General features: G+C 38.1%; 4 protein-coding genes across 10 annotated transcripts; 1 reads left to right on the top strand and 3 right to left on the bottom strand.

Moving 5' to 3' along the window:
• Nucleotides 1-101480: 101480 nt before the first annotated feature.
• IPO11 (importin 11) lies at nt 101481-164600 on the bottom strand. 4 transcript variants are annotated; one of them, XM_032441478.1, is made up of 32 exons: nt 164538-164600; nt 158640-158712; nt 158212-158355; nt 156634-156734; nt 155507-155579; nt 154416-154619; nt 151441-151573; nt 150487-150545; nt 148980-149028; nt 148640-148710; nt 148010-148202; nt 146381-146533; nt 146043-146086; nt 145061-145151; nt 143648-143695; nt 143078-143183; nt 139699-139825; nt 138548-138581; nt 138321-138361; nt 137523-137639; nt 136750-136863; nt 133156-133271; nt 131312-131388; nt 128853-128932; nt 128334-128414; nt 127367-127462; nt 126636-126749; nt 125867-125988; nt 111269-111358; nt 108900-108995; nt 106703-106787; nt 101481-101832 (listed from the first exon to the last, which is right to left on the bottom strand). In XM_032441478.1, exons 3-32 carry the CDS (start codon nt 158347-158349, stop codon nt 101668-101670), a joined length of 3018 nt encoding a protein of 1005 aa, XP_032297369.1. In that variant the 5' UTR covers nt 158350-158355; nt 158640-158712; nt 164538-164600; the 3' UTR covers nt 101481-101667. The 4 variants fall into 4 exon arrangements, with proteins under 4 accessions (XP_032297369.1, XP_032297368.1, XP_015704272.1 ...); XM_032441477.1 differs by lacking the exon at nt 164538-164600 and adding an exon at nt 164366-164477; XM_015848786.1 differs by lacking the exons at nt 111269-111358; nt 164538-164600 and adding an exon at nt 164366-164477.
• On the bottom strand, nt 113662-117050 carry LRRC70 (leucine rich repeat containing 70). The gene is made up of 2 exons (XM_015848790.2): nt 116702-117050; nt 113662-116194 (listed from the first exon to the last, which is right to left on the bottom strand). The coding sequence occupies exon 2, from the start codon at nt 116181-116183 to the stop codon at nt 114264-114266; it is 1920 nt and encodes a 639-aa protein (XP_015704276.1). The 5' UTR covers nt 116184-116194; nt 116702-117050; the 3' UTR covers nt 113662-114263.
• Nucleotides 164601-165112: 512 nt separating the features above from the next.
• Nucleotides 165113-173166, top strand: DIMT1 (DIMT1 rRNA methyltransferase and ribosome maturation factor). Of its 2 annotated transcripts, XM_032441479.1 has the most exons (12): nt 165113-165274; nt 165360-165433; nt 165559-165645; nt 165821-165882; nt 165984-166077; nt 166167-166216; nt 166658-166781; nt 166886-166978; nt 168767-168831; nt 169137-169200; nt 169678-169784; nt 170502-172857. In XM_032441479.1, the coding sequence occupies exons 1-12, from the start codon at nt 165130-165132 to the stop codon at nt 170542-170544; spliced, it is 1008 nt and encodes a 335-aa protein (XP_032297370.1). In that variant the 5' UTR covers nt 165113-165129; the 3' UTR covers nt 170545-172857. The 2 variants fall into 2 exon arrangements, with proteins under 2 accessions (XP_032297370.1, XP_032297371.1); XM_032441480.1 differs by lacking the exons at nt 165113-165274; nt 165360-165433; nt 165559-165645 and having other exon boundaries at nt 165964-166077; nt 170502-173166.
• A 4176-nt stretch (nt 173167-177342) lies between these two features.
• KIF2A (kinesin family member 2A) lies at nt 177343-227623 on the bottom strand. 3 transcript variants are annotated; one of them, XM_015848792.2, is made up of 22 exons: nt 227234-227623; nt 207659-207753; nt 206870-206989; nt 206415-206469; nt 204875-204997; nt 204240-204340; nt 201817-201912; nt 201098-201152; nt 197550-197712; nt 195547-195637; nt 195344-195407; nt 194916-195007; nt 194794; nt 194583-194724; nt 193097-193301; nt 190737-190847; nt 187649-187716; nt 185869-185982; nt 184879-185029; nt 183248-183349; nt 179495-179630; nt 177343-179146 (listed from the first exon to the last, which is right to left on the bottom strand). In XM_015848792.2, the coding sequence occupies exons 1-22, from the start codon at nt 227295-227297 to the stop codon at nt 179061-179063; spliced, it is 2235 nt and encodes a 744-aa protein (XP_015704278.1). In that variant the 5' UTR covers nt 227298-227623; the 3' UTR covers nt 177343-179060. The 3 variants fall into 3 exon arrangements, with proteins under 3 accessions (XP_015704278.1, XP_015704280.1, XP_015704279.1); XM_015848794.2 differs by lacking the exon at nt 185869-185982 and having other exon boundaries at nt 204932-204997; nt 227234-227622; XM_015848793.2 differs by lacking the exon at nt 185869-185982 and having other exon boundaries at nt 227234-227621.
• Nucleotides 227624-288358: the final 60735 nt, after the last annotated feature.

The following is a 288358-nucleotide window of genomic DNA, read 5'->3' as shown; positions in this document are numbered from 1 at the left end:
CAGCTCTCTGGTGGGATGCAAGAGTTGGAATGGAAAAGCTAAGGGAAAGGTAAGAACTGACGAGAAGGTCACAGAATCACAGAATTATCAAGGTTGGAAAAGACCTAGAAGATCATCCAGTCCAACCATCACCAATACTTCCCAGTTAAATCACATCCCTTATCATATCAGGTCCTCTGTTCCTCCTACTCTCCACCTCCTCCCTCTGTTTTTCTCTAAGAGTATGCAGGGTTTTATGTTTGAAAATAGCAAGATTGCTTGGAGAAAAAAAGGAAAAACCTGGAAGTGATTTCAATCACCAAGTGTCTAGCGTATATACATAGTTAGTGGCAGGAATATTTAAATAGAACAGAGACTGTGGGACACCAAAGGAACATTGGTTTCTATTTTGCCTGTGCTTTTTAATTTAGTACAAAAAACCCAGAGCTACTCAACTCTGCTATGTTGTCTTATAGCCCCACCAATACAGTTCTAGTGGTGTCCCGTTCCCTTCAGATGCTGCCTGAGGCTTCAGGCTACTCACCCAGGCCACCAGCAGCTTCAGCTCTCCGCTTCCAGAACCATTCGTTCCTTTGTAGAACTACAATGCTCCCCAGGGCCACTACAGAGGTTGTGTTTCTCCACCACAGCCTGGAAAATTATAGCCCCAGTGAGTGAGTTTTATGTTCCTTTAATATATTCTGGATTTCACAGTGCTGTGCAATATTTATATTGTTCCTGTGTGGAGGTGAGTGTAGAGGCTCTACTGGGCGTGCTGTCACAGCCTGCTTGTTTTCTGTGTTTTCCTGACACTGGGTCTTTTTTTTTTTATACCCTTCATTTATCTGGGATGGATTAAAGAAATATTGAATATCAAGTCTGAAACACAACCAAAACAGCATAAGTGCAGCATAAATAATAAGGATTTACATGAACAGCATAAATGCTTCGGAAATCTATCTACATAGCAGGTCAGGAAGGGAATAAACCAGTCTAGCCCCATGTTTAGCACTGTTGTGAGCATAGAATTATCTTCTTCCCTTTGTCTGACAAAGGGATAGGCTGTCATTAATATCTTTTTAGCACATTCAGTAAGCAGAACACTGCATAAACGTAGGAGGTGTGAGGATTGGACTGAAGCATCCTCTAGTGCCCTACAATAAAATTTAATTTTCTTTGTATTAATATAGATCTTAAATCATAAAAGCTAATGGTTCTTTTGTGGAAGGGATGCCCTAGGTGTCCATTATTGTGGCAGGCCAGCTTGACTTACTATCACACCTGTCCCTTTCTGTGGTAAAGTTCATCTTTCGAATGCAAAAATCACAATTGCTCTTAAACACCCACTGCATCTTTTCAGTCAGCTATTTTGCTTTTCACCAATAGGTTTTACATCCTTTCTGTAAGCAGTGAGAGGATTCCAGAATACACCTGTAAATCAAATTTATGATCCCATTATTTATGATGCCTTGAGGTTCCCTATTAAATAACACTGAGGACTTATTAATTTAAGAATTGAGCTACTTGTTACTCTTTTAATGTAAATTATATGATTAGTGACATTGCAGACCTGTTGCTTTCTTTGGGCTTACAGCACAGCTTCAGTTTTCAGTAACACTGACATATAGGTTGTACTACAACTGGATGCTTTCAATGGGGAATTAAAACCTCCTAATGACTTCTTAATGCATAGATCTTCCATGGAATTCGAATGTGACCTTGGGCATAGTAAATATCAAATTCTTCTAGTGATGGAATCAGCAGCATTTGATGCAATATTGCAAAGATGTTCTGTGAGAAAATTAATCATAAGAAATCATTCAAATTAAGACATTTTTAAAGCAGAGATTGAGTCTTACATAGCCCTCAACAGAGACAACTGATCAGCAAGAACTATTGATCCTGGTGTCTCTGAAAGTACTTAATAGGTAGACTTAGGATGGCAAATCAAATTTGGTTATTAAAAGCACGCTAACAGAAGTGTTGGTTCTCGAATGGAATGTGCTAAGAGCCATCACATAGAAAGCTTATTGTTTAGATACTTAGATTTGTAGGCTTCATTACTGTTTCACCTATTGATAAGTTTTGAACATATTCTTTTCATTTCCAATATCTTTTGGTTTCTCTGTTAAAATATGTTTTATGTTGATATATGCTATTTTCAAAGGGACAGTGTGCATGCATACATGAATGCACACAATGTATAGAAAATATAGAACTTCATGTCTCTGATGTATATTTCTTATTTGAAACTATATGATATTCTCATGCAATTTATTTTTAATATTTTCAAATTTAGAAATATCCAGGGTTCTTTCTATCACTTTTCCCTGAGCGAATCAGATATGTAGTTTTCTTGTAAGTAATTCATTGGATATGAAAATATTTACACGTTTCAAGTTTCCTCATTCATGAGATAGTGTACTTTAATTGGAAGTATTACATATAGCTTGCTATGTTGGTGCAATTGAAAGGAAGATTTAAAAATACCCCAAAAAATTGTCTCATCTGATTTTCTGTCTCCAAGTGTATTTCCAACAGCTCCTCCTAGACTAATAATCTCAGAAACTTTTCCTATTGTACCAAATACCCTGCAAGGTATTTTCCAGTTAAAACTTAATTTTCATGTTGCAGAAGAAAATGAAGTGAAACCCAGCAGAAACTGGGACAAGTTACACTTTATCGAAATGGCCAGGCCCTTCTCGGATGTGAATAAGTTGTAGAAATTTAGACATTTAGAGGGATACAGATAGAAAATGGAAGAACTGACACTGGCAATATTGGTCTGTCAAGAGGACTCACAGAGTCTCTTGCTGAACAATCCCACTTCCTCTCCTTGTCATGTGTCAGATCTGCCTTTTTCATTCCTCTGCAAGTTGAGCTTTGCATTTGACCATTCCTTTTGTCTGGCTCATCAAACTTCAGAGACAACCATGTTCCCTAGTCCAGCTATGACAGATTTGCTATGCTCATAGACCTCTTAGGAACCCCAAACACTGAAGGTGTGAAGACACAAAAGGTGAATCTTTATGCACAAGTTACAGCCATCAAAAATCTTGCTATGATATATCCTGCCATGCTGCAAAGTTAATGATTTTTACCCATTCACATACTTTTCTCCTGATCCCTGTCTCCTATAGAACAGGCTTCTCCATTCTTTTGTTTATTTTTTTTTCCTATTTGGATTTTCGCCCATTGCTGCATAGTGATCCACTAGCCAGATGTGGCAACAGGAACGGTTAAATGGATGACCTGGTACTTCCATGGTTTGCCAAGAGCTGGGGACTGTTCTATCTATAACCATCAACTTCAGTTATGGCAGATCTACGAAAATAAACCAGGACTGAATTTACTAACCACCTCCATAGCAACAATATGACATTAATTACTCAGGCAGGGGTATATATAGTATTTACATAATATTAGCTACAAAAGAACTATGTTCTTTTAGTGTTATTTTTCAGTTTTCCTCATCCTTGCGTGGGAAAACTTGCAAGAAGAGTACTTGGATTCTAATTTGCAACTTGTCAGGTATTTTCAGTGGCACTTCTCTGGTGTTGTTTTTTTTTGTTTGTTTGTTTTCTCTCAAAAAATCTCAATGTATTTTATATGTTGATAAGACATAAACTTATTGTCACAGTAGCTGCTGTTATCTTTTAATAGCAAATAGATACTGATATCAATCTGATCCCAAAGATCTCAGAGGTTGCACATCTGCAGAACTTCCAGCACTGAAGTCTTCACAGAGCATGTCCACTGGCTCCCTTTGATGGCAATCTCTGGTCTGTAAAGCAGACTCTAACACATTTGTTTAAACAATGTACTAAACATGTAGTGCTCATGAAGAACCTTTGTCCAAAATTCACCTTACTTTGGCCAACACTGAGTTGACATAGATTTTGATATCCTTACTACATGTATACATAAAAATGTTTGTATTCCATCCCTATTAGAGGCCAATAGATCACCCTGTATTCATGAAACAAATCTTTGCTCCCTTTCTACAGGATTTTTTTACTTCATATTATTTTCTCTAGTTCACTAGCATGTTCTGTGGGAATATAAGAAGGACTGTACAGAGCAGCAGCTGTGGAGCAAGATAAACAGCATGAGAACCAAGGACACCTCCATGAACGGTTGAAGAAGTGTTTGTGGAATGCTCTGTTGACATGTAGGGTGAATGGGAATGCTACAAAAAGAAAACTTGTGAAGGTATATAAATGATGTAAGAACTTGTAATAAACTATTTGGATCATTCACATCTGCATCTGTGCATCAGACACAGCATGTTCTTATATAGACTATACACAACTTTTATGAAATCTTCTTTACTTAATGCTATCAGAAGTCTCTTGCATGATTATATCCACTAATCAACTCCATCAAATCCCACAGCACCCAATGCATGAAAGACTCATAGAGAGCTACAAAAAATATTGTTGATAATGTTTGAATAAAACAAAACAAACAAACAAACAAACAAACAAATAAAACCAGACAGGTCTCCTGCCCACAGAGTTAGCACAGCTGCAGCACTTTATTAAAACAGTGGATCATGTGCTCTGAATGCTGCTGAGCACTGGGTAGGATTAGCCTTCAAGTGAACTCAATTGTAGTACAGCTGAACTTTAGATCAGCTCCTTGCTGAGTACTAGACCAATCCAAAGAGTCTGATGGAAAATGCTAATGCTTAGTGCCTACGAGAACTCGGCCCAAAGGAAATAAAATGAGACAGAAAACAAGACATGAATGAGTGAAAGAGATGGAGAGGAACAACTTACTGCTGAAAAACAAGCATATGAAGCAATGGAAATGAATAAAAATATTTTCTTGGCTTCTTCAGTTAATATTGTTGCAATAAGCTAGGAATAGAAGAGATTAGAAAGTAATTATCTTTTTTTTTTTTTTTTTTTTTTCCTTTCTGATTTAGCTTGTCTTACATTTTCCTTGCCATTGCATTTTTTTGTGTTCTGAAAATTTTTATGAAATTTCTTTCATTTTTATTTGGGACCCTCAGTATAAGATATTATGGCCATGGGGCATGTCCAGAGAATGGCAATGAAAGTAATGAAGGGTCTGGAGCACAGATTTTGTAAGGAGTGGCTGAAGGAACTGGGATTGTTTCATCTGGAGGAGCAGAGGCTCAGAGGAGACCTTACCACTCTCTACATTTCCCAGAAAGGAGGTTGTGGAGTGTCTGGTTGTGGAGGTTGTAGTCAGCCTTTTCTGCATAACTAGCAATAGGATGAGAGGAAATGGCTTCAAGTTACTCAAGAGGTTCAGGTCGGATATTAAGGAAATTTTATTTTCTGAAGGGGTGGTCAAGCACTGGAACAGGCTGCCCAATGAGGTGGTTGAGTCACCATCCTTGGAGGTGTTGTTTAAGGAACATTTAGATGTTGTACTTAGTGGGAAAATATTGGTAGTAGGTGGATATTTTGACTGGATGATCTTGGAGGTCTTTTCCAACCTTGGTGATTCTACAATTCTACAGTTTCCTTATTTCAAAACTGATTTCCTACTAACTTTTCTCAGACCCGTCCCTGATGATTACCAGGAAGAATCTCTGAGACCAAAGCCAATGCATTAGAAATTCTCCTTGTCTTTTACAATACTTCAGTATTCCTAAACTGATTTTAAAGTACTGGTGACTGGCCTAAATACAAAGCAGGAATACAAAGCAGTGAGAAAAAGGTGCTTTCAGCACAGGACGTATTGGCATCCCTCCTTCAATGAATGTCATGGCTTAACTTCACCACTTGTTCAGCTGATCTGCAAAGCATTATGTTTCACAACTGAGTGTCTGGGTAAACGACAGCCCAGTCAGAGACCCAAAGTGACTGGCAGGACTGATCCTCAGGCCTTGCTCAGCAAGAGCAGTTTGACATAATGAGTTTCTTGAAAAAAGGGCCACATTTAACTTTTGATTCACATTGTTAACTCTCCATCTGACACTACCTGGAAAAGAGCCATTCCTCTATTTTCTCAGGCAATGGTATCAGTGGGAGGGGAGGAAAGAAGCAAACGAGGTAAGCAGTGCAAAGCAAGCACAGAACCAGGATGACTGGGAAAAACAAACAAACAAATAAATAAATGAATAAATTGCCAGGAGCTGGGCTTGAAGTTGTCTGCTCAGCTTGTTTCAAGTGAAATGAGGAGCTTCTGTCTTTGACTCAGCTTAAGTTTATTTCTGAGTAGAATGAAAGTGTTACAGTTTGCATCAGATGCCAGGCACGGTACGAGGTAACACTGTAGCAGATCATTTTATGTCTCAGCAAAAGAAAAACAAGTTTATTCCAAATGGTAGTGGACTGTTACAGACATTAAAAGCCACTCTTGGAAGACGGGTGCTCAGTTTGCAACCGTTCATCAAATCCACTTCTCAGCTACTAATCAAGGAATGCTGTTAGACAGAACTTTCATTTATTTTATAGTAATGTGCACAAATTTGCCCTATATCACAGACTGCTGGTAAATTACTGTGGGATTATGATGGTCATTCCTAATGAAATGCAATCTGGCTTCTACCAGACCACTGGCTTAATAGCATTTTGTGTCACATCTCTGCATTTTTAATTGTCTTTTATTTATTTTTTTTTTCACAATGTGTGATACAATCCATCATGTCTTGTCACAGTAATGCAGATAATAGCAAATTGCTAGGGTTTACTTTGAAAATTAGGTAAATAACTGAGGAAATATATCAAAGAAGTGTAGAAGAAGTTCAAACTGTACTAAACACTGGATGTTCACAGCAATAAGAACCGAGTTTGTTTTATTTTGTAAAATACTGGCCTCATAGCCACAATTGTTTATTATGTGGATATTGACTTCAGATATGAAATTAATATTTATTCAGACTTAATAGCAAGCATAAGCAAATGGTACATATATATATATATATATATATATATTCTCTGAAATATGAAAAGACCTGCAACCTATGTGATGATTCATCCATAGCAGATATTATAGACCAATTCTCTGCAGTGTTTTTCTGACAGAAACTGGTGAATCTATAGGAAAACAAAACAAAACAAAACAAAAATGTAGAAAAATAACAACTGATGTCAGGTCATCTCCTGTCCCTTAAGTGCAAAGACTTACCAGTGTGAGCTATACGTACACAGTCAAGCTTAATACTTTCCTTTTTGGAGGTCCTACAAGTAACAAAACAGCTGCAAATAAAAATGTTCTTTCCACTTGCTTTAAAATGTAGTTATTTATAACAAATACATCTATAAGCCAGCATTAACATATCTTGATGACTTTTTTTACAGCAGTTGGAAAGAGAAATAAAACTTATAAAAGTAGTAAAAAAACAAGTGAAACTGTTTAATGGGACCCTCCATACCAGCTGCAGGCAACTTTCCCTGGAGTCCAACCAGCTCCCCAGAGCATGGCTGGAGAAGCAGGACATGGGCACACTTCCAGAAGTAGAGCAGTTTCCAGCTTCTAGGTGGTGTTAACTCCAGGTTACTGCTGATATTGATTTATGAGTTAGCAAGATTTCTATTTTATTTTTTTTTAAAATAAATTTCTGTGAGAAGGAAAAGATAGAAAAGAGTTCCTCTCACCATTTATCTCAAATGTGAGTCATAAGAAAGCAATAATTATTTAAAGCAAAAACCTTTACTGTTATGGCAAGTATCCCTCAATTTTTATTCTCAAGTTTTTACTTTCTAACAAATTTGACTGATAATTCTTTAAAATATGAGCACAAAAGTGCTTCTGCTTCTGGGAGGCCACTACACACACACAAAAGAGGCTGATACCACTTTGGATTGAAAACGAAGAAGGTGAGAATATAGCGTAAAATAGTATCTTTAATCTCATTTCTCACTGTTAGAATATATATGCACTTGAGGTCTTAGATATAATCTTTTTCCTATAATTACAAGATGTTCTAAAACACTTTAAAACCTTAACAGGTCATATGACATTCATAAATATGCACAGAATTGCATAAAAACGAAAGTTGCAGAACTCTGAGATTCAAAAGACTTTGTTTTGTTCTTTACAGATCAACACAAAGGACAAGTGTACTTCAGAAAAGTAAAAGTTTATTCAAATTTGTCTTCCCCATGAATACATACCTTAGAAAATATTCAGTAATATTCTCTTTCAGATGTATTTCTGAGAGGCAAGAACAAGCAAAGGATTTTAGGGTCTAGAGCCAAGGAAAGAATAAGAGCAGTGAACACAAAAGATCTTTACAGTGAAGAACATTGTATCATATTGTAATTCAAATGTAAAACTCTTTTTTTTTTTTTCCCCATTAGTTACTTTTCCAAGGCTACAGAAAGACTGAAATATGATTATATGATTTCTATACTCAAATTTGTATTAACTTCCTATTAATTAAGAGCCAAGTATTCCACATTGTTATTTTATAAATGTAACAAATATTTAGATTCAAATGCCAAACACTCCAATTTCTAATAGGTAATCAGCATTAGAAAAAGTAGTCTGAATCATACATAAATCATGTAAAAACATACTCTCCTTTTCCACCAGAGATCTCCAGCATTCTCTGCATAAATATGGAAACTTTTGATACAAAATGTGAGATAAAGCTGTAGAGTGCAAAATAGCTACAGAATAAATATACAAAAAGATACTTCAGAGAGGATTAAATTTCTTCAGCCTGATTTATTGAATCAGCTGAATTCTGTCTTGGATATCAAGAATATCTTGATATATTTCTAACTTTATTTTCCAAGAATCCAAGCCTCTAAACTTATTATTAATGTCTATATAGTATGCATATATATTGTAGTATCTCAGCTTCAAATACAACCTAAATATGAAAAATGGACCAACTGAATAGCATTTAAGTCTGAGTACTTCCAACTGTCCTAATTATATCATAAATTTTTCCCTCTAAAATTTTATTACCAGAGCAATTTAAATGAACAACTGCTAATTGGATGTTTGAAGATTCTATATTCACTTTACATGTATTCAGTACCACAAGGTGAGCATCTTTAAACCCTCTGATAATTCTACATGAGTTCTTTTTCTTCTCAGTACTATTGAGCCAGTACAACTGGTTAGCAGTTCTTAAAATGAGGCCTCCAGATCTGGAATCCTCTTTCCCCAGTGGCCCACCATGACAGTGCATTGTCTCCTGGGAAATCCACAGCACACAAAGCCTCAATCCTGGCAACAGACCAGTTGAAACCGGCCTTTATTACTTGTAACTAACCTTATGCTTGGCTGTGATAGTTAACTGGTATGATGTCATTCCCTAAGAGCAACAGACATCTTTGACTTTTTAGTGGACTTTGTATTCAAGGTAAACTATAGTTCATTTAACTGGAAAATCAGCTTCTCAAACTCATACTGGCTTTGAGATCTCAACAAATTCTACTAAGGGATAAAACCAGAAGTAGTTGAAGTGATTTTCTCCAGCTCTGGTGGTTGACTCTGAATTGAATGTGAGGAGGTATTTTCATGTCCAAAGCATGCTGAAAGGTTGCCAAAACTAAGATTAATTGCATTCTAGAATGCTGTAGCTTTAATGGAAAATAACTCTGTTAATTTTAAATTGAGCTACCAAGACAAAAATTATGTGGGTAGAGGAATGGAAGGATTTAATTGGAAAGCCATGGTACAATAAAGCAGAACAGCAGTTAGCTTGGACTGGAGTTACAACGGTAATTAATACCTGGTGACTATATTCTCTAGTAAGAGTTGCACCCTACATCTGATCAAAAGCTTTCCATAATAACTTTGCAATCAAAATACTTTTTTTCTTTTTTCTTTTTCTTTTTCTAAATTACAGAATATTTTGCAAAACATTTAGATGAACATATTTTAGGAAGAAAGAAAAAAGTTTTCTGTTTTGTGTAATTCTTAAGGATTTTGACCTAACCACAAAAATGAAATACTGAAGTTTCTTGTAACGGACCCCCCCTCCCCCAAATTCTCTTGCTCGCGCTGCTCTGACATTTCAGGTTTAGAGAATAATACAGAAATTGTAATGACCCAATGGAATTAAAAAGTAAGGATAAATGAAATCAGAACTGAATTTATATTTTCTGTATAACCCATTTCACTTACCCATTTTAAAGAAATCTGTCACCTGTGGAGACAAAAAGAATTCCCATAAAGTACAATTTTGAAGAAGTCTTACTGATAGAAATGTAATTACTTGTGATTGTTTCTGTGGCTGTGGTTGTTTCACTCTGATGGACAAGATGGTTTCGTATAATGCAGTAGTATCCATCAGTGAACAAAACAGTCAGAAATCATAGAATGGCATAGGTTGGAAGAAGCTTTAAAGATCATCCAGCTCTAATTCCTTGACATAGGCAGGGCTGCTACCTATTAGATCAGGCTGTCCAGGTCCCCATCCAACCTGGTCTTGAACATCTCCAGGGATGTGGCATTCACATTTTCTATGGGCAGCCTGTGCCAGTGCCTCTCCACACTGAATGAAAAATCTTCCCTTAACATCTCATCTTAACCTCTTCTGTTTTAGTTTAAAACCATTGCCCTTTGTACTGTTACTATAAGATCACGTAAAATGTTGGTCTCCCTCCTGACTGTAAGCTTCTGTTACATACTGGAAGGCCACAGTATAGTCTCCTTGGAGCATCCTCTTCTGAATGGGGCTAAAGAATCCCACCTCCTTCTTCCTTTCTTTATATGAGAAGTGCTCCAGTTTTCTAATCATCTTTGTGGCCTTCATCTAGACCTGCTCCAACAGATCCATGTACTTCTCATGTCTGGGCCCCAGGCCCAGATGCAGTACTGCAGATGAGGTCTCACAAGTGCAAAGAGGGACAATCACCTCCCCAGCTCTGGTGGCCATCCATCTTTTCATGCAGCCCAGATATAGTTGGCTTTCTGGTCTGCAAGCTCACACTACTGGCTTCGGTCTAGACTTTCATCCACCAGAATCTCCATATTGTTCCCCACAGGACTGCTCTCAGTTTGTTCTCCAAGCCTGTGCTTTGGCTCAGGTGGAACACCTTGCACTTGGCATTGTTGAACCTTATTTTTTTTTGTGTGCCCACTTCTCAAGCACATCCAGGTCTGTCTGGACAGTATCCCTTCCTTCTAGCAGCTGTACGACTTGTATTAGCTTGTATCAGCTGTATCACTGAGCTTGATGTTGACTGCAGACTTTCTGAGGATGCATCATGGTCTCTAGTATTAATAAAGATGCTGAAGAGCATTTGTCCCAAGACAGCCCTCCAGGATATACCATTCATCATCAACCTCCAACTGGACATAAAGCTGAGTGGCTTGTGCCTCAGAGTTGCATATAACAAGCTTAAACAGCTAGGCTGGGTGTACACATTCAGTAGATAAAGAAAACTAGGTAAGATGAACCATACTTTGCTGCTTTTCCTGGATACAGAAAAAAATCTCAACACACACCATTGATTTCCTCTCCCCTACTTGCTTTGTCACGAGCAGTACACTTTTAGTTTACATGAGACTAGAAGAACATTTTATAATTGCAACACTGGCAATATTCTGAAATAATTAGCTTTAAATGATAGCATAAATACATCTCAATAACCTAGTAATCAGTTGTTTTATCACAACAGAGAAATGTCAGTGTTTAAAAAATATCTGTGATGCTTTATTTTCTCACCAAAGGCTGTCTTAAGAGGATTGTGTGAGATACCAAATAGCCCAGAGTTTGGCACCTGAAGACAGATATGTGCTTGAAATCTTCAAACATTTTTCTTTTAAAAAAAGCAGACATCAGACAACCCACAGTAAAGAGGAGCATAAAACTGGGCACAGAAATGAGTCAGCACTCTCCAATATTAAAATATCCATTAGCAAATATCAAGTTGTCAGTATATCTTTTTGTATGTTATGAATAAATGTTGCTGAGCTAGCTCTAAGCTGTTCCTCCTGGAACTGAAATAGGATAGGAGGCTGATTATGAATTTTGAAAAGAAGCTGCATTTTATTTCACTGCATGCCAATAAAAGCAGAAGTCAAATGTCAGACACTTAAATCAACACAATGCTGCACTAATTATTTAATTTGTTCCTGCTGGTTAGTAATCAATATATTACAATGTACAGAGGATGTAATGTATTCTATCACTAAAAGGTCCAGAAAAGATTAAAAGTGTATTATTTCTGCAAATAGAAAATGCAACTTTTTTAAAACTACAAGGAGAAATATAATTCTATCAAAGTTATGAGGCATATATTATGAACAAGCGACTGTAGTCTTCATAGTGCATAGATTCCCAAAAACCATATCCACACAATGCGTTATATGAAATTGCAGTGAATTTTTCTTATTAATCATCTTAATTAGATTTGTATATAAGAAAACCCTCTACATTGAAACCTTCCCTTCTCTCACTAAAGTAGTAAGGAATAAAACATTTATCTCATGTATATAGAGAAGGTTCATGAATATGATACTAAAGTTAATGGTAGATCAGACAGAAAAAGGACTAACTTAAAATAATAAAGTTACAGTTTATGTATTGCTCTGCAAACTAACACACAAAAACTCTGGTATATATTGAAATCAATTTTATAGATTTGAACAAGCTGCAAGATTTATGCTCTGATTAGGATTTAGGAAAAACAAAACAAAACAAAACAAAAACAACACCTTCAGAATTGGCGCAGAAAGATTCAACCAGAAAGTGAAACTGTAGTCAATAAAGACATTGGTGTATCAAACATTCAGTCTGCCTTGTTTTCAGACTGTAGTTCTCCATTCACAAAAAGAACAATATAAGGCCAGCCACTGAAGGACTGCAGAGCACTATTGTAGGAATTTTTTAGCCTCATCCTGCAGTTGTATCAATCACAACAATGTTCCATAGATCAAGGTGAACTGCTCAGGACATGAAGTATTTACTGTTAAAGTCTTAAAGTAAATTGGATACCTGAACGGTAATGAGACATTTTTGAAGTGCTATGTGTGTTGTTAAGTCACAGAAATGCTTGGGGTGTGACATCCTTTTGCACATTCAGACACACATGACTGTGCATAGAGATGTTTAGGCTAGCAGCTACACTCCAGCACTTGGTATGCAGGCTCATTTCTTTTTCTCTGTCTAAGGCTCCTGGTACAGTTGTCTGCCTTCACCACTTGAGGGAATAAGGGAAGAAATGAGATTGCTTTAAAGGATCTCTCAGAGATTCAGCTTAGCCTGTGGAAAGGTATAAGGTATAAGGTCTTCTTCCAAACAGCTTGGTCAGAGAGGCTTGGGCCTCTTCTGAGCATTTCACTGTTGGGGCTGAAGTCATATCTGGAGCACAGTCTCTGTGAGAGGGAGGGGGTGGAAGATCATTCAGCTGTATAAGATGTGGGAAGATTGTTACATGAATCCCAAGTTGATCAAGGATCTCACACAGGAAGAGAATGCACTTTTTTTCTAGAAGGGAGAAACTACCACATGCAAATGTTGGGGAACTGGACATGTCTCTTGCTTAAATATCACTTTCTTACTCCAAGTAGATCAGATCTCACTGCAGTGGTCCTCCAGATGTTGCAGAAGTGTTTCACCTCCAAGAGGAGGTTTAAGAGACAGAAAACTTTAGCATTACCATATCTGGAGAGATCCTGTTGAACACTAGCATGTAAACTGGGGCTAAATAAGTTTCTTGCTTGTCTCCCACAAGGATAGGCAACCAAAGAGGTACGACTCCTGTTTGATGTCATCTGTGTTTGAGGGAGCTGTTCATAGGCTGGAAAAGTGGATGGTGTCACCGTGGTACCCAAATTGTATCCACAGTGTTTAATGTTTTACTGAGTGTTCTGTACTGACTTTCTATGTCTAATATCACATACAGACATCATAAGGCAAGACGCCATGCACTTATTTTCTGTTCTTCCTTTTCTTATGTTTCATGCTATCTTCCAAGATTTCAAACATACCATAGACAGAGCTTGCTACTGTTATCCACATTTAGAATATACCTACAGAATTCTGTTTTAACCAAAAAGCATTTCAAGCCTTTGCTATTTAAATATCAGTAAAGCCTTTTGCTATGCATGGTTATAACATCTGAAAACACCAAATTTATTGCAGGATTGACATAAAGAAAGCAGAAATCATTTGATAGCACTTATCACTGGCAGTTAGTGACCAGGGCTTAATAAATATAGACAGGGAGTAAAATTTCATCTGCTTAATGGGCAAGCACACTATAGAGTTTTACAACACAGCTGGAAAATGTATTGTTGGATAAATTTGCTTCAGCAAAAGTCTGTAACTGTAATATTCTAAGGAAGCAATAAAGGATGGAATGATTCAAGTCACTAGAATGTTTACCTAATCAAACATCTGAGAGGAAGCTGCATGAGAGGATGACATAGTCTGCAGTTTATACCTTCTGTACCTGTTGACAAGTATATGAACACATCCTCTGAAGGCAAAAACTTTTTCTGCTTATGTATATGCATGATCCCACAGCAGGGTGCCTCATTTGAACAAGCTAGGAAATGAAAATGCTAGAAAGCTTATGCTCTCCTTTTCTTTTAGCTAAAAAAGTTAGACCAAAAAAATGTCATAATTTAAAAAGCAAATCTGAAGAGCACAGCGAACACAGCAGTCAGTAGCATATACTAACTACAGTTCTATTTTTCATATGTCTATGAGCTTTACATGCATTTCCATTTTAATAAACTTATATTTTTCTCTAGAATCATAGAATCAAAGAATCATTAGGTCTGGAAAAGACACCTAAATTCATCCAGTCCAACCATGAGCCCATCATCACCACACCATCTAAAACCATATTTCTCTGGGCCACATTCCCATGTTTCTTGAATGCCTCCACAGATGGGGATTCTGCCACCTTCTTCAGCAGCCTGTTCCAATACTTGACCACTTCTTCAGAAGAAATGTTATCAGATATCCAAACTGAACTTCTCCTGGCACAACTTAGAGCTGGTATCTCTAATCCTATCACTGTTACCTGGGAGAAGAAGTAGACACTAACCAGACCACGACTTCCACTCAGGAAGGAGTATGTATCACATTTAAGATAGTTTTATTATAGTTTTACTGTAGTTACTGATAGCTTCACTGCAGTTATTACAATTATTTTAAAACATTGTTTCAGGTTATTTTAATTGATCTCCATTATGCTCCTGCAGAAAAATATTCAACAAGAAAAAATGTCAGTCATCTAAAAAGCAAAAATTCCATTTCTCATTTTTTTCAGCTAAGTTAAACAATGACATTTCAAAACCCCAATAAATACTGGCTCAAGTAAATATTGAACTATTCTGTGTAACTTTATTGTTACAATAAATAAATAAATAAATAAATAGATTGTTAGGGTTAGTATAAATGGAGTATTTATCTAGAAATCAACTTATCAAGATCAATCAGCAGAAAACAAATTTTGTTAGCAAATAAGCAAATATTAATGTTGCTAATGTAAATTGAAGACTGACAAAATCATTTTGGCAGCATTATACAGCAAACACTCATGGAATTCCCTGTACATTTTCTCATAAGTTGAAACATGAAGCACTGATTTATACTGATGCTCAGCCATCTCTTCAGAAGGTGCGTAAGAGCAGAAATTGCTTCTGCAGTAATTTCCATCAGGGTCTTTCAAGCTGATCTTAATGGACTGTGTGTTCTCAGTGTAAGATTTGTTTCTCTACTCAGTTTCTCCACCTACAGAGGAAGGATTATCCTGTCACATCGCTGGGAAGTTTAACAGTCTCATGGGCAGTCAAAGTCCAGATACCTCCAATACAAAATATTCCCAGCACAAGAGATGAAGCATGTCTACCAGGTGGGGGTAATGGAGCTTAAGTACCAACCTGCAGTTGGCAGCAAGTCTTCTGGGAACCCCTAGCTGCCAGATACAGCTCAACATTACAGTTTTGCAAGGTGGTAAATGTACTTATTGAGGACATATTTGGCCATTGCAATGACAGCTGTCTTCATTTCAATATGACAAGCTAATTAGAGGGCTAGAGCACCTCTCCTATGAAGAATGGCTGAGGGAGTTGAGCTTGCCTAGCCTGGAGACGAAAAGGCTCCAGGGAGACATCTTTGAGTCCTTTCAGTACATAAAGGAAACTTATTGAAAAGATAAAGTGTGACTTTTTACATGGCCTGATAGTGATAGGAGAAGGGGAACAGTTTTAAGCTAAAAGACAGGAGATCTAGATTAGATGTTAGAAGGAATTTCACAGAATCACAGAATTGTAGGGGTTGGAAGAGACCTCTAGAGATCATCAAGTCCAACCCCCCTGCCAAAGCAGGCTCCCTACACCACGTCACACAGGTAGGCATCCAGGCGGGTCTTGAATATCTCCAGAGAAGGAGACTCCACCACCTCCCTGGGCAGCCTGTTCCAGTGCTCCGTCACCCTCACTGTAAAGAAGTTCTTCTGCACATTCGTGCGGAACTTCCTATGCTGTACTTTCATCCCATTACCCCTAGTCCTGTCCCTGTGCACTACTGAAAAGAGACCAGACTCACCACTATGTCTCCCACACCTCAGGTATTTATAAACCTGGATCAAGTCCCCTCTCAGCCTTCTTTTCTCAAGGCTAAACAGACCCAGTTCCTCAAGTCTCTCCTCATAGGGGAGATGCTCCAGGCCCTTCACCATCTTAGTGGCCCTCAGCTGGACTCTTTCCAAGAGATCTCTGTCTTTTTTTGTACTGGGGAGCCCAGAACTGGACACAATATTCCAGATGAGGCCTCACCAGGGCAGAGTAGAGGGGGAGGATCCCCTTCTTTGGCCTGCTGGACACGCTCTTTTTAATACACCCCAGAATGCCATTGGCTTTTTTGGCTACAAGGGCACACTGCTGGCTTATGGTCAATCTGTCGTCCACCAGGATGCCCATGTCCCTCTCTGCAGAGCTCCTCTCCAGCAGGTCTTCCTCCTGCCTGTACTGGTACATGCAATTATTTCTACCCAGGTGCAAGACTCTACACTTGCTTTTGTTAAACCTCATCCGGTTTCTTACTGCCCAGAATTTCTACGATTCCATGATCCCTCACCTCCTCTGCTGGGTGCAAGCACACAGTTTACCTCAGTTTTTCTTGCCAAGAAATACATTTACTTTTCACATGGATTCCCATAGCCCTTTTTCTCCTAAACTTGAACAGAAGAAAACCAAGAGTTTCATTCAGCCCAGGGGGTTATGAAGCTCTTGGGCTATATTATTGAATCTTATCATTGTGAAAAATTTCTTCAAGTAGTGGAGAGCCTTTGCTATCCATAGCTATAGCAAGCCTGAGTTAACATAGGAAGGAGTCCAGCTCCACATATTGTCTGCAAAATGCTACTTCACCTCTGATGTTTGTGTAAAATTAGACTGTAAACAGTGAAAATGTGCAGTGAAGACCTTAACAGCTGCCTTGCTTACTAGCCTCAGCTTGTCAACTGCTCAGCTCCCCTCTAGAGTTTAGAGAGCAAATGTATGTATTTAATCACAATTTTTGTATATTCAGATGATAATTTGCTGCTGTATGATTATTTTGAATATGCTAGTGGCAGTGGTAATTTGTATAGCATGTCTTATTTAGGAAACTGTATTTATATATAGTTATGTTGCAATGATACTATTATCCTGGAATGGGAATTCTGGCTTAATGCAAAATACTCCACACACAGGATAATGACTGGCGTATTTGATTAGGCCTTTTTTTTTTTTTCTTTTTAGGGAGAGGGTTTTCTTAAACAAACTGCTTTAAATCTTCATTACCCTTAGTGTACACAGCAGAAGCTCTTCAAGAAGAAAAGACCACATTTTTTACAGGTAGCCCCACACAAATCAGTGACACTCAAACCCCTGTCACACTAATGCCTAAGGGCAGTTTCTGGCCCAGGGAGGCTGAGGTTGAAGCAAAGGTGGGCTGCCCAAGCAAAGCCCCATGGGAACCCTGGGTAAAACACAAGGATACAGGCAGTGCACACTGGATTTCAAGAGAGGAAGAAACACTGCAGTCAAGTTTCAGAGAATCTTATCTTTTATCCAAACTACAGAGAATAAATTTATCTATCATGAGATAAAGATATTTTCATTGTGCATCTCTGATCTATCCTGCCTCACCATATAGCCTTCTGAGTTATTCTTCCTAAATTCCAGGAACATTTTGATGATTAGTTACTTAGCAATTACAAACTTTTTCACCTCCATTTTTGTATCATTTACAATAGAACTGCACGTGTATCTGAGAATGATATGATACTTGCAAACTCTAATCAGTGCTCTGATTTTACATGCTGAGTTGCCCAACAGCTTGTGGCCCTGCAGCTATCTTGGCCCCAGTTTTCTGAAGCAGAAGGACTGCAGTTGTACTGCCACTCCTGGAGCAAGTTTGCTCCTCTCCTTTAAGCCTGCTCTTCTTTCAGATTTTCAGCATTTGGCACTTGTTAACATTTGTTAACCATACTATTCTTTACATAGCTTTGAATAGATACATTTTTGGTAAGCAAACTCAATTAGGCAACAAGCAAACTCAACAGACCTTTAAGAAAGAGAGGTGTGTGGCTTTGTGCTGCAGTGCCAGGACATTCATCTTGCATGTGCTTCTTCCCCTCAAGTAGATGTATCCTGTTCAGGCTGAGATCCATCAGCACTAACAGCTCTGGAGTGTTATGCTGCATTTCATCAAATCATCTGATTTCTCAACTCTTTAAATGCTCTGGTAACCAGTGTGTGTGACAGGCAGGGCCAGTCTCACAGCACAGCCCATTTTCTGAGCATCAGCTTCCAAAAAAGGTACGTTTTCACTTAGCAGAATTGTTCCAGCTCACCTCTGCCGCTTACAGATAACACCCAGGAATAAAGGTAACACAAGAATATCAAAGAAAATATATTTATATAAAAGATTATCAGATACTTAGCACATAATTACAGTTAATAGTTAATTAATACCGATTTTTATCATCATAACAAGCAGAAGCTTTTTTTTTTTCAGAAACAGCTGTTCATTACAGTAATTACTGTACCAACGAAGTAGGGTTGGAAGGAACTTCAATTTAAATGGAGGTTGAAGTACAGATATGAAAAGTCAATTTGGTATTTGAAAAAGTGAAATATATAGAATACACACCCGTATGCAAACAACATCTATAAATGCAAACAAGACACCTATTTCTGTGGTTACCTACCACCAGAAGTCATGAGAGTCAGAATTTAGAAAAGAAATTTCAATTACTATTTTCTTTCTTGTTTTCTTATTTATTTCTCAGCACATTTTTAATAGACCAGAATGTACTTACAGCATGCAATAATCAACTTTTCTTAAAAAAAATAAAAGAACGACATTTTTGCCATTTTCTTTTCATCACTTGTTTTGGTTGTAAATCCCAGCTTGAAAATGCTCAGTTGTTTCTAGTTGTGTAATAACAATTTCCATTTTCCTTGTCAAAGTGATGTTTTTATTTGTCAGCAAAATGATTTGAAAATATGGAAACCACTCAAAATAAGAAATTACTTTTTTTTTTATTAAGACTTTTGACTATACAGTGCTAAGTCTCTGCCTTCCCCCTCTCTTTCATGAACCCTATATAACACTAGCTTTTCAGCAGTCGTTGTCACTGAAGTCAGATTTAATATTACTGGTAGCTTCTGGAAATGACAGTGTTCACCATTTCTAATAAAGGCAAAGAAAAAGCATTCCAAAAGAACAGACCCAAGTCTGGGGCTGAAGGGACCAAATACATATTTTTCATTTCTCTGGTAATCGTGGAAAAAAAAAAAAAAAAAAACAGATTTTCATCTCATAATACTAAACAAAGAAAAGCAGAAGAACGGTCAGCTCAGTTCCAACTTGTCTCTCTCTCACTTCTCAGAAGAATAGATGAAGAAAATAAAGCTGATTGGGGAAAAAAAATTAATTTGTGAATTGAAATAAGGATAATAATAATAATAACTCATAATAATAATTATGAGTGAGAAAGTAAGAGAAAGAGGAGTGAGGGAGTGAGGGAGTGAGGGAAGGAAGGAATGAAGGAGTGAAGGGAATGAAGGGAGTGAAGGAAGGGAGGAAAAATCAGTGTGGAATTAAAAGTCAAAAACAGTTATCCCTACTTGCTATCAGCACTTGATGCCCAGAAACCTTTTGGGAAGTGCCTCAGTATGGTAGTTGATGTTCAGAAAAACCAGCACTTTCATGATGAGAGTACATCCTTCCACCTCACCTTCATCAATCATTTATTCCGGAGTATGATTTTGCACAGTATAGAATATCTCTCTGGTTGCTTTAGCTCAGCTGCCCTGGCAATAGCTAGAACAGTATTGATATCATACCAAAGTTTTGTTAAACAGTGTTGTCACATCACCCAGATTGTCTCCAATCCTCCACACAAAACCAGTAGGTTGAGGGCTACACAAGAAGCTGGCAAGGGACAGAACCAGAACAGTTTGCAATTACATAATATATGCATATATAATTATTATTTTTTCCTTCTTTTTCTGTCCTCTTAAGCTATCAGAATCCACAAGTTCTACACTTTTCCAGCCCTCTCTTCCCATCCCATTGGGGAGGGCAGGGACACTATAACTTCATTCTATGAGCCTCTCCCAGAACATCCATAGGAACCTACAATCACTTAGGCCCCATCTACCGGAGGGTTCTCTCAGGACTGAAGAAGCAGTATATATGATTCTTGGGTTCCATCACCAGCTTAGTTTGAGTCATTGATACACTCACTTGGTTCCTTGCAAAGCTGACTTGTTGTTAGTTCTGCACTCAGATTACAATTTACATTCTGCCAATGTTAAATCTCACTGAAGCACACAGCTGATGTGTGCCTCACCCACCAAATACACTCAGGTCCTCAAGCAAAAACAATCCCATAGGTGTGTTTGACTTTTCCCAAGATAGGAACAAACATGCAGCATTCCCTAACTACTTCCTTATAGGTACTTCATGTATTTTATCTCCTTCTGAACAAAGACCCTGCATTAATCCACCATTTTATGGCATCTGGTATCTTGATGAAAATACAGATTTATATTATCTGGAGCTAAACCCCACATCTTTCATTGCCACCCTGCAGTGCTGTGAGCACAGAAAGGCTGGCACTGAGACAAAGAATTTAAACATGTCAAATGCCTAGTTCACAAGTTTGAGGCAGAATGTTCTTGGTTTGTCAAATGACTTCATATTTAGTGCCTTGCTTCCTTTTTTAATGTCCTATAAAATTTTAACTAAATTAAAAAACCATATATAAATTATTCTTCAATAGTGAAGTGATAATGACTTGGGAAGGGTAAAAAGTCATTATTGTCTCATTAAAACTGAGATATGAAGCCTATGGGAAACCAAACATTTAATAAAATTTCACAATACTCAGCTCTTACCCGGGTCTGTCCAGGTTGTGGATGCATAACTGGAGCAGAGTTGTCAGAATCAGGCAAACTGAGGCCAGGAGGAACATCAGTTCAAATGCAGTGCAAAAGCTGGCCTCCAAAGCCAACCCCTGAAGTCACAGAAGAAGAGGAGGATAAAGGCTTTGCAGACAGGCACTGGGGAGGGAGGGTGGAGCATGCTTGCTGTTTGCCAGGTCAAACTCCAGGTCTAGAGGGGAGCTTGCCTAATAAGTGAACATGGAGAGAAGGGTTAGGTGGTCACAGACTGGTGGAGATGAGAGCAGACAGTGCCATATCCAGCTGGGAAAAGAAATCCAATGCAATGCAAGTACTGTAGTGTACCAGACCAGAAATGACCCAGCTTGAGGTTTGAGTTTCTGTGTCTATACTGAGCCATGGTACTGTGACTGCTATGTTGGAGTGCAGAAGATAGCAAGTGTCTGAGACCATACACTGTGATGTCTGCAGCTTTTCACACTTAACCCATTCAAACTGAATGTGTTTGTTCCCTTGCTGAAAGACTGAAACCAACAGCTGCAAAAAAAAGCAATTGGCAATTCTTATGAAGCATAAAGAAGGCTAACACAGAATGGGGAAAAAATCACAAGTGGAACAATTCTGTAGTCACTGACAGAAGTAAAAATGCAGGACAAAAAAAAACGAAAAAGAAAAAAAAAATCCTGAATGGGCTCCCTTTCTAACAGGCAAAAAAACCCAACAGAATAAAAGAAAATGCTGACAAACACTTATTTGAATCTTTCAGATGTCAACCTGATTTCATATTTAGTAATAACTCTTTTTACACTGTCATCCAGACTTCTGATGGTCTGTCTATGAGAAAGGAGGTCTTTAGTCTTCAACTCTTCGGTCATTTCTGCTTATGTAATTAATAGTGGGAGATCCAACATCATCTTCTGCTGTTTTGTTTTTTTTTTTTGTGATGAATTATTGCTTCCACCAAAAAGAAAAGTATGGAAGAAGCAGTAAGAAATAGGGGAAAGGAGTGAGGTGAGAAAATCATAAGGAAAATTGGATTGGAGTGACCTAAGCACTCAGCAGTAATTGGAACTGCATGACAAAAAAAAAAAAAAAAAAAAAAAAAAACCAGCCATCAACAAGAGCATATAGCTGCTCTTTGTTTAAAAAAATGTTTTCAAACATAACATAATTAAGGATATCTTATTTTCCCCTCATCCAGATCAAGGCTGTGATCTCCCGGGTACAGTTGTTATAGACAAAACAGCCTCAACCTTTGCTCACTAACAACTACAGAGATTACCTATCAGTGAGGAAACATGCTTTGGATATTATCAGTTAAACCACAAACTCCTGAATGTGAAGTTAATAGCTCAGACACACACACGCACATATTTTTCATTTGACAAACTTATACTTCTCTTGCAGTTTTTCACTGTAAAAATGTCTCAAAGTTAGAGGAAGGTCATGCCAAAAGAGTAATCACTCAGCAGCAGAAAAGCAGATATGCCCACTCTTCCTGTGCAGAAGCCCATTTAAATGTCTAATGACATGCTATGAAATGGAATTCCTTCTTTTTTTCCAACCTAACTTTCTCCTGAGGAAAGTATCAAGTGAAAGATGTCACACTGTCTTTTCTGAGATGACTGCTTCTTTGAGATCAGGATCAGAGTGTCACTTGCAAATGTGTCAAAAGATTAAAGTGAAATGAAAGACCTTTGAAAGGGGTCAGATGTCCTCAGGGTTGTATGAATAATTTGAATTATTCTACTAAAACAGAGCCTGGAAATACCGTATTCTGTAAAAGGAGGACAAAAAGTATACTTTTCTGTTGTTTTAAAGATGCACTCCAGGTACCAGGTGGACATCACAGAAAGCAATTTTAGGGGAAAAAAAAAAAAAAAAAGCTATCTGACTTTGGAAAGATTCCTCTTGTTTAGTCTTAAGTGTAAGGATTACTTAAATATTTCCAGGTGTACTGGAGCAAGAGGTCACGGCAAATAGCACAGTACAATATATTTTCAATGGGCAAAAATCAAGCAGAGATTTTTCATTTCATTCATAATTTATAACTTGCTCCAGAGATTCTACAAAGGAATGTGCCTGCACTGTCCATGTTGATATTCAGAAGACTCAGCATGAAAGACACTGACTCTGTCATTGACTTTGCAACCCACTATTACAAGCTGCAATGACTTTTGGCCTCAGCAGAAAATAAGAAATGGCAGCTTAGATCTGAGTAGTTAGGTGCAATTTCTTCACAAATTGCAAGCATATTTTATTTAACTTCATCACATCTGATAACAACTTTGTGCTTGCTCTCATCACCCTTCAAAATAATTCAGTGAAGCTAAATGTCCCTTGAAAGTAGGAGCAGCTGTGGTGACTCAAATTGTCTCAGAGTTCAGGGGCCAGAAAAGGAATGAATACTATCAATCCAAAAAAACAGCCTCCACAAGAACAGAAGAGGCAGAACTGGGTTCCTCCTGCATCATCCAGCCCTGGAGGCTTGGTAGCCCTGAGAGAGCTGTTCAGCCCCAGGAACTGAAGCTGAAAAACACCAGGTCTTCCAGCTGAACAATACCAAAATGTCACCAGCTGATCTTTTCTATACCCTTTTCCACCAGGGCAGTGCCACAGGAATTGTACTGGCTCATAATTTTTAATTTTAGCTGAAAATTAAACTCTGCTTACATAAAAGGAGGGATCCTTTCTATAAACACCTGGCTTCATGGCTGGTTCCACCACCACAACTTTGTTTTTTATGCTAACAGACTGGCCTACATGGCATCCGGCTTGCAGGCACCAGATGGGTTTTACCTTTCTCAAAGAGGGAAGAGGGTCCTTGGGGAAAAGCTAGCAGGACTCATTGGCAGAGCTTTAAGCTTGGTTCAGAAGCTGGAAGGTCCTGATAGCAAGCCTGCCCATGATGAGATGAGGGACAGCTTAATGAGGTTAGAGTGATGGTGCTAGCAGGGGCTGTCAGCCTTCTCTCCTAATGTCTGGTAGCAATACTGAACACTTGAAATCTTATGACAATGAGCCAGAGACCACTGAGGCAACAGGAGAAGGCAGCAGGGAAACTCAAGGGAAATACTTCAAAGGAAACACTTCAAAGCTGAAATGCCCCTACACCAATGCACACATCTTGGGAAGCAAACAGGAGGAGCTGTAAGCCACTGAGCTACTGGAAAACCGTGATGTAGCTGCTGTCACTGAAACCTGGAGGGATTATTCCCACAACTGGAGTGTGGTTATCAACAACTACAAGCTGTTCAGAAGGAACAGATGAGGTAGAAGGGGATGAGGCATTTTACTCTACTTCAAGGAAGGAATAGAGTATTGAGTTGTCCCTTAAGAATGGTCATGAGCAAGTCAGAAGCTTGTAGGTGACAGTTAGAGGCCAAAACAACAAAGGAAACCTTGTGGTTGGTGTCTGCTACAGGCTACCCGATCAAGCAAAACCTGTTAATGAAGCCTTTCTCCAGCCACAAGGAGCACTGCAATTGTAGGCTTTCTTCCTGCTGGGGGACTTCAACTACTCTGATGACTCCTGGAAAAGTAGCAGAAACGAGCAGCAGGCAGTGCAGGAGGATCCTGAAATGCATCATGGATAACTTCCTGAGCCAAGTAATAGACAGCCTTTCCAGAGAGTGCAGTACCAGTCCTGTTGCTGAACAACCTGAGTTAATTGATTGGAACTGATTTCATCAAGACTGGAAGCTGCCTGGGCTGCGGTAACAATATGGTGGTGGAATTCACACTCCTGTGAGATAATGGGACAGAAAAAAAATAAAATCAGGATGCTGGTTTTTAAGAAAGACAAATTCCAGCTCATCAGGGAATTAGTCATCTAAACACATTGGAAATCTGACATCACAAGCAAGGGAGCAGCAGATCTTTAGGGAAGCTTTCCTTGGTGCACAAGAGCTCTCCATCTCTAAGGTGCAGAAGTCAGGAGTAAAAAGCAAGAAACAAGCTGTACCGGGACTTGCTGGTTACAGTGGAAAGCAAGGAGATGCACAGGCAGTGGAAGCAGGGACAGGTACCCTGGGAGGAGTATAGGGATGCTGCTAGGCTGTGTACAGATGGGATCAGAAATACATAACTGAAAATGGGTTTGGCAAGTGGTGCAAATTAAAAGAAGGGTTTCTATAAGAGCATCAACTGGGAAAGGAAAGTCCAGGAAGGCATACTTTCCCTAGTGAGAAATACAAGCAGGATTGTAATCACAAAGAGAATGCTGAGGTACTCTACAGTTTTTTGCCTCAGGCTTTGGTGGCAACTGATCTTCATGCTGCTCTTGAGTAGAATGGGGGGACAGAGAAAGCAATGCTCCTCCCACTGCAAGCAAAGACCAGGTTTGTAACCACCTGAGGAACTTGAACATCCATAGGCCTATGGGTCCCAATGAGATCCATCCCAGAGTCTAGAGGGAATTCACTGATGTAGTCACTGACCACCTGCAATGACATTTGAAAAGTCACGGCAGTCAGGTGAAGTCCCTGGTGGAAAAAAGGCAACATCACACCCATTTTTAAGAAGGGTAAAAAGGACAACCCAGGGAATTACTAACTTTTGAACCTCCATTCTGTGCTGGAGAAGATCATGGAGCAGATCCTCCTGGAAGCCATACCAAGTTACGTGAAAGAGATGATACAACCAAAATATCTTCACCAAGGTCAAGTCCTACCTGACCAGCCTGGTGACCTATGATGGTGTAGCTGTATCAGTGAACAATAGAGACAATGATGTTATCTGTCTGGGTTTCAGTAAGGCCTGTGACACAATTCCTCATAATATCTTTCTACACTGGAAATATACAGATTTGCTGTGCGGACAATTTGATCATTACAAGGTCATATACAGAGAGTGGTTGTCAACAGGTCAGTTTTCCAGTGGATATCCATGATGAGTGGTATCTCTCAGGAGTCAGTACTGGGACTGATACTCTTCAATATCTTCATCAGTGACATCAACAGTGGGATTGAGTGCACCTTCAGCAAGTTTGTGGATGACACCAAGCTGTGTGCTGCAGTCAACACATCCAAGGGATGGAATGCCACTCAGAGAGACCTAGACAGTCTTGAGTAGTTGGCCTAGGAGAACCTCATGAGGTTCAGTAAATCCAAATGCAAGATCTTGCACCTGGGTTGAGGCACACCTCACTACCAATACAAGTTGGGCCACAAAAGGATTGAATGAAGCCCCACTGAAAAGAATCTGGGGATACTGGTGGATTGCAAACTGGGCATGAGCCAGCAGTGTGCCCTTGCAGCCCAGAAAACCAACCATATCCTAGGCTGCATCAAAAGAAATGTGGCCAGCAGGTGCTCTGTGCTGGTGAGGCCTCACCTGGAGTACTGCATCCAGATGTGGAGTTGAGAAAGGCATGCTGAAATCTGGGGGAAGACAGTTAAAGAAGAGAATTCTAGTTCTGATCCTGCAGTGCAGCTCGGCCCTGCTAAAAGACAACATGAGAAAGACAACATGCTGAAGCTGCACATAGACCTAAGAGTCTTTTCATTTGGCAGAATTAAGAGAGAGACCTTTCCAGATGATAATATTTTAAAGGTGCTACTCTATTTGTATCTTCCCAGCTGAAAGAAGTAAAAACCAGAGCTGACAATATTGACCTACCTCCTGCTCTTAAGCTGATATAGGATCAGTTGTTTTTTTTCCTTCTCTTCTTTCCGAAGTGACAGCTGAGAAGGCTCAGAGGACCACAACCAGCAGAAAGAAAAAACAGTAGGAGCATAATTGTGTTGCTTCAAAGCTGTAAATTCTGTAAATGAACCTAGTGAGGGATTCGGAGGGCAGTCCTGATTCCTACCCACAGGAATCTACAGTACCTGAAAGCATGAAAAAAAAAAAAAAAAAAAAAGAGAAAAGCATCAGAAAAAGAAAAGGTATATGCAGAAAATGAGCAGAAAATGGGAGTCAAGCAAGAGGTATTCCTTTATCTTTCTAGCTTTGGAAGATGGAGAATATATTAGCATATGAGCAAGGTCCTGTATCTCTCTGTTATTATTGCAGAATTTTGTATAGTTCTAAGCCTTTGTCTGTGTACCAGTAGGTACTGGAAGAAGAAAGAAGAAAAGAAAAAGAAATTATTGCTTTACTTATAAGTTTGGTTGTCTGAAAAAAGAACTCACAGCAATTCTGGAAGCTGTGAGCATTCACCACAGTGAGATCAATTCCATATTGCCTGAAATGGCAATAAAAACTGATTCTGGGTGGTTGATCCACAGCCTCCAACTACCAGAAACCCAGCCAGAACAGCCCATCTGTGATGAGCGTAGTCTTTCTGTGTAGCATAATGTGTTCATCAGATGCTAACTTCTGCATGAACATTCTCCCCTCTCATCTCTGCAACGTATTCTATTGTCTTGAGAGGGGGCTAAAGTCACAGACTCGCCAGGAAGTCCTTGAGTGCACTGTTTTGAAATAAGTGTTGTAAACAACCGTAAAGTGAGTCATCCCAGCAAGGCACAGTGGTTTGTAGATAAAAGAGTGCAAGACAGATGTCACTGAGTGCTTTTTCTGTTTCAAGATAGAAATAAAACTGAGCAACTTGTGATTCTGTGTTCAAGTATTTCAGAACTGTGAATTGCAGGACTATCCAGAGCACAATTCTTTTCACGCATCTAGTTTTGTGTTCTGTGTCTAATTCAGTGAATACAGCTTAGTCTGCCTGCGTTGCTAAAAGAATTTCATATATCAAGGTATATATGGTTATTCACAGCTGATGTAAAAATAGGTTAAGAGTTCTGAGTACAGAGGAGCTGAGGATGAATGACTAGATCAAAAAATTAAAGCTGTTTTAGGAAAAATGGCACAACTTATGGTAAAATTATAATTCTTCAGCAATTTAACTTGCTATGGTGATCACACAGGATGAAATAAATTATTTTCAAACGAAAATGCTGCTGAAGTATCAAAGATTTCAATATGTGAAATGTAATTAATATATTTAGTCCGATCTGATAGCTAAATATATTTGATCTCATTGGTTTGAATATGATTATATCTCAGTTAAAAATATCTTTTTGTACTAGATTTATCTCTGGAAGATTAAAGGGATTTCATTAAGGTTTTTTTCAAAAATCATGACTTTCTTCTTTTCTTACCAGTATTAGCGTGCTCTGCCTAGGGTGTATCTATCTGTCCAAAGACTCCAAGCTGTGTTGTCTGCTTATTTACATTCAAGTTTAAGAGAGAAAACTTAACTCTTACTCTGTTGCTTAGACTTGGAAAGCAATGCCACACTCTACTAGGTGTCAGAGATAGAGTGGAAAATGCTCACAGACAGAACTCTTTGTCCAACATGTTAATGCTGATTTTAGTTCTGTTTGGAGCATGCCTTTGACTAAGCTTCTCCAACAGGACTTTTTCCACAAGTCCATGATGTGCTGATTCCCCATGCAGATTTCATGCTGTTGGAAGTACCAGCCTTATTCTAAAAGGGATGCCTTATTCCATGACTTCTTTCCAGTCTGCAAAGACTTGTCACTTGATATGATCCTCCAAAAGGCCTCATTCTTCCCAGAAGCAGTGATCTTTTTCAGCAATGGCAGCTTAGTGCTATTTCTGCTTATGGAATCCAAAAGAAGTGAACTGGCCTTTCATATCTGCCAGCTACTTGCTGATACTGAAACAGAAGAGCAGAAAATTTTGCATGAGAGTCAATACCCGTGCAATGAGAATGGAAATCTCTGTGAACCTGAGACTATGACAGTGCAACTACAGAGGTCAAACATTCAAAAAGAAAGAAAAAAGAAAAGAAAAAAGAGAGAAGGGAAGGGAAGGGAAGGGAAGAGAAGGGAAGGAATGGGAAGTGAAGGGAAGGAAGGGAAGGGAGGGAAGAGGGAAGGAAAGGGAAGGAAAGGGAAGGGAAAGGGAAGGAAGGGAAGGGATAGGAAGGATAGGGAAGGGGAAGGGAAGGAAGGGATAAGGGGAAGGAAGGGAAGGGAAGGGAAGGAAAGGGACAGGGAAGGAAGGGAAGGGAAGGGAAGGAAAGGTAAGGGAAATGGGAAGGGAAGGTAAGGGAAGGGAAGGGAATAGGGAAGCGGAAGGGGAAAGGGAAATGGAAAGCGGAAGGGAAGCGAAAGGGATATGAGAGAAGGGAAGGGGAAGGGAAGGAAGGGCAAGAAGAGAAGAGAAGAGAAGAGAAGAGAAGAGAAGAGAAGAGAAGAGAAGAGAAGAGAAGGCTTTCTGCCAGGAAATATCTCAAAACACTACTGAACTTTTGTGACATTTTACTGAATCCAATTTTACCTATTTCCTTTCACTTTTAATCTTGTTGTTATAGATTTTTCTCTCAACTCTGTATATTGCTACCTGTACCTGAAGCTGCTTATTCACAGGGCTCCCAGGGCTGTACTGGCACTCTAAGGTTATTATAAATGTTTTCCAAAGGAATGATTTGCAACAGGACGCTGCCTGTAAGTCTTGAAAGAGTTATTAATACACATGAGATAACTGTCCCTCAATAAATGAAAATATATTTTCTTTATTTCCTTTTTGCATTTTCTTTTGATACAGATCACTTTTTGTTTACCTGAATTGTTGGTTACTAAAGGAGAATAGGAAAGATTAGTTTCTATAAATATCAAATCATACTACTAATATTATTAATAGCAATAATAAATCACTTTATCTCTTTTCAAAATAAACTTACTCAAACATTACCTGTACATCCATTTGATACCATGTTTTATCAGATAGACACATTACAGGAGGTGCAGTAAAGAAGAAAATGAGAAACACGTTGTTAGATGTATTTTTAAATGCAACAATGACATATTTGAACTCATTCATGTGATGGGAAGTGAAGGAAAAGTCTGAACAAAAAATGTGTGTATCTTGTTCAGCTATAGGACAGTCTCCCTGCCCACATGGCAATGCCCACCAGAAATTAGCAGCCCTGGCAATGGATTCAGCTACTTTAGGGGCAGACAGGATGCACAGAATTTCATTTTTCAAGGCTCCAATTTTTACTGTCTTTTGTGAAGTACTGGTGTACATAACACATAGTACAAGCCATCAGCTTTCATTGGTTGTCTTTGCAACTCTTGCACAAGAACTCTTCCATAAATATGACTCCATGAAAGCTTCTTTTCATTGTGCACCAGCTGGGAAAATAGCAGCTCCTTGACAATTAACTGTTCTCTCCTCAGTTTTAGTTATGCTGATACCTGCTCTGTTCTTCATCCCTTGCTTCTCTCAGTGCTATTTTCTGGTGGTACCTCCATTCTCCTCCTGTGTTTTACCTAGTTAATCTCACCTCTCCCTTTCAACTCCAATTGGCTTAATGCTTCCTTTGCTATATTTCAGAAGACATCTGAATGCAAACATCTTGGAAAAAATGTCTTACATTTATTGCTGATATCTCATTCCAGATATTAAATCTTCTGTTCATATTATCATATACCAGCAGTTCAGGTAGGTACTCTCCATTTGCTAAGGATTACCTAACCACTGCATACATCCGGAGGAGCCATCAGGCTCCTGTCAGACAAATATGACCTCACACACAATGCTCTTCACCCATGCCACAGCCTGAAGCCCACCAGCAAACTCACAGAGAAATGACCAGCCAGTCAACTAGGAAACAAAGACATCAGCTATTCTCCAAACTTTGGTTAGTTGCTCCTTGATTGTTGAATTTAGTGATTTTCAACCCTCTACCCTACTTTATCTTACCCAGTAACTAACTCCTAGTGGCATCACTTGTTGATGTCCTGATACCAATTGCTCTGAAAGTGTTGACAGTCTGGAATTAGTGAAGGGAGCCCACACAACTTGAGCAGCCTTAATGACACTGCCTTTTCTTTAATCACTGATATGTAGTTCCCTGGTTACCTCCCACTACTATGAACAAAGTAGAACAAAAACAGTTGGTTAATGAGGGATTGCACAATGCAGTGATCAACACTTTCTTATGCCTAGGAGCATAATAATGAGATCTCTCCTTTTTTGAGCTTTTTGTCTCAGGATACCGGACTCATGACAAAAGCAGGTCATCTGTCCAGACCAAGCAAAAACTCCCTTCCATCTGGCTGAAAAGGTTTCTGGGGATGGGAAGGATCAGTAATAAGAAATAAAGAATGGGAGAATAAGCATGGTCATTGTTGACTCTTACTACCTCTTTTTCACTTTCAAAGGTGCACACATAGACTTCCTTTACAGCAATACACAAAACGTACATGCTCTTTGCTTTGAAACCTAATACAGACACCAGCTGTTATACCTTGTATAACTTTCAAATGTCCCACAGCTTCGTCTTCCTTCTAGAAAGCCATTAACCTCCCACATACAGGCTTTGGGGGACTCATCTGTTGTATAATTTTAATTCCTGAGTTCAAATAGGTAACCTTTTCTTGATATACTTGATGTATGACCCTTCAAAAATATTTCACCTCATCCATTAAAACAAATTTCCCATAGGATTGATTAGTATGGCCTTCTCTTTTCACAGTCCCCAAGTGTGATGGGAATCCAAGTGTTACACAGGACCTTTACCATTTTATTCATTTTCACAGGAAGAAAGACATTCCTCAAACTCACCAGAATTGAGTTGAAAAAGAACAAAAGCTTGATTAAATAATGACTCATTCATTTGGCTTAAGTCTTCTGAGTCAAGTAGAAGCTAGATGAAGTCTGAGCAAATGAATCACCAAAGGATTGACAAAAATGTCGTATTAAAAGGTGACAACAGAAAAGCAAAAAGTGAGATGGAGGAAGAAAGAAGATCTGTACTAGTAGAGGACACTGAACAGCTCATATCATGTGAAAGGACTGAAGCAATTGCTTTTTTGAAATTCTTAGTTCTCTTTTTCAGAAGATTCAGAAGGATAAATTCACGTATCTATCTGCCTCTTTGTCTATCCTTTCAAGTATTATTGAATAGTCTGCAAAAATGAGCCTATATGGATCTTGGAAGACATCACCTTTGGCCTGATTTGGCTTTCATAGGGACTTTGCTGTTCTTTATATTAGCATTGGAAAGAGATAGATAAAGACAAATGGTATAGAGAATCTGTGCAGGATTCCTATCAGGAATTTCACTGGATGCCTATGTAAAAGCTGGAGAAATAGATTTTAGGGTTATGTTTTTACCAATGCACCTCACAGAGATCCTGATGTGACTCTCAAGCTCATGAAGTTAATTAAATTTCATCCTGATATGACAAACATCGGTCTAAGTGCTCAAAAATAAAACAAAGAGATGCATCCCTTATTTGGCAGATCATTGTTATGTTGAACTTCTCACTCAGGAAATCAAACTTCCTTTCAGTGTTTTGTTTTCAGCCAAATATTTGTGCCTAAGATGAGACAAAGATGTCAAATGTTCATGTTATTTTTTCTGTTGTTGAAAAGTACAAAACAATATATTTGAGGGGAGGATGGAATTAGATTTATTACAGCAAGATGGAGAGCCATTTAAGTGGAAGAATGGTCTTTGAAACCTGCATCATTATAAGTTCAAGGATGAAATTCTACCAAATCACCACCACAGTTTTAACCCTCTTTACAGCTTTTTAGGGTTGAAGAGAATAACATATGCACCACGCATATGGTAATGTAAAGCACACCTGCAGCAGCAGGGCATTACACTTGTCCTAGTAAGGTCCTTTTATGTCAACCTAGACTACTAAGAAACACCGGAATGCTTCATGTTACTAAACAATCACACTGAAGCTAAAGTAGTATATTTTGTTTCAGACCAAGTGGGGCACTACACATTAATCACGAATGTTTACTTTATCTCTCTGCATTGCTGATCATTGTTCATAAGGACATTTTATCTGGATTTCTCTCTCTGAATGTCCCCTCAACCTTGATAATTTTGTTTACCTTATGTAATGGCAGCCTCTGTATATATAAGTTATTTCTTATGCTAAGACAACATCCTACAGTGTACTTCCTTAAAATCAGAAGTTCTACTTCTTGATAGGTATGACAGGAAAATCACAGGTGAAATTGTTAAACTACATTAGGCAACAGATACTTTTAGCAAATTTCTGACCAAATAAACAGCTTGATGTGAAAAATAACCTACCTCCGTTCTACACAGTTCTAGAAAAATATAAAGTACTCAGTTTGCATTGCACAAGATTCACAGGTTTTCAAGCAATCCATGTTATTAAAAAGCTAAATAACATGAGCTGTAGGCCACTTACGAAGGCATTTTTACAATTAGCGACACAATGCACTAAACCATTTTTTGAAATGCTTTATTGTAGTTTCACTGTATCAAGAAGTAACAATGAGATCAAAGCAAAGGTTCACTGTTGTCAAATGGCATTATTATGTGTATTATAAAGCATATAACTCTTCCTACATTACAAAACATGAGTCTCCTAAGAAATTAAAGTTATTTTGACTACTAAGATATGTAAAATTAAGATCACATGACAGAAAGAGTATCAAAAAATCTCAATACATGCATGTCTGTCTTTGCTTTCTGATTGAAATAAAGACTTTATGAGAATTAAACTTGTTTCCCTTTTCTCTAATTACTCTCACTTTGTTTTATAAATAAAATAAAATTGAGCTCTGCTCAAACAGTCTGCTCTTTAGTGTGAAAGATACATCTTTTTTTCTGCCAGGGTGCCCATTTTCTTATCAATGGCTTTCAACTGCCTGAAGTTGACTGATAACTACTTCTGAACATCTCATTCTATCTCAGTGTTCCCTTCTACTGTGAATACCTGCAGAGCAAACTATCTCAGCTCAGGCATTAGAGGCAATGGACAATATGGTGAAAGGTACCACATTTTAGTGCTGCTGTCCTTTAAATTGCTGCCAGAAATCATCTACCACTGGAGCACATTCTGCCATTATCATTATGCTATGAGTATTTCAATTATAATTAAACTACCATCTAGAAACCAAAACATCATTTATAGAGTAATTTCCAAACCATTTCAAACCTCTCATTAAACTCTATTAGCTCCCCCTTTTGTTCACTGTCAGCTCAGTGGCTCCCATTTCATTTCAGTCAGAGCCTGAGTGATACATTTCATTTCTCTGAACCATTTCTCTCTTCACATTTTGATGTATTCATTTTGAAATGCCATTTCTCTGCATCTCTGTGCTTTACTTGAACAAGTCTTTGTTACGTCTGAGCAGCTCAGCCTGAATACTAAGCTGTAGGCTACAACCATCACTCTTCAGCATCAGATAAGACTTCAATTGTTACAAATGGTGACAGTTAAAAAAAATACAAAACAGAAATACTAGATCTTTTTCTCCATTTTTGAAGAGTATTTAAACATACTTGCCATAGATATGATTTATTTTTACTGAGTAAACCTGTATTACTCTTAAGTTACATACCAAAAGCAATGACAATAGTCAGCTTCCAAAGGGCACAGGACCAATCGATCGAGAGAGTTAAATACATAAAGCAGTAAATATACGAACATGTGCACTGGTGCATTTACAATACTGGAACATAAATGGTAGCATTAATACCTGAGTGTTAGTAACAATTCTATGTATCCAGAGTTACTAAGTCTTTGTTGTAATTTTTGGAAGAAATACACATGTGCAGAAGTAATAGCTATTTACTTCAAGTCACATAATATCAGCAGAATTACAGATTTGAGTATCTCATACATGCTACTGTACGTATGTAACTTATCACAGCTCCTTAAAGGCCTGGGGATGGATAGTAAAGTTCAATACTGAGGGAGGAAAACTCTGGGCTTTACTGGAGGCACTGGCAGGAGCTGATGGACCAGTCCTCAAAGAGCTAGTGCAGAGAGACACTGGAAGACCCGAGAACCTGGGGGGCAGCAACACATCCCATGAATATAATACACAGAAAAATGATTAAGTGCTGCTTTTATGCAGAATTCTTAACAGGTCTAAGCTAGCATCTTAGCAGATTGAAAAATAATTGAAATGCATCCCATCTACCTACACTCTGTGGGGCAAAACTTGCTGCAGTTTTGGAGAAAAGCTGAGTCTTTGTTGTGTCAATTGTCTTAAAAAGCTGATTCTTCAAAGACGTGCAGTGACACAACTGAATATCACAGCCATTTTCAGAGTGAAGGCTGAAAAGCCCCAGAAAAATATTCTTACTCACACTGAGCTTTAGGCAGAATGCAGGTAACAGCCGCATGAGGCCTGATTTTTATAAGTAAATTTCAATGTATGTGGGTTTTTTTGATTAAAGGTATTTCAGACTAAAATGTGCACTATATTAATTTTAATATTTTAATATTTTAATTTAATAAGGTTTCTTAAAAGATCATTATAAAGCTTTCAACAATGCTGCTAAGTATTGTGACAGTTATATAAAAGTATGCAAGATGGATATTGATTGCCTGCTGAATTCTTTGTCTGTGCCAGAGATGGACTGATTAGTTGAATATTTATTTGAAGTGGAGCTCTCATGTGATTATTTGTAAGAGAGGGCTCTTACGCTACTTATAACATTTTTCTGGTAAATACATTATGATAATAGAATACTGGCTTGACACAGCATTGTTTTAACGTACATAGACATAGATTTAACACAAATTGGACTCACATGTTTACCTACTCCTCAAAGAAATCAAGTAAATGTGACAAACAGAAAAGTCCCAAGAGAAACAATGCATCACCTCAAGAAGGGAAGGTGCTGACAAATACATCTTGTGTAGTGTTTGGCAATAACTTGGAGAGAGCTTTTCCCTTTGTGCAGGAGCAGTGTTTGCAGAGAATGTAACAGAATCTTGAATCTTTTAGAACAGCACAGGCCCAGTGCTCAGGGCCTACTGGCTTGAAGGGGATGAAAGGAGCTTATAAGTACTGAGAGGTGCTTTGCCACTTCAAAGGGGATTTCAGCATTTTGCAGAGATACCTTGGAAAATTGTCAGTAAGTGAGAATTCTCCTTTGTGTGGAAGTTTGAGCTCTTCTGCCTGCTACCTTTGCAAATGCTGGTACTTGCAGGTATCTATCAGATTTTAATTCCTCTTCTTTTCACCCAGCAAGATGTGTTCCAGCTTAAACCTGTGAAAAGCAGGGATGTGACTACTATATACTAGGAGACCAGAGCAGCAAACAGTCAGCTACATCAAAGTGTCTGACCTAAAACAACAGCCAAAGAAAAAAAGGACGTAGTGGAACTGTTGAATTATTGTAGTCTATTCAGTATTTTTTAGTTGGGTTCAGGACAGGATATTATATAGAATTTGAGTTTTCACAAGTCATTCGCTGCAAATTGCTTGGAACAGAAGGTGCCATATTGCAAGTACTTTATTTTGCTCTGCCAGTGACTTCTGGAATCTGATGGTTCAATGCAACAATACTGTGGAGGGAGTACACTTATACTGAGAGCACAGGATACATCAGAAGACAGTAGTAAAGCAGTGTTTGCAATGTATTTGTTTCTTGAAGAACAGTCTCATGATCAGACTAACAGGGAGGCAACTGAGAAGGGAGGCATTGCTAAGGCATCCCATGGATGATCTGGAACACTTTCCAGCATCATCTGCCATGACAGTCCACAGTGAGACCCAAATTCAGGCAATTCTAGCTCTGTAGCAGAAGAGTACATCCTGTCCCTGTAAGTAGAAAGGGTCATAGAATCATAGAATTCATAGAATGACTGGGGCATGGGAAAGGACTCAAAGACTGTATAGTTCCAGACCCCTGCCAAGGGCAGGGCTGCCCCCCACCAGCTCAGACTGTGCAGAACCCCATCCAACCTGGCCCTGAATGCCTCCAGGGATGGGGGATCCACAGCTTCTCTGGGCAGCTGTGCCCTTTACTCACTGCCCTATGAGTAAAGAATTTTCCTCTATCGTCTAGTCTGTATCTCTTACTTGTTTAGTTCAAAATAATTCTCCCTTGTCCTCTCAGTATTAGATTGTCTAAAAAGGCAATCTCCTTCTTACTTACAAACTTCTTTCAAGTACTGGAAAGCCACAGGTTTGTCGGTTAAATACTGCTTGTACTTTCCTTTTGGTTTAGAAACAAATATTTCAGTTCATTTGCTCCCATAGATGTGATCAACAGCAAATTATTCAAAGTGAAAAGAAATCTAAGCTGTTTCGCTTGAGGAATGCTTTCTTCTGGTAAAGCACTGTAAACAACATTGTGAGTGAGTTCATACAGCATTAAAATGCCCAGGAAACAAAGCTTGAATCTTGAATATTTTCAGTCATCTATTTTTTTGTATAATGTGCTTTTGATTTAAAAGTATTTAATGCACACTCAATAATTTTAAAAGAAAATGAAAAGGCTCACAGAACATCAAATATAGTCTTGGTTTTCTCTGTCTTGACAGATACTAAGTGCTAAAGTAGTGGGTTTAAAAGGCAAGGTTTCTTTCTGAACACAAATTACTTTAAAGTACCAGTTAGCAACGACTGTCACCTGAAAACAAATGATTGCCTGAAGAGCAAGCCAGCAGTTAATCTACATCAAAATGTAAACTTATCTGCAATCCATTTTAACAGAAATATGTGGGAAATAGTAAGCTTAAGGACTATTTAAACAGGTCTTTATTTTGCTCATTAATTCTACAGGTCCAAATATCTCTAAAATCATAAAAAATAAAATGAAAACATTAAGGTAAAAAGGAGGAGTTCGTTACACAGTTATTCTGGAATCAGCAAGAAACTCTGAGATAGGCTTTCTCTGGTTCAGTAGCATGCCTAAAGAAATATAATGCAAATGTTTTTTGCTCCTTTTTGCTCCTCTTGTGCAGGTAGGAATACAACCACAAGATGACCTTTCTATAAAAAACTCTAACAAAATAAAAAGTGCTGTGGATGTGTCCTGTTGAGAACAATGCACTGGGAATCAAATCCAGTACTGAAATCACTGTCATATTTTTATCTGAGATACTTTTCTTCATAAACGCCTACACAGTGCCATGTTCTTTATTTGTGATGTAAATACTGTTGATAACATACTCATGTTTTTGTTGCTTCAGAGGAGTGCACACACAGATCCAAGGGCATTTCAGCATCTTACACTGTCCTACCAAAGAGACCTGGGGTTGCACAAGGAGCTGGGAGGGAACCATTCTGGGACAGCTGATGCAGATTGGCCAAAGGGACATTCCATTCTGTTTGATATCAGGCTTATCAATAAAAGCTAGGAGGAGGAGGGATGTTTGGAGTAATGGCATTTGTCTTCCCAAGAAACTGCTATTCATTCTAAGTCCTGCTTTACTGGTAGTGGCTGTACAACTGTGCCAGATGTTGTTGGCTTGTTTTGCTTTGCTTGTGCAAGCAGGTTTAGCTTTGCCCATAAGTTTTCATGCTTTTACCTTTCCAGTTTTCTCCCCATTCCACCTGGGAAGAGTGAGTGGCTGTGGGGTGCTGAGCTGCTGCTGGGGTAAAGCAGCACTCACACTAGATGCAGAATAACTAGGTAAGGAAGTTCTCAAGTAGTTTTGCAGCATTTTTCTCTTTTCACCTCTGAGAGGATAAAACTGCAATTCCAAACCATGTATTACGGATATCAGGGAGAGATGAAACAACTGCAAAAAGAAGATGACCATAAATAAAGATGATAGGAGAAATGGAGTTGGAAGTTTATTTTCAAGAATATATTGCATGAAAGAAGGAGTATGGAATGTGGCTAAAAACTCAAATCAGTGTCCAGATTTTCTACGTTGTTTGTACCCAATGTCTAATCAATTCTATTACAATGGGACTACCCAGTAAAATTTACATCAGCATAGGTACACTTTAGCAAGACGTAAGTTTAATTTGGTCTGTTTCTCTTTTAAATTCAACAGAGTTCCAGAGCAGTTTTTTCATATCCTTCTCTGTTTCAGCAATTAAAATAATTTACTTGCTACCACATTTCTGTTTTCTTCACATACCTATGCTGAATGCATTTATTTGATCACTAATTACATAGAAATGTGCTTGTCAACTGAAAAAGGAAACACAACATTTCACTATATATGAATTATTTGTGAAGTCAGGTAACAAAAAATGATACTCAAATGTAAAAGTAGTGATGTATTCTTACTATCTCACTGCATTTCTGTTACTATTCACTGTTCTAGCTAACAAGGCAAAAACAGAAAAGCTAAAGGGAAACCTGATGGACCCCATTTTCAAAAGAATCTAAGTGACATGTGGGCTGAAATTTAATTTAGACTTGTTAGTTGGACTACTAGCTACTTCAGTGTCATTCAGTGCAGAAGTTTAATTGCAATTACACATTAGCCTGACTGGTCTCAAATATTTTCAAGAACACTGATCTCAAACTTCTTTTAAAACACAGTCCAATTTCCTAAATTATTCAATTTCAACAGTACAACGTAAAATCAGCTTCTGGTTTTGAGACAATTTTCTCTTCTGAGAAATAAGAAAAGATTTTTGAATTTTGAATGTACTTGGGAGAATGGAAACAGATTAAGTGATACAAGGTGAAGTCATGACTTTTCAGGAGTAAAGACATGGAATTATGAATTCATAAGTGTTTTATGTGAAAATGTGAAAATGCCTGAAATTAGTAGAAATACAGAAACAACATGCATAAATGAAATTTTGTAATCTCCTCTGAAAGGATTCACTTTCACTCATTGTTATATTCACAGTCCATGCAGTATGGAAAAGTATGCTCATTTAATTGCCACATAAATTAGCACAAACCTGTGAGGCTGCTTTACCCTGAAGTGCAGAAGACCCTTTCTTGCTGTTGGAGCTTTGTTTTCTCATTTGATAAGAATGCAATATGAAGGCTTCCAGAGATGATAGCAAAGACAAGTAATACATATTTTAAAAGAAAGAAAATCAAAATAAAAAAAATCAATCCAACCTGCAATGATATGCTATTTCTCTTGCTGCTGAAGCCTATTTCTCATAAAAATCTGTAGAAAAGTCTTACATCAGATATAGTAAACCAAGTCAAGCATTAAAATTCATGCTGCCACTACCTCTTTATAATGATAGGTCACAAAATTCTATAGGAATCACAGAAAAAAAATATGTCACAGTGACAGTTATTGGCATCAAAGAGGACAATGCTGGTCTGCCAGCAGCAGATTGAAAGATAAGCTCCCGAAAAGCTGCATTTTAGTCAATGTATAAAAAACAAACTTCGAACTACGTAGCAAAAATCTTCTTACCCCAAGGCTCGAGTTATCTTTTGTTTTCTTTTTTTTTTCTCCTTTTTTATTTTTCTTTTTTGACAGTTTTATAGGCTACTAGCCTCTAGTCAGTAAGTCAGTCACTACTGTATTGACAAAAGATATTGACAGCATGCATAATTTAGTCAAAATCTATTACTTTTTATCACTTCAGAGCTTTGTAAAGGAGCAAAAAATCACATCAAAACTCATAATTCTTGCCCCTTAAAGAAAAATCAGGACCAGACCAAGAGCTTGAAGAAGCAATTAGAATGCATCTTTTCACAATAAAAATTAAATAAAAATGAAACTCCTGAAAAAATAGTTTGTATAGAAAAAAAAATAAGTATAGTTAAAGAGTTAAAAGTTAAAAACCATGGGAGTTACCAGTACACACCAAATCCTTTCACAGTTTTCTTCTTGTCTTTTTATAGAAAATCAATATCTATTTGGGAAAGTTTGGGGTCTCTTTTTTTTTTTAGGCATAATCAACAGGAACATCTACACTCTGAAGTTCTGAATTCTCAGATCATCTGCAACTTCATTTAACTTCAGTGGCACCTACCAACTTTATCTAGAGATATTCAATAGTACTAAAATATTAAGCCCAGAAACAAACAGTGGATGCATTCAGCCTGTGGTTGTAACTTTCAGTGGTATCATCAACATTGACTCATATTTTTCTTCTTTATAGACTTCTAGAAATTGCTTTATATTATTATCATTATTTCCAAGAAGATTGTTCTTAGAAATTTACTGTTCATTGTATGCAATATTTTTATATTTTTAAATAGGAAAAACTTATTTCATAACACTTCTCCTTCCCCTCGTCCCCTGCAGCCTCTTCAGGGTACACGTGAATCATTGTAATGCACTTGAATGCTAGTAATAATTTACTAGATGTTATCATGACTTTGTTTGCTTTCAGAAAGAAACGTGTAGGAATATGTCTTAGAACTTAATCTGTAGTGTTCAGTTTTTAAGGTTGTTTTCATCTATTGCAGATGTGTGGTTTTGCCTGTGAAAGCAAAATTTGATCAAGAATTTAACTGAATTAATATTCCTATACCTAAGCACAGACACTATTTTCAGTAACACCTCTAAAAATCTCTGTAATACTTGAATCCAGCTTTACAATGTTCTTTTACTGCCACTTTCTGATGTTACCTGGATGTAGACATGGCCTCCAGCTGTTCCTTCTTTTCAAGTTCCATTCTTTGTAGGATTTCTTCAGATTCTAGACTTCTCGCACAACATTTGGCATATTGAAGTTTTGGAAGAGAAAGTGAGATAATCTGAGCCATCAGCTTATGGATGGCTTCAGCAGTGGAGCAGGAGCAGCTGGCTGATCCTCAACCTGACTAAAAGAGATTTGCTACTGGCAGAAAGAGGGTAAAGAGGAAAAAAGCACCAATTTCCTTATTACTGAATGTCCTCCTGTGGGGAACAATGAAAAATCTACATCAGAAACTATAACTGGGGAGAGAATTAATATGAAAACAGGAAAACAAACACACAGTTTAAGAAACAGAGGGGAGAAAGAGAATGAAAACTACCTACATATTACACTAGGAAAACTTATCCAGATGAATGGAGTGCTCCAGAAATAGTACATTTCTGCCTGAAACTTAAGTGACCAAATATCCTTACAGATTCCATCATAAACCTTCATGTTGTTAAGTTAGCTTATATAGCTTGGAAAAGTTAAGGTGTATATTAGAGACATATAGATACAAATCTAGATATAGATGTGTGTGTTGGATTGATATGGGGAAGCTTTTTTTCCTTGATAAACACGAAGGACAGTGGATGAAAACCTGGAAACCATACAGTCTGGGTGGACTAATGAACCTTGTCAGCAATCAATGACAATATAAGATTGTTCTGGAATATGGGTAGAATATCAAAATACACTGCCACCTCTGGTGATGTCATTTTTACATGTGGGAGACAATAGGACAAGTGGTTGAAGGACTGCAGTTGTGATTTCCAAACTAGATGACTGAGGACTATAGCAATTAGTTTCTCTCTAACAAAAAACTGGCAGAATACGAAACTCTCTCTGTAACACAGTTAACTATCAAACAATCCAACTCTGTTTTTGTTCTCTATTTTGAACTCTTTCTCCAGGAACCTGTATTTAAGCTCTCTTCTGTACAGAGGAAAGGAGACACTGCTTTGCTGTACCCATGGCAACCATCATCAGTCAGCAGGCTAAAATTTGTGTTTCAAAGGAAATGCACAGTCCCTGTCCTGGTCTACTGTCAACAAAGTTCCAAGGAGCAATGAAGTGTTTGAATATACAAGCTGCTTAGGAAAAAAATATATATATATCACTGTAAAGAAGTAAAATTTTCCTCTAGAGTTAAGAATTTTGGAGAATGACCCTGGGACTTGATGATGTCTTGGAAATAGGGACTACAAGCACTTTCGATCCATATGATGAGCAGTCTCAGTCCTGATGGCTTTCAAGTGGAGGATTTAAAATTATTCTTTAGGCAATAGATTATGCTAATATTTCTCTTTCATCTTCTCTAAGTCTCATTTACTTATTGCTTCATGTTACAATGACATTTTGGCAGATAGGTTCACATGCATTTGTTAAATCCTTTATTTCCTAACTGTATTAAAAAACATTTGCAATGTAAAATAGAAATTTATTCATCTGCACTCTCAAGTAGAATCCACATGCAAATTTCCTGTTCATTTCCTCTATGTACAGTATTGAATCAGCAGTGCTTCAGCATTAGAGGAATTTTCCTGATTGTTAAGGTGACTGGCTGTACTCTATTCTGCCTTTGAAATGTGTATTATTTTTATTAGTCATTATTTACTGTTACAGGAACTGTACAGTACTTTATAGACAAAAGACAAATGGCAATGTTCATAGGAAATAATAGGATGTGCAAACCATTCTGTTCTGTGTTGCTAAAGACACATATCCAGAGAAGACAAGAAAAGTAGAAGTCAATTTACCTCTACTTAACCTCAAAATTTTAATTAGAACAGTTTTCATTTTCCCAGAGCTTTTAAAGGTATTTATCTAGTTGTTACTAAGAATGTACATAGGGAAACACGTAACTATGTAGTGAAGGTTCTTAAAGCTTTTTACAAAGTTTTTCCTAAGTTCTATCAAGATTGAGTTCCATGCTCAGCAAAATAACTTAAAACACTTAAAATCTACATTACTTGTGGGAAACATTTGTAAGTAACTGCTGTCTGGCTGAGCTTAGAGCTGTTTGGTTTACACAACCGAAAACTACTTGGCTGTCCGGGATGGTGGTAACAGAAGGGAACTCATGACCTGAAGCTAGAAATATCTGCAGGACCTAGTGATGTGAACTATTAGCTGTTAAACTGAGATTTTGGTTTAATTATTGTTTCAAATCCTCTGAAAATTTCCAGCCACTCTGTCCTGCAAAAATTCTGGCAGCTTTAACTTCAAGAGAGGTTACTGCAGAAGGATAATGAGTTTTCTTTCTCTGGTTTCTACCAAAGTCAGAAACAGATTTTCTTGATGGTAGCAGTTTTCTCTTTTCTTTACATATTTATGGAAAAAACAAACAAATAAACAAACAAAAAAACAAAACGAGTGACTGACAGATGAAAGATATTTTGCCTTTTTTTCCTCTATCAAAATCATGCAGTGGGTGGCTTCATGAACACAGCCACTTGAATAAAACATGGGTGTATTTACAATCCCCAATTTCTTTCTTGGTGATGGTGGTTGGTTTTGGAACTGGCTTTTTGTGTGTCTATGTGTATGTTGTGCTTGTTTCTTCTTTGTTTGTTTTGTTTGTTTGTTTGTTTTAAAAATAATTTATTATCATGACTGTGTACCTAAACTGCATTAGACATCTTCATAATCCAAAGACTGGGGATCCCAGCTCTTTCCAAGAGTTACACCAAGCCACTACCTAAACAAAGCCCACTGGGATTGGCACTGACAGCAGTTATCTGCACAGAATGGTGCTGAAACACTGAATGCAGTGTAATAAATCCTCTTCCTATTTTAAAACCACTGGTGGGAGTTACTGAACACAGACTCCCACTTATTTCGGAGTTGACATTTCTTAGGAAGAAAAAACCAAAAAACTGCAGAAAAGCAGAAGGCAGAGAGACTGATTACGTATTTAGAGCAACATCTCCTACAAATTCTCCTCTTTATCCATTCTTCTCAAAAAACAAGCAATCTTTTTCTTACCAGTTCTTTCTTTTGGGATCTTGGCACGTATTAAAATGAGGGCTGTAGTTTCTGAACAAACACTAATTTCATTGCAGTTTATACAGTTGTATCCCCTAGATACTTTCCCACAGAAAATATTTCAGTGGAAGTTAGGATAATAGGAGTACCAAGAAAATATTTCTTGTATGTTTTTCTGCTTAAGAAATGACAGTTGTGTTTACTTCAAATAAATTTCAGCCCATCGGCTTTTAATTGTCCTCACTATTGTTATTTCTGTAATTTGGTGTTGTACAAAAATACCTGCCTACCACAGGGCTGTTTTCCCAGTCCAGGCAGAAGATTTCAGGCTCCAAATGCAATGTTGGTGTCACTTGTTAAACTCCTGCCTGCACCGTCTATATCATAGAAGGCACATTTCATACCTGTAATGAGAACAAATGAACAATTTTGGCTCAGAATTGTTTTGCTCTCTTTCTTTTGCCCTCCTGTGTGTGTGTGGGAGGGGGGGAGTAAGGGGGGAGGGGGGAGGTTGGGGCAGCTAGGCGTCCCCCTCAGATGTAGAATGGGGCTCTTGGGGGTCCTACCCGGCTCCGAGCGGGGGGGGGGGGGGGGGGGTGGAGTAGAAGGGAAAAAAAAAGAGCCACTGCTCCAGATCCCTGGAGACAGGAAGTAATTTGCAATTTAGATGCAACTTTTTCAAAAGGGCTATTTACTTTATTTTGTTGCAGTAGGTCAGACACCTATTTTAAGCTCCAAGCCATCTACTTTTTATCACAAATACATGCTCACCTCTAAAATAAAACAAAGCCCAACATATGTCTACCATCCATATACCCATTATATGAATTTTTCTCTAACATTTTCATCCTCTCAGCTTTACAAACACTTGTGTCTGGAACTTTTAAAGTGCTGCAAGGATCAAAAATAAAATATGGGAGGAGGATAGACCACAGAAACATCCCAAAAGCACAGCAGCAGATTCAGATTAATCACCTCCTGACTTCAGCTGTTCCTACCTTGCACAGAAAGAGACTCTGTGCAATAAGCTTCAGAGATGCATAGGAAGAAATCCTACACAAACTGTGAGTGCCACACACAGCACTTAGAATAAGAGAAAAGAAAAAGGAAAAGAAAAAAAAAAAGAAGAAAAAAAAAAAGAAAAAAGCCCACAGTAAAATTATAGCACTATGTGATTACATAAAATTTATAAATGAAAAATCCAATTTCTAACAAATCACACATAAGTTAAACTCAGTCTTTATTCCATTATTCTGTTGTCTTTTTTGAAGAAAAGATGGTCAAGTTTCCCTCAGATTTACCATTGCACATCATTACTACATTACTAACGGCATTTTCTGCTTCTTGGCACTGAGGCAAGAAAAGCCATTATTTACTGGTGCTTATGGCAGAAACAGGAAAACCATACAACAGCTGAATTTCTCATTCTCCTTCTAGCTCCTTCTTGAACAGGAAATAGCATGTTTTTTCCTTATTCATATAAAAACGTGATGTAGCAAATAAGTTAGTGTTAAGACTTTTTTATAAAATGTTTTTATGCACTTTATCTAACATTATAAAAAGGGCCGTGGTTTACAATCTTTAGGTGGAATACTTCAGTATTATTTACTTTTTTACATATTATCACAGTATCAAAAATGTTGGATAATACCATGGAAACCTATCCCACTAACAAAAATGGGAAATCTTAAAACAGCCATTCAGGTTGTTATCATTATGGTGCTCATTACTGTTATCACTTAAATAAGTAAGCTCTTTTCTGCATAATTGAACAGCCTAAAAACCACATCCTGTAGTTACCAAGCTGATTCTATGAGAGAGATACTGCTTCCTTGAAACAGAACAACGGAGACATCCAATGGACCCTCTTGTTTATTACAGCTGATTATTTCTATCTCTTAACACTTTTGTCCGTTTCATATTACGTTTAAGCACACTTCTTGATCACACTCACCTGCTGTATCTGCTGTGAGGCAATGCTGTTATCATCAGAAGCCACTAGCATCTCTGGCACACTGTCATCTGCTTTTCTCCTGTCAGTGTACCCTGGACATTTCATATTTAATTCTATACAATACATACATTCCTATTAGAAAAAATCTTAGTTCCATCAGTAACATCTGCTACAGCATAGCTTATTGGTCCTTCTTTTAAGAATCAGCTGCTACGGTCATTCCAAACTGCTGTGATTTTTTTTTTAGCTGACCAGAAAACTATAGTTGCTTCTGTAAACAATTCCCACTTTTATTATGAATGTAAGTATTGCATAAATACAATACATAGAACTTAAAAACACTTTTTCCATTTCTAAATTCCTCTGGAGAAGCACAAGGAAAGGGTGCAGTGAAAATACTTCCTGTGATGCTGTTTGTTTTCTTTAAAGCATAACTGCTTGAGAAATCTCTTTTGGTCTTTGTTCAAGTAATGCTCTCGATTGTTTTATTGTCTAAAAGCATATTAAAATTTGGATGTGTGGTTGCTGCTGTGTAGAGGCATGAACTCTCTTCAGGTATCTTACTCCAAAAAGGTCTTCTAGCTGCTTTGGGCATTTCACCGATTGAAACACAGAAAAAGATTACAGAACATGACCAAAAATTATGCAGTGGAGGATTGCACATACACTCAAATGAGAAATAAATACAACACAACAGGCAACAAAGGATGTGCAGAGCAAAGAAATGGCTTAACTTAAATCTGACACACAAGATAGTGAAGGATTTCATTACGTAGGTGGGTCTTTATTCCTATGATGCTATTGTTTCAGTTTCACTGCTCTGCCATTAACCTCAGAGAAAATTAACCTGCACCAAATATATCTGTATAAAATTATTGTGCTGTTGACCCAAAATAATTGTTCCATTACAGTATAATTGCAATATAAGAAGAATTTCACTCAATTTCTGCTCAATAAATACTCAAGCAGAAGTTCATAGTAACTAAAGTAGAAAGGTTTACCTTTTTGAAGATATATAGAAAACAGATATCTAGATGTGGATTTTAATGATTTCTAATTCACTGCTCCAAAACTTGGATAGGTCCCTGCAGGCAAATTATTCCTGCAATTTTTCTGAAAAGCCAGCCACTGATTCAAATAATTTCTAAAAATACATATATAGAGCACATGAAAACCCAAAGGGCAAAATACATCAAAAACACAGAAATACAAAAGGGAAAATCCATTTCTAGTGAATTACATCTCTGAGTGATGAGCCACACTTGCCTATTCTTGGTCAATGTATCTAACACATAGGTTGCTGGACACATTCTGAAAATAAAAACAAGCCCTTTCCTCCCAAAAAACACAACAAATGTCACCTCTAGAAAACTTCTAAAATTAGGAAAATGTGCTTGTTAAGTAGCATTTGTTCTTTGTCATGATATTGAGATAATGACTGGAAATTTTGTGAATCCACATTGGCATGTAAAGCCAGCTGCCAGAAGAGTGGCCAGGCCCTGCAACTAATGAAAGCATGCTTGCATAGAGAGGTGAAGTCAGTAATTCTACAAAGCAATGGTTGGCTTGGTTTGGAATAAGATTCCAAATTTGGGTCACGCTTCCATGCTAAAGGATAAAGCTCAATCACTTTCCTTACACTATGGAAACAGATTGTGGAAGAAAACCATCAGCCTTGCTTTTTCCCCTCACAGTATAGGACAGGAAGTTTACAAGAAAGATAGTGATTTATAGCAACTGTTTGTACCACATGCCAAGGTGAACACAGTAAATTCACAGGTACCTAAAGATACTTGCATTTTTATCATAAATTCACTTTGAAATAGGAGCGTCTTTTCAACTTTATTGACATTTTACATGGCACTACAGGTATTTAATACAAATATCCCATAAAATCTAAGCAAACAGAAGAGGAAAAAAAACACTCAGCTAAAATGTCTTACTGTTCTCGGTTTTTGTGCTGAAGTAACAAAAACCTGACTTACATAGCTAGCAAATCCCAAGGTAATCGTATCTAGCTTTAGCAGTGAGAGAAGAATTCATTTATACTCATCAGTAACCAAGGGCTGTTATTTAATTCTTCTTCCCTGGAGATAAGTGTGACAATGCTTTTCATAGGCACAAATTCTTCTACTTTTATTCTTCTTCTCAAATATCACCACATTGTGATCCTCCTCAGTGACATACAGCTTCAGCAAGTCACTTTTAAGCTCACAAGAAACTAGGATTTTTCATGACTGAATTCCTCACTTAAATCGTGGCTTTATGAGTGGTGTAAGGATATACAAAGAAACAATATATAAATACTAAATTGTCAGGAATTACTGTCATTTTGGCATGCAAATACACTTAAAAAGAGCAGAATTTCTTCCTAGTACCGTTCCTTTGTTCTGGAGAGCACCCACTGGTGTTAAATCACATAAGGTTTTGTGATCCCTTCCCATATTTATGAGATGTGAGCAGTCAGAAAATTCATCACTTCTCCATTTTCTCTTTGCCCCCCTGCATTTCTCTTTACACCACAGCTGATTCTTCAGCTGGCTTTCTTCTATGCTTAGTTTCTGGCCTCTGGAAACTATGGTTAAAAAAAAAAAAGAACAAGGAATGGGAACATGCATATATAGGAGATATTAATATAGCTGCCTCAAGGAGCCAGGAGCATCAACTGAGACAAAAACTGAAGTGCAAGAAAAATAGTGTAGGGGGGAGTGAGTGAAATTTGGTTAGGGTACAAAATCTTCCCAAGAAGGTTCCTTTTGGCAAACATGTTTAATACTCTCTGCTCTTCATTTATTGGTGGAATTTGCATTTAGCATACGCATCAATCTCTAACCCAGTAAAAAAGAGAAAAAAAATTTTAACCCAGTAAAAAATAGAAAAAATCACGAAAGGCTTTCTTTCTTTCTCAGAGAGGCTACAAGAAATTAATATTTTCTACATTCAAAATACTTACCTTATATCACCAGCAACATTCAAAGTGTATTTGCATAAATATTAAATCTATTTGTCTTAAATGATCCTCCAGGTATGCAAGTGTTTTTCATTTCAAATATAAGTGGAACATTTCCATGACATAAACATATTCTTTGTGTGGCTTTCAAACTTACTCTGTTTAATAAGTAGCCTTTTACTGCTTTCAGCCCTGTAGTAGAAATACTGACATTAGAAAAATTAGTCATACAATTTCTGCTACATGCTTCTTTCCCAACAGATCAGTCTGGCATCTGTGCCTGCTCTCACCTTTCTATTGTGAAATAGACTTTTAAAATTTGTTTTCTTACTACAAACTCTTTGCTTTGCATATAGTGGATACCAAGAAGAGGAAGCTCACAGTTGTATAATGGTGTCATAGCAGTCATCACTCCAAAGAGCTTAAGCTTCAGCTGGTTCTATGGTTGCTTGTCTTACCCTGACTCCACTGAACTCAAACAGGTCTGCTATCTGTTCATATTAACCACTCAGAACCAACCACAAAGAACCCCCAGCAACTGGATGAGTAAACAACTAAGTACAATATTGCTGGCTGATTTAAAACAAGGGGTAACCAAGCTCATAACCAACAGCTTTAACTTAGAGGGAAAAGCAGTCTAAGCAGTGACATAGAACAACTTTAACATCTGTAAATTTAAATCAGCAAGGAAGGAGACCTAGAGAAAGCAGATTTTATTTATTTTTTTTTTTAATTACTCCTAACCAGAGAAATGTGATGTATGTAAAATGTATGTAAACATAAGAAAGAATGAATGAGTCTGCTGAGACATTTCCTTGAGAAAGGATAATGAACACTTGTTTAGAATGATCAGACTACTTTTTTATCTGGTTCATTTTAGTACAGATGACATTCACCAACTTGTACAGCATTTGAGTGTCCTATGCAGTAGTTTATTTGCACATTGCCTTAGAAACATTAAAGCAACAGATGGAAAATGAAATCAATACCATGCTGAACCTTCATCAGTCTGGAATTATACTTAATAGTTTTAATTCTTTAATGGTTTAGAGAGCCAGACTGTTAACAGAGCAAAGTTAGGAGGGAAAAATAACAATAATAGTAATAATAAATTACTACAAGCTGTACACTCCTGCAACTATTTACAATTTCTTATCTTCTAAATCATAGCTGTCCAACACTTTGGCTTGCTTCAGCTGCATTGAGTGAACAGGAATTTCCATAGGACATATAATAAACTTCATGTATATACTTAACAAAAGAGGGAGCAAGAGAAACATAAAACTAGTGGGATATTTTACCTTGTTTTTGTAAAATTAATGCATCAGGCTGATTCAGTGTGAGTGGTTGCCATTCTTCATGAATTCTCAAGGCATTCGTCAGAGATTTTTGATGAAATATTTCTCTGCCTGTGCTTCATCCTTGACAATAATTGCTCACAAATATACATACTGTCAAGAAGTAACGACATGAATAAGGTGTGACTGTGAAGTGAGGAATATTTTTTTCCAGTAAGAGACAGGTTATAAATGTCTAGTAAAGAGATACGAACAAGTTTTTCTTTGAGTTAAATATTCGGTTGCAATTCTATGTACTTGCAAGTGAGGTAATTATGTCTACTGAAAATGGAGTGGCAGATACACAAAAAATAATGATTTGTTTGAAATCTTGAAGCCTCAATATTTTTTTATCAAAATGGAAAGTACAGCTGCATATTTTTCACTGTTCCCAAGACCATTTAGTCAGTATATCCAAATGCATGAATTTATTTACCATAATTTGAGCTTGCTAAAATTTCAGTTATTTTCTGAAACACAGCACAGATAAGGTGATTTTCACTTTCAGTTGACTTTCACATGTTTAACTCACTTATATGAGTGGTCAAATCCACCAAAGATGCTAAATCTGCAAGCTATTTTTCATCTTCATGCTCTGACACAAATTTTCCTTTAGATTCCATAGAGGACTTGATTTCTCTATTCAAAGTTCTTTTATTTTTTTAACACAAATTTAGTCACCTTCGTTCAGAAAAGTAAATGACGACCCTATAATCAGCCTCCATACTTTCAAGGAAGTCCTAGAACTGGCTATTCAGTCCCTTGGACTTCACAGAATTTATAGCTTTGATGACAACTCACATTACATTATCTATTATCCATTTTTAAAGCTTTTGCATGTAAATTTTCTTGATATCTGATGCAGTGATATTTCATCAAATGTGAATTATTGTTGTTAACTGTATAATCTTCTATTGATTTTATGAGTCCCTCTTTTTTACTGACCATCACCAATGCACCATCAGTATCCATACCACATATGTTGATAAAGGTTAAAGAAAATCGCTTTAATATGCTGTTTAACTGCTTCATAAAAGTCAAGAGATTTCGTTGTGTCTTCGTGTTATACCATTAAATCATAAAATCACAGAACTGTTAGGTTGGAAGAGACCTCTGGAGCTCAACTGATCCAACATATGTCAAGCAGGGACACCCAGATCATGACATCCAAGACATGTCTGGGCAGCCTTTGGTGATGAGCTCTTTTTAGAGCCTTAGGAGGAGACATTCCCAGGTGTTTGTATACCTTAGGAGTGAAAAAGTATTTCCGGACATTCAGATAGAACCTCCTTCACTGCAGTCTGTGCCCACTGCCCCTTCTCCTGACACTGGGCACCAGTAACAAGAACCTGGTTCTATTTTCTTTGCCCACCTCCTTCAGGTATGCACAGATTTGTCAACTTAGATCCTTGTATCTCAAAAAAGTGTGTCCATATGGGGCTTGTTGGTACAGCAGGTTTTGCCACAACTATTGCAGATGGCTGTCTTGATACAGTCACAGAGCAACTTGGGAAAATGCTGGAAAATAACCCACAGCTTCAGCACAGTCAGCCCACTCAGATTTACATCACTTAAAGTATACATCTCAAATATCCCTGAGAAGTAAACCTTTCTTTCACTAAAAAGATACAGATGAAGTAAAACAGATCTACTCTTCCAGCAAAAGAGGTGCTGCTTTTTAGAGAGAATTTCTCATCAGTTTTAAGTTGGAGTTACATTTCTGCAGGACACAATTTCCCTCTGCACGTTCCCACTGCTGTTTTTATCATGGATCTGTTTCCCCCTGCTATCAAGAGAAGAAAAAACACATAGAGAATTAATTTAATTAGAGAATTAAAATAATGGGGGATAAATACTTGTTTAATGTTTCCCCCCTGAAGACTTGCATCCTACTATGAAGAAACTTCCTAAAAATTTTAATTAGCCACCTATGAAGAGAACCTACACACATATTATTACTGCATAGAAATGCCCACATACCATGTAATTCCTCAGTACACGGATATTATATGAGAATCTGACATACTTCTATCTGACACTAAGGCTGCTGAAAAACCCCAGAGCTCTTCAGCATGAAGCCCAACGTACCTTTCAGCATAGTATACCAGAAAGATCTCATTTACACTTGCCAGGGGCTCTCATTAGCTCTTCCTTATATGGTACCCCAATCAGCTGAGGATATTTTGTATTTTGAATGGACCTTACAAAAATACTGCAATGGTAGCCTTCATGGAAAATGTACAGGAAGTGCTTAATATAGAATTCCACTGCATACATAATATACTTGGAAAATATATCCATATAATTTTTTAAAAACGCGTTTTAACACTCACACAGAACCAGAATAATTAATCTACCAGACAATTGCTCATTGGTCTCACCTCTAAAATGCCACTTAAATACCCCCAAATATTTGATAGGTACTTCTGTAGCTAAAGTAACCAGTTTTGCATAAAATTGAACAAAGTAACTATAGTCTAGTCCTACTCTTAAATAAAATTAAATACTCCTTAATTAAAACCTAATGCAGCCTTTCATTTCCCATTAGAATTGCTCATCAGGGCTGTCAGTAATTGTTTTCTATGAGAAGCCTTTCAAAGGCTTACTCCTTAAATCTGAAATTGCATTTTAGTTGATAGAAAAGCTTTTTTCGTATAATAGAATTTCTTCTAAATAAGTTCATCAGAGACTCCCTCTTTTACTTCTTCATCTTTCATCCCAGTATGTGCACAGATGCAGCACGGAGCATAGAAGAATATTCATTTTAATTGTTCCACTTCTCAAGCACTTATTTTATAGAGCCACAGTAATGCAATCTTTATCAGAATGTATGAAAACACCACCCGTAGAACTACTTGGTAGGTAACTTCATAGTTTTGACTCATGTTACACACAAATTCACTGAAAGAAAAAATAAAAAAGTTGAAATAATACGTCAGAGTGACTAAATAAGTAAAAGATTATATAATTTTAAAAAGTGTGTTTGAACACCATTGTGCAGATCCAAAGTTGAAGAAAAATCTTAATATCTCCTGTTTATTCATAACCAGCAAAGGAAAGACTCAAATTTTTGGAATCAGTAAAACTCAGTTACTTTCTGTAGAATAACCATCCTTTTACTGTATAAATTCAGCTTTGTAGCACAGCTCCACGTCTTTCTTGTGTTGGAGAACCCAGGTCTGGATGCAATACTCCAAATGAGAGTATGAGAAGAGGGTAAAGGGGCACAATCATTTCCCTCACATTTTTCAGTCCAGGATACATCTGGATTTCTAGGTTGCACGTGCATGCCTCCTGCTCAAATTCAAGTTTTCATCCACCAGAATTCTCTGCTAAGCACTATATCTACTCATCACTCAGCCAATATTAATGCTCGGGATTGCTCTGATAGAAGTTCAGAACCCTGCACTTGACCTTGTTGAACCACATATTTTTCTCACAAGCCCATCTCTCAAACCTTGATGTTGTCCACAAACTTGTGGATTTAAGCATTCTGATATAACAAATTTAAACTCTTAAGGATCCAGCAAAGTACATATTTTAAAATATTTGTATCCTGGATTAAAGACAGGAAAATCATACTTCTTCAAAGAAGTTGATTATTTTTCAGATATTTGTATGCATTCACTGTATGGCTGGTTAATAGAAAACTGTTACAAAGCTTAAATCATAACAGAAAATCCCACACCTTTCTGAGCTTAAAAGAAAAAATGTTAAGTTACACTCTTTAAATTACAGTGCCCCTGAATACATAACAATCCAAAATCAGAGTAATAATGCAGTGTTAGGGGAAAAAATGCATCCTGAGGATTTGATTACTCCCATGTGAAGACAAAGTTTTCATTACTCTGAAGCTAATGAGGAGTCTTTCTTACTTCTTTTTTTCATCATAAATGTAAGAATTTATATCAGTTGAACTAAAGATAATACTGAGCTCATAGTGGTTTTCTTAGCTAAATGATCTGTACATACCTTGACCACAACACTATTTAAGAAGGCTATTCAATAAACCTAGACAACCAACATAATTTCCTTCACTCGTGTATCTTTCCATACTCTCTTCCAAGCAGTTTCCTCTTTTGGAAACCCAGTCTGCCATCTTCTATCCTCAGTTCCCTTAAATGCCCCTTCAGAATGGCCTTACTTCATCAGATCTGAAAATGCCATCTACCCTCTTGAGCTATATCATAATTCCCACTTCTGTTAAACCCATAATTCATAAATATGATTCATATGTGTTGCAACCTGAGGCTTATCATTTTTTTTCCCACTCCCAAGAAGATTCTTAGCTAATTTAATTCTCCCAATTTTCAATTGGATCTTATCATGGAATGCAGTACATATTTAAGATACACATTTTTCATAATACTGCATGTACATCATAAGTGCAAGGGCACCCCAGGCTTGCTTTCCAGCTTTGCCTACTGTAAAGCACATGTTTAGGAAGGATTTAAATGTACATTTTTCCACGAGATGTTTAAGATCTTCATATAAGAGAGATGATTTCTAACAGAAAAACAACTGGTTGTTAAACAAAAATTTCCCCTTGTCTTCATCCAAATCATGAAACCATTTTCCCATGTTTAGAATCTAATATCTTTCCTTGCAACCATAAGCAAACAATGTGCAGGAGCCTTGTTTTTAAATAAAATACCTTTGTTCTGAAAAGTTAAAACTGGAGGTGAGAAAAGATATTAGCTAAGGCCCTTCTAGAGCAATGTATTGCTTAATGCATCTATCTGAAGACCTCCACAGTACTACAGTAGTATACAGTGTGCCAAAATGTGCCAGCAGTCCTCTTACAATGCCCTTTCAAGTCCTTCATTTATTACCTATCCTTATGTTCCATAAGATATAGCCATTTACAAGAGAGAATATTAAACTGTAATTTGTTCTGTCCCACAGAACTGCTGATTTATCACAGTCCACAGCAATTGTCAAGTTCATTTCCTCCATGGATTCAGTCCTTGCTTAGGTTCCTCTTATATGCCAGTAGGCAGAATTCATGAACAACTTACGCTGCTATGTTAGCTTTGTTGTCCCTAAGAAACCCCCAGACTTTTAGATTTACTTTGTCTGAAGTAAAAAGTGTTAAAGATATGAAGTTTGAGATATAAGTAGAGATTGCCTTACTGTGCTTCATGGCATTCAAATGAGAATCATAGCTCATTTTAAAAAGAGAGAATCTAGCACACCCAGAACAACAACAGTATCAGCTACTAACAGAAGGTAATGCTTGGACTTCGATCAGCAACGTTTCCAATGGCTATTTTAAAATTGAGACTAATGTGTGTACTGTGATGTTATGAACTAAAACACACTAGCATAGTGTAAACATATCTACACTATAAATTATTCAAAAAATGAAACCATTCACCCACTTTTCTCTTACGTGATGGTTATTTCAATACAGTTACGCAAAACTGTGTACCAAACGCACACCTGCACCACCCAGACCTTTACTCAATGCATGTTTTCTTGACAAGTAATCCTCTGTAACTGTATAACTGGTCAACTTCTAAACTCTCTTAACTGGTCAACTTATGGAACATTAGGTAAAGATAAGCCTGCAGTTCTGCTTTCACCAAGATACAGGACAAGTTTCCAATGTTATTACCTCAGTTGTCTCAGTCTGTTAGTTCTGAGGCACTTCTGGCTGAGTTAATACAAAATAACTCCTCCTTCTTGTTCCTGGTTAGGTTATTTTAAGTCAATTTTCATATTACATCTTCAGGGATCATCAGCAACAAGGGGATATATGAATCACTAGACTCTCTGCGAAGTTAATAACATGGATGTTTTCCTGGTCCTGAATGTTCTCAGAAGATTTGCATAATAGTGTAATGAAAATGAATGATGAGTTGCCATTAATTATTAGAGATCCTATCATTCTGAATAGTGCAACTGGTAGGACAGAAGGAGGGTATACCATCCTGGGGGACTTGGACAAGCTTGAATAATGGGCCTACATGAACTGTAAGTTAGTAAAGCCAAGTGGAAGCTTTTGTGCTCAAGTCAGGGCAATAACAGATGTGTAGTACAGACTGGGAGAAGAATTCATTAAGAGCAGCCCTGTGGAGAAGGACTTGAGGGTCCCAGTGGACAAAAAGCTTGACATGAGCCAGCAGCATACACTTGCAGCTCAGAAGACCAATTGTATCCTGAGCTGCAACAGAAGAGGGGTGGCCAGCAGGGAGATGGAGAGGACTGTCCTCTTCTGCTGTATCCTCATGAGGCCCCACCTGCAGCACTGCATTCAGGGCTGGGGCCCCAATAAAAGAAAGATGAGGAGCTGTTGAAGGGGTCCACAGGAGAGCTGGAGTGCCCCTCCTAAAAGAGAGGATGAGGGAGCTGAGCTTGTTCAGCTTGGAGAGAAATACGGGGAAGCTCCATTTTAGCCTTCCAGCACTTAAATGGAGCCTATAATCAGGAAGGATACCTACTTTATACTCAGGTCAATAGTGACAGGACAACAGCAAATGGTTTTAAACTAAAAGAGTACAGATATAGAATAGATATTAGGGGAAAATTCTTTACTGGGAATGGGTGTTGAAGCACAGGCAACGGCTGTCCAGAGAAGCTATGGGTGTCCCATTCTTAGAGGTGCTCAGGGCCAGGCTGGATATGGCTCTGGACAACCTGAGCTGGTGGGTGGCATGCCTGCGCATGGCAGGGGGTTAGAAGTAGGAGGTCTTTGTGGAAGATGAAAAGAAAATCTTCCCTTCCCAAGCTAATTAAAGAGAGGCATGAGGATCCTTCAGTATGAGAAGCGGTGTGAACTGCACTTCATCACCAAAAAAAAAAAAAAAAAAGGAAAAAGAAAAAAAAAAAAAAAAAAAAAAAAAAGCAGATCTTGCTTTTTACTAAGTATGGAGATGGAGGGCAGAAGGTTCCACCAATCAGATGCTTCCCAGGATCTGATATTCATAGATTATTCTAGATCCCTCTGAATGATCTCCCTACCTTCAGGCAAATCGACACCACCTCCCAACTTGGTGTCATCTGCAAACTTACTGAGGGTACACTCAATCCCCTCATCTAGTTCATCAATAGACAGATACTAAACAAGATGGGCCCCAGCACTGACTCCTGAGGGACACCACTTGTAATGGGTTGCCAGCTGGACTTAACTCCATTAACCACTACCCATTGGGCACGGCCCTCTAGCCAGTTCCTTACCCAAAGAAGGGTATACCTGTCCAAGCCTCGGGCAGCCAGTTTTCCCCAGGAGAATACTGTGAGAGACCATGTCAAAGGCTTTGCTGAAGTCTAGGTAGACTACATCGACAGTCTTTCCCTCATCTGCCAGTGTGGTTACCCAGTCATAGAAGGAGATGAAGTTGGTCAAGCATGACCTGCCTTTCATGGACCCATGCTGACTGGACCTGATCCCCCAGATACTACTCATGTGCTGTGTGATCTTACCCAAGGTGATTTGCTCCAGAACTTTCCCTGGTAGCAAGGTCAGGCTGACAGGCCTGTAGTGCCCCAGACACTCCTTACAGCCCTTCTTCTAGATGGGAGTCACATCAGCAAGTGAAAAAGTGTAAAATGCCCTAAAGATAACTGATCTGACATTTAAAGGCAGATGTAAAGAAGGCATTGAGGATCTAAGCCTTCTCATTATCCTTAGTGGTCACATTCCCCACTGCATCAACTAAAGGATGGAAATTCTCCTTGGTTCTTCTCTTACCACTGATATATTTGTAAAAGGATTTCTTATTCTCTTTTACTGCACTGGCCAATCTGATTTCAATTTGGGCTTTTGCCTTCCAAACTTCCTCCCTGCATACCTTAGAAGCTTCCTCGTAATCTCCCCAAGTAGCCTGTCCCTCCTTCTACTACTACCTACTTCCACCAATGCTTTATGATTTATATTCTTGCAGAAGGGCTAACCTACCACAATGGCTCACATGTCAATTTCTATTTTTGTTTAATATAAATTTGAAGCTTAACTTATTAATCGTCTTAACATAGAATGAAAATCAAAAATGTTATCAAAACCTGGCTTGAAAGCAAGGGAAAGAAGCTGCACTCTGTGTTTCCTGGAATATGCACACCATCCTGTAAGCTTTGGAGGCTGGTAGGACATAGCATTTTCTCCTGAACACAAAGTTACTAAAAACTCTTGTCATTTGGGAAGAAAGGAAGAAATGTTTTGGAGGAAGCTGGAGATCAAATGCAACACTTCTGGAAACCGAATCTTCAAACACAAGCAGCTTTGCACAAATTTTGCAAATCTGGGCTGTCTCAGATAGGAGATCAAGTTACCCTGATCAAGAGAAAAGTGGGAGTAAAAAAGCCAAAGAGTAACAGGCAAAGCAGAAAATTGATTAAATAAGCTGACATGCAGGGAAATGGTGGGCCATCAGCGGGTCGTTAACTCTCAACTGTTCCTCACATATTGGTGTTGAGACAAAGAACTGCTCCCAGTTCCACAGCAATCAAAATAATTGATTTACCCATTTAGGATTTTTAGGATAGTAATAGGAAACAGAAACACAAAATGTAATTGTGTCTGTACAAATTCATTACTTGAATAAAATACCTTGAATACTTTGAGCTGCCTTTAATCCCAGCCTTCAAAGAAAATGTGCTAGGACTGGAAAGTTTTTGAATACAAGCATCAAAGACACTCAAAATTGTGAAAATGCCTTCATGAGAGGAATAGTTAAACAGGCTGATTTCAAACAGTCTTGAAAAATGACTAATCTTGAGGACATCATCAGGGTCTTTTGAGATCACAGTCATCATAAAGGGAATGGACAGGGACTGACTGTTCCTTCTGTTAATGTAAATGAAATGGGAACATAAAAGAAAGGTGGTTGGTGCAGAGTTCAGAAGGAGCAAGAGGTGTCTGCTCAGAAAGCAGATCCTAAATAGAATCATAGAATCATCTTGAAGGGCACTGGATCCAAGACAGACCTCTTGGGGGACACCATTTGTCACGGGCATCCACCCGGTTTGGCCAAGCCACACTTTGACTACTGTGCTCAGTACTCCCTGTAAGAAGACTTGTAAGAAAAGTATCAAAGCCCTGGAGCATGTCCAGAGAAGGACAATGAAGCTGTGAGGGATCTGGGGCACAGATCTCGTGGAAGTGGCTGAGGGAACTGGGATTGTTCAGTGTGGGAAGAGGAGGCTCAGGGGCCAGATTATCACTCTCTACTATGACTTGAAAACAGGCTGTAGTGAGGTGGAAGATGGCTTCTTTTCCCAGGTAACTAGTGATAGGATGGACTTAAGTTGTACCAGGTGAAGTTAAAGTTGGATATTAGGAAAAATTTATTCTCAGAACGTGGCAATGCATAACAGTCTGCCCAGGGATGTGGTAGAGCCACCGATCCTGGAGGTGTTCAAGAAATGTGTAGATGTAGCATTAATGGACATGGTTTAGTGGGCATGATGGTGATGGGTCAGTGGTTGGATCAGATGATCTTAGCGGTCTTTTCCAACCTTCCTGATTCTGTGATTCTGTGGACACAGAGCTGTTGGAAATCTTTCCCCTAGGATGCTGTGAATGCAGGAGTATTAGGTGGCTTCAGGGAGTATCTGAACAATCATCACCGTATATATTTCCTCCTACATAAACATAACATTCAGAGGAGATCCCTTGAACACAATTATAGAAGTTGAAAATGTGTAATGAGAAAACATAAAGCATCTATACTGTTCTTAGACTTTCCCAGGCATTAACTTAGACAAAGAACAGAAGGTTGGATCTGTAGACAATGGAGTAAAAATTTAAGTTGAAAGCTGTACATAAGAATAATTGGAAAGAAGATTAAGAGCTAAACTGAAATCTGCTTTCTTAGTTTTGCAAAGTGCCTCTGAGCAGTAACAATGGTAATAGGGCACACTGCAACCAAATTCCTCTTGGTTGGTCCTCTTGAATCCCAGACAATAAGAAGAAAAAATATTTTAAAAACCCACATTCCACTGTCATGTATTCATCCAAATTTTTGCAGTCCTTTAATCATATATCTGCCCAAGTATTTAAAAGCCTTAAAACATCTGAAAGGGTTGTTTTTTTAGTTATTAGTAATATGGCCTAGTGGGTGAATCAGACAACCATGGTATCAGCCATGCCAACAATTGGTATCTGCCAACCATGCTTCTCCTTAAGTTTGATAGATTGGCTCATACTTGTCCCTCTCTTTACCATGTGCTATGAGGACTTCAGATATCCAGATGTGCTCTAAAAATTTGAGTTCAATTCTCAAATTCAGTACTTCTCCCCCAGTAGCTCAGTGTGAAAACAGTAGCTACCAGAGATTGGAAACCTGCCAAAAGTTCAGCTTTATACTTTTGAAAGTAAAGTAAGCCCATTTTAAGGTCATGAAGAACACACAAAACTAGAAAAGACTTATGGAAGTAAGAAGGAAAGAGCCTGAAGACATTGTATATGGAAAAAGATGCAAAGAGGTGCCAGAGGAACACGAACAAGTAACTTGCTGTTAAGAGTAAGTCAGTCTGGCAAATGCCATGCAAGGAAAAAGATATGCCATGACTTCTGACATGACAAACCTGAGACACTGCATTTCCTTGGCTATTTGTCAGTTACTTTTGCAGAGAGAACTGCTATGACTGTCAACCGCGGTGTTATCTACAGTACTTCACTACTCTTGTCTACTGAGTCCATCGTTCAAATTATCTCTTGTACCTTCCACATGCATAATCTGAGGAAGAGAACAGACCAAATTAAAGAAGCAGTTAGCTCCTTCTTACCATTTTTGAATAAGTGACAGTTCTGCCTGGCAATATCAGAACCAAAATCTATATTAAAGTTTAACCAATATCTCTTGGAGTAGCAGTTTCATATACTGAACAAAAAGGAGAGGAAATCAGAGGAGAAAATTGTTATACAGGTTATGAGATTTGCTTTCTCACTGCAAGAGGCTGCCTTTCAAAACAACACAGCCATAAAGTATGGAAGAATTTTCAAGCCACTTTGTAGATGGAGAACACTTCAGGAATACATGTGGTGTGGAATGCAATTACAGACATTGTCAGACATTTCTTTAAGGGATTTGCACTGTTAAATCTTTGTATATTTTTACATCATACCTTAAACATTTTAACAAAATATCATCCCTCTCCCTCTCCCTTTTTTTTTTTTTTTTTTTTTTTTTTTTAGCATTATTTACTTTAAAGTTCTATATTAGAACCTAAGGACAGGAGCACATAAAAAAGGTACGTTCATCCAGAACAGAAAATGTATCGTTATTAAGCAGTAGAAGAGAAGCTTTCAGAGATATTTACAAAAATATATTAGAGCACGTAATCATTAGGTAACAGCAATGGTGAGAGCATGAAATAAGGCTTTTTAAAACTTAAGCCTCAGCCAAGAACAAATATTAATACTTTATTTACAACAATCAAAAATTGAATTCTTTTCTTGTATTTGAATTTTTATATAAATATATATATATATATAAATCTTTCAAGCCCAAAAAAATATATATATACATATATTTTTGGGGGCTTGAAAGATTTTAGAGAACTTTCCACCCTGCTCCAGTTCCTGGCCACTCTTCTTGAAAGCTTTTTCCTAATATCCAGCCTGAAAAAGGGAAGAGGCAAAGATTCTCCTATTGTATCAGAATGAGGTTAGCTTATAAAATACATCTACTTTCTATTAAAAGAAAAAAAAATAAGTTCTGACTGAAAAGTAAGAATGCTTTCTTACTTTCTTAATGAGATGTCGTAGATGATACTCAATATACCTACTTATCTATATCACTTAAATTCATGACATCTGTCAACTAGAATCTATTTCAAGAACTTAATTGAAAAAACGGAGGGTTTATTTTTGCAGCCTACTTTCAGGTAAGCTTAAGATAGTGGAAATAATAACCATGACCTGTATAAGAAACTGTGGGAATTTTTCTCAAGTGACAGGATTTAACAGAATGATCTGTAAGACAGCACATGAAATTGGGCACCTTGAATTAATTGGAGGAGCCTTTCTCTTGACTAAAATGCAACCCTCTGCTTCCTCTATCATACTTTCTCAAGTAATCCTGATATCACAAATCCACTTCTTTTTCCTCCTTATTATTCTCATAATAAGGGAAATTCGTGCTTACTTAGTCAACTTCTGATATACACCAAGTTTAGAATTCTATTTTTGGTTTTATGTGTTGTAGCTTTATTAGCAACAAGAATAGATTTTGTCTACAACTTCGTTGGATTACTCTATCATTAAATAACATCATGGTTTAAGTTGGAAAGAGTCTAAAAGATCATTTAGTTCCAGACTCCCTCCCATAGGCACCTCCAGGGCTCCATCCAGCCCGGCCCTGAGCAACTCCAGGGATGGGGCACCCACAGCTTCTCTGGGCAGCCTGTGCCAATCCTCACTGCCATCTGGGTAAAGAATTCTTTCCTAAAATGCATTTCTCCTTAAGATGCAGGTTTGACCCTATAATATATATTTTCATTTTTAAGATTTTTATGTTAGGTGGACTAGTTTTGCTCCTGTTTTTGTGTTGTATTTATTTTTCTTATTGATCATGAGAGGAAGGACATAATCTTCTGAGATCCTTAGCTGGCTGACTGCACTCTGCCTTTAAGCTGAAACAACAGCAGGCATGAGTAAACTTATCATTAGTGTCACAATAATATTATGTAACCTCACCAAAATTACATGCTTGAAGAGAGCGTGAAATACCGTATTCTGCATTAAAATTCTGCTGACTTCTAATCAGCCAGTGTAAGACATGCTGTAGAGAGAGAAGAAAAACACCCTCAGAGAAACACTATTTTTTTCTAGCTTTTCCCCTCAGTGTTACAATTTGTGTAATCACAAGATAAGTTTTTAGACTGACTGTTTAGCTGCAATTGTGTAATATTTCACTTTTAATTTTATATAAGATGAATTTTTCTTTACGTCAGATTTTTTTTTAAGAAGATGGTTACATATCTTTCTCAGTTATAGTTTTTCGCTCCTATCTCTAATCACTTTTTGACAATGCTTTTATACAGTAAATGGATATATTTTATATGCAAAGCTCTAAAATAATCCCATCCTTTCCAAGCAAATGACAAAAATAGATTTCCCAGAACTTTCTTTTACTTGAATCAAACTGATTTTTTTCCTGTTCGTGACTTCAGTCTAACTATCCTGAAATCTTTATTGAATAAAAAAAACTGCAAAAAGGCTTCCCATTTAGCAGAAGATATCGGGGTCAGTTGAAAAAATAACATTCTGCATAAAAATGCAGTAAGGGAAAAGATCTTGCTGCTGCAGGGAGTCACTTGGAGGCAACTTTCACAGAGGAGGAGGAGAGAGTTCATGTCAGAAGTAAATGAGAATAACCTTGTTGGCTGGACAGGAAGTACAATAAGGAAAAACCCCTCCTGCCTTACCACAAAACATGAGGCACACCACACACTTTCCTTCCTGCTACTAACCAGGACTCACGCTACTAACCACTCCTCCAGCAGCAGTTGCTTATCCTGAGCCGCTGATGCACCACTCTCATGTCAATCATCTTGCACTATTTTATTTTGAAATAAAGGTTTCAAAGTCCCACCATAGAAAACTTAAGTGTGAATTACTGAGAAAAGAAAAGCATACCCAAGTTCAAATCCTCTGGGAAGAAAGATTTCAGTCTTTATCTTTGCTTCTGAGAGAGAAGCTGCCTAGGTAGGACATAAAGAACGTGGCAACTGAGCTCTTGGTGGTGGTGGGAGGACGGGACATGCATGTACTCTGAACATGTTGCTTTGGAAGTCAGATCTTGATGCCAAGGGAAGGTCTTCTCCCTGGATGACACAGTTCTTTCCCAGATTTAGTTCCCTTCAGAGTGGGAGGTATCAGCCAGCCCCATCAACCACCAACAAAGCCTTGCCATTTCAGTTTCCCCACATTTCCTGATGCATCCTTGCACAGTCTTCATTTCAGCAGCTGTTGTGGGCTGTTGTTTTGGAAATCTCACATCTGGCAAAGCACATGGAAAAGCAACAGCCTCATGCAAGGAATATTATTCATTACGAGGCTGAACCAATCTTCTGGTTCCTCTTGAAATCAAATTGACTACCAGCGCCATGTTCACTGTCATGTTCATGCTGCCAGGTAAGACCTCCTGGACATTCCTTGTTAATGTCCAGATGCAGCTGACAGACTGTGGTCAGACACACTGCTGTACAGCACCAAACTGCTGTAAAACCAAGAGCTACTGAATGGGCAAAGGATGCATACAGAATGATGAATGTGTAAACAGCTGCAGATCCATTGTTATGATACAGAACAGATAAGGAACAGTTATAACATCTAATTTTGGCAAAGCTTCCTTTTATTTTTTCTTATTTATTGTTTCAAATGTGCTTATTCTCCATTGGTCCTGTTTGTTTTCATTAGAAAAGAAAACTATGCAGCTTTTCTAATTAAGTCATTGGACAATCTTTTATTTTAACAACTACAGTAATTTACTATGAAAACAAGTCCAGATGGAATTGCATCTTATGATCATGCAGACGTTTGGCACACCCAATTAGTTTTCATTCTCACTATTCCTACTCGTTGAGTGCCATGATGCACAGCCACAGAAATTAAGCTATGCTTACACAAAGATGAATATGCTATTGATGGAATCTATGCTATTGTAACTCTGATTAACTGGACAATCTGCACACATTGATATTTTTTAAAGATTGCCACTGAAAAATCCAATTGAACCTCTAAATTATAGTTCTCCATAGAAAAACAACTCTGTATTTATTAAATTAATCACCATTTGTAGGTTCTTCTGTTGAAACTCAGCTCAAACTAGGACAAGCTGAAAATTTTCAACTGTCTTTCATTAATACATGAAATATAAGAATTAACAAGCAGTATAAGCTTCAAGATATCAAATAAAATTTCCTTAAATTTTGATCACTCCAGTACCTTCCTTCTTTCAAAAACATTTCCATGAAGTCAAAAGTCAGATTTCCTACTTTAAATAATTATCAGCCTTCTTTCTTGCCTGATAAACTTCAGCAGATTAAATGTTTTGGAATTACATTGTCATATTGTGAAGAAAGCTGAAAATTTAAATTACTGCTCTCACACTTTTTAGAATTTGCCTCTCCTGTTTTGGGTCTTTTCCCACTTCTTTCTTTGAAGGACTTCTTTTTGTTTTATAGTCTCAAACTTCTAGTCAGAGCAGAGGAGAAGACAACATTTCTCTTGTAACACAACAGCATCAGGCTCTATACCAGTATGAAGACCACAGTGAGCATTGCCAACCTTAGCTGGCTTGTTCTACTGCACTCACTGTATAGTCCAGATTTGGTACCTTCTGACTTTTATCTGTTTGGGCCAATGAAAGATGGACTGCATGGGCAACATTTTCCTGGCAACAACATCGTCATAGTAGCTGTGAAACAGAGGGTCAGCTCTACTAGTGCAGGTTTTAGTTAGAGAGGCATGAAGGTCCTTGTACATCACTGGCAAAAACATATAGCTAATGACTGATTGTGTTGAAAGGTGTAGCTCAGAATTTGCTCAAATAGTGTCACTATGCTCCTTGTATCTGTTGTAGTTTCCTTGGAAAAAAAAAAACATATTACCTTCAGAGAGAGTTCCATATATAACAAGTCTTTTGCATTTACAGTCACAGGTCCTTTATTAATTTGTCTTCACAGAAAGGCTATCCTAAAAGTTAACCTTCTATTAAATTTTCATTGTGTGTTGTCTTGTTTTACTTCCAGTCACTGACACTAAGCAGTCATTAGTGCTGAGCTGGTATTGATTCATGTATGTTCTCCCATATTTCTAAACAGGAAATATGACATGTTCTGCTTTGAAGAGATCACAGTTCATAAATTAGTTCATATCTTCACAATCTTCATTGGTTGGTTATGCATACTTATAAGCCATTCCACTGTTTGCAGCAAAATTTGTTCTAATACTCACTGCCTATGAAATCCTGATACACAAAAATGTTCTGAGATTTCCCAAGGAGAAGTGAATGTGGCTGGAATGAATTACATAATTACAAAAATATTCATAGAAATTCAGTTTCACTATTCAGATGCTATAGTCAGCATCTTAACACAAATAACTTCTAAAATCCAAGGAGATCACATTAATCAAAAAAGAAGGAGTTGAATATTTTTCCTTTAAGCTCTGCCTTTCTGAATGCAGTGTTGACTTTACCATTCTGAAATTTAAAATCCTAACTGTCAAAAATGCTATTCCTTAATACTAGTTCTATATTTCCCTTCAACAGTGGAGTTATGAGCCCCTCAAACGCACATGTCAATAGATCAGAACAAAATGCAGTGGAATTATGTCAACATGCTTGCCCATTTTTCTAAATCTTTAATTAAATTTCCATATTTTATAGATTTGCTAATGTTCCATATTAAGATCCAGAATCTGATAATGCATTCTTTCACATATGTTATTGCACATATGTCATACAACAACAACCAAAAAAACCCAAGAAATACAGGCATATCACATTTATTTGGTTTATTGGACAGCTTGCAATTTCTGAGGGGTTTCTAAAGGGATCTCAGGAAATCAATAACACAACTGGCACACATCCCCAGGCTGCATTTCTGCTACTGTAACAAAGGCCCCAGATTGTTATAGCACAGCTCAGCAACCCTTGCTTAGCATTATTTCAATAATAGTTATTGAGCTGTGAAAAAGTATCATAAAGCTAAAGCCAGGCAAAACAAGAAATGTGAAAACAGTGAAGAAAATAACAAGTAATTCATGAACTGAAAATTACCAACATGAAAAGTATGAAAAATTGAACAGTGGTGGAGAAAAAATGTCAACACTATATGATAATTATATGGGGTGGAGGATCAGCCTATAGCAGGGTTGATAAAGACTAGCAGCTGACCAAACAAAAAGCTGAGCAGAAGTGATGATACGCAGTTGGAAAAAACAATCTGTGAAGGATAGTCTGGTGTTCTACAAAACATTCTCTTTAAGTTTTTCCATAACAATTTCATGGGTTTTGTTACTTTCATTAACTTTGTAATATTTCTTTCTATCTATACAGGCATAATAAATACTGCAATATTGAAAGCAGATTGCTTAGAAAAAAAGACTGCATCTGAAAAATGAAACTCTTCTAATGACAAATATAGTTCTGTGATGGTCTTGACGTAAACAGAAGGCATTGTTCTACTCAGTTTTCTGTTATATCCTTTTATCTTCACATCTGAAAACCATGCACATTTTCATATTCAATCTTTCCTTACTTTAAATAATTGTAAGTAAAACAAAGAATTCCTACAATATCTATAACTTTTTTACTCAGTGTATTAACAAATAATGAATGTTCTACTTGGCCGATATTTGAAATATGTGACTCATAGAAACTTGTTCTTACACAAATTATATCTCTGTTTCAGGAAGCTTAATGATGTGTTGCCCACAAGTTCATCATTAGCAGTAGTTTAATCAGTTCCCAATTTGCCATGTGAAACAGTTTAGAAGTGAGCCTTTTCAGAACATACTTTGTTTCATTGAATCAGGTTTTACATATGCGTTAGTACCTCTAATTTCTTCAGCCAGTTTTTCCCCAGTGCTAAGACAAATCCTATTTCCTAAAGAAATAAGAAAAACCATTTCAGAAAACATCAAGAAATTCATATTAAAAGTGAAAATGAGGATTGCTTATGGTTAATTTGATGTGTAGGTATCCAAAGGTTTCCTTCCAAACTTACTATAGACATAATGTCAAAAGAAGAGAGCATTACCAGCGTTTTCGTAATGGTTTGGTTCTGGTTTTATTGGCAAAAGGAGTCTCTGAAGCTCTGATTTCACGGATCTGCCATGACAAGGTCATCAGTCCTTTTTCCAAGAGAATATTTATATACAAGAAGGTCTGATCACCTCATTACCTGACATGGATAACTGAACACAGAAATGCACTTAAAACTTTGACAGTTGCCTCCATCAGGACAAGTACAACATATTGCCTGATTATTAACACACAGCAAGGAGTGACCAGTCTTTGAGACTGAAGAAAATTAGAGACAATGTATATCTCCTCTTTAGCAAAGAACTTTAGGTACGTGAAGTGCTTTCTATTAATATTACAATTCCCCCTGCCCCAAGACCTGGGAGGACAGAGTACCAGGATGTCAGGGGATGACAGATGGAACAGGATGGACACTGACAGAAGGCATTATCTTATAGAAGATACTGTATCATGAACAGAAGTAGCCCAGAATTGTTGGCCACTGCTTATCAGGATTTCTCCTTCATGATGCAGGAGTGAAGAGACCCACTGAAAACTGTTTCCTGAGCCTTTAGCGATCTTTCTTTCAGCCACTTCATTTCACTACTTCAGTCGTGTTCTCTTGGAGTGGTAGTGAGCAGAAGCAAAAAGAACAAACAAAGCTTTCTTCCCAGAAGGATACATTCATGTGAACATTTGAGAGGAAAAAAAAATTTAAAAAATAAAAAAATGAAGAACTCTTAGAGAAAAGCAAATGACAAAGCTTTGTTAGCAAAACAGGATGAACAAATTGGGAAGTGATGCTTTAAGAAGGCATTTCATTCATCTATCATCCATTCTTTTCATTCATTAAATAGGATTTACTTTCTTAAATAATGTCTTACAATTTCTGCATTAAAATGGAGAACACAGATCAAGCTCCCAAGTGATTATTCTCAAAACTTCATTCCAATCTTTTAATCTTTGATCAAACTTATGCTGATTTCTTTTCTGTGGTATAAATCAGCTGAGCCCTGCCTAAGTCAAAATCTCAGTAGCTCAATTTCATGGAAATTGTGCTATTAGAGAAAGCCAAGGAAGATATGCTCTTGAGATAAAGGATCTAGATAAATCTCTGATCTGAAATTACTCCTGCTCAATACTTCACACTGACAGCAAGGCTTGATATATTGTAGAAAATGGTACAAAAATTCTGGACTTGGTGAACAGCAGGCTGGAGCATCTCCCCTACAAGGACAGGCTGAGAGAGCTGAGGCCCTTCAACCTGGAGAAGAGAAAGCTATGAGGAGACCTTATAGGGACCTTCTGGTACCTGAAGGAGGACTACAGGAAAGCTGGGGAGGGCCATTTCATAAAGGTTTGTAGTGACAGGATGAGGGGAAAGACTTCTGGAAGAGGGTAGATTTAGACCAGGTATTAGGGAGAAATTCTTTTCTGTGAGGATGATGAGACACTGGGACAGACTGCACAGAGAGACTGCACGCTTCCTCCCTGGAGGCATTCAAGGCCAGGCTGGATGGGGCTTTGAGCAGCCTGGTGTAGAGGGAGGTGTCCCTGCCTATAGCAGAGAGGTTGGAACTACATTATCTTAAAGGTCCCTTCCAACCCAACTCATTCTATGAATCTGTGATTTGGACTTAATCCCTCTGAGGCATTCCTTCAAAACAAAAGGCAAAAGCTGAGTCCTTTCATATTCTGCTTCTAAGTACTACCTCAGTATTAACTGTCAACCCAACATAAGGCATGCTTTTAGGGTGTCTAGATTTAGTAGTCATCTGCTTTACTAGAATAATATGACAAACGTTGCTACACAAGATAATGTTAATATATAATATAAAATATTAAGCCTTAGCATCAAACAAACTGAATCCAGATATGACAGTTCAGAACACTACTTTGTTTTATGATAGGCTTGAGAGCCATCAGCATCTATTTGCTTTTTAGAAAGACAAAGAAATCAGCATTGTCATGATCTGCAGTATACTGATAAGTTTCAACCTCTGAATCCCCTTAAAGACTAACAAAGTTAGAACAGACATCACAAAATATGTTGACTAAATTAAAAAAAAAATAATGAAAACAGCATTTTCTCAAACTCAGTTTGAGTCAGTTGTCTCCTATTTCCAACTTTCTCTCTGCAAAGAAGGACTTCAAAAGATGCCCTTGAAAGTTACTCTATTAATACCTTGAAATAAATGAGCCATGCTGACAGGACAGCAAAGCAGAAACTGCACCTCCTTCTCCTGTGCTTCACTGTATTTATAAATAAAGTTTCATTACCAGAACTGCATACTTACTCATTTTTATCTAGTATGAAATGAGCAGTAAGTTATCATGTACCAAGAAGACAGTTTAGGAGACAACAGAACCTCCCATCTGACTTGCTGCAAGGTGGTGTTTTGTAATGCAGTTTCATTTTTATTTACCCCATGTGCTCTTTGAAGTCACTGGCCACTATCCCAAGTGTTCTTTTAGCAGTGCAAGACTACTGCTAGTAGCTGAGAGTTTTAATGTTGACTACTCAAAGATTTTAATACCTGTAGATAGGGATTTTAAAAGCTTAGCATCAAGGCAAGTTTAGCAACATCTGCAATATCTATCTACCATGATAATTTCTACAAATTAAAAGCTCATTGTGATAACCTGGGATGAAATTGGATGTGTAGTCCTGAACCAATACTATGCACTAAGTGTAACCTACCCTAGCTTCACCTAAAATCCCGCAGGTTACAGTATACAGGCCTGTTTACTTTATAAAGAACTCCCCATTCTACTACGCATTTTATGACTAAACATGATTGTATTTTTCTTCCGCGAATTTTCACTGAGAGATAAGTAAACACAGAGATTCCTTCTGCACTCCCCAGCTCAGGAAAGGATAGAGAGGGAGGGAGTCCAACAAAGAGCCACAAAGATGATAAAAGGCCTAGAGCATCTCCACTATGAGGAAAGGCTGAGTAACCTGGATCTGTTCAGCCTGGGGAAAAGAAGTCTGAGGGAGGACATGATTAATGTTTATAAACATCTAAAGGGAAGTGGTAGGTAAATGGATGTGGACAGGCTCTTCTTGGTGGTGTGCAGTGATAGGATGAAGAGTAATGGCCCAGAATTTGAACACTGGAAGTTCCATACAAACACGTAGAAGAACTTTGCAGTAAGGGTAATGGAGCACTGGAACAGGTTCCTCATGGAGGTTATGGAGTCTCTTTCTATGGAGACATTCAAGACCCAGCTGGCTGTCTACCTGTGCGAACTGTTGTAGCAAACTTCCTTTAGCAAAGAATGGCTAGATTTGATGACTGTGGTTTCTTCCAACCCCTGTGATTCTGTGAAAAGTAAAGGCTTGTTTAGTATTTCTATGTATTTTCATCACTTGAGATAATTTGAAAGGAATCTTGACTTTACACCAGTAATATCAATGAGGCAAATGTCTGGAGTGTAAACCTTCCCCTTGACCACTTCAGTTAGCAGCATCTTTGCTATATCACACAAAAAGCCTCAGCAGAAAGCTCGTACCTTCCTCTGAGCTCTATATTTTTCCAAAACCCAAATACAAAATGGAGTTAAAGAAATTACATCCCCCATTTTATTGGAATTTGACTCCCTAGACAAGATAAAGTTTTGTTAATGATAGCTACTTTAATTTTTTTTAAGCACATGAATCAATGTCTGTGCTGAGATATCACCTCACAGTAATGACTAGGTCTGTACAATTTCCATCAGACCTCAGATTAAATCAAATACAACATTACCAAAAAATGAATAAGGCAAAATTTCCCAAAGTTTCATGATTTACCTCAGCTTTGCTTGTACCTGTTCCCTTCCATCAGTTAGATAAGATTTAATCTGCTTTTTGATTGGATTCTGTAATGACATATTTATACCTGATTTGTACTACATTACAGGAAACCAAGTAATCATTTAACACTGACATGAATACTATTTAACTACTTTTAAGAGCAATGGTTTTGCAAACCTTTGAAACTGAAGTTGCTGGCTCAGCAAATACAAATAAATTTTACCTTTATTTTTTCCTCATGGAATTAGAATGGCAGCCCAGTCTACCTTGGCCCACTGTAAATGTTAAGTAGCTTTGTTGTCTTGCAGGCTGTCTACTTTGTGAATAAAGAAGACAACAGCCAAGGCCAACTAATGTTGACTGAGAAATGTCAGAGGGCAAGGAACTCATGAAGCCTCATCCCCCCTAGCACACAGTTCACATCAGAGTTCCCATTAGCTGGGAATTCAACAGTTTGACCTCAGAAGGTGCAGATGACCTCTCAAGACAGAAAAAACTTCCTTTAAGTGCTTTACACTGAAAATGGATAAAAGTGAGGAAATTCAGGTCCTTAAGGATTCAATTACAAAGATTTCCAGGATGAAGAAATACTGAAGTGGGGTTTTTATTTGCCCCTTTAAGTTTCAATTTTTGCATTTATTTTTTATTTGTGATGTATTTCAGTACTGGATAAATTACTTATCTAAAAGTGCTTTTCCTACCATGTCATGTACCAAGTCCAGTTTTAAAGAGTTCCTGTTCTCTTTTGTGCCCATTTATTAACATAATCTTCTTTAAGCCAGTTGGATACCATATATTCACGACCTTCATTAGGTGTACCAGCCCATGAAGAGACTTAAAGAGATTTGTATTCAGTGAATAGATCATGAGACAATGAAATGTCAACAATCATTTTTCAAGAAAGACAAAGTATTTTATTATACAGCTAAACAATGTGCCATGCAATAATCTTCCCATTATCTTCTTATGAAGGACACTGTAGTGTTCTCATTTTTCTCACCGAGATGCATCTTCACACCAAAAAATCCTGAAAGCTCTCCTACATAGAGCCATCCACTCATGAAGCACTTGCTTTGAAGTCTCTTTCCGTGAGTACTTTTGGTTTGCATTTAATGTTTCTTTATTTTAATTTATTATAAATATATACACGAATAATATCAACAAGCCAACTCAGATGTTCTCTTTACTTGGGATTAAGCCTGCAGTTTGGAAGAATGGGGTTAATTTTGCCCTCCTATGGGAGAGAAAATTTGTGAAACTGGGAGCAACAGTCCTCAAAATGCTCAGAATAATTTCATACCATAACCAAACAGCAATGACAAGTTTTCTGTACTGCAAATAAAAGGTGTATCTAATAAACTTTTTATTCTTCTGTTTTTCCCTAAGAACTGCAAATTGATGGTCACACAGCCCTTGTCTCCATAAGAAGACATTTAGAAGTTAAAATGATCCTTTAAGGAATTCTTTCAGTTACACCCATACCTCTTCTTTTGGACTGATTTACACCTTGGCCTAATCTCTTCAATCCAGGACTGGATTTGAGAAGCCTTCCCAGAATGTTTCTTCTCACTAACAGTTAGGTTTGAGGGGAACTATTACATAATTACGGAGTCTGTTAGGTTGTATTTCTGTGCAGATTTTTTTTAAATCTTCCAAGATCATATAAAGAAAACAGAGTAGCATTTTTCATGCAGCTACTATGAAAATGATTCTCCAGTCCTTCAGTATGTGAATGAGGATGGAAAGTCAAAGCAGAACTTTTTATTCCATTAAGGACAATAAAGCAATTAATGTCATTTGGAGAGAACGCACTTCATTGGTCTATATTTAAGTGGATATTTCTTTGGAATAAAGCTGTACCTTTTTAAGAGCTACTTCTGTACATCGCACTATGGGAATTTTGTCATCCTCAGCCACATCATATTTCTCAGATGTTTCCCTTAGCTGCACTATGTTCACTATGGGTCAGAACTGTTAAAAGACAACATCCAACAAATCAGCTTCAGTGTGGGATTCGAGCATTACTGCCTTCTCACCTCATACAGAGTAGTTCAAACATTAAGCCTTTGCTTCTACATAAACAAGAAACATACATTTTCAGAATCTAATTGCATATATATATATATATGTGTGTGTGTGTTTAGGTATTTGGAAACTCTGTGAGTTTACCATTCCATTGATACATGGATGTATGAGATAAACACAAATTATAAGGCACAAATATTATTGTCATCAAAAACTCTTATGTTTAAGAAAGTAGGTTAATACTAATGCAAATATTTTCTGACACTTTTCAGTTCATCATGTTATCCTCCATTAGTCATGCCAGACAGGTTTAGATATCACAGTGAGATTTAGTTTTCCACTGACACCTGCAGTCAAATTAAGCCAACTTTACTTGCCCAAGATAGGAGACACTGCAAAGACCAGCAAAAATTCCAGAACATCACTGTGTGTTACAGCACTATGGATACATCCATTTTGTAAGACTGAAATGTGGTGTGAATATTATATAGGTATTGAAATGTTCTTCTGGATATTGGTAAATGTGTTTATTGTGGGGTATTTGTTTACTGAGATGTTCCCCTCTTAAAAGAAGGTACAATATTGAGAAATCCACCTGGACAGAGCACAGTGAATACGCAAGGAACCTCTGCCATGATAATTCCCTAAGCAACACGAGCTGCAACCTTACATGTTTGTAGTATATATTAGTTAGGAAAGCATGGTATGATGACTCTAAGAGATATGGCAAGGAGGCAAAACGTAGACACCACAGCCAGGCTTTGTGATAACACTATAAGGATGGGAACTTGGTACTGTGGAACTGTTGAACTGAATAGTTGTCATTTTCTGTCACACCAATTGAAATAAAGACATATTATTAGAGTCACTCAAGCTCCTGTCAGAAATGAATAAACAGTATGAAAACAGACTAGAAGGGTAGGATTTCTGGAGAAGATGAAACAGACAAGTCAGGAGGACATCACAGATTTCTGGGACCAGCCAGTGAGATAAGCCTCTCTTCCTTGCACAGTGACACCTTTTGAGTGATATTCACAGATCTGGCTATAGCAAGTGCTTCCCTAGGAAACTCAGATATCTGCGTGGAATTATTCCATGCTTTAACACATTTGCCATTGGCTGTATTATTCACACTTGGTACTCACAGGTGTTCTGAAGACAGCATATTTATCAGTGGTAATCCAAAATAATCTGTAACCTTCTGCTTTAATGAAGAGTACTCTTCATTAATCTATCAATGAGAGTTCACACTGAGCGTGACCAAACTCCATGAGGGTGGCTGCACCAGCTAATTCAAAAGTAACAAGACTTACAGCAGTAAAATAGGCATCACTCAATCTCAGAATGGTTCCCAGGTCCTCTGACATTTGTGGACAAACTTGAATGCAAGGGAATGTATTTTCTGCTAAACTTCTTTCCCCTTTAATGTATAATTTATCTAATATTAGAAGGAAAACTCCCACTTACCTCAAAAAAATTTGTGACACTATCAGAGGCCAAGTGCTACAATTAGATATAAATTAGCATTTCACGTGTAGTCTTGCAGACTAAAACATCTTTAGAAAAGATATATCAAGCCACATAGGTACTCCAATACACAGCAAGATCTTCTGTTTGCTTCCATGTTAGCGCAAAATCATGATTTAATGGTACTTCAAGCAGTATAGAATTAAATACATGCATTTAAATGTAAATTTAAATATAGATTTAGCCTTACAAATCAGACAATCAGAATCTCCCCACATTACTCAGTATTGGAGTCTAGAAGTTCTACATCAAAGACCCAGTAAATGTTAATCTCCCCTGTAACCTTATCAGTCCAACAAAGCTATAAATTCTTCATAATTCTTTGTAAGTTTTATGTAACTGTTACATAAGGAAGCTAAAATTCTGTAACAATTTTATGCAAAACTTCATAAATGAAGAATTTGGCATAGGAAAGTAAGTTTTGTGGCACAGAAATCAAAGCAGAAAGAACAAGCAGCAGGTGAGAACACCTTGGGCTTAATCGTGCCAGTAATGTAAATGCAACAAGTCAGGAGAAGAGCCTTCAAGAAACTGAGAAAACAGATGAAATTATATATCCAAAATTTTCAAGTGATGCGGTAACTTTCTGACTGAAAAACTGCCTGCTTCTGTTAACCTGTTCAGTTAATACTGGCCTAAAAGATAGGATGCGTAGTGTGTTTTGTACAGTCCTAAATCAAACACATTAAGTAAGTCTGTTAATAACAGATAACAGCAGTACATGTGTAGTGGTTGGACAGATCAATACAGTGTGAAAGCTGTTACAACAAAGGAGTAATGATGGAAGAACTGACATAATAGAAAGGTGCTATAAAGGAAGGGAAGAAGATTGCTCACCCATATCAGAAGATTCCAGGTTTGCTGGGTTAAACTCCCCAGAAGAGGGATCTCCAGGAAGAAATCCCTCCAAAGGAGCAGTCAGCCCCTAAATGGGGTCTAGGAGAGGTGTGGCCAGGCTCCACCCCTTCCAGTCACACAGCTGAATTGCCTTCACCTGTGCTCCCAGGGCTGACCAAGTCCTTTCCCCTGGTGTTTAATCAGTGGTTCAGGCTGTGACTCCACAGTTCCCATACAACATGGCTGTTCTAAAAGTAATGCATCCTATTTTATTATATTGGTCCACAATGTCAAAAGTGGATGTTAGTGGTATGCCAATGGAGGTTGATCCTTTTCACCAATGTTCTAAGTGACAGGTGGCAGCAGAGGAGCACTGTGACAAGGTGGTGTCTGACATGGATGTAAGAGTGAAGAAAAGGTATGTCATTGAATTCCTACATGCAGAAAAAACACATTTACATTAATTGATGTTTGCGGAACTTTTATGGAGACCAAGCAGTGGATGATAGCACAGTAGGTCAGGAGGTGGTGCATTTCAGCGGTGGTGACAGCAACATGGAAGACAAGTTATGTTTCAAATGGCCATACAGTTTTTACAAGTGTAGTATCCAGTCTCTTATTCATCATGGTAAAAATGCATCACAAATGATAGTGACTATTGAAAAACAGTGTTTTGTGGCTGAGAATTTGCTTAATCAAATAGTTTTGTTGTGCTCTTTGTATCTGTTGCAATTTCCATGGAAATAAATGGGAGGTGTTACTGTCAGAGCTACCTGCATAGAAACGTAAAAATCCATAACTGAATGAAAACTATCTAGGAATAAATAATTATTTTCTAACTCTCTGGGTCACCAACCTGTGGACACTACCAAGTAGAGCTAAACCTCTTATCTTTGGCATTTTAATCTCTGATTAAATGATAAACATGGAGAATATAGGAGTGAGTTTTTGAACCTTTTTTAATATCAAATGTGTTCTCTGTAACTGGTATAACATTCAAGAAGCATTTTGAAGAACAACAAATTAAGGAAACAAAGCATTGCTAGAGGGAAGACAGCTGTTTCCACAGCTTCAGAGAAGTCAGAAAGTTCTGGCTAGGAAAAATACTATTTTCCAGGTGCCAAAGATAGTGACAAACTGAGGTGACCTTATTGCACTTGATAGCCTGACCAAAAAAACATATCAATCTGTAAGAGATAATACTGGTTCATGAAAGGAGAAGCACATTGACAGAAACTCTAAATAGGAAGAGTACTAACTGCTGTTTGTCAAGACTTGGAAGTTTGCCAAGTCCTGTCAAAGTAGAAAAATCAAGTTGATTTCCCAAGGTGTATAAAAAGTACATTTATAAGCCATTTAATAGCTGTTATCCATGTACTGTTTCAATGTTTGCACCACATACTGTATATGTAAGAAGAAAACATGTCAGTATATGGGCTTCCCTTAACTGCAAAGAAGCCTGTGGTCTGTATCACAGAAAGTGGCTGCTGTCTCCATGGCTCTTCAGTCTCACAAGGGAAAACTAGCATCTAAAGAAAGACACATGCAGTCATCGTGATGAAGTGTGAGTGCGCTACAGCATCTGTTGAAAGGACAGCAGTAGCTGGATAGTTGGTGACTCCTCCTATGGCAAGCAGGAACAGACAAAGAAGCATGTGAAGGTTTCTGTGCAGAGTCTGCTATTTCTCAGCTCATTTCCATAAGCAGGGGATGGGGCACATCTGAAATGTGAAAGGGTTTTCAGAAACTCACTACAGCTTGTCAGCCTCACAAAATACTGCCAGCAGGAACTTCAGGACCCTCCCACCAGCTCCAAGTTAGAACTTGAGGTTGAAGTGTTAATAAACCCCATGAATCTGACTGTTTTGCCAGGCAATAAAGGGAAATCCATGTATTATAACATGATAATAACACTGTTTTCTTGAGCAGCTCCAACAAGCATTCTGCATGTGAAATGAACATGATGGGAACAGCTGGGTTCAGACTGTCAGATTAAGATAGTTCAGATTCAGATTAAAGCAAGACAGCAAAGTCATTCTATTTCCACATAGCTGCAACCTCAGTCATCGCAAAGTGAGTGAGTGGCACCCTTATGATTTGATTTTTATTTCAAGGTTTCACAGACATTTACTTTTAGAAGCTGCTTTCTTTTCAAGTGCCACTACTGCCATATAAAAATAAAGCACAGAACACCCTGCATACGACCACCTCACAAAGTTCTGCATGTATACACAAATTCATCCGACTTCTTTTTGCTTAGGGAACTGAAGGTGGAGGTACAAAACATGGATCATTTACTTACTTTGTTTTGCCAGCTTACCTGCCACCTTGTTTATCCTGAGCTGAGTTGAACTGGTAGTGTGATTATGAGAAGTGCTTAAATTCCTGTGGAAAAAGAAATAATAATAATAATTTAAAAAATGCTTTCTGCTGAAGGATTACAAATGTGTGAAGAGGGGGGAGGGAACTGAATTGTTTTCCAGAATTCTCCGATGCAAAACATTTCTTAGGCCAACAGAACTTGCAACGTGCTTATTTCTGTGTGTATTATGTCTTTCCTGGAGCTAGAACCAGAAAAAGGGTATTCTGACACTATATTCCCCTTTAGGCATTTCTGGCCAGTAAAAGGAAGCACTAAGATTCACAGCACTATACCTATGAGTTCTTGATGCTGATTTTACCTAACCTGTTGCTAGTAAGTTTGCTTTGATGTTTTGCTTTCACCATATAGCTTGAGATGGCATTGGTTGTTAAGACAACTAGCCACGTAAGAAACCAATGAACAACCAGTGAACATTTGGCAGAGCTGTCTCACTGGACAAAATCTGATTTCTTTTCACAGAAAAGCAGTAAGCTGAAGATAGGCACAGAAAGACAGATGGTCTTGCAAGCTCTGCCAAGTCTTACTAATAATACATCAATGACAGAAGTATGAAAATTAATTTTCGTACTGATAATTTTATCCCTTTGAATTTTGAAGACTCAACAACTGCGAATAAATTTTCTCATACCAAAGACTGACTGTCAGATGCAAAGTTCAGAACAGGAACTACAAGTGCTGCATTTTGAAAGTTCATATGCAATGAAGCCCTGGTGTGGTCACCAAGAACTTCAAATGAAACAAAGCACTGATATTTCCAATCAGTTTCCACATAGCATAGTTTTGATGAAGTTAGAAAAATGGCTGTTAGAAAAAAAGGCTGTCCTGTTTGTATTAGAGGGATTTTCAATGCGCATGAATGACTTAAGGCAAATGAACATGTAAAGTTCTTCAATTCCTTTAAAATTCCAAGCACAAGCACAACCACAAGCAACATCCTGGATAACTATGGGTAGGTTATCCATGCCAAAGGCTTCAGTTACTCTGCTTCATTAATACTGTTTTTTGGTTGCCAGTTAGATGTACAGTTGTGGCATTATTCATCTTTACAGTTTATCTTATTGGAGGATGCTGAGGGAGCTGAAGGAGTTGATTGCCAGGTCCCTTTTTATCATCTATCAGTGTTTCTGGTCAGCTAGAGAAGTCCCAGAGGATTGGAGCCTTGCCAGTGCCCCTCTCATCTACAAGAAGGGTCGCAAAGAAGAACTTGGGAACCACAGGCCTGTCATCTGATGTTGATGGCAGGAAGGGTTATGGAACAGTTCATCTTGAGGGAGATCACACAGTATGGGATGGACAGCTGGGGGATCAGGCTCCGCTAGCATGGGTTCATTGAAGGCAGGTCCTTCTTTACCAACCTGATCTCCTTCTATGAGGAGTAAGTGTTGATCTGCCTGGAGGCTGGAAGGCCCTTTAGAGGGGTCTGGACAGGCTGTATAGCTGAGCATTCAATGGGATGAAATTCAATAAGACCAAGAGTTGGATCCTGAGAGAAAGATACTGAAAGGAGCAGAAAAATCAGTCCCATAAGTATAAGGCTCAGAGGCTGGTGCAAATACAAGAATTTTGGCTCTTTTGACCATGGGGCAGTTTACTTGGCACCTGATCTGATGGCTGTCGGTGGGTCTCACCTATTTCAAAGCAGGGAATGAATCTAGCCCAGGAGCTGGCAGGGTTATTTTAGAGGGATTTAAACTAGGTATTAAGGGGGAAGGAAACAAAACCAGGCCCTAGAAATAAGCCTAGAGGAATGATGATGGAACTGGGGGTAAGGCAAGTGGCTCAATTGAAATACATCTATACCAATGCACACCAATGGGCAACAAGCGGGAAGATCTGGAAGCCATTGTGTGGCAGGCAAACTGTGACTTTCTTGCCATTATGAAAACTTGGTGTAATTGCTCCTACAACTGGATGCTGCAATGGATGAATACACACTCTTCAGAGGAACAGGCAGGAAAGGAGCAGCTGAGGGATCTGGGATTGTTCTATCTGGAGAAAAGAAGGCTCAGAGGTGACCTTATTGCTTTTTGCAACTACCAGAAGGTACACTGGGATCACAGAATCACAGAATCACAGAATTGTAGGGGTTGGAAGGGACCTCTAGAGATCATCGAGTCCAACCCCTCTGCCAAAGCAGGCTCCCTAAACCATGTCACACAGGTAGGCGTCCAGGCAGGTCTTGAATATCTCCAGAGAAGGAGACTCTACCACCTCCCTGGGCAGCCTGTTCCAGTGCTCCGTCACCCTCACTGTAAAGAAGTTCTTCCGCACATTCGTGCAGAACTTCCTATGCTGTACTTTCATCCCATTACCCCTAGTCCTATCCCCATGCACTACTGAAAGAGACCAGCCTCGCCATTATGGCTCCCACACCTCAGGTATTTCTAAACCTGGATCAAGTTCCCTCTCAGCCTTCTTTTCTCAGGGCTAAACAGGATGAGGTGAGTGTCAGCCTCTTCTCTCATGTAAGCAGCAATAGGACTAGAGGAAATGGTCTCAAATTGTGCCAGGGGAGATTCAGGTTGAATGTTAGGAAATACTTCTCTGAGAGAGTGGTCAGGTACTGGAACAGCTGCCAGGGGAGATGGTGGAGTCGCCATTCCCTGGATGGGTTCAAGAACATTCTAGATCTTGTTCTAAGAGATGTGGTTTAGTGGGAAATATTGGTGATAGGTGGATAGTTGGTCTGGTTGATCTTTGAGGCCTTTTCCAAACATGGTGGTTCTATGAATATAATCACAAAAGAACTAACCTGAGAGCAAATGATTACTGCCATGTTTGATTGTTGTCTTCACCATGTGATGGTAGGAGAATGGTAATGATCTGGTTGAATAGGAAGCATTGACTTAAGACTTGTTAAATTTTGTACAAAATATATAAGTTTTATTTCCCTTCTTCAGTGTAGCATTATGAGTTCCAGCTAACAGGTATAAGTTCTGAACAGAAAGAAGGGATGGTGTTGCTGTGAAAATGATAGTCACAGACTTGGAATAAATAGGAAAGAACTAATGCACTGTGTATTCCATAATCCTATTAAACTTCCCATATTGTAGAAAAATGTTACTGATCTCAGCCTTCAAGAAGACGACCAGTTCAACAAAAAAATAGTCCAATGCACAGCAAAATATCTGACCCAGAACTAAAAGAAATAGCATTTCCAAAGAAGTGTGTATAAGCCATCAGGATTACAAGAGACACAGTAAATCTGCAGTTCTGTCAGTGACAGTGGAAGAAATTTGTAGGGTAAAACCTGGCAGATGGAAAATGAGAAGAGTCAAAGTAAAAGAGTGGCGCCATTTATGATCTTGAGATTTGGAAGCATCTTATTTTCCATTCTGCTTTTCATTGTTGTAAGCTACTTACATTCTACAAGTTGCCATACACTGTTTTCTTAAAGTTTATTTCTCTAAACAGGAAGACTAGGATCTAGTACATTTGACATCTTGCTGAAGAATAGAGAACTGCTGACTTACTTTCCTTAAAAGGAATCATGGATGGTGCAATCTACATAGTATGATAAGATCAGCAGCTCTAAATCTAAGAAGTTAACAACATCAAAAATCCTCTAAATGAATAAAGCTTGCTCTATGAATCTATGTAAAGAATGCTGTTGAAATTAGTTTAATGACTTTCAGCTAAATAATTCCTGGCTATATCATGTTAGATGTCTGAGGATAGAACAGAAAATAAATAGATAAATAAACTTGTTCAATTCATGGACATTACAGCCTTTGGATACAAAATCTCAAAGAAATTCACAAGAGATATAAATTCACTTATCTTCTGATGATACCAAGGATTTACAGTGTGAAATACATTACTGTTCATTTAAGGGTAAAGTATTAAAATTCTGCAGAGCAGATAATTAAGAACTTGCTTTAGCACAATTCATTAGCCTTAGCGTGAATGAAAATTGCTTTAAAATATCACATGAATAGTCCACAGCCACAAGGGACAGACGCAGGACTTCAAGAGCAGCAACAGTCAGCTTTGAGCAGCGTTGTTTCCTCCAGCTATGGGCTCTCTCCTATCTCTTCCCACTCTCTCCTCGCTCAAGGCAACTGGTTAGTCCCCAGAAATATGGGCTCCTCATCACTGAGGCACATTCTTCAGGAGGGTTGCTTAGAGGTGTTCAGAATTTAAGAAGGCTATTGAAAGTGCAAATTAACAAATCAAAATTTTCCCTCTTTTCATATAAAAAAATGGAGAGAAAAGTCTGATATCAAGGTAGCATTGGTGGAATTAAAAATAAATTTAAAATAAAAACAAACAAACAAACAAAAAACCTTATGGGGAAAAAAAATCATGAGGATATCACTAGTACAAAGCAAACATTGCAGACTTCTAAACTGACCCCAAGTCACTCTTTCTTAAATACACAATAATTCCTCACATCTGCAAAATGTACATTTCTATTGGCAGGATACACCCGTCTTTCCTCCATAAGCTGCTCCAGGGCAGCCAGCAGGAATACAGAAGCTCTGCAGCAAGTGTAGACAGTCCCTTGGGCAATGTTTACTTGACATATGTGAGCACTGTTTTTCCTTTACAGGAGAACAAGAGCAAGATGCCAAGGATCTGCCCTCCCCAGTGATTATAACAGTATAGTAGTAGAATTGCTATCAGCAACACTATTTCAGATGCACTTTCTTGTGCATCTAAAGATGCATCAGGAAGGGCACAAGCCAGGCTTTTGTTCCTTCAGTTGAATAAAGCTGCACTGCTTCTCCCATGCTGTGCGAGCCGGAGAAGATCTACAGACTGAGAGGAACAGTCAGTTGAAAGACCGTATTCAAAACTGTTATCCAGATATATTTCAGGCTACTGGGGAATGAAAACAAACCAACCTCACACCTCTACTTCACTTTACAGGAAATAAGCTGAACATTAATTACACATACTATTAGTGTTATAAGCATGATGAAAATAACACTGGCTTAAAGTAAAAAATTACAAGGAAATCTGAGATAATTGTGTGTGTATGCCTGCATACAAGGTGATAATGAAAACATATATATGTATAGACAACAAAAATGATCACAGTATGAATTGGTTCCAGTTAGTCCTTGCATGGTTAGATACTAACATGATCAGATCATGCTTGACTAAACGTTGATTTAATTTGGACTAGCTCTATCAACTGAAAATCGATCATTACAAAGCAAACAATGAACTCATCAGCATATTTGAAAGCAGAGTGTACAAAATTAGAATTTGATCTTCATAGCTGGATAGCTCACAAGTTTCCCTGCAGGCACACCTTCCAATTATATTGATTTTCCAAGCACACTGTGTACCGCAATGTTTGCAGACAGACATTCAAGCTACTTTTATTGATCCTGCCAGTGTGGTTGGGTAAAGAATATGCCTGTGAGCAATGGAGGGTCAGGAAGGGCTGGAACTCTGAACCAAACATCTGATCCAGAGCCTGCTAGGAGGACAGCAGCCAGAAGCTCAGAATGAGAGGGACTGGAACTATAACACTGTATTCATCCCTCTCAGCTAATTCCCCTGAAACCTCAATATCCTTTCTTGTGCTTCGCACAATTCCCTCTTGCTGCTTTTATTGTTGCTTCTTCTCCCTTCATCTTAAAGGTCAGTAAGGCACAGAGGAGAAACAGCTTGGAACAATATAGACTATTTGTGTCCTTATCTGCAAAGAACTATTCATTTCCTCTTATAATTCCAGTGTACCAGAAAAATGGTAACTTTTTCATTGTTTAGAATGATGGCCGCACTTTACATTTCTGAGGTGAAGTGAAAGAAAAGGCAATGTTTTTTTGAATGAATTTGATTTTTTCCATGCTGATACCTTCTATCTGCAGGAAACAGGATAACAATATGACTGCTGAATCCCCTTCGTCCTCTCTGGTCTAACACGGAAGGTGAAGTGGTCAGATTTAGCCAGTCTGAGGCCAGTTGACAAGGCCAAGCGGTGGAACAGAGCAAAAAGCCATGAGCTTATTAGAGATTAATGAGTTTTGTGTAAAGCTATGGACAAACAGCCTCTAGATGTGATTACTCAATTAAAGAAAGCTTCTGCACCACCTGCATGCTGCAGCCCCTGAGCACAGGTCATGCTCTTTGCTGCCTTGGGTTGGTTGCCATGAGCTCATCCATTGCCACTCCCTGCAACCCCATCATGGCACCTGAACAGTGAGCCTACTCTTTATATCCTGGTTTCAGGACCACAATTTGAGCCACGTGAATTCATCTTTAGAAAGAATGTTGAAAACAAGGGGTGAAACAAAATGCTATCTGGCATCTATCTCTGTGCTTTCACATTCCTTCCCTTGTACTGGCACTACCTCAGGAGCAAAGCTTCTCAAAGAAAATGAGATCACAGAGCAACAAAATGAGCTTTCAGCTAAACCGGGCTGAGGATACAGAGGCACAAAATGTATTGCAAGGTTAGCCTGGCTTTTGTCTTACAGCCTTTACCTTGGAGACATATGCATTCCCACCCACAGGTCCTGTGCATCCACCTCCTTTGCACATCCTCCTTTTCAGTGTAACAAGCCAAGCCAAAGGATTCACAGTTAGGAGCACCATCTGCAGTGTTAATTTCTGCAGCATCTACATTTATCTGGCAGTCTTACACCTACCAGTTCTTTGCCAGCTGTGGGTTTTACAAATGATGACCAGAGCCAAGCACAAATGAATACAGTAAAACATAGATGTTTCACCTCTGAATTCTGTTTCTAAAGTTCCTCCCATATGGTTGTCTGACATCAAATAAACCCAAGCAATGGAAAATCTTTTGAACTTTTTTACTTCCTTTTTATACCATTGACTCATGCAATTTTGCTTTTAAAATCAAGGAAAAAAATAAAAATAAAAAAAAATAAAAAAGAAAGAAAGAAAGAAAGAAAGCTTGTAGGTGTATAAAATACATATTTGCATCAACCAATGGAGCTTTAAGCTTTAAATATCAGTTCACATGAGACTGTGTTTTAAGGAAATCAAATCTGATAAAGACAAAAGCATTACATGTAGTGGTAGTAACCGTGAATGTTATTGCACATTTAGAGGCTGTGGAAGTGGTTCCTGCTTCAGAAAAAAAAATACATATATATATAATTAAAAAAAAAAAAATGTAAAGAGAGAAGAAGGGAGAGAAAAGCACACATGCATCCTTTATCGCTTTACCTGAAGTTACTGGTTCATAATACTGAGTCTTGCTGACATAAGCTGGTCTGTCAAAACTAGCAAACCCCAACACACCAGATGTTCATCACTCAGCATTCATATTGCTAAAAAGCACAAGGTTTTTCTTAGTGAGATTTTATGGTTTGAAAAATATAAGCAAAGATCTCAAATTTTGGATGTTAATCTGAAATCCAACAGAATCAAGAAACTGAACTGAATTCTGACCAGAATTCACTGTAATAAGTCTTTTTCTTTTTACTCTCTCAGACTCTACATGTATTCCTGCCTTTTCCTGTCCCACATTCACTGGACCAAAGAAGAAAAGTCTCACTTCTTTTCACCTGTTTTAACTCACTTTCTAGATATTGTGCACTAGGATACATTAGCATTTATTTTACCAGTACATGTCTTTTGATGTTTTATCTGTCCCTCTCCATTTTCGCTCAGTGTGGACATTAAGTACAACAAAACCAAAAAGGTGATGCTAGTTTCATTAAAGCTTATATTGCTTTGTGAAACTTCACAATCCCTGAAATCTTCTAGTTAAAATGAATTTATTCCAAGACTTTCAAATAATTTCATAAGCTAACTAAATTAACTTCAGAATATTATATAAATTAGGCAAGCATTACTGCAATTCACTAGGCAGTGCAAACTAAGAAGAGGACTTTCCTCAGGCTGGATAATCAATAATGCGTCCAAGATCCTGCTCCAGAAATCTTGCCATCTCTGTTCTAATTTGTAAACCATTAATGCTATCAGCATTAAGTGAAGGTTTAAATGGTTTCTAAACCAACAGTAGTTTAGAAACTTGCAGAGTTATCTCCAGCAAACCATTATTTCAAAAACAGGAGTGTCCACACTGGACACTCAATTAGCCATCAGCATCACCAACAGCAATTAGCCATCCCCATCGTTCACAATATTGCCCTTAAATCTCAGCTTTTAGAACAAAACATAGCATGACCTTTGTACTTCCATGTGCACTTATTTTGATTTTTCATCATTATACAATCTTCTGTGATACTATCATACTCTCACTAAAAGCCTATCAAGAAAAACAGCTGCTATGTCCAAGCATCAGCCTTTGCTCTCTGAAGATGAAAATCCTGCCATGTATCCAATTCCAAGTCCTCAGCCCTGCCATCAGTCTGTAGATTACTCTCACTGTTTTACAACACAGAGAAAAATTTCAAAACAATTGAAAAAGAAAAAAAAGAAAAAATTAAGTTGAAGAAGTCACAGGTGTTGCTGAAGTCTCTATACTGACAGAGGTTTTGTTTGAGCCTTGTGTTTGGCTCAGAGGCTGAGCACCATTCTCCAACACAAGTACATGTTGTTACTGTGTTGGCTTCCCAAAGTCTTTCCATGTTCAGAGGTGGGGGGTCTCAAGAAATCCTAGTTTCTGCATGACGAGGATTACAAGCCAACTGCACAGCTGACTGGACTGATCCAGGACATGAGACAACAACAGAGAAAAAGACTGAAACTCACAAACAACAAGGGAGAGTTCAGTAAAAATACTGTGAGATAATTACATGGAATATGCTGGTTATCAGTTTCTCATTATTGACAAATTTTTGGAAGTGTAATTTTCTGTTTTAGGCCTGGTAGATACATGCGAGTGCAAGATTCATTTCTGCTCATACAACGACAGGTTTAAAATGTAGAATGAACTTTAACAGTCAATGAGAATGAAGAACATAAACTTTAAGAACCAGTGCACAGATCAGCTCATGTTATCACGGTGGGCTGAGGTTCGGCTGACATTATCTTTCCTTCCGAAGTTCACCAGCCACAGCGAAAAATGACAAACAGTCTGAACATCTTCAGGAGAAATATGTTTCACCTAACAAATTTCAGTCCCTTTCCAGGGACTGGTGATGAACGAAAACAACAAATTTGTATGAATACACACCTGCTTTACTATATATCTATACTCAGACAAGCCTCCTCCCACTCTGTGTATTTGTGTTAAGAGTTACAAAGCTTCTCAGGCATCTGTATACTAAAAATGTTCACATATCTCAAAAGGCTGGCCACAGACCAAGCAAACTGAGAAAATTCCTGTCTGAACACTGCATACAGTTAATCTTGTGTCTGAAATAACGCTGTGCTAAGTATGACTACTTTCAGACATGCCACACACTGGTTCCAAAGCTATACCCAAAGCTATAAATGTAGTTGCATTTCTCAGGTTTCTGAGCAATGACTTTCTAAAAATGCCCCACAACTCACTCTTCATTGTGACAACCTGCTCTTCTCCTCAGTCAGTCGCTTGGGCGGAAAGAAGTAATAAAAAACATTGGCAATTTGGTTTAGAATATTTTACTTGATAAACACTACATTTTTTATCTCTGACAGTAGACTTAACAGACTTGCAGCCTTCATCTAGGCCTTAACAATCTAGTGACACAAAACACGTTTCTCCTGGACATTGGTGAGGGTCATAACATACACACCACATCCCGTGGGGCACTATTTTCTGCTTTCCTGTTATCTCTTTTAAGCACAGTCCTCAGAAGTACATATGAGTGGAGAAAACAGTGGTTCACAATGCCTGATTATTTTTTGACACAAATAATTTCCCAGAGGAACAAATCTACTCATCATGGCCCTCACATTTACCTCAAAGACATCTCCAGAATTATCAGAGGGGTTCTCATGCTGCTTGTTGCCTCATTTATGCCCAGAAGACTGACTTCTTGACATTTACCGTCTTGCCAGTTTGTGTATCACTGAAACCTCCCATTGAATAACTCAGAGCCATGTTTTCCTAATGTGCTCTCTCATACCACCACAGCTGCTAGAGGAAGCAGCCTAACTTTTTAAATATGATTTTCATAGCTTTTTCTCTTTTTTTTATCAGGGCAACTCAGTGGGAAAGGATATCTCTGATGACAGGAATAAAAGATGAAAAAGAGGATTTATAGATATGCCAAGAATATCAAAAGTCACTATAAAAAATCATATTCTTTGCATATTCTGACTAAAGCTCTGAGATCCGTGGTGATCCTGCAATGAATTGGGATCTACTTCAGGTGTTGGTGGAGGGCGGTGCTAAAATTAGGAAGTTAAGATGAATTTGGCATTTATCTAATTACATGGTTCACCATACTTCAGATGTTGCAGGCATAGGCATTGTAGCTACTTAGCTCTGAGCAATTCCTTCCTCATTACTGACAGCAGATGTTAACTGCTCAGTGCAGCCGGTTAAAGGCTCTTTGTCAAACTCATTGAAACAGAGACAACTTTAAAATTCTGTTCCTTGTGATTGCTTGGAACTGTGGGATCTTTAGTTTAGCTCTCTGTGGAGCACACAGAACCTTCTTTGGGTCATGAAGTACAGCGTTTCAGAAGAGGGTAGGTGTAATCGTCTGCATTGCTTTTCCCAGGGCTGGTTGTTTAATTAGCCATACAGCCAGCAGTCTGTATTGTTATAGAAGCACCACAGCAGTGGTGGAACGGAATATGTAATATGATCGATTGGCAGTACCTGGGCTTAATGGCATTGCCCATATTCAGCTGTAGACTTGAAAAAAGAGCTCTGGTAAAGGCTGCTAATGTAAGCAAGTCCGTCCAATTTATTCCCTTTGCTCCCTCCTGCGCATCAAAAGCAGTAAACTCTCAGGAATAATTGTCATTACGTATTTGGGAACATTTCACCCCAGAAGATAGTTATTGGTTCTGTCTTCCCATTCATCTCTTACAGGGATGGAAAACAGTATCATGCTGTTAGGACTCACTATCATCTGTTAGAAGTAATTGTACAGGATTATTCTTCCCACTTCCATGCATTGCTCTTAGATATTGTCATTATCCCATTTATAATGCTTTTGTCCTTCCTTTCTTCAAGCCTTAAATTGGTAGCTTTGCTCATCTGAGGCTCTGCTGAAACACAGGGACTATGGGCAGACATTTGCTTTTGGCAAATTTAACAGCAACTAGCTAAAACTGGGGCTAATATACATGCTGCATCTCAACGCAGAAAAAAACTCATATGTCAGTCTTCTACAAGTTATAGCAATGCAACCAGCTGAGGAATTTGCCTTGATACATCTGGTGTTTTTAGTGGATCATAAAATAACTCTTGAATAAGCATAATTTTTTGTTTTGTTTTGTTTTACTTTTCACACAGAAGAGTCTTACAATGTTAGCTATGCTATTTCAGCAGTAACAATTACTACTTACGAAGAAAGACACAGTGGAACACATCATCCTACACCCTGAAGCACTAATCAGGGGTAAGGAGAATGTGGAGCAAAAAAATAATGTTAACAAGAGTAGTATTAGTCTGCAGTGCCTTAACCACTGCCAAAGCACAGCACTGAATGTGCATCATGAAAAGCCAGGAGCACTAGCAGGAGCCTGCAGTAAGCAGCATCTGGCCATCTTGGAGGTAGAAGGGATGGCAAAATGGCCAGAGCGCATGTACATGAACAGCAATCTCTTATGTACAGTACAGACAGAGCTCCACAAAGAGCCCATAGGAGGGAACATTAAGCAGTTTCCTAATTCTTTCACTGTTCACCCAATCCACTGATTCAGTTGCCTTTGCTGCTCCAGTAAGAGCCTCTTGCCTCAGGAGCAGTGGTCTTCATGCACCATGTCACTGACACAGCTGTGGCAGGGACATAGACATTGAATTTCAACAGTGTTTATTTCCCTGGGTGTTTATTTCACTGGGTGAAGAGATCACATTTAAAGTATTTTTCATGTATTCTTAAAGAATTTATGTTGTCTAGATCCATTTCCTTAACACCTCTACAAGTACTTATCAAACCCAGCACTGTATTTTTAATTGGCTTTAGCTTTGGTGAGACAGAGTTTGCACTTATGAACTGTAATAACCAGGCTGTGGATTAAGAATGTAGCAAGTATAGAAATACCCAAATTTCCATGCTGCGGAATTTGGTCAGTTCAAGAGTGTTTGTTTCTTAGCACTTACTTAGACATGAAGCAACTCAAGCTAATAAATTCAGGCTAACTCTGACAAATAGGCATTAATGCTGCATCACTGCAATGAGGGACAGGCCTTATTTGACCTATTCTGATGCTGTGCAGATCCACCTAGATGCAGTTTTCCTGGGCCTGTGTGTGAGCACTCTGGTTGTATCTATGCAGTAAACTATAAAATTATTCTGCTTTATTGGTCCCTAAACAACCAAAGAGGGAGAAAAATCTCTTTCCATCCCTTACTCCAAGCACAAATAATTGAGCTATTCCCGAGCTACATTTTGACATTTCACATGACAGAGAAGAGAAGTGGGTGCCTTGGACGATGTATCAATTACCTTAGTCACAGTTGCTGGCAATTTATTCGAGTGACAGAGTTGGTTTATTATTGTGGCATAGCTGCTTCACTCTAAATTGTACCTCCAGATAGAAAAGGAATAACTCTTATTATAATCTGTCCTATTCATGGGCTCAAAGCTTGTGTTATTTCACCTCAATTTACTACAAAATGAAGATGAGTGAGAACTTGTATTTAACCAGGAACTTGCACACAGAAAGTACCTTCTTTTATTACTGAGTTTTTGTTGACTTTTTAAAGTGCAGCTATAACCGTGGGCAAGTGGAAATGATACAGACTGCAGATTATATTGCTTCTGCTGAAAGAGGTGTTAAAGTAACCATGAGTGGATTTAGAGTCAGTAGACTGACAGCTCCAGAGATCAGATCCCACAGGACAATCTCTGCCTGAAGGGGAAGGAAAATATCCCACTGTTTTGTAGGATCACATCCACGGTTCAATGCCAGGTTTTTCACTGGTAATACTTGACATCCCTATTTGAGCTATGTGGAAATGACTAGAAGCATTCATGTTACTGTAACTCAGCAACTTACCACTGACATGTTATGCTCTGAACCCCTGCAGCCTTGTGCGTCTTCACTGTGAGTTCTTAGTGGACCAAGCAAATACAGCATAATTCCTACTTGAAACAGGTGGACATCATGCGCAAATAGTGAGCCAAGTGGTAACTTCATATAGAAACACAGAATCATGGAAAATACCAAGTTGGAAGGCACCGATAAAGATCATTGAGTCCAACTCCTGGCTCCACATAGAATCACCCAAATAAAACAGTACGGGTGGTATTTGTGAGAGCAGGATGTTTTCTGCCTTTAAATTTTTGCTTCTCAGTTCCTCTCTTAAAGACCCCTCAATGCACTCCTAACTGCAAGAGATATGTCATAGTTTCCATCGCTATGGTATGAACAACCACTCCAGCACTGTTGTTTTTCCTGTTTTACATCCATTTGTATTTACCATTTTCATAGCTCACCACCATACATTTCTTACTTTTGTCTTCACATCAGCTCTCATTTTCTTCTTTGTCTTTCCCACTCTCTCCTCCATAGCTGACTTGTTCTCTCCTATCCCTCTGTAGGGCAATCTATTTCTGAGTTCTTTCTGAGGGCATCCTCTGACTACTGCATTTGCCTTTTCCAAGCAGGCAGTTGAGACTGTCCCATTCTGAGCTGTGCAGTGAAACCTCACAGCAGAGAACATAACTGGGTCATGTCCAGTCTGCTGAGATTCATAGACTGTAATGTGCAAATGGTATAAAATTAACCTGCAGGAGTGATTCTATGAGGTCCATGCTACTGTCTCAGTGTTCAGATCAGAGAGAACTGATCATTCTGAACTGCAAATAAAAGGAAATATAGGACATTTCTGGAAGCCTGAGAAAATTTTCACCTCAATTTCCAACTAACTGCCTATCAAACTCACAAGATCTTGAACAAACAAGGTTCTCTAATGCCATTGATGATTTTCTAGTTTTTTGCTAATTTGCTTATCCTATATATCTGTAATTGCAATGAAGCTTATTAATGATGGCCTGACAAATTGGTGTTATAAGTAGCCAAACAAATAAGACACAAAAACAAAAAACTAAAACAAACAAACAAAAATGAAACCAACACGAGAACTTCTTTTTTTTTTTCTTTTTTTTTCTTTTTTTTTTTTCTTTTTTACTTTCATAAATAGAGAAATGCCATTCTAACAGTTATCAACCAAGAGCAACATTATGGAGTTCTTTAAAACAACAACTCATAAAAGAGGTTCAAAAAATATAAAAATAGAACAGCCTCTGATATGCCCTGTTAGGTTTAAGCATTCTGTAAAACTTTAATGTTGCATAGAAGTAATAAGAAAGGGACAGAACACAACAACAGCAACATCTAAATCTGTCTTGTATCATTACTTCACTGTTTATAAACATATTTTACACAAAGTGCAAATTAAATCGAGTTATTTTCTCAAGCACCAGTGGATAATAAGGCACTATGTATTTCAGTGTGTCTTTGATGCTAAAGTCATAAATTTCTACACATTAAAGCAAGGACCTTGAACACCAGAGACTTACATTCACTGGGTTTCTCATACTGTTATGAAAAAAATTACTACTGGCTTTGTGTCAGTTGCAATACAAACATGCACGTGGCTGTATGCGTAAAAGACAATCAGTGATGTGCTCCAATCCACAGCCTGAGCCTTCAAACAAGAGAAGTTCGAAGGATCACCTGTCTTCAAGCCAGATAGCTTATGAAACAAGTCAAAATGATCCCATCATAAACTGTTCAATATCAACTCAGACCTCATGAACAAATTCAAACTTTGTGATCAAATCATAAAATTAACTTGTAATGATGCAGTTCATCAGCCGAAAGCTCAGGGCAAAAACTCTGCTCCTATCCTCATTCTTCCTTTCACCAAATCAGAACTCCTCTCTTTGCAATAGAACAAAGAGATCTGTACATTTTATAGAGGACCTTTCCTCCTCTTGCTCTTGCTCCTGAAATACTGTCTTTAACAAGGTTCAGATATCTGTACTTCAGATTACTTCTCATTAGAGATTTTTTGCAGCCACCCTTCAGCCTGTGGGAATCCTTACACTCTTCTTAGTTTGGGCCCAGCCCTTGGACCCTAAAGCTTGGAAGTACTCTGTTCAAGCTCGGGAGTGCTCTTGTTTCCTTTCCACTACAAGCAATATTTAGATCAAGGCCTTCCTCCACAGGATTTCATTCATATTGCCTTCCTTAGAGGGTAGACATCTCCAGTACATTATTTACACTGTACTTTTCCCCTAAACCTCTCAACAATAAGTGCCTTTTGATTTGAACAAGATTAGAAGTCTTTTGCAAGTGTGTAAGTGACTGATTAAGTGGTATAAATAAGAGGGACCAGACTCTTCTCAGTGGTGTCCACTGACAGGACAAAGGGCTACCAGGCATAAACCTAAACCCATGAAATTCCACCTGAACTTCAAGAAACACTTTCTCACTGTGAGGGCAGCCAAGCATGTTGCCCAGAAGGGGTTGTCAACTCTCCATCAGTGAAAACAGTTGCTTTCAGCTGGACGTGGTCCTGCACAAACATTTGTAGCTGACCTCACTTGGGAAGGAGGATTGTGTTTGGTGGTCTCAACATATCCCTTCTGACAAAAAGCAATTGTATAAAAGCCTTTCTTCTCCATAATTAAGTGACCTTGTTCAAATGCTCTCTCCTCCACTCTGTAGCTGGATTTCCATTTAACCAGCTATACCTGAAGGCTGCCTCTGAACACCTCTTGCAAGGCTCATTACTCTTTCTCAGCTTCATCTGCCTTTGTACTGCTAGACCACCCTGCTCAATTACATAACTTACAGTTCCTACTTCACTGGCATTTTTTTGCCAATTAACTGTTCATTGACACTTCCAAACCATCAGTAAAATTTAATAAGAACAAGATCTAATTGAGAACATTATATCATCTTGCTATAAGTCTTATACCATGTTGAGAAATGCCTATTCCCCATCTGCTTTCCATCTCTAATTATTAAGATGTTAGGATCTCACATGTGGAACAGCCTTCTTCCCTCACCAGCATTAGTGATATGACATTTTCAAAGTCCTCCTCCTTTCATTCAGCCATACTTTGTCAACAGGCTCCAGCAAGCTCAAGAAAGAGGCCCACAGATACTTGCTGATTTTAAGCAGAGGCAATTTTCTTGGGGCAGGAGGGAATAGAACTGCTGTGGAGCAGAGCAATTCTGTTTGCAGGGTTTCAGGCTGACTTCAAAAGGAAGACGGTACAACAAAATGTTTCAATAACTAAGCAAAGCTAGGGAAAAAAAAAAAAAAAAAGCAGAAGAAGAGTCCTGGGATCCAGGAGCTATTCTGGGTGCATTCTGCATTACAGTAACATTGAATAAAATGGGTAAGAAACATAGGCAATATATAAGACAACACAGGATTCTTATGGCTTCCTACACCTACAGCTATTGTATTAATCCATCTTCTTGTCCTTGACTGTCATGCTCAGGGCCTTATATTCAAGATTTTCACTTATATATCAAAAACTTGAAAACATACGAGTGCTAGTGAACTGTTGTGCATTTGTTATACATATAAAAAAAAGATGAAGTTCTCTCAGTGCTAAAAGTGAGAAAATGCTTAGCAGAGCATTTTATGAGTTCGATGACTAAAATATTTTAATAATAATAAACTCCAGTGAATGTGCAGCTTATTTTTGTGTTTCATTGCACGACCTGCATGATGCTTAAAGATGAGTGGGAGAGCCGCCACAGTTAAAGTGATATGTTGGGGATTTCTGTTTTGAAACTGCAAAGTCGAAAGTTCCACATACATGTACAAAACCTCACATTCGTGTTATATGTGGGTTTCAAGTTTTCCTCATCAACCTGCAAAAACACCTGGAAGATACAGCTGTCAAATTTTATTTAACTAAAACAAAAAAATCAGTTAACAGATGGAATAAAGAAAGTAGCCCAACTGAAATAATATTTGTTTTCAAATACTTCAAAGTCTACTTCAGAAATTACTCATGTGCTTCTGGAACACAGCCATGCAGCAAAATATCTGTAATTGCTGTTCTGCAGATTTGGGCACTCTCTGAGAATTTGCTTATGAGAAATTCCAGATTTCTTAAACTGGCATTATAGTTGTCTACAGCATATGGTTGATTCGGTTGCTTTTCCTGAATAAGTGGGGAAACACATTCTCAGCTTAAAACACAAATACTGCACATCACACATTCTGTTATTCTCCCCAAGTAACGCCTAAGATGTTTCTGGCACAAATACTGGAAAAAAATCAGCTTTCAATTCAGTCACATCATTTAAGCATCTTATCTCTATTTCAAAACACTGCTTCAGTGATCTTTCCTGTTAGGAAGCAGTTAAAAATCACCGAAGAAAGTGATGACAATGCACAATCACAGTCAAAATGACTAATTATTGACTTGTTTTTGCTGTTGTTTCAAATATGAAGTTCCATAATAGAATGAGGTAAGCTTTCTGGAGGTGATGAAATGCAGAAACTGAAAACTAGTTTTAGTTAGTGGGAAAAAATGCAGGTTCAGCAAATTGTCTCACCTAAGAATATTTATTTTAAATCTTCTGGATTTTTGACATGCTCAAAAAGTGACAGCTTTATTACAAAAGTTGCTGCCATTATATTAAAAGCTGGTTAAGAAATCTAAAAAAGAAATACAGCATTAAGACTTGGGTCACCTATCAGACATAAGTGCGTGTATATATATATAGATATGGATTTCTTTTTTCTTTTTTGCAAAGCCATCATTTTTTTTCCTTCCTTTGCAAAGAAAGTGAAAAGGCCAATTACTTGCACTGCTGCAGCCCAGGGGACAAGTTTGCCACCTGCTGACAGCCACCGCTGACTTCAGGCATGAAATGTCCTTCAGCATGGAATGTTATTTTAAACACCATACTTTAGTTACACCTGCATCTTGGTAGCAGAATTGCCTCATTTGCAGCAAATTCATTTTTGGTCCTTTACAATTATTTTAGTGTCCTCTTTCATAACTGGTGTAAATTATGCCAAAGTGAAAAACCATCAAGTATAGTAAAAGTTACTGAATGATGTTGACTGTGGATCTGGCAGTGTGTCTGCAATTTGGTCTATAGAAGTAATATCGTCATTACTGCACCACCAAATAAATGAACCCATCTAGTGTGGATCACTGTTATGAACAGTGACTCCATTTAGGACTTTGATCAGCATTCCTGGTCCTGAGAGAAGATACCCACAAGGACCAAAAAAGAAGAAAAGCAGATTTTCATCAACTGTTTTGCTAAGGCGATCCCACTATGAGACTGTCCGTTTTAAAATAAAAATTGTGGTCCAATCCTTGGAAAACAGACAAGGTGGCTTTGTATCAGGAAGGAAAACATCTCAGCACTCTGACATCCTTTCCTTTGTAGCCTGAATAATGTGCCTGCAGAGTTAACTTCAACAACCCAGCAAGACACAGCCCTTCTTTCCTCCTCTGCTGTCTCCAGAGAGCACTGCTGGAGCCAGGCTTCCTTCTGCAAATTCATACAGTTGCATCCTGCCAGTCGGAGAGCTTTACTTCAACTACCTCACAGTGAAGAGAGTTTTCTGAAATGCCTTTCTCCAGGGCTTCTGGGGCCAGGTGGAGCCTTACAGCATCTCCTGAGACCTTGTACCCCTCCCCTTGCCCCCCATCATGCACAGACACTGAGCTCTTATCAGGCAGAAAAGGCATGTCTTCAGCTTCACAGCTACTGCTTCTTCTGAAAGGTGAAGTGATAAAAGCTGTAAACCTCAGGAGCTCAATTATGCTGTAGAAAAACAAAAACCAAAACAAAAACAAAACACCTCAATTTACTGTTTTCTTTGACAAACAAATCTGAAAATACAGCAGGACCAAAGATCCTTCCTCTGGAGAATTTCAGAAACTATTTTGTGTCTTCTGTTTCATGCAGTTTGTTGTAGTACTCAGTTTATCCATTGTTTCAGTGCTGGAATGGTACCGTGTGCAGGCAGACACTTGTTTGCATTGTGCTGATAACTGTTTTCAGATAAGCAGTACAGTAATGACAGCTGTTTTAATTTGTAGTCCAAGTCCCGGAGTAAAATCTTCCAATAAGAAAAGCTTAACATCCACCGACAAATTTAAATTGTGCCCTGATGCATACAAAAATAAATTAACACGCTGAGTCAGAAATATCACTCAGAAGGTTAATCACAACATTATTCTGTGGTTATTAGCCAAAAGTACATCCCTCACTCCTGTCAGTGCCTGTGCTGACGTCAGTTGCGTGCACCAAAAGAACCTGCTGTTAGCACTTCAGCACATGGGGTGATGTGAGGTCTGAACCCTGCAGAGAACAGAACAGGTCTGGTTCATCTGTTCAAGGTGGTGCTGATGGGTCCCTCCTGATACAGGTGCTGCATACAGCCCTGACACCACACTGTCCTTCTGCCCAAGGCTGGAGAGAGTAAGTAGGACCCTCTTCAGCCTGAGATGTCTGGGAGCACCACGTGGAGATGCACAAGGGATGTTAGTGAAATGTGCTTAAAGGTTACAGGTAGTGCTGTGTGACTTGAGATTGCTCTGCATGCTGTGCAGTGATGCCATGCAGAGTTAGCACCAGCAGGGCCCAGCAGCTCAGTGTGATGTAAGCACTACCAGTGCAATGCCACCAGCTCTGTAGCCCTTTTCACCTTGCAAGTCCTGAATCATCGAGCTCTACTCCAGATACGCTGATGCTGGTAAAGACGAATGAGGAAGTGACATGCAGGTAATGTACAGACAAACTGCAGCAATTTTTCTAAGATCTCACTGATCCCAGTTAGGAAGTAGGGTTAAGAAATGCCTTTTGCAGACAGATTGGCCAGCTGCCTCTGCCATGGAAAGCAGGGAATGGTCAAACTTTCTCTGCAGAAAGCTTTTCAAAACTGTTTCTTCCCAGAAGGGTAGTATGGGAAAAAGCTCATACGGTTATGGATATATTCAGTCAAGAGTCAAGTCTCAGATCTGTAGGTAATTATTTGAATTCCAGCCATCCAACCTTAGACTTTCCAGTAACAATTACTAAGTACTCTGGCGTTATGTCTTCAATGAAAAAGAAATAAACTGAGGCTCCGGATAAGAGCAATTTTAAGTCCAAGTGCAGCCCAGAGTTGACTGAAATTAGTTACTCATTAACCTCTGCAGACCTTCTCTGCTTTAAGAAAGAGAAAGAACTCAGGACAGCAAGTGAGAAAATGTTCATAATAATGAAACTGATGACAAAAATAATAACTTCTATCTGTGGATAGAGTTATATATTGACATTCTTTAAAACCACAACAGATACAATGTAGTGTACAATCCAAGTCTCTTTTTATCTGAAACAAGTCAAATGGAAATTACCTTCTCTCCTGAGAGAATTTTTCTACTCGCAGCTTTATTGCTTTACAACATCCTTCAGTTTGTATGGCTGAATGAGGAAACAGTAGCAGGGCAAGGAGAAAGTTGTGAAGTGACAAAGCAGCCAGTTGCTGGTACTGAAATGTACTGCTGGGTTAGAGGGAACTCCTTCTGGTATACATTATCAGGCTCCTTACTGTCTCCTGGTTTATGACATAGCTTCGTGAAACAAAAAGCCAGGAATGCTACTAAATCCAGCACTACCTGGTATTGCTAAAGCATATAACATGTATGCAGTCATGGAAACGTTGCTTTGATGAAAGCCTAGGAACATTACTGGAAAATAATGCTATAGTGTCACCAAAGTTAGTTCCATAGCAACAACAAATTTGGAGTAGGCAGCAGGTTTTTTTTACCTCAGCAACAGAAGCTGTGGTAGAACATGTTAACCAAGAGACTTGAATAAGTAAAACTAGTTGTAAAGCTACCTAAAACTGTAGTACTTTAGTAACTACTCAGTTTCATTATTCAACACTGCAAGTCCATCTGGAAAGGTAGACATTCGGTGAGTACTTACATCTTTAAGTCTATTTATGTGTTGCTATTTCATTAAAGGCAAGTTACTCTATAGAAAGTAAGCCACTAAGTCTATTAAATAGATTCTATTTAAATGTTTTGGAACCAGCAATAGAAATAATAACTGTGTGAACATATATTCATGCAAAGAAGCTTTTAGTCAATCTTAAGAGGTATGAGGAAAGTTCAAGCCCACATGAACTGTAGTGACTAAGTGACAAGAATGTCAGTCCTTATAAATCCAATAACGTCAGTGCAGGAAGACTTCATTCTCTAATTTACAGGTAGCACTTCACAGAATCACAGAATCATTGGAGTTCGAAGGCATCCTTAATAGTCACTTAGTCCAACTCTCTTGCAAGGAGAGAATTGTGCAGAGCCCCATCCACCCTGACCCTGAGAATCTCCCGGGGTTGAAGCATCCACCCCCATCTCTGGGTAACTTATGCCAGTCTGTCACCACACTTAATGTAATATAACCCCAGGACATTTCCAGCAGGGCTACACTCCATCCTTTCATCCCCCAGCTTACACTGATAGAAGGGATTGCCACAACCCAAGTGCAAGACCTTGCACTTGGATTTACTGAACCTCAAAATGTTCACCTGGACCAGCCTGTCCAGGTGCCACAGCATTCATATAAACCAAACCAGAAGGGTGGCATCCTCCTCAAGTCTGACATTTCTACGTTTGCCTCCTTGAAAGTATCATAATTTGTGGTACAGTTGTATAACAGGGAACAGTTATGTGCTGTACACAGTTCACTTACAAGGAAATCACTGTCCCTTCTGACACCTGACCCAAGATGTCCGTCGCTATAGAAGAACTAAATTAAAACAGGTTTCTCCTTGTTCCCCTTCCCCTTACTTCATTCTGTTGAGAAATACAGCCAATAATGAAGGAAGAACACTGCCTTTGAGTCACCAACAATTCCTAAGATTTCTCTGTCTTTTTTCCTGAGGCTAATATTCTCCTTATATCTACAGGGCTTGCTCTAAAAAAATCAAATGGGCTAAACAGATTTGGGATATCATTACTTTTATGCAGAGGACACTTCTCAGTAGGCCCCAGTCACTCTGATAGCTTAAGTACCTCCAGTACAGGTAAACCCTCTCATTTTGTGAGAGCATTCACATATGGCAGCTTTTTCTTTTGAAAGGAAAAAGCAGTATTCAGGGTTTTATTTAAGCCTGGGTATCTTAGACAGAGGCAGGTCTATGAGAGCATATAATGCTTAATAAGCACCAATTAAAAACTGAGTATTTCCTGCTGAAACAGTTCCCTACTTAAGCAGCTGCAGAAAAATGCTGTCACGAGCAGTTCTGTATGAGGCACAGAACTCAGGGTATTATTTGATTGGAAATCAGATTCTTCTCCTCTGTGAAATCAAACATTTTGTGTGTGTGTTTGCTTTTTTTGACCATCAACAGAACAGAAAACAAATACTATTATGCTTATTTCCTCACATGCAGAAAAACAACTCACAGAACACTTGGCAAACTGTAGTCAGAAGCCAATTTACATTTATTCTATCAATCTTACAGTGGAGAAACAAAAGAACTTTTTCTTTTTTAACACAAACTATTTTCAGCTTTCAGTAGGCTCTTTCAAACAAGAGATGGCTGGAACTTTTTAAAATTTTTTTGGAAGTTGAACATACAAAACCTTGGTTCTTTATTTCATTTTATTTAGAAGCCTTGTAAAAATTCTTGTAGCTGTGCAACTACTTCTGTATCCACTGTCTCCATAAGCGCATGGAAGCCTTGTTCTCCCAGCAGTTCCTGCTGTGCCTTTAGCTTCTCATAGACGAACTGCTGCAATGACACAGTGTGTACAGGGTCCTTTAGGGCAAGCTGTAGGAAAAGAGAAAAAAATATATATGCAATGAACTTTTAAAAATACTCTTCAGACACTCATCTCTTCAGTAAGCTAAGCCCAGGAGAGAAATATTTTCTCTGTAATTAATTGAGAAGCAAAATGAAAAATGTCAATTTAAAACTATTGATAGCAACTCTCAAAACATTAATCCTGTCTGCTGCGGGGTCATACCCTTTTGTATGATAAAGTAGTTTCAAAGCTGCTTTGTTGGCAGAGAAGCTACTCATGACTTAAGTCAGAAGTGCGGACAGGCTAGGGGACATGGATGTCCCTCAGCCTACAAGGCTGGAAGGAGGTAAGGGCACCTGGAATCACAAAGAAGTAGGATATTGAAATAGATACAAAACTACTGTAGACAGATAAACGCTTGCCTCAACATCAAGCATTAATAATGCTGCAAAATCTAAACGCAAAATGTAATGCTAAGTCTCAGAACCCACTGATAAAGGAAACTTCCTGAGCTCAGATTCCCTGCAGAAATGGGCACATGCAGTTTGCACAACTGTGCTTAATTCCTTTTCAGTCTTTTTTCATGGTACGTATGGCACAAGTCACAACAAATTATAACATTATCTTAGCAACCACCCCATAAAAACTTAAGAGTGAAAAGCACTGAGGATTTTTGCTATATAAAAGGATAGACTGGAGCCCACTACATTTCAGTAACATTTTTTTAATTTTTTTTTTTTCAAATTTCCTTGCTGAGTGGAATCAGAAATAGGAAATAAGGCATTTAATTCTTCTCTTACTAGAAGTTATGGGATGCCATTAGCATCACACGGAGTTTTTATCAAATGGAAATGCAATACAGGAAGCACTCCTTATTCAATAAGCTACCTTATGTAATAAGGTACCTGTTCTGACAAATAGGTTTGAACATGACAAGTCATCAGTAAGAGCACAGATGTCTACAGCCTGAGACCTCATCTCTTCTTCCCTTAACAGAAGCAATCAGAGGTAACTCTCAAATGAGACATGTCATTTTTTACTAACATTAACGGATTAATCCTGTAAAAAAAACAACTTGAAAAAAACTATTATAATGTGTAGTGAGTAATAATAAGTAAAAATAAGTAATTCACACATGCCACAGAGCTGCATTCTTTGAAATAAAAAAGACCGCAGTAGAAGATAAAGAATATATTTTCTGTTTCAGAGTAATAGGAAAAATGGAATATCTGAATTTTAATGAAGAGCGGAAGACATTAAACTTCCAAGACTTACTTATTTACTAAATAATGCCACAGCCAAAACTAGTGAAAATGCTGACTGACACCACCACACGAACATATTGCTTACCACAACGTAAATAACTACGTTTGCCTATTAGTGGTTTATTATGAAAATAAAAACAAAGTATAGCACCTCAAAACATGTACTTATCACAGAAGATAATAACTATTTTATTATTGCCAACTTTCATATTGTAAACCTCATCCTTCCCTCTGTATTCCTACCAATACTGTTGCCTTAGCCTTTGATCCCTCATCATTTGATGCTATTCAGTTATTTTACATTTCAAAGGTAAGATATGATCTTTTCAGCATTAGAATGTGACCCTTCCTTTACTTTTGAAAATGATCTAAGAATGTAAAATGGGCACAGACAATAGCTGGGTTTTTCACAGATTTCAATGGGCCTTGGATTAATCTACAAATTGGTCACAGACCTAAGCATGCAGAATAAAAAATCTACATCCCAAACACTGCAGTAAACATTTTGCAAGTTTTACCTCATAAAACTTGCTCATTTTGCTTACTGCAATGTCAATTATCTATTTACTTTCCTCAGAATACAAAGTCTTGAATTAATCAGTTACTTTCTACCATAGGGTAGAGTAAAAAAGTGATCTGTGACTCAGTGACAATGGAGCTCATGAAAATATATATTGAGGGAGCACCAAAAACACCCTTGGACTATATACTACATGCAATGAATCACTCACTATCTATTCACATTTTCCTGGACATATTCACAATTAAAATAAATTACGCTATTATTTGGTAAATGTAGATTTCATGAAATCATAAAATTCTAAAGCACTAGAACGACCTTCAGTAATTATTAGCTAAGCAAAAGAGTGAAGAGAGGAAGCAATGACAGAATAAAGAGAGAGATCGAAGAAAAGCATCCAGACCCTGAACAAACATCAGGAGGTGATACTTCACAAGGCCCACGATAATTTTTCCTCGTATTTGTGACCTTGCAAAATCTTATTATCTTCAAAGAGAGAATCCCATTTATCTTTTCAGTATCATCTTATAAGGTTTAAACTTTTGAGCCTTGCCATACAAGCTTCTGATTCAGCATTAGAACACAAAAGAGGATATAAACCTCTTGCAGGAATAAAACAGAACAAGAGACAGACAGCTTTCTTAAATCAACTGCAGATTCCCTTTAGGTGGTTTCTCATCTTCCTTTTTTCACTTCAACTATTTATTCCCACCTTTGTTTCTCCAGAGGTATCTGTTACTGATTGTTGTTCTGAACATCACATAAATTGTGCGTGCTGGTGCTGATACAGAGAGGAAGAAGATTCCAGTGCAGGTGGATGGAAGTGGTCTCAGGTGTTCTATTTTTAATCCATTTTTTTCAAATCAAAACCTATTGGTGCTCTTAAAGCCCAGTGTCAAAAACAACCACTGCTAGCAACCTATCCAAATAATCTGTATCACTTGTGCTGCTGAAACCAGGGCAATTTGAACTAAGCAGAAGTTTTCACAAATGCAAAGTTATCCAGAAGAATGTATACTGAGTGCTATCATCTGGGATTCAGAATAAATCTCCAGCAGATTATCTCACCAACTAGCCTTTATTTTCTTTAATAGCTAGGAGAAATTGCAGAGAACAGAGAACGAACAGACTAAAAATTTATAGTAGCTGGAAATGCGACAGAGAAAGGTCAAGACTGAGATGGATTGGGAATAATCAGCTACTTAAGGCAACAAGATAAGTAAAATGAGCCTTTCGTAACAGAGGCCTGAAAGGAGCAAGGATTTTCTAATACAAACCTAGAAAACATGTACACAGATAGGCCTAGATTAAGAGATTACAGCAGCTTCCTCTGCATTCATTTTCAGGTATGACAACATGTTCTGTGTAAAACTTAAAAGGAACAAAGGCTGACAGCATGTTCAAGTCGCACATTAAAGATCAGCAGATGAAAGTCACAAGCAGTTCCTTCAAGAGAAAAGGAAAGCAAGCGGTAATGCTCAAGGAAAATGTCTTTTGTATATAAAATATAACATGACTCATGTCATTACAGGTTATGGACCCTCACTGCCAAAGCACAGCCACTTCTCTTTAATCACTGACAAAAACAGTTAAATTACCCAACTGGTCAGTGACTTCATAGTAAATGTGATCCCAGAATTTCACCTTCACTAGGATACTCACTATACTGTATCATTTAGGATGAAAGAATGATACTAGCCACAGAATAACAAGCTCTTCATTCTTCCCATGTATCTGCATTCACGGTAGCCCATATTAAAGCTACCACGTCAAAACTACCAAACACATGCCCAAACTATTGAAGTCTACCTGTAAATATAAAATTAAGAGGAACTCACTAAAAGAGTTAGCCAAAAGAATATACATCGTTTCAGTATTTTCAAAGAACACTAAGAACACAAAAGGAATGTAACTTCAAATTCATTTCTTTAAAATCTGATTACCAAAACCAATGCATACACGTCTATTTAAATCTATATTCACAGATATTAGTCAAGTGAGCCTAGAGATCTCTCAATAAACATATCCCCATCCATGCATATTATTTTGACATGTGACATACGACATCTATATCTCATATATATTTGTACAGATATGATATCTGTAGCTAAGTAGGTATCCCTCTAAACAAGATGGATGTGTACCTCAAGAAACACCAAAAGCACTAAGGATGAACACCATCATTCTGAAATAAGCACACTAATTCACTTAAACCTGTAAGACGGAAGAATACCAAATTTAACCAAGTCCAGAGATACTGTCAAGCAAAATTGAATTACGGAAATATATAATACATTTTCTTTAAATATGGCATTGCAAGATGCCAGGAATTTCTTGTAAGACACCACTGATAGCTGAAGTGTGTGTAAGACATTCTGCTGTTTGTTATAAAAGGATCTGTTTATTAATCACTATTTAAAAGAAAGACAAAAAAACAAACAAACCAAAGGCAGACAACAGTTTAACAAAATGAGGTATGTCAGAAAGAGTAACTGCACAACAGGGCTACATACATCTGCTCTATCAACCTGCTCAACATTCTGCAATTACCCAATACCAAGATCAGACTGGTTTATTCTACAGCATTTGTGCTCTGCAGTTTTCTGTGCAAGTGAGGAATAAATTTCCCTGAACTCTTACAAAACTGTTTCAGTTGTGAACCATCCACAGATCGGGTCAGATGCACAAACTGTGGAGAGGTCCACAGAGTCCTCTACAGTAGAAAAATGTTTTATTCAGGCATACAGCTCTTCAAGCAAAGCACACAGTTCAGTATAATAAGAGTCTGTCTTAAATTTGGGAAACTTGATCAGCCTCAACATTTTGCAAAGATTTACCCTCCTGTGTTTTTCAAGAAACCCTCTTTGCCATGTTCAGATCCTGTGCCGAGATTATATTTATTCTGATAACATCTTCTAGAACTCAAAAGGAATGCAGAAGTATCGATGCTGTGGCTACAAAGTCTGTCTGTCATCAGAGCCTTTTCTTTCTTTTGATTCATGAGGTGAATTCAAGAAACAATAAATGAACCAGGTCTAAAGGCAAAGAATTTTGTCTGGGATGAGCACATTACCCATTTAGTTCTATAACTGAGTAACATTTAAAGCTTACCAATTTTTTCCTTTTGTCTTGTTCTGTGGGAGGCTCCTCATCTTCTGTAACTTTGGGTTCTTCAAAATGAGACAGCAGCAGGCAGCTAAGAATGGGAATAAAAATAGCTTGACTACACACTGTCATTAAAAGTTACTTTAAAGCATTACTAAAAACACAGGATGCCATCAATTATATATACTTTGTTCTTAATTGAGAATAGGAACTACACTTCATGGGGAAATAGCTATCCTGAAACGATGACATGGGTAAATTAAAACTTATGTCTTTAGGGATTAATGCAGGCTGAAAAGGTTCTCCAGCAAAGCCATGCAGCAGTCATTGGACTTCCAAATAAGTATGAAGAAATCAGGTTGTTGTTTGTGAATTTTTGCAAAGTTGTTTGAACATCAGAAGTTTTGAACTAATAACCTCAGTCTTATATTTTTGTTTGTAGCACTGCAAGAAAAAGGGCTTCAGGCTTGCTTTCAAAAACCACTGTCCAACTCAGACTCACTGCGCGCATACAGATACTTCATTAAGTTTCTAATGTACATGTATTTGGGGTCAGCTTATGCTCAAGCCACTGCTATCATTTCATTTGTACTGTTTTCCTTGTGCATATTTACCCTTGTTTCATCCTTCATAGACTGCAGCTCTATATTGCTTCAGCCTTAACTTTCCTGTACTAAACACACCTGTTCTTTTAATCTTCAGCCTGAAGTAGTTGACAATTATGATAATCAGTGGCATACACAATCAGTCTTTTTTTCTGTCCCTGTTCAAGCTTAAATACACTCTTTAATGTGAAGACAGACAATAGCACACGCTGCTCCAGATGTCTTCTTTATTTACTTTCAAATTACTTCAAAATTTTTTAACATGAATGTCAAATCCTTTTGAACAATTTACATGGCATCTGTTCACATAAATATGTCCTTACTTCAGTGAGCCTGTATCTTGTAAAGCTAAAGTGGTGTCCAGAGTCTGGAATGCATAATGACAAGTTCTACTGGTATTCAAGCTTAAAGCGCAAAATTAAACATGACAAGGTTTTGTTACTTTCCAAGACTGTTAGAAAGTAGCACGTTTAGAAAGAGCAGGGATTTTACTGTGTTGATTCTGATAGAAATCAAAGCACAGCATCAAAGCATATTCTCAGTCTTTGCAGTTATATCTTCTACACTGATAAACAGAGCAAAATGCTGAGAGTGGGTCAGCCAGAATTCTGCAAGAAGTTCATCAGCATAGTTCAGGCTTAGTGTGTGTGGACCATTGTGAGCAACCCATCTGTTTTAAGGGGAGATGAAATTAAAGCATGCATGTGGACTATATCAGCTGGCTTCAGGGCCTCAAATGATCCCCTTAAGCATTTAATAATTATTTCAGGTATAGTCCATTTTGTCACCAGGAAATTATCTGAAAATCAGAAAATGTTTGATTTTTTGCACACATGTCTGTAGGGATATCCCGCAGAGCACTTACAGTTGTTATTTTTGCCTTACTGCTCTTCATTCTAAAACTACATAATCATTACAGAAGAAAACAATGTTACAGTCTCTGTCCTAAACACCCCTCATTCAGTGTTTTTGACTTCTCCAGATTTTCTGTAACACCACTAGCTAGCAGAGGACAAATGAGTGTAGTGCTGGTGGCAGTGCATTCTGAGCAGCCCAGAGTCTTGCCACCGTAAACAAACCCTTCTCCCAGTTCAGAAAATTGCCTTTTCAGATATGCTTCATAGTGGCTGGTACATCAGGTGGAACACTGACTGGCAAAAACTGCCTGAAGAGTAGATTTCCAAGTATCTTCACACCACAGAGAGCTGAGTACACTGGGTATGTTCATTGTACATGATACACTTAGGGAATGATCTTAGTTGATCTTAGACGTCACATTCAAGGAAACTCTGGGCTCAAGTGAACAAAAAGCAAAGCTAAGAACATTCATATTTTGTCACCATTTAATAGATGTTCTGAATGATATAAAATCATAAATATATAAAATAAAAAATTAATTTCCATCTTACACTGCTCCCCAATCTCACAGTGTATTCTTAGGACCAAAAGTTTCCAATCTTGCTATAATACCAACAATCACAAGAACTGACTCCTATTAGCACATCTCAACCACCGATGGAGTTTTCCTGTCAAAACACTAACACACACGTATTCAAAACTCTTACTATTGTAAAACCCCAAAATCATTTTTCACTTACTCTTTGTAAGTTCCTGTTTCAGGATCTTCAGTCATAACATCATACAGACCTTCCAGCGTAACATGGATGATACCACAAAATTTATCTTGGATAACACTGGAAAAGAAAAGTGTCTTGGCTTAAGTAACTGAACAGGGAATTTGTTCTATAACTGTAAGGCGCATTTACCAAGTAGTGTTTTCACTGCTCACCACCTAGCTGAGCATGCTATCAAGCAGCTAATTCCAACTATTTATTATTATTAGGTAAGGGACCTAAAGTTAGCAGACTCACAATTGAAGCATTTTTATTAGAATGAATTGTCCCGTGTCACTGAAAATTTAGAATGGCCAGAGCACTTGTTTCTGCTTCTAACACATTCACATATTTTCTAACATTACTATTTGATGCAAAAAGAACAGCATGTAAAGCTAGCACATTCCTTCTTGCTTTCTCTTCAGCCTCATGAGCATTACTTTAATGTCCTGGACAGCTTAATGACATTCCATAAGGGGTTGAAAGGTAACTCCACCTACAGAAGCAAATTTTCTTAATGAGAAAGGTAGAAGCATGTTTCAGCTCTACTTAAGCACTTCTAGCTCTTGTCATTTGAATTACCAGAGCAAAGAAAGCTGGTAGGTAGCACCAGGGCCTGAAAAAAAAAAAAAAAAAAAAGGGAAATAAATATGAGTATCTTCCGATCTTCAGAAGCTGAAGGCCAGGTTGGATACTCTCAGTGTCCCAAACGACACCAATCCCCTAAATCATTTAAACCCTTGTGAATTCTCACACCTGTAGTGTGAGAAGGGCATGCAACCACGACCTCCCAGACTCCAGATGAAAAAGCAGGTACCAGCAGCTTCTAGTTGCTCTGATTGCTGTCTCTTCTGCCCAGTTCCCTGCTATTGTGGGTTTGCCTACCAGTGCACAGACTCACACTCTATGAGCTACAGATGGGTTAAAGGCACTCTGCAAGTGAACAACAGTTTCAGCTACTGGCAAAGAAATGGAAAAATCTGATCAGTGATGATAAATGACAACTCTTTCATGCTTCACTGCTATTGATTAATGAGTTCAATTAGCACAATTGTGGAATTTCTGTGTTCATTTTTCCCAGAGTTGGCTGCTGCAGACATACAAAATCGCAAATACATAACAAACTGTATCGAAATGGATGACTTGGGGGGAAAAAAAAAATCTATCAAGTTTTGAATATTAAGCATATAAAATATTTCCTTTAAATTTGTTTTGATATAATTATGATTCAACTTGTGATCATTTTGTTTTCAAATGAAAACTCTTCATAAATTTTATTTAGCTAAGGTCAGATGCCAGAAGTAGAACTGCATTCAAATGCTGAAAGCTGAAACTCCAGCACGTTCAGGAATGAAAAGGGGTGGAACTTTTGTTCAGTCTGACCTCTTACTGTTGCCACTTACATCTTAGAAAAGACCTTCTTCCCTGGCCAAACAGCTTCCCTACCTCCTCCAAAGCAGAAAGCAAACAATCTACAGAAAATGAGCAATGCTTGTTCAGCAGCCTGCAGAACAAGCCCTCAGATTTATGGATTTCCTCAGTTGAGCTAGATTCCTACAAAGCACACCTACCTTCATTAAGGCTTTTTTCCCCTCATACTTTTTTTTCCTTTTTTCCTTTAGCAACATACATCTAGGAAAATCCCCATTAGCATGGTTAGTATTTTCCACTTTAAGAAAGGAAACAGCTGTCCTCACAATCCTTTCAAAAGAGGACCTGGGGAATTCAACCAAGAACAGTGCATCTCGGAGGACTACACTGTGCTCTGTAAGTATGCAGGATTTTAATTAATAGTATAGTTGCTATCAGCTACATGGTAGCTAAATTTGTTCCTTTCAAGCCACATGAAGAACACCTCATTGCCACAGGAACTGCATAATTTTACTTGTAGGGGAAAGAGGAGAGGAAAACATTTAACCCAACATAGGCACAGTCTCTTCATCAGCTGCAGGTGCTAACTATGGTCAATCTATAAAGGGGGGTTATGTTAATTAACCAAAATATAAAAATGTAAGCACAATGCTCATTAATTTTTCCCCCCTTTCTTTTTCCTCTCTGCCAGGCTCACAGACTAACAGAAGTACACAGGGAGGGAGGCCCTTTTCAGTTAACTCATGTATCCAGTGATCTGAGACAAACCCACAAGAAAAGGTGGTTAAAAATTAGAGTTCCTGATAATTAGCTGTAAAGCATGCTGAGAAATCAGAGTTTGCTTTACTTGGAAATGTTCTTTTTATCTTAACTTAGCGATATTACCTCTTTTTGAAGTGAATAACAGAAATGTAATGGTAATTTTCTGGAGGAAAGCAGTGCTGCAGAATACAGAAGGCCTTTCAAAATAAGCTATCAGCTACCTGCAATTTTCAGTGAAGATAAACCATCTTTTCCCCTTTTCTCTCCTTTTTTCTCTTGAAAGGAGACAGTTTCTTCCTATCAGACACACCCTGAAACGTTTATCAAGTGAAAAGTCATTAAACAATAGAGCTATTCTTAGAACCTGAGACATACACTGGGGGGAAATAAAGGCAGCCTATGCTTACTGTGATTTGAAAAAAAAAAACAGAGCCACAACAGCAAAAAAAAAAAAAAAAACAACTTGGGCTGAAGTTCAGTGGCAGCACAATGAGATATCAGGTGTCATTTTCATGGAAGAAAAGGGAAGAGCCTTGCAAATCAAGGAAATCTCTTTTTAGAAGTCTAAAATTAGACTGGCTGTTTTAAGAAACACACTGGAAAGTTCTTAAGGGTGGCTTCAGAAAAGAAATGGACAACATATTTTGCTGAACTTTTGTTGCAAAACTAAACACTTAATACTGTTCATACAGAAAATCTCAGCTCAGGATGAAGGCAGCATTTAACCAGTTCCACCTTTCAATTGCATCCAATCAAGGTCAGCAGCATAACAAGTAGCAGCATAAAGTTATAATTGATTTTCTAAGGACCTTAAGTTAGCAGGACCAGAATTAGAGGCTTACAGCTTCTATGAAGTTGTAAGTTGGGACTTAAACCAGTCCAGGATCCAGTTCCAAAGATGCAGTTAACACCTTATTTCTGTAATCACAAAAGGGATCTTTCATATTACCTACATAGAACAATAAATGAATAAAAATCATCTTGTCTTTAATAAAAAAGAAAAAAGAATAAGCACAGGCACTACTGAGACTTCTGAATTCCCTATTCTCCGATGATTTAAACAAACATATGTACCACACACAGACATAACATTCCTGTTTCCTAGTTAAGTAGCTTTGAGTAAAATGATCATCACTCAGGTGCTAATAAAGACTGTTACTTCAGAAGACATCCACATAAAACTGAAAGCTTAGATATGAAGAACAGAAGACTAACAGACCTACTGACATAGAATTACACATAGTGCAGCTGTTATTAAATGAGAACAAAAACAACCTCAAACACAAAAAAAGTCGAATAAATGTAACACCTACCAGAACCAATTATATAGGCAAGACAAAAAGGGGTTAAAGAATAAAGCACTGCTGTATCAGAGTGAAAAAAATTAAGCATGAATTTGAGAGTAATCAGCATTTTTTTCCCCTAAGAAAAGAAACACACAAACAAAAAATTCAGTATCTATGTCTACAAAAGCATATATAAAACGAAGTTTCTAGTCACAAAACTCAAAACAGTTTAAGCTTTTGCTCAACTAGCAGAATTAAGTGTTCCATAAGACAGAAATTTCACCTAGTATACATTAAATTAGAATAAAATATAGTGCTACAATACAATGAAAGTAAATAACAACAAAACTTAGGTTTTAGGAAGGTGTAGGAAGCAACAACAGAGGCACACAGTGTAGACTTCCATGTTCACGCCCATTATAGTACAGGCAAGGTCTACATTTCTACTGGCAGCAGAAAATATTCTGTCCTTCCTGGAAGTGCACTGGAAACAAGCAAACAGGCTGACATGCAACAGCATGGCCATGCACATTAGCTATGCTGGAAGAAGGCTGACTGGAGCCAGAAACCCTATAGCATCCCACACATCTGAAGAACACTCACTCAGGTCTCCAGGCCAGATCTTGGGAGTGTAAGATATTTCTGTGCAAGTATAAAGCTGAATCAACACCATGGCTATCAAAACACTGTTATGCATTCTTCCCTATGCAAAAATGACGCTCCTGTAAATTGAGCTGCTGATATGAACCAAGTGACTGATGCCTCTAGGATTCATATTTGAATCTGTGAAGATTAAGCACTCTCTAGCTAGTTGAAAACTTAATAGGATTGGACCATTTAGATCCTATTTCTGTAACTTGTTCCTGTCTAAAGTTTGAATTACTGGAGTAACAAAAACCAAATCCAGAGAAATTCAGGCTGAAAATGAAACCAGAATACACTAGATGTAACCTAACAATAACATAAACAGAACATTGATACTCTAAATAAAAATGAAAAAGTTTAAACAAATGCAGACTACATGGTTTGCATAATACCCATCACTTCAAGCACAGTCCTAGAACGCAGCCTTCTCTAAGAAAACATATTTTGACAAAAATACACAAATACTTAATTATCCTCAGCAGATGTCTTCAGTTTATAGCCCTCATCTAGCCAAAGACTTCCTCAAACTTAACTACATAAATGAAAATGTCTTTTTACAGACAATAATTAACCAATTCCATTATCAGAGATATTATAAACTTCATCAATTTTTGAATGCAACATTTAGCTTCCACATGAACTCCTAAGAAGTTACAACCACAAAATGATAGAGATACACACTATTAAAAATTCACCTTTTTAATATATTCATTATACAGACTGAGTACACAAATTTTTATGTTAAAATGTGAGATATGAACAGAATTTTATCACTTTTTTTTTTTTTTTTTTTCATCAGGAGTTTCAACACACCAGCAGTAAATATGTTCATTTTTTAACAGTAAAGATTTCTGAGGCAGAAAAGAAACTGTGAATGCAGTAAATACATTAAGCATAGCTCTGTTTTCTTTCCCCAGGGGTTTCTTGGCTTCATGGTCCTGCTACTATTACCTTCAATTTCAAGTTAGCTACGTAATTACTACAGAAACTTAATACCTATTAGTACTGCAAAATAAATACTATGTACATTCTTTCTACTGAACACATACTTGCGTTACAGGTGAAAGAATCCTACAACAGGAACACAGGTATCAGTTTTAAATGACATTTAATAAAAAAAAAAAAAAAAATCAATAAACTTCAGAACACTGAGAAAGCAAATAAACTCAAATTATACTGTTTTCCACAATTCTATCAACCATCTGATTTTTTTTAGAAAATCGAATTCTTGACTTCTTGACATTTCAGATTGCAGTAAAATTAACATCAAATTAACAGAGGTAAATTACAGTGATGAATGTTCAAACAATATGACCTGTGCCTGACTTTCAGATGCTGTTCGCTTGAGCAGCCTAATTTGGTCCAGTTCTGAATCTCCCACTGAATTCTCAGTTAGAGACTGCACTGCATCATTTATGTTGTATCTGCCAGGTTGATAAAAACCATAATATTCTATTCTCTTCTCTCCTGAGTTTTCCAGCACCTTTAGTTTCTGTCTAAAGTGAATGATTTTGTAGATTAGGAACAAGATCACAGCACAAGCCAGAACAAAAAAGGCCAGTAAAACATCAAAGGCCTGATTCATCTTTTCAACCTGTTGTGTACAAAGTACTGATGTCTGTAATGATACAGGAGCAACATCTGTTGGAAACAAACTTTTTGCTTCTACAGTTCCGGTAACAGGTATAATCTGTGCTGGTATTTGTACTGGTAAAGCTGATATTATCATGGGTGCCTGTGAATGAGTTTCAGCAGCAGTGTTTTCTCCATAAGACACAGATGTAGCTGCAGTTCCCTCCCATAGAGTAATGTATTTTGTATCTGCCTTAATAAACTGCTCAAATGTTCTGTGCCTGTTTCCCTTATGCCAAGCCATCAGCAAAGTGGAAGGACTGGGATGGGTACCTGCAGATTCTAGATTCCAGGCTGCTTCAGGGCTGGCAGTGAGGCTACTGCAGTTTGCAAACTGAGTCCACCTAATGTAATGCAGAGGTCTGCCACGCATACTGAGAGGATTCTGACACAGAATCTTAACAGAAATGGGAGATGATGCCAGCCACGTAAGTAACCCAAGCATTTTGCAGCTACAGTTCCAAGGATTATAATTTACGTGTAGATGAGTTAAAGACACTAAGGGTTCGAGCACTTTAGGTTGCAATTCTGTAATACTGTTAAATGCTAAATTGAGGATTTTAAGTGACTGCCCCATTTTTTCAAAGACCCCATCACCAATACTGGTTATTTTATTTCGGTCTAACTGCAGATACTTTAAACTGTTCAAATAAGTGAAAGTGCTGGAGTTTATATTTTCTAAGTCATTATAACTTAAGATTAACTGGCTAAGGTTGCTTAACCCAAAAAATCCATTTATAGCAATATGTTTTAGCTTTACACTTTTTAAAGACAGATATCTAAGCTTGTTAAGTCCTTTAAATGCAAAACACTGTATTGATCTAATAGGATTGTGAGATAAAGAAAGTCTTTCAAGATTTCTGAGCCTTCCGATGGCATTTGATGGCACAAGTGTTAAGTTGTTACCTTCAAGGAACAAGTATACAAGGTTTTCAAGATGACAAAATGCTGCATCTGATATCCGTGAAATCCTATTATTGGCTAGGTTAAGTGTTTGAAGATTTCTCATTCCCAAAAAAGTTCCACTTCCAAGGATACTGAGACGATTTCTTTGAAGTGTTAAATATCTAACAGAAAGGAGATCACTAAATAATCCTCGGGGAACAAAAGCTATTTGATTATTCTGAAGGTATAAATAATGAAGATTGGAAAGACCTTCAAAAATTCCTGGATCCAGGCGTTTAATATTATTGTTATTTAGATGCAAGTAGCAAAGTTTGGGAAGATCCACAAAAGCCTTTGGGTGGACATATGAAATACTGGAATTATCCATGTAAAGTGCAGCAAGTTTATGAAGGCCTGCTAATTCATTCGGAATGACATGAGATATATTATTCCCACTGAAGTATACAAGGATTGTAGTTTTGGGGAAGTTCCGAGGGATGCTTGAAAGACCCAAGTTACGACAGGTAACTTGCCTCCCTGTGCAGAGCTGGCAAACAGCTGGACAGCCAAGAACCTCCTTCTGAAGCAGCAACAAAAGAAAACCACTAAGGAGATGCAGGAATGCTCCTGTGCAGGGTGAAAAACTTTGTAGTCCACACATATCCCTGTCTTTGGCCTTCTCACTCATTTCTGACTTTGCTAGTAGAGATAGAAAAAAAGTTTATGAATATGGTTCATTTGAAATCTTAGGATTCTTAACAATAATACATATATATACATATATATGTATAAGTTTTACTTTCAAGATTGGTATTTTAAATACATTGCCCTATGAGGCCAAATAAGCAATTTCAAAGAAAAACGTAAGTTTACGAACTATATGGAAAAAAAATTCAAAGTAAATGAAAAGTGAAACAAATCACTGCCAAAATAGCAGATGATTTTACAATACGATCATATGACTCTATGATTCAGCCAAAATAGCTGGAAAATACTTAACTAGTCCCAGAACAGAAGCTGACAAAATAACAGCTTCTAGTAAATTCACAGTACTGAATACTAACGAGCTTAAGTAGATAAAAATGACAAGGAACTTTTCCAATTGCTCTCAAGTAAAGTGCCAACAAGTTTCCTTTTGTTTACAGCTTAAATTTTGCCTTTTATAAACTTGAATTACATTCAAAATAAGCAGAAACAACTCCTTACCCCAAATCTGAAGTTCATTATTTCTGTTCTTTCACTGTTTTGCAGTTTTTAGGCTGTTATCATCTGCCAATACCCATCTGCGAAAAGCTTGAAAAACTGATACTGCTGTGTAACACAGCTCTCACATTTTGCCCCTGGATTTGCAACTGTTCATTCAGGAAACTAAGTAAGAAGTAGTTAAAGTGAGGTTGCCATGGATACAGGAAACTGTCAGACAGGAAGCCATTTTATCTGTGCTTCAGAAGTATTGTTGGAAAGGAAATCTCAACTAGATGTTTCTAGAAAACTAAGAATTATCTCAATCTGTAACTGCTACTCAAAAAAAAAACCCAACAAACAAAACAAAAAAAAACAAAAAAAAAAAAACAAAAAAACTTTTTTAAAGTAGGAGAGCTCTAAAAAGATTTGTCAAGATAGTTAGGTATTACAATAAAGCATATCTATTCATAACAGTGCAAATAAACATCAATTTATATTGTTCCATCTGCCTGCATAACAAAACGGCCCTTCATGCACGTGAAGTATTGCAAAATGGAGAACAGTGATGTTTGGAAGGCAGGGACTAGAGAACCACTGCCATGGCACCTCAGCTGTGCCAGCCAGGCAAACCCCCTCTAAGCTGAGCCAGGAGGCCTTGATAATCTTGGATGTGAGAATTTTGTGACATGTCACTGTGTGGAACATTTACATTATGTACAGGATTTACATATAGATTTATGCACATGCATATTATGTATTTACAATATATTTTTAAGTTGCATCTCAGACTTGACCAAGTCACATAGCTAATTTTATTTATTAATTAATAAATATTTATTTTTATTTCGGGCCATGTTTATTAAGTCAACTATCTGTGCAGCGCTATGTATGCCATAAAAGCTACATCCCAGGTTCATGGCTTCAGTTTCCTTCAGCGTCCCTTGTGCAGATGAAGACTTAGTGCACATGTATACTGTTAGTAATCCTCTCACTTATGGCCAGACATTACAACCATCTGATGATCTTTAATTCTAGAAATGTTAATTTCTCTTAAAATATCTAATAAAAATCGAAATTACTAGAATCGGTAAGATTGGTCAGTGGTCCAATTTAAGCATAGCCTTTATCAAACAGAACTCATAATCCGCAGAGCATTTGGTTCTTTACCCTGAGACCATTAAGCCAACAGGAAAACAGACTGTTCTTTGGAAGTAATTATCATTTTCAAATTTGACATTTCTTTTAATGTGTTTTGCATAGCCAATTATGTAAAGTGAAATAAATAGGAGTATTGTCCTCAGAACACCAAATAATCAGATAGCTAAGTACAGTCTACGTGATGATTAGGGAAACATCCAAACTATGGGAGAGATTCCTTCAAGTATTGCTGCCTGGGGGGAGGGAGGGAAAAAGGAAGTCTTCATTTGCTGCTTCAATAACTGAAGATTTCTGTTTTCCAAAGGGTACTGTTGGACTGTCATACAATAGCAACTGTAATTGTTATGAAGGGGAGACACAGAAGCTGCAACATGAAAGTGATCACTCAGCAGAAGCATTCTTGCTTAATAAACTCACAATACAAAACACACATGCAAACACGTACAATCAAAAAAAATAAATAACTTAGAAACAATCTTTGTAATTTAATTGCCTTTTTATAGTTGGCAGTTTTTACTATTAAATAAACAGGCAGAATCAAGGAGGACATGCAACATGCTGAGGATAAAAATAAAAGAAAGAGAAAAGTACAGGATTACTTTTCCTATTGAGGATAAGAAAATACATATCACCCTTTCATAAATGGTATGGGACCCCAAAGATCATCTTTTTCAACCCCCCCACCATATGCAGCGTCACCGAGCACCAGACCAGGCTGGAAAGAGCCACATTCAGCCTGGCCTTGAAAACCTCCAGGGATGGGGCCTCCTTGGGCAACTTTTTCAGTCCATCACCACCCTCTGTGTGAAAAACCTTCTCCCATTATCTCATCTAAATCTTGTCTATCTTAGATGAAATCTATTCCCCCTTGTTGAAGGACAAGGAAGGTCCAAACCTGGGGAGGAACAACCACGTGCGCATCAGTACAGGGGATGACCTGTTGGAAAAGAGCTCTGCAGAGAAGAACCTGAGTGTCCTGGTGGACAACAGGTCAGCCATGAGCCAGCAGTGTGCCCTGGAGGCCAAGAAGGTCAATGGAAACCTGGGGTGCCATTGGCAGCATGGCCAGCAGGTCAAGAGAGGTGACTACATGAGAATAAGCACACATCTGACTTGGTAAATAAACAGGAAGACAGAGCATTACCTTCAAAAGTAGGCCCGTCTTTCTTCATTGGGATGATGTAAACAGTCAAGTAACAATTTCTGACATTAGAAAGGAATATGTAACAGCTCTAAAGGAATATATCATATTAGGCATGTTCTTGCCATTTCCTAACATTCCATATTGACAGTTTCATGAAAGTTTTTCTAACAAAGTAACTTTAATGAATGACAAAGAAAAATTAACTTTTGTAATAACCTAATGAAGATTTATAATTGCATGTTATAAGTACTTGTACTCACAGAATGTCAATTATACCTGCCAGAATCATACTGGGTGACATATCAGATTTGATAAACTGCAAGAAAATGCAGACATTCAATTACATGAAGATTAGATACGAGTGGAACAAACCAGAATAATGTCTTTGGCTTTTAACCTTTTCCTCACAATAGTTTTTCCATATAAATACATTTGGACCCATAGAAGTATGAACACTGGAATATTATTCAAGCTACTCAAGTGCCAAAAATGACAAAGAAAAACTATTCAGAAGCTTACTATATATCAAAAGCTGCCTCTATTTTGGAGCTGTACTACTCATTCTACATTGGTATGTTGAGTGAGAATGATCATTAAAATTAGTCAGCTGTCTTGAAAGGCACCTCCAAGAATTCACTGCACAAAGAAATGAAAAGCAGAATAAATTTACAGGCAAGTTCTTAAAGAAATTATCCTCAGAAACAGTATATAACTGGAAGAAGCCTATTAAGAAACTACTACCTTCTTACTCAAATCTTTGAGTGACTGCCTTTGAAATCTTCAGTATTTTGACTTAACGATTTGTTCTTCTTCTTTCCCATTAACCACCACTAACAGTACGCAAATAACACATCTTTCCCTACAAAGTATCACAAGAATTTTTAACAAGAAATTCAGACATACGATAGCTTAAATTGACATACCGACAGATCAATCAAAACAACTGGCAATAGAAATAATCAGACTACTCTGCATTTGAAAGCATCCACTAGGAATCAATATATATATAATCAGATAACGGGTTACAAATGTCAGTGTTCGGATATGGAAGACGTATGTAGACAACAAGTCCATTTTATATGGCAACCTCTTCATGTATATGCAAGTTCTATCTTGAAGTATTCACTGATCTTCCATTAAGGTTTACCCTGCACTTACGATGAAAATTTTATGGGCCAACAAGAGGAAAAAAAAATCAAGTGTTGGAGTTTTCATTCATTTCTCTTTTTTATCTTTTTCTTTTTTTCTTTCTTTTTTTTCCCTTAAGCAGAAATCACAGCCTTTCACTGGTCAGACTTCAACCAGACAAACAAAAATCAGCTGAAGGACACAGACATCAGAAGTCAGTAAAAACCTTCAGGGCTTCACAACCTTATGAAACAAGAACAGATCACAAAGCCATTCTACTCTGATATGGTCCAAAACTGCTAAGAGGAGCTGGCAATAAAATAACATGTTGTATTACATTTCTTGTGCTTTCTCTTTTCCAGTGAAAGCAAGATCAAACAGAGTTTGGATCAATTAGAAATCCAGCTTGGATTACAAATTGCAGATATGCACAAAGATACTGCTCAGTGTAAGCAGCATTACAGCTAACATTACAACCCACAACAACCTCTTTTCAACACACAGGCTAATACTGTGCTCTCAGGCAATGCAATGGGAATCTTTTTCTAACCTAGCGTTACTCTGAGACCAGAGAGATCTTGCAAATGCCTATGATGTAAAGAAAAATGCTGCAGTTGAACAAGTAGCAGGCAGTGGAGCAGCCTTATCCAGCAGATATCTAAGAGATTTGAAATTAACTTTGCAAGAATCTCTAACAATTGAAACTAGACTGAAAACAGATGTAAAATTATGACCTAGATTTCAACAGCTTTCAGTAAATGCAGTGGTGGTAATCCTCTTTTCATGAACAAAAAGCATGGCAATAACGACACCAGCATTACTGCCATATAAAAGCAGTGCTTATCTTTCAATATGGTACAACAAATTCTATCCATGATTACAGCTAGGGAACTCATCAAGCTAACCTGATTACTGTTACTGTTTTTCCCAATCTGCTGCTTACGTTTCCTAATAGAGTCTAAAACATCCCATTTGCTTCCTAATACCTTCCAGTGTCAGTTGGGTTCTACCAAGATATGCAGTTAGACAGAAGAATAAAAACAGACTCTGATTTGCAAAATAAAGTGTAAACTACTTGGAATCACAGCGTAGAAGAGCTGCTCTGAAAGTAATGCCTCCTATTTTATTATTCTGCCTCACAATGTCAGAGGTGGATGTTGGTGGTATGGCAGTAGAGGCTGAACCTTCTCACCAATACCCTGTCACATGCTGTTGCTGTGTGACAGATGGCAGCACAGGGGCAGTCTGTCAGAATTGCATCTAACATGGAAATGCATATGAAGCAAGGGTGCAGAACTGAATTCCTCCATGTGGAAAAAAATATTACCCACTGACATCCAGCAATGCTTGCTGGATATTGATGGAGACTGAACAGTGGATATGAGCACAGTGAAACAGTAGGTAGTGCACTTCAGCACTGGCAACAGGAACATGAAAGATGGGCCACATCTTAGATGCCAGGCACAGCTGTCACACAACCAAGTAAGGAGTGTCTCTATCAGCTCAACAATGCTAATCAGCAGATCATGACCAGGGAGCTGCGTATGGTGCTCAATATTGGCTTCAATATGACAGAAACAGTGGTGGCAATGTTGGAGTATCAAAGTTCGTGGCAGCTGGGTCCCAGGAACACAAGAGAAAGAAAATCACATGCAAGTCTATCAAGATCTACGTATGCAGTGCAAGGCTGAAGGTAACTGCATTGCAGTTTCCTGGATTGCATCATTACTGTACATAAGACATGGTATCACCTCTATGAAAAATGAGTCCACAGAATGGCAACATGTGAATTCCCCATCAAAGAAGTTGTTCAAGGAGCAGCCCTCAGTGGACAAAATGACATGCACTGTCTTTTGAGATAGGAAATGAGAGATCCTTCTGGATTTCATGGAACTCAGACAAATCAACAACTTTGACTGCAGCATCTCAATGCTGACAGAGCTGACAGCTCTAACTTCTGGAGTCAGGACAGAGAAGGCAGTCTTTCTCTTACAGCACAATAATTCCAGGCACCATACAAGTCTGAAGATGATAGAGCACATTACTAATCTTGGCTGGACTGTCCTAGCACATCCACCGTAGTCCAGATTTGGTGCCTTCTGACTTTCATTTGTTCAGGCAGTGATCTTCCTAAGAATGACACCATCACAGCAGCTGTGAAACCGTGCGTCACCTCTGCTGGCACAATTACTACAAAAACAGCATGAAGGCTCTCGTTCATTGCTGCAAAAAGTGCACAGCTAATGGTGGTGACTGCTGAAAAACAGTGTTCTGTAGATGACAATTTGTTCTACCGAATAGTGTTACTGTGCTTTTAACATCTGTTATAGTTACCATAGAAACAAATTCAAAGCATTACTTTGGGAGGGACCTTCATCATTCTGATGCTACACAGAGAGACAAACTTCACATATTGATTCCGTCCATGGGTTTATAGTTATGAGAAGAGGGACAATTTAAGCCACTTCGATCTTCAGAAATAGAATGCTTAAGAAATTTATCTTAACATGTAGCCCCTACCACAGTGGTAATTTACAGCACTACTCCCAACCATGTTCAGTAGGCAGTGTTTAAGGGACCAAAGGCATATTTAATCTAACTCAATTATACATATGCTATTAAAAGAACAATCTAGAAGGTCTGGGACAACAACTAAGATTTTAGGCAATCAGAATTTGACTAAATCTGAGTAAGAATTAAGGACTTTTGAGAATATACTCATCCTCAGGACTACCGCTTGCTGTGGGTTCTCACATCTCACATCCTAGTTCTGAAGTGATTCTCCCCCATCAAAGTCCTTCTATGCTTTTCAAAATAAAAAGTACTCAATGTTTGAGCTACTGTGTGCCTGCATGTATTTCCTCCTCAGGTGGCATGCATGGAGAGAACATTACTCTTTAAGTGTAACACTACTGCCTAAATCTTGCTGCTAGACGCTACAGTTATTCAAATCAGATAAAGATTCTTTAAACAACAAAAAAAGAAAAGCTACAAAATGAATGTGGAGAATGGCTCAATCACAAGATCCTAACAATTCCAGTGGTCAGATTCAGACAGCAAAAGCAAATAATTAGGTAGCATTTGATTTACACAAAACCAAACATTTAAAACCAGGAAATTACTGCTAAGTGAAAAGGTGCTGCAACACAGAACTCAGGAAAGAAACACACCACGTGTCCTTTTTACTTTTTTCTTTTTCTTTTTCTTTTTTTTTTTTTTTTTTAATATGAACTAAAACCTACCACAATGTGCAGCTGTGAGCAGGAAGATAAACAGGATGCTGGACCGATGGACTACACGCATACATGATAAATGGAAGGGGTTGTTGCTTACAACTTAATGATACTACCTACACTAAAAACCTACAGTTCAGCTAATAAACTCTCACTTTATAACCAGCTAAAGCCAGATAATCAACCTGAGAACCACTGTAAATTGCAACTGCAATGAAGCTATTTCCTATAGTATACCATGTTTTAAATCCTTTGTTCTGTGTTGAGAGAGCAATATACTTTAAAAAAGAATTGATTTCTGCCATACTTCTCTTAACTGAATAACAAAGGAAGCTTTCACTTCACCAAAAATGCAGAAAGTAACAAGTCCATCTGCATACCTACATTTGTGAATGTGACAACTAACTAGAAAACTACCTAAATATAGTGAATGAACACTACACAGTTTAGAGGCACGATATCAGTCACCAATATTTTATCACTGAAGTAATTATGTGAAAGAACAAAGAATGCGTTATCTTCATTTTCAACTCCACCTTCCCCACTTTTGTTTATACCCTTGTTTTCCTCTAAAATAACCCTATATTTTTTAGAACAGCTCTGGCTATACTCTAAAGGAAGCAACCGGGGAAAGAAAAAAAAAATAAAAGAGCAAAATCACAGGAAGCTCTGGATGCAGCACAGATGTCCATATTCCCTACAGCCAAATCTCAACAAGCCATTGTTAACAGTAGCACTGATGACCATCAACCCTGTAGGAGTGAGCTGAGAGTGGAAATGTGCTTTGCAGCACACAGAACAGCAATCAGCAGCATGCTTGGCTTTCCTGAATGAGCCAGCCCTGCTGCCATCCTCAGGACACAAAACCTGTTCTGCTTCTGCAGCTGAGAAATCTTGTAATTGCTTGGGATATATGAAGAAATATCTACTTGGGAATCCAATTAATAAGGTATTTCAAAAGGAAAAAATACTAATCTTTTCTTGAGAAAGTTGAATATTCTGATTAAGTGCTGTATTTTAATATATTATTGCTTAAGCAATGCAAACCAGCTTGCAAAAGAAGTGTAACTGTAAAATTTTGTTTTAACAGAAGCATGAGATGTGAGATGCAGCAAGCATATATAATGTACCTTCTATGAAATGCCCAGAACAGTGATTCACATTGTTCAGCACTTGACAAAATCAATTTCAGGTACTTCATCTGAATTTATGTTTGGCTCTGGCAGCCTATTACTTGTCCAGTAAAATTTTTATAGCCTCTACAGAAACATGTCCAGTAAAAAGACGCTGTTTTTACTGGGGAATAAGCATTCTTAAGTAATTTGAATATCTGAAAAATAAAACTGCCATTTGCAGATGTTTTATTATGTTGAGAACTGCCAGAAGTAATTGGCTCTTGCAGCAGGAAGTTCAGCTTAAGGTAGTTCACAATAACAACATTATCCAAACGAATTCTTTTTTCCTTCCTCTCTATGAAAAGCACTTCATTGAAAGATAGGTATGTATTTCAGTTACTTAAATTTTAGCTAACACCTCAAAAAGATTGTTTCAAACATGTGATAACATTTACGTTTACTGAAAAACAAAAGAGCTTTCTGAAAGCAGTTGCTTGGTTCACTTTTGGCTAGATGTCCATCTTAATGATCTGGGGGAAAATGAAAGCTTCGTGTGCACACTAAAAACAAATCTCTAAGATGAAGATGTTCCTCAGTTTTTTGGGATTAAATAACTCTACAGCTTTATAAACATTAGTACAACTTCAGGATTTGTAAACAATACCTAAGTTATCATTGGAAAATACTTCATATTTCTCATGAAATTTGTCAGACTAAACAAACTCACACAATATTGTATTTCTGACTTTTAAAGCAGATAATATTATCTGAAAATAATTAAAAACAGAACTCTTACCTGAACAAGAATTACACAAGACTCCCATTAGTGACAATACAAACTCAGAGTAACACCGTTCAGAATTGTCATTGAAGAAATGCTATGTGCCTTTATCCACTAATGACCATGTCAAAGGGCAACAGTATCAGCTACTCGCTATACAGTGCAAACACGCTATTAGCTTTCCATAGCAACTCTTCCACTCAATATCATAAAGTGGAAAAACAGGATGAATACTAAGAATAAGTCCTCAACTTGAAGCAGGACTGAATAAATATTGTTCCTGGGAAAGGACACCAAAAGACAAATCAGCTGACTAAAGCAACTACAGATGAGAGAAGCAGCTAGTCAAATATTAGCATAAGAATGTGCAATAAAATACAGTGCTGTTTTTTCACTTTTGCTAAATGACATTTTCAAAGAAACAGAAGAAGTTACAGGTATATTGCCATGAGGCAGCACAGAAGGTAGGTAGTATGAAAAGTGTGTATTTTAAGCTTCTTTAGCCCAAATAAAGATATAATAAAACTACTTATAAATGAATATGAATTTGTAGAATAGTGAAAGGTCTTACAAACCATCTTAAACAGCTTCAAAGTATTCTTTTTACAGCATTTCAAATTCTCTCACCTATTCAGCGAAGGTAGAAGTGAGATCAGTGCCAACGCAGACAGTTTTCTTCTCTCTGGCTGAGTGATGTTATCCATCCGATCAACCCACATTTCAATCATGTTGCCAAGAATATGGCCCAACTGCAATGAGAAATAATCATAAATACCTGAGAGAAGCTGTATCAACAGATATACTTGGTTTTGCTTCTTATTATTTATGATAATGTTCACAGGCCCTGAACCCCCTTATAATTGTAACCTTCACAGGTAGTAATTTTAAAAAAAAAAAAAAAAAAAAAAAAAGTCTTGACATCGAGTTTTTGAAACCCCAGGGTAAGGAAATTAGTAAATTTTTCTTCAACACATAGCAAAACACTTTGGGAAAGGAACTCCAGAGAAAGCTGAGAATGCTGAACCAACTGTTCTAGAAACTATCACAGAAGGATGACCAAGAAACCATTGTCTCTGGTGCAAAACCCTTCTGGATAGGACAAAAAGAAATTTTCACCCTATGACATCACACAAACTAAAAGAGCTTATTGGGTCTACTATGTGATGCTGCAGGAAGAGAATTAAGAGACTGCATAAAATTTCTTATGAGATGTTTTATCCAAATTGCAGGGAAGTGTAAAACTTCTTACAAGTTGTTCATAAGAAGGAACAAAGCAAGAGAGAGGGAATGTGCTTGCACTGGGGAAGAACAAACATGGAAAGCACAGGGAAAAGTTCTTCCACATTTAAAGAATTAGACTTTGCATGCAATCCAGCTGAAACACAAACATCCTTACCTCCTGGCCTGATTCACATGCCATCTGGTTCAAAAGTAATGAAAAAAAACTTGCATTTTGTAGAAGAACTCTACCCATGACCCCCAGATAAGTAGACATCAGCATTGGGTATCTCTGAGATGAAAATAAACCAGAACAAATAGCGTTTAGTTCAATTAAATATTTAAAAAAAAAAAAAAATAACATTCACCACAAAAATATATGGAAATACTTGCAGGCATCCTTTACGTAATTTAAATTATAAATTATAATTTGAAATTATCTGAAAACACAATATTGAGCAATCATTACCAGAAAATTTCCTGACACAATATGAAAACTATAGCAAACCTGGGCCTGCTTCTTCCAAAACAGCTACCCCAACACGCAAGGTGATGTTACTTTATATAAAAAACTTACATTTTTTTTTTAAAAGCACAACAAAATGCCTTAACTTCTACATAGAATCTGGCTAAATAAAGCCAGTGGAATCATAGCACCTTTTCAGTTTTATTAATGAAGGAAAAGCAAAATAAAACTTGTGGCATTTTACTAAAATACTGAATCACGGTGAGTACTTTTCTTCAATTTTTCTACAACTGCTTTACTGTGTATGAACCTTAAAAATAGCCACCAAAAATCCAGACAGACAGACTTGAACTAGAGAAAAAGTGAAATTTAATCATGGGAAAACTGCACTGGACAAAGGAAGGTTCAACAGGAAAAGGGAAGTTAAAAAGAGCTACTCTTACCTCCCCATCTATAATCCCCCTGAATACTGATGGAAGAAGAGGCTGAAACATTTGAGGACCCAAAATAGGATTTACTTTTAGGACATTTTCCACAACCTTAAGAACAAAAATAAGTTAGACAAAAACGTGCATATAAAAACTGTAATTAAAGATTTCAAATTGCATATACTATAAAGCTCTGACTGGAAGTTCACTGCTGACTGCCAACAAAATACAAAACTACTGAAAGTATATTCTACCTAAGTGTAAATACCTTTTATGTTATGCTTTGGGTAGTCCTCTCTATTTTATAATTCAATTAGAATTGAGCAACCTAGATTGGCTTTTCCCAACTTCCATAAATTCAGTGACATTCACAGACTAAATCAAGTTACTTGCATACACAGTTCTTGTTTTGTGGCTCCAGTGTCCTCAAGGTTTTGTAAGGATAGCATAATATTTGCCATACTGGAATTGATCATATGGCTGTTGAAATGTGCTGCTACCATGCTATAGAAAAAAACAGCTTTGATAGGGGTAAAAGTCCTCACTAACTTCCTTTCTTTAGTAATCTACATAAAGTGGGAAGGATTTCATGGACTCTTAAACTAAATCCATCTGTAAAGGGGACTCAAATTACTTCAGAATTACATTAAGAAAAAATCCTTGGAAGCATATGACTTAAAGAAAGCATTACAAAACTTTGTAATACAGGAACTGCCTATCAGGTGATTTATTGATTTATTTTTATTTTTTTACAGTGCTGTATTTGGGATCACACTATCCTTCTCTGGGTAAAAATAATGAATGTAAGGTCTTCTTCTACACACTTTACACAGACTTTAAAAAACTCCAGTATAACACTAATCGTTAACAAAATGTTAAACAAACTGTTTTCTTTGACATGCTCTATATTTAAATCATATTTAAAAATATACATATACAGACGATCAGAGCTTCAGAATTTAACATTTTCTCTGTACTCTACCTTCAAAGCTTGAACTTGACCTTCAGTAGTTACATCCTTTAAGAGTTCACAAAATGATCGACACAAGTCAACAGCATATGTCTGAAATTAAAAGACAGATATAAAACATATAACAGCTCTTTATGTATACATTTCAAAACAATCTCAATGAATTTTCTTATGGACAAGGATTGAAAACATGGCATAATGCATCTTGTTCATTTCTTGACAGAATTTATGATCATAACCTTAACCTGTTAAACTCAACACAATTACTACTCTGCAAATGACCTTTTCAGGCAGGAAACTACTTAATTAGTGGCAGTAATTCTATTCTTTCTGAAATCTGATTTTATTGGGTGTTCACCGTGTGCGATAAAGATGAATCCAAATGGCATGCTCATAAATACATAAATGAACAAGTGAATAAATTTTGGTATATGTCCAGTGCTTCTCAACACAAGTTTAAAAACAAAAAAAAAGGAAAAACCAGTCATTTGACAGTAAGACTAGAGTGACATTTATAATATGGCAACATACCTGTAAAAACTCTGTTGATGATAAGAAAACATAGGCATTGATGATCTTAAAGCAATTTTTGAGGTTTTCTGAACTCAGTTCTGGAAAATTAAAAAAAGAATAAAATAAAATACAATTTAGGAACTTGTATTCAAAACTGAAATATCACTAAAATAGTTAATTCCTAAAAACATTTAGAACTCAAGAGATCTGCACATATTGAAAAATCATCTCTCCTCTGCATCAATACATCTGAGTGAGTAAATGCTGAGTAGAATGAATGAAGTACTGATTTCAGGCCTGACCTTCTCACCCTGATACCAAATCAAATGGCATTGAGCTTTTAGACTAAAATACACTAGGCATTAGGCATTATCTTGGGTACTTCAGTAAGGAAAGCACATAGATTTAAGAGATGGTATACAGCCATAGTTTTTAAGAGAGAGAGGACAAAACAGACATCCTCAGGCCTCATCTGAAACTGCTAAAAAAAAAAGAAAAAAAAAAAAGAAAAAAATCACTCCAGAACAAAAACACAATTCATAGCAAAACTAAAGTTTCAAACTTGCACGGTTAGTTTGATGCTAGTGCTGACAGACAACAACCTTCACTGTTTGAGAACAAAACAGAACACCAGAACACTTTCAAGAGCTTGCTACCTTCATTTAGAAACAGTCTGAGAGACTTTTCTTAGTGAATTAAGCAGTCTTGTTCTGCAATCTTTAATTATTATTCTGGTTAAAAATAATATTTTATTTTATTTTTTTTAAGTCAGGGAAAACAGGAAAAGATTTTTATATAAGTTTTTGTCAGAATTCTTTATCAGATTAAACAAGCACCAGCAACTGGCTAAGACCTGATGTCTGTTTCACACCTTAAATGCATGCAGACTACACAAAACCATGGCTTGCGCCTACTGATGTATATAATAGAAAAACTTCCACAGAAAATACTCTATGACAGAAACTACAGTTGGTTTTCCACTGTAACACTGGAAAAGTTCTAGGGAGTTTCAACAGTTAATTATAATCAGAAGGAAAAAAAGACAGACTTCAGTTATCTGATATGCAAGAACTCTAAATGCATAACTATTTTAATAGTTCAGCATTTGCATAGGTTATAGAGTAATAGAATCACAAGGTTGGACAAGATCATCTTGTCCAACTGTGCTCCGTTTACCATACCTTCAGAAAACCACTAAACCATATCTCCTAGCTCCTTATCCAGATGCCTCTTGAACACTGCCAGGGATGGCAACTCCACCACCTCCCTGGGCAGCCATTCCAGTGCCTGACCACTCTCTGAGAGAAAAAGTTCCATCTTATGTCCAGTCTAAACCTTATCTGATACAACTTGTGGCCATTTCCTCAGGTTCTGTTTGTTGCCTGGGAGAAGAGGCCAAGCCACTCCTCGTCACAACCAACTCCTCCTTGTCACAACCACAAGGTTATGCCTTGTTATCACTTGTTTTGAATATTTAAATATCCTGACTTGAAGAGAGATGAAGTTATAAATAAAAGCCATCCAACATCTTCATCAAAAGATTCCAGTATATCAGCATTAGTAGTACTTTTATTAGTCCTCGTATACTCTGCTGTCATGAGATCCCACCTGCACTTAGTTATGCTCTCAACTGAAAGTGAAAAGCTCTTTCAGATATCTCTGGAAAAGAAAGCAAACCTTCCCAACTAAACTACCTTGTTTTAACAGTTACATCACTGTGGTGGGAAGGATGGGATGGAGAGATTTTTCTTAAATGCTCTGAGTTTCAGCTACTTGTGTAGTGCAGAAACTACTAGATAACTGCTCAGTATTAGTTCTATAACTAACTTGCAGAATCATCAGTGAGCAAGACATTTTCAAAAAGGATCTGTATGAGGGATACTAGAAATACCATAGCTTTTATAACTAAAAAGTTTTACAAAAGTATCACCTCAATGCCATGTTGTCATATTTATACTTTATGTGGAAGTAGTTGAGCCAGATTCCCCTAATGTAAACAAAAGAGAAGTGCAGGTCAGTATGTACCAGAATGCCTTCTGTTTTCCAGCCAACGCACGCACTGTTTTGGCCCATGGAAATCAAAACATTTGCTGGACAGGATGCTCTTTGTGTTTTTAAGCAGAGCAGGCAAAATACTCCATTAATCAACGTCAGTAAACTCAGCAAATTTTGTGTTAAAATTTGTAGTGATTCTTTAAAAACCTCAGAAATAACAAAATAAAATTTATCTCTTTGGTAGAAAGAAGCTTCAAGCTATTTAAAAACAAAAACAAAAAAGAACCCACAACTCCAGCAAGTACATAAAAATACTAAAGAAGATACAAAAGACAAACACAAACCTTATTCTACCTTTCTGAATAGTTAAAATTTTGCTAATTCCTCAGGTCTTGCAGCCACAGTGGCATTATTTAACACATGAACACTCCTGATGGCAGGGAAAAAAAACACCTCAGAAATTTTATTAGTGAAAAACTCACCAAGAAGGGCTGACATGTTCTGAAATATTCTCAGCAGCTCAGGTGTAAGACATGGGCTATTCTCCAATGTCACTAACCTAAGAATAAATGAAATACTTCATAAAACTTATGAAAAGCATTAATCAATTGCTTTGACAGATGTGAAGAATCGTACCTTCTAGGAACCACAAATAATGTGTAGCAATTGCTTGAAGCATATCAGTTCTTTACAGCCTGTGTGTTGGTAGAGGCTTGACTCTTGCCAAGAGCAGGAACACTGTTCTGATATGTTTTGCTATTGTAAGGACAACACATGCAGTGCTACACACTTCCAAGGAACAGCTGTGGTGGCAAATAGTTCAAGTCTCTAATTTTTTTCCCACACACTTTTTAGGTCTAAAATAATGCATTGATCACCATAAAATGACAACTATATGGTCCCACAATTTATATCAACTTAAAATTCCTCACATTTGAGAAGGGTAAGTATGTACGAAATTCATGCTTATCACCACAGCAATGTATTCTAGTTTGTGTTCAGAGCCTAGGTGTGGGATTATTGTATATATAAAGCATTCTATCACAGAATCACAGAATGGCCTGGGTTGGAAGGGACCTCAGGGATCACGAAACTCCAACCCCCCCACCACAGGCAGGGCTGCTAACCTCTACATTTAATAGTAGACCAGGTTACCTAGGGCCCCACCCAAACTGGCATACATTACATAAATATCTTAGCTGGTCTCCTTTTAAGAGGCAGTTAGAGTCCCACCTACATCTACCAGCTCCATCCAGATCACTCTGATGCTCTAGAACATGGACTGATGTTTTGGTTGTTGCTAAATGATGGGTGCCTGTCTGGGTTCAGGCTGTTTGGTAGGGAGTCTCTATGATTATGCAGCAATAGGAAACTGGGCTAATTAATACCTGTCCAGGGCCATGTGTGAGCCACAGGTTGGACATGCCTCCTTTGGAACATCTTAAAATATCATGTATACAATCTCCAGTATAGGCACTGGAATAATCATCTCAAGATCAGCATTAGTAATATGGAAGTCCTGACCTGGTATCTTAAACCTTGTCTTAAATATTGTGGACATAATGCACTTCAAAGTTGTTTCCCTGTAACCAACAGTGTTATAAAACCTTAGTTTTGTCATACATAAAAGAGATCTTCTAGGGGTTAGGCACTGGAACTACAAATATTTATCTACAATTCAGATCTCAGGAATCTCTTGTTACTTCAAGGCAAACTCAATATATTCTTACTTGACTGGAAAATTATATTTTGCTGAATTTGGACTAGAAAACAGTTTCTTCCCTTCAGAAGGTCAGCTGCATCAGAAACATCAGCAATTAGCCCTATGGCAGATTGTAGGACCATCTTTTATCTTCAGCCACCAAAGAGCAGGAGACCAGTAAAAGTAGCTTCTGCATTTTATTCATGATACTTAACTCCAGTATCCCTTCCATCAACTAGTTCTGACAATCAGTGGGTTACTGTGCTCAAGTCAAGCATGTCAAATTGTTAGTTTAGTAAGCACCCTGGAGTGTCAGCTTTATCTTCCAGTTCATTATCAATATAAAACCATAGCTTGCTATGAACTATATGAAAATGGATCTCTTACTGAACTATTTGGATTTAATCATGTTTATTTTTACTGACTTCTTAACCTCAGTTCTTCTGAGAAAACATATGACACAACATGGTGTTGAGCTAAGTTATCCAGAACATACACAAAAGCTTTAACTGTATTAAGAGTTACATTCCTTCTTTTCTTCTGGGGATATATTTAAAAAAAAAAAAAAAAAAAAAAAAAGAAAAAAAAGAAAAAAGCTGAGAATTAGGAAAAGAATATTCTTACCACAACTCCAGTCCATCTTCCAGAAGATAGACATGCGGAGGCTGGGAAACATCTGTACTTAGCTGAATAATCGGAAGCAGAAAAGGATAGAGGTTTTTGCTATCTGCTCCCAGGCCCTGCAAAAGTAAACAACATTTTTTTTTGTTTGTTTAAGGTTAAATGCTTCAAAAACCTTAAATTAAGCATTTTGAGAACAGAAAAAAAGATCTGTGATACTGTTCTATTCATATGTGTAAACATCCATTTTAGAACTCAGACCCTGAATTTAATTTCATACATGAAAATGTTTGACCTTTCTATCGACATGTCTTTAGTTTCTTCATTTGTTATTTTGTTTCTGAGAACAAGCAGCTTACCAACAGTCTGCAAGAAAAAAGTTCTAAACAAAACCCTCCCCTAAATAAGATTCTCTGGTTGTACTCTTTCCCACAGCTCACATAAACAGCAAATGAGAAAATGCCTAAATTACATTAAAAATCAAGAAAGAAATTTATCCTTGGGCCTAGGCACAGTTTAAAACTTTTCATATATTCTCAGAATCGGGAGGAGGATTTATCTTTGTTCTTATTACCAAACAAAGATGCACAGATTTATAAAGTGTTTCTGTTTGTTTTTATTGTTGTTTTTTGTTTGGATGGTTTTTCGGGGGGCTGTGGGGAGTTCAAGGTAACCACTCATAAACTACAACTCATTTTATGAAGGTTTGAGTTCTTAAACTGGAAACAACCAGTCTTGTAGTATTGCTACTTAGGAAAACTGAGCCAGTAAAAAAAAAAAAAAAGTATCAGAATGCTACTTTTGTGCAATTACTAATAGTTTTTTCAGATATTTGTGAACTATTGCTTTTCAGTCAAGACTTTTGTAGAATAATTTATTGCTATTGCTATTGTTTCAAAATACTTCCATCTTTAGAAAAAAAGACAACAGTGAAGTAAAAGAATCTTCTATAAAGATGTTCAATCACTATTGGCCTCCTTATAGGCCAGTACCAAAAAGTTTCACAAGTTACGTAACTCAGAAATACTTTGTTTGAACTACCTTGGCTTTTAAGAGAACGATATTTTTTTCCCTTTATTGGTAATACATAATACCTTGCTATTTATTGTTTTCAAAGACTACTACTAATATCCACTCAAACACTTCCCCATGTTAAACACTATCTACACATTCTGCATCTTCCTGTATTGATACTGGTCTACATTCTACAACCCCTTTTCAGTCTTTGCTACTTCTACTACATCTTTTTTGCAATACGGTACAGAGTGGAGAAGGTAGGATGGCATATTAAGGAAGCTCTTACTAGTACGGATTCTGTAGACAACATAGCCACATATTGTTTTATTCTGTAATTCTTTTAATTAACCTACTACATTTTACCCATATTTTTATTGACAAAAGGATAGATATTTCTAGTTATTTCAAATTTAAGGATTATTTACTAATAACCTGTATCTTTTTATTCACAGATTAGAAATTCATTTCATTTATTTAAATACTATCTGTAGATAAAGCAAATAATAACTTTCATAAGCCTTCAAAATTATTGGTGTCTGTACCTAAAGCAAGTCTGTGGAGGAATTAGATTACTTATAGTTCTGACAACTAGCATTTAGAAAAGTAGAAGAGTCATGTCACTGAAAAACATCAGAACAAGAAGATGGATTAGGCTGCTAAAATTGAATATGCTCAGGTATACTTGGACTGGCAACATAAGGTTGAATTATTTCTAAATCAGTGAGCCCATGGTGCTTCATGCCATCGAGGAAAAGATGCGATGAATAGATGGCCTTGGGATCAAGGAATTTACTTGACCATGCTATTGCACAGACCATCTGTGAATGTGAAACATACTGTATTTAGACAAGCCAAGCAGATAAGACCTTTTTGGTTTGGAGGAGGATGACTAAAATACAAATACAGGGATGCCTGGCAGGTAGATTACATCAAAATCACAATGGCAAAGGTCATAAAGGTGCTTATAGTGGTGAGAGCAACCATCAGATGACTGGAAAAATATCTCATGCCCCACACCACCACCTGAAACACTACCCTGGGTCTTGAAAAGCAGGTGTATGGGCAACTATAAACAACCATAGGTAAAACTACTCTGTGTTGAGGTGCTGGAACTTGTTGCCCAGGAGCTGGTGGATGTCCCATCACTGCAGGTGTTCAAGGCCACGATGAAAGACATCCTGGACAACCTGGTCTAGTACTTGAACTAGCAGTTAGCAACTGCTTGGGGCAGCTGGGGGTGCTGGAACTTGATGATTCTTGAGATCGCTTCTGACCCAAGTCATTCTATGATTCTGTGAAATTCAATGTTTTTATACAGTAACAACATATTCTGGCAATAGAAGGTTTAATACAACTTTCTCGAAAAGAGATCATCAAAAATCTGTGGGAGAAAAATTATGGTCTGAGAATCACTATATTCACTTCTCTTCCCAGCATTATTACTTTATTATTACTGCACCTAGATGTACTTGCTAACAAAGGCAAGGCGATAGTAGTCCCTGCTGAAAGACATTTTGATAGCTCTGACTATTCCATTTTATAACATACTGAAAAAAAGAGGAGATAGCCAAGTATGCTCAAAAATGAAGCTTGGGATGAATTCTCAAAAGAAGGAAAAAAAGTCTGAAACAGACATACAATTGTACGTAATACAAATCTATTATGTAACAAAGTAGGTTCAAAGCTGCTATTATCTCTGCTCCATATAACACAAGCACAAAGCAGAGGAGAACATAAAAGCTGGGATATTTATGAAGAGATGAGGTATTTTTTCCCACATGCTACATTAAAAAAAAAAAAAGCATATGGAGGTTGCACAGTAAAAAGTCAATAGTAAAAACAAAGATGGGTCAGAATGCTAAACACAGAAGCTGACCCATAATTAGTTAATGCCAAAGTCAACTCATAAAAACATTAGGACAAAATCTCAGAATTTAAACAAACATTTGATGGTAAGTTGAATTAAAACCCAAATTTTAAAAAGCCACACTATAGCTTATTATGGTGACCTGTATGTTGACCTGTGATTTAGAAACTGCTTATTTCCTGCAGTTTTTTTAAAGTATGAAACCAAAAAGGAATGCTGAACCCTCAAAAGCTGAATGGAATACAATGGGAAAAAGAGATGCACCTCCACTGCAGAATCAAGCCTGAGTCATACACTCTGTTTAAGAGGAGACTGACACTTCTAACACCTAAAAAAAATGAAGACAGAACTAGATGCTTGATGGACAATAAGAGAGGCTCAGTTCTAAGATTACAAAATCAAAATGTCAGTCCTCCAGAACACATGAAAATTTGATTACAGAAGTACATTTCCTAAGCAAGCCTCAAGAAGCAAAATTGAATGCTTAACATTGAATGCTTAACATCAGCCATTATTACCTCCATTATCACAGTCTCATGTTTTTATTTTAAGAATGAACAGCATTTAGCAATAGTCTTTAAAACCACAGTATATCTGAACATTACATATTTATCATATAAATACATATGTTAAAAAAACATGATATACACAAACCATAGGTAAGTCTCCTTCAGGAATACTGAAGAAAATGTTAGAAAATTTTGACATCTTACCTGAACAAGATGGATTAAGGTAGTTAGAATAGCACACCGTAACATATTGTGCTCCTCACTCTGTTTCCAAAGAAGAGGTAAATACTGAACCAAACATCCTACATACGGCCGTATCTGAAATTCAATACATAAACATGTTTCTTAATGTGTGAAACAAGGTCATTAATTTATCCCCAGTGTTGTTTCTGATATGTAAACGCTACTTTTGTCATAGTTAAAAATACAATTGCTTGAATTTACTTCTCTTTCCTCTTTCTAAAACACTGCATTCTTTACTTTGCAATTGAGCTGCTTTCTGACTGCATGGTGGTTTAAATTCAGCACCCAGTCTATAGCAAACTAATGATGATAATAATGTTTATGCAGAAAATAGGAAACAATAAGTTAAAACTGATAAAACTCAGTAAAATTATAGATCAGACGTAAGACTTGACAACTGGAATAGAAAACAGCAACTTCTTCAAAACTGCAAGAACTACATTACAGTAAGCAGTAGAATTTATTCTGTACTCCAAAAGGTGAGTCAACGCCAACATATAAATGTTTTCAAAAGATTACTAATGGGGAAAAAAAATAAATCAATATTAGACAAAGGATAAAGAACTAAAAATCATAAGATGACTAAGCAAATACTGCAGGCATCTACCATAACTAAAACCAGCCTAGTAACCAGGATATTTTTCTACTAATTTTGTACAAGCTGAAAAATATTTTTAAAGTTCTCTGTGGTGTCAGTCCAAAGCTAATGCTGTTTGAAGTCAGGGAAAAAATACCTGTACATTGACTCTTTCATTCACACAGGACAGAACATGAAGGACATGCATTTTCGTGTCACATTCTGTTACATCCTGAAGAAGCTGAAAGAGCAGCGTAAACATGGATTCCAAATACTGTAAGAAAAAGAAATAATAAAGCATTAGATAATCAAAAATGCAGCTGCCAATATGAATTGGTAGTATATCAGTGTGCTAATAATACTAAGACATTTATGAACTCAAAAAAGACAATTATAAGGTGTGCAAAATGTTGCTTTTTCAAAAAATGCACAATTAATATTCACAGCATAAACCAGATAGAGAAATCAGATACTCTGTTATTTAACAGTTCAAATATGTAATCACTGTGAACATACATAATTTTCATGTTTCAATAAGTATAACCACAACTTCATAAATAAAATTCTATGAGGCTGAAGAACATCTCTACAGAAGGAACACACTGTTCCAATCAGAGCAAAGGTGTGGTCATCCAGTTTGGGGATATATATACACTTTATATGCATACATACACACACACATATATATACACACATATACATACATGCACATACATGTTTATATAAATGTGACAATAGGAAATTCTAATCATCACACAACAGAGAAGATTAGAATTGTCTGATTGAATACTGTGCATTAAAAACATTACAAGCAGCAGTATGAATCTTTATGTGTTTTGCCTTATGCAAACTATAAGTAAATGCACACACACACACAAACAAAATGGGAAATTACATTGTTTTTCATTTGTAAATGTATCTGCTCATGAGATTACATACATATAAATGACCTTACCGGTAGGAACTGGTCAGTTCTGAATTCAAAGTCATCTACGGGTAAACAGCCATTAAGGAAAGTAATACACATTATACATAGATGGAAGACTCCAATAAGCAAGCATTTCACGCAACAATAACAAAGAAAAAATGGCAGTAAGTTTAAAGCTACTTTTTTTTTTTTTTCCAGCAAATATGAATTTCTCTGTTAACATCTAGCCAGCATCTTTTTTAATGAAAGGATATTTAACTTCAGTGTTGTAGCTGTCTCAATACGGACCTGAAAGACAAAAGTCAAGATGCATCATCCTTGTGCCCATTAAGCTTTCTGCTTCTCAGCACAGTATCTGAAAAACTGTTGTTTTGATAATTCAACTGTTGTGCTTCTTCTATAATCCTGTAAAAAGATTTGTTTGGTTTACTCTGACACGTTTCTTTGCTTTTGTTTTAGGATCCTCTACAGTTTATTTTGCAGTGCCCAGAGATACTACCTGGATAAAGTGCTCAAGCAAAATCACAGAGGTCAAGAAAATGTTAAACAAAATATCTAGCCCATGACAAAAACTCGTATAATGTGGACGTTTAATTGGAATTATCACATCTTGCTGTCACTTGAAAAGTAAATAAATAAATAAATTCAACAAGTGGCAATTCCTTTCTTGGTGGATGCTTGGAAAGCTCTTGCTTTCAAGTCACATACTTGACAAAGATATCCTTGCTGCTCTGCTGAAGCTGTATGGAATCAGAGAACTGCTGGATTGCCAACTAGTAATAATTAAAGAACAAGCTAGCCAGATTTTTCATTTTTGATTGTTTTCATGGGATTTTTGGTCTTCTTTGCTGGGTAAACGTTAGCTCTGTTTAAAACAAAGAAATAGGAATGCAGATTCTCAGCTTAACTTTACATGATGGTGAATGGAAATCGCTGCTTGAAACTCCAGAGTTTTATTCAATCAATGCTGTTTATGTTATTTGGCCAGCAAAGAACAGCTATGTCGATGCTTTAAAAATACTGTATTTCTACACTGACTGTATTACAGAAAAACTGTTTTATCTACACAAAGTATCTGCAAGTTAATAAATGACCTCTAACAAGAGACTTCACACCTCTGTTTAAAAAGAAAAACAACAACAAAAACAGAGATTTGCTTCTGACAGTCATTCGCCCACAATTATCACCTGGCGAGCATCATGACATTTGGTTTCATGATTGATCATGAAAATCCAGAAGTGGGCACCCCCGGAACTTCTCAACATACTATTTTCTATAAAACGTAATAGACTTTGAAAGGCAGCATTACAGAGTTTTCAACAACCTTTACAGAAAGCACGGAATTTATGTATCACCAGTGTTTAAATAAAAGATCTAGTAGAAAACATCACTTATTTACACTCACCACTAAGTCTTGGTCTTGAAGCAAGTTACGAATTGCCTCATACAACAAAGGCCTCAAGTCTGATTTGAATTTGACTGAAATCCACTGTCCAATCAGCCAAATTACCCGTCGACGTATTGGTTTATATCTCAAAGTAGAAGGAGAAACAAAAAAAAAAGGTACTCATTAACTCTCACTTGCTGTACTAAAATAATTTGCTGAAAAAAGAAATCTGATAAGAAACAATTTTCCCAGGACAATTATTAGAACATTTGCTTGTTGTTTTTTTTTTAAGACCAGTATTTAACTTGCAGACATAAAGAGTTTGGCAAGACAAATCCTACCAAAGGTTTTCAAGTAACAATCTATTTTGCATCATTAATATATTTTTCATTTTATTTAATTCTCACTTCATAAGTCACGAAGACATCAATTTAAACAACTTACTGAAGTTTCTTTACAGTGAATAAATCTAGTTTATTAAAAATTCCCATAACCATAAGACAATTGACAAAGCACACCTTCAGAGAGTATGGTGTTGTCAAAGTAGCATATGTGCAGCATTTCATCAGACTGGAACACAAAGCTAATGAGGAAAAACATTCTACTCTTGCTTTAGATTTACTGAGTGACAGTGAAGCAGGAATAATTTCTTACCAAATGCTGCTGTAGCATGTCTTTCACAAGAGACCGCCTTACTGACACCTGTCCTGTCCTACTATTTATTTAAGCACCTGTGACAAAACAACTTTCTCCATTCTTGGAATACTCATGCCTGATATGCAACCTCATCAAATTCAGATCATTGAAAAAAGTATTTTATTTTTTTTCCTCTGGAAAACAGTCTTGAATAGTTTTCAAACCACTATTATTTAAAGAGAAGCTTTAGATGACATTTGACAGGAGTACATGGCTGTCTCCCAACAGCAAATGTTCTCAGTTCTGGTGGTACTTGTAATACAATCCATACTTCTAATCTGCATTCTTTATCACCCACTCCTTACAGAATCATAGAATAATTCAGACTGGAAAAGATTTAGTTAATTACTGAGTGCTATGGTTGCAGTAGACAGTCTCACTATCACTCTCACAACAGCTGAAGATATTCACAGAAAACAAATTGCAGCAAATTCTCTGGTCACTGCCAGCAGCCCCCAGGTTTTCATCCACAAATTTAACCTAACTGGGGATTATCATGCTTGTGTACAATATGACAGTCTGTGGAAGGGTAGATCATACCCACTGATCTCCTATATCTGAACTGCACATCTTTTCCTGAAGGTGCCATTAAAACAGCGCTTCTAACATGGCCCCCTTTCATTACATTAGAATCTTAGAATCATAAAATCCTTAGAGTTGGAAGGGATCTCTGAAGGCCATCTAGTCCAACCCTGCTGAAACCATCAGGTAAATCACAGTTAGATCAGGTTGCCCATGGCCTGATCCAGCCTCACCTTGAAAGTCTCCAGGAATGGGGCATCAACCACATCACTGGGCAACCTGTTCCAGTGCCTCACCATTAAAGAATTTTTCCTTATATCTCACCTAAACCTACCGTCCCTGGGCTTCAAAAAGTTTCTGCACTGCACACGCTGCCATGTGTTGCTCAGGCCTTAGCTGTGCTGCTCTCACCATGCACTCAGCAGCAGCCACACAACCCCAAGGTAAGAACTACCTTGGTTGTCTCCAGTTATGATGGCAGTAGAAGGAGTTCAAGCAAGGCTTCAAAGTTATAGACTCACCTCTACTTTAAGCTCTCGTCCCCACAGGTATTTCATCTTGAGCTGTCACAGATCCCACCCAGACAGTATGTTCCTACTCTAAATATAACTAAATCAGCCACTGAGGATTTCTGCCAGTTTTCACTTATGCTGGGGTATACGGATAGATGCCATAAATATGCCAAAGCCAGCATAAGCTACAAATACAATTGGCAGCTTTATTCAGAGATGAGTGCTGTTAGAGCACAGCAGCAAAGGATTAAGCATATGTACAGTATCTTAATTTTCCCCCGTTCTCCTGACATTTAGCCAAAGCACTATAGTGCTTGACCACCAGTGGGCAGCAGAATGAAGCTGCAAACATGTTTTATTAAAGTCAGCAAGACTAATGAGCAAAAAAAAGGGAAAACATTAGGAGACACCAAGTAAACAACTGTGGTAATTCTACAACTCTAAATCAAGTTTATACAGCCAAAAGTAAGTAATTAAAAAAAAAAAAAAAGTGTATTGTAATGGCAACTATTTTAATTTTCTTGAGTTTAGCAGCATCTTCCACTGCACATGAAATTCAACTGTGTTTGCAAAGAATATGCTTAAAACTGCCATTTACAAATAAAAAAAGCCAACTAGTAATTCTCACTGCTTGCAGAAAATGACTTAAAATTTATTGTACCTCCTATAGGCATTAGCATATAAATTAGTTCAATAATTCATTTTACCAGACTTAACAGTTATCTGAATTTTCAAACACAGAAGAAAAATAGCAAAGGTTTTCAAAGGACATTAGGGTCACTTTCAATGACTTTAATGAGAAAAATGAAACCTAATAAATCAGAGTCAAAGGGTGATTTGGAACCCACCTGATAAGACCATATGTAATAGCATTTGCTGTCCTACCAGACTGAAGAGTGACAGCTTGAGGTACAGGGAAGAGTACTGTTCTTCTATACAGTTGTTGAGACAGACAGAGTCTATCTCTGCTCTGAGATGCCAAAAGTAATCTTTCACAATATCATAAGACAGATACTAATGAAAAGAGGTACTTATAAGAAGATGATCCAGTTGAACAGGAATTTGGCAGGAAACAAAGCCACTAGTAGACAGGCTCTATAAAACACTTTACATAGAGTCAGCTTCAATTATTCACAGTTGTCTAACACAACTCAAATTTGCTCTCACTTCCCTACTTTATTTCTGGCAGAATGAACCAGAGTGCTACAGATGGATTATGCTTGAAGAGAATGGAGTGCAACAAAAGAACAAATTACTACCTTAGCTAAGATATTCACAGAAATCACTTTCACAGACTTCAATGAGACCTGGCTGCTTAAAAGGCTATGGGAACTCAGAGGGCCTAACTAAGTACCTTTAAAACAAGCAAATACGATTTTTCTGTGAAAGCTTAATCAAGTTAAACAGCTGAAAGAGGAAAACATATAATATCTTTATAGAATATGGAAAGTGGACCTGATAACACCTTAAATATTATTAAAAAAGACAAGCTTCATAACCACATCAGTGGCTGTTTACCTATTCATATTTCATACTCTGTTCATTTAACAGATGTGTTTCAATACTGATCATTTTTCAGGCCTACAATAATGAGACACTGTATCTTTCCAATTTGTATTAAGAATTCATGCTTATATGAGGAATATGTAACAGTCCAAAATATTTACCTGTTATGAGAAACCTGAAGTTCTGCTAGGAGTTGATTTTTAAACCACTGATCGAAATCCACACTATCAAATAGTTCATAGGCAGCCAGTCCAACTGCATTATACACTGAAGAAAAACAACAGTTATGCTTATTCTTTGCTTAAATGTTTCATTTTTCATTTATTTATAATCAGGCTAATTTAATTTAAAAAAAAAAAAAGTTATAAACTGACTAAAAGAATGAAAACAAAACTAAGAAATATACTCCCAAGAGCACTATCAAGAACATGGATACTTTAACAAAAGGTATGACAGAAGAAAACTCATAGACTGCTGAAAGCAGTCAAAAGCTCGACACACAATGAAGAATTCATTCTCTTAAGAATGGTTCTGTTACAGCTCTCAGACAATTCTTACGACATAAAATACCTCCATTTAAAAAATGGTTAGAATATCTTCATGGATGTTGCAGTTCATATAACTCATATAATTACTTCTATTATATGAATAGATCTTCATATAATCCTTAAGTCAAGCACATACACAACAGCAGCTCTGTTCCTTCAAAGGTAAAGCAAAATTTAATTTACCAGCATCTTTAATCAGTATAGCACTGGTATCTTCCAAGTTGGTGGTTCCTACAAGACAAACAGTTGAAGAAAAAGGTGTAACTAAAACAATGCCAGCAAACTCTTTAAGAGTTTATAATTGAACTAAACACGCTGTAAATTAAGACAGCTTCATTATTTTTAATTACAATTCAGCATTTCAGTTCTGACATTTTTTTTCAGTGAATGTACTTGAAATAAGATCTGTTTTCATACCGTACTTTTAACTCATTATTTCAGAGCTGACAAACTTTAATAGCAACAAAAAGCCAGAAGGTTGTATTTTAATGAGCAGACTCAAAATCCACAAACAACAAAAGCCTCTGTCTACCATGTGGTACTATTGCCAGCTGTCACTACCTAGACCTAACTTCCACATACTACATACAAGTGAGGACTTCTGCTTAGAAAGTATAAGTAAACATTTTCCAGTGTCTTGAGAATGAATAATTTCTAAATATCATCTAGTACTTTAATTCTCAAATAAAAAATATCTGGGAAATACAACTAGGGGCAATGGGAGCAAGAAACGCATGCTTGAGCACGTCTCTTAGTGTAAAAGCAGTATCTTTAATTCTTGGAAAACAAATTAACTGCCAAACCTTTTGTAATGAGCCTTATGCCATTTCCAGCATAGCAAATCATCCAGAAAATTACAGACACCAAATACATAAGAAAAGATGCTGGATGTGAAATCAGAAATACTCATTTTCTGACTGTATTTTCTATTTAATAGTAGGCACTTATCCACTCTGTAAATGCAAAACAATATAGTAAATAAAGTATGATGCAACCTTACAAAATCTAACCCAAAATGACTGGAGAAAAAGTGACAGCTATGATTTCTTAACTTCCACAGCCACTATAAAAAGAAAACTTTAATAATTTCTCAGCATACAAACACTTCAGATTTTGTACAAAAATGGCTAAGGTTTTAGAATAAATTCATCAGAAATGGAAAGTACTCTTGACTCTCCAAAGAGAATAATTCTAGTTTTCCTTTTAAAAGGTCTATTTTTTCCTGACTTCTGCATAAACATGGTAGAACTAACATAAACAGCCCTGCAAGACTGAAAAGGAAGCTCCCTGTTAAAACCAACTTAAAGACTTCATTAAACTTGATCAATCATTCTCAAGAAAGCGTGAAAGCTCACAGGCATAGAAATGCTTCAGCCACCTAGAATCACCTCTACCTATACACACACTGCATTTTCCTCACACTAAGTTTAGCAATCTTAGAATATTAACATGCTTTCAAAAATACCACATGAATGCACTCTGTAACATCAGAAAACAGAAGGCAAAATTGTGTCACATTTCACTGAAGCTGAGAAACTGTTCATAAAAGGCAAAGAATGCTACATTTTTTGTTCCTGTATGTTTTAAACAACTTACCTTGCAGACTGTGAACCATTTCTAAAAGTACAGGAGTAAGAGTCTGATTATATTCATGGAAAATATCAATAAAAAGAACTTCCGTGCATGGCTGAAAAATTGAAAGAATATGTTTAAGAATTAAATAAAGGCAACTAAAATGTATTTTAGGCTAAATTTCTTAAGTGCCAAATATCTTACACCAAAGTGATAATTTAAAACGTAATATACTTTACGAAAAACAGTTTTATATGAAAAAACATTTGGCATTATACAGTATATATGATTTTGATGAAAGTGTCTATGTTAGCAAGCTCTGTGGTGCAAGAGTGGATTGGTGGAATAAAACAGTAAGAACTGAGAAGCCAGCAACTGTAGATATTTCAGCTTTCTTTTCCATTACTTTTGGGGTTATTTAATTAATTCTAGTTCATTCAATTGATATGATTGCACATTTTTCGGAAGACATTTGCAGGGTTGCTTTTTCTAGTTCTAATCTGAAAGTAACCCAGCAAATAAGCTTTGAGTTCTCCTTGCATAGCAAAGCATAGCACAGATAACAGAGAGATTCACTCCAAAAGCACACCTGGATCTGAACTAAAAGGTGCAGATGTATCTAAAACATTCTTCATTCATTACATCTGACAAAGTCATTAACGGCAACATCAGTTACCAGTTTAAAGAAGAGACAACTTCAACTGGACTTAATAACCTTAATTTAATAACCATAACTTAATAAATATGGACTTAATCACATAATACACAATGCAAATATTCAAATTCCATGTTCTAACATGGGGAAAAAAGTGCATAGTTTCCAGTACATTCTAAAATGTTTCAATACTGGGAAACGCATTAAGTTAACTTATACTAATTCATTTGACATTTTAATTTATTATTATGATTATTAAGTATGAGCTTATCTGTCCACCAAGTATCATCTTTCCTAGGTAAAAGTGCATTCATAGGCGTCAAATGTTTTATTTCAAATTGAAACACTCACTCTGAGACTGTACTTCCAAGAATCTCCTCCTGTCTCCTCTACAGCTGTTATTTCACAAAGAAAAGAAGGAAGCATTGTTTCAACTGTGGTTCAATTAAAATTTAGTATTTAGATACGCAAAAATAACAGATGACTGAGAAATCTCATATTATAGAAACATTATGGATGAAGGATTTGCCTATGTACGAAGACATTAAAAAAAAAAAACAAAAAAAAAAAAACAAACCCAAACCAGCTAATATTATAGGAGGTAATTTATTTCTAGAGGTTATGTGCATATGAAACTCTTAAACCAGTATCCAAATAAACTACAGCCAACTAAACAACATATTTCTTACTGAAGCCTTCTGGGTCTTCTTCCCACATTGTCAATTCTTCCTCTGTCAGTAGAAAATAGTGAGTGACTAGTCTCCTACATATCTCCATTAGTGTTGGATATGTGAAAAAGGCTGTCTTTATCTTATGTGCTTCAAGAGTTTCAGGGCTGCTATCTGAAATGAAATGCAAAAAATTCCAGGTTATAATTAAACACCTTACTGATCAAACAGCACTAGAAAGTTACAATTTAGAAATCCTCATCCTCAGGAAAAAAAAAAAAGGCTGTTTTCATGGCAGATTTTCATTCAGGTTTTTGGTGCTGTTTTCTTTTACAGCAAGTTAAACTCCTACATTCATTTAAGAGTTCTCAAGCAGAACTATCAGACTGAATAGTGCTACAACACTTTTCGGCTACTACGAAGGTGATAAACAGTTTCACTGTTGCTTTAGTGTTATTCTTTTACATATAGCATTACTAATCAATTATGGCAAACAGACTTCAAATAGTTTCATTTATTGCTATTTAGAAAGCATATCCAAATATAATCTTAAAAACAACTCAGGTGGTTTCTTTGATGGTGATAGTTTTGTTTTTTTAGTGTGTATTTTTTGGTAAGGAGTTAACTCTACTTATAGCAAGTAGCAATAAATACAAATACTGCACGCTGTACAGCCAACACAGTTACTGAAAGCAGCAATAAATATACTGCAAACTATACAACCAACATATACACTACATGTCAGTCAGAACTGAAGAAAAATGATTTTTCTGTATTACAATTCTTTTTGAATCACAGTTCTCAAAATGTCAAATGCTATAGCTTTTATTAGAATATACTATGTTCTTCATGCCTCAAGTAACTACGCTTCTATTTCAAAAATTCAAATGAAACTTTGATTATTAATAGCAATTTCTACATGCAAAAATTGGATTTTAGAACACTTCTGTGAATCATGAAATAGTACTGAAGTTCATAGGTAGTAAAATACACCAACATTTTGAAGGACTTTAGATGTTTGGCTTGCATAGTCCTGACAACACAGTGCTCATGAAACCTTCTAAAACGTGAAAGAGAATGCTAAATGCTTTTTCATTTTGGGCAAATGCCAAACTACTATGGAATTTTTAAAAAAATAGAATATCATAAAGAGCTAAAGAGAACTACTTTTCATTATGCGTTTACAGAGGTATGTATGCAACAGTCCTTCAGAAACAGAACATAAACTTTTGCTTTTCACTGCATCCCATAAATTCAAAGTGTTTCTGTATTTCAGAGTTCCAGTATTAGATAATTACAACACCCAATAATTTAATATTATATTTAATAGCTTAATATTAAATTATTAAGCTATTTGATAAAAATTGCCAAATTCCATACCTTCATACTTTTTAAAATGACTTCTGCAAAAACTAAGACAATTAAAGGAAAGATATTAGCATTCCTCATAATTTGAAATGACCTCTGCAAGTCAATGTCCATGTACTTTAACTATCAAAATAAGAATTATCAATAGAGAGACAGAAGCACTAATTGCTAAGTATTGAAGCATCAAGTCCTATAAAGGAATGCCTTCAGGGAACTTAACTGCTGGCAACTACCAGCAAAATATTCAAGATAAAAAGTTGTTTTAGCAAATAGCAGTAGTACCTTCAATATATTTGGATGGCTTGTAAGCATAGTTTTTTACAATCATCTTGATGAGATTCATGCACTGTACAATAAAGCGCTCAAATACAACTCCTTCACCAGCCTCTGTGAAAACGTAGCTCACAGCAAACTCCAATGATCTCTGAATTAACGGTGTAAATGAAAAAGGATGTTGATCCAGAAAGTCCAAAAGCTAAAAATTAAGCAAGTAGAGAAGCAGAAAGATAAATCAAATCTCACTTATATTTATGAAATCACAGAAAATCTAAATTACATACAGATCGGTATTTGTGCTTAATGAACAGTTAATTTCTCCATGAAATTCTTGGTTCATATTCAAGATGATAATTTTGTTTACGAAACAATACTTGTTTTAAACTAGACCAGCCTGGGAACAATGCAGTTTATAAAACATATCTGACACATTTTAACCCGTCCATTAAATACAACAAATTCAATTCTGGCAAAAGCATTTCTGAAAAAAATAAAGGAAAGGGTACTTTATAACAAAGAATTTGCAGTACCCTCCCTTTCTTTAAGAGATCTGAGACCTACAGCCTTTAATAAACAGACATAATTGAATAGGGACTCACTACTGAAAACCATTCAGTAACCACAGAATTGACTTACCACTTTAGTGAACAGAATTATAGTCTTTTCTAGACGATCTCTGCAAACATTTCCCGTCCGTATATTTCTACCTGATAAATCAGATATTCAACAACAATCATTTTTTCAGACTCATTTATTTCTGGGTAACTATATTTCAAGATATTAATACTGGAGAATAACTTGTATTATTTGTAGTTCAGGGATTATAGAAGCCAGAGAACAGTCTATAGCAGAATAAGCTCAAAGTTATAAACTGAAAGTCGTGAGTATGAAAAAATATCATTTTGATATAACTGCATTACTCTTTATACAAAATCCAGTATTTAACTAACAGAGGCACAAACATTAAGGTACTTACTGCACTCCAGAAACTGTTTTAGCCGTTCAAACAGCGCATGTAGAAAACCCTGAAAAATATAAAAGGATATGATTAAAGATTAAACCTATTTGTAGTACAGCATGAGAAGACAGTTAAACTGAAGTCAGTTCAGACATGTTACCAGCTCAGACAACTTGTTGTCCTGATCACTTTTAATTCAGTAATTAATTACAGTGGACATACAATTTTCCCATGAAACCCATAATAAGGTAGCTATCAAACTGCATCTGAACTGACCTTGTTCCACACAAGCAGCAAAAATGCGTATGCAAAAATACAGATATATGTTTTACAATCTTTCCTCTTGAACGCAGCATCTAATTGGATGCATACAACTGCTCTCAACTTCTGAGTGTGAGTTTATGGAGAAGGGAAAAGTTTGGGTTTCTTCTTTTTTTGTTGTTTTTTTGGCTTTTTTTTTCAGTCATGGACAAATATGACATTATATTGATCATTAACCGAGAACATTCTTTAAACCAGACATGCCCAACCCCAGGGCCACTACAGCCCAGCCTCACTTCAGAGTCAGCCTCATTCACACCATCACTTCTTGGCAGCATATTCCCTTGTGAACAACTGTTCTCAAAGTTTAAGTACAGGAGTAACATATAACCAAAAATCTCTGACCTCAAGAGCTCACTAACAATTGCAGCCACTGCCATCAAAACAGGGATTGATGCATTAATTTCACACACAAAAAAAGACCACATGTCCCACTGGTTCTGGGCTTTTGTTGTGCATTTTTTGTTTCAATAAATAAGTATTAAAAATTAAGGTAAGTTTTGTTACTTATATATATGATTCACAGCATAAGTTTATGATGGCTGCTCCAAAAGTAATGCCTGCTATTTTGTTATATTGGCCCAGGGTATCAGAGGTGGATGCTGGTGGTGTGATTAGGGTTAATCTCCCTGTCGATATTCCATTATTTATGAAGCCATAAGACAGATGGCAGCAGAGAGGCAGTCTGACCAAATGGCACAAGTGCGTATGAAGCAAAGATGTGCCTCTAAATTCCTCCATGAGGAAAAAATGGCACTGACTGACATTCGCTGGTGCTTGCTGAACATCAATTGAGACTATACAGTTGATGTGAGCACACTGAGGCGTTGGGTGGCACATTTCAGCAGCAGCAACAGCAGCAGGTCACTTTCACTGGTGCAGACTATTACAAGCACACCATGTAGGCTCTCCTTCATCACTAGCAACAATGCATAGCTGACGGAGGTGACTAGATTGAAAATTAATGTTTTACAGCTGAGATTTTGCTCCAACAGTAGTGTTACTGTGCTCTATCTGTTGTAGTTTGCAAGGAAATAAATAGGAGGCATTACTTTCAGATCAAACCTTGTGTTATGCACCCCAAGACAATTTCTGTTTGCTCAGCACAGCCCAGGCAGCCAAAAGGTTACACAGGCCTGCTTAAAGCTGAAACAATAAAAGAAGATTTCTAATGTAAGCATAGGAACAGATGAAAGTTACTTACCATCACCTCTACATTTCGATGAGGTTCTACAAATCCATGGACTGTTAGTTTACGAAGAACTAGGAAAAAAGAAATTACTGAGCAGATATTTCTCAGCCCTTGTTCCAAGATAGTTCAGAACATGACTAGTTGCTTTGCACTTCTTCCAGTTCTCCAAATAAAACATTAATTTTGGGCTTTCAGATGGTCCTACCACACATAACATGATGATAATCTCATTGAATTATTTTAAAATTCAATATATTAAGTGAAAACTAGTTACGAAAACACAAAATTACTGAATCATCAAGAAGAATTCTACAAAAGTTTTACATATTCACCCATTAAGGAGCTGGTTTTATAAAAGGAACAAGTCAGATATGGCCCATACATCACCTTATTAATTTTCTCAGGCTTTTTACTGCCAGAAACCCAAATCCACCCTATGCCACAACCTCTGAAATGTCTAAAAACTGCTATCAACCATATCACAGGTATGCACACAAATAATTCCTCAGTGCAAGAAAATGTAGCACAAATACACATTAGTTTCGCTGATAAGTTCTTGAGCATCAGTCTAAACTGATCTAAAAATCTAAACTGACTGATATGGCTATACCTCTTCACTGATCCTAAGATGAACTTAACATAAACTTATCAATCAGTTTCCTCAGTTAAGTGCTTAAAATAAGACAGACAGATGCAAACACGCACAAAATGGCATCTTGTCACTTCCCCCACTTTCTCACCTCCTAAACTTTGACTTCCACAAGCATATCAGAACAGTGCATACAGAGGAACAAAGGTATTTCTTCCCCTTCCAAAGCACCACCTCATTCTGCCCTGCTATAGGCATGTCTATTTACTCAATAGGCATGGATCTGTTATGTATCACTAAGACTGTTTACCAGAGAAGGCTTGATCATTTGATACGAAGAGAACAATAACATATTTAATATTATTTGGTATTATTACCTTTCAATGACAACAAAGTTCTTTCTAATGAATTTGAGGCAGCAGCTTCATTCCCAGTGCAAGCCTGTTGTAGGAACGTATCTGTATGATGATTCCACAAGGAACATGCAAAGCTATAAATACCAGATGCGAGCTGAGAAAGAAAAAAAAATCAACAATGTACTTAATTTCCTGGATCTGCCACCTATGATAAATTTGTACAATTTAACAGCCAGTTTAGGCTTAAATTATTCACTCTACCTTCTTGGATAATATGGACAACAGTGTTACACTCATTCCTTTGTTGTACTGAGTCATACTAGATTAAAGATGTTTTCCAAACTTCTTGTTTGGAAAAAACTTCTTGTCTTATCTCAAATATGTTATGATGGATTCTACCAGGGCCCAGGCAACTACAGACGTTGTAGTCTCGGCAAACTTTAGAGGCAACCTAAAGTTGCCTCCTTTCTTATTTGATTTTCATCAATTCTAGCTATAGAATAAGCTTCAAAAAGCTCAAAGCTCTCCTGATTGCCTCCTGTCTCACAAGATTTAAGCAATTTGTCTCACAGCATAGCTAACATCTGACTCAACTTACTCTGGGAATACAGGTAGGAGTTGCATGTATACATCTAATCAAATAGTATTGAACAGTGTCTACACAAGCTAATTTTTATGATAACCACAAACTCCAACTTCAACTCACAGAATTTAAAATATAGCACAGCTGACAGAATTTAAAACTAACTACTTTATTAATAAGTGGTGGAAGAGAATCACAAATACACACACTACCCAATAGGAGAATCCATCACATATTTTCACATTTGATGTCGTTTAAATATCAATCAAGTATTGCAGTAACACAAATTATGAAAACCTATTCACAGACTTAGACTGCCTTAAATTTAGTCAATGAAATATGTGAAGATTGATGGTGGTAGTAATGAAAGAAGAACAAACATAAAGGGTTATCATACATGAAAACTGCTCAAGATGAAAAGTAATGGTAAAAATCAAAGATGGAAGACCTGTTCACTGTTAGATCTTGTAGGCTGCCAATGACCATAAGGATTTATACTGAAGTGTCCTATTCTGGACCATATCTCAAAGAGTTGGCAAAAAAATAAATTGTAAGGAAGGATATTGCTAATGTGTCTTTATGGAAATAATACTGCAGCTTCTACTACTTCAGCTCATTATGTACTACTGTTCCATATTGTTCTTTAACAACAGAAGACCAGATGTGGCAAACACTACAAGAGAGGTCCACTGACGATTGCTTTTCAGAAATTAAACAAAAAAAATAAAATTGCTGCATAGGAGAAAATGATCATATGAGTTTGTTCAAGAGCTGATACTGTCAAAGAACACATGATCACAAATACAAGAAGTCTATCAACATCATTTTTATTCCTCCTTTGCGTCTGTAGTTCAAGGAGTTCAAGAAATACAAAACAGAAAATAAAATATGAATGAAAAACTGTCAAAAATACCCAAACTAGCAGTACTAGAAGTAAGACGGTCTTTGAAAGTCTCTTCCTCTCTTAGGACAAAAAAAATAGACAAAAACCCACCATAACAAAACAATGAGCTAAACACAACAATTTTGTTATTTTTCTTTAAAAGTTCACAGAAATATTAGAAAGGTAGAATGCCCCTCCAAGGTTATGAACATTCAAAAGTAAGACAGAGAGTTAGGATGAAAAATGATGTTCTCTTTCTACTACACATATTCTGACGTGCAGTTACTAAAAAATTGGAAAAATGCTTAGGCTCCATTATTTGTTATGAGACAAGTTCCAAGAGGAGTCAAATGTCACATAAGAGATGTGAATTCCCTTTACCTCAAAAGTTTGCTGCTTCTAGAAGAGATTAAAAAAAAATAAAAAAAAACTTAAATATGAAGCACGGTATCACATGCTTTAAAATCTTTCTTTTTCCACCTGAAGTTCTAAAAGCTGTGCATGTATACAGTTCAGATTTTTTGTTATTTTTTTTCTCCGCAACACAGTTAAACCGATGTTTAATTTGCTACATTCAGTTAATCATGTCACATCACTGTCTAACTCCAAATATGACTGCAAATGCAGCTAAAGACAAATCTGCATTCTAAACAGCAGGCTCTTAAAACAGAAAATGCAAACTCCATGAGACAAGATTTGACATTTTCATTCAAATCCTATTTTCCAATTAATCTGGAGAAAGAAGTTGATCTCATGAAGGCAAAATCATCACAAACACATTCCAATTGACAATAAAGGAAAAAACAGAGTCTAAAATCCAGCATTTTTAAAGACCACTGAATTATGGATCTAAAACACTCTTCCAAAAACTGTGCTAGTTTACATATTGTAAGATCTGTTTTGCGATATGTTAACCAACCCTTGATTTACAAAGATTGTGCTGCAGATAAAACTCTGTTTCTTCATAAAAATATTAAAAAAACACTCAAATTGTGGGAATACAAGAAAAGCTGTTCAGAGCAGCAGCTGTGGAGCAAGATAAACAAGCATGAGAACCACGGACATCTCTGGAAGGAGAAGAAGGGTCTCACAGCTCTGATTGGACATGTGCCTGCATGGACAGTTGAAAAGTATTTGTAGAATGCTTCATTGACATGTAAAGGTGGCTGGGAAAGTTGTTAAGGGCGGATGGGAAAGTTAGCAAACAAAAACTTGTGAAGGTATATAAGGGATGTGAGAGCTTGTAATAAACAATTTGGATCGTTCACATCTGAGTCCATGCCTCAAACGCTGCTTCAAATCAGATTAAAAATGAATAAAAGTTTGAAATATGTTTATTTCATATAGCAATTGACTTTCAAGAACTACATATGGTACATTCACCCAAAGTAAGCACGTCTCCACTTCAGGGGCAGATGTAAAAGTCCACATAACTGCCATTATTTCATTTTCAGCTCGTCAGAGGGAAGTGAAAAGCATGTAAGACAAGTTGTTTTCTTATGCTGTACATCACTGTATCACGTTACTTACATCGTAGAAAAGTTTCCTGTCTGCAGCAAGTCGTTTGGAAGCCAGGGTCTTCGTAACATGATAAAATGTAAGTAACGCTCTGTGCTGTCGGAGGTCATCTTGGACTTTCACAGATTCTAGAAGTGTGGGTATAAGTTCTGGCCATTGCCTTGGGCAGTCCACCCTGGCAACTTTAGCAATGAGTACAGAGATCTGAGTTGCTATCTGAAAAATAAAACAAAACAAAAATCAAAACAATACACAGGTACCATAAAGTCAAAGACCATCCAGGAAACAAACACTGCAGAATTTAACAGCCAAAGCCTCAATTAAAACCAAGTTAATTTAGCAAGTTTTTGCACCTTTTTTTTTTTTTTTTTTTTTCCTAAAGCTGTTTTAAAGTGTGCAAAAAAAACCTATTTCAACTTTATGATTAAATATTAAGAAAAATGCTAAACTGGAAGCAATGTTTACATTTCACATTAAGACTACTAAAGTGATCAAAGTCAAGACCTAGCTTAAAATATTAACTAATAATTCCTTCTAGAATCTTGTATTTGTATAAGCAAGAATCCATTAGCAGAAGGAAGACTGATTCATCTTGCATATGAATATTTAGAGCCAATGTTAATGGCTCAAAACTCAACAGTAACTCCTTATTCTAATCAAAACAGCAGCTTAGTCACTTTAAATTACGTATGACTAGACACTATCCTACTGAATCTTTATTGCGTTTATTTAAGTTCTCTTATGCAATGATTAGACACGAGGCAGCAATATTGCTTAACTGGGTCTATGCTGCAATATTCTTAACAGCTCATTCCTGCTACACCACTGCCACCACCCTTCCTGATGCAGTTACACTGAGAGACAGATCAGTGTACAGACACATCTGAAAAAAGAAAGTCACTAAGGAGGGGGAGTGGAAAAAGTCATTCTTGGGCTACATCCATTCCATGAACTATCTCACCAAATGTCTGCATAAACAGCAAAGGGTAACAAACTGTCACTGCAACCAGCAACAGAACAAAAAGCAAAACTAAGCAATAACAGCTAAAGATAAAGAATACTGAATTATGATATATATACCAAATCAGTTAATTATCACCTACCTGATTCACTGGTTCATTAAAGTTGGCAATAAGTCCAGCACGCAATGTTGTTTTTTCTTCTTCAGAAAGAGCACTGTCAGGATACATTTATTAGAATATAATTTCATTTCCAACAAAACTCAGTAATTCTTATTTAGACTTGTCACTACTGTTAGACACAGAAGTTAAACAATTACTACAATTTGTGCACTGTAGTGATGGGGTGAAGACTGTCAAACTGAAATATATATTCAAAGAAAATAGTGTGCAAATGTAAACCATGAAGATGCCAACCTTTGTTTTTCAACTATCTCAACGTATGTGAAGGAAAAGTGAAACACTCAAGTATTTACAAGGTCTTTTGGCATCAGGTTTTACTGTGACCTACACAGACCCAATTGGTAAAAGAGAAGCACAGAGTAAGATACTGAGACAAGAAAAACTATACAAAGTAAAAACTGACTTTTAATTATGGAGTCAGTGTACAGTTATTACTGTAACAATTGTGACTAAAGCACTTTCATTTACTGACAGAAGAAAAATTTCCACGGTGCTTGTATTTTTGTTGTATTTGTAAATACACAAACACAGCATGTAATTTCCAAATATGCAGGCATAATCTGAATGGCTTCTACAGCATGGAAGACACTATTAATGCACCTAAGAAATCTAACCTCAATTAATTACAGCCTGCACATTTCAGTGATTACAGAGATCTGTCGCCTTAAGGAACAGCAAACAAAGAACATGTTCCAATTGTTCAACGTTATGATTTCCATTATTTTGTGAGCTCATGAAGGCCCTTGCCTTAACTGTCTCTTGTGTCAAGCATCCCCAAAACAGTAAACCCACAACTCATTACTACAAATAAAAATATTATAAGTTAGCTTTGGCATTTACAAGCAAAGCAAAAGAAGAAACACCTTAAGTACAGAAATTTATGATAAGCCAAGTGGACAGAAAGTTAAAGAATTTATGAAATTAATAAGGATTCAGGTGGTAGAGTGCATTTTTATGTGACACACACAAGTCTTCAACAACTCACAGGATCACCAAAGAATTTACCATCCACACAGTCCAACACTGACATCTGCTGGACACCAGAACTTCAGCTACTGCAGGCTAAGAGAAAGGTAGTCAGAACTTACTGCGGTGCAACTCGTCTCCAGTAACGATCGATTCCATTTTTAAAATACAATACAGCTAACCATCTGACATTCACATCCAGGGCATGATTTGTAAAGATGTTCTGTTGGTTGTGTTTTTTTAAAAGAAAAAAAAGAAAAAAAAAAAAGTTAAAAGTGATCAAACAGAAAGAAGCTGCACAAAAACATGCACTGGCAAATGTATAGACACACACATGCACAAACACACCCTTCTGTGTACAAGAGTGTATAGAAACAAATTGCATCAGTCAGCATTTGACAGACAAGCAAAATATGTTACAACTAATATTAAGAGCTTACAAAAATGCTCAATGCTGGTAGGATAGAAACTGTCGGTTTGCCTATGCTTGTGTCTGAAAATTAGCTTCAACTGCTAAAGACATACATATACATATTCATTCATACACACACTCCTACACACACGTATGTACACATATGCACAAATGCATACAGTAATTATTTTACATGGTGCTTTTGAAAATTAACTAGCAACCATTAGATAAACATCAAAGGTTGTAGCTGTAATGCTGCCACAGAATTACAGGAACAAAGCTAAACAATAAAAACTCATAGAACTGGCAAAAGACAGAGCCTATTTCACAAAACAAACAACCATTCTAACTGCCTTTCCATTTCTATTCATCAAGAGGTATGTAACAACTACAAAAGAAGTACAAAAACACATAACAATATCTAGATACTACAAACTGTAGATTCAGAGATACACGTTTCATCATACATTATACTTTTCTCTATTCTCTTTTTCCCAGAAGAGGTATCTAACATCAGTAATTACATTATTCCCCTTTCCCATAGGGATTGAATGTCTTAACAACTCTTCATTTACAACCAGCTGCTTAACCCTTGCTCCACCAAGAAGGTACCAAATACCTTTTCTTCCAGACAGTCTAAGTGCCATAATGAAGTTAAACAAAGAAGTAGAGATTCTCTGCTTCTTAGAGAATATGTACTTCATCACCTTGCATGATATTAACAGATCTGTTTCATCAGCAGTAGCAGTAAAAGAAGGTTCTTATCTTCCCTATTCCTGGAACCTTACTACCAGCCAGGTCATCTAATCTCCCTAGAAAACCCTCTATCACAGACAAGAAGGAAATCAGTACTACCTGAGTATCAAACTGAATACACTGAAGAAGCTTTTATTCTATGAAAACTGTCCCAATACGCATCACCTCCACAACAAAGGTGGTACTGCCTAGGTACATACCAATGTTACCACCTCCTTCAGCAAGGGTCCTCCTGGCCATCTGCTATCTTCTAATATCTCAAAACATGCCAGTAGCAGGTTTAACACTAGAGGCTCAACCACTCATGCTGCTAGAAGTTCTATTTCCTCCTTTACCTAAATGACTGGCAATCAAATCTCCTCAGCAACAGCAAGAACAATGCCAAGCACAGCTTGTGTAAGAACACCAGCAAGCTGGACCATGACAACTCAATGCCACCCTCAGCCAGAGGTAACTATACAACACTATTCTAAAAAGCCACCTTCAGCTTGCTGACGGTTTAAGAAACGGCACTTTTTTCATTGTATCTTACCAACAATACAGAGTAAAAGCCTGGCTGTGTCTCCCACTGCTTCAGTTGTTCCTCAGCTGGCTTCAGCACTACAGTATCTTGACTGGTAGCTTGGGTCAAGACTTGCAAAACAATACTGCTTGCACTGTTGAGATCCATGAAAACCTGAGAGCATTGAAAAAAGAAAAAACACTTAAGAAAAAAAAGACAGCAAATATAGACTGGTAATTTCTATGCACATTATCTAAACATCCTGTACTGATTTTTTATTAGACTACATAGTGTAAGATAACATCCCACCCACTCATAAGCACTGTCAAGGTACAGACTGATTAAACTAATTTACTTTCAGAAAATTCTCCACAGTAAAAGCAAGCATAATCTATAACTATGAGCATGTTTACTAGATTTGAAGGATTAGAGAAAATATCTGGATATTAATTGGTTACCTTGTATGAAGCACAGCAGACAGCAAACTGCAACTAGAACTTCAGAAGTAAGCAGGTAAAACCATGAGGTTACCTGAAACAAGCAAGATGCAGAGTATTAAAAGCTATTTACTGAATAATTTTGCTCCTAAAGAAAAGGTGATACATTTCAGATAGTTAATTTCTGTAATTCATAAAATCTCTAAGACCTCTACACCAGCTACTCCAACTGTCCATCTAGAATCCAGGCATTTTATGTCTATTCAAAAGAGGGTGAATTGTGGAATTCTACTCAACTAGAGTTCTAAATGAAACTGAATTTTCCTCAATATACATGTATTTATTATCTATTTAACATACAATAGACCAATCAGACAAACTGAGAATGTCAACTGCTTAATTTCAAACATAAATACATATTTACACGGTGTAAAGAAAAACAAAATCATTACTCTCTGGTTGACACAAGGCAGAAATTACATTTATAATGACTGCAGAAGAAGAATTACAATGAAATAAAGAGGAACATACACAGAAACAATTACATCTGACAGTGAGCATAGCCAGTTTTCTGCATATAGAAGCTCTTATTTATAACCTAAGTAAACTTACTGCAATATAGATCTGATTTAAAATATTACTATACTTAATTATCTTAAACAACCAAGCACAGATTATTTCTACGAAAAGGCTCAAGAATTTACCTTTCTTCAATATCAGAAAGCAAAGCTTATCATTTCAACATTCACACAAAAAAAATTAAGTGAAAACTTGACAGGATTACATTAAAGTCACAAATCAACCCTTATTCCAAAACAGGTCTGAAATTTTAATTTTTGAGAAAAACATCATCCTAACATCAAAATAAACGAACAAGATTAAAGACCTCACAATTTACATCCTCCTTAACGAAAACCGACAAAAAAAAAAAAATGTTTTCAAGTTAAAAACTCACAGATAAATTAAAAAAAAAGCATACTTTCAAAACTAGTAACCACTAAATAATCTCTTAACAGCAATAACTAATAAGAACAAACAAGTAATCTTCTGCTTTATACCTTCCATACAATATATCTTTGTATCTCTCTGCTTTGTATCTCTCTTTGGCACTGCAAAGCCAAAATGCTTCCTATTTCTCCTCAACTACTTGTACCAATCATTTTAACCTTCATCACCCTACAGATCCCCTACAAATTTCCTACAATTATGAGACCATAACAAATTTAAGCACCCAAATCCTCAGCTTGCTTCTTAGGAGACCATCAATTTCCACAAAACCAGGACCTTGACTTATACAGTAAAATCCAACTGGAAATGGTTTTCCCTTTGTGGAACAGCGCCCAGAACAAAGAATCAACATCAAAGTAAAGCCCTGATGTTATACTAGAAGTCTTGACAGGTTCATTTTTTCATTCAAAATAATCACTAAATGAGAAACCTGCAAATAATGTCGTTGACATCACAGGGAGTATTAAGAGGTATTTAGGTGAAATAATGCAATGTTTTTATTTTCTGCAGATACTTTATATCTTGAACACCTCAGTCTGTCTACCTCACTGAACAGCCAAAATTCACTAGGAACAAATTGACAGCACAGAAAAACAGGATTAACTTGAAAGGAAAGGATCACAATAGGATCTCTATTGCAAAGCACTAACAGCTTCAGTAAACTAAGCTCACACAAAGCATCAATAAAATGTATATTCAGATTTTTCTGGTATAATCACTGCATAAAGGAAGTTTGTCTAGCCTAGCCAACAGAGTTTCACAGACCCTAAAAAAGTAAGTGATGGAAAGGAAAGGAGGAAAAGAAGTAAACGTGTGAAAAGCTGAGAGAAGTAGGCACAGAGCTTGCATTAAGGAGGAAATCACAGCTCAATTCCTGCTTGACCAAAATTATACTCTGTATTTGAAGTGACTTCGCTTGTTTCTATTTAAAAGCCAAATTATTTTCATTCCAGAAGAAGTACATTCTTATCCCACAGTCCCACACCACTGAACAAGCACCTAGTAAAAAATAACAACAAAACAGCAATTAGTTTCAATGTGAAATGAACCCACTCCCCCCTACAGAACTTCTAAAAGTTACTCAGAAAGCTGCCTGCCTATCAACACTGATTCTGCAGCACACATCCCAGTGTTTGATATCAATATTCAATGCAAGAAGGATACAGGAGAAAAAAAAAAAAAAAAAGAAAAAGAAAAAAAAAAAGGCAGCCTTTCTTTCTTTCACCTCCTTCCCTGGGAATGGTATGATCACTAAAACTTTATGTGCTTCACCAACAACAGGTCTTGTCAGATGACTGACTTACTGAAGTTAGTACAACACAAATACCCACCAGGATTTCACCATTTTCTTGTTTCAAAGTGATTACCTGACAGATATGGATAACAAAAACAAAACAAAACAAACATGTTTACAAAGCTTCAAACATACGTTAAAAAGTTTATATTTTCACTAAAAAAAAGTCATAAAAATATGGGCAGGCATTGCTAGAGGAATGACCTTAAAAGGTCAGAATAAAAAGTTACTTAACTGATTATTTTTGTCTCTGAGAAAGACCATACAGATGCCCAAGTAAGATTATCAGAAGCAGACGATCCTTCAGTGTTATTTCCTCCACAAGACTCTGGTTTGAGGACTTACTAGATATAGGGCATCTGAATTTAACTGCCCTCAAGATGTCTAGTCATCCACACACGGGCACTGTCGACTCTAATTCCTCAAACAACATTAGGTGATGAGCAACACAACAACTACAAAGGTAGTGATTTTGCTGAAGATGGGGTAATTTTTGTTTACAGTTTATAAATAAAATCTGTGCTTGCCCTTGCACTCTTTAAATGACTGAAGATGGAGGAAGGTGAGTATTCAGGTTCTTTTCTCGTAACACTGAAATACAATCAAATTCTAGAATTGCGTTAGCTATGAAAACAAACCAAGAACAGCTACATATCTGCAAATGGGCAAAAAATGTTACCAGAAAATATCTAAAACCTTTGCTTTTTCCACACTCCAAAGAATCAGCATAGTAACTCACACATACCCAAGGAATTAATTTGTATAACTTTGTTATCTTTTGTTAATTCAATGAAATATTTTCCACCACGATGAAGTACAGAAACAGTTTCAGTTAGATTCTCTGAAACTAGTATTTCACAAAAATACAGTGTTCTCACTGAAAATAATGTTAACTACATATTGGATGACTTTAGGAGGAATATGGCAAGTGGCTTCAGGGGTGTTACCACTTATGGATAGAGGACTCACAAAAGGAGGTTGGAGTAAAGGACTTACGAATAGAGGTTGTGTTCAGTCTGATAATGTGGGAGCTACAGGTTGGCTGAAAAGACACATAAAAATGACCATAGGAGGGGCACATACAAAGAGGGCAAGAATGACTCCAGGTTAATGCAGATGACACTACAGGGGCTAAAAGCTAGAAGCTGCAGATTGGGAGATTCAAGTAGAAACTTAAGACTTTTTTTTCAGCACATTTGTTTTGAGGAAAACAGGAAAAACAAAATTTCTGTTCAGAACAGACACAAGAAACAGCAATGGCTTGTCTTCTGAAAACATACTTCAGATGAAAGCTAGCATTGCTGTCAGTGTTCCATGCCATCAGCAGTGACTGTAAGCATTTCAATTTCAGGAACAGCTGGCAATTATTCCAACCTCTCTCCATCATCTTCTTATGAGCCTCTTTTCCTGAGGATATAGTACCTGTGTCAATCACACTAGATGTTCATGTTCCTACTGAGCAGCAAAAACAAACAAAAATACTACAAGTATTATAGTTAGCAACTACTCTAATGACCAAAATCACCACAACTGCATGTTAGTCCTTAGGAAGACTTTCAAAAATAGCTCATTATTTCTTTATGTAAATAGGAAACATCATCTACACTTTGCCCAATTATAGTTGTAATAAGGAAGAAAAATAAACACATCTATGTTAGAATGAATTTTGGTAGATTACAACTCACAACAGAATCTGCATACAAACCTATTGGTACAGTGGAACTAAAACCCAGATTTGAAATAAAAATCAGCTGACATGGGAAAAAGAAAGGTGGCAGGGCAAAGAAAGAAGGTGGAACACAAGAACAAAAGCAAACTGACCAAAAACTCCTTACAGAAGGTGCAGGCAATAAGAAATGATAGTGGGACTATTCAAAGGAGGATGGTTGGACACTGCTCAGGAAAAAACATGTCACGGGGCTCAGCACCAACAACACAGAAAAAGGAGAAAGGAATGCACAAAGGAAGAAATATTTTCATTCTTTATCAGTAAGGTTTCAAAGAATCACAGAATGGTTGAAAGTGACCTTCACTAACATCCAATTCCAACCCCCCTGCTATAAGCAGGGACACATCCCTCCAGACCAGGTTGCTCAAAGCCCCATCCAGGCTGGCCCTGAACAAATCTAGGGAGGGGGCATCCAGAACTTCTCCAAGCAACCTGTTCCTGTGTCCCACCACCCACACAGTAAATAATTTCTTCCTATATCTAGTTTAAATCCACCCTCTTCCAGTTTAAAGCTATTTCCCCTCATCCTGTCACTACATGCCCTTACAAATAGTCCCTCCACAGCTTTCCTGTAGACCCCCTGCAGGTACTGAAAGGCCACTATAATGCCACCTCAGAGACTCCTCTTCTCCAGGCTGAAACCACAACCTGTCCCTGTAGTTGTACCAGCCCTCAGATCATTTTCATGGCCTTTGTCTGGACCTGCTCCAACAGTTCCATGTCCTTCTTGTGTTGGGGCCCCCAGAACGGGGCGCAGTATTCCTGTTGGAGTATCACGGGGCATAATCGCCTGCTGCCCATTCTTATCAGGATACGGTTGGCCTTCTGGGTTGCAAGAGTTCATTCCTGGTTCACACTGAGCCTTTCATCAACTGACACTCCCAAGTCCTTCTCCTCAGAGCTGCTCTCAAGCCATTCTCCACCCAACCTGTGTCTCTGCTTGGGACTGCCCAAAGGCCTTGCACTTGGCCTCGCTAAACACCAAGAGGTTGGTACGGACCTATCTCTCAAGCCTGTCAAGGTCCCTCTGGACCAAGATAGCCGCTGGGTATCCCTTTCCACTAGTATGTTAACCACACCACCCAGCTTTGTGTCATCTGCCATGAGGGTAAACTCAGTCCCACTGCAAAGATGTTAAACAGTACTGGCCTGAGAGGCACACCACTTGTCATCTGTTTCCACCTGGACACTGAGCTGCTGACCACAACTCTCTGAGTACAACCATCCTGCCAATTCCTTATCCAGCAAGTGGACCATCCGTCAAATCCATTTTTCTCCAGTTTGGAGGCCAAGACATTGCAGGGGACAAAGCCAAACACTTTGCACAAGTCCAGGTAAATGTTTCAGTTCCCTGCATATTTTTTTTCCCCTTTTAGAAAATGAGGGTTATGCTTCCCCTTTTCCAGTCACTGGAAACTTACCATGATGATTTAAACTCACACAGCCCATCTCATTCATCTAATTTCTCCCAAACTCTGCTCACCTTTGCCATTTCATAAACATGACTGAATACTTCACAACAGCAGACATAAAAACGCAAACTTCAGCCTGCTCTCACACAGAGGCATTAAACTAATTATTAACTGCTTAATTAATCAAATAAATTCACATTAAACCATTCCAACAAGCAGTTAAAACCTACACCTGATGATATGCTTTTAAAAGCGTAACACGTTCATTTTGGGGCAATAAAAGCCTTTAGAATGGCATACATACGGATTTATGGCACACAGCCTCCTAACAGAGAGGCACAGCGATGGGACAGGACAGGCAGCGACACAGGCGAGCGCCGGAGCTCCAGGAAGTCGAAGCCAGCTTCGAAGGCAGCTGCGGGGCCGTGACACCTCACACGTGCTGTAAGGCAACAGAAAGGGCAGACTGAACTCACCGCAGCCGTGCCGAGCCCCTCTGCGCGACTTGGGGAGCAGCTGCTTTCCCGTGTGCTGTCAGCCTAAGGGCACAAAACAGCCGTGTGTGAATACGCGGCTCCCCTCGGCGCTCCCCGCTCGGACCCGTTCGTTGCGGCCCCGTGGCCGTGCGGATCACACGATGGCAGCGCGGATCGCTCGTCCCGTCGGGCCCGCGGCAATGGAACAGCGGCACCTGCCCGACTCACAGCGCCCGAAGAGCCGCGCACGACGCCGCGCAACTTGTCGGCTCGCCCCGCCCGGCACAGGCCGCTCCCTCCGCTCGTCCCGCCGCTCCCTGCCGCCTCCACGCCGCAGCGCGCCGGGCCCAGCACCGACCAGCCCCGCTCAGCGCCGCACCCCCAACCAGCCCAGCCCGCCACACCACAGCACGCCACGGGTCGCGGAAGGCCGCCCCGCTCCACCCCGCGCCCCGCCTCCGAGTTACGTCGCTGTGAGAGTACGAGACGGTGCTACAGCCGTGACGGGGCGGTCGCAGCTCTGAGCGCTGCCCGGCCCCAGGCGGGGCGGAGCGCCACCCTCCCGCCCCCACGCGGCCGCCGTAGTCCCGCGATGCTGTGCTGCCTGCCGGGAGCTCCGCCCCGCTCACACACGCACACACACAGACAGACATCCCTTGGCCGCACGTGGAGCGGAGCCGCCATGCCGAAGGTGAAGGGGAGGAAGCGGCAGCAGCTCCAGGAGGGCCGCGCCAACGGTGAGTGCCAGCCTTGAACGGCTCGTGGGTTGCGGATGTGCCGGTCGGGCTGGCGATCTGACCGCACGGCCTGTCTCTGCCGCAGGGATCCTGTTCAACACCAGCGCCGGGCAGCACATCCTGAAGAACCCCCTGGTCGTCAACAGCATCATCGAGAAGGTGCGTGCTCCGGGTGTTGGTTCAGTTCGTGCTCTTACTGAGCTGCACGGACCTTCCATTTGGAAACTGAATGACTACAATAAAGATTTATTCTAGAATAACACTGCCATGCTGTTTATTCTTAGGCAGCGTTGCGGCGCACGGATGTTGTTCTGGAAGTAGGCCCTGGAACTGGTAACCTGACTGTAAAAATGCTGGAGAAAGTGAAAAAGGTAAGTTTTTGTATCTCTTGCATGTTTTCCTGATGGCAGGGAAAAAAACACGTATAGACTGATGAAAAGCTGCTTAATCCTGTCGCAGCACTTGCTTGTACCTGTTTTACAATTGTAATTTTAGCCCCAGTCAGGAGTTCATATGAAGCATTGCAAATATATATGTTATTTTCAGGTTATTGCTTGTGAAATTGATCCCAGACTTGTGGGTGAACTTCAGAAACGAGTCCAAGGCACGTAAGTATCAGCTGTGGAAATTACGTAAACTTAAAGCAGTGGAGCTGCCTTGGCAAACACTGGCAACACACTTATTTAAAGATAACCCTGGTGTTCTATAGGTGTCTGGCAAACAAACTTGAAATCAAGGTTGGAGATGTCTTGAAAACAGACCTACCATTCTTTGATGCGTGTGTAGCCAACTTGCCTTACCAGGTATAGACTAAATAACGTGACAATTCATTTTATTTTTTTTTTCATAATTGCTGAGAAGTTGTACTGATATTACTACTCTTTTTTCTCAGATTTCTTCACCGTTTGTTTTCAAGTTATTGCTTCATAGACCCTTTTTCAGGTATGTGGAGAAGCAATGTTCTGGATTGCCAGGTAGAAGAAAAAGCCCCCCAGGTTTTATAGATACTCCTAAAAAAATTTTTAGTTCTCAAGATATCAATATGTCACAACATTTACTGATGTTACTGGTTAGAGAACTTGGATTTGAAGGATTTGTCATAGAAGTACTCAAGATTATTTGTTAGCCATGCATGAAACTGTGAGACTAGCCTCTGTCTCTGATCATCATCCGTTTGAAAGGATCAATTCTGTAGTAGCTCTGAAACAATTCAGCTGCTTTCACTGAAGGCTTTTTTTTTTTTAGCAGTCCAAGCTAATTAACTAAGCTAGTGTGTGTACTCTTCAAGTGGGGAAAAAAACTGTGTTTTCTAACTGCTAGTTGGCTTTTGACTTAAAAGTTGGTTAAACTTAGAATTTCTTTGCTCGTTTCTGTTTCTCCCAGGTGTGCAATACTTATGTTTCAAAGAGAATTTGCACTTCGTTTGGTTGCAAAGCCAGGAAGTAAGCTATACTGCAGACTTTCTATTAATACTCAGTTATTAGCTCGAGTGGACCATCTGATGAAGGTATGCCATTCTGCATTACATAACAAAGCTATAGAAGAGGAAATTGCGTTTCTGTGAATGTGGAGATATGCAGCTTAATCGTGCAGCTGCTTAACTTTTAACAGGTTGGGAAAAACAACTTCAAACCTCCTCCTAAAGTTGAATCCAGTGTTGTCAGAATAGAGCCAAAGAACCCACCACCACCCATCAACTTCCAGGTGAGCATCATGTACTTTACTAACAATGTAATGGACTACTTATTATCTTGCATGCAAGACAAGGAGGTGATACAAAACAGCCAGAGTAACTTCCCCAAGGGTCAGTTGGATGGAATTCTGGGATGGAGTGACAAAATCAGTGAACAAAGGAGAGGTAGTGATGACATCTTCCTGAACTTCTGCAAGGCCTTTGGCATGCTGTCATACCACATATTTATCTATAGATTGAGAAGATGTAGGTTTGAAAGGTGAACTGAAGGAATTGGTTAGATGGTCACAGCCAGAAGGTTGTGGTCAGCAGCTCTGTGTCCAGGTGGAGGCTGATGTCTTACCCACAGACATCTTAGGATGAGTATTCTTCAGCATCTCTGTCAGTAATCTGGAAAGCAGGATTCAGTGTACCCTCAGGAAGTTTGCAGATGACTCTGAGCTGAGTGGTGCAGTTGATACAACAGAAGGAAGGGATGCCATCCAGAGGGAGGGACCTGGAGAGGCTTGAAAAGTGGGCTTGTGTGAACCTAAGGAAGTTCAGCCAGGCCAACTTCAAGGTGTTTCAAGCAGTCCCAGATATGTGTGCATACTAAGAAAAGAACTCTTTGAGAGCTGCCTTGAAAAGGTGGACCTAGGGATCCTTGTGGATGCAAAGCTTGATGCAAGCCAGCAGTACGAGCTTGCAGCCTGGGAGACTGAATGTATCTTGGGCTGCATCAACAGGGGTGGCCAGCAGGATAAGGGATGGGAATGTTCCCCTTTGATCTGCCCTTGTGGGGCCTCAACTGGAATACTGCATTCAGTCTTGGGGCCCTAAACACAAGAAGAATGTAGAAATGTTGGGATGGGACTGGAACAGGGCTTCAAAAATGGTTGTTGTCATTTGAAGACAACTTCAATGCTCCTCCTGTGAATGCAGGCTGAGGGAGCTGTATTTGTTAAGCCTGGAGAAGTCTGTGAAGAGACCTCATTGCCATCTTCTTTTACATAAAGGAAGTTTATAAGCAAGAGGAAGACTGACCTTTTACAGAGGCAGATAGGAGAAAGGAAAATGGTTTTAAGCTGAAGAGGAGATTTTAGGTAAGATGTTAAGAAATTCTTTGCTCAGAGGGCAGTGAGGCACAGGCACTGGCTTCCTAGAGAAGCTGTGGTTGCCCCATCTAAGGAGGTATTACACACCATGTTGGTTGAGGTCTTTGGGTAACCGATAACATAGAAGTTGTCCCTGCCTATGGCAGATGAGTTGGAAATATGTGATCTTTAATGTCTGTTTCAACATAAGCAGTTCTATGATTCCGGTTCTGACAAAACTGAGATAATAATTCCTTCATCATCAGTCAGAGAGTTGCAACTCGTAATGTACCTTTCATAGTGCCATCCCAGAGATTCTTCTGGCAGATGACTTGGTTGTTTATGATAAAAGGAGTGTCTAAGAGTGTCTTCAAGTGACTCTTCACAGTCTCAGATGCTACAAGATAGTATTTTTGGAGTTTAAGATCAAAGTATTTAAAAAATAAAGACTTTTTCAACCTTGTCCAGCAATAGCCAAATATTCTTGAAGCATCTTGCATCTACAGCAGTTAAAGTTTGGCCTGGAGGTGCTGGCCACAGGAAAGAGTAAATTGTTTTATTGAGTGATGTATTTTTTATTGCTTCTCCTCAACTTGTATTACTTTGTTCAAGATTGTATGGGTTTTCATGGAATTCTTGAGAAAGGTACTCTCCTGAAAGATCATTTAGTATTGCAGAATTACCAAGTGTTTATTCCTGATTGTAGCAGCTGTATTTTCCTTTCAGGAATGGGATGGTCTGGTAAGGATTGCCTTCGTTAGGAAAAACAAGACACTTTCTGCAGCCTTCAAGTAAGTAAATTCTATTTGAGGAACAATTTTCAAGCTTTGAGAGCTCATGTGGTTAACCATTCACTTAGTGAAAATTTCTAGCAGTGTTAAATGCGTGCCTTCAGAGTCTGGGATAAACTTTGAAGGAGGGTTTATGCTGAGATCACAGACTCTTACAAAATGAAACTTTTAGGAGAAAACTCTTTAACAGGTACCTGTTTAAAAAGAACAACTCTATGTAATCATTAATTGCTTTTTATAGTGAAGGCAAACAGATAGGAAAAAAATAAAGATCAGCTTTCATTCTAGATTTACATCTCGTTTAGGTCAAGTGCTGTAGAGCAGTTGCTGGATCACAACTACCGAATTCATTGTTCCTTACATAATGCAGTAAGTTCCTTCTTGATACATTAAATTTTAAGCGTGTGTGCTGTGACCTAAATTCTAATGTTATAAGTATAAAAAATCACAGTGGAAAGGCTCAACATGTCAAAGCATGTCTGAGAAGATTTTGGGAGGAATTCTACTTTTTTCTTAAAGTAAGATCTGAAACTGTTACTAAATTGCAGTGAAAAAAATTAAATCTGAGGAGATTGTTAATGCTGTGGCTGCACATGTCTCAAGGACTGATCTCACAGTCTGCTATGAAAACTTTGTGTCAGCTTAGCAACACTGTTAGTGATTCATTTATAGTGAATGTTCTAATGTATCATTTCAGGCACAAGAATACAGTAATCCATAGGGGGAAAAGAAAAATACAGCTTACATTGCTTAAAAGATGTCTTCTAAAAGCAAGGGAAATAATAAGTTGATATTTTTCTGTGCTTTGACTAGGAAAGTAATTTGTATCCTATTTTCCATTGATAGGAAATACCTGAAAACTTCAAAATTTCAGAGAAAATACAGACAGTCCTAAAAGATACAGGTTACTCTGAAAAACGAGCCCGTTCCATGGATATAGATGATTTCATTCGGTAATTATTTTCTCTTTAAGTCATCCTTTTAAGTTTCTTTGGATTCCACCTGCTGCTTGGATTCACCTGTACCTATGCTGAACAGATTAATATTGGGTCACATAGGAAAAGTAGTATCCCTATGTTCCACTGAATACCAAACACTCTTTTCTTTCCGACTTGAACACTTAAGCTCTGTTTGTATTTTAACTGCTGCTTACAGTATTCATAAGCAACCATATAAAGATCCCTACTTCTGTAATGTGTGTACTAGGCACTTCTACCTCTCTTCTTCTAATAACATGATTGACTAATGTCATTTTTCTGCAGGCTCTTACCTATTTTCAGGATTGGGCCTTAATCTATGCCATAATTTGGAAATATTAGTAATTGCCTACTATACTGTGCTCTACCTTCTGGCTATTAACTTTAAGTTGGAATGGGAATCATCTGAAATTCCTACATGTTTGTCAGCACAACAATCAGTGCTGTTACCACTCTTTACAGAGATGTAGGAAACCTGATAAGATGCAACATAAATAACTGCAGCGGAAGTATACCTGTATCTCTAAGGTGGCAAACTTAGTAGTAACTTCCAATATAAGCTGTGTAACAATTCTTTCTTGTATTTAATTTTGGATGTCCTGTCTTCAAAGTTTGCCAGTAAGCATTTCTTAATGACTTAATCTCCTGTATAAATTAGTAGAAATTGTGACATGGATATCTCACTTTTTTCAGACTCTTGCATGGCTTCAACTCGGAAGGCATCCATTTCTCATAGACTTTACCAGAAGAGCGAAAGAACTTCTGTATTTACTTATCTGTATTTACCTTATCTAATCCCAAGTGACTGAAAAGGGAGAAGCTCTTTTCACAAATGCAGCAGAATACAGCATCCACATTTTGGTTCCTACTAAGAAGAATTTGTGCTATTTTATCATGAACAACAGAAGAGAAGATACTACTTCATATTTTAAAAGCATTCAGTTCTTTTGTGGCTGAAGTGCTGGACTTTCACACAAAACTGTATTTTTCAGTATACTCTTTGACATGGGGATTGATGCTGCCATAACTGAAATCTGTATTCTTCAGTCATGAACTTCATCTCAGTATCTTCCTACAATAGGATATAATCTGATCTGGCAACAAAAATGGGATTGTAGTAATTCCAGTTAAATGCTTGATTTGAAATGACCACGTCTTTCATTTGTCCTCCAGGAGCCAATGGCATTCCAAGTCTGTTAGCAACTTAATACTGCTAAGGAAATCCCAGTTATTGCTTTTCAGAAACAAGAGCATTTGTCTTACGGGCTTTGTATGAGTGTCCTGAGTGAAGTTGCTTAATGTTTTGATGACATGTTTGTTGTTAAAGACAAGGCATAGCTTTTTTGAAGAAGCTAGCATTAACTCTACACAGCAGCCATAATCCACTCTGATCTGTCTTAAGGTTCAGGAAAATGGTAACTATAGCACTGTGGCATCATGCTGAGCTGAGAGCATAACTAACTATATTAACTAGCATCAGTCATTTGTTTTGTGTGTGGTATCTCATCTTCTTTAAGACCACAGTAAATGGCGAAGAAAGATAACCAAAAAGTACTCCAGAATTCACCTTCATTTTACAGAGTTCTAAAAATCAGTGATTCAGGAACATGCATATTCAGGAAGGAGTGTTTCAGAAAACTGAATTACTTGTTTTCTAACTTGTAGAACCTGTTTATGAATTACGGTTATGGAGTAACAGCAATATATGCAGGCAACACAGGAGCAAATGTTTCTCTGGTGCATCCTTATAAATGTTGCTTTATAGCACAGGAAACAGAATATGATTGTCCTTGTCAAGTAGTGCCCGCCCATCATAGTAATTGACCACATCATTCACTGCTGTGACACATTAGTTGCTTGTACTTGTTCGTACTGCTTCAGCTTTGGTGTAGATCAAGTAAGTACAGCAGGGTCTGTCACACAGTCAGTTTCTTAAGGGGCTGCAATTTCAGCTTGTACAGGCCATGTCACTTGCAAGGATTAGTGAAAGTGGGTGGAATTTAATTGCCTCTTTTCTGCGTGTCCTCTTTGGTACCCACTATGATCTACAGCCTGGCTGCATCTCTAGGTTTGTGCAAAGGAATAGTATGGAAGCAACTGTTTCTCATGCAGGATGTCCCAGAATGGGGTGCAGTGTTAGTGGACCTGGTGCTCAGCAACTCAAAGGAGATGATTAAGAGAGTTACGTTTGGAGACAGACTGGGCTGTAGCAACTATGGCCTGGCATAGTTTGTGATCTTGAGGAATATGGGCCTGGCAAAGAACAGAGTCAGGACCTTGAACTTCAGGAGAGTGAACTTACAGCTTTTTAAGGAGTTAGTGGATGAGATCCCCTGGGAAACTCCTCTTAGGGGTAAAGGAATGGAGCAGAGCTGGCAGCTGTTTAAGGACAGCTTTCTGAAAGTGTGGGAGCATTCTGTTCCCTGGGATTAAAGTCAAGCAGAGGAGGAAGAAACGATTATCAACTGCTTGGACTTCTGTAAGAGATTTGACTGACTCAGTTCCACATCACTGCATACAGGCCTGGGGCCCCAAACACAAAAAGGATGTAGAGCAGCTGGAGTGTGTCCAGAGGAGGGCCACAAAGTTCAGACGGCTGCAGCACCCCTCTTATGAAGACAGGCTAGGGAAGCTAGGCTTGCTCAGCCTGTAGGAAAGAAGGCTGGGGGGAGACATAATCACAGCCTTCCTGTACTTGAGAGGAGCTTATGAACAGAAGAGACTTTATGCAGGCAGATGGTGATAGTTAAGGTTGAATGGATTTAAACAACAACAACAGACTTAAGCTAGATGTTAGGAAGAAATTCTTTACTCAGAAGGCAGTGAGGCATTGGAAAGGCTGCCCAGAGCTGTGGATGCCCCATCCTTGGAGGCATTGCAGGCCATGCTAGATGAGGTCCCGAGCAACCTGATCAGATGGGTGGTGTCTGCTCACAGGGAGCAGGGATGGAACTGGGTGATCCTTGAGGTCCCTTCCAACCCAAGTCATTCTGTGATTCCATATCCCAATATTCAGATGTTATGTTAGAAATTAAATTAGCTAAAGAAACTCAAGTGTGTTACTCACTGGTGTTACAAAATAATCTAAGGGTGTCTTTTTGGGTTGCCGGGTCCACATTGAGCAAACAGGAATTGCCTTGGGCCACATATATTTTATATGTACTTGTACATCAACAACAAAGTATTTTAAAATATTTATCAGAACATAAAGTGAACAATAGCAACATAAAACAGTGAGGTATATGACCTGGTATTTGTGAAACTAATGTGTCACCCTACTTCACTGGCAATGGCTGCAATTCTTAGTGAGCTCTCAAGGCATTTGTCAGAGTTCTGTGATGAAATTTTATTCTTCCTATGCTTTGTCCTTGTCAGTGGTTGACAGGCTGCTTCAGCCTGGTTCCATGACTAGTGGGGTGGAGGGACTTCACAAAATCCGCACCTCCAGAAAAGGGAAACAGGGGACCCCAAAATAATTAAAAACAGCGGCAATGATCTGAGCAGAAACAAACTAATTTACTGAATATGGTATCGGAATGCAAGATAATACACTGTAATACAATATAATTAGAACTGAAGCTAATAAATGAAGTATAATGAGGGAAAGACTGTCCGAAACGCTGTAGGCCTTACAGTAATAATGAAGTGATGCGCGCAGTTGGGACATGCAGCAGAGAGGAGGTGAACGAGAGAAGAGCCTGATCAGGTCACCTTGCCAGGAGTTCTATCTCCTCTCTGACCGCAAAGCCCCCCGGGGAATGGAGTTCTTCTCCAGGCAGGTACCCAGAACTGGAGCATTAACACTTTAACTCCCATTAACTCCCATTGCATTACATGATGTTATGATGTGGAATACCAGTAACCAAAAATCATAAAACCATGACATTCCACCCCTTATTCTACATCACTACATCATGCTTAATATATACAAACAAACCATAATTAACAAGGATTAAACACACACACACACACACAAACCCATATATATACATGGAATTACTGACTGCACTCCCCCAGCATCAAAATCCTTTGTGGTACACACTGAATATCCCCATTTTTCTCCATCATCCACGCAGCAGACCCAGGTCCCTGGGCAAAAACAGAAGAGGCTAAACCTATATATATATATGGAATTACTGACTGCACTCCTCCAACATCAAAATCTCTTGTGGTACACACTGAATATCCCCATTTTTCTCCATTGCCCACCAAGCGGACCCAGATCCGTGGGTGAAAACAGAAGAGACTTTCCCTTCCCAGTAGCTGGAAGGACCCAAACTGCTTTTCCCAACATGTTCTTTATATGTACTATGGGGACCCTATCTCTCTTGACAGTATGTAGGGAGCTGGCAGGACCATCATGATTGATAGATCCTTGGGTGTTGACCAACCAGGTGGCTTCTGCCAAATGCTTCTCCCAGTGCTTAAATGTTCCACCACCCATTGCTTTCAACATGGTTTTTAACAACCCATTGTATCGTTCAATTTTACCAGAAGCTGGTGCATGGTAGGGGTATTATAAGCCCACTCAATGCCATGATCTTTGGCCCAAGTATTTACAAGGGAATTTTTGAAATGAGTCCCATTATCAGACTCAATTATTTCTTGGGTGCCATGTCACGGAAACGTTTGAATTGTGTCCCATTATCAGACTCAATTATTTCTTGGGTGCCATGTCACCAGAGAACTTGTTTCTCAAGACCCAATGTTTTGTTTTGGGCTTTAGAATGAGGTGCTGCACATGTTTCTGTTCACCAAGGGTTGCCTCCACCATGGTAAGCACATAGCAAACATTGCAAGACCGTGGCAAGGTGATATAATCAACCTGCCATGCCTCCCCATATTTATACTTTTGCCATCGCCCTTCCTCCCAGAGAGGTTTCATCCTTGTTTAATTATGGCGCATGTTTTACAGTCATGAATAACCTGTGCAATAGCATCCACAGTTAAGTCCACCCCTCGATCTCTGTCCCACTTATATGTCGTGTCTCTTCCTTGATGGCCCAAGGTCTCATGGGCCCATTGGGCTAGAAATAATTCGCCTTTATTCTGCCAGTCCAAGTCTATTTGAGCCACCTCAGTTCTGGCAGCTTTATCTACCTGACGGTTGTTTTGTTGTTCTTCAGTAGCCCGACTCTTGGGCACATGAGCATCCACGTGACGCACCTTTACAACCATATATTTTATTCAGGCAGCAATGTCTTTCCACAGTTCAGTAGCCCGAATAGGTTTACCCCTTCTTTACCAGTTATTTTGCCCCCTCCACTGTAACCACCCCCATAAGGTATTTGCCACCATCCATGAGTCAGTATAAAGATAAAGCATTGGCCACCTCTCCTGTTCAGCAACAACTAAGGCCAGCTGGACAGCCTTCACCTCTGCAAATTGGCTCAATTCTCCTTTTCCTTCAGTGGCCTCTGCAACTTGTGTGGGGCTCCATACAGCAGCTTTCCATTTGTGTTGCTTCCCTACACTATGACACAATCCATTGGTGAGCAAGGCAAATTTCATTTTCTGGTAGTTCATTGTATGGTGGGGCCTCTTTAGCACGTGACATCTCTTCTGCTGGTGATGTTCTAAACTTTTTGCCTTCAGGCCAGTCCATGATCACCTCTAGGATTCCTGGACGATTGAGGTTTCCCATCTGCGCTCATTGTGCAATCAGCACAATCCTCTTGCTTCAGGTGGCATCGGTAGCAAGATGGGTGGAGGGAACCTGTCCTTTGAACATCTAGTTCAGCACTGGCAGTCGAGGTGCCAGAAGGAGCTGCATTTCAGTACCGACTACTTTGGAAGCAGCCCAAACCCCCTTCATACATGGCTAAGATCTCCTTCTCAGTTGGAGTGTAGCACTCTTCAGACCCCTTATGCACTCGACTCCAGAATCCCAGGGGTCGGCCTCGGGTCTCTCCTGAGGCTCTTTGCCACAAACTCCAAGTGGGACCTTTCTCTCCAGCAGCAGTGTAGAGGATGTTCTTTACATCCCATCCCGTCCATACTGGCCCCAGGGCCACAGCATGGGCTATTTCCTGTTTAATCTGTTCAAAAGCCGGCTGCTGCTCAGGGCCCAATGTAATATTGTTCTTCTTCTGCATCACCTGATAAAGGGGGATTACAATGAGGCTGTAGTTTGGAACGTGCATCCTCCAAAAGCCCACTATGCCCGGGAACATCTGTTGGGATGTGACAACATCCATCCTGCCACTTTATACCTAGGAACTGGATTTCCTGAGCAGGTCCTTTCACTTTGTTTCATTTAACAGTAAAGCCAGCAAGCAGAAGGATCTGGATTATTTGCTTTCCCTTCTCAAAAACTTCCTTTGCTGCGTTGCTCCACATAATGCCATAATGCACTGTAAGTGCTCACCACCCTGTTCCAGTGCAGCTTGGATCAACCTGTGGCAAATGGCTGGGTTGTGTTTCCACCCCTGGGGCAAATGATTTCAGGTGTACTGAATGTCTCTGCAGGTGAAGGCAAAAAGGCAAACTGTGGCCTACATTCTGCGGCCAAAGGAATGGAGAAGGCGGCGTTAGCAATGTCAGTGGTGGCATACTTTTGACTCCAGTTAATACTGGAGTTCTAACATGTCCAGCACAGCAGCACTCAGTGGGGGTGTGACCTCATTCAGCCCACAGCAGTCTACTGTTAGCCTCCATTCTCCACTGGCTTTAGGCACTGGCCATATGGGGCTGTTAGAAGGTGAGTGAAAATAGTTTTTCAAAGACCTAAGTACTGCCAAAAAATGCCAACATGAGTGAGGCATGACTGTGAAGCAAGGGATATTTATCTCTGCTAAGATAAGGCTTGTAGAAGTCTGGTAAAGAGACATGGTCAGTTGGATTTCTGAGTTGAACATCTGATTGTAACTCCATGCATTCCATTTGAAAATTTGCAAGTAATGTCTTGAAAAATAGAATCACAAGACATTGATTTTTTCAACAGTCTTGAAACCTGTCCTCAAATTCCTTTGTCAAAACAGAAAGCACGGCTACTTATTTTTTGCTGCTGATAGGATTACATTCAGCCAACATATAAAATGCACATTACTTGCTGTAACTTTAGTTAACATTGCACTAAACCCCAAGCCCCGGGTTCAGCCCAGACGCTGCTGACTGCGCACCACTGTTTGGTTGTTGTGGGAGATGGTGCTGCTTGGCAGGGCAGAGCTGCTGCCACAGTAGCACTGGGGAGGAGCTAGGCCACAGGTTGGACATACCTGCAGTAACCTGTACTGCCACCCGTTAACAAAAGCTACCCGCCTTATTTTTTTCCACTGTTCTTTTAACTGCGATGAATGACGCTCTTGACTAAATTCTCAAAGCACGTGTAATACATCTTTAAGGCCTACTGCAAGATGCAAGTTGTGATGCTGCTCTAGGCTCTTCTTCACATGTTACAGATTTGCACAGAAAGTTACTTTCTACAACTTAAAATCCATTCAAAATCATTGGCCTTATCAAAAGTGCATCAATCCACATGTTTAACCAAGTGCCGCCCTCCCCAAAACAGAACAGAACTTTAATAGAATTCTCATTTGTAGTTCATTTAATAGCTTAATTTATTAAACACATTATGTAAAATCTACATTTTTTTTTTTTTTTTTTTTCAGTTTTCATGTTAACACACAGGAGGAATTTTTTTTATTCTTTTAACCATGATGCGACAGGAGATTCCCATAGCCTACCTTCCTATGGGAGATACAAACATTAAACACTACAAGAATTCCTGGCTCATTTAACTCTCTCTTTATTGCGTTCCCTTTATTACCCTCTAGGCCTTATATAAGCAAACAGGCTTGTATTCCAAGAGTAATATTTCAGCAGTTCCCAGTCTGCTGATAGAAACTCCAGGAAACAGGGAGAACTCCTAGAGAGGTCTACAACTCTTCCTTTGATGACAAGTTCTTACATGAAAGGTCAATCTCTTTTGGATACACAAAAGTAACTTGAGTGCCACCACCTAAGAAGTGCTGATATACATGGCGCCATTTGTCAGAATTTAGTTACTCGCGGAATTCCTGCTAACACTAGGTAGAGGTATTGTGCAAATCCTTAAATGATGCAATTTCACACCACTTTTCAGCTGCTGGCACTGCAAAGGGAAAAATAGGTATTAGCTACTATTTTTAAAGCAACAGAGCTACTCAAACTACCTGCAAACTACAGTTAATGTACATGTAAGTCTGTCATGCATCAAAAGCCAATTTAACAGTATGTGAAAGGCCAGTATATTTAGCTAGATCCCCAAAAAGTATTTATTTAGCTAGATCCCCAAACTTTGACAGTTATCCTAGCCATACACAGAGGTCAGATTGTACCTTTATTCTGACAGCATTATCACACCATACCACATGCTGCATATCTGCATTATCCTAAGATACAACTCTCCTCAGAACTTAGACATTACCCTTTATTATACATCAACTAGTTTATTGTTTTGTTTTTTTCTTTTTTCTTTTTTAACTGAGAAAAGCGTTATATAACGATTCTTTATGATTCTCAAATAAATCTAGAATCCATATTTTTACAAGGAGGATGGAATGTCCAGCTGTTTGTCCACTCTAACAGCTCTTGCAGTTCCTGTTCAAATGATATGGCACATTCTGTGAAATGAATGAACTACTCACCAAAAAAAAGTTTCAAAAGACATTAAAAATGTACATACGCTGAAAGTAATTTATACTGACAAAATTAGGAATGTTGCTTAAGGCTGTGCTTCAGAAGGAGGATATTCAGGGTTAAGTAGCCTTCATCAAGGCACAGAACAGGAAGTGGTAAGCACAGCTATCTGTAGAAGAGAAGTTACGTACAACCACTAGTGAGGTGAGCATGCAAGCAAACACAATTAAAACTGCACAGCTGATCTCTGTAACAAAACTGAACATAGTTATATGGAAATACTGTGATTCTTTAATAGCCACAGTTTTACTTCATTGTTAAAAACATGGCAAGTATTTCAAAACATAAAATTCACAATTTGAATAAATGAAATATTTTAAACAAAGTGCTTCACAGATCTAAACCCTGCATGGTTGTGCTGTCTGGTCTAGAAGCATTTTGTAGACATCATAGGAGCATTTCACACAAAATCGAAAATGTCACTCAGGCGAATAAGAAACAGGACATTTCCACAAACATTTCTAATGTTTTTACACTTTCAAGTAGTTGAGTTCTTAGGGCCACTGGGTTTTGTAACAAATGTGTGCTACAGCAGTATGGGTTCATGGATTCCTTTAGCAGCAAAGGCCCCTTTCAAACGGCACGCGGTCTTTTTGGGTTGATCTGTTTACTGGCCTGTTCCTCCTCTTGGAGAGCTGCTCGGAAAGATTTCACTTTGTCTATAATGAAAAAGAAAGAACGAGGTCCAATATGTCTTTGCCCAACACAGATCCTGAAACTATTTTTTTTTTTTTTTTTAAACATTTCCTTTGCATTTTCTTATTCTTCCCTTAAACATTTTGGAATAAAGGAAAAGGAAATGAAGTTGCAGAAACAAGTTGCTGGAGGCGCAGCAGAGATTTGTCTTTCAAACTAGAATGAATGGAATATAGATGTGAACTTTTTCCTAAGCAGCAGAACAATCATTTCTTCTACACTACATGACAGTGCAAGAGGAAAAATCTCCCAAAATAAAAGCCCACACTACACATTGCTAATAAACGCGAAAGTGATTAAAAGCATTCTACCTCTAAGTTCAGTCAGAACATCAATCTTTTGATCCAGAATTGCTTCAAGTTGGGTAGCATAAGAATCCACGTCATAGTCTACTTCTTCTGTCATCTCAAGAAGTGATTTTTCATCTTCCAGCCATCTAATAGATTCCTAGGTAACAGTTATAAAAAAAATCCACCAAGATAACAAAACAAACAAAAAAAATTAGCAAGGGTACAGACTGTAAGACAAAGAGACTACTTACTACATATACTCAAGATGACTGTATTTCCTACCTCTTAATTATCTCACTCTGAAAGTTTTAAAAAGAATCCATATTTTCAGTTCAGAAAAACTATGTATGTGCTCCAATGGCTATATCATCAGCCATGTTACATGGTTCTACATTCAGGCTTTAGTTTTAATTATGGGCTATTTGCCACTGTCTATAGTAACAGCATTGTTAGAATCACAGAATCCTTAGAAATGGAAGAGACCATTAGAGGTCTCCCCTGCAATTAACAATGCCATGCACACATTTCACATTCCCTTGTTCTATCACCACAGACTCCTCTAAAGAGTCTTGTCCCCTCCTTTCCTGTAGCTCCCTTTTAGATACTGAAAGGCTGCTATCAGGCCAGCTCAGAGCCTTCTCTTCTCCAGCCTGAACAACCCCAGCTTTCTCAGTCTCTCCTCGTAGGAGAGATGTTCCATCCCTTGGATCATTTTTGTGGTATTGCTCTGGATGCGCTCCAACAGGTCCATGTCTCTCCTGACCTGAGGACTCCACATGTGGACGCAGTACTCCAGGTGAGGCCTCACCAGCGCAGAGGGGCAGGATCACCTCCCTCATCCTGCTGGCCACACTTCTTTTGATGCAGCAGAGTATAAGGTTGGCTTTCTGAGCTGTGAGGGCACATTGCTGGAGCCATGTACAGCTTGCCATCTACCAGTGCCCCAAGGTCTTTTCAGGCAGGGCTTCACTCAAACACTCCACCCCCCAGCTGGTATCAGTAGTGAGGGTTGCCTCAATCCAGGTGCAAGATCTTGCACTTGGCTTTGTTGAGCTTCATAATGTTCACCACGTTGAAGCTCAGATAGATGACATCAGTGGTTCGTCCCTTGTCTACTGATGCAATGATAATCATCATAAACAGTCACTAGGTTGGTCAAGCAGGACTTGCCCTTGGTGAAGCCATGCTAGTTCTCCTGTATCACCTCCCTGCCTTCCATGTGCCTTAGCATAGCTTCCAGTAGGATCCACTTCATCATGCACAAATGTGAGACTGACAGGTTGGTAGTTCCTGGGGTCATCCTTTTTACCCTTCTTAAAAATGGGTGTGATGTTGCCTTTTTTCTAGTCACCAGGGACTTCACCTGATTGCCACAACTTTTCAAATATCATCAAGAGTGGCTTGGTGACTACATCAGCTAATTCCCTCAGGACTCTGGGATGCATCCATAGACTTGTGGATATTCAGGTTCCTCAGGTGGTCACAAACCTGATCTTCACTTACAGTGGAGGGATGCTGCTTCCCCAATCCCCTCCTACCAAACCAAACATTTGAGGGCTGCACGATGAGCAGTTATCAGAGAAGACTGAGGTAAAAAAGTTAATAGCCTCCTTTTGCCTGCTGTTACTAGCTTGCCAACATCATTTCCCTAGTCCCTCCTGGACTTTCACTGCTACAGTCAAGGAGCTGAGACAATTATATACATACCCAAAACCAAATTTCACTGAAGATGTAAAAAAGAGCTATTTCAAGCTCTATGTTGCATACGGTAACTCCTCACGCAGGTATGAGTACTGAAAATGTAATTCACCTTTGCATTCCAATAAAAAAGTCGCTTAAAAAGTCTTGAAGCAAAGACTGCAACCAGGAGCTTGAGGCTTACAGAACCATGCAAACATATCTCATTAAAAATGCTTTGATTTAAAAAGAGAAAGCAACTGACAGTTCTAGGTAAGCTGGGACTAAAATACTAAAATTAAGTATTTCCCTCTGTGCACAGGAAGTAAAGTAATATCAAAAGCATAGCCTAAACACCATGTATGTATTAAGGAAAAATGGAGCTCATGCTGGGATAGAATTAATTTCACCTAATATAAATGTATATATATATATCCAAGAATCTAAGAACAACTGACACATCTAGAGCACAATTCATTCTATTGAGTACTGTTTTTTTGTGTTGTTGTTCTTTTAATCAGGATAGAGTATTTTGTATCCCAGAATCATCAGTTTCCCAGAGACAGCTGATAATAGAAGACCTCTTCTTGGTACAACCCAGAGATTTCATATTGGTGCAGTACACTTCCACCCATGCCATAAACCATCTAGCGAGGCCGTAAACATGACAGCTAAGGCCTGAACACATTTCCTTTTAGAGACTGCTGTGATTAGAAGTAATCTCCAACAAAAGGACAGATGGACACACACAGGCAGTAAAGTCTTAAATTAAAGCATCTCGTCTCCCCAAGCATTAGGACAAAGCAAGTTTCAAGCATTAGGGTACAGCTATGGCATATGGAGTACAACTTCCACACTTCAGAATGTTCTACTTCAGCATTTCAAAACTAAACATATGAAATATGTTATTTACCATCCTAACGTATTAAATGCACACACATCAATGTTCCATTAAGTCTGATGCCTGCATTGAGGAGGTGTGTGTTTCCTACAGGTTTATTGTCCTGCTATTCTCCTGCAGTAGACACACCAAATGTACAGCCTGAATTAAGATTCTTAGGTTAAGAACAGAAGGAACTTGCATTTCTTGATGAAAAACAGCAACTCATACTTACTATTAATTTTTTGACTGAAAAAGGATTTATGATTTATCACTGCACTGGAGTATTCCTTCCTAAGACCCTGACTATTTGCAAGTGAAAATGTTTATGTATTTGTAAACAGGAAGCAAACAGACAGTTATAAAAGTGCTGGTCTCTTCTGGATCTCAGTACCTTAGAGGGAGCTACCAACAGAAGGATACTTGGAGGGAGTGTTCTACGAGGGCTGCTCCAAAAGAAACACCTACTATTTCATCATGTTGACCCATGATGTCAGAGATGGATGGAATGACAGAGTCAGTGGTACGACAGTTAAGGATGAACTCATGGCAGCATGAGGGGCAGTCTGGTAAAATGACATCATCAGAGCATCATAAAATATCTTACACTGGAGGAGACCTTAAGAATCATCCAATTCCAACCCCAATTACCATGGGCAGGATTGAAGTGCGGATACAGCATGAGTATGTGCTGCTGAATTCCCCTGAATATGGAAAAAATGGCACTCAGTGGTATTCACTGATGCTTGCTGAATGTTGCTGGAGATGAGCACTGGTGACAGCAATGTTTCAAAGCCATGTTCTAGGTAGCCATGCAGATGCCAAATGCAGACAAGCACAACATGCAGGCTCTTGCTCATTGCTGGCAAAAATATGTAGTTAATGGTGGCAACTATGTTGAAAAACAGTGTTATATAGTCTACTTGGGAATGTGTCTGAGAAGCAAATTTTGATACATTTCCTGGGATGAAAGGAAAGTGTATGTTTCTGTCATCCCAGAAATGTATTAACATTTTGCTTCTCAGACACATTCCTAAGTAGACTGTCCTACCTGCTCACTACAATGCACTTCATGTAATAAAAAAAGTACAAGTCTCTGGCAGCAGAGTAATGACTAGATTAGACTATATCTCGCATTATATATGGGATATGCTCTTTGACTAGTAAAACCCAAATTCTTAGATTACAATAAAATGAAACAGAGCTCTGTGCTTTACCTGAAAAACAGTCCTGTGGTCTTCTACTACTTGCTCTTCCATTTCCACCATTTGTGACACAGCTTCATGAAAAGTAAACAGCTGTGGAGAAACCTCCTCTTCCTAAAAACAATCAAAATTGTTAGCCTGGAAAGAAATGTGGCTACAGAAAATACACGGAATGTGTTCCAAAACATCAAGCAAAATGAAAAGAAATATGCAAAAAGCAGAGCTTGTCAAAGATAGAATTTTATACTTTTGACTAGAAATTCTCTAAAAATGAGGAGAGAGAGTAATAAAAAACAAAATGTCACCTGATTTAAATTCAATTCATATTCATTAAACATTTCCAGTCTCTTATCTTTGTGAATACTGGAAAACTCATTAGAAAAACAAGTTAAAATAGTGGGGAAAATGGTAATATATAGTTTCAATTCATTAGGTTTCAATACCTAATGAAAACCACATTTTCTATCAAGGCCTTTGCTGTGGATACAACAATAGACAAAGAATAATCAAAAAAAAAAAAAAAGAAAGAAAGAAATGAAGAAAGAAAAAAAAAGAGAGAACAAATTCAATACATTTCAGGTAACTGGGATTAAGTTCATTTTTAGGGAGAAATAAAGAAAGAAACATAAAGAGAAAAATTTATATAGTATGTAGCAGTTAATACTAGAAGAATGCAGAGCACAGATTTATAAAGTAGGGCAGACAGGACTTCTGCAGACAATAGTAGTTAACAATCAAAGTGCTAGGTAGGTTGCAATTAATTTTTTATCATGACAGTATGGTTTCCTATACCACAACTTTGAAGTATTTATATAAATACGTTACAAAGCTTAACTGAATTCCACGTGAACAATGAAAAAGTATGATATGAAATAATATCTGTCAGCTCACTGGTAGAGTTCAGAAATCACTGAGCATGTTCTAGAGACAGTTAATAAAATGAGAGAAATATGCCAAAAACTGCAGACCAAGTGTCCGAGAAACACTGATTTTTCTATCATTCAGCAGTATTTTTACAGATTGAGTTTTAATCTCTATTGAACATTTAAAGAACCCAGACAAGAGCTGAAAATCATTAGTGAGGGAAAAACATCCTTCAGAAGACAGCTCCCTGCTCACTCAGCCCAGGAAAACGTTTTGGGACAGTGGTACAGCTTTCCCACTAACTGGGCACTGGGGTTTCTCATCATGAAAATCAAGTTCTTTAGGATAGGAATGATGATTCCTACATGCAAAGAAATGTATACTAACTTAAAATGGGTGCTGCGTGCCTGAAAAATAATGCTTAAAACCACAAGTGTTTTAAATACGTTTCCCAGGATACATTTAACTGCCAAATATGAGATGAAGCCATACTGGAAAAAATGCACACTAAATAACTGTCAGAACCTAGAGCAGGCACTGCTAAGACATTCAAAGTTCTAACAATTAAGGAAGGTAAAGAAAAGTAAAGCATTTTCTCTTCACTTCCAGAAAACTTTTATTTTTAAATTCTGTATGGGAATGAACTATAAAGCGAGAAGATGAAGATGTATGCTATAGTTACTCAATTGCTAACAGGCTACAAATACATATTTACCCTGGATTTGTATTTAGATTGTATTTATATCTTCTCTTTACACGTCATGCTATAAACCACTTACATTTTGTTCACAGAGCAGTTTAAGATCATCTCTCTGAGGAGAGCTCCCCACACCCCACTGGGTGTCCAAGTCATCAATCTGACTTGGAGCATGGTGTATAATGGGACGGATATCCCCTGCAGCATTTGGATCAATGGTTAGCTCTTTCACCCTACAATCAGAAAATATTTCATTTTCAAATTACTAACTTAATATGCAAAGTAGACATAACCACTAAAAATAAAGCTCTATAGGTTTATGTGTAATTAATTCATTTAATATGGATGATGATGTCACCTTCACAAATTTAATGTGCCATAAATGTATTACCACCAAAAAAAAAAAAAAAAAAAGATCATTCAATTTCAGGCACATCTAGATTGAAGTTCCTCTTTTATCAAAAGTCATTTTTTCAGTGAAATATTACTCTTCATCAAAATGCTAAGAGGGCACAAATCTTCAAACTGTCAACACCAAGACCTTAACAATAAATAACATATAGAAAAGTTCATTCAACACTCAAAGCCTGACATATTTCTTTTCCTGTACATATAAATGTGCTTTAAAGAAATTAATCTTTCAGCACCCACAAGCTATTATAAGTAAATCCACCAAAATTCTGAAGAAAACAATTTGAAACCAAATATCCCAGAGAATGAATATATGCTCTGATTAGAATCACTTCGAAAATATATTAATTATTCTATAAAAAGACATTTCTAGCTTTGGTCCACTAAATATGCAAAGGTGACATCACCATTTTATTATTATTTTTTAAACGTATGAAGGAAAATAGCAAGCCTGGGTAAAAAGGGTGGATGTCTAAGGAGAATGAACAGAATACTGGGAAGATGATTGCAGATCATGCAGAACCATCACCTGCCAAACAAAATAAAAATGAAAAGTATATGCAACTCAAGGCAAGGGGACTAATGAAAAGTTGGTCTGTAAAATTACATAGCCAAAACGAAAACTTAAAAATAAAGATTCCATGTATAGAATGAAGTAGACCTGGAGATTGAAGGAGAAAAGTCGTCATACTCATAGGAAGGAGAGAGATCAGAGCGACTGCCACTACCCTGTGAGAAGGGAATGTCCGAAGGACTAATTCCAAATTCCTTTACTCTGCAGCAGCAAAATACAGCAGCAAATTAAGAGAAAATGTTCTTGTAAACACAGTTAAAATAACAACTTTGTTTAAATATTCTTTTTTAATAGCTTAACTACACAAAAAGCAAGATTTAAATTAAAACACTTCTGCTAATCTGTAGGAGCCTACAAATGCAGTGTTTTCAAAAGAGTAATGCTGGATTTCAGTCTGTGCTGTTAATAAAATCTGCTCTACACTCAAGATTCTATCAAATTGCTCCATTTAAAGTAAAGTATCAAACCAGCTACAACACTTTCCGTCCTGCTCACTGTTTTACACTGCACACTCAGTGGCATTCAGCACTTACAAATTACTTGCATTATGAAAATGATATATTGCTAGAATAAAAAAAAGCTTAAAAAGAACAGAAAACATGAGGCAAATTTACAGTGGTAAACATTTACCCTCTATCAACATATAAATGTGACACCAAGAGGAAGAAAAAGTTTCACTGCAATTACTGCATATAGAAGAAATTGGTGTCTAAGTGTTTTCATAGTGACTTTTTTTTTCTCCTCTGGTATCAGTTCAACAATGCATATGTTATATGGGTCAGGAAAATCCAATGAGTCTTGATGAACATGAAATTCTCCCCTTTACATTACTGCAAGAGACTTCACAAGGAATGAAATCAAACAGACAGATTCTCTACTAATTCCCTTGCTCTGGGGACTAATTCAGATTAAAAGAGGAGTCAGTGGTAAGCTTCTCCAGCACTCTTTTTGCTCACTGGTGGCCAGCCAGGGTTGCACAAGAAGATGCAGTCATTGTTCTGTTCTTATCTTCCCATTCAGGCAAGAAAAGCTAATTCCTGGCCACTAGGTGGCAGCCTATTCTGGAAAAATGAATAGGATTTCTAATAGCCCATTTGTAGCTCGCCTCCTTTGTTCTTTGCAATCTCTGGGTCTTGCTGGAAAACCATAGTAGAACCAAATGCAGCACACACAAGATAGAAGTAAATAAAGAGAACAGCAGCTGGGAAAGGCTCCTTCTAAAATTACTGAAGAGAAACTAATGTTTTCATAGAGCTGTAGCAGCAGCAAATCCAGAGGTGCTGAGAGTCTCTGGAGGTGATAATTACTCTACAATGATGGTATAATCACTGTTGGATTAACCAGCTCCTTCTCTATGTATCTCAGATATTTGCCTACAGTTCAGAAGTACAAAATAATGATGAGCAAAAGTGGAATTTCTAAACGAATAATCTAGCTGTCAGATACATCAAATAGGCTGGTAACACCTCAAAATTTCAAGGGGATGAAAAAACACAGCATAGAAACATATCCTTGCCAGCACTCCCGAGAATCATTATGAATAACAAGTACACAGCAACCCCCTAAAGCAAGAGGAGATGTCTTCATAAAAGGGGCAACAACTGCAGCATCCTCTACACTCCTTGCATTCCATGCTATACTTATCTCTGGAAAACTGCTTAAATGCAGTTTCTACTCATTCTTCTGTTATGGCTAAAAAAAAAGTGACTAAATTATTTTGTTTTTAATCTTATTATAAAATGTAAACACTCCAAAATATTCAAGGAGCTAAAACAATTCTACATCATGGAATGACAGTATTCCAAACTTCAGTATTGAAAAGCCATATGTATATACATATATCTGCAAGAATTAACATCTTCCATACCTATTTGCGTATCTCAAAGTATTCAGAGTGTTTTCACATGATGCCATCCCTGGAGAAATCGTAGCAATCTGCAGAAAACGTGTAAAATGTTAATAGGTTCCTTCTGTACGGATGAAACTGTAGATGAAGGTAAATAAACTTTTCCCCTTAAATCCCCAGTTTCATGCAAGTTCCTCTACAAGAACAAACATCTATTGTGTAATGTTGCCTTAATACAATGACATCACAAGAACAGATACATAAAGTTAAGCCATCAGGTCAGTTTTTGTATAACCTGGCACATCGAGAATCCATGTAAACTTCAACGTTCCTCATCTGGCAGCCTCTACATAACTTGTAAATGCAAAACCTTAACTGAAAATGTAAAACTTCTCAAAAAAAGAAATATACCGTTCAGTAAAAAATAAGTCTATTGTATCCTCCATACCATTACCATTTTTGTTTTTGTTGCTTTGTTTGTTGTCGGGTTCTTTCTTCTTTTTTTTCCCTTAAAGTATCTGTTTTCAAAGACTGTTCTCCATTCAAACACACTGCATACTGATTTGGGAGATGTTTTTGCTATTGTCCACAACAGTACTTAAACACAAGTTTAGTATCTTTAAGTATCTTCCTTAGGCATTTTCTTTTTCTGAACTGAAAATGATCTGTAGATAATACTTCATATCTAACCTACCACATATATCTAGAACCCCTATGATTTTCCTTTTCTGGTTAAATAAAATACCTAGAATCTCTCACCTTCTTTTCAGCACTCAGCAAATACAACAATCAGACAACAGTGGCATTACTATTTGTACTAGCTTTTCTCAGCACTCTGATTTTTTCATTTCTGCTCCTTTCAGGACAGCCATAAAGGCACTAACCACAACAAACACCTCTATGATCCTACACGCTAATTTTTTTGCTGGCAGAAGCAAGTTGTGAGACCAAAACTGGTGAAGAATAGATAATCCTGGTTTTCTGTTTTATCCTGCTGTTGACATTACTGTGCAAATAATTCCTGAGAGAAATTTCTCCTACTGGGGAGAAAGGAAAGTTGTGCAGTGGAAAGAAGTTAGAAAGTCTGAAGAGCTAATACATACACTAAGTCTAAGTCTCTAATGCTGATAAACACAGTAAAGCATCATAGGTACTAATTAACAAAAAACTCTAAACTCCTAAAACCCTTCCAAGACCATTTTATGAGAAAGGTGCAAGCATCACTTCCATCAGTTTAATGTTCAAGGTACTCCACACATGGCAACTACTGCAATGCCAAGAAACTGCTCAAACTCTTCAAGCACATAATGAACAGCTGCTATAGGCAAGTGAGACTGCAAGTGCTGATACAACTTTCAGGGCTTAAGACTCAGTCTGCTGAACAGAAACGTTCACTAAATCACATGTTCTTATGCCCCAACAAACCTAATCTAGGAAGGACAGGATGGTTCTGACCCCTCCACCACTTATTTCTTCATTCATAAATTCAGCCAAGAAGGATGGAATCTATATATAGACAGAAATATCTTTAAGATGAGGAAAAACAGTTCTTCCCACCTTCAGTCTACAATGCTTATAAGCCATCAAAGAGGAATCAACATCCCTTGTGGGATGCTGAAGTACCCAAGTTCCTGCTCCCAACCTGGAGGACTGTGGGGCCTGAATCTTCAGCAATGACCACAGCACATCCAGGATGCAGAACTGGCTAAAAGGACTATTCTGTTTAGTTACCTTGTGACAATAATACAATATCCAAGGTGTAACTGCAGTAATTAATAATATTCAAGACAGAATACTTATGGTGACTTCACGTTTCTGATAGTTTCAGATACAATTGTAGTTGTATGAATGATAAAAATAATTCACTCACATTTCCACACACTTTCATGGGGGAGTCTTTAATGCAGAACGTATTGAACATAAAATAAAGGAATATGATCTGTATCAAGTATATCAGGTATGTAAAGCACTTAGATCCTGGATTATTCTTTATGGTTATTGATTGTTGTGTATTTAAACAGGAAAAAAAAAAAAAAAAGAGTTGTGGCACCTTTAACAAAAGAAGAGTAAATAAAGAGGCTACAGCAAAAAGAAAACACCTTGTAAGCACTTCTAGGACTGTTAAGGGTGTTGGTGAGCACTTCATGAAATACCCGCAACTGTTAATCCTTCTTTGTACAGAAAATTGTTCCCAACACTCCTAACTTTCCAAATCTTCTTTGGTACTGTAGATACATTAGCTAGCAGTGCATTGTTTTGCTTTTGCTTTCTGATTCTGAATAGGATTTGTGAAGTCACGTCTCATAGCAAAGAAAATAAACCCATATTTTCATTAGAAAACTGAAGGAGAGTAAAAGATAAATAAAAAATGCTATTTTATCACCATTTTCAGGCCATACCAAAAAAACTAAAGAGAAGACAAGGCTTCATTAACAGTATGGTTTTCATGCAACGGTGTGCAGACGTCTGTGGCCTACAGAGTGATTCCAAAGAATCTGAAAAGTGGCCATCACAAACAAGCCTAATAGCCACTATTTGTTGCAGAGAACTTGCATTTCCATCGGGGTGGAATGTTACAGAGGCACAAATAAGACCACGGATGCCTTCATCTCTCCTTGGCACTCCCTGACAGAATTCTGTTTTTAAGTCCAAGGCAAATATACACACAGTACATAACTACTCATCCCATATAGCTCATCCCCACCTCCTACAGCCTAAAGCATACTTTCATGCCTGTGATACCAACTCTAAATTTACTTTCATCATTTAAAGACTGTAACTCATCAGATTACTTCCAGCTTACATCACTTTTTCAACAGTCTGATTCTACAGACAATACTCTTAAACAATTAAGACATTATTACATAAAAACACCACCACCAATCTGGGTCCCTCGCTAGAAAAGTAGAACAGGCAATAAGAGGGGGGAACAAGTTACCTCTGCTGAAAGAGTCCCTCTATATATAATAGTTCATTTTCTTGATTTCTTAGGCTTATAAGCTTAAATGCAAAAGATTACCAGCAGCAAACAACCAGTTCTAAACACAATATCCTGTACTACTAGCATTTCCCTATGCAATTGTTAATACATACAGTTAACCAAACTTACCATACAGGTACGTGAGTTTTCTCCAATGAATGAATCTCTTAGCACCTGAGTAAGTTTACTTGCTCTGAATGGCGTATGAGGTTTATTTCGGCCTAAGGCTCTAATGCACTCCTGAAAAAACAAAGAGGTTTCAACATATTTAACCGGTGCTAAGAAAAACACATAATAAAAATGCAATTCAAAAAATATCAGATAATACATGTCATAGTAATTTGCCATTCTCTAAGATATCATTAAAGTTTACCATTTAAGTTTTGATTCAAGGATTGTTAGAATTTTTACCCCCCTGCAAGTTCAGTAGAGAGGCAGAAACCTAAAACAAACCTAGGAACCTAAAGAATTTCATGAATATCATCCAAAACTTCTACATATACTCTATCCAACAACAACAATTTCAGTCTTGCTGTTAAGCCTCAAGGCTAACAACCATATCTGACTACCGGCTATAAAAGCCTGAATGACCTAGAGCCTCCACCAGCAGAAGTCTGGATGGTGATGCCTTAACTTTTCTCAATTAAAAGCGATAGCCATGATTCTGACTCTGCTGTTGACTTTCTTTACAGGTCAGATGAAAACAGCACGACACAATATGAAATCTTCCAAAGGCCACATGCATAGTAACTTCATACTAAGCTAGTCAAACTTGGAAGGTACGTCAAAACATATATCATTTTCTGCTTTAAAATATTTCAAGTTGTTGAATTGCTTTGAATGTTACTACTATATTTATATAAGGAAAAAACAGATCAGATAGTAACAAATGTATATGCTGAATTACTGGTACAGCAACTTACAAGCGAATTAAGCTACTATAATTTATTACAGGGGTTTTCATTAAGCTTATTATTGGGAGAAAAACAAAACAAAACAAAACTGCATTGTCTCCTTAATTACATAAGAACTATAGGACTCCCCCACCTTTTAAACTTAAGTAAGTAATTAATATTTATATAAATACATTTTTTCTTTTCATCATAGCTCAGAAAACCAAATAAATGGCAACACTACTTCCATGTAGAGACATTACAGAAATAACCTTTTGTATCAACATCTGAACATGCTAAGACTGGATCATCACACGTGTGAATAGCAAATCTTGGATCAGCACCAAAGTTTACTCTTCAGAACATAACAGCTTAATACGAACTTGAAAATAACTTCAAGGGTGTTGAAAATGAGTGGCACAAACTGTGCAATGTTTTTTGAGACAGCTGAAAAATGGAAAATTATATCAACGTGAAACAGTTATATCTTATTGTACCGCTGTTAAGACTTCTGCAAGACCATCACTTATTTTTTATTTTCCCTTCTGTGCATACACTAGATTTCAATCACCAGTACAGCACCAGCATAGTTTTTCACCATAATTAAACAGACAAATTGTATGAAAATTAACTATGTTGTATGGTTATGCTCACTAGAGTTGTGTGCTTATTTTATGAATTTCTTAAGTAAAAAGAAAACAAAACAACTTTATTCAATCACGTGTGGGAAAAAAAGAAAGAAAAAAAAGAGTGATAAAATCAACACAGTGCTGCCTGCATTATTTATTTTGATATTACATCAAAACAGGCCACAGTTTAGGAGTTGCTGCTTCCACTTTTTCAACATGCCACACAGTTCTGTAATGACATACTACTGTCTTTTGTAAAATTTGTTTAGAAGCAGGAAAAAAAGAATATTTAGATTGAATCCCTTCAGAACATTGCAAAGCACTAGGAAAAAACATATTTGAACATTAAAGCAACATTTATTGATGAGTTCTGGATTAATGTGTGAAAGTCTGTAATTGCATCACATAATTTTCTATGGAGAGTAGTCAAAACCAGGTCTCACTGATAAAGAATTAACTCAATCCATTTGTTAGTTCTTTCGGGATAAACTGCTGTTGTGGTGTTTCCTCCTCAGTGAATTATTAACAGCAGTGAACAAGCAACATTTTATGCTTTTATTTTAAAAATATACATATACACACAGACACACAACATACCGAGACAAGCAGAAATATTTCCAGTTAGTATTTCAGAACTTAAGTGGCAAAGCAAGCTAACTCTCCTCACATCTTCCGTTTTAGACATACATTGGAAAAGTCTTCAAAATTCAAAGTAGTTTTGTTTGCTTGTTTCTGTTTTAAACTACATGAATAGTGATAGTACAATTTTCTGCAATGTTTCTACTTGGTAATGACCAGGTGTTCCTCCAGGCATTCAGAGGAAAAACAATCAATGCATTATTTTACCTGTCACAACAGTAGACAATGTATACAAGCAAAGCCTGAAAAAACACTTGTTTTAATGGACATTGCTATTTTAAGTAGAAAGGTTCCATCTATTCAAATGCAATGGAAACATTTCAGTTACCTTGAGTGCTAAAAGGCTCTTGTTAATTTCAGCTCCTTCCAGACGCGTCTGTCTGTCTGCACTGGAAGTATCAGCGCCTCTTTCGTTTCCAGCCAAATCTATCAAGGAAAATTTACCATGCAATTTCCCTTTCCTTCGGAGAATAATCTGAAACACGGCATGGCTTCGAGATGAGTGTGCATTTGCAGATGTCTGACCAGATGTCCTTTGAATAAAAAGAGATAAGAGAGGAACATACAAGGATGTGAAGGACCACACATGTTAAACATATACGTAATACATGTATGAGGGTTGTTCTGAAAGTAATGCCTCCTGCTTTATTCTGTTGGCCCATAACATCAGGGTGGATGTCTGATGTATGGCAGTAGAGGCTGAACCTTCCACCATTATTCCATTAGATTTTGTTGCCATGTGACAGACAGCAGCAGTCTGACAAAATGCCATCCAATACGAAGTGCAGATGAAGCAAAGATGCATCATCAAATTCCTCTATGTGGGAAAAAAAGGTTGACATGCACTGACTCTTGCTGAACATTGCTGGAGATCAGACAGTGGATGCGAGCACAATCAGATGGTGAGAGGCATGTTTCACCAGTGGCAACAGCAGCATGAAAGACAAGCCACGTTCCAGATGGCCATGAAGATTTTTGAGCACATCCTGTAGGCTCTTGTTCACCACTGGCAAAAAACGCAAAACTAGTGGTGGTGATTATGCTGGGAAACTGTTTTTGTAGCTGAGAATTTGCTCTATCAAATAGCACTTATTGGGCTCTCTTTATCTGATGTAGTTTCCATGGAAATACGTAAGAGGTGTTACTTTCAGAATAATCTACATGCTTTCAATGCAGAGTCCTGTTTCTTCTTACCTACACTGGTAACATATCTAACATGCTGACAGACACTAGAGATAATCCTAATAATGTGGAGTACATGGTAGTTACAGCTCTCTTTCCAGCTTTAAAGAAAAAGTGAAGATTTTTAGTATGTTACCATCACGTTAAAAGTAAGCATAAATGCATTATTTATTCCAGCCAATAAGAGAGATTACATGTAAAACTGCCGATGGCATTCCTTATCTGATCAAGCAGCAGTCCATGCGAAAGACTGATTTTAAAAAATATGAAGTTACATTTTAACAAAGAATAAAATTTTATGCTTAACCTCTGTCACTACACATAAAGGCTTTTTAAAACTGAAGAATCTGGCAGCATTCCAGATGTCAAACAATGTGAATTTAAGTCAGTCAGTTAGTTACATAAATGCAAACAGTTCATATACTGTAGAAAAGTCTGCTCTTCTGTGTCCCTAAGAAGCAGGGAAACTCTATCTTTACATAAAAGGCAGGTAGACTTACTCCTTGAAGCCAATATTTTCAGAAAACCCACTGCTTATCAAAAAGCCATCACTTGGCAAAGACAGAAAATAACACAAGGTGTTCTAATTCATTAATTTACAATGAAAAATTGGTGGAAGCTATGGGAGATACCTGCAGCTGTTTCCTATTTCAATAAGCTTGAGAACATCTTCAACACATTTGACTTCTCGTTCCTGTAATCCCACCACCTGGATTTGCTTTTGACCATTTTCTAGCACCCTCAGCCGCTTCTTCCTGTTCAGCAGGTCAAACACTTTGTGGAAAGGGGGAGAAAAATAGAACAGTGGGAGAGGAATTAATTTAAAAGAGAATGGTTTCAAACCCTATAGCAAAATGTTTGGAAGAGAAGTGTAAACAATTATTTGAAATCAAGCATTCAGAAGGTAAAATCCCAATAATTACATAACAATCTCACGATCTTTCTCTGAAAAGATACTTCCTTACCTTACCGCTGTAGATCTCAAAAAATGTTGCATATACTTGAAGTTCTAACTTCTTATAGTTTGGTTTCTTTAGCATTAAAAAGACATCTCGAGCTGCAAATATATTTCCAAAATAAACCAAAATTTAGTTACGCATTTTCATATGATACTCATTAATACATTATACCCAGCATTTCTCATAATTTGAGAATAAAGCACATAGGATAAGTTAACCAAGTTTAAGTCATTCCAGTTTATACTGCCAGATTGCAATGGAAAACGCTGAAGGCCCCAGGTAGTAAACTCAATCATAATCTTTATTTTATTTTTTAAACACTCTATTTACCAAATACACAGTTCCTAATGTTTGTACAAAAGACTGTAGAAAATATAAGACAACACAATGATTTCAACTTGCTTGTAAAAAGCCAACAGACCATAAAGTCTCACCTGCAAGTGCATATATTCCTTTTGAACAATCTTGGTTCTTTCCTGAAAAGTCACCACCCATAGTCTATATTAAATAAAAAATAAGAAAAAACAAACACCAAAATAAACATGATTACAGTCACAGAACTGTAACTTATATCTCTGTTATTCACAGAATTTAGTGCAATGCACTGTACATGCTGATACGTAGAAGAAATACTTACATGGGTTTTTCCACTGCCTGTTTGCCCATATGCAAAACAAGTGGCCATTCCCCTTTCAAATATGGTCTCAACTAATGGTCGAGCTGTAAACCTAGATTGCCAAAAACAAAACACAAACAAAGAAACAAAATAATGAGTACATAAGAAACAGAAATACTTTAAGATTCCACTACCACAGGGACAACATAAATATTAAGCCAAGAAGCTACAAAACTGGTTCTGTACCTCGAGAGGCCAAATAATATTTCCAAATTAATTCCTCAACTAAAGAGACTAACAGACTTCTAACACATTAAAATACCCTTAATATAAAAGCTAAAGAGCATCTCCTATTTATTCTACAACACTGTTATCGTTCTTTAAACCCTCAGGCAAAAATTCAGTTTTGTGGCTTTAGACGTCAAAAACACTTCAAATACAACTTACACAAAAATACTAAAAAAAAAAGAGTAGAAGATTTCTCCCTGACAAACTGAAAAATGTTTTTCAGTGTAGAAATAAAGTAATTTTAGCACAACAAAGAAAACTGGAGCAACCACATTACTTCTTCGCACTGTGGGAAGGCACTATGATATCTTGCTCTTAAATTATGATAGAGACCTAGAAGCAAGCTATTCTTCAAGTAATAATCAGCAGCATGACATCTAAAGCAGAAGAAAAAAGCTTGTCCTAGAATCTAGGCCAGAGACATACGATTACACTACTAATACAAACACCTTCCAATATTTTCTCAAAGTAATATTATTACATAACTAATGAAAATTACCCAGAAGAAACTGCATACAAAAATACAGTGATGTTATATGCCAAAAATGTCCTTCACAACTGAAAACTCACAAAGATACATGACGAATAACAATAAGTATGGAAATCAAAGGAGTCTCCACACTGTGCTAATGCTACACTAAGATTTAAAACTAATATCCCAAAGAGGCTTGCCTTTTGGTACCTTCTCCTCCTATCAAAAATAAGACAAATTTTGATCTTCAACACCTTTCAACACATCTTCTGCTATGCATTTTCTCTCCTGCACCAGGATAACATTCTAACTTTTACTTCCTACCTGTTGGATTAAAAATAAGCACTAAAACTTCTCCTTAAGGTAATGTGAAGTACTCTCCAAACATTCAGAAAGTTATCTTCACAAACGCCTTTTTAATATTAATATTCCTCACGAAAAGCTTCACAATATTTAAACTGCATACCAAAATTAGTACCTACCATGCCAACAAATCTTGCTTACTACTATATCTAATCCATTAACTGAATAGTACAATGCAAATAGCAACTTCTGATAAGGTTTTTCAAAGCATTCTGTGCATTGTTCTGTGCCAACTGGGGAACTAAAACAGAAGACCATATGAAAAAAGGAGATCCAAATACCTTGGGGCTGTATACACGTTTGTCTTTGTTGTTGTTTTTAAATCAGAAAGCTATGACATTTTCAGCAAGAGGAATTAAATCCCAAAGAATTTCTTCCAACAGACAAACCAACTCGGAATTCTCAGCAGTATAAAAAAATCTAGCAGTGTTCCTTATGTTTTCTTCACCCTCATCTGATTTGTTTCTGTAAGTTAATTCTCATACATTCTACAGCTAGGTATGCGGGGCTGGTGCTGCACTTTTGTTCCAAGTTCCTGTAGCAATGACCCATGTCTCAGGTGCGGCACACATACCAATTAATAAGAAAACAGTGCTTTGACAGATGGGTAGCAATGAAGTTGTTCAAAAGATTCACTGGCTGAAAAGGCAGACAATGTAGGCTAGAGTTTTGCACGGTTGGGCTTGGAGAAGGACTGAGAACAGAAGCAAGGTCAACAGAAATGGAGATGACACTGGAGATGAAAACTCCAGCATAAGCAGAACTATATGCTAAGTACATAGGTAGAAGAACAGAAGTTGGAATAAAGAGAATAGGGGTCAAGGGCTAAAGTAAGCCCACAGTTACTGACATAGTAAATAAATGAGAAAAAAAGATTCACAAAAGAAGCATACAGACATACCTGTAAACCATTTCATTTGGAGCCGTTTCGTCAAAGGCATAGTCAAAACGAAAAGTTTGGTTTTCTAGGTACCTCGTTAAATCCACCTTTTGTTTTGGCTCATGTACCATCACAACATCTTTGCTAGGAATTGTTATTACATCAAGGTCTTTCATTAAAGTTTCTACAAAATAAGTGAAAAGCAAATTTTTAACTACTACCATTTTTTTTATTCACAGTGTTTACAGTCGTTTTGTAAATCTCAGGTAACACAGCTAAGTAACAACAGTACAAATGACTGTTACATAGATAGCAAACTGCTAAGTAGGGTTTCATTTTGGAAATCTAATCATCCTACCAGTAGAGAGAAATTCATAAGAATTGTTACAAAGTTGATAAGGAAAATAAAAAGCATCAGTCATAGTCTGTAATGTACTCTATAATAATGTTTTCTACAGATTTGTGTTCTTTCACCAAGGCTTATTTACTCTTCTGCAGTTTACTGCCATATGCTATGAGTTTTTATAACCTCTCTGGAGAAGCCGGACACCGCAGCTACTAATTGGACTGTCTGACATACAGAAAAGAAATGAGCATCTTTGGAAGAACAACCTTTATTTTTACATTTTGCCATTTCATTTTCCCTAAATCCAAATGTTAACAGTAAGTAAACGTATTAAACGTAATAAAAAGCATGTTACAGTAAATTATCTTGTAACCAGAAACCAAAAATGCTAATGATGCTTTCTATCACTGGGAATGAACAAAAGCCCTTTAAGTGCAACTTCAATAGAGAGTTCCCAGGTTGTAATTACTAAGCAGCACTACAATTTACGTCTAATTGTTGTAGGAAGTAAGAGTCAGCAAAATATAGAGAACCTAGTGGTCCGTGATATGCACAAAAATCAAGATCCTTTGTACACAGTCAGGATCACTAATGTGTCCTACTTGCAATTCTACATAAAATTTCTTCAGGAACGTAGTTCAAACATCAGATGTAGCTTTGCACAGTCAGATTGAAATCTTTTAATCAGTTACCACATTGTACATCAGTTAACCAACAGTAGAATGGTTGCCACCTTGTGATATTTCCCACCAATACAAGAAAGTATTTGAGTAATAATAAAATCAAAATTTCAACTGCACTGCAATAACATAAAACACAATTATTCTGCAGAAATCACAGACAAGAAATAAAGAACACCAGTAAAAACAAATATAAAAAGGTCAATTATTTACAGAAACAGTTTTTCCACTCAAGCAGTCAAAAGCTGTTACTTCCTCAAGAACTGTTTGCAATTAGACATTTAGCTCCTCCCAGCTCTAACAACCTGCATTCCTTGGTGATGAAAATTTGGAATACTGTCTATGAAACCCACAATACATTTATCAATTGCAAATATACCTCACTAAAATAAATTATCAATCTGAAGACTTGCTTCCTGCAAAGTCAATTCACAAGATGATTTGCACTGTGAATACCTGAAGACTACAGTGATAGTTCTGCCTGTGTGAGGCTAAGAGAGTGACTGGCAGACCCAATTTGAACACCTTACAGAATTTCAAAATACAGAACATTGCAAGGGAAAAGTAGTATCTTTGACATGTACTTAATGAAACAAGGATACAAACTTTTTTTTCCTCTATTCAGTGGATTGTACTCTAATATCTTTAAATTTTTTCTTATCCTTCTATTTAAAAACATGGCATAAGAAATACTGCTTCTTAAGAACTCTCAGAAACAGAATATATGTTTTCAGCAGATTGTACCTTGGGAGCACTGGATTACCTCTCTGGCTCCTCCTTTGCATAATTATCTCATTAATGGCTTTTTTTTTCTTTTTTCTTTTTTTTTTTAAAAAAGCTTATTCTTAAAAACATAACTTTAATGCCAACTCCCCTTTTGCTTTGCTGCCCACCTTCCTAAAATCTCCTCAGCAATGTTTTAATAGCATATAATCACTTATACCTAAGGTATGCAACTTATACCATTTCCAATCCAACTTCCGAATCCTAAATTGCTCCTCATAATGACCTGCTGAAATTTACTATAAATTCATTTTGCTCAACCTCTGTGCAGATGAAAGGCGATGGTGTGCATTGAATATCTTTATTATATACTTTATGAAAAATAGTTTCAACTAAACAGTTTTTAGAATGAATAACTCCTTTCAGATCAATAAAATCAGCATACGTTTTCACTTTGCTATATAGTTCTCCTCTGTGCCTCTGGAAGCGATGGCTCCAGATAATCCTCAAAGTATAGTTCTGACAGTACAAAAACACTAAATATATGCCACACTGTTTCAAACTGAGAGTGGTGCTCTTTAAATCCTTTAGCTAAAGGAAGAGAGAAAGAATGAAACATCTCTCAAGATGAAAATCTGCTTAAATTACTGCTGAATTTAGATGAGTTCCAATCCAGAAACATCTGTGATTCTTAATTTCCTACTGACAGTGAAGAACTTGATGGGAACACTGGGATTTAACTGAAATTCTAAACAGTTTTGCGAATTTTGACTACAGCCTAATGAGCCAGAAGTAAGAAATAAGTTGTAATACTCCACATATGTAACTATAAATACATCGCTATAGATTAATTACAGTACTTAAAACCAGTTGTTCAATAGCATTTCATATACCTCAGAACATTTGCTCAGACCTGAGCTGTACTTACAGGAGATGTGAATCTCCAGTTTATCTGCAATCCATTTGTTCTACTAGAACGTCTTGGATACCCTTGGGCGGACAACATATCATGGAACATCAATACTAGGCACCACCTGAATAATTCCCTCAATGTTTTATTAAAACGGAAAAAGAATACACATATAAAAATGGGCAAATAAACCTTTCACTGAGTAGCTCATTGATGAAGAGATAACTTAAGGGGTAACCTGTGGGAATACAAGAAAAGCTGTTCAGAGAAGCAGCTGTGGAGCAAGATAAACAGCATGAGAACCAAGGACACCTCTGCAAGGAGAAGAAGAGTCTCACAGCTCTGATTGGATACGTGCCTGCATGGACAGTTGAAAAGTGTTTTGTAGAATGCTTTGTTGACATGTAAAGGTGTTTGGGAAAGTTGTAAGGGCGGATGGGAAAGTTAGAAAATAACAACTTGTGAAGGTATGTAAGGGATGTGAGAACTTGTAATAAATGATTTGGATTGTTCACATCTGAGTCTGTGCCTCAAACGCTGCAGAAACTTAAAAGAAAGATGATCCCAATACGATGAAAGGATGCTCAAGAAACTAAAGCAGAATTAATTTCCAGACCAACTAAAGACACCACAGAAGACCATGCAAAAATAAATAAATAAAAAATAATAATTTAAAAAAATCAATTTCTGTGACTGCACTCTCAGCCCATACAATGGTGGCAGTTAAATTACTTTTGTCCCTCTGTTTCTCTAGGTTATGATAAATCTATGAATTGTCTGGGTCCCTCAAACATTTTTTTGAGTGTAACAGTTTCATTTTCATTATTTTACATCTCTTAACTACAAAGGACACTACAATCAGAAGAAGCTTTTCAGAGAAAGGACTCTGCAAAATCTTGGAAGGTCATACCTTTTCTATTGAGTGGTCGTTTTCGCACACAAACGCATATCCGGTGTTCATCAATCTATAAAGGAGAGAATCTCTCAGTGAACTTATCTAAGTTCAGTTACAGGTTATTTTACCTTTGTTTATGAAATAATTAACCAATTTTTAAATGAAAAGACATTTCAATGACTGTGAGTCATACACAGCAAAAGCTAACTGTATCTGCAAGAAACTAAAAGGGTGAACCATGCATTAAAAACAACCAAATCACTTGCAGAAAGTGACGTGATGCTGTAGGGTACCTGGTACATACTGCAAAAACAGCAAGCGAATTCAGCTACAATAGCTTGGATAAACCATTCATGGCAATTATTACAATCTCTGACTTTGATCACAGATCACAAAACTCTCAAAACTCTGATAATGCAGTTTAAATACAAATCAAAGGCTTTCATCAGCTTGAAAGAAAAAAAACCAAATATCATCAAATATTTCAGTTATATACAAAACAATCAAAAACCTTCACATTCAGTGAGGTTCACCTGCGAACTTAAGGGGCATTGTGGGCACATCCCCAGGAAAACAGAAAAAACAAATACATGCTATAAAGAGTACTAATAAGTACTGAGCTACTTATTTTTCATGTTTACAGGCAAAAGTACATTCGTATACTGAAAATATTAAAAACACACAGAAAAAAAATATAAAAGAACAAAACAATTCCACATTGCCTGGATACTAACAGGATCAGCAGTTGTCAGTGGTCTATAATCCAGATTTCCCCTGAAATCTCTTATCATACACATAATTTCATAGTTGGGGTTTGTAGCATCAACATCCTATGGAAGTAAACAAGAGAATTTCTTACATTTTTTCCCAAAGTTGACAAGTTTCAATACTTTCTGTATTTAATTATAAAGAAAAATACACATTAACTTATATAGCTAGTTTACTGAACATAAAAGAAAATAACTTATATTATTTCTATTAATTTAGTATTTAGAGTCAACACTTCTTAATCCGAGACATAAGACAATTCAGCAAACAAGTGAGTAGACTATCAGCCATGTTATTATGCTTCACAAAACAATGTAGTACTCTGGCTGCTTCAAACAGATCTGAGTAGGTTAAAGTTTGGTCCTGAGTTAACTCCTACAGTGATTTGATGCATTGTCAGCTCTTCCAATGTTCCTGGATGCTCCAAGAAGTAAAAGCAATCCCAAGGTTACACAATATGATACATGCAGATAAACACACCCTCCCATCCCTAAACCTGGAACCATGAGTAGTACAGCAAAAAGACATGCAAGAATTTGTGCATGGAGCCTAAGATTTGTTCAGCCAGAGCATCTAAGCTGAGAAGGGTGCAGAATTCCTTATATAGCCCTTCCTGTCAATTTTTACAGTTTCAGGACACTCTACTGATGCCATACTCAGCTAGTTCTGGACCACATACTTTACTGAGCTTTGCATGTCTCACCACACATAAGTGAAGTAGCAGAGACACTTTCAGAAAGCACTGCACTGGGGTTAACAAGATGAAATAGAGCCAACTAATGTCTATGCATCTGTGAAACAGTTGATCCACATCCTACACAAAACTATGCTCTGGTAATCAGAAGTTGACTCTGTTTTTATGTTCTTAACCCTAACTACAGTGAACTTAAAACCACTCAGAGTAAACCTATATAAACTGTACTACAGCTTAAATATTTCCTGCTATAATTCTGAAATGGCTATTACATATTCCAGAAAAAAAGCAAATATTCTTCTAACTCTGCTTAAAAATCATGCCCACTAGAAGACAGTGGTTACCTAATTATCACTGAATTATCCCTGTACTTCACAACAGAATGCACAAAGCAGAAAGCACCAGAAAGCACAGATACTGACAGGCCAACAAGACAACTAGATCTTCCTCATCCAGAAGTCAAAGACTTCAGCAGAACAGTGTCCTCACAGAAATAATGAAGAGAATTTCAGGTTTAGTGCCACGTCAAAGAATTTTTAAGTTACAAAATAAAAATTATTTATTCCTCACATATAGAGACATAGTGTAAGAGGCCATGCTTTTTACATTACTGTCTCAAAGTTTGCTGAAATGGACAAGTTCAGGCAAGTCCTGGCCAAGGTTCCAGGACTGCCTTTGTCTGAGACACACAGGAACCAAGGTTCGAGAAATCCCTTTGTTTAGGAGATGGACAAGTCCGGGAGCTACGAAAGGGAGATAAGATACTGATCAATGGCCCTTAAGTGGTCTTTTGTGTTGGCCTATCTCAAGGAAGATGGCCATCTCTGAGGACTGATGGCCCTTAAGTGGTCTTTCTCTCGTGTTGGCTCATCTCAAGGAAGATTGACATCTCTGAGGAAATCACAGGACTCTGACCCGAGCCACATAGTTATGTTTTGTATTTGTTTAAGCAAATGAAAACTAGAAAACACGAATTCAACATCAGTCCTTTTAGTTCAGCTTAGAAACATTATTAAAGCATGAAGCAAATTAGGTGAATTATTTACTCAGTGGTGGTACTTCTGTCACCAGCAGATCAGTGCTGCTCTTTAGAGAGACTGACACATACTCACAAGCCTGCCAACAATATTACACTACTACTATTGTTGAAGCCTTAACACTACTGTGACGGAAAGTAATTTTTTATTAGATCTTTTTCCTCACAGGATTAGCAACTTCATCTGTTTCACACAAGTTTCTAAAAAATTTGCTCCCAAGCTGCATGCACGATGCAAAGCTAAGCAATAAAGTCATAGACAAGTTCAAAGAAGTTAAATAAAAATTAATTGTTCGAACTTGAGACTCAATACTTATCCAACAAAGCATCAGAGATCATAAAGAATGATGAACTGTAACACTGAAACATCCCAAGCCACAAGCTTGGGATGATTTTTGTCAACAGACATAGGTATCATTAGCATCTGATTTTGAAATAACATATGGAAAGGTAAGTAACTGCACACAATTATTTGTGTAGGAAGAAAAAGAGTGGGAAACCTGTCTAAATAGCAATTTATCAGAGCAATGCAAATATGCACCAAAAAGATGTATCAAATTTGTACATAGGAGAAAAAAAAATTTCAGGATTATCACAGCTCATAAAAATTATGGAAGAATGGGGGAAAAAAAAGTACAACGTAGGCTAAAAATACTCACCTGAGCTCTTTTTTCTCTAAGTTCTTGCTGCTGTAACCTCCTTTTTTCACGTTTCTCTTGCAATTTTTCAACCTCTTTTACACAATTAGATTTTCTACGTGCTTGGAGAAAATGATATAATTTAAAATATTTTCAGTGTGTTGCAAGAGTTTAGTAATTGCATTTCAATTACATCAATTAATCAGTACATGCTTATTTACATCTACTACCTTTTCAATTAAATCAGTGTTAGTACAAGATAATTGCAGCAATTCAGTGCCTAAAATTTACCGAATAAATGAATGGAAATGGGATAGTAATTGAAAAAAAAAAAAAAATAAGGAAAGTGATCCTTAGAAAACATTTGGACAGGTACATGTGATCTCTTGGTTTGAATGAAAAAAGTGCTGAAACAAATGTAAAAAAAAAAATTAAAACAAAAAACCCCACATGTTCATGATGCAAAGACAAAAGATAACAGAAGATAAAATAAATTCCAACTGCGGCAAAATTGAACAATAGTTTAGCCACTGTACTCTGAAAAAGCTTCATAAGGAAGGCTACAGACTTATGTCCTTTATGAACAGCAACATAATCCAAGAGAATCTACATGTAATGTCCAGGATGAAAGAATCCTTGAGATACGGTTTACATACAAGGGGGTCCAAATTCCTTTTTTGCAGCTTGAACTGGAGATATATCTGAAACAGTACCATTCTGTTGTGAGGAAGATGACTGTTCAGGAAGCTGAGTGGGCCGCGCACGTGCAGAACCAGCCACTGCAAAAGAAAAGAACAAAGCTGATCCATTAAATAAAAATATATCAATCCAATTTTGAAATATTTTATTACAATAAAACAAGACCTCTTTTGAGGTACAGTTTACTGAGAATTGGAGGGAAGTGAGATATACATATACATGGAAAGTTCGTTATTAAAGGCAGTCAGAATGCAGATTTTTTTATTTTTTAATATCCTAATACATACAGAATCATAGAATCATTAAGATGGAAAAAATCCTTCCAGATCACCTAGTCCAACTATTCACCAATATTACCCCCTAACCCATGTCCCTCAGTTCCATATCTATGCACTTATTTAATTCTTCTAGGGAAGGTGATGTGTAATTATTTTGCCACATTTCTATAATAATCAAAGAGATGTAAAGCTGACCATTTGATTCACCTTTATCTTTCAATCATTTTTTCTCCCCTCTGCTTGCACCCATGCTTTTCTGAGTTTCTACAACACACCAACACAACAAATTATGAAGTACCTATGCTGCTTGTGCAAATTATTACATACTCTATTACAGAACCAGCGCAACGTACATAAAATGAAGAATATATGTGGAGATACGTGGTCCTTTCATGATGCAATTTTATTTATATTGCAAGAAAATGGGCCCATAGTTTCACATTCTTAAGAAATTTAAAAATAGTCTCACCTCACTGAACCTACAGTATCTGAAGGAGTAAAGGGATAGAAGTGAAAGGCACCCAAGTGCAGCTCCATTTACTTGTGGAAGAAATAAACTTTTTTGAGACCTAGTTGAAAGGGGTACGTCTACCTAAATTTCTGCATTGATTCCATATGTGATAAGAATGCTCCTTTCTAAAGACACAGTGTTATCTCTTCCCAGTGAATGTAGTGTGAGTAGTGAGCTTGCAAGCCTCTCCAGTAGAGTTGAATATTTTGTTTGTTGAAATGGTGCTTCAAGTGCTTCTGCTTCATCTCGGCAGTTTCTCGTACATGCTAGTAATGAGCTCTCCCAGAAGAGCATGAAATTGAAGGTAACAGTTTTAATTAATAGCTTAGAGATGACATTCCAAAAGCCAACATATTATAAAATACAGAGAAAACTGTGAAAACAGATTCATAAGGAACAAACAAAAACTCCCAGATCACTTCCAAATATGATAGATCTACTTTACACCATGAATTTATTCCACCAAAAACACAGTATGCCAAGAGAAGTTTAATTACAAAACCAAAGAACTAATCCTTTGGTACACTGCAAATAGTAAGACGCAGAGTACCTACTGAAATACAAGTTGCAGAGTTATGTACCATGTCTTCTGTTTTGTCATATAATGAATTAGAAACACAGAACTAAAACAAAGAATTTTAGAAAAGCTCCAAGTTAAAATATTTCCACATTCTTTGTTTCCTTGAAATGGAAAGATACGATATTTACCTCTATTATCCCTGGCAGGGACATCATTCTTAGCAGGTACCAGAGTCCGTCGAACCTATAAAGACAGAAATCTCTGACATTTGATTACCTCATAATTTAAAACATAAACTAAAGCTTCACACCTAGGCTTCCAGCATAACATCAGCAATACAGCACAGAGAGGTGATTATTGTCTAATCCATCTCTGAAGAGCCTACAATTGAGACTGCTTGAACTATACAAACTGTTCCAAAACAATCTCCTTTTGTATATTTTCTCCTTGAGATGTATCTAGCTATAAGTATTAGTTCCTAACACTCTCACTGCCAAATGGGTTCTCAGAAAACCTCTTTCAGCACAGGAAAAAACTGAACATATTTAACAAGTAGATCCACAGACAGAAGTCAAATGTAAAAATTCAAACATAACAACAAGTTAATGAGTTCTGTAATACAGTATGAACAGATCTTACCAACCTTAACAATTTTGTTTACTTTGGCTGATGGAGTAGGTAGTGGCTGTATCTCTTGGTTGGGTTCAATATCTTCATCGGGTGCAAGATCTGGATTAAGTGAAAATATGCTCTCCAGATCAATCTATGTAAAATAAATTTTAAAAAAAAAATTGTGAGTTCCTATTTTTTTGTTTTGTATGTTTCCACCAAACTGGTGAGGTGTATTTATTTCTAAGATGCTTCTTCAAATCTCACTCTAAACAGGCTAAGCAGGTTGAAAACTTCCAGAAAGGAACAACAAAATATAACTGAGACACAGAAAGACATATTTTCTTAAAGCATGAAGAAGTCTGAAAAATTACTGCCAAAAATAAGTTACGTAAATAAACAACATAGAAGTTCAGTTCCTCCATAAAGCAAGCAAATGCAATTCTCCCACTTCTCTACTTCTCTAATTTTCTACTTCTCCCACTATTTTCCTGTCTGAGCTGCAAGTCATTCTCCTTCTCAAAAATATCTAATTTTTCTACTTGCAAAAAGGGGTTAACAATGTCAGCCTTTGTAGCTGGGTTCAAAATCTATAAATAGCACAACTTGGAAGCTATGACACTGAGATCAGGAAGTGAAATTTAATACAACAGTAGACAATGTTTGCCCAAAAGCTCCCATTCAAAACAGTCCATAGCCAAAGCATGATTGAATATATGAAGTTTTGTATTTTATCTTCCTTTCCACTGCAAATTCCAAAGCAACATTCATGGAGACTACACATTTTTTAAAAACAGCAAAGCTCTAAAATAATTAAGTTTACCTCTTTGCCCTTAGTATCTCCATTTTCAATCCACTCAACAGTTACACTTTCGTTATCTTCATTCAGAGATGTTACCATAGCTTGATGAATTCGGCCTAGAAAAGAAAGACATGATCACTTACGATCACGTGAAAAAAAAACAAAACTAAATTTATTTGAATCCCTGCATACTGAGAGGCAGGAAGAAGAGGGTTAAAACAATAGGGGGAAAAAGTTAAAAAGATTGCTGGTCACACATTGAAAGTTGGCTTAGATACAATCTACTAGCAGAATGGGACAATGAAAAAATTCTAGGAGCAGAAAACAATGATGAGTGAACAAAATGCTGTTTGAAAGCCACACCACTTAAAATCTTTTTTTTTCTGTAAGTTTTGTTAAGATTTCCAACAACACAGCAGAGAATTTACTGTGTTTCACTTCACAAAAGCTTTCTGCCTCCTTTCTAGGCTGATAAAACATTAAAAGTCCTGACGCAGCAGTAAATTGCACTAAGATTATATTCTGACATCCATCCAATCAGCCTGTAATTCAGCTAAAATTAAGTTGCTTGTAACAATAGAAATCCTCATTTTATAAACTGGTAATGTGCCGCCACTATAACTTACACAGTGAAAAGATCTCAAACCAGTAAGACCCCATAAAGAAGAATAAAACCAGTAAGCTTTCAATTGATAAAAGATTTTCCTTGTTAAGCACGTAAGTATATTTTTTTAAACTAACTTCTGTCATATTTTATCCTTTCTTGTAGACACAGTAGCAAGGAGCAATTGCAAAAGCAGTGGAGCCATGCACGGACACAAAAGGATCAAGAACCAAGTGTCACATTGATTTCACATCCACACTTTGCCCTAAAAACACCAAGAACAGAGCTTACTAAAGAACTAAAGTCCATTGCAACCACTCTTTTAATTCCTTCCTTCAACAAGCCACTGCACAAAAAAGCAATCCCTTCTTCTGCTGAATTGAGGAGGAAATGCAAATGATAGAGTAAAATACAAATTCCAAATAATATCACTCCCCAAAAGAAAAGAAGAATAAATGCGAAGCTCTTAAAGTTATACACACCCAGCAAGATGCATCTTAAACCTGCCATGAATTCCCTCAAAATTGTTAAATTATTTATGACTTACAGCCTATGCACCCCGACATCTGGTGAACACTACTAGGTCACATTCATTTGGTTGAAGACCATACATCTACACAGCCTCCCAGTCAATTATCCAACACCAACAGCAGCTTGGCAACTTTCACAAAAACACACCGCCCACGTTCTCACACTGCAGCAGTTTATGTGCATCCACAGTTCCAACATCATGCCTGCCTGTCACAGCCAAATGATGGTTTTAGTGACCCACTGTCTGGACCCAATCATAAGCCTGCCTCCAGATGCCAAAGAACCATGTGTCACACCCAAAACAAGCCAAGCTTCCACTGTTAGATATGAAATCCACCTTGGCCCTTAACTATCTGTCACTGCTTAGGTCTCCTCCACTACACATATTCTTTGTAAACTGACCATTAATGACTTGGACAGATGTACTGTTTACTGGATAAAGAACTGGTTGGGAAGCCAGCCTCAAAGAGCCTTAGTGAACAGAGTTAAAGCCAGTGGGCAGCTGGCCACCAGGTGTTTCCTAGGGCTCAATATTAGGTCCAATTCTGTTTAATATTTTTATCAATGACTCAAAGATGGATTGAGTGAACCCTCAGTAAGTCCGCAGACAACACCAAGATGGGCAGAAGATCTCATGTGCTGGAGTGAAGGAAGGAGCTGATTAGGCTGCGCACCCAGCTATATGGCATTCAACTAGGCTAAAAGCCAGGCATGACGCATGGGTCCCAACAGCCCAATGCAGTGATACAGGCTTGGGAAGACCAGTTTGAAAGTAGCCCAGCAGAAATCAATCTGGGGATGACAGTAGACAGCAAGCTAAATGCAAACCAGCTGAGCGCCAAGGAAGCCAAAAGGGCAATGGTTTCCTAGACTGCATCAGAAATTGTATGGCCGGCAGGTCTAGGGAAGTGGTTGTCCCTCTGTACTCAGCCTGGTGTGACAGAACACACCAGAAGTGCTGTAGCCAGTTTTGGGCCCCTCTCTACAAATAGGATATGGAGGTGCTGGAACTCACTCAGAGAAAAGCAACAAGGCTGCTCAAAGAACTGGAAAACAAAGCCTAGGAGTGGCACCTTAGGGAACTGGGGCTGTCTTGTCTGGAGGAAAGGAGGGAGACCTCATTGCTCTCTACAGCCATGAGAAACAAGGCTGCAGTGGGGTGAGTACCAACTGGTAGGAAAGAAATTTCTTTTCTGAAGTGAAAAGTAGTATCATACAAGGAAGTTGTCTCAAGTTGCAACAGAGGAGGCTGAGGTTGGATATTGTGAAGATCTTCCTCATAGAAAGGGTGGCCAAGCACTGGAACAGGCTCCTTAGGAGAGCAGCAAAGCCCTCATCCCTGGAGATAGTTAAGAGACCTCTAGACATGGCACTAATGACACATTTTACTGGTGGGACCTCATGGGTCAGGTTAACAGCTGAAGGTCTTTGTCAACTTAAAACAGTTCTTTAGTTCTCCTTTACTAAAACTCCCAGCCCCTGAATCCACTCATGTTTTCTCCTCCACATATTGCTTCGAAGTTATGGTTTAGCTATCTCAGTCATAATTTGGTAGTCTTTCAAAGTAAATTTTTTATAGACACCAAGCCTTTTAGGGATCACTGAGGGAAAGAAAGGAAGAAAAAACCTTAAATAGTATCTCAAGTTATCTCACCTAATAGCACAAGTAACAGATGTATGTTTTTAGCACTTCTTTTGTTGTAAAGGCTGCCTAATCATTCACATCCAGGTAAACCTAGGCAAAAAAGAAATACTGCGAGTGTCAGGAAGGTACCAGCATATCTGTGCAGTCTGATGTAGCATTCAGAGGGATGGACTGAATACAACTCAGACAAAAGCAAAACAAATGCAGGGATGCGTGCAGCAGCTGGCACTCCAGGCAGCAGTGCTTTCACATTTGCAGCACTTACCTCACAGTGAATGTTACATTACATAACCACTTCTAAACTCTGCACTTGTACTTGCTCCAAGCATACGCATAAGATTCAATTCTCCACTTAAGGATGTTGAGTAGTAATATAGTTTAAAAAAAAAAAAAAAGAAAAGAAAAAAAAAACCTTCCCCCATTGGTTCCTTTCCTCTAGTGCTTGCTATTTTTTGTCTGTGAACCACACACACACACGTATATACACACATATTTATTTACTGAATAAGCACTGCTGTTTGTGCTTCTTGAGCAGCACTCCCATGCACACTGAAGGCAAGGTCTGGATTCTTACATTGCAACAGTGGTGCTTAAGTTGCTCACAGAGAAGTAAATGGTAATACACACACTGCCATGTTTACACCATGCTTATTCAACACAACAAGCAATATGCATGAAGAGCAGTTTTCACTTTCCTCTGTGCACATCAGCATGGATTTTGAGAAAGCAGGCACATGAACAGGAACCACAGCTTGCCACACACTGACATTCCTCCTTTTTCCTACACCAAACAATGCTGTGCAAGTACATCCTGCCCTCAGGATCATATCCTAATTCTGCTGGAGACCATGCAGAAGTAGATTCACTCAGCAAAGAACTCCTGCACTTCTTTGTAAATGCTCTTTGGATGAACACTTGTGTACAAATTTTCTTTTTGCAACATCCTCAGTACACTGGTCTGTTAATTTTTCTGCAGCTAGTAAAAATCCTTAGTGGCTTAATTTTCTGCAAGAATACTTTGTTGCAGAACTGTTTTAATGAGTTATCTGATTTGTTAGCAAAGTAGAAATACAGCCCACTTTTTTTTCCCCGTAGTGCTGCCACTTCTGCTGTTGCTACAAACAGCTTGCTCTGACTGCAAGGACACAAAACCTTTTCATCAGCAAAGGAAACAGCAAGACCTAACAGGTTTAAATAAATGTAATTCTCTGTCTTAAGGCATGGCCCACTGTCAAAGGAAAACTGACGTGAAAAAGATATAAGGTTAGTGAAACATATAAAATACTCTAATATTCATTAAAATACTCTAATATTCATTATCACTGGGTTGTATAAATTTTGTTCACAGATGAAACTTGTGACAACATTAATCACATAGACATCACATTGCCTGTTCTCTCTTTTATTATTTTTGGTACAGAATAAGTGATAATGAAAATATTTTTTGGAGGTTTAATCTTTGCCATCACAAGTGAAAAGAGATCAAAGTAGGCTGATGAATAGAAAATACTAAATCCTCTCACAAACACTATAAGCCAACATGCCATAACAAAAGAATCACAATAAGTCTTCCATCTCTATGCCAGACTTCATCCACCCTCTAGCCAAGACAGTCAGGATTGAACTAAAAAAAAACCAAAACATTAACAAAAATAAAAGTTATGTCCAACTTCCAAATATTCTTGGCTTAAACAGAAAATGTATGTACTACAATGTTTAAGCTGGCGATGCACCCAATTTGTTCCTTGAGATTCTTAATATGTTATTAAAAGTTTACATGTTACTGAACCGCCAGAAAGCACATTTACATCTTTACAATTGCCTCTTGCTCTCTGCAAACAGTATTCCATTATATTTTTCTAGTACACAGCTGAATACAGCAGCTGTGAAATTCAGGAATGCAAGCAACCAATTAGGCTGGCATAAACCTCGCCTAGCATATAAAGCAAGACCAAGCTGCAAATGCTAAAAGCATAGGAGCCAAATCAATCTGCAAAGTGTGGCCGACAACAACATCTTCCATTTTTGGTTTATTTTCTACAGCTGATATGAACATATGAAATGTGAACATGTTCATGCAAACATGAATTCATGTTACAATAAACTAAAAAGCACATGATTAGAGGAAGTCTATCTTCACAGACTTCTCAAAAATGAAAGAAGGAAGTCCAAGCACAAAGGTGATACACTGATTCTTCACTTGATTTCCAGTGCTACACATGTGTTTAGCAGTTCATGACTTAGATAGCTATACACTCCTCACCGGGTAAAAACTGGCTGGATGGCCAGGCCATCCAGAGTAGTGGTGTACTGAGTTAAATCCAGCTGGGAATCGGTCATCACTGGCGTTCCTCACGAGATAGTACTGGGCCAACAGGCTGCTCAGGGATGTGGTGGAGTCCACCGTACCCGGAAGTGTTCAAGAAAAAGTCAGATGTGGCACTGAGGGACATGGTTTAATGGGCATGATGGTGATGGGTTGACAGCTGGATGAGATAGTCCTAGACATCTTCTCCGAATCTTAATGATTCTATGATTAGAATTCACATCATAGACAGAACACTTCTGTAGGACACAGTTACTGCTACTGAATTCAAAACCATAAGTTACTTGAAAAGTAACTTTAAAAGTTACTTTTTGTAAAGTGCTATTTGTATAAATAAGTATACCAGCTATTGTTTTGTAGCAAATACCAAGCTATATTTAGATCCCTACCTCTGTGAGAAAACTCAGCATTTTCCATCTGCAAAACTTCCTGAAATTGCCACAACTCTGAAGCAGTGATCAATTAAAACACTAAATTCATTTCCTTTTCATACTCCTGCTACTTTTTAGAAACTCAAGTTACCAGCTATAAACATGAGCTGGCATTTTCTAAATTACAGGCTGTGCTAAGACACTGGTCAGCACATAACTCAAACCGTTCTTTGCTCTCTCAAGTAACTCGAGAAATAAAGCTGGAGAAAGGCCACAGCCTTCCCCACCCTTCCAAATAATCAGGGTGAACTGGCCTAAAATGAAACTGCATTTGTACTTACGCAGAAGTTAAGAAAGCTTTAGAAATCTCAGAGATCTAAAAGTTACAACTAAGTACACACTCTCAATCAGGCTATAGAAAGGAAAACTTCATAATGATTTCTAGAGATTTCTCATTCCTCCCTCCCAAAACAGAGTCAAGACTTTAAGCAGCCTACCACTATAGAACAATTATTTAAGATTTGTCAGCTCAAAACTGGGTAATTATTTTTAGCTTGCTGAGGCTATGGTCATGTCAAGGGATCCAATACTCTGCAAAGGAAACTCAGAGCTTATGTTACATCCTCTGTAGCTGCCACTTTATTGAAATACAAATGTGTTACATTAGCTTAGACACTGATCTGGTCAGCTAAGCAAAGTTTTTTTTAAATGTGCATCAATAGTAAATGTTACTTCAGGGACTACTGCGGCCATTTGTGAAACAGCCATGATTTTCCTAATCATGTTCGTAAAGGACTAACATGGTGTTACCGCACTTACAGGTATCTGGACATGTTTTACTGACAATCTCTGCCATTTGATACTCAAAAATTAAAACTGCCAAAAACAGTCCTTTTTAAAAAGCATATACATCCCAAGTAATATATATATTATATAAATACTGTGTTCACTGTATGTTTAGACTTGATGTTACTTATCAAGAAGCAGTGTACACAGCATTACTGTAGTCCAAAAAGCTCTCACTTGTGCTGTGGGCTCCAACGCAGACAATTTTGGTGGAAGGACTTTACTGCTCTTAGAGGGCTTTGAGAGGAAAAAGAAGTATTAATTCTTTGCCTAGCAATGCCTGTTGTAATCTTCTGGGAAAAATTCAAAGGAAAAATAGAATCTCAGTTGAGATCTCTCCAGTGATATGAACTGTGGCAGAGTACCTATTAGTTTGGTCAGTGCTTGTCAGGTCTCTCCCAGGACTAGATGGTCACTGATCTTACTAACAATTCCCAAACAAATGAGCGGGGGGAAGCAAGACCCCCAAAGCTCACATACCACTTAAGTTAAGCTTCAAAATACAAAGAACACAACAAAACACAAGCAACTTTTTGGTCCTCCTTGCATTCGAGATCAATAACTCCTTCCACTCCAACCAACTCAACTATAGTCCTACTTGCTCAGTCTAGCTGAGTTTGTTAATTTCTTTCACGTCCACACCTCCTCTACATGAACTTCCAAGAGCTGCATCCCCAACTGCTGTCTCAGCTTTGTGTTACTCCAACAGCTCTTTCTTCTTCAATCATTTCATACTATAACTCACTATTGTTTTTTCTGCTTCTGTGATGATCTCCAATATTTCTGTTAACATTTAAAGCAAGTTTGTGGTTTCCCCAGTTAGCAAAATATTGTCTTTTTCACTCCTCTTAAATACAGGTCCAGATCAGGTGTGGAGTCAGCACTCATGTAGATTCATTTCAAAGCACATTATTTCACATTAGTGAGCTTCTCACATCCTGCTTTTATTTACTTGCAGAAGCTTTCATTGCCAGTGAAATCAATAGCTGTCATGACATTTGCTTCACAAAAGACTGAAAAAGGAAATCACTGTTGTAGGACTTGGAAGCTGCAGCTCCATATTGCTTCCATATGTGTCAGTGTCAGTAGGAGCCTAAAGACTTGTTCCTCACACTGCTTGATTCATAAAGAAGCATCACATCACAACAGCTAACAGATGCACTCTTATCTAGATATTTATCAGGCAGTTATTTCTACTGTACCATGCCAGTCAACCTATCACCCTTGAGAACAGCCAAGTTTACCATATAACTTAGCCACAAAAACAAAACGTGGAAGGAAGCACCAGCCCAATCATATCTAATGCATATTATCATAATTCCTATATAAAACACTTAAATAACATGAACACATTTCACTTTTACATTATCATGTTGTGTACCTACGCTGTTCATCCCAGAAAGTTGGACTAGCACTTCACTGTCAACATACATGAACATTTTTCTAGATTACATGTGGCCACAGTCATTTACTACTCTTTCTTCCCTAACTTGTACAAAGACACTTGTACTGGAATAGCATACAAGACACCTCTATTTGTTTCAATCCAAGTAACTCCTTTTTCAACACTAGCAACTGAGATGAGGTGCATCAGCCAACACACAACTCCACACTACAACACCCAATGCTAAGTTACAGCAATTCTGAAATGCCATTCACTTCTTTGCCACTTCACACTGGCAGCCCACAGTTGTTTGCTGATTAACTATATCCTGTCATGTACAATTTGTGAACTCCTACTTTATAGTAAATGAATGTTTATTTTGTACCATTATGTTCCACCCCAGTTTATTTCGTATTTCATATTCTTCTCACATGACGTAAATCTCCATAGAGTTGATACTTTCATTCAAGCATAGTAATTAAGTTTTCCAATAACAATTGTACTTTTTGTATTATAACAACTACAATGGATGGAAATAAACCAGCAAGCCAGTTCCAGAACAGAACCTGGAAGGTACAGTGCTAAGTAGAAATCACTGGGTGCACCATCTTTCTTAAACACACCACAGCTTTTGTACTAAACTTCCATCTTGATCTGAATTGAAATGCTTGTAGAGGTATATCCCAGCAGCCTATGCTGACTTGCAGAATCAAACTCCATAACCACGAAGTAGTTATAAATGCCTGAAGACCCCAGACCTACTTAATTTTTTTATGGTAGTTCACTCTGACCTATACAAAAATAGAGAAAATGCGGCACTGTAGCCTCTCACCAAAATGCTTTTAGAAAATGAGCATATGCCAGTTGTCCTGGGATATTCAAGAAAAGATGGAAGTTTGATGCCTGCTAAAACGCAGAAGGGATCGCTCTTCAGGCAACTGCAGCCAAAATGATACGGTTCAGGTCTCTTCTCCCCTATTTGTCATAGTTCTGAGGAGCCAGAGAAGGGGTCACTTTTCTTTATAATACAGGCCTTCCAAAAACCTTAGTTAAAAACTTACATATTATCTTCCAGCCTGACTCAAATTACACTAAGCCTGAGGCCTTACCATTTAGAAAGACAGATTTTTGGGTAGTGAGATGCCACAACAACAGTGAGGAACTCTCAAAAACAAAACTGAATGCACAAAAAGGTGGCAGAGGAGCTTCAAAACAGAAGAAGGCATCAAGAGAAAAATCTAATTTCGGGGTACACAGCGCTGAAACCATTACTAGAAGTTACAACTCAAGTAAAAGATTCCTTAAGGTATCATTTAGCAGTTTTCTAAAATAACCAATTCAACATGTAGCTACAGTAACAGCAACAGCCAATAACACTGACCACCCTTGAGAACCTAGAGAATAAAACGAAGTGTCACAATGAAACTACAAATAAGACCTGGCTATCTCCATATTTTAACTACTGTTTGCAGTAGTCTTCACAACCCAAAAAATCACGCAGCAGAATTAGCAAGAGATTCAATGATGCAGAGAACAAAGAAAGCAGAAGTCAAAACACCTGAGACTGCTCACTGGTGAGGAAAAGGCCACAAGTAGATTTGCTTAAGCTTCATGACCAGAAAAGATAAAATAAGTATAAACAGTTACTCACCAAATCCTAGACTCGCCAAAATACTAGAATCAGGAGCACCCTCTTCAAGTTTCAGGCAGATGAAAGCAGTAATGCATTTGTATATTCAGCATGCAGTGAATTTCCAGATCTCACTTTCATAAGAGATTTATGAGTCAGACAGTATAAGCTGCTTCAGAATGGTATTCAATAAACCCACAAATAGTAGATACATAAGCAGGCATTTAACAAGACTGTACAGAGCTGGACTTCTAGCATATTAAATATAAAGCTCTGGATACAAGGGAAAGACAATCAGAGTGCTGGAACACCTTCCATACAAAGACAGGCTGAGGGAATGGGGCTTGTTCAGCATGGAGAAGGCTGTAAGTAGAACTTACTGCAGCCCTCCATATTTTAAAAGGGATTATAAACAGGAGAATAATAAACTTTTTTACAAGGTTAGACAGTGGCAGGACAAGGGGGAATGGTTTTAAACTCAAGACTGGATGTCGGGGTAATTTTTTAATGAGAGTGATGGAACAAGCTGTCCAGAGAGGCTGTGGACACTCCATCCCTGGTGGAGCTCAAGGCCAGGTTGGATGGGGCCCTGGGCAGCGTGGTCTAGTACCAGAACTGGAGGCTGATGGCCTCGCCTGTGGCAGGGGGTTGGCACTGGATGGTCTTTCAGGTCCTTTCAATCCAAGCCATTCTATGAAAGACAAAGGCACCAGACTGCAGGCAGCAGCAAGACTGGCCTGATTTCCATGAATAACCTCACCTGCTGCCAGCATGCTAGACAAACCAGTGTGCTCCACTGGGACATTTGTGGTTAGCTTAACTTGAGGTGAGAAACAACACTCCAAAAAGACAGAAGCACTTAATAAGCTTAAAAAAAATAAATAAATAAAAAATCCAACTCCCCAATTTCAGTACAGCGCTATTTACAAGATAAGCTTTCCCTTACTTTCCATAGAGCAATCTTACTAATTTTGTCTTATGTTCACAAAGCAATCTCCTTTCCAAACTGTAAGAAAAGCCTAAACCAAAAGAAACAAATAGAACCACTGATTTCCAATACAGTACAAGGTTTTCCAACTCCCACTGGTTATCCTCCTGACCTATTTGAGCCCTCTGCAACTCTCAGCTCTGAGGAAGTAATTAGAGTTGTAAATATTATTCAGAAGATAAATGCGACATTAGCATATGACATTCTGGTATTTTCTGTTCTGTAACTCATTTTTCTTTTTCTGTGTCAGTGAAGGTTTTCCTTCAGTTACTGCTAATGATATTTGCATTTTTTTTTCTGTCAGAATAAAATTAGTAGTTGTAGAAATAATTCTACATCTTCTTAACTGTGGTCTTTTTTTTTTTGTTTCGTTTTGTTTTTTAAGACTAAACATAATTTGACATCCTCCTGCACATTTACTCAGCAATTCCTTGGAGTTATTTGAAACAACTTCACAGACAGCTTCTTCGAAGGATTTTAAAACTGCTTCTGAAGTTACCACTCCAGTCTCTAATTGTGTATTTTTTACAGGTCAAAGTCTTTCTTGTTTCAATACAGATACAGTATGTAGGAACAAAGGCAGATTCAGTCAAGGCCGTCTTTAGAACAGCACTGAGTTTTAGTGGTTGCAGAAGTTTTCCAGCTTTTCTGCAACAGAATTTAAGATCGTGGTAGATGAAAACAGAGCAGTGAATACTCTCTGCCAAAAGACTGAGATGACTTGGCCAGATTTCTCCCTCCCTTCCCCCCTTCCTCATTTTGTTTATTGCTTAAATGAATGGCAGAGACCTCCTTTTCATGATTTTGTTTTCTCTGAAGCTGACAATAGCTACACAAACAATAGCTTCTTGCATCACACAGAAGACTTCTAGCAACACATCTTACAGATGCTTTCAATCAGTACTATTTTCCTTTTTTGATCTAACCTATCAAATAAAGCTTTTTTCTCCTCTTATTTTGCAGTATTACACTAAGTATGAATATTTATTATTAGTTTATTTCAGAGCTGTCAAACATCGCCCCTGGTTAAAAGGCAGAAGCCTTACCTTCCATACACATTAAAAGCCTGCATTCTGTCTTACCTTAAAAAAGTTATAGGATTTCAATATCAGACCATTAAGAGAACTTTGAGTAAGATTTTAACTCTTCTGAGTGGTTTCATGAAAGCTTATTGTGTCTTAAAAATCATGTGGTTGGGATTCACATTCACTCCCCTTCATCATCACCTGAATTCCTTATTCCATTAAACTGTCAAGATAAACTTGGAAGTTTAATTCATACATACAGTACAAAGAGCATGCAAATAAAACAACTTAATCAGCAACTTGGAGTATTGTAGAAATCAAAACGTGCATCTGCTTTTCAGAAAGAACTAATTTCTGTTTAGCTCTTCTAAGGACAGAAATAGGGCCTAAGTATACTATTAAAGACAAAGCTTTACACAAAGCTCTCACTCTACCTCCCTCTACTTACATACTTACTTGGTGGGTTCTAGCACTGAAGGCAATTCCTAACTTACTAGCTGGTGAGGTAAAGAAGACAATGAAAATACTCACATACGGGACTGCACAGAGCTTTCAATGCCTGATGGAAGCCATGATAAACTCAAGTTTGCACTTAACTACCAAGTGTCTATGGAATTAATGATACCTTGAAAGCAAAACAGCATCCTTCCAAATGAAAGGCATGATGATCCCACTGCAAATAATGCAACCAAGGTCAAAGAACTACTGCTATATGCAATATGTTATATATTTGACGTTACTTTATTTCTGCTTGGGATTTCACAATTGTATTTTACAGTGTCCTGGGATTATCAGTGTTGCAAGTACAGTGTGAGTGGCAAAGAACAAGCAGACTTTTCCCTCTATGAATATGGGAAATTTCAAATTTGCTTATGCCTGATTCAGCCAGCACACCACCATGTAAAAACAATAAGCTACACTAGAAGCAGCATTATTTGAATAAAGAACAAGAAGTCCCCCAATTATATTCAAGCCTTTAAGCAATAATTCCCCTCACTCTTTTAAAGACTCAAATATAAGATCAGACTGGGAGCCTCTTCAAATAAAGAAAACTGCAGAGATGAAAATGGTTCTGAAAAAAAAACAGTTTAGTTACAATTTACCTGTTTGAAAATGTCAGTTAAAGCTCTGGATAGAAGCACAGTTATACAAAGTTACCTCTAAGAACTCTACTTACTGCTATGCTCTAAGCAATTCTAAAATTAACTTAGGCTCACAGCAACATACAAGAACTGAATTTAGACGGTAATAGTAATCAAATTCTTCTAGGTATGCTCTGCTCATGTAAACAACTCCTGTCACCACAGGTGACATAAATATATAATAAATAAATAATAAAAGCATATATCTGATAAATTAATTCCCTTTCCTAGAAAAGTTAATTCCAAGGCAATTCCTTACACAGCATTATTTGTCTTATTGATACAAAATCTAGTTTTAAATATTTAGCAATAACTAAATTCAAAGACACTAAAACTAATTCTGCATAACATTCTCCACCAGTGCAATGGCAATACAGTCTTCCTTACATCCTCCCTATCCATGTTGGCTATTTTTCCCCAAAGTGATTAATAAGGGACAGAAAAGAGCAGCAAAGTATAAGAACCACTAGCCCCATATTCTGCCTCCAACAGTGGTTTTACGCCAGAAAAGCATTTATCAGGATAGATAATTTTCACCAGATTCTACTAAATCAGTAGCTTATGGATCTTCTAAGCCAATAATTGGCTTGTTTATCATGATACTTTCAGGAATAGGAACAAAATGCATTTCCAGGGTATCAGACAGTACCACTTCATAGCTACATATTTACTACAGAATTCAAGGCATCCCTTTGCAGAGGTCATAGTTGTAGGAAAATCATGTCAACCATCTGCCTATCCCTATATTTGGAACACCGTAACAAGCTATGGTCTTTTTAATTCTTGGAGTGAAAATTTAAAAAAAAGAAAGAAAATAAAACTGAAACAAGAGCATAGCAACAATGAACATCCTACAGAAAGGTACAAGGACAGAAAAAGAAGAAATAGCACATGTCAGAACAAACAACATGAACAGGTTCACGGATATAACCAATAGCAGTTTATGACATCTGGACTGCCATAGTTTTATTTCCATATCCTCCCTCCATCCTACACATTTAATGAAAAACTAACACTGATGCAGCAGGCAGACAAAAGCCCAGAAGTAACCAGCCTAAACAGATGTAGAATCACATCCATAGTCAAAATGACTGCAACGAGATTAATTTAGCTAAGAGCCTGGAAGTCTTAAATTTTATTAAATAAAATAAATAAAAGTGTTACACTTCCCCCAGAATCGTGCAACCTAAGTTTGGAAATACTAAAAGCACCTATGTGTCTAAACAACATTAACTACACTATGGAGACATAATAAGAAACTGATTATCAAAAGCAAACATCTTCTCAAAAACTATACTGAATTTCAAAACTCATCATGATTGACCACACAGTCTGTTTACTGCACCTTCTCTCTACTGAACAAAATTCAGCCTCCTCAGGATCCCTGGCTGCAGACTTCTGTATCTTAACTTCTTCTTTCATTGGAAATTACTAACTCTGAAAACCTAACATAATCCTTAAATTTATCTAAAAGGCACTGTATTCTTTTACTCTGTAATGTACATTTACAGTGAACACTATTTTAATGCTGACAGTGGGCTGGCAACACAATGCTCTTCCTGATCTCAAGGTTCTAGAGATACTGTACAGCAAGGGTGGCAAGATTACAGAATAAACAATACAACGGGAGAGATGTTTGAAAAGATACATCACACCTGATGCCATAAGCAATAAATACTAACAAAGGAAGAACTTAATAGAGAGCACAGCAACAAAATGAACTTCCCCCATTCCATTACTCACAAGCACCAAGAAATAAATAAATAAATAAATAGATGGCACATTCCACAGGTCAATCCAACAGAAACTGTTCAATTTTGCGTTCCAGGAAAGGGGCTCCCCTAATAAATACTTCATGCTGTTCAACTTTTATTTTTTTTTAAAACTGTCTTTGAATAAGTAGGTACATTAAAAGAACTCAAAGGGATAATTCTTCTTTTATAGCACAGAACTATTGCTGTTGCAAAAGTATTTCACTTGGACATGACCTCTTTTCAATGATTCATCATCTCTTCCCACCTCATCAAGGTGTAAAGCCATGCCTGGTGGCATGTTGTCAAGAAACTGTACTTCAGTTCATAAAGCTGTACAAAGGAAACAGGAGTAAAACTGGGACCCTGCAACAGGCTACTTACTATAGGGAGTGGGTAGAAAGCACAATAACTAGCGAACAGATATGAAAGACAAGATTCCCCTATAACATAATGGAAGGAAGGGAAAAAAAAACAAAACAAAACAAAAAAAAAAGCATGCAATATAAGCTGTGTAATCCAAGGAGCCATATACAGCTCTATATTAAACACAGAACAAAAAGATGAGAATGCTCTTTGAAGATTAGGATTTCAACTCCTGTCATTCAAGAACTATTTATACAAAACATAGAAGACCTACATAAATATGTGAGAATCTTCCAAGTTACAAAGAAAATCCAAGTTCTGCATATCAAGAGCCAAATGCTTCCTTCGAGTGATATTAAAAAGGCCATGGCAAACTTAACACATCCTCCTGGTCAACATTTTGGTAGCGACCATCCCCAGAAAGCCTGGGTACAACAAAATGAGAACCTGAACAGGATGAGGAAGTCTGAAGGTCAGAACCTCTAGCCCTAACAACAATAGCAGATTTGAAGCCCTGTGTGTGATCTGACCACTAGGGAAGGACAATAAGACACTGTGTCAGCATGGCTTACATGGGGATTAGGTAATTGAGTCAAATGATTTAAATGTGGTAACAAAAAAGACAATCACAGTGAAATAACAGATACATGTCACCAAAGGAAAGAGTAAAAGCACATTATCATTTAAACTTATCTTTCAGAAACTGCAAAGTAGGGTGACTATCTAAGCCTGAACAGAATTTTTATAGAGGCATTGTATCTTCTGTGTCGCTATAAAATTGTTGTTGATATTGGGAGCTGCACATAAATGTCAAGATCATCATACCAGATTACCCAAAATACAGAGGATGGTGTACACACTGACAAACCTATTTCATGGAAATTGGGCTTCAGAAACAATAGAAAAATAAATAAACAAATAAATCACAACTCTTACTCCTATTTAGAATCCTTTGATTTTGAAAGCAAGACAGTCATGTTTTCGCAAGCCTAAGGACTAAGGACAGAGTAGATGCCAGTGGGCTTCTAGAGTAAATGGATTTTCTTTGACCATGGTCATCAGTGTCTGGTGCTTCAGTGACACATAAAATCCAAAGCAGATGACTACAAAATAACAGTCACCAAGACAAGATTTATTCCTGCTTCCCATCCGTTAGAGATTATTTAGACTACAGATAGGTAGAACATAAACTGCCTTTTAAGTCTGCCTGTGCTTCTGGTGTTTCTTTAGGCTTTAGTAAAGAACTAGATACTCCCACCATCCATACCAACATCCTCCCTAAAACCGTGTTATGCTTCCAGCATTCACATCCTCTAGTAATAAGTTCCACATGACTACTGTTCCTAGTTCCTACTCTTTTCCCAGTTTGAAGTTTTCTCTTTCAAGCACTTCTCCTGGCACTTTTATTAAGACAAAAAAAAACAAAAAACAAAAACACAAGCTCATGATCTTTCTTACAGCATTTTTCTTTCCCTAGAGGTTCTATCCAGCCTTCAGTTACTCTTCCCTTACAAGGAGGTCCTTTCACTTCTCCTCTGCTACATTATTTCCGACACTGTGAGAACACCATTGTACCCTCCCCCCTTTTCAAATGAGCAATTACATAATTCATTCCTCTGCTCTTCTAGGTAGTATTTCAGATTTGCAGAGACAAGAGAGAATAGGAACAGCCTGAGGAAGAAACAGACAGAACACAATTGGACTGGAAAAGTAAACGAAAAATACCCATTAGCTTTCCAGAGGTCCGCAGGGAATAAAACAGATTTATCCTATTTCATCAAGAGACTGAACTTAAGGAAAAAAAAAATAATTGCAAGTTATTCTTTCTCTGTATAGTTGTATAGATCTTCACACAAGATTATGGGGATAATGCATAAGAAGTGAGGATATGGCTGTCAGTTCACTTGTGAAGCAGTGGGTTATTTTTTAAGCAAGGGGAATTCATCACAAGACAAATGCCTGCATTTAGACCTCAAAAAGAAGCACCTCTGGACAGGGACAAACACCCACACAGCCCACACTCCAGCTCTTCCATGAGATAAGCACGTATTTCATGACTGGAACTATAGTTACTGCTGGCAGTTCACAAGCTGAAATGGACAAGCTCGTCCCCATTTCCAAAGCAGATTACCAAAGCATATTTCAAGTAACACCCATAAGTTACATTGAAACATGTAGTAAATTTCAGTATCAGAATGGATTATAAAAAGCTGAATAGCTGATGACTTGTGTCTTACATTACATGAACATAACAAGTTATCCCAAGCAACTGTAACTGGAAATATTATCTGTAACTCTAGACAACTTTTATACCAATGTTTATCCAACTGAGAAAAAACAGATACACAGCAAGCAGTTCTGTAGCGCCAGTCCTTGAAAATGCTGGGTTTTATCCAAATACTGGTTTTCATGCATTTTTGGCCATAAGTTCCAGTAATGCCTTCCATTTGTGCATCTACTTTCTACTCAGACATATAAGAAATCTCATGTAAAACACTTAAACCTAATTAGAGCTTTTCAAAATGACAACACAACTTTTCTTTCTAGAAGGTTCTGGTCTCATTCTCACATTTATTTTGTTTTATATGTTCATATGTTCTTTGCAATAATTTTGTAGTGAACAAAGATGACTTTTAACTGTGATATTTTTACAGAGAAAAAAAAAACACAAAAAGCAAGCTATTATCTTAGCCATTATTATTATTTAGAGAAAAACAGAGCTACCTGGAATTAATAAAGCATTATCTGGAGTCTAAAAATCATTCAGTGTAACTGATGGAAAGATGAAAAAATATATATATATACTCTTTAAAACAAGCCCATTCAAAAGAAGGAAAAGGAGTTCTTTAAGATTAGACAGTGTGGGGAAAAAAAATGCCCAGACTGACCAATGTAATGCTTCCTCAGAAAATGTCTCTACGTTTTAACCATGCCTTCAGCCTTGGGCAGCTTATATGATATCAGGCCCTGATGCTGCCCAGAACACAGTTCTGGGTTTGGCAGATTCAGGGACCTCACTTTGGTTATGGAACAAGTTCACACTTAACACCTTCTTTTCATCCCAAACATGCATTTTCTGATACTTCTGAGGTCATAGACCATTTGACAGTCATTCAAATCCCCTAATCCTGCAGAAAACAATCATATTCAAAAATCTACTAAATTAATGCAGTTAATACATTACATCAGGAAAAAAAAATATTGGCAACAATGAATGAGACAGCCAGTAAGACCAACAGAACTGGCAGAGGCACACTCTCTTTGTCAGAAGCAGCTAGATCAATCTTGATTGCCTGTGCAACCACAGCCCAGCTTGCTAATAGCTTACCTTCTGAATGGCAAAGCCATCTATATGCAATTAAGTGTGCTCTGTTCTTCAGTATTTGTCTCAAAACACTCCTCTCTATGCCCCGTGAACATCTCTACCATCAGTCCCAATGGACAGCAAGCAAACACTGCAACAACCAGGATCTGCTAACCCTGGTACAACTCTACAGCGTGGATGCTCACACAAGGAGCACACTAATGCAAATACTCAAGACTCTACAGTGCTACAATGAAAATAACTGCTGAGATGATGTTCCTCCATTCTGCTACTGATGGGTAATATTTAACACATTACATCTCATATTCAAGTGATGCAGCAAAACATGTGAATTGTTAACAGGAATGAAAATTAAGTATTGTTATGTTCAAGAGTTAATGTTCACACTTCTGGCTTCAGAACTGAGCAGAAACCTGAAGAGTATGAAAAAGAAGAAAAGAAAGAAAAACACAGAAGCACTGCCATGCCTTATCTTCAACAAGACATTTCCAAACAGCCAGTAATATATACGAAAAAATGGACACAGGCCTTGAAAAACAGTAGTGCAAGTTGCTATGATGGAGTTTTCTGAAGCCTATTGAACTCTGCTGGAGTTATGCAAATAACTATTGGACATATCTGATTTTTCACGTGAAACACAAGCCATCAAGCACAAATTGAGGGCTTGGTGTAATACCACATCCAGCTAACAACAAGCATTTGAATTTTTTGGTAGGGTTCTGCTTGATGGGAGATGGAAAAGACATGATGCACAAAGACTTGCTACTCGTTTCTGCCTCATGAAACCACGCTGACTGTCTCCATCTCTTCTCCCCTTCAAAACATCTGGCTGTTATCAAGCTCCCGAACACTGGAGAAAATAAAACATCTTCCAGAAGAAGCCAGCAGAACCCCACCCTGTGCTCGGAGGTCTCAGACCTCACAGAGGCTGGGAACGGATGACACACTCCCACTTACACCAGAGATACGAAGGCACGAGCGACGTGCCTTCCCATTCGGGCAGAGGCCGCGACCAGCACCTCGCTGTGGCACAGCACCCTTAATTCACACGGGCTTCCAGCCGACCCCAGGCAGGCTGCGGCCAGGGGACGCCGGCGAGACAAGGAACACCGGGTCCCAGCAGAGAAGGAGACACCCATGGGCACAAAGAGCAGGCACCTTCCGTATATTTTAATCACATCAGAAATAATATCACCAGGCCCTCCATCACGAGACGGCAGCGTCCAAAGGCATTCATGCCAACGCACGCCGCGCTGTCATTTTCTGACACCACAGCTACCACGCCAGAGCGAACGCCAAGTTCTCCCCGTACGCGAGGCGCCTCCATCACCGAACCCCATCCCCGCAGGCCGCCCTCCCTCCCTCCCTGATCCTTCCTCCTCTCCTCCCACCCACGCCCCCTCCCCCCGGACCCCACGCGGCTCCCCCTCCCCCCTTCGCTCGCCCCCCGTCCGCCGCCCCTCCTTTCCCCTCCCCTCGCTGCCGCAGCCTCCCCGTGCCCGGCGGCCGCCGCTCCCCCGACAACCGCAGCGCCGAGCCCGGCCCCTCCCCGGCCCCGCGCACACAATGGGCCCGGCGCGAGGCCCCCTCCCCGCCCAGCCCCGCGGCGGCAGCCGCTCCGCCGGCCCAGCCCGGCCCCTCCCGGCCCCCCGCCGCGCTGACCATCGCTGCGTTTGATCTCCACGTAGATCCCGATCTGGATCTTGCCGAAGTTGGCCGCTGCCATCGCTTCATGGGGTAGCCGAGAAGAGAGAGAGAGAGAGACGCTGCCGGCCGGGCGCGCGCGGAGAAGGCGCACGCAGCAGCGAGAGAGAGAACGAGGCGGCTGTGGGAGAGCGAGAGGGGAAAAGGGAGGGAGGGCTGGGGAGAGGGAGGGAGGAGGGGGAGAGAAAAAAGGCGCCGGCCGGATACAACAGGCGCCCACCACCACTGCGCCTGCGCGCTTCGCCGCGGCGTCACAGCGGGACCGGCTGCCGGGAAGGCGGGGGCAGCGCAGCCGCTGCGGCCTTGGATATCGGCCGTCCCCCCGGCTCGGCGGAGGGCGGTGCTGGGGTGCGTGCACGGGGGCGACCGAGGTGCGGCCGAGGGGCTGCCCGGCGGCGCTCGGTTCGTTTAACGTTCGGCGTTGCCGTCCGTTGGGCCGGGCCGCACCTCCCGCACCTGTGGCCGGCTGCGTGGCTCCAGATGGTGGCTGAGCCGCTCTGAAGTTTTATCCTAATAGCTTTATCCGCCTGCTGTCTGCTCGCAGGGTCGCTGCTGGCAGGTGGAGCGGCTCACACCCACCTGCCGGCACATCTCGAAGCCGAGTAAGGCCGCGCTGACAGCAGCATCCCTCCCTCCGTCCCCGCTCCGTCTCGGTGCGGAACAAAGCACAGTGCGCGTTCATCGTTTCACAGCCGTGACCCTGATGCCAAAGTTGGGACGCTGCCTCCTGGGTTTTTCCTCGTGGTTCCAGTTGCCACAGAGCCACAGTGGATTAACATTGCCCTTCTCACACAGCTTTCTGGTCACCTTGAGCAGCATCACAGTAAATACCCCTTAGCACACAGCCTCTTCTTTCCCCGGTAAAGCCCATCTATTAAAAATAATCCCCCAATCCACACTCCAGCCAATAATACCTAACGAGGGCTGACACCTCAGTGAGAGCCACAGCCCCTCAACCTCTGAGCCCCACAACTTCCTTGTCTCCACTTTCAGACCTGCAGTGAAACCAGAGCAACCCACTTGGCATTCATGACTTTTGGCCCCTGCAGGCCTTCAGAACGCATGTATACAAGTGCACACGGAACAGAGCCAGAGAGGAACTGGCAAAAGGTTAAACAGAAGCAACTGTCTTGCATAACTTGGTTGCTTGGTTGCAATTTGTGTTGGCATCTGTTCTGGTGTAAAACACCCTTTTGGTGAACTGCTAAGGAAAAAAAAAAAGCAACCAGAAGATGAATGAAAGTATAGCTTTTTTTATTTCTTTTTTTTAAATTTTATTTCTTTTTTTGCTACTACTTTATGAGTTTTAAAAATATATTCTTGCCCTTCATTTTTTTATATGAGAAATTTAAGTCTTGAATCACATTGTCCATGGAAAACATTACTCATTACAGTTATGCTGGAATTATGATAGTAAAGGCAGTAACAATTCATTTTGTCTTTCTGGTTTGCTCGGTGCCTATTTAATTTACACTCTTTACAATTACAAAATAATATTGCATTGGAAAACAGAGGTGCTGAGTGGTGTAGTCAATACAGTAGAAGAAAGGACACCTACGAGAACCTAATGAGGTTCAATAAGGCCAGTAGGTCAGGGAAATCCTAGATGTAAGTATGGACTGGGAGATTAACTCCTTGTGAGCAGCCCTCCTAAGGACTCGGGAGTCCTAATGGGCAAAAAGCAGGATGTGAGTCAGCAGCGTGCACTTGCAGCCCAGAAGGCCAACAGTATCCTGGACTGCATCAACAGAGGGGTGGCCAGCCCAGGGAAGGAGGGGATTATCCCACTCTACTCTGCCCTTGTGAGGCCCCATCTGGAGTATTGTGTCCAGGCCTGGAGCCCTCAGAACAAGGAGGATGTGGAGCTGTTGGAGTAGCTCCAGAAAAGGGCACAAAGATGATCGGGGTGCTGTACGTCTCCTGTGATGAAAGGTTGAGGGAGTTGGGATTGTTTAGCTTGGTGAATAGAAGGCTCCAGGGAGACCTCGCTATAATCTTCCAGTATCTGAAAGAAGCTTACAGGCAAGAGGGGGACTGATTTTTTTATGCAGGTTGATAGTGATATCTGTACGTGGCCTGTTTGCATGTTTTCAATATATATTTTTTAAATTTTATTAGTTTATTTCCATATGGTTTCTCAAGGAAATTCTAGATTTTGACTCAGAAAAATCATAAGGCTGCCATATGGGTGCACGATCAGTCCAAAGAAAATAAGAAAATGTGAGGTTCACAGACCTCTAATGTTATCTAGAACATCACTCTGCTGCATATGGAGGCTTTGGTCCATTTCAGTCGGTTTGGAAGGTCAGCCAGAAAAAATGGAGAAGAGAAACTGTTGTTTACATTTACCCCTAAAACAAATGCATATACCTAGATTAAACTAATTTCACTTACTGCTTTATTATTGCAATATGAGCTGCACATCTAAAAACCATCTGCATGCAGAAAAATGGAGCATTGCTAGGTACCAGATTAAAATCAAAAAGTGATGAAGGGTAGGAATGTATGCTGGGCTCTTCAAAGAAGAAGGCATGAGAAAAACAATGTTCATTTGGTAAAGCTTCAGCTTGCTCTATTGCAACAACTTCCACTCATGCTCTGTATCTGCAAACTCAGTGACAAGATTTTTGCTTTTTTTTTTTTTTTATATCTGTTTATGTACATTGGCCAAATTAATAATGGTATTTAACATAGCAGTCTGAAAAGTCTCAAAAGTCACAAAGTAATAGGTGTACTGAGAAATAACAAAGCTCAGTACGCTTATTGCAGTGGACAGTGATGTGATCATTGTGACTCTGATTCACACATTACATCTTCTCTTTTTCATTCCATATGTTGCTGCTGAATGTCATGGCCAAGGAAGCTATGTGTCTGGTCGTATTTCATTATGCTTTTCTACTGATTGTATGGAACATAAGCAGAATTCCTGCAATATAGCAAACTACTTCAGAAAAATCATGAGTAAAGGCAGATGAAACTATGTCTCCTCCCAAGCCTCCTGCTGCCAACAGGTAAGTCCAGAACAGCTATGTTGTGGATATTTAGCCTTTATTCTCCTCTTTTTATCCTGTCTCTCAGCTCTTCAGAACTTTAACAGAAATCTCAGAGGCTTTGTAGTAAAACAGCTGGACTTTTCATCTGAATGAAAAGAATGCATAACTTACAACCTTCTGCAACCCGATGCAACATTTTGATCAGAAGGAAATCTGCTGTGCCATACTGCTTGTGAAAATGGTTTTTGCAAGAATCTGCATTGTAGCTTAGTCTAATGGCTAGATCCCATCTTCACAACCTATCCTGCCTTGCAAAGACAGGATGGTTTCTTTGTCTGTTCTTAGAAGTTATCCTGAAGCTTTCTATATATTTCTGCATCATTAGTGCACAGTATTAGCAGTAACAGATATTCTTACCTTCAGTACTTTTGCCTTAGCACAAAATTTTTTAGAAAATTTTTGTGTAGGAATTTTAATGCATGTAGATTGTTAGTTTGCTTGTTTGCGTATTTGCCATCCTATAATGCTCTTTAATAAATGCACTACTTGCAGATAGTTTGCAAGTAATTGAGTTTGATTCCACATATCCTGTAAGAACACATATGAAATAAGTATACTGTGGTAATCCCAGGCTTGCTTCTAAGTACTCACCTACGTCTCTGACACTATGTTCCTTAGCTGAGCAAGTGAAGCACAGAAGAGAATAATTTTTAATTGTAATGATGCATAATTTTATAAAGTAAAATAAATAAATTAATTAATAAATTTAAAAAAATTTTTTTATTTGAAATCATTTAGACTGCCCAGGGCCCCATCCAGTCTGTCCTTGAATGCCTCAAGGACTGTGGCATCCACAGTTTATCTGGGTAGGCTGTGGCAGTATTTCACCACCCTCTGAGAAATTATTTCCCCCTGTCGTGTAATCTGTATCTCCTGTTTCTGTTTAAAAGCACGCCTCCTTGTCCAAAACTGTTAGGCCATGTGAAAAATCAGTTTCTGTCTTGTTTATAAGCTCCCTTTCAATACTGGATCACTGTCCTTGGCATACGTATTTTATGCTTGTGCTAAGTACTATGCACATAGTGAACATATCCTGGGGAGAAAACTGGTTTTTACATTTTGTTCTCAAAGTATGTAGACAGTGTTTGGAGTTTGTCCTCTTCTTTACACTAAAAGAAATTAATTTGTATAAATTTCTAGTTCCTAAACTTATGGATCTGCATTACTAGAGTGTTATTAGAGTATCCTCTGAATCCCAGAACCATTCTTAAAGAAGATATTTTCTTACTTTTCTTCTGGCAAATATGTAATAAACTTTCCATTCTTAAAGCAGAGTTGATGAAAATCCAGTACAATGGCGAAAAGTCTGAAATTTTCATTTTATCACCTTTGGACTTATTCACCACAGTGCTTTAGAGTACTTCACAATAGTCCATTCACACGATGTATTTTTTTTCCCAAACTTGATTATGTTCAAAAGTTACATTCTTCCTTTTTTTCTTTATAACATGATGTTAAAAAAGAGGGAGCAGTCCAAAAAACACTCAAGTGTATGTAGTGTTCTGAATATGTCCAGAATGTAACCTCTAAGAGAAGCTTTGTCTGCATTTGAGAAACTTGGCCCCATACTACTTGTCACAGTAGACTGAAAAAGCATCTGGCACAAGCAGCCAGTTGCTGAATTGAGTGTGTGGAAGAAAGTCAAAATTTTCAAGAATTAATACATCAAGAAGATTAAATATGATGACAGCAATATTAGACTTACAAATGAGAAATCAGATATTCAAATGTTGTACACAAGGATGCAATACTAGTGCTTTGAAAATTCCCCTGGTTTGTTCTGTGAGTAAGATTAATACAATCCAGTGTCATGCTCTTGCAAAAGCAGCACAATGGATGTTGGATGTGTTCATAAAGAGCAGCATGTGGAAGAACAGAAGGTAGCAGCTTCGGTTTTCACAGCAGTATCAAGGCCTTATCTGGAACAACACTTCAGGTTACAAACAGCAGGAATTAAGTAAATATGGAGGGAAACAGAGTTCACAGGAGAGGCATGTAGTGTATCAGTTACTTGGAAGATGGTAGTTTCAGAGAGAAGGCTTGAAAAACTGGTCTTGTTTATTCCAGAAAGACTGTAATGAGAAGGAATTGGAGGTGGTGGATCTGCATTTTTCCTCTACAAGTCCTTGAAGATAAGTAATTTACAGAATCACAACATGGTTAAGGACCTCTGGATGTCATCTAGTTCAATTCTCTCCACACCCAGAGCAGGGTGCCCAGGGTCACCTAGAAGTGGCTTTTGAAGGTGTCCAAGGAGGAAACTCCACAGACTCTCTGGGTAACCTCTGCCAGTGCTCCATCACTCACACATTACAGCAGTGCTACATGTTGTTCAGAGGGAAGTTCTGGTGTTTCAGTTTATGCCCATAGCCTCTTGTTTTGTCACCTGACACTAGTAAAAAGGCTCCATCCTTCTTTCATCTGCATTCTCTGTTCATGCTCTTACAGACATTAATCAGATCCTTCCTGGCCCTCCTCCGGGCTGATCAGTCCTATCTCTCAAAGACACTCCTCACAGTCTTTGGATCATCTTGATGGTCCTTCACGGCATTCTTCCTAGTATATCTGTGTCCTCTCATACTGGAAGTCCAGAACTGGACACAGTACTCCAGGTGTGGCCCCAGCAGTACTGAATGGAGGGAACTAATCACCTCTCTTGACCTATTGACGGTATTTTGCTTAGTGCAGCCAAGAATACCATTAACCTTCATAGAAGCAAGAGCACATATCTGGCAGGTGTTCATCTTGGTGCCCTCCAGAACCCCTTTACCAGACCCTTTTCTGCAGAGCTCCTTTCCATCTGAGTGTCACCCAATGTCCTTATGCCTGGGGTTGCTCTTCCTCAGGACTCTGCTATTCTACTTGTTGAACAGCATGATGTTCCTCTCAGCCTACTTCCCCAGATTGTTGAAGACCCTCTGAACTAGAGAGCTGTGCATCCCTCTAGTGAGTTAGCCACTGGTTCCGTGTCACCCATGAGTTTACTGAGGATATACTCTGCCTCCATCATCTACATTGTTAATGAATATGTTTAGCAAGACTGAATGTAGTGTTGACCCCTGAGGTACTCTGCTCATTACTGACCTCCAACTAACGAGATTTTGCACCAGTGACCACTATTCTGAGTTCAGCTGTTCAGCCAATTTTTGATCAATCCTACTGACCATTTCTCCAGTCCATAATTCAAAAGCTTCGTTATGAGAATCTTACATGAGACAGAATTGAAGGCCTTTTTAAATTACAGGAAGACAATATGCAATGTTACCTCCTCATTCCTCCCACTAGTCATTTCATTATAGAAGCTTCCCCTTGGTGAACCCATGCTTACTACTATTTCTGATGACTGCCTTCTCCTTCATGTGCCTGGAAACCATTTCCAGCAGTTTCCAGTTCATTATGGGAAAAATAAACACCTTTCTGTTTAAGCATAATTAAAGAGCAGTAAGCACTTGATCTGATGATACAGAGAGTTTGCCATAATTCTCTGGTGAAAGTGATTTAAGAAAAGATTAAATATCAGTCTCTGATCAGGTGGATGGAATAGATGACCTATCTCACATCCTCACAGCCTGACATTTCTATTATATTCATGGCAAATTCTTTTCCTCAAGTGTAAGGGCTTTCTTCTGCTTGGGTTTACCTTTGAACTTCATGGCTGCTGTAATCTTAGCAATGCATTTAATGCTGTGTGTCCAACCACCACCCATGCAATTTACGAGATAAATTGGGCGTGCCTGCGCTAAGACATCTGAGGAAAGAATCTCTCCCTTTCAATATGTTAGCAGAAGAGGTGGAGACTTTTTGTTGGTTTTTTTTTTTCAAATAATTATGTGTAAAACCACTGTAAGTGCCCTTCGGGGGCATTAAAATGAAGTTACTTAGTAATTACTGCGGTTGTTGCAGTTGCTATCATTTTTCATTTCTGATTCTGAGGTTGTAATCTATGTAAACTATATAAACAAGAAATAGACAAAACAAGGCAAAACTAAGATATTCCAGGTTCAGTACATGTACAACTAAACCTAAGTAATGGAAACTTTCCCACCAAGTTCATTTCTGTGGCTCATGGGGCAGCAGCATCTGATACAAGGAAAATGGGAAAATAACAGTTCTTACTTAGGAGGAGAATGAAATTCTATACTGCAACTCTCCTCCACTCATAAGTTAGAGATTTTTGTATTCACTCCCAGGTGAAAGAGGATTACACAAAGAAGTGACTTTTTTTTGCAAATTGGTACTCCACTAAGAAGAAAGAATTGCTGAAAAGAAACTAATGCACTGAAAAATGAGGGAACAAGGGACAGATGTGCTTTGACCCCACAGGCTGCAACCCAGGAAGTTGTCACATATGTCAGAGAATGGTATATGATTTCCAGGCATTATATTACAGGACTGTTGCCTTTTGTTCTCAGCTTTGATTACATATTAAAAATCCTTAAAAAAATGAAAATAAAAATAAAGAAGGATGAATAAATCTTTGAAGTAATAATTCACAGAGGTCTAACAGAGACAACTGTGAATATTCAAATCTCTGAACATGAGGGGTTATAGTTAAATATTTAATTTTTTGCATTCTGGAGTTAGAAAATCATATCAGAACTTCTTGCTACATTTGCATTAAGCTATCTTTCCACCATGTCCCAGTATACACCAAACATGAGGCAAACAGATCACCTCTGAATCACGATGCCACTGAGCAGGTCAATAAGCAATGTCCTGTGTGCTTGTTTGTTTTTTAATAAAACTGGAGTTTCAGTGTACTCACACAACTCTATTTGTAATAATTTCTTCTAATGACTTGTCATTGCAGATATTAGCATAAACTGCTGAAACCAGATCAGTTTTTTAAGACAACTTTGGTCACTGCAAAACATCTGCCACACTAGAGGCCTATGGTAGTGCAGGGCTACGGGAAGAGTTTATTTTGAATGAGTCACAGAATAGCAGGTTGAAGCAAGTTGCATCAAAGAGATGGCTGAGCAGCACCAGATGCAGGAAGCTGCTTGGTCGGTAAGCTTAGCTAAATATAAGGTGTTGATGAGGTAGGGAAGCAGAATGCCCATTGAGCTTGTATGAAACATAAAACTAAGACATGTCCCTAAAGTTGATCTTTACTTAGACTAAATACTCCTTGAATAGTGATCCTTAATGATCTTAGGACATCAACACTATGCAGAGTTATGCCCCCCCCCCCTCTGCTGAAAGATCAAAATTCAATAGACCTCCATGGATTGAAGCAACTCAGTGCTTTATTTCAAGTGTGGTCTCTTCTACCTCTCCCTGCTAGAATAAATTTGCCTTTCAAATCTGAAGTGGCATCTGGAAAATGAAGGCAGTGAACAATTTTATTTCTATGGTCCAAATTCGTTTCTTGGATCCTAGGTAAACTGACACGTAAGGACTCCTCTAATCTAAATACAATTAATCAGAAGACAATTGAAGAAAATACGTGAAGATCAGCATTCCACATACTCTTTATATACTACATAAGTTTGTCCCTAGTACTGAACACAGACAGAATTCATCAGCGAGTTGATATGCCTGCGTGAGTATTGTTGTTACATATGAATTTGTATTTTCAAGACTGGTCATCCTAGTGTCTGTATAACCTGCTCTTGTTGCCCAGTCAATAACAGAAATAACACGGTGCCCCAGTGCTCATCCAAGACAAGTACTTACACACCTAATCCCAGCTGATTGACATAGTACCTCTTCGAGTTCAAGGTTATGGTTTATTACCTAAGAGTTTTTTTTCAGATTTTGTGTCTTATCAGAAGATTCCGTTTCCACAGCTCAGCAGTTCATACTGAATATCACCATTTTATTTCACTTGAGTTAAGATAGGAAGCTTCCTTTTAATTGAAATTGCACGAACTTTTCAAAGATTTATCTGATACAAGTTCATTTCTGCCAGACAAACTGTATATTCTTACATTGTTTCTCAGTTTCTGTATATGTAAACCCTTAGCTTGATCTTAGTTGAGCTATTTATTTGGCTTTCATTATTCTCGCAGATACTACAGTGGATCAGTGGGAATGAATGCACAAACGATGATGCTTTTCTGTGGAAACAGTGAATTTCTGTAGAGAGTGTTTTTTACAGTTAGTTAGCTGAGAAGGGTTGTAAACACAGTGCAGTTAATCTAACGGTCATGTCACCTGCAAGGGCAGTTAGAATAACAAGATGCCCTGGGATGGTGAGAAACTAGCCATGGTTTTAGGAACTCAGCAAGTAGCTTTCAGTTGATAACAACAAGCCGTTAAGATACTCGGGGATGGTATGTTATTGGGAACACTTAGGATTTTCCTTATAAACTAACTTCCTGAAATTATGAAGAGAAGAAAAAAAAATCGGGTAAAAATAAAACGTGTTACAGCTCTGGTTTTATATTGATTCTAATACTTACTGTTTTTGTTGCAAAATACATATCAAATGTACAGAGCAAATATTTATCAGCTCTTATAAAAACACTGATGGTGCTAGGATGAGGAAGAAATGGTTGTAAACTAAAAGAGGGGTGATTTTTAGCTAGACATTATGGGGAAACTCTTTACCCTGAAAGTGGTTAGGCACCAGCACAGGCTACCCAGAGAAACTGTGGGTGCCCCATCCCTGGAGGAACTCAAGGACAGGTTGGATGGGGCCCTGTACAGCTTGAGCTGGTGAGGGACAACCCTGCCTGTGGCAGGGGCTTGGAACTGGGTGATCTTTAAGGTCCTTCCAAACTAAGCCACTCTATGATTCTGTCATTCTGTGATCATATATCAGCAATAAAACTGACAAATGTACAAATTAACTCCGGTGGCGCAGTGGTTAAAGATGCCGCCTTGCAACACTGGGGCCCGGAGTTCGATTCCCCATGTGGCACAAGTGGTAGAAGTGCCGCTCTGCTACACAGAGGCTCGAATCCTGGGGGCTGGACTCGATGATCTCTAAGGTCCCTTCCAACCCGCACGAAACTATGAAACTATGAAACTATATACTCCTAGCAGATTAATGTAAATAGAGTTATGGCTCTTGATTTCACTTATTCCAGTTTACAAGATATCTGCAGTGAAGAGAGGCAGGCTTACTCTCATGCCCAAGTGTCTTGATGATGCCACATCAAGAAGCTGTCCAATCCTTTTCTGTAATACTAAGCAAGAACAGTTGCTTGTGTATTCATGCTACCCTCTTTAGAATTGTTTTCTGTGCATTTAGAGCATACACACATAAATAGAGCTCAACTAAGATCAGGCTAAGTTTTTACATATACAGAAACTGAAAATGTGTGGCTGAGATCCTGTACCCTATCTTTTCAGTAGTATACCATATCACTTAACTCTTGTCTTCACCCTTCAATTTTTGTGTTAATTGAGAAAACACTATGATTTATCCAAATCCTCAACAATTTTTTTTTCAGGAACTCCTCTGGGGAGAGCAGTTGCTCTGGAGGTCTGTTAGAATGTGTACAGGTTGAATGTCACCTTAGAGTTTACCACTTCTGTTTCAGCTGAGCTGTGCTTTCCAGCACTTACCAGGCTGATGGCTTTGGTCCCAGTTTGCTCAACTTGCGTGCAGTGCACTGTGATCTGAAGTACTGTCTGCTCCCTTGTCATCTATGATACAGCTCCAGACACTGCCCAGACAAGCTTCTTAGCAGACCTTGTCAGCAGTTCTTCTCAAAATCCATTGTAAATACAGTATGGGCTTTCATAAGTTCTCTGGCTTGTAGCATTTTTCAGTATGTTTATTTTTAAATTCTGGATCAATTATTTCCTTTTTTATTGTGTGATAAATTTTCAGTCCCAAATCTAGCTGCTCAAAGTGAAACATCACAGATGCACTTTCAGAATAGTTGTCTTCCTGATTAACCACCAACCATATTCGTAATACAAAGTGACCACAGTAATGCATCAGTTAAGTGTCATTATCTTCTGAGATTTAAGTCCTTGAAATGACCAGAAGTCATGTGCAAAATGGAATTTACAGTCAGATACAGAAGCCCGGTCCATAGGATTGATCAGAATTCAAAACTTTTTAATGGTGATTTCCCTTTTTACTGCATATTTCTGAAATTCCTTAAATTAGTTCCCAAAGGCAATATGTGGAGAAACATTTCTAGTTTTTCTACTGTTTTCTCTGGAGTTAGACCTGAAAATGCTCGTGATGCAAGGGTACCGACTTTGTGACCAAATGTGGAATTTTACTGATAATATTTTAGAAACTGGGTTGCCTTCAAGTGAAGTGTTAAATATTTATATTCAGGCTTAATCCTTGACATGCACTAATTCTGTCTTTTAAAGAATTTGATAGAACTTGCAAGGCTAGGTACAAATGCTGTAAAGCAAAAACCTGTCTGAATCAAAAAAAGAAACCATAACCCTAAACATAAAAATAGCCAGAATTTTGGCAAGCTGAATAGCATTTTTTAAACTCCAGGATGGAATTAATTGCAAACTACTGCAATAATTGTATTTTTAAAATCAAATGATTTTCATGCCTGAGGAGATACTGAGAATAAATTGGTACAGTTCTCCACATATCCAGTAAGAAACAATAACAAATTCACAAACAGCACTTCTTAAAGTGTTTAGATTTGTCTTCTGAATGGTATTATCTCTAATTGCTGTCATTAAGTGCAATTTCTTTCTAAGTTCTTCTTCATTTTTTTTTGTCATTATCAGGCAAGACTAATGAAAAAAAAAAAAAAAAAAAAAAGCAGCAATGTCTGGAAGAGGAATAAACACAACAAAATCACAGAATTGTAGGGGCTGGAAAGGAGCTGTGGAGATCACTTAGTCCAACCCCCTGCTAAAGCAGGTTTCCTACAGTAAGCTGCACAGGAAGGTGTCCAGACAGGTTTTGTATATCTCCAGAGAAGGAGATCCCATAGAATCTGTGGGCAGCCTGTTCCAGTGCTCTATCACCTCCATGGTAAAAAAGTTATTTCTCATGGTCAGATGGAACTTCCTGTGTTCGGACTGTACTCACTGCCCTTTGTCCTGTTGCTGGGCACTGCCAAAAAGATCCCAGTCCCATCCATTTGACTCCTCATTTGTAAGATACCCTCTCAGTTTTCTCCAGGCTGACAGGTCTCTCAACCTTTCTTCATAAACAAGATGCTCCAGGCTCTTGATCACCTTTGTGTACTCTTCTCACCTTCTGGACTCTCTCCAGAAGTTCCCTGTCTTTCTTGAGCAGGGGAGCACAGAACAATGAACAGAGTAATATAGATATGGCCTCACCAGGCCAAAGTAGAGGGGGACAACCACCTCCTTCTACCTGCCAGTCACACTCTTTTTAATGCATCCTAGTATATCACGGGCCTTTTTGGCCACAAGGGAGCACTCCACACAGGGGCACACAGCTCCTAGGAGTATGGCTGAATCTGGGTCCTTGTTCATACAGTCAGTGGCAAAGATTTTTGTTAGTGCAGGGATGGTATAGAGATTACTTTAACATAAGAAGAATAAATAGGGGAGAGGTATAAAATATAAGTTTATAGAATGTATTTTAAAGAATAGTTTAATATATTAAAAATCAGTTTAAAATATTTAAATTGCAGTATACTGGCTTGATCATATTTATCTGTACAGTGATGAATCTTGAGAGAATACTGAGTGTGGGTACCAGTTTCCTGTCACGTGGAAAATAACATTTGGAAGCAGCATAACTGAAGAAGACAGCATCTCCCCTGAGATGACTGGGACAACATTAAGACGCTCTTTACTAGTTAATATTTTGGAGAAGGATTTGAGGGTTTTATTCTTTTTTAAGAAGAAAAAGCTGTTGAATTTTAAATGTGAGCAGTGCAGTGTCATCATGGATACATGAAAAGAAATCCTCTTTCATAGATGAAGAGGGAACTGTCATTGCCATGTAGCTTAAACTCATCTTGAATATTCTTATGGCCTAGATTTTTCCTGAACACACAGTACATGCTGTGAGTTGTTCTTTTCAATAAGCAGAAATAGCGATTGCAACTACGGTAGCTTCATACAATGTAACTGCAGTTGTTTCAGCAATATTATGGAACTCCAAACATCAAAAATCACAGGAAAAAATAACATGAATGGTAGAAAGATTCCCATCACTTCATCTAAACTGATCACAGTACCAGAAGGATACATTGACTTTTTATCCAGTGAAACCAGCACTGGCTTTTCTTTCCACCTTACATGGAAATTCTGTCAATTTTAAGTACTCTTATGCTCAGTAGTACCTAAAATGAGTGAATTTTATTTTCAGATCTTAATTTTAAAATATTTTATAAAAATATATTAAAAAATACAAATGAAGTTGGTCAACACGTGCATGAAATGTTCTTTTGTTTTGTGTCACAGTCACAACTCATTAGTTATTACTTTTGAACAAATTAGCAGAAAAATACATAGCACATGATATTTCATTTCTTTAAAAAACATGATTACTTAATCCACAAGACAACTGTATTGCAGAAACAATTGAATTGCATGGAAGTGTGCATTTAAAAAAAAAAGATAATCCCCTCTTAAGTTCCCTTTTTACTGGCCTTTAGCATTTTTGGAGTACATCTTTAGAGTACATATGCCATTAATCTCAAAAGGCTTTGATATACCATGATGCCAACACTTTTTCTATTACTGTGAGAACAACCTAATGATATTTAATTGCATGTTGCTCTGAAGGTTCTTATGTAGGCAGTGGTCCGTGATATCTTCCTGGTGTCTATACAGAGGACACATCATATCTTAGTCAATTATTTGCAAGGAGACCTTTCAACAGAGATATGATCCTAGCTAAATTTGTTTCTAACTGATTTATCTGGGAGCTGAATCAAATGCCAGCTGTGGGGACTGGGACTGCTGTTTAAATCAGGAAAATCTGTACAATTATTCTTTGCCAAAGAGAAACCCAAGAAATCTGTGATGCTTTCAGAAATTCTTAAAGTGGTATTCAGCTCTGGGAAATTTTCTGTTCTCATCAGCATTAATCTGACTCTGTAACAATGAGGAATCTATATCATAAGCATTACCACTATGGAATATGTACTGATAATATGAGTACAGAATATGACACAGAAGGAGCAGAGTCATTGCACTGTGAGGCTCTATCTAAGCTCCAGTCTACTCTATGTGAAAATACAGGTAGACTGATTCTGATGTGTCTAACATTAAACTTTTCAAGTTTGGCTATCAAGACACTAAGAAATTTGCCTATTTTGTAGTTTCATCTCAGCATGATGCAAAACTTCTTTGCTTTGAGGGTGACAGAGTGCTGAAACAGGCTGCCCAGAGAGGTTGTGGAATCTCCTTCTCTGGAGATACTCAAAACCCATCTGGACACTTTCCTGTGCAACCTGCTGTAGGAAACCTGCTTTAGCAGGGTGGTTGGACTATTTGACTAATTGATATAGCTATAGTAGCAATAGCAAAATGGGCAAAGAAGCATTGTTGGAGCAAAGCAAAAGGAATTTCTTTGTGTCTGTTCTAGCTTTTCCACAGGCAGTGTTTCTGCAGTTTGTTGTCCATAGAAGACAACAACCAGAAACAAACCATGCTGGAGCCTGATGCATATTTTTATGGCAAGTCACAAAAGGCATCTTTGATGTTTACAGTGGGAAGCAAGATCAGAGCTGATCAGACAGCTGCTGACAAACATCCCTGAAAGCGCAGCACATTGAGGTTGCTGCATTCAAGAGTCTATTTATGCTTCCATTAGAAAGAAGCTGATTTGTTTTGTATAGTATCAGGAAAAAAAAAAAATTTCAAAGTGAAGTGTGGAAGGTTCTATTTCCTGCTTGCTGCTCTTGGTTAGCTGCCTTATAATAATTAACATGTGGTTAATGTAACTAAAATTGTGGTGAAATACCTAGCTTCTTAATATATCATGTATTGACATTCCATAAATTATGCTTTATTTAAGCATAATAAATAATTTATTGAGAGGCTTTATTTTATTAGTGTCATCAGTTGGAGTAAAATAGAAAAACTGACCAAGGAGCCTTTGAAAGAGGAAGAACACTTTGAAAACTCTTCCATCCCTTTTTTCCTAAATTCCTTTGTACTCAACAGCTTACTGGACATATCGGTTTCATGGCACATAAGAAAGTATCCAAGCCAAGTATCAGTCAAATAAAAATGTTATCATGGTTGATTGTTTTCTGCAGGTTGAATATTAATAAAAACAAAGTGTTTTTGTAGGACATGAAAGCAAAAGAAATAAAATTTACCCTTGTCAGAGTTAATTAAATGTTACAGAATGTCAGACCACAGGTTGTGATGCATCTGGGAATGAATGCCTGGAGAAAGAGACTCCTTTGGATACGCTGCCTCTATTCAGGAGTCTCTGGGGTAAGAGTATTTATCCTCTTTACATCATGACAGGAGCCCATGCAGGAAATGGTAGGAGACACTGAGTTAGTCCAATGTGTTTTGCTGCAAATAGGTGATGGAGAAATATCAGAAATATATCAGGATATATCAGGCAGGCATTAATCAAGAAATATTAAAGCACACCTATGTTCTTATATTGCAGCGGATCTTTGTTGACAAAGTATATTTTAATATCAAGATATTTGTTTCTACAATAATGACATTTTTTGTTATGCATTCCATTTTTTCACTCAAGTATCTGGAGTGTTCTTGACTTTCTATGGGAATGAAGCTTGATCTGTGTAGATCTGTGTAAATCTGTGTAGATATAGCCATGTGAACATTGAGGTCAACCTGTTGAAAGGATGCTATTAATTTCCATTGTTGTTTAACATGGCAGCAGCTCAGCACCACACAGCCTTTCTCTCAGTCCCCACCCTCCTAACAGGATAGGGGAAAGAAGTGGGAAAGAAAGCAAAAATTCACAGGTTGAGATATAAACTACATTATCTGTTAAGACAGAAAGGGAAGAGGGAAATAATACTAACAAGAACTATAACTGTGTATGTATGTGTGTACATATATTAACAAAATGTGATGCACATTTATTTGCTTGCCACTCACTGACTGTCAGTGCCTAAGCAGTGGCTGCCCCCTCAGCTAACTCCCCACATGTGCTATATAATATGGAATATCACTTTGGTCATCTTAGGCCAGCTGTACTGGTTGTGTCCCTTCTCACCCCCTTGTGCCTCCCAGCCCCCCTGCTGGCAGGACAGCATGAGAAGCAGAAAAACTGAAACATCCTTGGCTCTGTGCATCACTGCCCAACAACACTGAAGACATCACTGTGTTGTCAACATTGTTTTTCTCTCAAAGCTGAAACAAAGTATCATGGCAGACAGTATGAAATAAAAATCAACGCTTTCCCAGCTGGATCCAGGACAGTTTCAAATGGCTGATAACATTTTTCTCACAGAATGGAGCTACAGAAGGTGTTTTGACAGCTGCAGCAATAGTTTTTGAAGCATCTTCATAATTAGTGTTATCTAAAGCTTATTCACTGAGATTTGCTGCCAAATTAACAGTTTTTGTTTCTGCTCTCTTAGGACTTTAAATAATACAGTCCAGGGCACATTTTATTTCTTGCTTGCTTCAGTTTTCTCTTTATTTTTTAATAAAGCTGATTAATTGCTTGTCTTTTTGTGAATGTGTGTGTGCTATTTTTTTGTCTGATGAAGTTAAAGCAAACACAGATTAATGTTTAATACTGAAAAGCTCCACAATCATGAATAGGTGGATGAAGAAAAAATTTAAAATGCAGTATCTGTATGATTATTAGTGTTGCTTTTCCTCCCAGGATGTTACTCCTCCTTTGGAAGGAGAAGGCCTTGAATCAGAAAACTCTGCTCATCTCCACAAACAGAACCAGAGCCATTTTGCTGTAAACAACAATGGAATGTAAACAAAAGCTCTGCTTGATTAGAATGGAAAGAAGACTTAATTTCTGAAGAGGGGATTAGAGGGTAGCAGTATATATTTGGCAAATGTAAAAAAGAAGTACCATTTTAGCACAAAGGTAAAAGAACTTGAAAACAGCAGCTAGCAGATTGGTTCTCTTTTTGTTTGCTTGTTGGGAGAACAGAAGTGCACTGGATTTAAAAATAAATAAAAATCTAGATGGAATGCCTGTCCCTAATCTGTTCTTTATGAGTTTCCTAGAAATATCTGAGAGATATCATTATGTTCAATGTTGCCCTCATTCTGCACACTGACTTTTTTGTACTGGTTCAGGTGAATTCTGACCATCACCATTCTTATCATATTGAACTGTAAGAATAAAGCCTGTCTTCACCATAACTTCGCATGTGTACATGAATAGCAGCCTTCACCTGTAGTCACAATGTCAACTTTAAATGCTTCATACAATCTTGATAAAAACTACACCAATCTGAAGCACTCATGATTTTCTCTCTGGATTAAAACACACTTGACACGTATTAGTCGTATTTTGGAAGGAGTGTTCAGACGCTGGGGGTGAAGGTGAATCTGTGCTCTGTATTAAAAGAGATATTTTATATGTTGGAAAAACACATGAAGATTTTTTTTGTTGTTGAAAAAAGAGCAGCAAGAAAAAATTGAATTATAATTTTCATAGCCCTAGAGAGAAAGAATACACAGATTTCTAGGGTTTGATTACACCTGCCTGTGATTCAGCACATGCTGTGGTCAGTTTAAATTTCTTCCCTGTCTGAAACAGTATTTGGATCAGGGAGGTCCCATCTGGAAAGTTCTGTCTATCTAGTCATGCCTTCTTGCAAGGGTTCAAAGCAGTAAGTACCAAACAGCAGGGTGGCATTCTTTAGAAGCACTCCTGCCTACTTCTTTATGAAGAACATTGTTGTACTTCACTGCTCTTGCTCACAACAGGAGTCCAGCAGCTGTAGGATAGGTGCCATGTTCTCTCCTTCATCTGTCATCAGTGGAGAATGGCTGGGTGTGTGTGTGGCTCTGCTACATCACTCCTGAGTGCTGAATTCATAGAAAATGCCCTAACAAGGTACTTTGTTCTTCTGCAAGTGATAAACTGTCAAGCGAGAAGAGATACAGCTTTTGGATGGACCAACAGACATCAGTCATCTTCTTTCATTCCTTCCTACTGCTGTCAGACTCCAGCCCCTGGTGTGCTACATCGCACTGTGCCACGGATGGCTCATGTTTTTTACAGGGGTATAGTTCTTTCATAAAAACTTAATCATCAGGTATTCTTTGGAAGCACAATATCAGAATGTGCACTGTAGGCTGCATCAGAATTTTTGACAATCCATGCAGAATATTTTTTAAGTTTCCTGATATTTTCTAATGGAACTTTATTTCTGCCTGAGTTTTGAGAATTTAGGTCTGTGAAGTGCCTGCTTTTTTGTTCTTGTTGTGATTTTTTAATAAAGAGAAAGAAACACTAAATATTTCATTTCCCTGTCTGTAATAAATCTATATTTTATAGCATTCACAGAAGCTTTGTTAAAGCTCGACCATAGTTTTAAAAAAGGTAAAAAACATATGAAGATAATTGTGCAATATTTTTGGATAGTCCTATGTTTGAAAGATGAGCGGATACCCTTCTAAATTCATTGCAAAGTTCTGCTGAAGTGATAATAAAGGACCAACAGTAATTCTTTTCCCTTTGCTTGTTTTCCCAGATGTGTAAGGAGAAAGACTAGAGATGACTAAGATGGCTTACATGTACACATGACCTGGCACTGCTGTAGAACACTGAAATGAGCTGTCCTTTGTTTCTGTGAGATCTTCTATTGTAGGCTGCACAGACAAACAGAGGCTGGCAGAGCTCCTGGTCAGTGTGGCGATGGGGACAGGGAGGCAGCAGTTTTATACATGTGAAGTATGTACTTGATTTGAAAGTAATGACTCAGCTTTTATACAGTGATATAATCATTTATTAAGAAGGGACATAAAAATTCTGTTTTGTGCTTGTCCAGTTTTCTAGAAGAGTAAAATGACAGTCATTGGAATAGAAGCACTGAAAGCAGTACATAGAATGTATGCAGCTCTGCTCATAAAATAACAGACTGCAGTGATTGTCTGTGACTTCAGTTTGGCTGTTATCATTCACCAGGTAGGGGGCAAGACACATTACCTGCTAACAAATTCAGTCTCTTCCTGTTTCATACAGCCATGTTTCATTTTCTGAACACTCCTGACATTCTGTCTCTAGAAGAAATCCATTTCTTTGCTATCAGACACTCTGAAAATTGTAAACTAATTGTTAACATAATAGCTAAAGAAATGCAAAATGTGGTATTTCTGAGAAATGACAGCTTGTAAGAAGCAACATTTATAAGTGTACTATTGCCTGGTAGGGATCAGGCATCAAGCAGTGAGCAAGCACCTGACCCCCCTTGAAATCAGTAACAAAAGCACCATTGACTCACAGGGAAATGGGATTTAGGCACTTACAGTTAGCAGTTCAGCTGCAGAGTTGGTGGCAAAAAGCAAGGTTATTTGTTTGTGATGCTGACCACCCAAGAGATGGGCCAGCAGCTCTGTCAGCTTGCACAGAACAAAGGCATGTTGAGAGGAGTCCACATGCGCTATACAATGGTCTGGCTGCATTTGTGCAATTAGACTGTCACTACATGAGTCACGGATAATAAAGAGCTGTCTGTAATCCCATGCACATAATAGCAGGGCACAGAGAGATGTAGCCATGGCCCTGCTTTCTTTAAAGAAGTGCAGTCGGGTCGCTTGAAGTGTGTTAAACATCCACGTGGCCAAACAAACAGCACAGCCAAATACCTGGAATCATCACTGGACTGGTGAAAACAGATGCATGATTTACAAGGAAATCCTACAAGTTCAGCTGAATTTCCCCTTGTTGCTCTTAATTTTCCTCAGGTAATCACTAGGGCACATATAGATACATACTACTTTTTTGTTTGTTTGTTTATTACATCTGTGATCTCGCTGAGATGAATCCCAGATGTGTATGGATTAATAAGATTATTTCCAGAAATTGCTATGCCAGTTTATCAGAAATTCAGCCAGTATACTTGACCCTTTCATACATCTGCAAGAATGCCTTTGCATTGTTTAGCTTCACACTTTGTTAATTTGTGAATCCTTATGGAGATAGATGGTGTCTTGGCTAGGCTAACAAAACAGTCCGTTCTTTGCTTCCTACCTATTTGCATTAGAAACACAAGCTCAGAGTGATGTTGGCTGCAGGGTGATGGGGAGGATAACATCTAAAATGGTCTACAACTGGCCTCTGAAACCAGGCTAAGAAATTCAGTTTTCAGGTTCAGAAGGTTCCAGACTCTTCGAGAAATTTTGGATCTTGGCCATGCTCCATAGGGAGACTGGAAATCACCAACCTGGATCATTTTAAAACAACAAAATCTAGAACCTGATACTTTCTGCTCCTCAGATCCAGACATGGGTAGCCTGCTCAGCTCAAACCCACAGTCACTTCCATAAAAAGATCTTGAGAAGGAGGTGACCATTCCTGCAGTAGAATCTGTTTTCAGTGATGTATTCAGATTAACAGATTTTGGACAATCGGATTCCAAGAAATAAATGGCAACTATTACTAGATTTGTATTAATTCTCACACAGAAATATTAGTAAGGTCCCTGAGCTGTGTCATTCTGCATCGTCTGTATTTTGGTGGGACTCATAATGGTTATTGTTGCTGTCATCTGAAATCCAGGAAGAAAACTCTAACTCCAATGTGGTGTTAGAAAGCAGCATTCCTTTATTCCTCACGATGCGCACTGGGCAACTTGACAAGCAAGCACACCCTCTCAGAGTTCAGGTTCTACAATTCTAGATTGACATGTTTTGATTTAAACAAACTTTTAAAAAATAAACAAATAATGGCCTTTCTGGTGGAGAAACACTAAAAGAAAAAAATCAAAATTACTGGCAATTACAACAAAAAGATTTAATTTGAATGTCACAGCATAGGACATCACTTTGTTGACCGAATTTGTTTAATGGAAATTTGTTTAAATAATTAACACAGGAAAAGACTCATTACTAGGGCATGGTGCTTGTTCAGCATCAAGGAAATATCTGTATGTCTGTAAGGGAAAACTAGACTTTGTATTGCTCATATTTGTCAGAGTGAGAACAGAAGGGGATTTAGAAAAGGTATTGTTTATATTCAGACATTCAGCACATAAGCCTCCAAGACTGATGCTGTGGCAGGGACTCTCTGCTCCCATCTCACAGTGAGCAGAGACAGCAGCAGATCTGGGAACAAAAGTCTGACTGGAATTTCTGTACTTGGTGAGAGCTTTGGACAATTCCAAAAAGTTTCATTCTAAGTGAGACAAAAAGTAAAACGAAAGCACTTTTTAGAATAATATTTCTCCAAGTCATACACTTTAACACAAAGTTATAACCAAAAAGTTCTATTTAGTTATAAACACTTCAATTAATTTCCTGGATATCTCAGGGGGAGGTGATGGGATGTTTTGACCTAAGTTCCTATGGGAATGGCACTGGCCTCTTCTGTTGTTTTCTTGTTGCTGTTATTTTGTCACTATGGCTTGTAGGCTGCATGTTGCCTTTAGGTTTCTTTATTGCTTGTATCTTGGTATAGGCCAAAACTGGTTTTGTAATGTCCTTGAATAAATTAATATATTTATCCAACCAGAATCATCTGTTACCTCTTGCCCCTCGAGATCTTTCTGGGATCTCAACTTTATTGTTTTACCCACTATCAGTCCTGTCATTCTATAGCAAAAGAATTCCAGATGCAGAATGAATGCCTTGATACCTTACTAAGAATTTCAGATCAAGCCAGACACTGATGTATTAGTTTCACAGAAACAAGGTAAAATATTCCATTAGTTTTATATTTTTTTGCTCTTTTTCTTTTTTCTTTTTTAAATATTTTAATAAACATATTGTTTGAAAAAGTTTTGTTACTTACATGAATTAACATTATACACTTTGTATATGGCCCAAGGCAATCCTTCTTCTCTCAACATGGCTTGGACAAGTCAAAAAGTTGACAATCATGCTTTAGAAGAAAGGTAGATTTTGAGGGAGAGCCATCATTGGGCAAGTAGGAGCAAACAACCCAACTGGCACCCAGTTTGCATTGTCACCATGCTGTAGGTTCCTCTTCATGAGCAACATGACAGTACTGTTACATCTCAGGGCCCTCTTCAGTCAAAATTCACCTGTATGTGTTATTTTCAATTTTATTAACACTATTTTCTTCCATGAATTATTAGTCTACTTGTTAAATAGACAATATATTGGAAAAGACCTTTAAGTCTTCCATAATCCTGCACTGCTTTCTGATTTAAACCAATTCTACAAGTCCACTCTTGGTATATTAAACAGTTTTCATGTGCTTAATTAAATGGATTTTCCAGGAACTAGTTGTTTAAGGACATTTTTGGTCCATTGTTACTCTCAGTTAATATATTTTAAACCAGTGCCTTAGAGAGCTGTACAGAGATTGAACGATACCAGACAAATTCAAGATCTAATAGCTTTCCACAAGTACTGCAAAAGATTTGGCTGAAAAGGCACTTCAAGTCATTTCCTCTTGCAGTGTGGTACTGCAATCAAAATAGATTTGATAGGATTAGGATCTATTTTTGGTTATGCTGGTATACATCTGGAGTGAACCACTGAAATCTATGAAAATGAAGGATTTTGTTTGAGTCCCTATGTTCAAAAAAAATAGCGTCAAGCATAACTCATTGCAATTTTATACTTGGAAGACTTCTGTCTTTGAGGACTAGGAGAAGCACGTTCTTGCTCGTAATATGCTGTAGTCAGAGCTGAGAGGTGCTTATTTCATCCTTCACAAAGTAGTCCTGTAATAAAGCATATTCTTTTTAGTAAGGGATATTGTACAGATAGAGGTGTAGGCAGTTGAAAACACTTCTTCAATGATGTTTCAAAAAAGCAGCATAGTGGGATCTTAGGTACTTCAGGAATGTACAGTCTGCATAGTTTTGGAGGCAAATTTTCCTTTCTCAATACACAATCCACTCATACATGCCCTTATTAAACTGAGTAATTTCATTAAAGTCAGAGACATCTTTATGTGAATATATCAATGCAAAATTAATTTAATTTGTACAGACTAATTTCTCAAACTCAGTGGTTTTTTTTTCTAAAATAAATTAAATAATATATTAAAATATCAATAGTCCATAAACTCATAAACAGTGCTATATTAAATCAGGATATTTAAATGCTGTGAATGTTTCTTTTACTAAAGGAATAGAAATAAACTAGATTCAATAGGTCACGTGTGAAAAATAATGACAGAATGTGGTGCCATGGAACACTTGTACGCTTTCCTGAAGAGCATGAGGCAGTGAGGGAGGCTGGGCAGAATAATGTTGGCTTGAACAGAGGAAGATGTGGGAGCACAGCTGCCTGTTGCTAGCTGAGCCCAGGTGGATCTGTGCTTGGCAGTGCTGAGGGCTGACAGTTGAGACCGAGGACACTGAGCAATGATTAAACACAGGGGAAAGTTGGATTGTTTGTATGACTCAGCACGAGTGAGAGCAGCCAAGGCTGGGGAAGAGTGTGAGGTGTGAGCGGATCAAGCAAAGTGCAGGAGCTACAATGGTGGGAGGGATTCACCAACTCCAAGTCAGCATCAAGACCAAATTAGGAAGGTAGATACTGAGCTCTTCATTTGTGTGCTCCATTCTGAGCTAATGGGGATGATCCAAAGTGGAGGAGGGTGGTGATGACAGGACACCATTTAAAAGCAGTCAAGAAAGAAAACAAAGGAAGAAAATGACCCCTAATTGCTACTTTATTTAGTATTTTACCTGTGAACTCCTCCCTCCTCCCTTGTCCAACCCAGAAGTCCCTAATTCAACACAGACATCTACCAAAGGCAGGAAAGCCGTGTGGCAATCAAGCAATTAAGGTACTTCCTTAGATGGGAAAATGTATTGCTGTGTCAGTGTGGCTTGAAGTAGGGTAAGGAAAATACTCCCTCTTCAAGCCACATGTCAGCTTCCTAGAACATGAAGAAATTTCTATGTACGTGTCTCTCTAACTGGTCAGTGAGGGTTTTGTGGTAATCCATCCTCCTGGTCTGGACATGTGGGACTGTGTCCACCTGGAGGCTGTGCATTCCCAGGAGCGCTGCCATCAATGCCACAGCTGCCCAGCGCTGCTCATTCCAGCAGGCTGTGCAAATGGGCCATTAATTAGCCTCAGGAGATTAAGAACTTAAAAATGAATGCTACTGAAAAACAAAACAAAGCCAACTGGTGAAAACTAACCATCGTTTTAGATTTACATAATGCTGAAGAGGCCGCCATCTGACTCCAAAGGAAATACATTGATTCTGTGATATCTCCAAAGCCCTTAATAAAAATATACATAATGATTTTTCCTTCAAAATGACAAAGTCAAGAGCAGCTCTCCCTCTACATCTCTTCTGAGGAACATTACCACATCATACTTATTGATTACAAGAAAACTAAAAATATCTTGTCCACAGCAGACACAGCAGTAAGTTTTATCTTCTATTTTTTTTCTTCATTATAACTGTATTTATTATCCCTCATTAAACATATTTTAAAAAGCATTAACAGTATCCAAGAGTACTTTCTATGCTGTGCATCCAATTAAATTCATTATTACTGTTTATTTTGCTAAGTCTTTCATCTGTCTAGATCTTTTGTTACTATTTTTTTGCAATTTGCGCAATGTTTTTACATGCTCTGAGCCTGTAATTATGACCTCTTGAGAAGTTTAATAGTTTGCATACAGTCCCTATGGCAAAATAGACAGGACCAGTTGTTACAGATTCTACTGCAGACCTAAGGACTGGATTAATCCACATTTGTGCAGTAGATATGTCTTAAACAAACAGGTTTCTTCTGCTGGAGACAGTGGTGTAACTATTGCAGGTGACTTGATATTTTCCAGTCCTACCCTTTGCAAAATGGCTATTTTCCATTACATTTAAATCGGTGAATTCCATCAAATCCTTATGGATCAGAGTGGCAGTAATATATGTATATATATATATATATATAATATTTATATTATTTTAGACTTTTCCAAACTCAAGTTTCACATTATACTGAAAAGGGACAAGGATGTTTCAAACTTCCTGCTATAAAACAGCATTCCCAGTGACATTTAACACATTGCTGGAAAAGGGAGAAAGTGTTCTCCATAAAAACTAGTTTCCTAGCCCAGTACTCAGGTCTATCATTTCTGTATTACACCCTTAAAAATGTTCCCTGTTCAATCATCTCATCTCTCCATGCAAGATGCTTATGATATACTGTAATCCTTTCTTTACAAAAAAAAAGAAAATGCTATCAAATGATTAAAGCATTTAGCTGATGTAGCTGAGTACTGAAAGGAACCACTGCCCTACTTTGGCTGTTCTGGCTGTCCATGAAGGCAGGATGACTTTGTGGATTCTCAAGGAAGACACCAGCCTACACACTCTTTGCTGTGGACGATAGGAGGGGTGGGGAGGGATGCCCATGCCAAGACTCAGCTATAAGTGTGCAGGAGCTGCTGATTGTTCATTGGATTCATGTAGGACATAGCCCCAGCCTTGGGACAGCTAAGCAAATGCATTGCTGTCTGTCTGCCTGCCCATATGCAAGTATTGGATGCTTTGGCTTTTAATCTAACAAAGATATATAAACTAAGAAACTAAACTTAGGGCTTAAGGAGGCTTAGCTTAAAGTTTCCTTAACAGAGCTTCTTAACAGATGAAGGATAATGGTCCGATAAAGGACACAAACTTGTTTATGGTGGTTTTCTGTCATATACAAAAGCAATAGATTTCCATTACTAGATTACTAAAAGCAACTAACCTATTGTGTTGACGAGGTAGGTTTGAAATGTTTGTAAACTAGGAAATAGGACTGTATAAATGTCAAATGTCCTTAGAAAACACAAATGAAGTCGTGCTTTGTTTCATGCTGATCAGTTTTGTTAGGCACTCCTTGGCCCAGTACCTGGTGTTCTTACAACATCTTACAACAGCGTTGCAAGCAGAGTGGTTAACAGGAGGATTAACCATAGGAAACTGCAGTAGTTGGGTCTAATAGGTGCTCTTGGAAATACCAATGCTAGGGATAAAGACATTGTGTTTAAAGGTTTGTGTGGGGAACTGTTTTACAACAAAGCTGTGTCACATATTCCTCATTCATACACAGTCCATAAAGAAATATAAAAGCCAGATGTTCCTTTCACTAGGGTTCTGTGAGTCCCTTTTTGATGTTAATAACAGAGTGAGGTACAGCTCTCTGCATTTGACCACCTACATATTGAGGTCACTGTGAGCTGGATGCCCAGCCTGTCTCTATCATTAATGGCTGCAAGACATTTCCAGAAGGTGGCTTGTTACACCTGTTTTAGGAGTTGTAGAATCACAGAAGTTGGAGGGAACCTCCAAAGACCATCTAGTCCAACTCCCCTGCAATGAACAGGGACACCACAGCTAGATCAGGTTGCCCAGGGCCAGGAAACAATGATATGTGTCAAGAGGAAGGACCCCAGAAGTGCCCACCAGACCTGATTGCAGAGGAATCTTATCTAACTAGCTCAGACAGGATGCCTACATTCCAGATGACCCAAGTTAGATAGGAGAATATAAAGCTTTGATCTCCTGCTTATTGCACAAGCATGTGCTTATCCCTAAATTAATTTCAGTGACTTACATATGATGGTTTAGGAGAAGAAAGATAATTAATAGCAGATGTTAAACTGCCCTGTCCTTACCTCTAGCTAACAGTGTACAGAATACACCAACTTTAAATAATATGGTGAGCAATTATGAATAATAATAAAATGCTGAAGAGAAACCAATCCGACATGGGCAATTTGATTTTTATCTGGAATTGATTCAATTTCCAGAGCACGTACTGTAACTTCTAGGTAGATTTTAATTTAGAATCAGAACAACAGGATCACAGACTGGCCTCAGGCAGAAGGGACCTTCAAGATCATCTAGTTCCAAGCTCCTGCCATGGGTGGGGTTACCAACCACTAAAGTCATGTGGTTGTGAACTTACGTTACTCGTACCTTGTGATTTCAGGACAGGTTATTATAATCACGTGCCTCAGAGCTGCTGATTACAGCAGCCGGCCAGTCCCTGCCATCAGAGTATCTCCGCATGTGATGCAAGACAGAACAAGCCCTTCATTTAACTAATACATTGTCTTGCTGCACATTTGATGAACGTATTTGAGACTTTTGAGAGAATATCAAGATTTTTATTTTATTTTATTTTATTTTATTTTATTTTATTTTATTTTATTTTATTTTATTTTATTTTATTTTATTTTATTTTATTTTATTTTATNTTTTATTTTATTTTATTTTATTTTTAACGTCTTTACCAGCTGAGTTTCTCAAACAGAAACAACATATATCTGTGCAGTCCCTGCAGCCAGCAGAAAATTGAAACCTGCACACAGTATTACTGCAGCTCTCCAGGTGGTGGCACTCCAGCTCTGCTTTTCTCTAAGGAAAAAAACAACAAAACCAAAACCAAAAAAAAAAACCAACCAACCAAACAAACAAAAAAACAAAGTCCAGGGGAGGTAAAGGTTTTGTTTCTTCTCATTTGTTTGATTTGTAAATAAGCACTTAACCTTCTTTTTCAGAATCACCCTTAAAAGAAACAATTAGTAAAACACAGCAACAACTCCTCATCACTGTTATCTGTATTATCTCAAGTATTTTCTTTAAGCCTTTTTAAGCACCCTGTCATTCTGTGCCTAGAGACATTTATTATTTCACGCACTATTTACTCATGTTAAAAAATGAAGTTTCAAAGAATAGAGGCAAAGGTCTACTGCTTGTAAGGAACAGCAGATAAAGATATTTGTTTGTACTATGGGATCGCAGTTCTACTTGAAGAAACACTTGACATTTTGATGAGTGTCTCCAGGGAAAACAGGTAGTAACTTCAGAGCTTAGTTTTAATTATACTAAGGAGATTACATTATTTCAGTATTAGTTCAGTATTTCACTCAGTTGGTTTAATGATGGGAAGATGTTGGAGGCACTGTAGTATGAAAACAAGAAGAGACAGAATGCGCACTTAAGGGAGCAGGATCACATTTAAGTGACCTCTTTCAAGAGTATGTTTTTGGGAGGGGAATGACAGTTGTAAGGAGACAATACTGTTTTATTCTTGTTGGTATGCTGATACCCATAGTTGCTCTGGTGCTGCACTCAGGTGGAAGAAACCAGACATGCCTAAAAAGTTTATAGACCTGCAGGTTGTGCCCATTGACCATGACTAGATGAAGCATAAATGAAAAAATAATGTAAAATATTGAGCATATTGGCATTTGGACAGTCAGGCTGAGCTCCATTTAATGAAGAAGGCAAAGCATGGATTTCCAGACCCATTTTGTCTACCACTACAGTTAAAACACAACACCACACCATTTCTGATAGAGTTGTTTCTCTTCAGAAGGATGCAGGCCAAGAGTTGGAGACAATTCTTTTTAGATAAGCAAATAAATGAACACAAATTACATGAGTGTGAGTTACAGCACTCACTGCATTTCTACATTTCACTTACAGATCTAGTCACTTATTTCTATTTGCATGTTCTTATATGTCCTCCACGGGCCTTTTTTTATCTCTCTGTTAATGACAGACAATGTTACCTACGTGTTTGGTTGTCACATTTGTGTGCCTAAACATTTTATTTCCCTGTCCTTCCTTCTTGTGTTCCTTCATTCCCATACGTATCCCCAGGCCACTAGAAGCCATCTGCGTTTTCAATCCCAACCTACATGAAGTGAAATAAAGTTGTCAGTTGAACTACTAGCATCATAAGAAATGAGAGCATGGTTTGCAATTTTATTGAAGTGGTGACATGTGAAAGTCACTCCATGTAGAATGATAATGTCCTTTGTAGTACAAGCACCCTGGTGCTGCTAAGTATGTGCTATGTCTGATGCACAGACTCAGATGTGAACAATCCAAATAATTTATTACAAGTTTTCACATCACTTATATACTTTTACAGGTTTTCTTTTCATAGCTTCCCCATTCGCCCCTGCATGACAACACTGCATTCCACAAACACTTCTTCAAACATTCATGCAGGCGCTTCTCCAGCCAGAGCCATGAGATGTTCTATCTTCTTCTAGAGGTGTTCTTCTCATGCTATTTATCTTGCTCCACAGCTGCTGCTCCATACAGTCCTTCTTGTATTCCCACATGTATGTGCAGCTAAGACAAACTGGGAGACATGCTGTGGATTTCAGCCACGCCACTTGAAACAGGGAGGAAAGTTACAGCAATGAACATTTTTGGGAGATATTAATGGAGAAAGATAAATCCAAGAAAACAGAAGGTTCTTGGAAGTCTTCCCTCTACTCACATCCACTGAAATACAGCCAGACTGCACTATCTGACTTTTGTGAATGGACATGCTTTAGGAAAGTGCATAGAAATTCACAAGGTGGTAAGTAATAGCAAATGTGAATTTGTCAATAAAAGATCATGTCAGACCAGTCAAATTTATGACAATATACATGGCTTTGTGTTAAAGTGAATAAATGGAGCTGTCTTGGTTTTAGTGGGTCTTTTTGAACTCTTTCTCATAGCACACACATAACTAAGTTAAAGAAATGCTGCTGTGGAAAACTGCTGAAAGAACACAGATCATGAGAAAACCATCATTAAAAAAAAAAGGGCAACCAATTGAGTGATGGTTTTGCTGAAAAACAGGAGAGGGTGCTTGTGGTATTTTCATATGTCAAAGATGGTAGGGATTTGAAAACTAGAATAAAAAAAGATTTTAGATGGTAAAGATAAAATAAAGTGAGTATCAATGAACAAAGATAATAAATTGAAATAAAAAGGCTACCATTCAATGAAGATAAGTGGAAGTCTCCAAAGAAATAACTATGGGTATGGTGCTATGGGTAGTGGGCAATTAGACAGGCAACAGTACCACAGATGAGGGTCTGCAATTTTTAGCAGGTTGCAATGAAGTTAATAGTCGTGATGCTGCAAAAAAAATAAAGTGCGTGATGCACTTTATATATTATGCATATAACCTATGCTATTTAAAGTGTATAAAGAAATCCTACCAAGCTGCTAAGCACTAGAAAGGCTTCAGCTGAACTGTAGCCTTCACATCTGCATGGAACACATAAAGAAAAGTGGAGAGAGTCCAAAGTGGAACAAGAGAAATCACCATCTGAGAAATAACCTATGAAGAGAAATTGTAAGGTGAGATTCAGTTATGTGAAGGAGTACAGCCTAAGGGGACACTTGGACAAAGTTTCCGAACAGACAAAAGGCTGCCAGAAGCAGCAAGAGGGTGTGCAATTGTTCATGTTCACTGAAAAGCAGGTAGCAAGTTTTGTGTGTAAACAGTACAAAGAAGATCTAGATTAGGTTGTAGAGAAATTTTCTGTGGGTGTGCAAGAGCAGGCATGGTTACAGTGCTTGGAAAGCCACAGGATTTCTATCTTTAGAAGCCTTTTAGAAACACCAGTTGAGATTATCTCATCCTGGAGTAGTGAAATTGATCAGCTGCTGTCTTAGTTTCATTGTCAGTAGTGTTAGTGAACATTTCTCAGTCTGCAGAGGAAATGTACAGAAAGAGATTGTGAGTGGTTTTATTTTGCTAGGACTCTCAAAGTCAAAACTGCACTGCAGAATGTTAGCGTATGCTTTCATCAGCAAAAATTCAAGTTTATACACCCAGATCTTTTTTCCCAGCTCAGCATGGCAGCCACTCTGCCACAATGCTGTTGCAATGCCTAGTATTGTTGTGGCCAAAAGTCAGGACCCAGCTCTTGGTCTTACTGAAGCTCATACAATTATCCCCAGCCTGTTCAGTCCAGCCTGTACAGATCCCACTGTAGGGCTTTTCTACCCCCAGGTAGATCAGCACTTCCTCCCAGCTTGGTGTCATCTGCAAGCACATTGAGGGTGCCCTAAATCCCCTCATCCAGATAACCAGTAAAGATATTAAACAGGGCCAGTCCCAGTACTGACACCTGAGGAACATCACATGCAGCCAGTCACCAGCTGGATTTACCTACATTTGCCACCACTGTTTAGGCCTGGCCAACAAGACAGTATTTTACCCAGTGGAGAGTACATCTGTCCACGCCACAGGCTGCCAGCTTCCCAGGAGAATACTGTGGGAGACAGTGTGGGTAGGCTATGTCAACAGCCTTTTCTTCATCCAACAGATGGGTCACCTGGTCATAGAAAGAGATAAAGCTGGTGAAGCAGGACCTGCCTTCCATGAATCCATGCTGTCTTGTCCTGATCCCCTGGTTGCCACACACGTGCTGTGTGATCTCACTCAAAACAGTCTGCTTCATGACCTTTCCCGATACTGAGGTCAAGCTGACAGGCCTGTAGTTCCCCAGATCCTCCTTCTTCTGACCCTTTTTGTAGTTGGCTTCAAGTTAGCAAATCAACACACTTGCAGGCATTTCAACTGGGCACTGTGTTTGTGAAATCTTTGGGTCACTAAAAATCTATTTCATGGAAACAAGTAGATTTTTTTTTTCTTCATATTTCCAACAGGAATTCTATACATCTTTCACTGTGCTTGATGTTTACAGTTCCAGCTTATTCTAATTATTCCCGAGGGCACAAGTAGACAGGTACTCTGCTGCCACCAATGGACGCTTGGCCGCTTTTTCTTGAATATGAAATCTGAAAACTCACATGGGAAAAAGTAGTCATACTTTCTTTAATAACTGCTGACAGCCTGAGTTTTAACCAGTACAGCTACTTGGTAAGGACTAAGTCTCTCTTGTATCATTTCAAATAATGGTCAAATTCTTCTGACGATTATATTTGGAAAACTCCCCAGAATTCATTAGGGTTATGTTGCTCTAAGAGAGAGCAGACTTTTCTCCCATGTTCTTTTGCATTGCTTTCAGTTGGATAAAATATATGAAGATACTGAAGACAAAGTATTAACAGAATTGATGGAAAATGGAAGTTCAAAAATGTCCATCAGAGATGCTTGAGAAAGATCAGTATATCAGATTACTGTAATTGTATAACACTACTGAATTCACTGGCATCAACAAGGATACTCCAGAATCATGAAACATGATTTCTTGAAGCAGAGGTCATCAGAACATGAGAGAAATGGGAAGGAAGCTTTTACATGCTAACTCTGAAGCAGAATTACAATTTCTTTTGATTTGGTTGTCATCAGTGATTGTAGGAAAGACAACAGATGATGGAGGAAAAAAGAAATGGTAATCTAATTAAATAGAAAGGCAGCTGCAAGAAGAGTGGCCTGAACAGTACCTGGTGCTTCCACAATGGGGATCCAAAGGGCAGGATCTGTGGGACTGTTTGCAGATAATGATTTTTTGTGGATATGGCAGAATGCTTCCTCTTCATAGAGAGTAAAAGGAAGACTGATTCAAGTGAAGAGATTTTTTATGTGTGTGGAAAAAATGAAAGGAAATGGAAAACATAAAGAAGTTGTAAAGAAAATGAGGAACCTGAACAGTACTTCATCTGAAAAGAAATCCCAAGGATTAGAACAGGAGGCTTTGGATATTTGAGGTTAAGTAAACTGTTGGTCTCACGTCTCAATCTGAGTTCACCAGTAAACCAGGAAAAAATAGAGAAAAACACACAAAACTGATGAACAAACCAACCTAAAACCTACATCAATTACACAGCTCCTCAACTTCGCTATAGGATAGACTGCAAGATCCTTAGGGCAGAGACTTATCATGGTTTGTTCATCATGCAGGTAGTGAGAGCCAAAGGTGATATTGCAAGGTAGGTAGTAAAAAAATTATCCTTCATATCGAGGAGAAGAATTTTTGTGGAAAGGTTTTTGGAGGGAAGAACCATGGCAGAGAATATCAAGCTTCATGTGCAGCATCTGCAGATGAGCTTTCTATCAAAAGAATAGAAAGAAACAACTGAAGAAAGCTAATCAAAAGGGAAAGAAAAACAGAACAGCTTGATATTTCTTTCTGGTTTCCTCTCTCTCTCTCTCTCTCTCTCCCTCTCCCCCCCCCTCTTCCTCCCTCTCTTCTTTTTTAAATACTTCTTTTTATTGTTTATGAAGCAAATGTTAAACAAGCATTACTGGTGTTTCCAGTAGTACTGTAACATTTGCCTTCGATCCCTTTGTTGCTCAGGGAGCACCTCAGATCTTCATTGTATTTAGCATTGCCATTTACTTCACAAATCATAGTTGCAGAGTGGTGAAACCAAGTCAATTTTACCAGAACTGAAATGCTGAGGAAAATTAAATTTGTCTGGTGGTGTTTCCAGGTGTTCTGAGTCTGGAGAATCCTTTCATTAATTTCTTTTGGACAGGACATAAGCTGTAAAACCATGGTATTCCTGTAAGATTAAATATTAAAGATCACCATTGACAGTTAAAGAATACAGCATTTTTACATTTGTATTAGTGTAAGTTTGTATCAGCAGAATATTTAAGAGAATGTAAGCACATATTTAAAAGGCAGATAGCAGGAGAAGGACGTAAAATAAAAGAATCTGAAGCCCTCCATGCAAATTCACAAAGCGGCATTTGAACTGAGATGAAATGATCTCTTTTAAATGACTTGCCTTTAGTCAAGATATTTATTGGTATATTTTACCTTGGCTGGTAACGTTAAGCTTTATTTTTAAGACATTTGAGGTGACCTTCAGGGCAGACAGTAGAAAGAAGCTCATTATGCTGATTTAAACATTGCTGTTGCTGAATTCCAGGTCTGGGATACAGAAAGCCTCTGTAGCTGTCTGTGGCTAAGAAAACAATGCTAAGGAATGAAATGTTTAATTTAATTTAATTCCATATGTTTCCATATGGTCAAAATGCTAATGGAATAAGAAAATGAGAAGCTTATTTTTTTCTCATTTGCAATAACAGCAAGTAATTCTAACAAACCTTAGCAAGGTTCAAATACAGACTGTATCAGAGCAACAGCCATGGACAAAACTATTCCTAAATCACAATGGTACTGAAACAAGATTCAGAATTTCAAAAACACACACTTGCTTTAACTCTTGTCTTACTGAAGCTATAATTTCTGTACTCTGAAGTCCTCTCTCAGGTCTTTTCTGTTGTTTAAATTTGGATTTGGAAGGCACTGGAGAATGAAGGTGATTGGTGTCTATTTAAAGCCTCAGTACGTACATATGAGGATGAATAGCTGAGAGAAGGCCCATTCCTTCAGAAAACCCACTTGAATGCTTCCAGTGTCAACTACAGAGCAAGGATTCATTCCTTCCTCCTTCCCATGATGATTTAAGAACTTAATATTAAAAAAATCAATGCTAATTTCTGAACATGGTATGATTTTGATGTGACATCAAAGCTTGCACATTAGGCTCTTTATTTAGTTTAAAATACTCGTGTTTTAAAATGAAGTGCAGGTTACTACATGAAGAAATGAGAGAAATGAGTTATCATCATGTTATTATTTGTAAAATTCAAAGTTTGAGTCCAGGTAAATATTCACTGTGAAAGTTTGATCACATATAAATGCAACTAATTAACCCAAATGGAGATTTTAAACTGGATCATAATTGCCATTTAGTAATTAATTGCTTTTACGTGACAGAGGAATTGATTTTGCAATTTGCTTTGCCGATGGAAACCTACTACAAGTTCTGAGCTGAATGTTCGGGTTTAGGGTCAACCTGTATCTTATATTCTCCTCCAGTATTGTGTGCCCTGTGTTTCCACATAAGCATAACAAACATGAGAGAAAAATATTTTTGATTGCTATGTTAGTATGCCAATTTATCAATATTATTATACTACTTTATTTCAACTATTTAACAACATTTAGATTATAGAAAATTATAATGTCTTTTGGGAAAATTCAAGTTTCAGTTAATTTGAAAGAATATGGTTTTTCTGTCTATTTTCTTGTTTCTCCAGTGTTCTTCCAATGTGAAACACCTTTGCCTTTACACCAGCCAGCTATTCCATCTTAGTACTTAGATTTTTTATCTGAAATAAACTACTAGAGTTTTGGAATTTACTGTTGATGAAACAGAAGGAGGAGTTCCTCCAACGAAGCAGTGAAAAGTAAAGCAAACTCTGCATTCTCCTATTTTTTCTTCCAAATTACTTTCCTTATTTCTACCTCATTTAACATAAAGATACACAAGTACTCCCATCCACAGAGTAACAAATTAGTGCAAAGCAATTTCCAAGACACTCTTCTTCTCCCTTACATCACTGCTGATGTCACCAATTAATGTGGAAACACACCTCTTTCTCTCTGTAATTGAACAGATGTTTTTCTATCAATTTCAGTAAAAAAAAATACAGAGTAAGTCTTTTCAAATGGACAATGCGATGACACCTTCATTAGTTGAAAGACTTTATAGAAACAGTCCCTAGTGTGTAATTACCAGGAAGATTTGTGTACCCAGGAAGATTTTGTACCACTAGAAATACTAGAGAGGTCAAGTGGACATTTCTCCCTCAAAGTGACTTCAAATAATGTAGTCTACAATAACTCAGGCTGTCAAATGTAGTATAGTTAACTGAATGATCCAATTGACTGAGTATTCCAGCATGTTTCAAAATAGGAAGACGCTTGCAAAATCCAAAGTCATGCCTCTCATCTTCCTAAACAAACACTTTTTGCATGCTGTTGCGAAGTTTCCTCTGCCACTCATCCCTTTCTTCCTCTCATTATGGTTCTCATTCATACTTCAGAGAGACTACACATCCCCTACCTGTATCTCTCTCTTCCTACTGATACTGCTAAATATAGTCTGACAGAAACCCTCCCTTTTGTGATGTTACCTACTCTTGCATCTATACTGTGTGTACTGCTTACAGGTTAGGGCATCACAATATAAGAAAGACATAAAACTACTTAAGAGTATCCAAAGGAGGTCTATGGGGGTGATCTAGAGGGGAAGGTGAACATCCAACTTCCCAGTAATTCACAAGCACTTTCATTTTCTTCCCCCTTACTACTTCTTGAGCTCAAAGTAGTGTATAAGATTAAAGGAGAAAGCAAAGATATGGGTCAAGTTTTTGTTCAGTCAAAGATTCTAACAACAGAGTCACTTCTAATGGCTGTGTGGAAAGCAGTAGGAGTGGAATATAAGGTTTATTTACTTTACACTTTTCAAATGACTCAGAATGATGAGGTTGCAGCCCAAGTTTTATTGTTCTTTTAGTAGTTCTACCTTCTCCCTGTGGCTGATGTGCTTTGACTTTTCCAACTTCGCAAATATTTTGTCACATCCAAATATTCAACCAGATATCAACCAACGATAAAATTAAGAAAAAAAAAAAAAGAGCAAAGTTAAAATTCTTGAAAGTAGGATTTTGAGTTTAAATTAAAACAGCATGACAGTGTTTGTTGCTGAGCTCTAAAACTGCTGCAGTATTCAGGTGGTGGAGCTGAGGATGATGTGTTTCTGCTTTAGATATCTTTTACCGTGTATCTCTCTTTTTCTGGTAAGTTATGTAGGTATACCAAAGACATTATAGCACGGTAATGAGTGGGGTTTTTTGTTTGTTTGTTTGTTTGTTTTGTTTTTAATTCAATTGAGGAAGCATCATCATTTGCATTAGTACAGTGGCTTCAGATTTCTGATGGACTGAGACAACATGCAGATGGAAAAGGGAGGGCAAATCACTCTCTGTGGGGTTTGTAACCTGAGCATAAGTCAAGATGCAGCAGTCAAAACAAGCAAAAGGAAGATCAGGAGATAGTGGGTAGGCAGAGGTCTGTCAGGAGTAATGCAGCCACCTTTTGGGAATGTTGGCAATGTGCACCAGATAGATGGCTTTTATGATGTTGTTAGCAGAGACAAAGAAGCATGTTGAACTCGGGTATTTAGTTTATCACTACCCAACCCAGAATGAGCTAGCAGTGTTTAAAGGTCACCATGCTATATGAATCATAAGAAGTCTGAAGGAAAAACACTATGGATTTTGGAAAAACACTGAAGTTTTTACTGTTACTTAAGTCTCTTTCTCCTCTCTTTATCACATTCACTTACACATCTTCCTTCTGCCGAGATTCCATTATCTAACAATTCCTAATAAACAAAGGCTGTATTTGCATTTGTGGCTGTCTGCATGCTCTTTAAAACAAAGCAGGCCTAAGCAGGGTAAAGCCTGTGATTGTCACAAAAAAGGTCATTGCACCCATTCTACAGCTGGTTTGTTCGCAGTGTTAAATTAGAAATTGAAACATCAGCATCAGCTTGAACTAATGACAAACATGGTCAAACAGAACTAGATATCAGTCTGATCTGATGGAAGCTGGTCCCTCACCATGGCAGTGGGGTTGGAACTAAGCACTTTCTGAGGTTTTTTTCCTACCCAAATCATTCTATGATTCTATGATCCTATGTTCACATAACATGCAGCATGCTCTGAGCACCACGTACCAGCACCAGCACTGTGTTCCCTCCACAAGCCAGCTGCTCTGACTGTGCACAGCTCTGCTCTCCATAACACCCATCTCCATGTGTATGACTACATTACTATTTTAAATCAGACATTTTGTCCTGATCAAATATTCAACACTGCAAATTGAAATTATTTTCCCAGTTTTGGGGGCTTGAAATAAACTCAGCAAAGTCCAGCACCTCAGTGCATATCGCTAAAGCCACAAGTTCTCAGCAAAGAGCTCTGATGCTTGACCTCTGCAAAAGCAACCATATTTGCAGTTTCCAGATGATGGGTGGCTGTCTGCTGGAAACATGTACTTGTGCCAATGGGTGGCCACAAAAGCACAGCCTAGTTTCCATGTCTGTCACACTATTACTGTGTTTCTGCCCTGCTATTATCTCAGTAGGCTATCAACATTTTCTTGAACCAGATGAGCCAGAAAAGGAAATGGTGACTTGTATTTAGCAAAATCATAATAGCTGTCCTGGGATGAAGTAGATGTTCCCTGCAACCTGGGGGCTTTCTCTCCTCCCAGTGATAGGATGCTTGCAATAAATTGTAGTAGTGTCTCAGAGAAGATTGGAAATTATTTAAATAAGTGACCAAACAAGCACAATATTATAGGCAGAAGGCCTAAACATGGGAGTTAATATAAAAAATCACAATATGATATCAGACAAGTGATTTAGCTAACAAGTGTATTCCTACTTGAGAATGGAAAAAAGACCCTTAGATGACAGTGTTAGCTTTACTGCTTCCTCAGTTCACAGACTGATATCACACTGAGAACAAAAGTCAGAGCAGGGCAAAATCCTTCATGAAAAGCAAGTCATTTAAGGGGAAACAGTGAATACAGACTTCTTAGTACTTAGCATATACTCCACTGGGTTAGTATATTGCAAAGGAATAAAGCAGCTACACACATCAAGAAAGGATTCCTTAAGGCAAAAAATGCAAAAGAATTTTAAATATAAAATAATGACTCTAGATACTGCTAGTAAACAACTGTTACATCAGTATAAGAATATGTTATTTTCCTTTTACATTAGTAATCTGGAGAGAACAAGTAGTCTGTAGAGACAGAGGGGAGGGTCTGTATTTGCGGTGAGTGATCCAAAATTAGACCTGCATTCTGGAAATTAGTGCTGTCTTTAAATATGGGGGAAACTTACAGCTCACTATACTCACAGTGAAAGAACATGATAAATGCTGGGACACAGATAAATCCTTAGCACTTGCCACTGAGTTGCTAACAATGAGGAGTTTCTCTCATCCACCGCATGACTGCTTTTGAATTTTCTTTTTATGTATTGTGCTGCTTTTGTCCTTATGGAACAGCATTCTTCCTTGACACATGCCCTTATCAAACCAGCTTTTTTATGGAAGTCTGTTTAATGGCAGACAGAAATAATTTCAATCCTTTAAGGTCATGTTGTTCTCTTCAAAGGTTAGGACATACGCTGGAGTTAGGGGTTACCTTTTTTGAGGTGGTTACATTACAGCTTTAAAAGGCAGGCTTTTCCTATGGAAACCCTGTATATTCTGTAAAAATACAGTCCTCGGGGAATTTGCATCCTCAGTTTATGAAGCGTATTCTATTGCTATTTACTTATAATTTAGAAAAACAAATTCTGGTAGGATTTCATAATTGTTCTAGAAAAACTACCTGGTTTGGATCTCAAAGACAACGAATACTATAGCATGGATCTGATGGAGAAGAAAAGATTTCTTTGGAGCTTCACTCTTCAGGCTAGAGGGGACTTTTCAAGATTGTTTATATCTCTATTTTCCTGATAGTCCGTGAGATATTTTCCTGACGTCCGTGAGAACTGGAAGCCACAAAGTAAGGGATTAAGGAATTAAATTTTTTATCAGAAAAAAAATCAGTCAAGAACTCAAGACCTTGTTTTAAAAACAGCAGTGTTCGGAAAGTCATGGCTGTTTCAAATAGGAGCAGATATGCACAAGGTTCTAGACCTTGCCTTCATGGAAAAGCCTGTAGGGTACTGTTCAGGAATCAGGATTAAACCCAATGTATTCAACATTTTCCTTGGTGAACTGGAAGTAAGTGTAACATTACAGTGATCTAAAATTTATGGAAGGCAAAATAATTTCAGTGCTAAATAAAGCTGTGAATAGGACAGTCACAAAGAGAAACCTCTTACCATGAGCAGTTCTTTACATGTATGTGTGGGAGTGGCAGACAGGAGGGAGCTAGTAAACTTGACAGAGAGCGTGACATCGCTAGAGCCACACGGAGGTCTGCTGCATGTAATTGAGTAGAGTATTGGCAAAGTGGCTACAGAAACAACTGAAAAAATGTTTAGAGGAAATGTCATATGGTGAGAAACCTCAAGAGCTTGGCTCTTGAAGTGAAAAATGTCTTGATTTCAATGCATAAATATTTTCAGAGGATAAAATCCAGGTCCCTTAAGTTTTCCAGAGAAAGAACCAATCAAAGATACGGTGATGCCAAACCCAACTTAATTCAAATTATTTTCTAATGTTAATACTGAGGTTGGCTATCAATGGAAGTTGTGGAAGTTGTGGCTACAAATTCCTGCTTCTGAATTGTTGAGAGAAAGGATTTAACCAGTGCAGTCCACACGTCCCTAAGGTTTGGATAGAGATGGTAAAAAAACCTCCTGGTAGGTGAATGAACCGGGCTTAGGTGTTGATGAGAGAAGAGATTGATTAATTTTATATAACCCTCTCCAGCTTCCAAAAAAAAAAAAAAAAAGGCTTATGTGTGCTATCACTCATCTGTAAGTTGTAATTTGAGAGCTGAATGAGGGGGGGAAAATGTTTCTTATTTATACAATTCTGTATGAAATTGTTTCATAATTGTCATAATAATCCAATTTTCCAGGCAGAATTTTCTCCAACTGGGCTCATTTTGCTGCATCATGACTCACAAATGTTAGTTTACTCCAATCCAAACTGATGTGGTTTTTGTTGTTGAAGAAAATTGGAGCTGAATGTTGTACACAGTATTACAATCTATTCACCATCATTATTATTCCTGCTGTTATTGTTATTATTATGATATCTGAATGTTTTTACTATCCTTTGTTAAATGCTCACAATCTGCTCTGTATTGCAGAAGACGTAGGAGACAGCACCTGCCCCAAGTGCATATTATTTCAGACTCTGATCTAGCAATTTAAAATGCATGTCTGGAATCCACATTAAAGTTAATGGTGCTCCACTTGAGCACAGCAGTCTTCCTGAGCATTATATATTGCAGGATCGGGGCTATAAGTATTTTCATGTAGATATAAGATTCCCCTTAGTATCTTAAAATCAAATCTTATGGCTAGAACAGGGAGTGAGATTTCCATACACTGGCAAGATAAAAGCACTGCTCCGAAACAAGGTGTTTAGCTTTATAGATTTGTGCCTGTTTTCCTTAATTTGGGTCTAAATCATTTATGTGAACTAGATCCCTTCAATGCAGCAACCTGTCATTGAGATGACTGTTCATGTTGGATTCTCTATGGAGAGGGGCTCTGAAAACCCCCCGTGTTTCTGGAGCAGAGTAATGAGACATTAATTAGAGATACTTGGTGCCTCCAGCATCCCTCACCAGAGTTCATCGAGCTCTATCCTGGCTTGTGTACCAGCAGAACCATAAGGATATTTGCACTGTATATGTATTTACAAGGTCTGCAATGAACCATACGTCTGGCTTTGGGGTCAGCAAAAAGGTCAACCCAAAATGATTTAAGAAAGTGATTCAGTTGGCATGGATAAATGCTTTCGGAGGAAATCCTATTCATCAGGCCAAAATGTCTCCTTAGATCTTAAATCACTTTAATTACTTAAGTCCTTCTGAGTCCTGTTTATGTTTTGTTTATAAAACAAAAAAAAAAACCCAAAACAATACAAACCAAAAGGATAGAAAAGGAAAATGGTGGAAATGTTTACCCTGTTACACTTCTGTTTCACTTATCAGACAAAAAAAGATCTAATGCAGCTGAGGAGGCAGATGGCTACGGAAAGGATTTACACACAAGGCGCAGGGTATGACACCTTTCCTGTGCATCACAGTGCCAGCATGGTGACTCTGAGCAAAGCATGCAGTACCCACCACCAAGAGGGCACTTCTATATTTAGATGAGCCTAGCAAAACCAAGTGAGGATGGGAAGTTGAACAGAAACAGCAATTTTCATCACCGTACTATCTTCCCCCACTTTACATTGATTCTTCAGGAGCAAACAGCTAAACTATAGCTGCTATTAGCAAAAAATAGCAGCAACCCAACTGGAAGTAATTTCACTGTTGACTGCATCACAGTGTATGGAGCTGACTTCATTTCAAATTCATTGCAGAGCAGAGGTATCATGCTTGGGTTGCCCTTGACCTCTGCCCGGTACAGCTAGCCTCCCAGCACAGGCATGGTGCAGCAATATTGTTTCTCTCTCTAAAATGCTGAACAGACATTTTTTTAATTTAACTTTGTGTGTGTGTGTGTGTGTGTGTTTGTGTGTTTGTGTGTTTGTTTGTTTGTTTCAGGATAGCTGTGAATTTTCAACTTGGCTCCAGAAGCTGAGCTTAGTGGAACTCTGAATCTGAGCATCCCCTGACCATCAACACAAGCCTTCCTTCCTTGTCTCTGTTCCCTAACTGAGTTTCAGTTTCACAGAATCCCAGAAGGGATGAGATTGGTGGGTCTCTCTGGGTCCATCTGTCCTGATTCCAGCTCCAGCAGGGATACCCAGAGCAGGGTGCCTGGGCCCATGTCCAGGCAGCTGGAGAAGAACATGCTGCCCCTTCAATGTAAATAGGTGAGTGTAGCACAGGGTCAGGTGCTGCCCTCAATTACACTGCTACTGATCTAGAGTAATTTTTTTTCCTTCAATGACACTAATCCTGTTAACTGAAAGTCAAGAGTGCTGCCCACATATTTGGGGATATTCAATGTAGCAGGAGGTTCATAAATGTTAATGGCATTATGCCACACATGATGTAAGACACAGACCAGGCAGTATGTTTCAAAACAGCTCATTTATCCCCTGTGTACAACACAATCATGGCCAATCCAAGCCAGCTTGGAGCAGAGATTTCAGGGAAAGGTACCATGGGTATGAATTTTTTCCTGTGTATCTAAAACCATCTTGCTTCAGTGCAGGATCCAGTCCCTCAAATTAAGCTCACAAAATCCCAGAGGAAATATTTTCTCCAGTATTTGTAAAGATAAAAGAAATAACATCTTCCATTGCACTCTCTTCCTTCCCTCTTCAGATCATTCCCAGTCCTCTGCACTTACCCCTTCTCTGCTTCTCCTCCCTGAATCACTCCTCTTGCTGTTCTCACATCTATCCAGGAGTGTTCTTCACTTCATCTTCTTGTCTTCTGTGTCTTGTGTATCTTCACTTTTTAAAGAAAATTGCTCACATTTATGGTTGTGTTTGTTTTTTTTTTGTTTGTTTGTTTTTATCAAGTTTGCACAAAATTTAAGTAGTTGGAATATGCTTTTAGAATAAAAAGCTACCCCACTGAATCTTTCTGTAGCAGACTCTGCTTGTAGTTGGACAACTGCCACTATCTTTATATTTTCCTTTGTTCTACCAAACAGTGTTAAAACAAAATTTCAGCAGAAACCTTGTTTTGATGTGAGGGTGAGTAAACATCTCAGACCAAATGCCTTTGAGTGGGACAGGGACACCCCTACTCAAGCAGTGACACACAGAGCAGGGTGCCAATGCTCAGATGGCTTTTGGAGATGTCCAAGGAGGAGACCCCACAACCCCTCTGGAACAAACTAGGAACTTGTAACCTGTCCTGAAAGCTCAGCTATGTCCATTTACCTAATGAAAACCAAAAAACATTTCTGTAAATAATCTTTGTAGTCATCTACAGAATTACTTTCTTAAGATTTCATACTTGTTCAGCTTTGTTTTCCCTAGTGTTATGACTGATGTGCTTTAATACCTTTCTTTACCTTATGTTTTACACATTTAAACATCATTTAAGCATCCAGCTGTATGTTAAAATGTCTGTCAAACTTACCTCAAGCCTCCCTGCCATTTCTTTACTTTTTGCTCAATGGGGGTGAAGCCAAAGGGAAGAACAGGTGTATGTGCTAAGGGTCCCACTGGAGAGGTGGGATGCTACTTGGTTTCCCCAACCCCTTTTTATCCTGCCTGCTCTGAAATGGCTCTGTAAGACCCCTGTAAACATCACAAGTGGTTATATGGGATAAGCATTCACGAGGGCCTTAATGTTGGCTATTGCATCTTCTTGCCACCAAACAATAGTGATTACTGGATGGAGCTCTGCTTTCCCCTGCAGGGAACAGCATATGCAGGTACAGTGTCAGCACACTGGGTATGCAACACTCCTAATTGCAGGATCATACTTGGAAAATGAAACCACTAGAACTTGGGGAGCACTGTAGTGTGCTTTAGTCCAAATACATTTGTATTCAAACAAAGACCTTGCAGAAACAAATACAAATGCCAGTTTTGCAGTGCTTTCCTGGTACATTGCTATTACAGACACAGCCATAGGACCTACTGGACTGTTCAGTGGACAGGATGTAGGGATGGCAAAATTCTGTGTAGCATGTGAGGAGAAAAATGATACAATTAAATCCTTTTGGATTTAGAAAGCAGAGATCTTCCAGAATTGTTTTAAAACTGGTATTTAAATTTTCTCAGAGTCTCATTAGTTAAGACTGAATTTGTAAGATACAGTGAATTTTATTTAAATGAACACTTCTTGTTTCCTTTGAACTCACAGAGCATGTTGTTGTCAATTATGAGATATCAGAGGGTCTTTTAGAGAAAGTCATTATGTGAATAAGCAGAATGACTTTAGAATAGGTGAGGGACAAGGCCATGGTGTCATCTACAGCTTTGGTCTCATTCACACTGGAGATTAATCGGGCAGTTCTGCCATCCCCAAACACATTTGTCTATCAGCTTATTTTGTGGTTTATTTATCTGGAAGATAGATATTATAAGCAGTTATTTCCTGTAGAAGTACTTCTTGCTTCCCTATAATCTAAAGAATCATTTGCAGTGTTGTCTTAGAGGGAAAAAAGGAAAAAAAGAATTGTAGGATCATGTTCTGGCAACTACTACAGCTACATTATGAAGCAAGTCAGGTATAATATTTTAGATTCAAGAGCCCTGAGAGAAGTATGGAGATAGTGTTGAAGTAATATCAACTAAGAAGCGCCATTCTCAACTGATTTCATATACAAGAACAGAATGTTTAAAATGAACGTTGCAGAATCTCTCCACTGATTTAATTCTGTTTAGAAACAAGTCAAAAACCAACAAACAACCAGAAGAGAATCACAGGAAAGTACTGAGGTGATTTTACCCTGTACGCATCCAGAAAAGAGAGGTCTGTACAACATGAGGTAAAACGAAGTGCATGCCAATGCAACACCCAGTAGTTTGGAGATTTACCAGATGGGGTCTGCCTTAATATGTCTCAAAGGCTCTTGAATCCCTTCTCCAACATTATTCACTCCCATGACCTGAACTTCTCTTTGGTCCTTTGTGAAAGCTGTGAGATGTGCTGTTACAGCTGTTGTAGGTCCCTTGAAAGTATCTGGAGGGAATACGCAGTGTTTGGCTCTCAAAGACAGTACTTAATTTGCAGGCTTGCTTGTCAGATCAGGAACTGTAGCAATATCTGAGTAAACTTCAGGGGTTCGGCATCTCTGGACTGATTGTCCGCAGCACTGCCAAAACCCCAAGGAAGCTTTCAGACAGCTGAGATAGGTTTGTCTCTGTAACAGTGATCAACATTGTCAGGGCTCCACTGCAGGGAAACCAGCAGTGATGCTGCTTTTCATCACCACCAGCAGAAATATCACTCCTCATACCCACTCAGAAGAGCTAAAAAGAAGAGAAAGGAGGATTGTAGGAGCAATTTTTGAGTGAACAAATATAAAACAACACTTCACAAATGCTGTGAGTGAAGCAAGACCCTTGCTACCATGTCTGCATGGGAAATTTGAAGGAAGGGAAGCTTACCTTCTTGGTTCTTCATGGGCTTTAGGAGTAAGTATGCCAGCAGCCCTCACCGCTGCTTCAGAGCAGGAAACCAGCAGGCCAGCAGGACTGACAACACTCTGGCTGTTCCTCACATACTAAGGGTTGCCATTCCAAGCAGTGATGTCAGGTGCCTCCATGGTGCTCTGTGATGGGCTGTCATGGCATTGTCTTGACTCTGCATCTGCTAACAGAAACAAGGGCTCCACACCCATTTCTATGGAGTAACTCTCTCAGCTGGATTTATTCCTCACTTGTCCTGCTCCCAGAGTAAACAGTTTGACCCAGATAAAGCACTGAAAAAGCCAAGGGTTTGGCGATGGATTGTAGAATTCCACTATTTCACATGGGATATGACCTTTTTATTAATTATAAAATGCTCTAGCTGATTGACTCTAATTTTATTCCATAGTTTGAATATCTTCTGTGTGAAACATAGTTTGGATGGGAAAAATGAGAGTAAAAATTTTGTTCTGTGCAGCAATCCCATCTGTTCTGGATGTTCTGTGCCTTATTTCTAACTGCATGAGGACAAGTGACATTTGTAGACTCAGACTACCTCTAGATGTCAAATATTGAAAATGCAGAACAAAAAGTATAAAACATTATCTAGGAAGTTGTAATGGACCCACAAGAGATTGTTATGTTTTAAACTACATGAAGAGTTTGTCTTTTTCCTAAACAATCTGCATTTACTTTTACCATTCTCAGACAAGTAAGGAGTTATGTGTACAGTTTTGTCATTTTATTACCATCAGGCTGAAACAATCTGCACAATCTTCATACCAGGAGAAAGGTATTATTCTCCTTTGCATCACACTGATTTTATGCCAGGTAACACTACTGATGTCAAAATTGAGAAGTATTGTTGTGTGGCTGATATGAATCAGGCTTTGTATATTCACTGCAAAAACAACTTAATAAGAACCATATGGTCTGGGGTGTGGGAGCATAGAGAACATTTCAGGAGACTATGAAAAAAAGCAGCTGGACACTAGCTCCTGACTAGAAAGTGACTACATGGAAAGCGTTGCAAGACCTGAACTGATGTAACTTCTGCATCTCACAACTAAGCAGGCCCCCCTTCTGCCCCTAGGCCTTGTTTTCCCAGGTGAGAACCACCTGAACCCTCCAAGATAAGAGAGGGGGCCCCAAGATGTTCAAATTATGGAAAACTCCTACTGAATTTTGTCATGTATCCCTTTATGCAGCTGTGGGTCTTTTTGTCCGTATCTCCTATTCCAGGCTAGGGGCAAGAAGAATTAAAACCAAAATCAAGCCTGCTTGCTTGGATTGTGTTTGCATAGATCTTCACATAAACTCTATTCCATTTTTACACAAATGGACAGCCTCAGTGACATGCAAGAGATGGCACACACAGGGTCTGGGAAGTATATGTACTCGGAGGACTGCAGGAAGAGAGAGTTTTTCCTGCCAAGAATCTTCCAAAGATTAAAAAATAAAAATAAAAAAACATCCAAAAAATAAACCTTCAGCTCAGTCCTTTGGGATCTGTCCAACTATTTACATATCTGCAAATAACTCATGTAATTACAGTAATTATATTAAAGCCCTAAAAACATCATGCTAACTGTGTTGCTTTATGTCATTAATTGCTCACTTCCTAACATGCTTTTCCTTTAATTGCAAGTTTTCAGCTTCATACCTACACTGCCCACTAAGGCAAGATGCATCAGAAAACTAATGACAAGCTTATAACCATCTTGTTAACTTAGGAGCATTATCTCTTCTGGTGGAGCATAACAGTATGCCTCATCTTATAAATGCCAGGACCAGGTACAAAGATTTGCATCTGATTTATAAACGTCTCCTTGCACTGAAGGCACATCAACTTGCAAATAATGGAACTTATTTGGGCCTCACATGGTCCTGAAATTGTAATTATATAAAGCCATGCGTCCCAGGAGAAGGAGGGAGAAGGTCTCATTTTAAACTTAATCTTATCCTGGAGGTTTCCCAACATATTCCTAGCAGGTCTTCCCAGCATCTTCAATGACAGTGCATCTCTCTTTTCAGCAAATAAGTTTTCATTTTGCACTTCTATTGTTTATGGTTTAAAATAACCTACTTGGCAAGAAGAGCCAAGTTGCAGTATCTTACAGAAACATCAATCCAGAATAACCCAGAAGTAACTGGCTTAACTGGAATTATTTCTGTTTGAAACTGGCAACAGAGAATAAAAATTGGCCTATGAGGTATACGGTACATCTGTGCCTATGTGTCTAGGTGCCCTTTTCCTAAGAGGAGGGGATAAACTAGATGGCACAGCACAGCCCCACAGGGTTTTCCATGGTGTGGCTGGGCTCAGATTGAGCCCCTACTGCAGCAGGAGTATTGCTGTTCTGCATCCCCAAGGATCATTCTAAGTATCAGGAGACCCTGATAGCTTCTGTAGCTGCTGGCTGAGTGGTGAAAGTGAAGAGAAAAGGTGACACTTTGTATACATTACTTTGGACAACAGAACATACTGAGATACACAACTGCTTCTGCAAATGTGACCTCAAAGTTATTCTGCAAACAAGGGGTGTATTATTTTCAGGAAATTTATCCTAAGCCCAAGAACTCAAAAAAGAAAACTTGCTTATTTGCCTGCTTAAGGCTCCTTTGCTAGCTAGAAAACGATCGCTGCTTTATCTATACCATGCTATTTTTACTAGAAGAGATTGTTCACTGTTTGATGTACTGTTTAGCAAAACTTTTTGTCAAAGTTGTTGGATCTGTGGTAAGAGCAGCCATGTTCACATGGCAGTACTGAAGTGTCAATTAACTCTGTGGGCCAAAGGTGAAAATGCCAACCCATCCCAGGGCATGCATGATTTGCACTACTGGATGATAATGGAGAAGTTGCATGAAAATAGGTTCAGTGAAGCACAAGTCTCTTCTCTGTATTTTAAGGGCAGTAAATCTGAGCAACCACTTGTACCCAGTTTTTCCTGCCTCAGCCCTCCTGAGAAAGCCTCTTCAGGGTACATCATATTTGCTGCCTGGACCTCTGTGAGGCTCTGCCTCATCATTTCCCCTCTTCAGCCATGACCGCTGATTTTTAGCCAGAAGCAACTTGCTGCTTGTTCAGACAGGGATGGTGCTGTGTTGGAAGGAGAGGGCTCCTTGTTCTGCTCATTGCTTATGGGGTGCTCAGCTCCACACCAGCACCTTGCCTGTCCTCTTCCAGCTGCAGCTCTGTGTTAATTAAAGTGCTGTACCAATTAACTTCACCTAGACTGTGAATCAGAGCAGTAGATACGCGAGGAAGTTTTGGAGTTTAGCTCCAGCGTGGATCATTTACTGCCAGGAATGACTTTCTTTTTGGTTCCTTTTACTTTGCCTTGGCTTGCCTCAGATACACAAGCCTTTCTGAGGATTGCACACTGAAGTAGCTCCTTTTCACATCTTACTGATTTATTCCTGGTTTATTCAAGACATGCTCCATCCTCCTCAGGTAAGTGCTGAGATCTCCAGGGCACACAGTACCAGGGAAGGGCATTATTTGCTTATTATCTCTTCCACAACCAATTCAAACAACTTATATATCATTTAAATTGTGCAGGAGTCAGAGCTGTAAATGCTATAAACTGCACAAACATGGCCCTTAGCATCTGAAAGAAGGAATTGGATTAGGGATGTTTTATCTCTGGCAGGTGCTCAATAATATTTTTGTTATGTAATAGTTAAATTTAAAATAAATATCTTTTTGGGAATGGAAAAAGATGAAATTATATTCTCCAGTGTCATCTCATCATGTTAAGTCAAGATACTCTTGGATCAGATGATCCTGATGATAGAGACTGTCTGCAGTGGTGGATATAGAGGGTTCAAACCTGTGTAGGAAAGGAATGGATGTAGAAACTGAAAAGGAATTAAATGTATGCAAAAATAATGCTGTGAACTGATGAATTATCTATTTCCAAATGTTTCAGACAAAGAAAAACTCACATTAAAACTTCTGGTGTGTAATATAGCACCAGCTTAGGCAAATCTGACATTCGGGCTTTAAGTCTGTGTGGAAGTGATGGGAGCAATGATAGTTGTGGGGACCTAATTTGAGTACAGAGCAGTAGGAATTAGATTTCCTAGAGAACCTAGCAGAGATCCTTCAGTTGGAGCCAGTGGGGAAATACAGTAATTTCGAGTTTAGAAACATACCTAAAAGATACATCCAATATTTTGGTTGAATGCACTTCATCCACTACTACAATTATAGGCTTCCCTCTTGGAAAACTGGACATCCTCTTGAGCTTGTTTTCCAGCTGGGTTCAGGACAAGTATTTAGGACCAAAAGCTGCCTCTCTCACTATTTCCACAAACCACTTTATGCTGAGCCTGTCCTCTACAGAGCGACTTGTTCCCAGTTGGAGAGGACTGCAGAAGGCTGCTGGTGAATAAACTTCATACAGAGCTGAAGTGCTGCCAGCTGGTGGCCCTGTGCAGATCTGTGCATGCTAAACAATAGACAAGGTGACTGAGCACTGGGAGAGATGCCTCTGGTTTAGTGGGTAGGATGTATGTAGGAGTGATTAGAAGGCAAAATTGGGAACCTCCATTTAGCATGGACAAAAGGCTGCAGATTGCTAGCACTGAGGGACAGTGGAACACCTAGGCATTAGCTACTTGGGGTATATAAGTTGCTATAACTGTAGCAAATTCATTCAAGCTATCAACCAGTTGGATAGCTGTGACCTTTCTTCTCAAATACAAACCTATGATCCCTCTTGAGACAGTTGCAGTTCACTGCGTGCAGCATTTATATAGCTCATCGCACATGAAGGGCGATATGGCTTATATTGGGCTATAACTGAGGATGGAGGACATTTTTTGGCTTGACAGTTCCATAAGAATTATCAGGATACATCAGTAGTTATTTGTCTGCACTGATATGCCACACACCCAGTATTTATACAGCTAACAGGAAGGAAGGAAGGAAGGAAGGAAGGAAGGAAGGAAGGAAGGAAGGAAGGAAGGAAGGAAGGAAGGAAGGAAGGAAGGAAGATAAATATTTCATTTTATTAAACTAAGCCACTAGAAAAATTAAGCTTCATTCTTTAAGCATGGCAACTGCACTTCATTTGGAGAATGCGAATACCCCAGTCTTCAGTACTTTTCTTCCACCAGCTCTCAGCAAGCGACCACTTAGTCTTAATTGCTTCTCACAGTGTATACCAATTAAGAATGGCATTAGCAGGACAAGAACTATTTGTTAATCCCTAAAAGGTATAAGAGATAGTTTTGTGTGAGGCTTCAATACACATTTTGAGTGAAAATCGATCTCTCTGGAATGCCCTCCAAGCAAACACAGAATGGCAGGGGCTGGAAGGGAACTCAAGAAATCAAGCCAAACACCCCTGTTAAAGCAGGTTCCCTACAGCAGGTGTCAACAGTTTTCAGGCTGGTTCGGCCCGGTTGCATGACTTATATGGCAGAGAGATCTCACAAAATCCACACCGTTGGAAAAGGGAAACAAGAGACCCCAAAATAATTAAAAACAGTGGCAACAATCTAAGAAGAAACAAACTAATTTACTAAGTATGGTATTGGAATGCAAGATAACACACTATAATACGATATGACTAGAATTTAAGCTAATAAATCAAATACAATGACAGAGTATCTGAAAGCTGTAGGCCTTACAGTAATACTGAAGTGATGCGCGCAGTTGGGATGGGCAGCAGAGAGCAGAAGTGAAGGAGAAGAGTGACAAAGAGAAGAGCCTGTTCAGGTGACCTTACCAGGAGTTCTATCTCCTGTCTGACCACAAAGCCCCCTGGGGAATGGACTTCTTCTTCTCCAGGCAGGTACCCAGACCTGGAGCATTAACACTTTAACTCCCAGTGCATTACATGATGTTATGATGTGGAATACCAGTAACCAAAAATCATCAAACCATGACAGCAGGTCATACAGGTAGATGTCCAGAAGGGTCTTGAATACTGATCTAGAAGGAGACACCACAACCTCTCCAAGCAACCTGTTCCAGTGATCTGTCACCTTCAACATAAAGAAGTTCTTCCACACATTAGTACAGAACGTCCAGTGTTCAAGTTTTAGGCCATTACTCCTTGTCCTATTGGTACACGCCACTGAGGAGAGCCTGGCCTCATCCATTTGCCTCCCACCTCCCTTTAGATATTTATAAACATTAATTAGATCCCCTCTTGGTTTTATTTTCCCCAGGCTGTACAGACACAGGTTATTCAGCATTTCCTCATACATGAGATGCTCCAGGTCCTTAATCAACTTTGTGGACTTCTACTGGACTCTTCCTAGGACAGCTCTGTCTTTTTTGAACTGGGGAGCCCAGAACTGGACATAGCAGTCTAAATGTGGCCTCATCAGGGCAGAGTAGAGGGGGAGGATCTCCTCCCTCAATCTGCTGGCCATAACCTTTTTAATGCACCCCAGGATGCCATTGGCTTTGTTGGCCATAGAGGCACACTGCTGGCTCGTGTCCACTAGGACCGCCAGGTCCTTCTCAGCAGAGCTCCTCTTGAGCAGGTCATGTCCCAGCCTGTACTGATACTTGCAGTTATTCCCTCCCAGTTACAAGACTTTATACTTGCACTTGTTAAAAATCATCTATTTCCTCCCCACCCAGCTCTCAATTCTGTCCAGGTCAATATATGAGCAATAGCAACAGAAAACAAAGGATTTCTTGTATTATACCCTTGACTTGCCCTATCTAAATAAAAATCACTGTTGTGGTTTCTCTCTCATTTTTATACTGCTGTGTCTGATCTGCCAGGCACTCAGAACTGTGACTGCAGTGAAGCACAGCTGTGCATTAGCATTAGCCTTGAAGCCACTGGACTCTCTGTACCGCCTTATGTTTGTATATCCCTCTTTGACTGCGACAGTTGCTACATAATTTGCTTCACCATTGTAAAAGCCTTCAGTCAGTGCTGTACCAAGTTCTCCAGAATCATCAAGATGTTTCTGGAAACTTCACATCACTGTGAGTTTCAGGAATGCAACTCGAAACAGCCTATTGAATTTAAACACAAAGTTCAAACAAATTCAAAATATTTTGGTCCTTGATTAACAGGATCTTCTTTCCAGAACGTGTGTAATCTTCCCATTGAGATTAACACATGGAAATCACATTCCTTTACCACTAGGTGGTACCCACACAAAACATTATGATTCTCTGTTAATTGCATATGCACTATCATTTGCAAATAAGGCTTGGTTTGAAGGCATTTGGGTTAGTTTACAAGCACGCCAAAGTTTAACAGGTTTCCCTGGTAAGGAATCTTCACATTCATCAGACAGTCAACAGCAGTTTAATGGAAAGGAAAGGGAGAGGTAACCTCCTTCTGGTGACAACAACGACCTCTACAGTGCTCAGGTGACTGTGCAGTGATATCTGAAGATGTTTCAAATCTCAGAGGATCACACCTTCATTAACAGTGTTCATTAAGGCCTCAATTCATCAAGAGACTTAAGAGCATAACTCATTTTAAGCATTTGAATGGTGCCATTGACTTCAATCAAGCTGCTAATGTGCTTAAAATGAGGTGAGTACTGAAGCAGTTGATGGATGAAACCATACAGACTCTTGCAGCTATCCTGGAAATCAATTACAAAGTGTTCATTGATTTAACCAAGTAGAGATATACTGTCAGGCCATACAAAAGTGCAATATATTGGTGTAATGCTCTCCATCCCCAAGCATGTTTTGGGATCACACTGAGTCCACATCTTCTCCTTTCTCAGCACCCTGCTTGAAAATGATGCTGCTAAGCATCTGCTACCAACCCACTCATGGTGGATGTCCTGGTTTTCCTTGTCCACCTCAGGGACTGAGGAGACATGGTAGAGAACACTGACCCTGAACTTCAGAGGCATCTTCTGTGACTGGACTCAAACAATCTACACCACCAAAACCTTGTTAGAAGTAACCATCAGTTTTTGTCTTTGTAAAATCTCTGGCCTTAGTGAAGAATAGTCCTCAGGTTTTAGTTCTTTTCAGTCTCCATCAGTATTTCTAATGTGGTCTGCCTATTTAATCTATTATATGAGGAAACATAAAATCTTCTAAGTAACATGCCAGAAACAATTATTAAAACAAAACAGATCTGAGTACATCCCAACAGAATGCATATGGCTGTTGGAAATAATAGTCCTGAATTCTAGCAGGAGTGCTGTATGGGATGCTGCTTTCTTAGGAGATGTTCTATTAGGGCAAATCACCCACATGCACTGACACTTGGTTCTGGTCAGTGTGTGAGCTGTCACTTCAAGATCCAGCAATGACAGTTGTTCCTTGAGTGAGAAGAGTTTTTTGATTATACCCTTTGCCATTGCCTTCAACTGATTCTGATGTACAGAAGACCTTGGGTCATAGTTAAAGGACAGTAAAACTTAAATCAATATTAAATTTTGAAGTTTTTCATATTCAAGTATCCTCTGGGGAGGAAAATAGTATCCTAGAGTAAGGAAACTATCCAGATAGTTCTCCTGGGCTGCTACCTAGTAAATACAAACCTTCCTCTCCAGGCCTTTCTGGGTACAGAGGGAAGGACCTCAAAGCAGCCAGGTTCTTCTTGGTTCTTCATTCTCCTCCTCTTGGGAAAAAGAGAAAAAGATCATTCAGAAAGGATGAGGCACGGAATTAAAGGTTGTTCATCACATGCTCCTCATTTTGATCAATATTTTTCCATCTGTTGGACAAATACGTCGTCCTTGTATCTTGGTTTTGGCTTTTTTTTTTTTTTTTTTAAAGTCTTTATTTAGTATTCCTCTTGAATACCATTTATCCACATTAGACAACGTGTAAATGTTCATGGAATTAGGTAGCTGTGCTTACTTTGGGAGAACACTGCGATTAAAGACTCAGATTCCTAGTACTGGCCACTGTCACCTAAGTGGTGAAAAACTTTTATTTGGTTGTTTTCACTGCATGCTGGATTATCTGTCTGTTCAAATGAAAAACTGCTGAGCAGCACAGTGAGAAGAAAAGGAAAGATTTTGTCTCTCCTTATCTCTTGCTACAACTGCCACAGTTTGCAGGCTCCTTTCTAAAAGGAAAAGAAATCTATCTAAGATGTAGTGTTTGGCATGTGGTTTTGTGGTAAGGATGGGTGGGAAATGTCCGCCTGGATGGGCATGGGAACTTTAGGTCTTCCCTACGGAGCATCCAGGGGAGAACCAGTAGAAAAAGTTCATAGCTCTTTCTGATAGAGGAAAAGATTATCACTTTCTTGTGTTTGGAAGACAGAGTTAAAGTGCCAGGGAAGTTTTAGGGCTGCAAATTTTGAATGGGAGGAATTGCTCCATAGGAAGCAGATAAATTGGCAGTCCTGGAGGTAAACAGTGTTCCACACCCATATCTCCCTTCAGTATCTCCTAGTGACTGCCTGCAGACCCTGCACTGGGATCTGACCCAGAAGAATCTGGTAATTGCATCCTTTTTTCTGAAGTGGAGAAACATGCACCTCACCCGTGCCTTCTAAACACTGAAAAGCAACCAGGCACTCTAGTGCAATAACAAAAGTTCCTGGTCCACATATACCTGCAAAAAGCTGAACTCAGGCTTTCTAATTCTTTAGATAACAATGTGGACCCCTTTCATTTTGTAGCTGTAAAGAAAAACTTGCAAGACTTCATCCTTATCTTGCACTTATCCAGATTTGCTACTCTCTGTTTGTGCCAAAGGGAATGAATTAGGGAACCATATTATTACTAAATCTTCCACCTCTATTGATGTAAAATGGGAAGCTAATGAAATACATGAGTATATTATAACTGAGTGCAATATTAGAGCTACACATAACACATTTGCAAAATTTATAGGTATTCTGTAATGCTTTGTCCTGTATGATCTCCTCCACTGCTAATAGTTTCTTAAGCATTATTGTTAAAAGTTGCTAGATGTGTACTAAAATATAACTTATATATAGAAATACAATATGTTACTCTTTATTTGAGTGTCATTCAATAATATATATCATACCAAAGCATCAGAATCTATTAAGTCGAAGACATTTAGTGGGAATTGACTTCAATCCTTAGGAGGTTGAAAGTAGCTTCAGTGGAATTAATGGCTTTAAGTTAATTGTTTTTGCTAATGTTTTATTTGAAATGTCCTGCTCAGCAAAGGTAATGTGACATTTTGCTCACTAGGGATGTTGAGCCAGATTCAATGCTGACACAGGCAGGTGTAACCCCATTGAGTTAATTAGAGCTTCACCTACATCAGCAGTGAATTTGGGATCTAATCTTCTTGAAGAAAAAAAGGTAAAGTTTGAAGCTTAGAAACCTGGAGGTTTCTAACAGAGGACAAGGAAAGAAAGAATACTGGAATCTGAAATGACTAAACTGCTGTTTCCATCTGTTGGTGTAGTTCATAAACTGTCTTTTTGGATGGCTAAACTTACCTTGACCACAGCAAAATGTATTTGGAAGTGGTAAAGAAACTGATAAATTACAAATAAAAGAAAATCTCTATTGCTTGATCAAACAACATAGCTTATATTGGACCCTTAGTTGAACTAACAGGAGAACATCACACAGCCTCTTGCACAGCTTTATACCAGGATGATGTTAGATGACTATAACCATGTTTTCTTCATTACAGTAATTCCTGTAATCTCTTTCTGGAGTACAAACATAATAGTCACACTCTAATAAACTGATACATATCACAAACCAATATACAACATATTGACTATTTAGAAGGACATTTAACCTGTACTTGCAGTTCACAAAAATACCAACTCAGTAGTCAAAAAATACCATTCATTTAAAGTAACTTGATGGTTTTGTGTACAAATGTACTTTTCTCTATGTTGTGTTACTAGGTACATGAAGTTAAAACCTAAATTCAATTGTGAAAAGCATATCTGAATAAATTGCTCCTGTGCCTTCTAAGGAATAGACACACAGTATGTGACCAGTAATGCTCTCCCGGGGTAGTTCGGCAGGCAGTAATTCATTTGCAAATTTCCTCAGTTCATAAAAGTTTCAATAATCCTTCAATCTATAAAACAGCTGAATTTCATGGGAACCAGGAAACAGTGTTTCTGACTGCAGGAAAACAGCTACATCAGACATCATGTCATGTTGCCTGCTTTATTGAAGGACTTTTTTGTGGGAGCAAAGCTCAGAGCATTTTGAAAATGTAAACATAGAGACCACTCCATAAAAATTATATGTGCACTCTGAACTAATGTGTAGCTCTTGGTTGCATGCTATGCAGTAAGGATTTAAAGGGGTCATCATGATGATATATGAATGGAAGCACAGCCAAAGACAAAAGGGCAATATATTCCATTAGGGTTGATTCTTATTGCATAAAAAATTACTTCCCACTCAGAAAATGCTCCAAAATATAATTATTTTGTATAATATACCTTTTCCCCTCTTCTTCCAGGCTGTATCAAACATTAGAAGAGGATTCTCTGCTTACACAGATTTTATCTTAATGAATTGACTGATCTTATTTTTAAAAAAATATGGTTATCTGCATAACTCCTAAGCACAGCCCTTTAGTTAACAGCAGGAATGATGTGGACTGAAAACAAAGCCAGTTAGTGGTTCTTGAAATGACACTCAGAGCCACTTGCAATCCTAGAGTGAGTATCTTGTTCCTGAATTACATGCAGTGCCCCATGGTGCAGGAAATCAAACACGGAATAAGAGCTGAGAGATGGGCTGGAAACAAGAAGAAACCATACAGTCACACAAATGATGCCCAGATGTCTTCCAGAGACTCCTGGCCATCTACTCTGGGCTTCATGCTAAAGACCTCAGGGGTTGGTAATGGTGATCAGAGTCAGGGCTACAAACTTGAATTAGATCTATAGGTGTGATCTATAAAACTTAATGCATTCAAAGTGATCCATATGTATCCATTTAAAGTGTTATCTCTCTTTTTGTACACAAAGAGATAACAGAAGTGGAAATGCAACTGCCTTACAGAGCTTCTGTGCAGAATGATGATGTGACATTTTAATGGGAAAACTCAAGTTCCTTGAAGGAAATAAAATACAGTGTGAAAAAGATACAAATCAGGTTCAACAATAAGGGTCCCATTCCCACAGACCCAATATAAAAAAATTTCCTCTGCATGCAGGTCCATTTTGCAGAAGGCTGACAGTGAGGATCCCCACCACAGAGGCTGGGAAGGGACTGGGTGCTGTGCTCCAGGGGAAGCAGTGTCACTGGAGGTCACCACCTCTGTCTAAAGGAAGACAGAGGCCTTGTGCTTCCTAGTCTTCTGCTTCCCCATTATATCTTTTAACCTTGCCGTACTAAAATGCGCTTCTAAATATAAATGGCACCCCTTTGCTCTAAGTCAACTTTGTAAAGAGGAAGTTTCTCTATCACAAAAGGGCAATTATTCTTTGTTCCAGAGATAATTATGCTCATGTTTATTTCAAGTGCTTATTAAAAGCAGATTATCAAGTTGTTTTCACACCATCTATTAAGCAAGATTTATCATCATGCTTCCTGGTGAGTGTAAAGTCAGGTGCAGCTGCTTTTACTAACTACTTTTGTACAGAAATATAGGAATGAAGATCAGAGATGCAAGAGGAGCTGGCAAGAGAAAGAGGATATTTCTGATGCAGCAGAAAATTTCTTTTGATTATCTTACAGTTGTATCACAAAAGTGTGAGTTTTTAGGAGATCACTTTAGGATACTAAAAGCAGGCTTAAGTACCCCGTGCATCAAAAAGACTTTAGAAAGTTTTTTCTCAAACAGATGGCAATCAACTCATCAGCATTTATACTTGCAAGTATAAATAAGGTTCTGTGTGGGTTGTTACTGAAGAACAAGAACTGTATATTCTCTTCTATTCTGTCTTCAAGCTGGTAAGCCCCACAAATACAAATGGGGACATCTCCACCCTGCATCTCCAGGAAAACCATCAGTGTGGAGAGAACAGTTTATCACAGTCACGTGCCCCTATCTGTTCTGGCATGACAACAAGAACCGAGACACCACCATTGCCCTTCTCCAGCCTAGAGTGTCCCTGGATTTGACTGCCTCCTCCTCACTGCAGTGCTGGTGTCCAGAAGACAGTGCCATCCCACCCCACTGTCTTACTAGACAGCCCCTGACCATCGTAAGTCTTGACAAGGGAAAGAGGAAAGAGCTAAAAAGCGGTGGTTATTTATCAGCCCAGACTAGTAGATGGAAGGAAATGTTACGCTGTTCTATTTCAACTCATTCCAGCTTCCCTGTGGGTCAAGCAGTTATAGCTAGATCTTTCACTGTCTTCAGGAAAGGTCTTTGGAACTCCTGACACTGCTTGTGATTTGCCAGGACTCCTAATGATGCCCTTCCAGGCGTTTCCCTTCCTTCTCCTGAACCTAGATCAGCTATTTCTCTGATTTGGCAGCTGTGGAAGACCTCTGCAAACAGTATATTGCTTTTTGGTCTTGAGCACAGGAAGATCCACACGAATGTATTCAAGAACTTCTTTACGGTGAGGGTGACGGAGCACTGGAACAGGCTGCCCAGGGGTTTGTAGAATCTCCTTCTCTGGAGATATTCAAGACTCACTTGGACGCCTACCTGTGCGACCTAGTGTAGGGAACCTGCTTTGGCAGGGGGACTGGACTCGATGATCTCTGGAGGTCCCCTCCAACCCCTACTACTCTGTGACTCTGTGATTTAATGTGGAAACATTTACTGGAAATACATCCTGTGATTCAGTCCAGGGAAGCATGTTCTTTTGTACTTAATGGGAGGAAATAACAGGTACAGAACATACAGACCACCATAAAAAACACTGAGGTGGAAACTCTGGTCTTGCTGTACAAATATAGAGTATTTCAGTCAAAATGGGCCATACCTTTAGGTTTTGCCTTACTAATGGACATGGTACATGTCAGGGGCAGTGCTGCTGAAGTTTTAGGATGACTAGGTGAAAGATCTCAGGTTTTCTTCTTGTGCATTACTGGGGTGAATCAGGTTACAAGAAGCTTTCCTACTTAGTTTGCATTAAGTGAAATCTGAAATGGTTAATTGGTCTAGTATTATACACACTAGGTTTGGCAAAGATCTCTACGGCATTTTCTGATTTTGGCTTATCTGATCATCAGAGCAAATGTCTGTTCAGTTTAATTTTATTTCTCGATGATCACTGGGATCTTAAATAGGAGGAGTATGTATTTTCAGAACAAAATTTTTTGGGGGTCAGAAGCTATTCAGTGCTTCTGTAATATTATTAGAGCATCCCTGAACTGCAAATGAACATGGGGTCATACACTGGGGTAGCATCAATTTATTGCAAAGAAAAGCAGGAATCTGGAGGAGGAATGCTGCTTGCAGGGGTCAGTCACTTGTTTTAGTCTCTTGGGTGATGCAGATGATGAAATGAGAGTGTGGGGGCCAGATTGATCCCATCTCCACACTGTGACAAATATTGAGGGCTAAATTCTGAAAGGAGCTGCCAATGGCTGTGGGCTTTGCTCATTTTTCCGTCCCTCCTCCGATCATTTTTCCTCCGGGTGTGGAAAGAGCAGCTGCTAAAGCACAGGCTTAATATCGTTGAACGTCATCACAAATATATGAACTGCTGTGCAGATGACATGCAAGTAAAACCGATACTGATGGACAGATAGTGCATTGCAGTGATTGATGTCTTATGTAATAAGCAGTGGTGGTGGCAGGTGGACAAGGCCTGGTGCTGTGGAGGTAAGCCATACAGCAGCTGGCCAGAGGGAGCCTGCAGGAACCCCATTCTGTCACATGTCTGAAGAAAAATTGGAGTGATTTTCATATCTCTGGTGGAAGAGAGCCTGTCAGAGGTCACTAACTCGTGCTTTTGGATTAGGGAATACTGTTTGAAATAATGAAATATCTGTGTAAAGAAAAAAGAATATGGTCTAGCAAGATCTCTTTATGATCTTTCTGTAGCAATGGATTGCTCAGATCTTGATCAGAGCACAAAGTTGAGTGACTTTGGCCACAGCTAAGGGGCTGGTGATGGAGACTCTTCCTATTATCTTGCTCCTGTGTCTACAGAGCCACCATGGACCTCACTGTGAAATACTCCATAGGGTGCTGGTTTGTACTCCATGTGCTGCAAGGCATGCTGGGCTAAGAAAGACCCTTTATACTACAGAGAACATAACTAGAAAAAGCAGTGTTCAGTTCTGCGCATCTCAGTACAGAAAGGACATTGAGGTGCTGGGCCAAGTCCAAAGAAGGGCAGCAAGGCTTGTGAAGGGCTTGGAGAATACGCCCTACAAGGAGCAACTGAAGGAACTGGGGCTGTTTAGTTTGGGGAAGAGAAGGCTGAAGGGAGACCTTATTGCCCTCTTCCAATATCTGAAAGGTGCTTACAGCGAGAGCAGGGTTGGTCTCTTCTCTCTTGTGACAGGTGATAGGAAGGGGAAATGGCCTCAAGTTGCACCAGAGTAAATTTAGGTTGGATATCAGGAAAACTTCTTTACAGAAAGGGTTGTTAAGTACTGGAATAAGCTACCCAGCGAGGTGGTTGATTCACCACCCCTGGATGTGTTTAAAAACCATTTGGATGTGGTGCTCAGGGACACGATTTAGCAGAGGGTAGTTAGAGTTAGGGTAGTATGGTTAGGTTGTGGTTGGACTTTATGGTCTTAAAGGTCTTTTTCAACCTCAGCAATTACATGATTTTATGATCTGGGTATGAAATTGATGCTTCTTGTTGCTGCACAGAACGGGTGCAGCTTGTCCAGTGGTCAGTCAATGTGACTTCAGAAAAATGATTTTCATCCATGCACTCAAAGAAAAGAACAGAAGCCACAGGGTTACATGGGGATGT

The sequence above is a fragment of the Coturnix japonica genome, chromosome Z, assembly GCF_001577835.2.
Source record: "Coturnix japonica isolate 7356 chromosome Z, Coturnix japonica 2.1, whole genome shotgun sequence".
Taxonomy (NCBI): Eukaryota; Metazoa; Chordata; class Aves; order Galliformes; family Phasianidae; genus Coturnix; species Coturnix japonica.
The sequence above is the reverse complement of the archived record's forward strand: the minus strand, read 5'-3'. Positions and strand labels throughout refer to the sequence as shown.

Coding starts and splice junctions, on each gene's coding strand:
- LRRC70 (XM_015848790.2), bottom strand. CDS start 116,183: ATGAGTGAGAAGGCCAAAGACAGGGATATGTGTGGACTACAAAGTTTT.
- DIMT1 (XM_032441479.1), top strand. CDS start 165,130: ATGCTGTGCTGCCTGCCGGGAGCTCCGCCCCGCTCACACACGCACACA. Junction 165,883..165,983: donor CAGAAACGAGTCCAAGGCAC/GTAAGTATCAGC, acceptor GGTGTTCTATAG/GTGTCTGGCAAACAAACTTG. Junction 166,979..168,766: donor CACCACCCATCAACTTCCAG/GTGAGCATCATG, acceptor TTTTCCTTTCAG/GAATGGGATGGTCTGGTAAG.
- IPO11 (XM_032441478.1), bottom strand. CDS start 158,349: ATGGATCTCAACAGTGCAAGCAGTATTGTTTTGCAAGTCTTGACCCAA. Junction 156,735..158,211: donor GCTTTTACTCTGTATTGTTG/GTAAGATACAAT, acceptor CACAACCAACAG/AACATCTTTACAAATCATGC. Junction 127,463..128,333: donor GTCAAGTTCAAGCTTTGAAG/GTAGAGTACAGA, acceptor TTTGTTCTTAAG/GTTGTGGAAAATGTCCTAAA.
- KIF2A (XM_015848792.2), bottom strand. CDS start 227,297: ATGGCAGCGGCCAACTTCGGCAAGATCCAGATCGGGATCTACGTGGAG. Junction 207,754..227,233: donor GGAGATCAAACGCAGCGATG/GTCAGCGCGGCG, acceptor TTTCTTTTCTAG/GCCGAATTCATCAAGCTATG. Junction 183,350..184,878: donor AACTGCTCTGTGAACAAAAT/GTAAGTGGTTTA, acceptor GATTGTTTTTAG/GAAGAGGAGGTTTCTCCACA.